This window comes from Anopheles marshallii, chromosome 3, assembly GCF_943734725.1.
Source record: "Anopheles marshallii chromosome 3, idAnoMarsDA_429_01, whole genome shotgun sequence".
NCBI classification, from domain to species: Eukaryota; Metazoa; Arthropoda; class Insecta; order Diptera; family Culicidae; genus Anopheles; species Anopheles marshallii.
This window is the reverse complement of record NC_071327.1, coordinates 1,695,774-1,929,196: the sequence shown is the minus strand read 5'-3', so window position 1 is coordinate 1,929,196 and position 233,423 is coordinate 1,695,774. Positions and strand designations below refer to the sequence as shown.

The 233,423-nt window shown below is 43.1% G+C and overlaps 5 protein-coding genes across 5 annotated transcripts; 4 read left to right on the top strand and 1 right to left on the bottom strand.

The window, feature by feature from the left end:
* Positions 1-17,149: 17,149 nt before the first annotated feature.
* LOC128711396 (proteasome subunit beta type-6) lies at positions 17,150-18,035 on the bottom strand. The gene is made up of 3 exons (XM_053806266.1): positions 17,985-18,035; positions 17,661-17,860; positions 17,150-17,585 (listed from the first exon to the last, which is right to left on the bottom strand). Exons 1-3 carry the CDS (start codon positions 18,033-18,035, stop codon positions 17,150-17,152), a joined length of 687 nt encoding a protein of 228 aa, XP_053662241.1.
* Positions 18,036-74,295: 56,260 nt separating this feature from the next.
* LOC128711172 (uncharacterized) lies at positions 74,296-100,250 on the top strand. The gene is made up of 7 exons (XM_053806037.1): positions 74,296-74,356; positions 90,392-90,597; positions 92,907-93,042; positions 93,477-93,610; positions 94,811-94,933; positions 96,723-96,915; positions 100,117-100,250. Exons 1-7 carry the CDS (start codon positions 74,296-74,298, stop codon positions 100,248-100,250), a joined length of 987 nt encoding a protein of 328 aa, XP_053662012.1.
* Positions 100,251-106,749: 6,499 nt separating this feature from the next.
* LOC128711610 (protein bicaudal C) lies at positions 106,750-110,092 on the top strand. Its single transcript, XM_053806491.1, has 6 exons — positions 106,750-106,899; positions 106,974-107,426; positions 107,851-107,961; positions 108,160-108,267; positions 108,353-109,387; positions 109,454-110,092. The coding sequence occupies exons 1-6, from the start codon at positions 106,753-106,755 to the stop codon at positions 110,090-110,092; spliced, it is 2,493 nt and encodes an 830-aa protein (XP_053662466.1). The 5' UTR covers positions 106,750-106,752.
* Positions 110,093-128,458: 18,366 nt separating this feature from the next.
* LOC128711297 (uncharacterized) lies at positions 128,459-191,328 on the top strand. The gene is made up of 7 exons (XM_053806163.1): positions 128,459-128,558; positions 182,290-182,495; positions 184,019-184,154; positions 184,908-185,041; positions 190,586-190,708; positions 190,789-190,993; positions 191,126-191,328. Exons 1-7 carry the CDS (start codon positions 128,459-128,461, stop codon positions 191,326-191,328), a joined length of 1,107 nt encoding a protein of 368 aa, XP_053662138.1.
* Positions 191,329-227,110: 35,782 nt separating this feature from the next.
* On the top strand, positions 227,111-227,765 carry LOC128716138 (low molecular weight phosphotyrosine protein phosphatase 1-like). Its single transcript, XM_053811059.1, has 3 exons — positions 227,111-227,135; positions 227,199-227,548; positions 227,637-227,765. The coding sequence occupies exons 1-3, from the start codon at positions 227,111-227,113 to the stop codon at positions 227,763-227,765; spliced, it is 504 nt and encodes a 167-aa protein (XP_053667034.1).
* Positions 227,766-233,423: the final 5,658 nt, after the last annotated feature.

Sequence of the window (233,423 nt, the reverse complement as noted above, 5' to 3'; positions counted from 1 at the left end):
TGCCAGCAGGTTCTTCATGGCAATGGCATCGTACGCAAATTGCAGACAGTTCCGAAAAGGCAAAGCGAGTCGAGACACACCGAACGAAATGATGGGATTATGGTTTACGGCTTACAGCACACATTTAGGTACACATACATACGCACAGACACACACATACACCGCTTGGCCTTGCCCGTTCCATTCGTTTGCCTCCTTTATTTCGGGAAAGAATATCACATTTTCACAGCTTTTATTTTAATTTTCACAAACATACGCACACTCACACTGTTTCACTTATCGCGCTATTGGTTTCATCTTGTCGATGCATTTTCCATTTCATGCACACACTCACGCACACTCACACGCACTGGAGGTAATAGAATTGATGTACTGTAAAGAATGCAAATGTAGATATCGATAAATTATTATAGCTCTACTTAGAATGTTTAACTACAAACACTTTTTGATACAACTTCACAAAGCACAACTTATCGATTTTTTTTGCGGAACAATTTCACTGCAACATGAACCAAAACAATCGAAACTTTTCCATTTACTGCCGGGTGAACTTTATGAAACTGCGGTAAAGGCGTTTTTTTTCTGCACCCAAAGCAATGGCAGCTTTTCAACACGGTGATGCTGCTCGGTTCCAAATTTCGCAGTGTATTGATTTTCACTCGGACAATCCTGCGACACTTTGCACCGAGAGCACAGCGAGAGTCACGGCCCGGTTTGGTCTAGAAATCGCGGGAAAATGCGTTGGAATGGAAAAAGGGGCCAAACCGGTTTGAAAAACATTTTCGTTTTCTTTCCCTCTTTTCGGTCTGGCTTGGAAATTTTGTTATGAATTGATTGGTTGCGGGGCAGGAAAGGGGAAGTGGGAGGAAGTGGTAGGTGAGGACATAACCTACGTACTGCATGAAGCCATGCAGGGCTTTAAAAAAAATGTTTCTTCTTTGAACCCAGCACGCCAGAAGCCCGTTCGTGGCTGTGTATCATTTTCATAACTTTATGCAGTTTGTTTGGCTCTTTGCAGCTTTCCTATAACTTTACCTTGCCGTCTCGAGTGACGTTTGGGTTCACTTTTTCCTCCACAATCCTTCTTACCAGCTTCGGGAAAATCACAAAACTGTTGATGTTACGGTGGAAACCCAACTAGTGGGAAACTATCTGATTACTTGTTTTGAGCCATCGGTTTCCACTTTCGTGATTGTTTGTTTTTCACAATTTTCTATCGCCTCTTGCCTCATCCCGCAATCGAGTGTTAAATTTTTCGTTCGCTTTGCTCAATGCCTTTGCCCTTCCCGTTCAAGGTCTGCCGAAGGTCAAAAATAGGTAAATCTTCATTAGCATCGAAATAAACCTTTAGATCTTATCTCGACCGTTGATCCCGTCTCGATCGTTACCGTCCGCCCGGTGCTGCAGATGTATGGGGCCGGATTCTTTTCAGAGAAGAAACCTCCATCTTTAAGACAGTGTTCTCTTCTTTTGTGGATAAAATTATATAAAAAAGGAGGATGGTACAATCTCCAACGGTGATGAAGTGTACGGACAGGTTCTTTGCTTTCTGCTGGCCCAAGAATGATTGCCGGTTCAAAAGATGAGCCAGACCGTGTTGTTTGATCTTACTGGGACGAGGGTCAGGACGGAGCGTAAGGAGGTTTTCATAATTCTGTAGTTTGGCCAAATTGTCTCTCCGTTCTTGTGATTGAACCATCCCAAAAATAGCAAATGTTGTCATTGTAGGAAGATGATATTATTTTGAAGGTAATGCACAAGCAAAAGGAAAAGTGAAGTAAAGCATTTCCAAAATTGATTGAATCGAATGGTTAAATATCAGGGTTATGGGGTTTATTTTTTAAAACTACTTACTTCAACTGTTTACCCAAACTGTTTTTAACTTCCATAAGTTTAAAGTTTGTTTTAACAAATTGATTTTATGCTGTAAGTATTATATTAATTTAACATAGATTTTACTTTATTTTTTATACTATTTTAATTATTTTTTATCATATACTACATCAATTTGCTTACAAAAATCATCATTAGAAAGCAGTAGCAGTAACGTTTGTTCCTCTTCATTTCGCACTATTTTCTTACGGAGTGGTTTCCTTTTTGGCCGGACGTGGAATGACAGTGGATTCACGACTTAAACTCGTTTCAAACCGACCGTCCTACACAAAACTGGTCCGTTTGCAGACCGGTGCGGTGCTTTTAAAGTTTTCATCGATATAATTGAATCGATCGGTTTGGCGGCTGGTGTAAGCGCAATTTCAACAATTATGAAATTCTTCCTGCACGTACACGTTCATTCGGACGCACTTGCCCATTTTCGCAGTGTCCCCATTTCATCCGGCACAGTAATATTTTAATTACTATATATCCGACCGTGCCAACTGCGCTTTTGTGCATTACTGCTGCATTTAAGTGGCGCTCATTAGTACCGCGGACAGCGAAGTTCATTGTTGGATTTTTATGTATTTTGTATTGCTTCGTTTGTTCTCCCAATGGGAGATGAGGGATGTTAAATATGAGTGTGCCTTTTTACGATTCAGATTGCAAATAAAACGTTAAGCATGTGTTAAAGTTTCGACGCTCGACACAAACTCACGCAGACTGATCGATAGTGGAAGAGAACGGAATTGTGCGGTATTGGAGTGGATTTTGTAGCGCAAACAAAAATTGCCCTGTTCAAGAGCATTCTGTGGTTCACTACATTTGGGAGAGGAAAATTAAATCCAATCAAGCCGTAAAACATTAATGATTTAATTAAAAGGAACCTGTTCGATAGGTGGTTCAAGTGAGGTTGAAGAAGAAATGCAAACCAACGTAAACATTGTTGCAAACTATTCAATTTATTTCATAATTTGTGCTCTACAAACTATTGCTAATATTTGCTGGCCAGTGTCTGCTATTAATTAGAAACAGTTCTCTGTCATTTTCAATCGCACCGATAATGGTAATGCTGTGTAAAGGTGAGGACAAACGCATCCCATAAAAACGCCCAATCGATTAGCGATTAACTGTATACACACTATGGACACACGGTGCGCGAGAAATGTACGATCCGTTATCCGTTATGCAAAAACGGTTTAACGCTTGTTTGCATTACGCCATCGCTAAAGGCCACCGACAGTAAAGATGGTCTCTTTGCTACTCTGGAAGTAAACATGGCCTGTAACTAGCATTTGCGCCACCGAGCGTATATGTTCAATTTTCTACAGCTAACCCCGCGGAAACGCACCCCTATTGATCATCAAAACGGTGGTGAGAAACCGGAGCGAGGGCGAGCAAAACTAATCCCCAGTCTGAAACCTACGCAGATGCGAATCGTGCCGTAACATAAATAATAGCAACACCTCGGTATAAGTCGTCGGTAACGCCCCAACGTTCCCTAAGGGTATGCAACCAACCAAGCCATGGTGGTCTCACGATCGTACCGTTTCAAGAGCTTCTTCAGTGAAGATCGCTGCAAATGATCGTGGACAGGCTAATACCAAACCACTGCGATTGATTGAAAATGTGGTGCTTCGTGTGGTGTTTGAGATGTGCTTCACTTCTTCGGTACATTCTACCATCCTTCCATCGGTGTCGGTAAGAAAAGCTTTCAACCGCAATAGTTCCCACCAGGAAACCGGTGGGCACAGGGATTGGATGGAGAGACAGAGGGACCGGGTTGCCTACCAGTTGTTTGTCGGCTAAGCCGCAAATTGTGATCATTTGCCACAAAGTATTCGATCTGATGGGAAGGCCTTTCCCGCGGGCGATTTGTCGGATTAAGGTTGGGGCGCAAGGCGCGAGAACAGGGTGACGCCATTTTGGACCCACCGCACTCGAAGGGGTAGCTAATTTCGATAATTCGAAACGGTGGTCATTTTTCCCGAGCACGACGTCGGGTGTTCACGCACGCGCTGCTCGCTTGGGGGGTCTGGGGCAAGATTTATCAGCTGACACTTACGTCATTTGCCATTATCATTTCTTCGCGGTTTATGAAGGAGCAGAACCAAAGGCGTATGCTTCCGTGTGTGTGGGAAATGCACAACTGGCAGTGTGTACAACAGTGACAAATGGTGCTGTTCATTTCCATTATAATTGATTACACGGTAAATTAATGCTTTCAAATGCTTACTTTAGATTAAATATTCACGAATGCAGTTGCTCAAGACAACGTTATATATTTACAATCAATATTAAAAAAACTAATTGCCTTAAAGTTGTACATAAATTCAAGATATAGTAAATGCATGTATAGTTGTACTACACGCCTAAGTAACTAACTCTGTTAAATGAAGTTAAATACCTATGTCGTTGCCAAAAGAGGTTAAAAAGAGTGGGAAAAATGAAAGTTATTTCCTGCTACCTTTTGCTTTTTAATACCTTGTGTAAGTATATTATACCCCCGCACGCTGCAATGTCAATGGTATGTGTTCATAATTCACAACGCCTGAAAGTATGCAATCGCTTTAATGTTTGGGTTTATTTTTCAGTCTGCAGGGTGTAGAAAGACACACCTGCAAAAATTCTCCAACCACCCACCGTGTGTCTTGTAATTCAAATGAAATAAAATGCTTACATATTGCATACCTCCAGGCGTGTGCCGTACTCACATCTACAGCTTCATTTTTATCAGTTTAGCTAAGTATAAGAAATCCCGGTTGGAAAAAAGTAACATATAATATGGTAACAAAAATATGGACCAATATACAACTGTTTTGTAACTGAACATGAACAAAATTCAATTTCGTTATATTGGACTGTTCACTACATATTCACAACAGACTCTTTGCATGAACATATAACAATGCGTAAGGGGAAATATTTGGGATAGAACGAACTCAGTATGTTTTGCATACAATCTTTATTACTTGAGGTATAAACATGAGAAAGGCATGCATGAGACATCACTTATTCAAAATGCCAACTTGGACAGCTGACAGAAATGGCTCTGCCACTCACCAAGCTTTAGACAGCAAAAAAAAAGCCAATATCGCCAGCCCACAAACAAACAAAAATGATTGCTATACTAGAAGACCGAACAATAATAAACAAAAGATAAACATCTCACAACTTCAATCATTTGTCTCTAACGCCGCGACTCACTCTCCATTTCCCATCCGATGTGGGGATGTGTGGATTATTAAGATTTCTCTTTCGTGTCAAATGCTTTCAAGAGTGGAAGAAAGTTCCAGTTCCCTTTTACCCTCACACAGCTTGGCTGGAAGTGATGCGGAAAAACTTTCCTTCCTCCGTGACACATTTATCAAATGTCTTTATATGGCAAGCTGTTACGGCGGAAGGAAAAATCTTACGCGCACTGTGACGAATCCTGGCAGCAGTACGATGTACGGTACCATTCGCCTCCGACTGGGTCGAGTTAGCCACCTGAGCACGCGTGGAAGGGTTTGTTTCGCAATCCAGATTTGACTATTTATTTTTATTCTCTTCCGTCTTGATTATGGGAAACTGTTACTTACTGTTGGTTTGCTTTTGTTGCTTCCGCTTTACGTGATGGTTAAAAGAAACCCAGTATTCCCAGGGACCACTGAAGGAAGTGGATAAATTTACGACATCCCTTTACGGATACGCTCCTGATTCGTACTTTGCAAGCGTAGCATTAAAGTTCTTCCCAGCGAAGGTTTGCGTGTACAGATCTCGTTAGAAGGGGTGTGTAGAACTTTTGGCCCGGGAAAACGGCCCACATTTGCCCCCTTTGGACCAACCGGTGACTGGGTGGAACCGGGAGGTGGAAGGCAAACTAAATAAAAGCTCAGCTGTGTTTATGTTTCGTGTTGTCCTTCCGAGCAGCGAGCAGTACAGCTCCCGACCGCTTCGAACTTCCGGTGCTTGCTGGGGAACGATGATGCCACCTCCGATGAGCAACCACATAACCGCAGCTTCTGTTTAATATTAGCATAAAGATAACGATCGTACGTTCTCTCTCTCTCTCTCACTCTCGCTCTCGCACGGTGTGTTATCCGCAATAGGGTTGTGTGAAGGCTTTGGCCTTCGAGTTTTCCCGTCTGGCTCGAACGGCTTAGTGGTAGCGCCATTTTTCTTTCGCTCCAAGAGCACAACACATCCTGGCCCCGCTGGTTGCTGGTATAAAATTCATATCCTTCCGTTTGTGTTTCAGGACATCCGATTCATTTGTGCCGCACAGCTCCCGTCGGTCGGTTTTCCTTCCTCGACGATCAGCGCCTTTCACGGCGTATTTTCTTTTCCAGAGTTTATATATTTCCTCCACTTCCTTTCTTTAAAGAAGACGAAGCGCCTTAGCGAACGAATGTAAACTTCTCAGGACGCCACGGATATCCTTTTACACGCCTTCAAAGACTTTCCGATCAAAGACCCGGCGCGCTAGTAGAAGCATGATGGCGTTCGTTTGGTTTGAGGTTTTTTTTGTGAATTATTTTCCTTTCTTTCATTTTAGTTATCTTTACAGGAGGTTGATTGTTGTTTGCTCATTACTATTCGTAGCAACATTGATGGTGGGGTCATTGAGCATAATAGGTGTAATAACCGTGCAGAAAAATTGCTTGCCTGCCTGAAGGCGTTGTCGTAAAGGATTCTATTAAAAACTATAGTTATTGGAGCGACGAACACTACTTCTAGGATATGAATATTTGTGTATGATCTTTAATATGAGCCTACGTATGGAGGTTATCATGAAGCATTAATGATTTCAGAGATAAGCACCTTTAAAACGCGTTTTGGAATGATTATAGTTAAGAATTGTTTAAATCATGTGAGAATTTGATCTTGAAACGATTTCATAACACATTTGCCTCTGAAAAGCATATAAATTTCAGCAAAGAGCACACATTCAAGTGGCTGAAGAGGTTGGAAAATAAAGCAAACGAAAAACAAGAAACGCAACATTTCTGAACGGGTATGCTTGCGTAATGTTGCTTGTATTTATGCCACATTTACCTTCGGTCGACCCGGGGCAGGAGCAAGAAACAATATCGCTCTGCCGTATCCCCCACGGGACCATCGATACAATTCCCACCAGCCTCACAGCGACGCCACATCACCAACATGTGATGTATGAAAAGACAGCAAGAAAGGTTCTCTTTTTCCACCTGCAAACCTATCGTTCACGCAGAAATACAGCCGTGGTTTTTTTTTGTATGTAACCTCCAGCTGATGGAAAGTAAACTGAGGAAAAACATTTTGTAAAAACTCGTGCTCAACTGTGGGAATTGATACTAACAAGGAAAAGCATAGAGGTGGAACTGAAGCTAACAAGCGAAACAGTCACTACGATCGAGTGGAATGTACTAACAAACCACCCAGCAAGAACAACAAAATGGGGAGAAAAACCATAAGGTAAAGGCAAAAAGAGCGAGCGAGCCTTTCACTACAGTTTTTCCTCGATGCATACATACACACACACACAGGCACACAGACCCCGGCAATTCCGTTTCCATTTCCGCATGCTGGCAAAAAAAGGCTCTCATTACATATGAAACTTGTGCCGGCACACTGTTTCAACTATGGCGTCCTTGAGAATGGAAATGGCACTGCTAGGTTTTGCTAGGCCAGGTGCTTATTCAACTATCGGCATCCATCCAGCACCATCATGGTGGCTGTTAGAGTTCCAGCAGATGTGGCAAAAAAGTATAAGTATACTCTACTAGATGACGATGCTTTTACACTGCAAATGTAACAGTACGAGGTATTGGAGCCATACGTACTGTCCGGGTAGTGGACTTATAAAAACTGTTCCACCTTTGCATCGATGGAGACAAATTGGTAAGAAGGGGTTTTTTTTGTGTGAGCTGTTGTTGGTAACCGTAATAGAACATTCTCTTATATCAAAGGTTAGATCACCGTTCGATCGGAGTGACTGTTTGACCTGTAAAAGTAGGTAAGGTTCCTTCTTTTGCTTCGTCTTCTAACATTTACTCGTAATTTTGAACTGAATTCTAACTGCTAAAGGTTACTATGAATTTTAAGCCATATTGATATTGCCTGTTAAAATGTGCATGAATTAGACACGATTATTAAAATGCTACAGACGAATAGAATAGAAATAAATCATCATGTACTAATTTAAACTGCAATAACTGCAATGATTGTAAAGAGGATCTATGTTAATGTTAATGTTAATTTGAAAAATCTATTGTTGCAATATGGATTACTAATAACTCTAGACTAAATCATGACACATCTCTTGGGGGTTGCTGGAGGTGGACAATATTTTGCATTATTGCTTAAATTAAGTGAAACAATTTACAGTACATTTTACGAAACGTTCATGTATTTTCTTCCTTACTGTACCTGCAACATTTTTGGAGTCGAATTTCTTAAGGATTCCTATCGCTTCTCTCTTCTGAATTACGTATAGCAACACAATCCAACTGAATTATAGCGTAGTTAAGCTGCTTTAATTCTCTGCTATGTCTTTGAAGCGTCGGAAACCCACTACCATAGCGGAATATTTTAACACACAAATAAAATTCGGTTTTACGATACAATTTCCATCTCGACCAACTGAAACCTGCATTACAAGAGCCAAGCAAAGGCGCATACATTTCTAAAGTGTGTAAATAAAAATTGTGCACACGTGCACACATACATGTGGCTTAATAAAAACACATAGCTTCTACTAGGAATTCCATCTGAAATTACGATCCACCAAAACACCATCCATGTATCCACCAGTAGCGAATAACCAAGCAGGGAAATTCGTATATGAACGAGGAAGCATCGCAAAAAGAAAAACGCAATCTCCCATCAAAACAAACCCTTCGGAATACCTTTCCGCACGGACCCGTTGAGGTCCTTTGGCCGAGTAGGGTTGTGGGGGAGGCCACAATCGCGTGCACATTAAAATGTGTGCCCTCCCGCCGAATGTTTTGCTTATTTATGGAGATTAACTTTTTCCGGGGTGTTACACTGCTGCAATCTTTTACCACAGTTCGGTAGCCATCATGGTAGTGTTGCGAATAGCACTGTGCCACTGGCTGGGTGGAGGGTGATATTTAATTTCTCCGAGATAAACTGGTTCCGTTTTTCCGGGATTTTCCAACCAGGGTCGATGAAGGGAAGGACTATGTGTGTGTATGTGGGGTTTGTTGTGGTTTAACGTCCGCTCAAAACTGAGCGTCGCTTGGCTTTCAACCTCGCAGAACGGACGGTACAAGAAGCATGTTGGTGTTTAGCTAACGCTTACGCAACGTATCAGGAAGTGGAAACATTCCAACCGACGGCGGCGAGTACGAGTGAACGGATGGACTAAACGGAAGAGTATGTCATGGCATGTGTTTGCATATTGTGTGCTCATGTGGTGAAATGAAACATAAATCCGCATTCTGGAAAGCGACGAGTTGAAGGTAAATACCGCCGTACAAGCCACTATGCGTCTCCATTTGTGCCATCTCCAGTGCTTCGTTCTTCTATTGCTCCAACGGCAGTGTGAACCCCAAGGAGAGGGTGAGGTCACTGATTAATTTTCCCACCATAATACCTAAGCTTTCGAGTCATCGTTTGTGATTCGCTTAGTGGTGTTCATTGTTTTTGTCTTGCTCAGATATGCTTTCTTATTTCGTAGACGCATTCCGCCATCTGTACTGCAAGGTATCGGCCAAAGATGAGCCAACAGCCAGCTGAACTGTGAGCGGCATGGAGAGAGTAAAGAAAACTCCTCCTAACTACGAAGACGAAACGCAGACAAACACCAGTCGGTCTCCAGAGGTAATAGGAATGTGACAATTGAGAAATTTAATAATGAATTTATTCTCTAGACGTACCGGGATGGGGTAGGTAGGCCCTGGTTGCCCTGTTCCCTTCTCACAGGCACAATCCCAATGAATGGTGTGCCAGAGCTCGAACACAAGCTTGGGCAGGGGAGCACAAAAGTTTGAGAAAATGGAAACACACAAGAACAAAAACCAAAGAACAAGCAACAGTAGTCGCTGTATTTGGTTTAATTAAAAAACTCCATTTTGAGGTGGAGGTCCACCGAATTAGATGATTGTGTGCTGGTTGTGAGTGTTTGCGAAACTGATGCAGTGCGCTAGATACTGGTGGGATTTGGTACGGTAAGGCTTTGGAGCACGCATCGAGCGCATGGAAGCTTCCGTTTATTGGGTGCTTTTGAAGTTGGATTAGAAAATGCTAGTGTTGCGTATTTAATGAAAAGGATCATCATTTTACTTGTGTAGCTTTTGAGAAGTACACGTATTTACATAAATATATATGATAATTAAGCTCATGTATAATTCATTTGATTCCTATTACCATACCATTGTTCATGCAATCTCTTTCAAAGTCCTCTCCAAATAAAGTTGTATGGCCTACTTTTGGAGTGGAATTACTATTTTATATAAAAAAGTCACATTGTTTTCATTCAGTTTGTTATCTTCCATCAAACCTTTGACATTAAAAATGCAACACAACCCACCGAGCAATCGCTTCCACATCGCATCAACGACAACACAAATCCAATAATACCTTTCATTATTGTGGCTTGTAAGCTGATTGATCCAAATGCAACCCAATGCTGATGGATGCAATTTTCTATTCAATAATAATAACTTTGCAGTCGCGGACGAATTGATGCAAGCGGACAAAAGAATATTGGAAGTAAAAAAAAAACTTCGAATGGCCATTCGACGTCCCACTTTTTCCGTGCTGGATCAACAAAATGACCACCATCATCATCATTTGAACCGTAAAGCATTGTGGCTTTATTTTTCATCTTCAAGCACAGAAAGGTTATGGAGGAATGGTAATGTTATTATAGCTATACTTTGATGAAGGATACGTTGAATTCAGGACTTTCAGTAGCACTCACTAATGCTCTCGCTCAACCGATCGGTGGGAGGTATGCATTCCAGGAAGGGCACTTGGGATTTTCTAACCTATTCTACCAAACCCAACAAATAAACCGGCCCAGGGTGGTGGTTCAATTCGAATTAAAAAAGCACCGCTTCATGTTAAACAGAATGAAAAAGGCCACTAGAACTGATCTCGAAGGCGAGACAATCTATGCTTTAAGATAAGAAAATAACGAAAAGTGTGTAAAGGCCTCACTAAATGCATGCCAAATCACTGTCCCCATCGGTAATCCCTTTTTCGTTTCTGAGAGTTTTCTTTCCTTATGCGTTTATGTGTGTGTGTGTGTGTGTGTTTAAAAGGAAAGGCATGTTCAAAATGAGAAACAAAAGAATGTAACCCGCTCGCCATCGCGTCGCTGCCCTGCATCCGGAAAAGGGTCTCACCTCTTTGCGCAATGAAAAGAAAAGCTCTCTGGAGGTCAGCCAAATGCTTGGAGTCACTCCGAAAAACTTACCAAATATTCAATTATTATTCTGTTTTAAGATACGATTCGTTGTCCCTTATTTTCTTGGCATTGTGCGTACAGATAGGTCCAGTCAGACACCCTCCCCATTGTGAGGTTATTCAACTTCCATTCAACTCGTGCCGTGAGGTGCTGGCTGCAGTAGGACAAAAAAGGACTACTCGATTACAGTGATTTTAAGGACCGTACACCATTTCCGTACAGCAAAATCTGTTTGGGAAAAGTTTTTTGGATCCCTAGAATGGTATTAAATTGAAAGAAAATGCAAGTTCATACAGGATGTTTATAGAGGATGCGAGAATCACCAAAGGACTGATATGTTGAGGATTTGATTTGCACAAATTCAATGTAGTATTTGAGGGATTTAGTACTGTGGCTACATCATCTGACTCTCGTCCTTTAAATGTTGATCCGATTAATTTCCTTTTACTTCTATTGCCATCCAAATGTAGCATCGCCAGGTAAACTATCCATCATCTTACTGACTGGCATAGACTACCCATTTGCACCTTTCGTCAACAATTCCGAAAGCAACTCCATCACTTTTCGCACAAATGATCAAAGCTTTTCCTCCTTCTTTTTACGCTCTGTTCGGAATCCTCTCTAATATGGGGCGTTCGGTATTGTTGCCCATACTGGGCTTTTTTTGGAATTCCACCGTGTGTTACTGTAGTCGACGGCAAAGGCACATCCACTTTACCAGGTTATAGTATGTCCGTACCATGCCGACCAAACGGCGACCATCGATTAAGCCCAGCGATTACATTTTTATCGTCAGCAATTTGACTCGACCCGATGGGGGTGAACGAAGTCATCTCCACCTCCCTTCCAATAAACGTGGTGCTCGAGGCTCTTTCGATCGTTACGACTTTTACTACGCCCATGTGAGGGGAAAGGGCTGTGGGCAATTGTGTCATTCTATTTATTGGTCCCAATTTGCATACCTTGCTACTCCCCATAACGTCCGCTCTCCAACACTCAACACTCCATAGCAGCAGGGTGAAAATTAATGACCCACCCACAGGGGCAAAACCGATGGAGGCTGACATTTTACAGTGGGCTCTATTTTTAGCCACCGAGTGATGTGTCATCAATGCCATCATTTGGCTAGGGAAAAGTTGCTTTCGATGCTGTTCACCCGCCAGCGAAGGAAATTTAGAGGAAAAGTCCCAAAAACAAGCTGTCCAAAAATGCTATTAAATCCGTAGCATTGTAGGCTGAGTTCTGTGGTTTTTTTTAGCGGAGATGGAAATAAAAACCGTAATTTCACTTTTTTTCGTACGCTCGATAAAGAAAACCATCAAAAGTAAACAATCCTCCAAATTGTTCCATGGCGGGCGTGCGATAAACCGACGGTATAAGCAAAAACAAAAACATAATTTTTCGCTAATCTGTTTCTGGGCTGGCCACTAATACTTGTGAAGGATTTTTTTACGATTGTTTCAAACTTTCGGGGGTAGATTTTCGTGCCATTTTACTACCCAAAAACTTAGATATTTGATATGATTTGTGTGTCCAGCTTCAGCTTCAGCAAGTGGGCAGAGCAAAGACTCCACTCCACAAATCACTCTTAGTGGCGTGGAAGGAAAATATCATCCACACTTCACCGGTACGCAGGGACCGATCGTCACCCACTCAAGCATCACATTATGGTGAGCTGGTGGGAAAAAGTTTCTGCTGCTGGCCAATCGCTTCCTACAGCCTTCGCGAAGAATGGCGAAGCTTTCCGATGGCTGAACAGTCGGTGGCCAACCCCCGAAACTGCATATCCGCGTTGGCAATCAATATCATATTTAAATTAGAAAACTTTTCCCCCAAAGCACATCGCGACCATTCCATCGCACCCGAAACCGCTCGTCATGGGTTCGAAAATACGTTGAAAAGCGAAACGTTAACAGCTTGCCTTTACTACGTGCACGTTTGTGTGTTTTCCGTTGCGAGCAATTATTTTTTTCTTTTTTGAGAAGCTTTTTTCGTTGTTTTAAAGGATGTTCAAAATTTTATGTCCCTACGCGCGAAGCTATATTGTGTCGGTTCGAGCAAGAAGCCCGACGTGAGTAATGGACTGGAACCAGTATCAAGCAGCACCAGTTAGCAGTAGCGTAAAAATGCGTCCCGGTTTTCACGGCCTTCGGCAGCCACCCATTTGCACCAAGAAACGGGACGTGTTGTAGCATATTTTGACGCACCAACGGTTTTCCAACGGTTCCAGGCCACTGTAAAGTCGTTCTGTTGCGAGCTTTTCTGAAACATTAAATATACACTCGGGTGGGATTTTTTCGGAGGGTGGTTTGCGCATCCCATCGGGCATCGGGTAAGACATTCCTTACCATTGGAGTCAATTTCGGGCATTTTTATGATTCGCATAGCGTGAAATATAATCGATACCAGTTGCGGGAAGCAGGATGTTGTTTGTTTCTGGACGGTGGTGGTAGTTTGTTTTTGTGAAATTATTTACGTAGATAGTCTTGGGGACATGTTGAGATTGTTATGCTATTTTGTCCTTAATATTAAAGTTGTTTTCGTTTCGTGAGAGGGAAATTGATTTTTGTTTAAACTCCTCAATATATGCAATATATATTCGAGGCAAAAAAATTGCATACCTTTAGGCTCAAAAGCACAGGAGAATGCTTTTAATGGCCTTAGTAGGCGGTAACGAATAGAATGTTCAGGTAAACATTGAAATTATTGAAAACAAAACTCTTGTCGTGGTAATTTTTCGGATTTTAATTAATTTGCAATGCAAGTAGCATAAACAGCAAAGAAACGTTCTAAAAATGAAAGAAAATGACACCAAACAAACAGACGAAGCAAATCCCTTAAGCGCTTACGCTAACACGAAAGGGGGGAAAGAAAGAGCGAGTAAAAGAGAAGGAAAACATTCATAAATCGTTACCGTTGCTTTCTTAGCAGAAAATCCATGTCCTACACTACGACAACATCGCCAAAACCTAAACCGACACCGAGAATCGACCGAGAACGAATGCACTCAGCCGTCCATTTCCATTTCCATCGTCAATCGACCGGCGAATCTGTGGGCCCTTCCAACATCCAGAACTCAACTCTACGTGTTTCATTTCTTTTCACTTCATCCCATGGAGATTCATCTCAGGGGAATAGGTAGCGTAGAGATTGCGGTGTGGGCCGCTGTTAGTGGTCATTCATGTAGACATCGTATTTCGTATTAGCTTTGTTCTTTTCGTGTGTTGTCATTTTCTTTCCCATTGCTTGCCGCCCAACAAACGACAAACGATGGCCGGGGAGCTTAATCGGGAAAGTGAAGGAATTGGGAGCAAAAAAGTAACTCATCGTAATCACGCCGAACCTGAAGTGTGTCCCGGTGAAAGCCTGTGGGGGTGCATGGGGTAGGGTGAGTGATGGGATGAGTAAAGAGAGGAAAGACAGAAAAATACAACAGCGTGTCGGTATTTCTGCCAAACGATTAAAGAGGCAACTGGCTGGTAAATACAAATAAGGGTCGATATTTTAACATTTTTCTGAATGAACGCGCACCGTTTATTGATATTTCATCTGCAATAAAATACTTTTAAATTGGTACGAAAAATTCCCTTCATTTGGTTAAAAATTTGAACTGCTTTCGTCGATGCAACTTTAGGAGCGAGCGATAAATTATTCACGCAAAAGATGAAAGCTACCCGTAGGCTCGAGCCACGAACCACGAGACCGAAAATCATGCCAAACTTAGAGCCTTTCCAGCCGCCAGTGTCCTGGCAAATGTGCTGTGCAAATATGAACCATCGGCCGGCACATGAAAAGGCACAAAGCCTCCAACAGATCTAGGTTATTGGTGATTTTCCAAGTTTGGTTTATCCTCCCACCCCACACTAACGACTCCCCACACTGAGCAAAAGGAAGTGGGAAAATGAGAGTCCCCCCAGCCCTCCCGCTCGGTGTTGACACCCTCCCACCCACGGAACCGGAAACCGAACAAAAAGCCTGGGAAAACCTTGTACAAACGCGTGTGTTGTTGGAAAATATTTGATTTTCCCACCCCGAAGCTCTAACTTATTCCCGCATCGGAATGGGGGTAAATTCCGACCAACTGCCACGTGGAGTAGGCTCGATCTCGGGGCTCGCCTTCTGGACATGCCTTCTTCTTCATGCGACATGCGCTCCGGGGAGGTCATGCGACGCTTTGCGAAGCGATCAACGCAGGACGGAACCGGGAACAGGGAATGCACAAAAATTGCAAAACATTAAAAATCAGCATACCGAGCAAAATCGAGTGCCGGTTAGTGGGAGATCAAGCAGTGTTTCGGGTGTTTTTGCGTATCGATTTTCGAGTCTGTTGGTTGGGTGGCTCGCCTGATGTCTGGCAAAATCTCGGCTCCGGGTTTGTTGTTTTTCGGGGGTTGCCAAATGCTGTACACATTCGGCTGTGCAAACTGCAGCTGATGGCGCACGTACGAATGCCAGGGATTTGGCATGTGGGTTCAGATTGATGGTGAAAAGCGGACCCAAATATTGCCAGGTCACGAACGAATGTGGACCCAAACACACCATCCTTTATCTTGTCAGTGTTTTGTTGAGTTGTTGGGGAATTTGTTTGCTGAAACTCATGAAGTTCAAGTTCGAGTGGGAATCGTTTAGTTCCATATATCACATTTTAAATTGTTTCAAGACTTAACGTGTGTCTAGAAGAGTGCAACATTCTCTAGATTAATAGCTATAAATTGTAGCATTTTCTTCTGTCTTCATTCATTCGGTGCTTCGTAAACATTAACCTACATACACCGGAGATGGCCATTTGGTACCCTTTTCATTAACGCGTGTTTTGCAAACGTGAGCGCAATAAGTTTTTCCTTTCCCTTCCCCGCCGTCCAATCCGCAGCACACATACAACCACACACTTGCACACGTACACGAGGGCACGAGGCACCGCACATTACTGCAACGGAAACCGAGCACTGTGTCACGTTTGGTTCCATCTCACCGTCGTCGTCGGTTCGTTTTCGTTTTACTGCACACAACATGCACACGCACACACATTTCATTCATTTCATTTATTCATTCATCGATCCGTGCGGTGGAAAAATCACATTTTTCTTAACAACCAGCATCCACATCAGCTGAAACGGGGGCCCGAACCCGTTTAGGGGATTCGCATTCCACAGCACACGCACGCACACTCCCCCCCACAGAATGGGGATGTATTTTGTTGTTGTGCCATGGAGCTTTTCTTCAGGAATTTCCCATAACAAACACACAAGCACACATACACACACAACCAAAGCACACATTTGCTGGGTTTTAATGCATCCGAGTAGGCCTTATTCGTCGGCCTCCACTTTTGCGGGGAAAATTGTTGCTGCTGCTATTGGTGCGCTTCTCAGCAGTGGATAGCCGTCATTTAGGCGACTTGTAATCATTATGCGGAGTTTAATTTATTTTAAACAACTAATCTTCATTACAACTCACTACACTCGCTCGATAAACAATCGTTATGGTATAAAGCCCCAAAAAAGAAACAAAATAAGGACACCCAACGTTACCTTCCCGGACGAACGGACCGCGGCCGATAAATCCCTGCAGCCTATGCAACCCGCATCACAACTGAACTGTTCGTCGAGCAAATGTCCAGTTTTGTCTGCCGTATCGAGTGCCGTGGCTTGAGGGGCGCATGCGCACAGCTGAAAGGATGAGAGACCAAGTGCATTTCTGCATGTTGGTTCTATCCTTCTCGTTTTGTCAACAACTTTAACTAATGAAGGGTTTGTTTTTAAAATTTAGCACAATTATAGACTCGTTATTATAATGACAAAATGTCCTCAGATTGGATCCAGTATTGAAAAATTTATTCCATTAACCATAGAGACAATGCTTTTGTTTTACACACGCTTACGCCTGCACGGAAACACTTGGTGCTGAGGAACGGCTTGGGACATTCTCATAGTCGCGTGGTGCAAAGAAGACTTCCCGCTCGACGCCATCCTTAGTGATGACACCGATGCGGCAAACACCGCCGGAACTTCCATCGTGATACATCGCGTGGAAGATCGATTTCTTCACAAACTCTACGCACGCATCCCGAGTCATGCCTTCACGATAGTTTTCCTTCACGAAGCCGTAAATGTACGAGCTGCCCGAACCACCGATGGTGACACTCTGGCGAATCTGCATGCCGCCCACCGGGACCGAGTAAACTTGACCGCCGTGTTTCGCATCCCAACCGGCAACGATAATACCGGCCACCAGTGTATCGCGATAGTTGTAGCAATACTGACGGAACTCGTTAGCAGCATCCTCTACCAGCGGATCCTCGCCGGTCTGATTCCTGTCGGAAGAAATGGAAGAGAAAAACACATGAGAACTCTCATGATGATACCACATTTCGTGTGCGGTTCCTTACTCGTGATAGTTCAACGAATAGGCAACGATATCAGCAATCGCCTGCGTATCGGCAGCCGAACCGGAACGGCAACAGTAGATTTTGTCTGTTAGCTTCGTAAGCTTATCTGTCACCCGGTTCGCTACGTAGGTGCCGGTGCTGGTACGTGAATCGGCACCGACCACTACACCGCCATCGAACTCCACAGCCATAATTGTGGTCTGGAAAGAGAGATGGATTTATAAGTCAATCGAAACCTGCACCATCATCACCGTCATAGGTTATGTGTTCCACTGCCGGGAGTTGCAGAACAGGAGCGATGCGAACAACACGCATTTTACTTACACCAGTGCTGTGGTGAGCGTTTCTCCAGTCGTTAGAGCAATCCGAGTCCATGGTGAGGGTTTGCAGATTCGGTACAAGACGAAAATCACTAGAAACAAGAAATTATTCGCTGCAGCGCACTGTTGCGTTCCGTATTCAATTTGTTTGTTGTGTGTGCTGAAGATGACAGGCAATGACAAGCATAACTGAAACGTCACTTTCACGTGACGTATGGTAAGACGTTTCATCAGACGTAATGACCCAAGTAGCGTTTTGCAAAACAGTGCGAGCTTGATTTTCACATTTTTTTTCGCTCGTTTATTCTTTATTCCATGGTTGGTTGAAACTCAACCCAGATCGGTAGAGAAATGATAAAACATAACATTAATAGTATTGATGATCTGCAAAATTAAAGTGGGTAATAATACAGAAAACCGAGGAAATCTTGAACGGTTTCCGCACTGCATGTGTTTCAATGGAATGAAATGGTATCCTAGAAATGAACCAAAATTCATCATCTGTTTTGGTTCCTAAAATTCGATCTAAAATTAGAATACTGCTCTTCTGACGCCATTTCGACACAAAGCGTTTAGTAGGAAAACCAAAATGGCTGAGTACGTAATAATTTTATATTATAGCACGATTGCACGCTATAATTATAGGAAACTGTATAACAAAACGTTTGAAAAGGATAATCACAACATCCTGTCATACGGTTCTGTTATAAAGTTGTTGCAGAATTGTTCTACTCATTTTAGTTTGATCGAATTCCACTGCATGTCGCTAACCGTCCGAATAATTTATTGCAGTTTTAATAAAGCAGCGCAATATGGTAGAGCTCTACCTAGGAATGATACAGAATTATAAATCAGATTCGTTGGAATTAGTACAAAGTCTGGAGGACATAAAAAAAATGATTAAAACTCTTTTTTCCGTATTATTATTATTACTATGACGGTACTTCGTGGCATTTATTCATTCATTTAACTAAATAATTTCTAAACATTTTATGTAGAATGAAGCTTTGCCGATCGTAAAAATACAAGAATCAACTGCAGCAATTGAAGTTCTTGAATGATAAGGAACACTACGAAAACAGAACATGTGTAGGGTAACAATTCTCCTTATTTAATAGGTAATACGCCCAGATGGAATGAAAGGTCCACGGTAAGGGGTTAGCAACAGAGCGATAATTGTGCCGGAGGATGACCAAAATTAATGTTTCGTAGAATTACTCGTTCGGAAACTGTGGGTTGTGGCGCAAAGGATGTACAATCATAATAGAGGTTGCGGTAAAGCTGATATCGAACCAAGTTCGATAAGGCAACATCATAATTTACGAGGCCATATGCGAGCAATGTTCGGGAATTGTTTCTTGGACGTGATAGTTTCTGTCACGGCCCGGTTGCCTGAATGCTGCTGCACGTCCTCCCTTTGGATATGATTGCAACCACCACTCGTTCGCCTAAACTTCCGCCTTCCTGAGGCGCTTTTCCAAAAAAAACAATCAAAAAACAAACCCCGGGAAAAGCTTTTCCACCCTCGAGCCGCCAGCCCGATAATCGATGCGAAACGGCATGTACAAATCGTAGGAGGACAAATTCTTCCACACATGTGTTGTGGGGCACTACGCGAAATAACATGTTCCCGGCCAAAGTAACGAAAATCGAAAATCCGCAAAAACTTTTCACCACCCAGGAAAAGTGCTACCCACAGCTCACACTGTGGACATGTTTATTTGGCAAACAACCCGAGGTCGGAAAAATATGAACGGTTGGTTGTTCGGGCGAAGTTGTTCGGGCTTTCGAGTTCCCTTTTGCGGGCCAGCCATTCCGCTCGCTCGCAAATGATAATGACCTTCTCGTTTTCCCCGTCGCCGGTGGCTTCCCAAGTGTGATTGTTTTACTTTCATGATAGTTGTTTTTCCTTGTTATTGTACGCTTTTTTGCTATCCGTAAGTGTTGGTAAAAGTTTTCCATCGACTACTGTCACCAAATCGGATCGAAGTTGTTTCATTCCACGACCACGGTTTAGCTGTTCGTTGCGTTCTGGTACAAATGAGTTCCATTTTCTCATCACGATGGTCATATTTTGTTGCATTATCTTTGCTTGCAAAACACGCAATCTATTTTAGAGGAAATGTAATTTACGTGGAAAATTATAGAACAGTTTTGCTAATAGTGATAGTATACCTTCAGGCGCTTAGTTCCGTACTGCGATGTGCCATTTGCCATAGCTTCAGATAAGTTCATTGGGTCACTTTATGCAGAGTACAATTGTCTTTCGATGTGGGTTTAATGTCCTTCGAATGATTCCTCAATATGATGCCTTTTTTATGAGATAATGTGGAATAATTTTGAACACAATCGTGAGAACATACACAACTGCAAGGGTCAAACGATCGAATTCGCCATCTAACCACCAACCCTTCAGTCAGTTACAATGAAGGTTCTAGTGGTGATGGTTGTCTTGCTTGCGTACCAACCCATCCTCATAATTTGCAGAGGGCTACAACCAATCGACAATGCGCCACCATCACAGATGGAAATATTTCTAAACGACTTACTAACTCGCCACCTGCATCGGTCAGTCGGTGGGGCATGCTTTTTTGGACCATCCAGCACGTCCTGGTGGCAGAAGACGCACTCTCGGAATGGATTTCGAATGTTTCGATTGTGTAGTGGAGTGAATGCTTGTTTGGCAATGAAGCACACGGAAGAAACCAAGTGTAAGCTAATCGTGGTCGTTGTAAAGGTGAGCTAGTGCCGTAATTTGTACACAGCTTCAACGATAACGCTATCCGTTTCCATCCAAACAGGGAAGAGTTTACGAACAAATGTTGCAGCTATCGCGCGTTTCGTATTGGTCTTCAAGAACGGTCCACATTTTCGTATGGGAAAATTCGAAACCTTTGGAAAATGAAGAACAGATCGCTGGTTCCCTGCTCAGCTTCGGCATAGTCCGTGTGTTACTGATGCACATGAGCAGCCGTACACTTCAGATTCAAATGCGTTTCCCGATACTGTTCAAAAGGACAACGATTGCAGTAAATACCTCCGAAGCCTTGCGTCGTTTAACTTCATTCAATCAGATAGCCGACTTGCACGGCTTTCGGTTCAATACACTGTACTATCTGCTCATCCCGAATCTCTATCGCTATGATGGTATTTTCGGTGGCCCCGACTACAGATTCCTGCAAACCGTGCTCGAACGTCAGAATGCGACCCATTCCTGGTTCTATCACCACCTGGATGACGTAAGGTACAACACGTCCGACCTGGCCATCGCGGACAGGAAGCGGCTCGAAACGGGGCGTGTCACATTCTCCTTGAACAGACTGCTTCAAACCGATGCAAAGACTATGGAAAAGCTGTACCTCAACACGTTCGACGGGATGTGTGTGCTAGTGCCGCGGAAGCTTCTCCATACGTTCATCCTGAAACTCTGGCAACCATTCTCGCAGTATCTGTGGTATGCTGTGATGGCAATCGTGCTGGCAGCGATCCTCGGCAATCTCGCCATGCCCCGTGTGTTTGCCATAAACTACATCCTGGCACTTCTTTTTGGCAGCAAATCGGTTGAGTATCGACTGAAAACTTTCGATCGTACGGTACTCTCCACCTTGGACATGCTTCTCTTTCTGCTGAAGGAGGCGTACACGGCCAAAATCATCACCTACATGATCCAATCCAGATACGAAGCGGAACTGGAAACATTGGCCCAGCTGGCAGTAAGTGGACCGGCGCTCCTCCTAACTCCTGGAGACTACAGCAAAGTCAACGGGAGTCTTCGTGCCTTTTCCGATCTTCGGATTGTGCTGCGCAAGGATATCTCGATGCTGTCCACAAACTGGCGCGAATACTTTCAACCCACATACGCGCACGTTGTACCGTGCAGTTACGGACGAGCACTGGTCGGTTCGCATGCTATGTACGAGCAGAATGCACCAAAGTTTTATCTCCTGCGCGAAAAGCTTCTCATACAGCCGGAAGCTTTCACCTTTCCCGTGAACTCACCGTTCATTGACAGGATACGGTTTTTTGTCGAGAGTCTCTGGGAGTCGGGCATCTACGGGTCGTGGTTTAGCGAGGACTACTACACACAGGATCGTACCCCGACCCTGGACGAGGTGTTGAAATTTGAGAACTTAGCTTCATTGTTTTATGTGCTGCTTATTGGGTATGCGGTTGCGATGACCGTGTTTGGAGTAGAGCATTTTGTGGCTACGTTCGTTCGGCATCGTCTTAAGCTGAAGCGTCTTGTCAAGATAAATACTTGGAGGCATCGAAGGAAGAAACCCGATGGGAAGAATAGAAGGAAACGAACATGTTTTTTTCGTAAGCAATAGTGATTGCAAGCTTCGTACTAACAACGAAGCTAAAAGTGGAACGTTTTGTTACCCGTATTGCATACTCTCAGGCGATTTCGTTAATGTGAAGTTTTTTTTGTACAATTAACGAACAGAAAAAAACGCAGTATAAAGACCTTCTTGTCTTTATGATTTGTCTACATTTGGACGCTTTTTACCGGACTTCTTATTGAATTTAAAGCATTTAAAGCTAATCGATTCCAATGCTTCGATAGCTTTTTTTTTACTAATTTTCCACACAAAGGAAAAGTCATTGTCGCACTGCGATAAGACATGTCGGTCAATATACATCCGTCTTTAATGGCATCTTTTCCTGTGTCCGGTTGCGGTTATTTGCTCGTTTAACAATCCCCTCATCGACTGAAAGCTCATAAAAGAAGTGAAATCAACCATGCATTTTTTTGTTGTTGTACCATCGCTGCTTCCTACCTTCTCGGACGGATTGAGATTCGGGCACACAACACAAAGGGCTTTCGAGAGTGTCACCGTGCTGAAGGTTCACCGTGGGTCACGTCACGGAAACTTCCGTAACTGGATCTGGTGCGCAATAATAGATTAAATTTTCCCGATCATTTCTCCACAATTGTACCAATCTTTGCAACATCGAAGCATCGGTACAGTGGCGTCAACCGTTCGAATGCAACGACGATCAAACTAAAAACTGCGCTTTGTTGCCACTAGGACAATGCCAAGTGGGAGAAACAAAAACCAATGAGGGTGGAACCCACTCCCCCTCCATTGACGAAACACACATTGGCTGCAATATAAAAGTGTCCCAGTTTTTGCTGCTCGAAGCTGGTTTTATTTTATTTAACTTTTTGCCCCATTTTTTAGTTTCGGCAAGGGAAGGACGCGGCGCCATTGCTGCGTACTGTAGTTTCTCTTTGGCCCGACGAGTGTTCTGTGGGGACCGTAGCGTACACTAGGGAAGCGAGTTTCACATTTTGACGAGACGCGATGCCTCGGAAGTTCGTGCTTTGGAGGTTTGATATTGGTAAAGCACATCATATTGTGACACGCTACCCAGTAACCTCGCTTCTCGGTCGCCAAACTCACGGGAAAAAGGTTGTTCATTCATGGAAAAGTAATCATATCAGACCAATTGGCCAAAGCGCTGGCCAGCTTGATGCAATAAGGGAGTGAAGCAATAAGGGAGTGAAAACAATTGCAAAACGAAAAAGGGCAAATGCAGCGTGATGACAGCATAAACGTGAGCCACGGTGCCAGGGACGAAACCAAAAAAGGCGGATGCAATTTAAGATGATTGGAAACTACTTTACTATCGAATGGCAATGACATAATCTTGTGAGCCGCACGTGCTTGGGTGCATAAAATGCTCTGTAAGGTGTGTTGTTTAGTGGGACCCTTTTTTTATAGAACAAAGATAAAACTATTAATGAAGAGCTCAAAGCAACACAAAGGAATACTTTACTTAAGTTTTTGGTAGATGGAATGAATATAAGATTTAGTATTATATGACAGCGTGGTCAAGCGAACAGAGTGATCGCGTAATTGAGTCCTTTGAGTGAGGCATTGAGCGTAGAGTGAAAAGCTTTCATAACGCTTAACCCAATGCAACGAGTTATGACATGTTCTTTGATTTCCGCCAAAAAGTATGCAATTGTTTGTAATGTAAATTCTTGAAGAACTTGTATGATAAGATGTATATAACTTATTAAACGGTATCGCTTTGGCTTATAACTTTGCACATTCATTTCTAGCAATCTTCAGCTTGACGTTCTATTCTACGGTTAATGTACACCATTGTATGGTGCTAAAGCAACACATTGCACCTTAAAAAAGCCACTCGCACCCAAAACAATATCTCAGTGGTAAAAAGAAATGTACGGAAACGGCTGCGTTGACAAGAAAATTTGTTCAATATTTAGCAGGTCGGTGTTATCGTTCTACGCTACATTAACGCGAGGCTTGTGTAAAGCCTTTCCTAACACACTTTTTCTCGTTCTTTTTGTCGTTGTTAAAGAGCAACACGACACCGTTTCTGGGTGTGATTCAGAGTGATAAAGGGGAACACAAGAGAGGGGGGAATTCAGTTAGGGGTCTGATAAGTTTTCTCAACATCTGACGCATAACGAAGTTTGGATGTATTTTTTAGGGTGGTACATGTGAGAAACCCCGAAACAGAAGGTTAATGAGTCAAGCTGTTGGGAATGAAATGTGCTGCTCAGCAGGTGGAGCTACAAGCTACAAGAATGTGTTTAAAGAAAATTAAATTACTTTTATAGCATTAAGTGATTTCTGCTAAGTGGAATTAACCTTTCATCAAGTGTTCTTTAATGCATGAACCAAGTCTTGATTATTATCGGCCTTGTTAAGCTTATCAAACTTGTATGATTCGCTGTGACAAGAGAACTAGAGAGCTGCCAGTAAATGTTGAATCAGGAAGAAAGATTATCAGATTACAATCAATACGACACTCCAATAAAGAAAGGGGAACGCTTTTGCAACAAAAATTCCTTTGTGAGACTCTGCTGCTTAACGATGGTGCAACTGGTTGCATCATTACCGTGGTAACGGTAAGTACAATCTAATGTAACAAAGGGGCCAGCCAACAGCCAAATCTGTAGCATTCGCGAAAAATGTGTCAGATTTTCACGGTTGCACCAGGTCATTGTTAATAACCTTTCATGTCAAATGTAAAGACATTTTTCCGAATGCAAAATTGACTAAATCTCTCACCATGTCTCGAATAAGGTCTGTTGGCCCGAGTTTAATGAATGCTTGTGCTCCTATTTGCCTACCACTCGGCGAAGGAACAAAGTTTCCTATTTCATGTCCCATTACACATGGAGTACATCCAGTATGGAGTGCACGGCTGCACTAAACGCTATCGTGGGGACGCAACTTTCACTCAACTGCATTCAGCACAATGTTCTTTCATCCACTTTAGCACGCTCATCAATATACGGGGCAGTTAGGCTGAAGAGGGTTTTGCAATACTTTTCTTTGCCATTTCCTTCTGCCCGCTACAAATGGAAGCCGTGTGTGTGTGTGTGTGTGTGGGTTGGGATGTGTACTTTTTTAATTCCATTCCCACGTACCTCTTTCTACCCCTTAATATCAGATTGAATAAGTCACGTAACGTAAACTTTGGTGCTTGAGAGCGTTAAGGAAGTGATACTTCAGTGTGAAGAAAAATGGATGAAAAAGCAAGAAATAAAAACTAAGCGTAGGATGCACAAGGATAGAATTGCATTTACTGGGAACTTTGGATCTTTACAGTGCTGGGGAAAACTAACTGCAAGGAATTCCATGAAATATGAATAATTACAATTCGGATAACAATTTAGGACAACGACTTTGAGCCAAGTTTTTAAATGTTAGATGAATACTAAGCTGGACTTAACTAAGAAAGCAAAAATCCTTAAATATCAGCACGTAAAACTATGCAATCTAAGTTCATGAAAGTCGGAATCGACACAGAAATATAGCTAAATAGCATACCTTTAGGCGTGGTATTAAACTAATTTAATAATCCAAAGCTTAGAACTAGAAAAAATCCATTACATTTCTTATATTTCCATCCTTGCCAATCGTATTATGTCTGCTCAAACTGTAACTGCATTCTTCTCATTCCAATAACACACACATACACACACATACACTTATAAGCAGCCTCCAAGTCATCTAGCAAGTTAGTGAGCGCGTGCCCAAGTGTTAACGATTGGTAAAACACCTACACCCCAGTACGGATCGGGACACTTCCGCGTGATGGAAACCGCTAGAGGCATCATGGCATCACGACAAGCCTGTCGAGAGTGTCTGAAGATTGCACCGTTAGGCACTCTGGCAAGAGTTCCCCGTGGAGTTGAGAATGGTGGCTAGAGCAACCATGGACGAAAGAGGAACGAGGTCTGCCAACTTGATTTCTAATCGATCGATCCTTCTCACTGAACCATGCCCAAAGTTGACCAGCGCAAATAGGTTCGTAATGTGGGAGCCGTAATCAAATTGTGACCGGTTGTGTAAATATTTGATTTACCGACACCCATTTTAGGGCCCAGCATCCTGGGGACAGGGGGGATTTTGTGGCCACGGACACATGAAAGAGAGGGAGAGAGGGTGTTTTGGGGGAATGGCAGATTGTTTGATTAACGGTAGCTAAGTGTACCCGCAGGCAATGTCCTTTAACTCTCCCCGGGGTTAGGGAAATGGTCCACACTAGGTGACCATTATTGCGGTGAACGACATTAATGAGTTGGAATTTCATTTGCGGCCATCAATCGTAGCGGCCTTTGTCCTGTAAGGGAGGTGCCGTGGTGGCAGGGCGCGATGTGCGTTGCTGTACCGGTGATTATTTGTTCACTGACCCATTAACAACCCGAAGGGCTTCTCGAGCTCCCGTAGAGCCGCTGAGCTCCTCTGTTGAGCTTCTCCCGAGAAAAACGGCATTACGTTGGCACACCGGTCCGCATAAGTATCCGCACCAGTTAAACATACGCCAGTGGCCAATGTCATGGTGGGAACGGACGTTAGGATGAAGTAAAAATACAAATAAAATCCCATCCACCACAACACATTGCTCCACGGCGGGATGAATATGAAAACTACTGGAGCTTATCATCGTGCCGCCAGGCAACACCGGAGGGGTCGATTTTCCAGTGCATATGTTTATCCGATGGAAAAGCGTAGTGAGCACAAACAACAACGGAAGACGAAACGGAACAAGGGCGAAAAAAGCCTGTGGATGCTCTGGAAAACCATTCACCCGTAAAATGGAATGAAAAATCGTTCGACGGGAAGCATCTTTCATCCCAACTGCTACCTCGCTCAACCATCTTCTCCCTTTGCACAAGCCCTCTTCACCGCCATTGATCAAAGCTCGTAAGGCTCCAATATAAGTTAGGAAAGGAAAAGCCCCGAAATACATTCGGAAGAGAAGCGCCAGCACGATACATTTGTCATAAGAAGATTAAGCCACGCTCGTGCAGCTTTCTCTTTGGCGTGTTTTCCTTTGCTTGGTTGGCGCATTTTTCCCCCCTTTGCTGCTCCACTACGCTTCTACACGGGGGGGGGGGTAGGATTTGTTACACGAGTTTATATGAATGAGCGTGTGCGAGTGTGTGTGCCCCGTTTGATGTGTGGTCAGGTTTTACCGATGACCGATCTTAAGGATGTTTTTCCCTGCTCGGGTCAGTACAGTTTATTTGCGGACGCGGGTATTTGAAGAGGCTTTATTTGTTGTGTTTGTGTGTTATTTATTCAAACTCCCACTTCGCATAAACAGTTTTTCGCCGCGTCCGTGACCGCATGGATTTGGTTGGGTGGAAAGATTTAGATGAAGGATACGAATTGTTATTCATTGCCGTGGGCAAATATTTGCTCGGGTGCAACCCAATCGTTCACAGCAATTTTCTTTTCCACCCGAAGGAGAGGTTTTCAATCAGATCTGAAGAAAACGAAAAACAAAACATCTAAACGCGTTGTAGCGAGTAAAATGGTTTTGAAATGAAGTGAAAATTGCCAATATTCTGCTAATATGAAAGTAATAGTACTTAACTGAATCAAAATTAATGTGCTTCAGGCGCCAAAATATCTCCTACAGACATAAAACAAGGAGTCGCCCAAAGACGCATCTTCGCATCGCGTCAGACAGCGGCCCGTGCGTGCGTGTAAAATTGAACGTACCAGTCACGTAACAGATTTGTTTCAGCAACTACATAAAGCCAGAAGCGTAGGATTCGTTAAAGGGCTGAATCGTCCCGACGAGGCAGAAAGAATCTCAGCCGATACTACGGAACCCAGGGGCTGGTTTACCATTTATCAGAATGGGCGGGAATTCATATGATATGCTCAGCTGTCGCGATCGCACCGAGTAATGTGTCTCAATTTATTACATTTCACACAAGATTAAAGCGCAGTACGCGTTGTTGTCTGTTTTAACCCAAGTGCGGGGCCGTATCGGTGTGATGGAGCATTGTGGATTGGTGTGAACATGGAAACAGCGAAGGAGACAGTCGATAAAATATTGTTTTATAAAGCGTGCCTTAGACTAGACTGCAATGCAAATAAGAATGATTATTGCTAAGTGCCTACATGTATGCAATTTGCAGCTCAAAGTGGTTTGCATGGGTGTTTATTTTACAAAATATTGTGCAAATGTTTCGTTTTTGATGGAATTACTGTGAATGTTAGGCAACTACCCATCTCACGTAGAACCAATTACGGCTCATAGTAGAATTGTTCATTAGCAGCATCCCTAATAAAACTGTGCCGTATGAGCTGCTAATTGCAACTGCAACGTGTCAACTGCAGTTGGTGACAATAATTTACCACCGATGCACGGATCTGATAGTGTTTTGGTTTGGTTTTCACGTGCATGAGTAGTTAGCAGCGGTGCTCGAGCAGAGCTTAAGATTGGACTGTTTTAGTTGCAACTGATAGAAACATGCACAACGCGCGACTGCAACAGTGAGGATGTTATCGTTAATGAAAATCTACCATTTATTGTGCTGAAGGAGGATTTTGATAAAGCGACGAAGGGAAGCGAAGGGCTTGCGGGATGAAGCGAATTAGCGATAACAGTCGGCAACAGAATGAAGATTGTTCGAATGCAGACGATGGTGGTTTGGAAAATGCAATTTTCTTAAGTAAACGCTTAATGAAGCGTATTGTGCTTTCGTATTGTGGAGTTGTCCCTCTATGCTGAGAATGGAGTTGGTGTATTGCAAGAGCGACCAAATGGTTAACATCTAATTATGAAGTGATAATATCTGCTATTGGATAAGCATTATAGTTTGCTTTCCTACATTGTGTTTAAATGATACATTTTAAGCACTCGATAACAAATTGCAATCAAAAGCACATGATAGTTAAGCGGCTTAGGTATTAATCCAAACCAATAAGAAGTGCAGCACTATAAATGCCATCTCACCTGCTCAATAATACTCACCAAAAATTTATCGCTCACAATCCGATAGAACCGGAACACATGTATCGTACCGGGAGGTTCTTGAACCACTCAGCTGCTGTTTTGCTTTTCAAGCATCTCTGCCCCATTCTAGCAACAGGTTCTTCGGCGATCCTAAAGCAACACTTAATGCCTAACACGGATCGGGTTCCTAATGGGATACAGCTAGAGCCCTAAAGCTTGTACCATCCAGCCTAAATCGACGGACTGAAGCCACTCGAACCATACCAGCCACCGACGTTGGGACGTTTGGGAGTAAAGTTTAAACAAATTTATGGCGTTTCAGATAAAGGTGAAACGTTCTCGAGCGATGGCTTTTGCAGGTTTCTTTTACGTTGGGAACCGGGCCACCGGGCCCCGATAAGGTGGCGGAACACGGATTATGTTTGCAAACGGAAGGATTAAGTGAACCCATTGGCGGGTTGGGGCAGACTAGTTATTAAGTGCTGCGAACTACAACAAACAGCTGTTTGAGAGGAACATTCGGATAGTGAACTTTCGGACTATTCAGAACACTTTCGGAGGGGGAAAAGTTGTTGATTTGTGTAATTCATTTGGCACAGTAATCAAAGCATAATAAAAGCTGCCTTGCTTCACGAAACTTTTTCTTACCCCATTAGATAAAATCTCCCAAAAAATAACAGCAATCGGGTTTAATAAAGCTAATGAATTCGATGCTCGTTAAAAAGCTTGCTGCATAACGATTATGAGTGTAATGAAATTTTAAACTGCTGGAATGTAATGGAAATGAGCCGATTAATTTGCTTTGAATACTTTACCGGAGAAAATATAAGCTGCAAAGCGCAGGCAGCGGCAGCATCACACATACACCATCGCACTAAAAAACGGCTACAAAGCTGTGAATCGCCATCATCAAAGGCAGCAAAATACTGTTAAGAGATTAAGCATAAAAACTTTCCTACCACCTTCCTTCGCCTGTGGTCCCCTTGCGTGGGGTCGGACGTTCGAGGAAAAAAGGTTTATGAGGTGAATTAGCTGCGCCATCGCAAAACTGCCAGTGTGTTTTGAAAGTAACGGCCGTAGTAACTTTAACAGACGAAAAGAAAAAAACACACCGCCACGAGACTAATGCTAACGCCCACTGCACCCGTAACTCTTCTAAACGGGGGTTGACAAAACTTTATTTCATCGTCATGCTGCTGCTGCTGTTGCTGGAAAGTAAAATTCTTCATCACTTTCTTCGCATACCGAGGTCTACAGGCGTCCTTCGGCGACGCACAGGCTAACGGTTGCTTCGGTGCGCCTCATTATCATCAACAAATTAAGGGATACCGTTGTTTTAATTCATCAACATTAACTCGTTCTCCTGCCCTCGGCGGGGCGAAAGGTGTTTGGCGTAAAAGCATGGGACACTTTTCACCGGCACCGGGCTCAAAGGACGGTAAAATGTTCACGATTTCTTGGAACCGTGGCTTACTCGAACGGAACGCATTTAAACGGAGGGAGCAACATGGCAGTCTGTCGGATAGTTGGTTTGGGGAGCGTATTGCAATGGTGATGATTCAATGTGAAGATATAAATTATTTAATAGAAAACACTTTTCAACAATTCTTGAAACTAATCACCTTTCCAATGTTATGAAATTGTTCCAAAAAATGTTGGTTCGATGGTATCAAATGACCGTACATCCTTCGCGAAACGGTATAACAGTAATCTGCTATAAGCTGTGAAACGCCTGAAAGTGTGCAATTCTGGTAACAAAAGTGTGCTTCTTTGCATCTAGTTGACTAACTTACAATCGACTTCAGCCGTCTGATGGAACATTTCCATACATGCTTAACATGTGCAGAATGATGAATTCCCATTAAAAGTTTGCAGCGAAACATTTTTGCATCGCAGTACGCTTTGAGCAAATGAATTAATTCTCGTAAACTATTAACGCGCCCACGATGCAGTTTCTATGGTAGCAAAACTTTTATGATAATTTCACACTGTAGTGTTGTGGCAAAAAAGCACCGGCTTCCAACAGACCTAAGCGATGCATTAAGAGCGAAACTTTCACGGTGGTGAATTATCGCCTCGCCGAGCAATAACCGCACTATCCGAACCGGTACAGCTTCAGCACCCGGTTCGCATAATGCAATCAATCTCCATCACTCATCTTCGATCTTTTTCCCCAAAACCGTGCCGCAGTGCACTTTTGCACTTATCATGCCGATCCGTTTCTGTCTCAATTATCGCCCGAAGCCTCGACGCTCGGCGCAGAGTGTGGCGTTTGCCAGTTAGTTGGAAAAGATCGCGCGAAAGCACGTGGCAAGTGTATCATTTTCTTACACTACACACGGGCTGCCATCAAGCCGTCAGTATCAATAACGAGGAGTTAGGTTTGCGCCAAGGATAAACCTTGTTTGATAGTGCACCTTCCAACGCCTGCCACTATCGCTTCCGGGCGAAGAGTTCGGCTGTTCGTTGCGACTCGCTTTTCACGGAAGCGTTTAAAAGCAAGTGGGGATGTTGGGGCTTTGTGTTTCAGCCTCTATGCTTGTTTTGCATAAACGGTGCACATACACGCGGGCGCGCGAGCGAAGAAAGTGTTTCGTGTTCTTTTCAGCTTACGGTGGCAAAGTTGAAGATGATCATGATTGGGGAAAAGTTTTCTGTAGCCCACGGCTCGCCGGTGCCCCGGGTGTGATGGTAGCATAAGACGATGCTGGCGAAGCCTTTTGCTGATGCGGAGCGTTGATTATGGACAGCGTTGTGGGCCGTCCCGTGCTATGGCAGCTGTGCAGTAATGAAGACAGGGCATCAAGCTAGCATAAGTGGTAAAGTGTGTTTCACTGGCTATATGCTCCATCGTTGCCTTTCTTTATGCCTCAGCATCTAAACTATGCTTTGCTTAGTTGATGTGCAGAAGCTTTGACAACTTTGTCTCGATCGGTTCAACTGTGACTTCTTCCCGGCGAAAAGCGCGAGTGCCCAACACAGGACGACAAAGCTCAGAAATGGAATTAAGTTTTAGCTGGTTGCGGGATTGCTTGAAGCGTCATAAAACGAGCGTATGCGTAGAAGGTTGATGAGGCTGTTGCTTTTTAAGTTTGCTTTAGCTGGAAAGATGATCACCGTCACGGGGTATGAGAAGTTTGTGAAAATTAAATTTTCCAAAAGCATCGCCGTTCGTGGCACGCACGCGGCCGGTTTGGCACGGAAATCTGTTGCATTTATCGCGATGATGTTTAAAGTGCGTTCGTAAAGTTTGTGAAGACGAGGAAGATGACACTTGTTTACGACGATGTTTAAGTAACAAAGCGGGAGCGGTGGCAAAGCAGAATGGATTGTCAAATTTCAAGTTGTTCAAAGGTTTTTAAATTTATTCTAAAAAAATTAAATGTTTTCTTTGCTATTGTTGCTAAGAGAATGTACTCATGGTAACGTTTAACCATGGTAACGTTTTAACGTTTAACGGGAAAAATTTCCCTTAACTTAAAGCTTATCGTTGGGAATCCTGCTGGGATAGTTTTTAAAATTTTGATCATGGGTTTAACAACAGTTTGGAATAGATATTGCATAATTTAAGGCGCATATTGTGATGGTACAACCTGTAGGCAAACTGTTGCAAATGGAATCACAATTATGAATCCAATTTGTTTCCCAACTTATATGAGTTGACCAGCCTAGTGTGCGCTTAAATGTATGCTGTTTTAATACGTTTCCTCCGAAGGTGTCCCTGGTTAGTGATCCAGGTTAGTGCAGGTTTACGCATTCAGGCTAGCAAACGTGCTGCTAATTGCTAGCCTAAGCCGACCAAGATTACCTGCACCTAAAATATGCTCTTGCCGAAGTGTTTCATTATCGATCCCAAACGTACTCTCAAGCCACCAGACACGCCGGAAACGAACCGGCGGTGTAATGATAGCCTTACATATTGGCAGGCAATTAATTTCATATTTTTCCAATCGAATGGTCATAGAATTTCCGACCGAACGACTACATCCAGTGCCACGGTGGTGCGGCGAAATCGCAAACAGCTCCCGGTCGTGTGGAGCGAAGAAACTGAAGAGTCATAAGAGCCAATGAAAGGTACGAAAGCAATCATTGCGAGCTGGGGTTGGAAAAGTTGTTCTTTGATGTCATTTGGCGTAGTTCATCTGACTCTATCGCTTTCTCCATCTCGCTCTCTTGCTCGCTGTTTCGCGCGAAAGTAAACGAAACAAATGCGATCCGGTGGCAAAATATTTAATAATAATCATACTTAATATCGAACGATGGCTCTAATAGCACGGCATTGGCGTGGCAGTAGGTAAAAGTTTCATCTGGGACGCGTACGGAATTGCGCCTGGGACGTCTCCAACATAATCATAGGCCCGTCGTAAGGGGTTACGGACCAAGCTGTCACATGGTTGTATGAACGTATTGATTTTTCCGATGCTACCTTCGCATTGTCAACTCTCAAATTCGTGGAGCTGTTCGCATCGCATTAGCAGTATCGGTCGCTGTATTACCAAACTGGACCGGGTTTATTTGCAAAAGACACCACCAAGGTACCGGGGAGTTACTCAGTTTCTTCGGGTTGCTCAGTGCGGTGGCATATTAAACTTTCAAACCCCGAAGAAACGGCACCACGGGTCAAACGTAAGGAAAACGGTTATGATAATGAGTTCATGAGTTTTTCACGATGCTGAGAGAGTATGTGCGATCGTTAAATATGCATTGAACTTTTACGGTGCGCGTTGGGAAGGGAAATATTTGCGAGCGCCTTTTTCATATTGACCTTTGGCATAAAGGGAGCTGTAAGGGTGTTTCTCCATAATATCAAACAATAGTAAAGTGTTTAAAAAAAATATGAAGGTGCAATACTGCAAACAAGCAAACAATAAATGTTTTATAATGCTTAAAAGATTGCTTAGCTTGGATTGCGGAGAAACAATTTTTAATTTAGAAAAGTTGATCAAAGACAGCTAAAAACCACTTTCTGCATGAGTTTCACTCAATGGAATGCACTTAATCATTAATTCATCAACCCTTGTGTTCTACTCGTTTCGATTGCTCTAACTGATGTTGCCACCGAAAAAAATGTGTTACAAAAAAGTGTTTCTCGTATATTTTGCAACCTTCTTTCAAATGTCGTCTCAATGGCAATAAAAGCTGTGTCCCGGAATCGGTACCGTACCATTGGTGACAACATTCGTCAGTCACGTTACGGTGCAGCATCTTGCTTTTACGACTTGGTTTGCACGGGGCTGGGTGTTTTTCGTGCATGTGCGCGCCTTCTAGAGGCCACTCGTCCATTGCACGTTGGGGTTGCGAGTACTCGTTTTACGATCGTTTCCCAAAAGCACATTACAAACGAGCTGTAACATCCCGCAGTGTATCAAGCTCCCGGTGCAGGGTTGTAGATCAGCACCTTCCAACGGAATCTGGCAGGCACTCCTGTTTGACCTTCCATTGCAACTCCTGTGTTCTTCGTCTTCGGGCTATTCGGGGTCACTTTGCGCAAGCGAAGTTCGGAATCTCAGCTACCGTAAGTGTTATTGGGCAAAATAAAAATGAATGATTTAATGTGTTTTCGATCAACCTTCTAGCTGCGTAAAATTTATGCTTAAAAGAACAAGATTTTATGGAACATTTTTAATGCGGCTGCAAATTGATGAGGATGACGAAATGTGATGAATTTCGTTGGAAAACCGTTCGGGGAATAAAATAAGCTGTATGGGGATTGTTTGTGGTGATGGTTGGACCCACAGTACGGTGGTTAAATTTATTCATTACACAACTTTTTCAACGTTCATTGTGGCTTTGTACAGAAACCTTAATTTCATTGCAATATTTGTAAAATTTTGATTGAAATCTTAACTCATTGCTCCAGCTCCACTACCTAGAACGTAGCTTTATACAGCCAAGTACGTTGTTTCTCCTTTCTTAAGTGTCGTTACTTAAAAGCGAACAAATTCCATCCACTTTCCTATCGTTTCTCTTCTCCGCTGCTCCATCATTGACATAATTAAATTACATTTCAGGTGCAGAATGACACACCTAGAGGGTAAAGGCAAGTCAAACGTCTTCACCACTTGTCGCGTGTAGTCGCGCACCACAACACGCCCGCCCGGTGTTTTCGGTTGGAGACGCCGGTGAGGGCGAAAATTTGAATGTACCAACCCGACCCGAACCTCAAAAGTGCTTTTCGCGACATGAATTGAACCTGTCTGGCTCAGCGACACATTCGCCCGTTGACGTGGTGACATGTGGTTAGATTTTTCATCCTTCCGAAACTCTTGGTGCCCTGGGTGGTTGGATCTGTATGATCTGTGACTGATTGCAACGTGTTACCGGTGCGGGTGTGGCCGGCGGCAAAAGACTTACACATATCCTTTTACATGCGTTTGTTAACATACCCCCGGACACAACACAAGAGCAAGTGGCGTGTTTATTCATGATACCGACCGGCTTTGTGTGCATGATGGAGTGGAGTTACGGCCGCTTCAAGTGAACCAACAACCAGGTTCAGCGTACAAATTGTTAGATTGTGAAAAGATTTGCAAAGAAATATACTCCTTTGTGCGTATGTGTATGTGGGTAAAGAAAGAAATCCAATCTAGATGGCACCTTACTCCCCGAACAGGACGTGTACGGTGAGGCACAAAACGCTTCACGAGCCACCAATGCAGGTGGAAAAATGAAGTATTATGGCTCGGTGAATAATTTCCATACAACCCTGAGCACTGTAGGGGCCACCTGTGCAAAGTAAGCTGAAAATGTAATTTCTGCGCACCTTTTGTACGGTACTTGAATTATAATCGTAATGCATTTAATCTCTTTCTGTTTATTCCGTTTGCGCGGTAAATGCATCCTTCCAGAATCGACAATTGCCTGGCGTCCCAAAACTGTCCCGTAATGCTTCGCCACTAGTACTGCGGAATTAATTGGACAAAAACCTCAACATATCAGTGCTCTTTATGTCGGTTCGACCGGCACGGCGTACCGTTATTTCTCACTCTAAAAACAATTAGTCGCCCGAATGTATGCAACACGGTTGGCTTTTTTGTACACGGCGGCACCGGGGATCGGCAAACGCGACCTAAAATCACTCTTCCGATTATGGTCCGAACAGGAATGGATGCTCTTTTGCTTGAATGGAAAGCTCTCCACGGCGGACATGAACGTACACAGCACCACTCTACTCTATCGGTTATATCGCAATCGGATTTTGTTTGTTTTCCAAGTTATGTCCCGGGCAGAGATCTAACCGGCCGTGCCGACCACACGGTCGAGCCTGTGGTTTCGGTTAGCACAAACGCGCCTAATGGTTTGTTTGTCGGCCTTCGGGAGAGGTTTCTCGTGTGCCTTTTTGTCGGTGGACGGTTGTGATACCGGGAGCTAATTTCCTCTGCAGAAAACCACCTAATAATAGGTGGTTACCGTGGCCGCGCTGGTCGTGATTGCGTGCGTGCGCTTGTGCGGGACCGTGGTGTCGGTGGGCACGTTTGGTAGTGCGATTTTCCGAGTAAGAGAAAGTATCATATGTACGATGGGGTTGGGGTGATGCGGACCGACGGATAAGGGATGGCAACGATGGCCGCCCGAAAGGAACGGACCCATTTACATTCCGTCCGGTTGCCGTGGCATGTACATGGTGGTTAACTGTTTCGTTTGTTTGCTTCCTCAAATAGAGATTTATTTACGTCCAGTGTTTTTGTCCACTAAAATTCCTAGAATATGATAATATTCTGCACGAAAACTAGCAGTGTGCTAATTGAATTGTAAGCAGAAACGCAGCGATGCACCGCTAGCTGATGACTTTGTAGCTCACGCAACCATGTTAATCATTTGTTTTGCACTACCACCAACTATTTGTTGAGTATGTGGTAATGCATAAGTTTAAAAATTGTTTTACATTTTCTATTGGATGGTACGTAAATCTGCTGTGCGGTGGATATTCATCATCATCGTGCTCGTTTGTTAGCACTGAAAGCGGAAACTGTTCGATATGCGGTATGGCAATTAATTTAAGCGGATTGTAATGAAGCGTTGCGTATGCTTATTAATTATACATTTTACCCTCTAGAATACACTTTTCATGTTGAAAACTAATAAATAAAATTGTGAACTAATATTTGCTGCTGGAAATGCATACATTTAGGCGAACAATGGATGAAACATGGACTCATAGCGTATTCGCCGGAATGTATGCAATTCAGTGGTTATAGCGAGAATTTGTTTGACGCAACGCGTTTGCTACAACGTTCTTAATTTGCGTATCTGTCCCCCATTTCGTTAAACTTGTGGATAACCATTTAACATAAACCATGCAAAGGATGTTTTCCCTACTACAATGCTAGCAGTTACCAGCTTTAATAAGCATTTCACGCTCTTGGTCGTTCTTTGAGTAAATCAATTCATTGCCACCCGTATGTTTCTCCTGTTTCAGCGTCTAAATTGGTACGTATTTTTCTCAGCTTGCTAGCTTCAATCCCGTGGATGATTCCATTGCCATGCACGTTCGCCAGGTTTAGCTTTTTGTTTGCTCTTCCACTAGCTTCGGTTCGCGGCCACAAACCACAATATGTACGAGCTCAAGGGCCAGCCGTAGAACAAAAGTTGGAGTTGGAAACAAAATGTGTCGCCACACGGCCACCCTGGGTAATAACGGTGTGCCGTGCAAACAAAGCAAAAGGCAAACGATGATGGGTCGGCGAAAAGGAATGAAAAACAGGCAAATTTTATTATATTATCACCGTGGCGAGCTTTAATTACTTTTCATTTTTTTCATACACCTCGCTTTGCGTCTAAGCCACCACGTGACACACTGCCAACGGAGCACCGGCCTCCGGTCCTCCGAATGCTTCACATGGAACTAAAATGCCATAAATAGTCCGTCGGGAAATGTTTGACTGAACTGTTCCCAGGGAACAGGGATGCGACAGCGAACGGGGAAGGGTGGCATTGGACAAGGAGAATGGCAAAATTGGTCCTTTACCGTGTCACCGCGCCGTTGCCTCCTATTGTCGGCTTTCCGCCCTTGATTGTGTCGAGCCCCGACAGAACAGTTAAAACGTGCACTGCATTAACGGGCTTATGAAATTTAATTTAACTGTATACGTAATCAGGCCCTATTTTCATTTCAATGAAATCAACCACTCCCAAGGGTAAGAGAAGAATGGATCAGGACGGCAAGTGGACGAAGAACCCAGTACTTGGGGGTTTTGTGTGCGTGGAGTTTTTATTTTTCATCGCTCCTATCTTGCGTCCGTATCTATCATGATAAAGTGCAAACGTTGGCCATTTTGTTGGCGGTTTTAAGCGTTAGAGATAATTTCCACTTTATGTTTATGAATACGTACCTGAGAGAGCAAGGCTAGATGCTCCATTATTTCATGCGTTGGCATATTAACCGTGAGTCTGCATCATTTGTTGTTTCGTTGAATGCTATTAGTGAGCTGGGCAGATCTCAATTCAATTGTGTACACAACTGCTTTAAAGGAACCATTAAGAATGGGGGATAAATTTTTAAAAATCTTCCGTAACATAGTACGCAATGAAACCAATAATGAACAAATTACACTTCAGTTGATCTCTTATCTGCAAACACTAATTGCCCTCAGCCGGCCAATCCCTTGTCGTGGTGTTGTAAGCTTCCGTCTTTCGAGTAATTAAACATCTCAGCGTTGGAGAACGATCACGAATCAACGCTCCAACAACACGCGTTCCACCGAGGTAAAGCGATTCGGGGCAGGGTGTCCAACTGTGGCGTTCCGCTATTGTCAAACAGGAAAGCATAAAATCGGCAAATGACTCGGGTTGATAAAGCGCCCAAGACATCGCGAACAAACAGTGCACAACGGCAGCGGTCAAAAAGAGGCGATTAAAAAACGGCATAGAAACCGGGAAAGGATGTTTCGTGACCGTTTAGCAGGAAGATGGGCGGTTGTGGAAAAGGTTGTGGTTTTATAGCTTGCATAAAATTTGTCGGAAAATTTATTTTCCTTCCCTCACAAGGTAAAGGCTGAAGTGGTGAAGAACGCGCGCAAGGACACACCATCGTATCCATGGTTATTGCGAAGGACAACAGTGACAAAATGTTAATGGTTTATTGTCCATCGCGATGGGTCCGTCCGATATGACCCCAGCTGGTTGTCGGTGCTCCGGGAAACCGCGATCAGCATTAGCAACCGTGCCGACCTGCTTCCACCGATAGCCGGTGCTACCGATACACCGCTGTGCGCTATCGACAACGGTGCAGTCGTAAAATTGTCATCAACGACTCCGTAATTAATACTGGTGTGGTGGGATTTCGTGCGAACAGCGCGTACCGTTTGGGTGGTGTAATTGCCGTGTAACTGTTTTGTAGTGATCGAAACCAATCTAAAGCGTGCATCTATGGCGAGAACCATTCCCTACACAACACAGGAGGCACACTTTATTAGCGGGGTCAAGAGTGTGTGCGGTTGTTGATGGAAATATGTATCGAAAAACTGGCAACAGTAGCAGCATCCCGTTGCTGGGAGAATATTATTGGAGTTTAATTTTCCACTACATTTGTTCGGAGGGAACAATGGCTTTCAATTTTAAACCAGAGAGTTGGATGCAAACAGTTGTAAGAAAAAAGTAGCCCATTGTTAGGGGCTGTATGGTGTTGAGCAGGAGTTGGATGAAACGATTAGAGGCAGGAGGTAAAAAAAATACATAAAGGGAATTTTCAATCAATTTTAAATTATTTTTTAATTACTTATTGATTGTCAGTTGAACCGCAAGTAGTAAAACAAGAGATAAACATTCAATCTTTCTTTCTCATCGTTCTAAGATAATTTGAACTCAAAAGTAGGTGTGTACTTACACCAAATATAAACAACGTTGCTTATCTGGTTATCTAATCAAAAAAATCTATTCACATCAAGACACACCTAAAGTAAGGAAGACAAAACTCGTGCTCGCATTGTTTGTAATCTGTATTCTAAAATTCCTTTGGTATGGAAAATGCAACATCTATTTCATGCCAAACGTTCCAAACACGGTGTCCTTAATTCCCCTTGCGAAAACATGCACTCAAAACCATCTGGCAATTGATTTTATTTTATCAAATTACTCAACTGACTTCAGTCCGAACCCTTCCTGTTTCTCTCTCTCTCTCTTTACTCTGGCATCTATCGGCTGGTGACATCAACCCGATTACGTGTTAGTTGCCAACGATCATTACTCTAATCCATATTCATCAGTGAACCACTGCACCGTAACCGGATCAGAAAGCAATCTTTAATTCAATTATCTACGCAACCGAACCGGGCGTTGCAATCTGGCACCCACGGGGTCCTGCCAGCATGGAAATGGTCCAAATGCTAGCGATGGGACAAAAACCATGCTTCCATTAAATAACGATGATTGCATTTCGATTTGCATTTGCAGTTTGCTATGCTGTAAACACAGCCTTACGAACGGATCGATTAAGAGCGAGAGAGAGATGGCATGTTGTACAACGTTTCTAGTTCCCTGTAATATTTGGACTGGACTGCCATTCCATGTCTGAGATGTGCTAGAGCACACATTATGTTCAAATTGTTACAGAGAACAAGATGATCACTTGTTTCGACTGCAGGGTAAGGGTACTTCCAAACTTAATTTCCATTCGATCAGCTGTCATTTTAGAGTAGATTAGATGGCAAAAGACACCGAAATGTTATTAGCAGTAAATAAAAGTAGTAATAGCAGGGACTTTCATTGGTGTCGAATGCGTATTTGCTCTACTCCATACTATCCAATGCAATGAGTGAGGTACCTGAATTCTTAAGGCGAGTTTGCATTAAATATACTGTTCCCAATTAAAGTACGACTGCACTCGAGCTCGTTCCAATTACCAATTAATTCTGCCTCACAGCACCGGATATGGGTAACAGCACATCCACAGGATCTCCCCCCACCATCTTCGACACCTTCATACCTTGATGCCTGAAAACCCAATTGGGTGTAAAGCAATCTGACACGTTCGCTTGCGGTTGTCAATAATGATCGCCATTAGGGGAGCATGTGTGCTTGTTTTCGAACCGCGGTCGGTGACGTAAGGTGCGAGCAAGTGTTGTGTACGCTGCATGTCTTAAGCACCCAACACAAGGAAATGCAAATTTGGTCACCCTTCGCGATACTGAAGCCGATTGTTGTGCAAGGAATATTGCTTTTTGTGGTCGCCGTCGAGTACTGGCTGCACGTGTGGTTTGTGGTAAGACTGCGTGTCTGAGCGAGACGGTAGAGAAATCCTTTACATGATGCTGAGAGAGAAGATGTTTATTACAAATTGATGGACGATCCTGCTGGAAACGGAGGAATTCCTATGGTCACCCATGGGGAAGATGGAAACTAATTTCCATGAAACGATCCCCGTGAACGGAGCCGAAACCCCGGAGAAAATGGCTCACGTCTGATTCACTCAAAATAGGATACGACCGGTCACCGCAACAGCATAAATCATATTGTTTGGCTGTATGTGTGTGTGTGTTTATGTGCGTGTGGGTGTTTGCTAAATATTTGCTCAGACGCATTCATCCGTTTCCGGTTGTGATTTTGGAATCAGCCCGAGATGGCTTTCCAGTTCCGTGAACCCAAGATTTCTCCGACGAACTTCAGAATTGCTACGGGGGTGTGTGTGTGTACAGAAGAAACGTTTTGCAATAATCCTTCGAAGGATATACAGTCAAACAAAGACGAGGGTGAGAATCGCGCTAAGAAGATCACTTTGGGCACACAACTCCGGTGAATGTGGCGGAGTGAGATGGAGCTGGTTTGGGAAGGCATCTGCCTTTAGCTGGAACGGAGCATGATTAAAGGATTTCGGTAAGGAAACTAGTTAAACGATTCTGCTGTAAAATCTCCCCAAGGGCAACGAGATTGCAAGCCGTGAAGGGTTCGCCGCTCAATCGATATAACCAACCACGTAATGGGGTTCACCGCTTCGTGGAATCGACATAATCAAGGATATTTGCAATTTCCTTCGATCCCCCTACCAATGTAGGGAAGATGGTAGCGCGCGTGCCATTGAAGGTGTAGCTAAAGTGGATCCAATGATGAAAGACATTCTAACGCTCACGCTGTAAACGGGTGTTTTCTTCAGGTACGAAAGCTGCAAAGAAAGGAGACGGTCACACGAAGACTTAAAGCTTTTACAATATTTGCCTTTAAAGATGCGGATTTGGAGAAGAGAATAAAAGCAAAAAGTACATAACCAGCATTTCCTTGAAATGGGCTGATAAGCCTATAATTGAAGTGAGATTAAGTAGAGCTAGTGTAAAACGCACAAATTATGCGTTATATTTTAACATACGCCTGAATGTATGCATTTGGCAGTTGAGAAATTGCCGTTTGATTTTGATTGCATACTTTTAGGAGCGCAAACCAGTTAAAATGGTTGTCTCTTGATTGACATCAAAACGAATTAATTTAATCGCTTTATTTACAAACTATTTACAAACATCAGTGCAAACCCTCATGATTCAATGAACAGGCAGCTTTTCGAGAATCAATCTATCAATCATAGACCGTTAGCAAAGCGGACCATAAATACTGGCTAATCGAAACAAATTAACCCCCAACTACCAAAGCGATGCTGATAATAACAAGCTCGTGCGTAAATGTATGAGAAGAGCAAAACAATAAGCAACGATTAGTTTGATAGAAATTGGCGTTGCCAACGTCATCGAATCGATCTAGCGATACCTAAAATAGGCTGATCGTCAAAAGCGAAGCACAAATGCCACGCTCATAGTTGCCAATTCCGAGCGATTGGATGGAGGTTCATTTTTCACAAACGATTCCCAAAAAAACAAAAAATGGAATACTAACCTTGCAGTCTGAACTGCATCCCAAATTGAAATTATCGATCGACCTGTGATGTTCGGATGCTGCATGTGTGTCCAATGCTAGATGTGCATGTCGACAGAAGCGGGGACAAATTTAATCTATAACGAGTGACATTTTTTAATTAAAACATCAGCCTTTTGGTGGGCTGGATGGATTTGAGTTCGTGCGCCGCCCATCGCTTCATGGAATTTCGTGGGGAAAAAATCAAAATGGAGCCAATCGAACGTACGCAATTTGGTTCATGCTGCAGCGGAGAATGACGCAACAAATAAACAAAAACCACGCGCACCGTTATTAATCTTTCGATAGGCCGTCGGTAGATAATTTGGTTTGATATTTATTTTCGAAAGAGTTTTTTTTTTTTTCAGTGAACCCTCTGAGCAAAGGGGTACGGCCGAGTGCACGAGAGCTTAAATTTTACTGCCACTTAACGGTGCGTTTACTTTAGAAGTGGTAGCAAAGTGAAGAAGCTTCGCATGCCGGAACAAAACACACACACCAAAAGGAAAGGATAATTTTAAAAGCCAACATGATATCCTCCCTCCTGCATCGCATTTCCATCGCACCATCGGTAGACATTTTTAATTTTAACCCTCACGTTGCTTCCGTTCGGTGGGGTTTGTCGTTGGTTTCCTCTTGGTCCTTTTGTGCGAATTTTCCACAACACACGTTTCGGTGCGGTACGATGTGCTTCGCATGACACCTCCCGTGAGTCTCGGGGTTCAGTGTTTCCTTCCCCAGCATGGCATTGCAGGTGATGACATCCGGATCCGGTTCGCTGGCTGGTTCCCCGGGCGTACGGTACGTGGCTCAATTAGGTTTCGGGCTCGGTACTGGCAAAAGACACCCGCTTGCCCTCGAGGGGCGTACTTGAAGTGGTGTTTTTTTTTGTTGCTGTGTTTTGATGAAAATGCAATTAAAAACGCTGACCGAGTTGGGCTCTCCTGGGGGGGAAGTGGTGCGTGAAAGCAACACCCGTAGCCTTCATACACCCGGGGAAGGAAGTGAAGGGAATAATTTATTCAACCATACACGTTACAAATAAAATAAAGAATGGTTGAACGATATTGTACGCTGGGTTGTGTAAAAACAGATCAAAAGATTGCATATAAAAGCTAGTTTAGTTGGTCATAGAAAAGTAATGTGGAAACAAGACAATGTGAAAAAATTGTCACGCGGGTTGCATACTTTATGGCGCTTAGGTTATGAGTAGCACCATCAATACATAACAGTAACATACCTGCAGATAAGTCTTTCACTGAACTCGTTAGCAACTTTCAGTGTAAATCTACCAAGAATTCATTAATTTTTGCTATTGAAAAGGTTCAAACTTGACACGAATTTCAGGAATAACCTAAAAGACCATCAAGCAATATTGCACTCATGAAGCCCATTTCGGTATTGAGAAGATTTGTTTTGCGTGTCAAGGCAAACGTACTAATTAACATGCCAGGAAGGTAACACAAATGTGTAACTTTCCAGCAGAACCGTGTGCAATAGGGATAGTCTTAGACCCGCACAAATGTGTCAAATTGCCAGTGCCATAAACTTTCCACCCTCTAGGCACTTGATGAAGTCGATCTCGTGTGTGGTATTCATTGGAGTATAGTTTGATGAAAGTTTTTATTTAGTCTATCTACAGACGTGAGCAATTATTTCGAGCATCGTTACAATTTGCCCCCTCGAGATGACTCGTAGAAATAGACCAACGTTCCGGGAAAGCAATGAGCTGCATTGGAGAAAGCGCTCTCCCTCATCTTGTCAGGGATCCGAAATTTGTCCAACCGAGTGAAGCAACAGTGTGCTCTAGGAAAGGTAACGTCAGTGCACGACGGTGGCAGAATGGGTAATGATTTGGACGTGGTACATAGCAAGTTAGTATCGAGTGTCATCTTGATGTGCGAAAAGTATGTCGCCCCAAATTGACTTCGCTCTTAACGCCCGGAAATCGCTACCATGGAATACCACGAAATCAAATGAAGCTGCGAGGGAGAACAATCAGAAAACAACAAAAAAAACAAGCTTCCCGCACCGTCTGGATGGTGGGAGATAGCGAAATTTAATCAGTGACGATACGTCCACCTAATTGATTAGTGGTAATAGAAAACAAACCCCGAAATGCGGTCTTGCGAGTGAATAAGGCACGAAGATGAGCTTGTTGCAGCAAAGTTTCGCCTACCTAAAGTGGGAAAAAAGAACGGAGAGCTTCTGGAGGCATTGTACGGTACGTTGGTGCGGGTAATGAATTATGTATCCGCGTCACGTACCGTCGGATGGTGGGATTGGGATTGATGTCTGATTTACGAGTTTCCGGAAATTAGCGAAACCATCGATACACGGTTCCAAGCTTGGTGCGTGAGGAGTGGTACGGCCGCAAGCAATGATTAATGCACCACCATTTTGTCCCCAATAAACGAGATGGTTCCGTAACATCGACACCGAGAAAAATAAACGGCATGCACGGCAAGGTGTAAAGTTTTCAGCCATGGCTGTGTCACACCTAAACTCTGGCTGTGTCTCCGGGAATCGATTAAAATTCAATCGCCACCGATTCGATTGTTTGTGAGTTACAATTTATTTGCATCAAGTGCGACCATTTCTGCGTCGGACCGGTAGCGGTAGTGGTACAGATTTTCCGGATGGGGAGCCGAAATCTAATATCGAAACATCGCACAACCGGAACGAAATGATTGCAAAAAGGAGGCGGCTTACCATTCGGTCCCACAAATAAATGGCGATAAATTTCAGATAATGTCATTTGATTGTCTGTACCCATAATCTCGACACTGTACAAAATTAGTTTTTGATCCAACGTGCGGTGCATCAAGGCGAGCCAGGGTGTGGCGCAACGAATGAGTGTTTTTTTTGCGTCTTCTGTTTGTTCGATCCCCGTGCCGAAATAAATGCTGATAGTTTTTTGATGCTCGTAGCAGCGTGTGTCTGCATTTCATGCAAATGGGTTCGATTGCAAGTGCATGAAATTTATTTTGTTTTGGTTGTCAATTGAATTTGCCAATTGCAATCGATCTTTGCCGTCGTCTGTTCGGTGTTCGAAATGAAAATATGGCTTAAATTGGCTCCACTGCAAAAGGGATTTGATGTGGTGGAGAGCTAGTCACAGGAACGGGGGAAGGGAAGCTTAATCTCTGCTTGGAATGAATCTAAATTAAATCATGTCATGTATGGGAGCAACATGCATGCATACCGAGTTGGAAGTGATTTTCCATGCAGTCAGAGAAACGGTGGGAGAGAGCCCCAATTCAATCGATGGGTGATTTTTAATACACAAAAGTGCATGCACACTTGTTATTGCACAGAATCGATGGTTTAGATGGGATATTGAGTTCAAATGGGAGTTTGAAACTAGAGAAATTGTGTAAAGTGGGAAGAATATGCTGTACCACCAGACTGAAGCAAAAACACTTAAATAGATGCAACAAACTTCACGCGTCTAGTTTGCAAAAGCACATCAGCCCCCAATTATTAAACCAAAAACCCATTTTCATACACTTCCTAACGGGTTCTTACACCATCTCCATTCGGCAGCAAATGATGTAAAATGACTCCATCAATTAGGCTGTTATTCATTAGACGGGGTTTTTCCCCACCAAGCGTCGGGAAATTGCGTGTGCAAAACTAAAAACAAGCAATTATTTGCTGCTTACCAATGTTTCATCGTGCTGCGGGAACTGTCATTCAATTCTACTCAACGGAAAGTTCACCCGACAAGAAAACCCGTCAAATATTAGAAGCGCACTAATAATTGTTCATCCCGCGAGCTGGTGAGCTTCAGAAGTAAAATAGAAAAAAAAAGTAGTCACACCGAGAGGCAATTAAAATGGAAAATGATAGTTAAGCCATGGACAGGGGAGAACGTCGCAGGAAAAGCTGCAGCTGGGCAGTGCGCCACTGAGCAGAGCGGCGAAAGTCTTCTACAAAACTCCCCTGACGGGTTTAGTGTACTTGTGCTCTGGTGCTTGAAAGGAAATATGAAGCATTCTGAGTTCGCATTTGACGTGCTGCACTGGTGAGCGTTTGTTTGCAAGAATCTCGAAATGAGAAGAACTAGCTTTAACGGGGAAAGCAAGGGTTTTGTGGTGGATTTTACAAGTTACTGGTGGGTAGTTTGAAAAGTTCCGCCTGTACTGAGCATGATGGTTGAAGAATGATCTAGAACAATGCCTTAAATGCCGTATGATGTGACTAATATCTTAATGGTAGATTCAACGACAAAGCCTATTCGACGTTGAAAGTCTCACATATAGCTTGGCAAATGTTCGCCCAACCCATTCTAGCTGCTCGAAAGTTCATCGAGGTCTCGTGGTGGAACTACTGGACCAGCTAATAATAACCATTCCATAGTACGGGCTGGACTATAGGACAACAGCACCACACTGCATCCATGGCGAATGACAACCTTTCTACGCTGGGTGGTGTGTACTATCTCTGGAAAAACAGACGAGCCCACCACTACACCATGAGCATCATTCCTGTCACTCCACAGCCTTGGTCAGTTGGCCACCGTAGGCAATTGGAAAACTCGGCACTACTCGACCAGCTGAAGCCGGGATTGACTTTATTTACATTAAAATGTTAGCGTTCCGCTTGTGTCGTGCATCCGTCCGTTGCTCGGTATTCCGTAATTTCTATTTTGAACAAATACTCATTACGATGGGGTTTTTGCCATCCGGCGCTCAGCTCGTGGGTTTGGTGCATTCGCGTCAGCTTAGCGTCTCAATAACAAACCTCAGATGGCGAGGAAAACATAAAGCAGATCCTCAAAACAAGCAGTGTGATAACTATTGCTGCCCTGTCACCGCTGTTGTTGATGCGGCTGTGATACTGATGAGCTTTCAGGGCGTGTCCGCGGGACCATTTATTTGCACTGTAATGGCAATGGTTGTTAGACCGATCGCTACAGGGGCTCATCGATGCTTGATTTGTATAGGGTCCGCGGACTGATCGCGGACAGTAAAATATTGAACCTGAAAGCAAATAAATATCATTCCAAACGGCTTCAGCTCCAGTAGCTATAAAAGGAGGCTAGCAACTCCTAGGACAGACAATAAAAAATTGACCGAAAGCACAGAATTGGGTTTTTTTTTTGCCGAGCGATCGATCACCGTGTCCAAAGGTGACCCTATACGATATGAACGTTCGGTCATAAATCGAAAGTGCTGTACTTTTTATGCACCCATATGCTGTACACTTTTGACCCGAGAAGAAAGTCGTATTATTAGTGAATGTGTAAAAAAGCCTTTTTTTTACACACCAACAACTTTCAGAAGATTCCTCACTCATAAAAAGCTTCGTCCTTTTGGGGTTGTTTTACTACCGAATTGGAGATAAATCCGATTTTTGGAGGGCAAAAGAAATCGTTTCATTTAGTATGGCTGATAAGGGCTGTAAATAAACCCTCGAGGTTGTTGCAATTAGTGATTTAGTAAGAATGTTTGATTTATTATATTAATTTCCCTAAAATTATGCAATCTTCACAGCAAAGTTCTCAGAAAAAAAGGATAATCCAGCATTATTTCAAATTGATTTTGAAACACATTTTCTAAACGGGCTAGAGGATTTGTTCCTGTAACATAGCAAAAAGAAAAACGTTTTTGCAGCTTATGCTCAAATTGCAAAGCAAACTTGACTCACCAGTTCCAAGGAATTGTGGCACTAATCGTCACATTGAATAATTTACGGCTAGCTGATTGACCGGGGTGTAAAATATTGATTTCAAACAAAATATATGCATAAAAACTGTACGATGGCTTTCTGGTTTTTTTTTGCTTCCCACCATCCAAAAGCGAGACCCCATCCCGACCCACAGTCAACACATGGGCGCGAACAACATGCTTTTGCAGCAATTGCATTTTAATTGGAGCTGATTGTTGTGTGCATCACACGAGGAAACATTATGAAAAAAACCTCCCACTTGGAGCTCGAATTTCTCTTTTTTCCAACCAACGAATTGCTCTTTCCATCATCCTGATGTACAGTTGATGGCCCTCCATACCGAATGCTCGGGATTGATTGATCGTATCCGAATGCAAAATAAATGACATTACCCTTGCTGGTTCGCCTGACGGAAGGACACGCGGGCAGCCAGACAGGCAAACAGACAGACCGACAGGCAGACGGACGGTAACGCTTTACCAACGATTTCGGGACATAGTGCGAATAAATATCGAAATCGAATATTGATATGAAGAGGCCATCGGACTGCGCATCCCTGAAGTGTGCATAAGCAACGGCCATACGGGGTTGTGTGTCAAACTCAAAGTCCCTGTCGCGTGCGTTTTTCACCACTTTTCTCACACAAGCATGGTACATGGTTGACAGTTAGTCGTTGGAATTGTACGCATGTTTTCCCCACCGGAATGTAGCGCCTGTGTTTCCCATTGTATTTGGTGGAAAATTTTGCAATCAATTCAGATAAATTTTTAACTTTTTTAATGCATAACAAACAATCAGCCTCCGTATTGCATGTTGTATCGCGTTGTTACTTTTTTCCCTTTCCTTTATTCTGGATAATGGTGCACCAAACACACAGGCACAGACACACAGAACACCAATTTCGGTCATTGTTTTCGGTGGGTTTTTAGTGTAGTCGGGAAAAACCAGACATTTACACCAACGGGTTAAAGGTGGCATCATACTGACGGGAAGGGAAACGTTGCGATGGCTCACCTGGTTGAGAGTGGTGTAGTGGTCTGTTATGCGGAATTCATTACCATTCAATCCGTAACGGATGTGATTGAGCTGAAGGATTATTTGGTTTTAATGGGATAAAATTGAATGATGAATGGTTTTACAAATTTTACAATATTTCAATAAAGCGAAATTAAGTGTATCGCTTTTGATGTCGACAGCTCACATTTTTGAGCGCCTGAAGGTATGCATTGAAAACAATAACTTGTAACACGTCTTGCAGTTGCATACTTTAAGGCTGAGCTGAGTAATTTAATTTGACCAAAAATGACCACCAGTACAGGCGTTGCATTATTTGCCTCTAAATGGTCGTCTGCAGTGCAAACCTCCATAAAACAGAACCGTTCGCAAAAAAAAATAAAAACAAAATAAAACACCCACCTAGATGAATAATTGGAAGCTAGAGAACAAGCGCACCCAAAACATGATCATGGCACATTAATACATACTATCAATAAATAACACATCATAAAAGGATTTCGCAACAGTTTCGCTACAACACAAATTGCTTTTTTACCCCCGGCGGCGATTTGTTTTGCAAACGGAGAAAACAAATCTTATCCAATCCACCCCCACGCGATCGCTCCCTTCGTCCAATGAACCGCGTTAACATTGGCATTAATTTTTTATGCTCTGTACGACCCATCGTTTCGCCGTTGGGCCGCTTCCACGCCAGCCGCGCTGGTAGCAAAACTAGTCAAAATAATTGTTCTTCACCCGAATAAAAAAAGAAGTACGAAATGCGCCGTTGATCTGGCACGTTTGCCGATGAGCATGAAGCGTGAACGCATTAAACGCATCGCATTACCACACTTATTCCCGCCCCAAGAGGCCCTTCCGGCCCCACGAGAACCGTGCTGAACAAAACGAAGAAAAGCAACAAACAGGCAGCGCAGCAGGAAAAAAAAGATACCCCGCGTCCAGATCGGAATGAATGGTGCGAATTTCTTGCAGCTTGCGAAAAATCCTTTCACAACCAACTCGGTCGTGAAAAGCCGTGAAAGATTAAACATGGTTTTAAAATTTTATCACTCCCATAAAATCGCTTCAGTGAAATAAACCTTTTCATTTGAATTTATATTCGTGTTCGGGTGGAGTTTATGTTATCTGTTATTTTTTTTTTTCAGTGTGCCTTTCCACCCGTGGTTCCGTGTCCCGTTCGGTTTGGAGACTTTGTGTACAGCAATTCCTTTCGTAATCGTTTCCACAAGAGAACCGAACAGGCCGGTTCGACTGGAGGGATAGGCGAAAAGCGGAAACGAACTTTTCCACAATTTGCCTCATTCGGTACGAGCCGGGCAAGGACGAAACATGGGGTGGAAAACTAACAAGGACGAACGAGAGACAAGGAGAGCCAGCGAAAGTGAGGCCAAACGACGAAAAAATGTATTAAAAACTCACAGGACTACAAAAAAGTCAACCATTCTACTAGATGTAATCAAATAATTTTTCCTTTTTTATCGTCATTTGATTTTCCGGGCGCCATTTTCGGCTTCGTTGCTTTTGGCTGCGAATCACCCACCCACCCATCTCCCGCCTGTGACCAGCGGAGTGCAATGTTTTGTGGAAAATCAAGCCGACGGAGCCGGAGACGAAGCCGACGCGGTGCGAAATATTCCTATCGAGCTGTTAGAAACTGTCGTCACCTCACAAATTTGTAGAAATCAATACGACGGACAAATTGTTCTCGGGCGACGTCGTTGTTGGACAACTTTTCCGGCATCGGTCGTTACTGGGTGGTTTTTGTTGTTTTGCGCTGCTGTTCGTTATTTGCTGCCTTGCTTGTAAACACAAATGTTGCCCCGGTCGAAGAATATTTTGCAATGGGAAAACTAACATTTAACAGCATTCGGAAGACATCGATGGAAAGCGTAAGTTTTTCTGTAGAGTAGAATAAGATTCATAAGTTGGAACAAGATTGGAAAAATGAAAATAGAACTCCCACTTTTGCCGGGTGGACTACCACCTAGTGAAAATAATGGTAGTAAAAGAACAGGATTGAAGAAAATTCTATCGAATCAGCAATTTGATGGTATTTGATGGTTACGTTTTTGATGTTCCATATAATCGGTACATAAGCGAATGCCTGTTTAATGTCTGGCGAAAACGTGTTTTTGATGTTTTATTGTTCCTTTATGATTTAAAGCAACGTTGTTTACTTAACGCCTCACATGTTTTGGTTTAAAAAAAAAAAACTTTCACCTTTTTCCACGATAGCGGCGTTGTGGACGGGGGTCAAGTGTTATTCTATTTTGCTATAAGACACAAGTAGGCGGGTAATGATATACCAATTGCATACACTTAGGGGTTTTATTTGAACGAGAACTTTAGGCTAAAATGGAGCGACCAGTTTGTTTTCTGAAATTATTGAGAAACTGATGAAGAAGAATGTAACAAAACATACATTTCCTTCCAGTTACGAAGAGTACTGCCAACAAGTGTACGAGAAGCAAGGTTGATGGTTGAAGGTGGTTGATGTTGAGGTGCTTCACTCGAGGTGTCTCTTTTATAGATTGACTTATATTTTACGATCTCTTTAGCGTCTTACCTTCCATCCACAAGTACATTCACCAACGAAGAAAAGTATCTCCATCTAATATTGGTGCGTATGCAAACTGGAACTATTACTCCGTCCCAGTCACAGCTGCGCAACCTTGAGCTTCTCGTAAAATTCTATCGAATGTGCTCGGTACGATTTACTATCTGCTTGATGCGTTCCTTCAAACGATGAAAAGAACCCACAAAAGTGGCACCGTTTGATGCCGATCTCGAGGTTTAACTCATGTTTTTTTTTCCTTCTTTTACCCGGTTTTTTTCCTGATTGTTGACGTAGTTTGTTGCTTCCATCAGCACTAGAGGTAGATCATGCTTCCCCATTACCCCATTCGACGGGTGGTGGAGTTTTTTACCGTTCCTGATGACATCGTCCCGGAAGTGGCGGGATGGGTGGAGGAATGTCGATAAAAAGGATTTTTAGGACGGTAGCAGGCAAAACGACTCTGAAGGATTACCAACCAATGTATAGGCCGACGCTCACACACACTCCTTAATAGCGGTTAGTTTAGGTGTGTGTATGTGTATCTGGTATCAGTATGTGAGTTGGATAAGTGGAAACTGTGGGCCACACAGTCCGGCCACCCAAAACTCCGTAAACGGATGAGTCTCAAAGTGACATTTGGTGTTTTGACCAGTTGTGAGCGGTCGTTTTGAATGGTTCACACAAAACAGGAGATGGTGGCGCACACCATGCTGGAAATGGCCCCCGGGCCGAACCGAGACGGCAACGACAAAATATGGCCGGACTTTAGGACGAGATAAGGATGTATGTTAGTTTTGACAAAGAATTGTGCCAAAGTGTTGTTGTTTTGGGTTGGGAAACCTTTTGCCCGGCTGTTTCGAGGTTTCGGGCCCATTTCGGGCCGTGATTGTGTACCGTCCCGCATGATGTGTCCTTGACGGCACACTGTTCGTGGCTAGCTACGCTGTTTGCTGGCTCGGATTTTCTACGTTGGTTGGCTTGAGGTCACTGGATGCTGGCAGGAACGCTTGCTGTATGCGTGTTAAAGTTTATTTATTTATTTTGTTCTCTTTTTTTGGTTTGTTTTGTGTTCCGTTGGCTTTCTGCTTGCCTCTGCCCCATTGCCACTCTCTACTGGATGCTATAAGTCACTGGTTTATGAGGTTGACAGAGCAAAGTGCTTAATGTGATTGTTGATCCTTTCCGCATGGAGCATTCGATTCAATTAGACCGGTTGCTCAAATGTTCGGACTGTTTTGCAGACACAAAGTGGCAATTGCAACAATGGGTGTGTTTCGTTTGGATGGATTTAATGTTTAACAAGGTGGCAATTCTTCCAGACGCCTATTTACCGACCGACACGAATCCAGGGCTTAGGGCAGATGACTTATTGCAATAGAAACATGGGAGTTTTGCTTCTAGGACATAACAAATTGCGATGTAAATAATGAACAGAGCGATGAATGGTATGGACGGAATGAAAAAGGAAGAAAAGACGCCAGAAATCAAGCCACTTATCACAGTGGATAGATCACCGCTCATGTTTCAATTTATTTCAAAAATATTGAGAGACGTCGCGAACAATTTGCAATGTAAAACGAAGCAAAAAGCAAAACCTCGCTGACAGACATTTAGCAGCAGACAAACGAAAGGATCATGTAATTGGAATGAAATGAAATTTTGCTGACTTGATTCTTTTGGCTTCTGGAATACTTTCTCCGTGTCACTCGTTACCCTCCACGGACCGGCAAGACAATCACATCCAGTCAGCATTTTTTCCTTGCAAAAGCCACGCTTTTGGCTGCAGTTTGGTGTATCGTTCAAAAGTGGTCACCAAATAATATGGCACCGTGCTGCTGTGCAGTTGGACAAAATTTGAGTCGTTGTGGGGAACGAATGGTAAGAAAAAATAATATATGAAAATAAAGGCCACAAAAACATTCGACTCAAATTCATAGACTGCAATTGAACGTCAAACGTTGAAGTCGGTTTGTGGAATGGCGAAAAAATGCTTCCATTTTCATAAATTGTGCCCCTGAGCCATTCATCTTGGGTTTGTTTTTTGTTGGTTTATTAGTTGTCTTTTAATTAAATGAAGTGCTTGGGTTGTATTTGCAATTTAGGTTTATTTTCACATGTTATATTTTTGTTATTAATTTCGTAATTACAGTACGTACTAATTTAGCCTTTTCGTGATTCTGTTTTTCTCACAACTCGAACTGCTTTAGCATTAATCTCCCTCTTTTATGTTCACATTTTCGCTATTACTCAATTTAAATAACCACAATTGACATGTTTGCTAGAGGAAAGTAAGTTTTTCGTTCGGTGAAATCGTCCTTCCAAACAACTTTCCCAGCCAAAAAAGCTCTTATAAACTTTCACCCTGCTCGAAATGTACTGCACCCTTTCCCAAACCGTACCAAATTTTGCTCTCGCAAAGGCGCTAAAGTGTGAAAAGAAAGTTTCGTTGCGTCTTACTCATGGTCAACCAAGGGGGCCTGAAAACTTGGGCAACCGTGAACGAGGTACGGTGTGAAGCAGTTTTCCACGCTTTTGCACCGGAGTTCAAGCAAACCTTTCGTTGTTTTTATTTTGTCCGAAATCAAGATAAAAGTGAGGAAAGAATTATGTGTGTGTGTGTGTGTTTGGGGTAAAGCTGTTTGTTTACGGGTGGCGATGCGTAACTAGCTTATAAATTTGACAATAAAAGTAATAAATTGGTTGTGTTTGTTTAGGAGAAGAGAAAACCAATTACTTAAGTTGTTTAAAGTCGGAATGGAAACGAAATATCGTTTGAAATGTTCAAGCTTTGAATAGGGAAAACAGTCAAACAACACGACTAACAACTGAAGGCTCAAATTTGAAGCCATTAAGAACATTTTTGGGTTCCTTCTTTAGCAGCTAAGCAGCCACTTAATAAATAAAATATTATTCTATTCAAGGTTCTCCAAAGCAAAAGGCCATCGAGAAAGTATTATTTCCATTCAACAATGCCGGCTGCACTTGATGCCGTCGTTAGGGGAAGTAAAATGTTGGTCCCCCGTCATTAGAAAATCCTTAAGCAGAAGGTCAACCGTACCGAAAAACGCAAGCTTTTAAGCGCACAAAAGAAAAGATACACCTGAAAGGGACGAAAACATATCAGCGCCTTTTTCCCAAGGTGCACAACACTTGAAAGAAGAGCCTTTCTACCTATGGGTTCTTTTGTACCTTGGTGTGTCGTTTTGTTATCGGCATTTCCTCGAGCCGCTGCCACAGAATGATACGCGTTCGGTGTATCATATTTTGGCACAATGGTATTATGTTGGTGAACGAAGAAAAAAAAAACAACATTATCGATATGCTTATGCGTTGCTGAGGATTGGTTGCCAAGGAAATGGTGCTTGTGCTTGAGATTATTATGAAATCATAGCAGCGGTATTTGGGAAATTTCATCCAATCGAACACCCACGGTTGAATGGAATCAGATATCACGTAAATTTTTTGAGTGCTTTCTTCAAGTGACAACACACTGGAAAATAATATGGTAGCGCTTATAAACCTAAGCATACGGATGGAAAATTCCTTTCCAAGAACACACGTCGAGCGATCGTGTCCGATGGAAGCAAATTTCTCCTTGTCCAGCAATCTCCTTTGGTTGCTATGTTTGATTTCATAAAAAAAACATGCTCCTCTGCGCTGGCATGGATTTTAATCTGCTTAATTTTTGCTCAAACTTCCCCCATTATTTCCTGCGTAATGGCGGCGGAATGCGTTTAATGAAAAGAGGACACACATGATAAACTGATTATATTGCACGCCAGCGATGAATCATTCCTTCAGTATTCCCTTTTTTTTTGTTCGTGGGTATTTTCCATTTTAAAACCTTCTCAAAATCCTTTCCAATTAAGCTGCTGGGTACTTGGTTAACATGTTTTATCGATTCCACTTTAACGAAGTCTCATTTCCAAAAATGGGCAAAGCAGAAAAAAGATAAACAAAGAAACAAAGAAACGAGAAAAGAGACAAGAAGAAAAACAACTAACAAACGGGACGCATCATTCTGGGCACGAGTTCAGCGAGCAAGCAAAAGTTACTTAACAAATATTGGAACTTTCTTCGGCGGGGATTAAATTGATCAAAATTCAATCAATTTCAACCCTTATCAAATGCATACCAACGACGCTTGACGAAACGCCACGGTAGGAGGGTGCGTCTCTTCTGTGGACGAAGAGGTGACGCTATTTTCTTGGGTTTTCTTTTTTTTTTTTGACAATAACCACTGGTGCGAAGTGGGTGGAAAACTTTCACTCCGGGAGCACTCACGCGATGGGTGTTAAATTTAGAATAAGAAAAGCGCGCTCACAATCCGTCCTTTTTACGGTACGGTTGAGCACGGTGGAATTTTAGTCATCGGAGCAAAGTTTATGCATGACTTATAATCTAATTACGCATGATTTGGGCGGAGAGGTTCGTTGTTGCAACTGCTACAGTTCTTTTTGCTTCTCTGGCAAGGTTGTTTCTTTCGATTGACCCTTGCAGTAAGAGATGTGGTTGACAATTTTGAGTGGCAAAAGCAGGTGTGATGGAAAGGAAATTGAAAGATGGGTCAGACTGTGACAACACGTTTGACCATTTGACAATTCTTTAAAGGGAAAATATGCAAAAAGCGGAGGTCAAAACGGGGATATTTTCCTTGACGAATTTTCAAATCTGCGGAGATGGACAATGGGTAAAGGTGTGGCAAAAGGTTAGTGTGCATCAATTTGTATGCTAATGCTGCTTTGTTTGTTTTCTTATGATGTACGTCTCTTAGCATATTTGTAGTCTACTGGGGCAATATGATGTTTTGACATGTGTGAAACATACCCTTAGTGGCCCTTAGTCAGGAACCAGAGGTGATCGTACTATCGTACAACATTCTATGAAAGCTACAATCGGTGATATTTGGAGTATCTCCGCTACACGATTTGAGAAGGCTTTCTAAAAGAAATTCTTCATGGAAGCCTTCACGGCACCCTGAGTTGTTTGAGAAAGATTCCAGAACACCCCGTATGGTATTGACTGTTAATCACCTTGCGGAATGACATTAACATACACTTAATTGAGCATAACCGTCATCGCCTGAAGCACAATGCCAACGAAGCAAACAATAGTTTTCCGAAAACTGTATTTTTTTACATTCACTTCGTTAGGTTTAAAGGATATCATCGGAATAAAAAAAAAAAGAAATCAAACCATTTGATACCGAGTTCCTGCCAGGCTATAACCACACCGTTGTCGAAAACTGGTCACCGATTGTGTCAGACTTGATAAAACGATGAAACTCTTTGTGGTGGGCGCGAAACTCATCGAACCGCACTAGAAAGCGTCAGAAAATGACGGATTAACAGCTATTTTTTCACCATTTAAGTGTGGAGCTGACGCACCGGTTTTTTTATTTGTAGTTCATTATAAAACAAAACCGAGAGCCACCGATGCACCGTACGGTATGGTGAAGTGATGGACACATTTTGACATCTATCGGTGACACCAAACAAAACAGCGTGATGGGACACAGGCACAAACGTTTACACGTGAGCTATGGCAGCCTTTTTTAAGCTATAACCTTTGATCACAGTGACCATTGAAATGGAACAGTTGATTGAAAAAATGCTTCTAATTTGTGAGATATTTTTTTTTAAGTTTTGGGTCTTTGCTTGAAACATAGCAGCAGCATATAGAAACAGCATGGACTACGGACTATGGACTTTTAAAATTATCAAAAGTATGAGAGTCTTTAGTAATAAAACTAAGATGTTAACTAAGAACTAAGAATGTTGCAGCTAAAAGTTTTGCTTCAAAAATATATAAAACTAATTACTAAAATAAATTAGAATATTAAAAACAATTTCTGAAGCACATTTTTGCTAACATTTGCACTAAAAGTAAGCAAAAATAAACAACACTATCGCCTTGCATCGTTCGTTGATACCTTACTCTGATGTATACTGTGCATCATCGACAGAAGGCATCCGGTGCACCATGCAATTGAGGCAAACCCTACTCCACCAAACATTGCGTGACGAAGCGTTCAATTCCAACAAAATCTAAACGCACATCAACTCATCATGAAGACCGGTTGAGAGGTTACGGAACGGCAAAAAGGCAAATAAAAGGGCACGAAACAAAATCAAACACCACGGTTGGACCACGCGAAATGGCGAAACCCAGCTGGGCAATGTTTATTCACCAAAATTCACACTCAAAAGACGACCGGCATCAAACTCATGTAGCACGATGGGAACCATTTTACCCGTCGGTTTTTATCCTTTTAAAAGCTTTTTACACACAAATCGAAAAAAAAACACTCCTTGACGTTGAAAGAGAATATAAACCACTTTTTTCGCTACCCAAATGATCCTCCGAACGCGGTTGAAAAGGTGGAAAATTTAAATAGTCAGTTCCGATTTCGACGCGAAAAGCTGGCCGGCCGGTCGATCGGTGAAATATCGAGGCTCAGTTCGTAACATCCGTATGGCAAAAAGTTGCCGATCGTTTTGAACCGTGCGGTTTTTTCCTTTGTCGTGTGGCTTTTTTTTTGTTTTGCAACGTTGCACGTGGTGCAGGCGTTGTTGCATCCCGATGGCCATCCCGTGCCGGAAATCAACCCAGTCCGGGGAGAAGGTATAATTAAATTTTCGCCCGGCTAAAGTTTGTTTCGCAGCTGAATGCTTTCGCAATGCATGATGCACCGCACAGTGCATCGTAGGAATTGTACTCATGCGCGCGCAAAAAAAAACCAAACAAAAACGGAAGGACAATTCGTCCACCATTCAACCAAAATCGGCCAGTCTGGTGCTTGATTGTGATAATGGTTCGAGTTAGCTGCTGGGGGAAGCAGAATCCGGTACGGTCAGTCAGTGCTGTACATTCAAACGGACAAAGTGGTACCGTGGCTTAGGGTTTACATTGCATTTATTTTTTGCCCTCGCGACTTTCCATCGTTAAGGGGCGCCCATCATCGTCTCTTTGGCGTAAAGCGATCCGACTGCGTAACGGACTTGCAGGTGTGCTAGTTGTGGGTTTTTTTGTTTCCTGCGAAATCCCCTTTCATACACAGCTTTGCTCGCGGTTACACTGAATGACTTCCATCGCGAGCCAATGGCGAATTGTTGTAATCTGTGCTTCCGGGACGCGGTTGCAATTTGATGGAGGACAACGAACACTATCCGTGTCGAAATAGGTTTTAGAGCACGGGATAATTTGAATGGTCGAAAGTTGGAAATGGTCATGTGTTTGTTTTGGTGTATGTTTTCATTCGCATTTGAAACGAGTAGCTTTGGATTTGGATTGTTATTTAAAATAGAAGTAGGTAGGCACTTTGTTTGAAAGTTGTTTGAAATGAGAGAGGCATTAAAATAGTAATTATTGGCGATACATCTAACGTCCAACAGTCAAGAACTACTCAAGAAGTAGCAGTACATTCTATTCTTTCGAATATGTTTCTGTTGCCTGCAGATGGATGACGGACACATCTTAACATTTGCTTTTAGTTGTTTTGTACGCTGAGTTCTTCTAAATTTGTTATTATGAACGATGAGTAACTCGGGCTTTATCTTTTTTAATGCCATACAAAACACAAACAACATATGAGCCCTAAAATAAATATTTTCCTTGGAAAGCACAATCCTTGGACTGGGAATACTTGCAATTTTCATGCTCTTATATTATTTTATTCTTAAGAAATACTTCACATATAAAATTCGAATAGAAATGATGATGGTGTTTATTACGCAAAAGTTAAATTCCACTTGCTATAACTGCGAACTGAGATTCTTTCCACACATCTTCTGTATGCTTGCAAGAGCGCTCGACACAGATATCGCACTGCTTCATCGTGTAGCATTACCGTTACCGCACACTCGGTCCCGGTAAGGAACAATAACAACCATTTTGAAACAACTTTATCTGCGAAACCCGTGCCCGTATGCGGGGTGTTGTAGCCTCTTGTCACAATTCACCACGAATATGAAGATATTCTTACTGCTGGCGATGCAGTTTTCCACCCAACTAACTACTGGTCGTTTGTCACCACATCCTCATTAGTGCCTCTCCGGTAGAATCGCGTAATGGATGCGCACTCACGTGTAAAGTGTTGTCGAGGTAAAATTGTGCAAAGTTTGCTCATTGCACCGGGGTGGCCTGGGTGGATGACGCCCGTTAGATGAATGTTTCACCTGAGCTCTCGAGCTGATCGTCGTTGGAAGCGGGTCTGAAGAATAAGGCAACTTTGCCGCAGTAGAACAAGACGCAACCATCTCAGGGCTAAATGGGTGGAAAATATATAATTTCACTCATTAAGCACGCCGGGTGCTGGCGTCATACATGCAAACCAAGCAGAAAAATTTATCATATTACCCAACCCGTACGCAAGGGTGTGTTGTGGCTTGGCAGCCTTCTGGTGCATGCTGGTTGGTGTATGCAAGAAGCGGTTTCTATTAACGAGGCAGAAAACCAGGGTGGCTATAATGAACCGTTGCACGCACAGGGTCTGGGAAAGCTGGACGATGATTTGTGGCAAGATGATGAAACCGGTCACTCAAGGTGGCCAATGTTTGTGTTTATGGCTTCCCATCTGCAGGTGGCTGGTTGTTGCTGATCCATTCGAGAAGGTTGCATATCGATTTAAGGTAAATATTTCATTACCATTCACTGCATTTTAATCAAATAATCGTTGCACCTTAATCGCATCTACCAGCCCACTTATCGAAATCCTGTTAAGGGATACTGATCCAGAGAGTCGGGGGTGGCCATTACTTAAAACAGAAATAACACCTCAAGAGCACCAGCAAAGTGTTGGTGAAAGTGAACGGAACATCAAAGCTGCCACTCGACAAGACCCTTCAATTATTCAGATTCAATACGCATGCCGCTCGGAGCGTTCAGGTGCAATAATGTATGCGGAAAATGTGTTCCAATCAATCAAGGTAAATGATTCAATTTCCCGCATTCAACAATCCTTGGAACCTGTCCCGCTTCTGGCGTGGCGGGCGTTAAATAATTGATTCAGCCGGGCAGCATCCCGTCTGTTACACCTGCCGGCTTGGTATGGGTGCCCATTTTCGTGCGAAGTGGATGGAAAAGCCGTCAGCAGCAGGACTTACAGCTGCGTCGATGTAATGCATGCTAATGTAGAAAAATAGCAGACGACGAACGGCGTGAAGCAGGACTTAACATTAAACATTACGCATGCAATTATCGATGCGCGAGTGCAATCCAAACCTTAAAGACAAGGTAAACATGGTTTGTGAGCGGATTTTACATTCAAAAAGTGGTATTATTCTGAGGGAAACAAGCGCAACTGCACGGCACGGCACAAGAACCAAACAGCCTCTCGAGAAGCAATCAAACAGCGATAGATTGAAATTGACAACTGGCTACAAGGACGCTAAGTCCCGGAACCGTGTAGGCTTCAAGTTGATCCTGTAAGCAACCCCGTCTTGTCCCTTCGTTTCATCGTTTTCCATTCCTCAAGCGTCAACTTTCCTAACGCTAGCGTCTAATTTAGCGATTCCATTTAACCGTAGACGACGCAGCATTACGAATACAGAACGAGGAACCGGTACGTCCACGGGCTTGAGCTCGCAACAAATAAAGAACACAACTAATCCCCGTCCGCTTCTGCGCCAAATATGCTCCTCCACGATCGTTGGCCAGCCACGTTTGCAGAAATGAAAAAAATCGCACAAAACAACGTCAAAACATAATCATTAATTTCAATCACCTTCGACAAAGGCGACAAGCTAACGATGGCACCGTATACGGGTAGCTCTGTTGCGTCTAGCGACCATTCGACAAGTTTCTCATGAATCGGGTCTGCCAAAAACGGTGCGAATTCGGCACAGACAAAGCGAAAGGGAATTAGCATTCCATTTGCTGAAAATTAAGCATTTACCTTGAACGAACGGTACCGGTTCGAAGGTAAGCAAGAATCATTTGATGATAAAATAGGCAGATTATCTTTTTGGCCACCCATTCTTCGTTACTGCCAATGGTTGGTCCGTTACCTTCCGACAGCGTGGCAGTGGTTGTTCCGAGTGAAGCGAAGGACACATTCGGAAAATGCGTCAAGAAACGGTGTGTGTGTATGTGTGTGCCTTTGGTTGAACAAATTCCACATCGATTGGGCTGGTTGAAATTGCTGCCAGCAGGAGATTAGAGCACCACGGATAAAAGAGCATGTTTGTGGCCTTTTGTTGTTGGGTCTCGGTTGACATTTGCCGATTACCGCAATTCGCCATCACCGTAAGGTATTGAATTAAACGAACATCATACAGTTCGATTGCTAAGCCATTGGTTAACATGTGACGTGTAGCCGTAGGAAGGTATTTAAAGGGCAATCTTACCAAGGAACGGCCGGCCTACCATCTCGGTTGTAACACTTTCGGATACGAGTAGAAGGAAAAGCATACTGCGTCGAGAAGCAAAAACATTACAAACAAATGGCTGAGAAATGTGGGCAGCTCAATAGCGCAGTCCAATGGCTCAGTTTACTGAGAGACTACAGATAAGTAGAAATTAAATTTGGTTTGTAGTAGCTTTTAGTCCGATTTTTAATTTAGTTATAACCATTAGAATAGTTTAATGAAAGTGTTTTCAGTTCAATGTAAAATTAAAACGCCCAAAGGTATGCAATAGGTAACACACAATATACTGTTTTAAAGCTTATCCATCTGTTCGTTCCTATGCGGTACCTGGGTCCTCAAATAACATTATTACGAGCTAAGCAAGCTTCAAGTGATGTCAACTACTGTTGCAACATTCATTCAGAAGGGCACCTTTCAACCAGGTCCACCCCTGCCCTGGTTAGATTAACCTCCCAACACGTATTACTTCCGCACTCCGAAAAGGTATTCTTCCGTGCCGTATGCTTCGTACAATAGCAGTGCCTGTACACAAAACCTTCCAGCTTTACACTCAGCTTCAAGTTCGCTTGCAGTGCGCCAAAAGATTAGTGGCAACGATAGTGCACCCCAAGGTACAAGGAGTACAAGGGTGATGGTAAACAATTTACCAGCTACAACAACGCAAACTGCAACTCTGGCAAACAACAAGGCAAAAGTCCTGCTGGTTCCCGCTACCCTTGTTGGGTGGAAATGAAGTTGATTTAGTCATGTACACCACCGGCATAACCGGGCATCGTCTACGGCTGTCCAACATTGCGCCGTTGTTTTTAACAACATACCTAATGCTGGTGCTGTTCCTGGTACTGCTGATGTTGACGTGTCTGGTTGAGAAGCATCGGTTGCAATCTGAGCGAAAGATTAATCTCCGGAGCATGTTGCTGATGCTGAGCGTCAAAAAGTAGATGTGAATTACAGCATGTCGTACTGCGTTGAGCGATTTTCACTAGACATGCCTGGAAGGCTTTCGAGTAATGTTTTTTACTTTTTGTTCGAATCATGCTTGAATCGTCTCGTTAGAAAGCTTTTTTTCTGTTAGTAGAATAGCAACATGAAAATTAAAATGTTTGCTACTTCAAAGAAACTTCAAAGATATTGGTTTGGTGTTCCGCTTAAAATGTCCATCACTGCACGCGAAAACTTGGTGACATAATGTTAGCTGACATTTATTGATGTCCAATGGCTTACCAAATTGAAGAAAAGACCAAAGACATTGAGCAGTAGCAAATGTTTGCTGTAGGATTAGCTTACCGTCGAACAGAATTAATTGTCCATCATCAGCCTACCGTAAACAGTAGTGGCAGTTTTAGCTTTACAATAAAGCTCACAATTCAACATGACCTCCGGTGGCCAGTTAGCTGGTTGTTGTTTACCCTTGCCCATCACGTAAACCGGATTAAACGTGCCACACCGTACCACGTCGTCAATCGGTACCGGAAATAGAGGAGTTTATGAAATGTCAGCGTGGATAAAACGTGTCGGTGACGTGACATGTCACAATATACACCAAGACCAGCGCTAGAACTTGTCCATCCAGTCCTTCCGGTTGATGCCCCCATAATTGTGTCCGATGGCTAGTAATGACGGTGTGTGTGTGGGTGTTTGTGTGTGGAGCGACTGCTATCTTCTCATATTTTTATTTGTACACATTTTGTCCCATGCTCTAGCGTCCGTACTGTTTCACAACTTCCGACATGCTAACAAGCCAACTTCAATCGTGAAAGCTCCACTACCAATCATCAGAATAGCGAGCCAGAGTAGTTGGAGCGGCTTTTATTTCCTTCGGTCGGTGGCGTCGGTGTGATTTTTTTTGCCTTAAAGGACAGTCTCAGAATCCTTTCAACCACAGCGTCAGACAGTGGGTCACCCGCACGACGCAAGGGTAAATTAATTAATGTTTGCTGCCCGTCAAACTAATTGCTTTACTTTGTTTTAGTTTGCCCGTGGCTGCGGAAGTACCGGTGGTGACTTTTTGAGGTTTTTTTCCCACTCCCGGTGCGTTGTCCTGCTTGCGGACAGTGCTGCAGCTTATATCATTTTTTGCTCATTTTTAGTCGTTTTCTAATCGTGTCCAGTACGTGGTCAGTTGTGTTCGTGGTTGATTCCGTGTGAAAGTAGACGTATAATGAGCCATGGATGGATGAATATGAAATCGGATATTTTTGTTATTGCTCTTGATTCTTCAGCGCAGTAATAACACATTAATTATTTTCAAGGAAAAGTGCCAAAATATTGTTGTTCAATTTAGTTTTTTTTTTTAAAGACCAAAAGACATTTTTAACACAAAATATTTTTTTCATTAGCTGTAACTATGTAATAAGAATAGTCGTGCTAAAGTCTTCCCAGTTTCGTTATCATAACAACCGAAAACGAATCTTTGTTTTTCTTTGCTTGCGAGATGGGATGTTGATGAGATAAACATTCGTTGATTTATGTTATGAAATCGTGGAGCGTAAAGATTTCTCCTTACAGGATGTTGTGAATGTTGAAACTGGTCATCTCAAAATGCTCATCAAAGCGAGGAAAAGATTCTCACTATAGTGGAAAGCTATCAGCAGGAAAACTCATCACCTTTTTCACTGTATTTCACGCCCAATCACTACAGTGAAGGTGAGTAGATCCCCTCCATTCAAATTCTCTGGGTAAGGTTCACTATGGTGAATTTGATTTTACTTCACCTTTTCCCCTGTCGTTGAAAAACACTCAACGCTTCTCAGTAGGGTGATGATATGAAATGAAATCGTTTCAGATTTCCCCTTCGAATGTTTATGCGCAGTTAAGGAATTCGGTTTCCCTCCATGAAATCCAGTTTCCATTTTCACTATAGTGAACTGTTATGAAATGCCATCTTTTTCCCCCACTATCATCATAGTATTGTTCGGTGAGTGAGTAAAGATTCATCTCATCCTTCTCACCAACAAAAACACATCCTCTATTGCTCATGTGATAATTTCAAGCAAATCATGAGAAGGATAAACTTAAAATTCCTTAAACATTTAATGAATTGTGAATTTCCAAGATGGCTGCTAGCAATCAAATAATTTGTAAAGCACTTTAGAATCACTTTCCTAACAAAAACTTATTTTACAATTGAATTTTCCCTTCTCATTATCAAATTTTCCTGCATTTTCTATTCTGCACAAACACACCCATCATCCCATCAATCACACACAAACGGTACGCACACGGTGATAGACTGAGGGACTTTCTTGACTCTCCCGAAGGAGCCCTCTTGCCGTAACTCGCGAGAGCAATCCATCCAAAGCAAGAGCATGAGTGGTCGGGTTCGGGTGTTCGGGATCAAATGAAACGGGAAAACAAACAAAAAATGGGGTTTTCCTCCGATCGGTGTCCTTTTGCGGGCCCGAATGCAGGATGCTTCGTTGGCGCCTCGTCCAACCGCTCAGTCAAAGACGGATTTTCATCTCGGTCGGTTTGTAGCAGCACTTTTCCGACCCACCGTAACGTGACGTCAGGTTCGCCCGTTCGAGGGCGACACGTGTGTGTTGTGTTTCTTCTGCGCTGTTCATTTAAGCTGTTTACGGGAGCTTGTTTGGGGCGACGGTTTAGGCAGAAGTGCTTTTTTCTTCCTACGCACATGAAAAGTGTTTTCCTTTGCAGTTTTTCTGGAAATCGCAAATAAAAAAAAAAACACCCAAACACACATTACACAGTTGGTACGCGTGGAAAACGGATGTTCTATTGGTATGGGCGTTTGTACACTGGCGTGATATGTGTGAGTAAATAAGTGTACGTGTTTATGAGAAGATAAGATAGTTAAGTGAAGGCGTATCGTAAAAGCTACGAAAGTTTCAGTGGCGGAGAAATGCAGCGAATGGAATATTTTATCGACAACGGAACAAATCGAAAAACATCAACAAATCGGTGAGAAAAGTGAACGGTGACGGGCAAAACTCGGATCGTAATCGATGTGGCGTTGCCTTTACACCCTTGACCATACCTTACGACTCGGTACGGCCATCACCTTGCCGCCCGGGTCACTTCCCACTCCGTAGGCCTTGGACATTCCCATTCCATTCCCATCACGCGTCGCACGATCGTGTCGTCTGGTAGGCGCAAAACTTTCAGCCCACGCATCGTCATCCAACGCCGGTTCCGGCACCGTTTGGTTCCGATTCCGATGATGAAAATGAATAAAACATAAAGACGGGCGCTGCCGTAAGAAGCTTCACCACCAGCTTTCTTTGTTCTGCTGCGAAGGACGAAAAGTGATCCCGGGAAAACTCACCTCGTTACCGTTGTTGCCGTCGTTTGCTGCTGGAAGTGATTGCAGTCGCGTCTGCGATGCGCACGTTTGATTCACCATCAGCACAATCCTAGATCGATTGTGAGTGCGATATGTGTGTGTCGGCTTTCGTTGTATCGGTTTGTGTGTGTGTGGGAATGTGTAACATCAAGGATATCAATTGACCGGGGCATCTACACACGAGGCGAGATCAAAACTAAAGCTTCCAGCGTGTGTCTGTGCGTCAGATGCTGTGCGACAGTTGGAAATGGCAACGTGGTGATAAAGATTTTACGACATCGGAATTTGTTGCTAGAGTGGTTTATTAATCCTACCGCACGGTTCAGTGCTCCCTGACTGGAACCAACAACGCACGCACGTACGCACACATACACACACACACTTCCGGAGACCGGTCGCCACTTCCATCTAATCACGTAAGTTGATCCCCTGCTTTAATGAAATCGAGCCACGGCGATGAGAAGCGAGTAGGGGGTTGGAAAGATCGTTTAATCCCTCGACCCCGAGATGAATATCTTGTCTGTGTTTTTATTTTGCCCCCTCCTAGATTTATGCACGCTTTCGCATTCGATGGAAGGAATTATGTGTATGCCTGGGTATCTGTTTTTACGGCTGATCTTCGCTGAACGAATTAATTGGTCGGAGTTTAGTGGCCTTTTGCGAAAAGCGACTCAGACGTGTTGCGTTGTTTAAAAGGGCCTTCTATTGATAGAAGGTTTATTTAAATATGATAAGCTAGTAATCATGGCCGTAAAGCGGCTTACAATGGCTAGGTAAATATTGGAACTATTTAATTCAAGTGTTGTTAAAATTAAAAATCAAAACGATAAATTCCCCATCATTAGCCTTAACACATCTTATGTAAATTTCAGAACGTCCCATCTCCTTTTTCTATCATCAAAAATCAAAAACTACATCAAAACTGTCTGGAGAGTTTACATTCATTCCCTTTCCCGTATACCAAAGGCATACAAGTCCGGATTGTATTTTCAACCCGAATGAAGAACGGGGCAAAATGGGGCAGGAAAAGCTAGCTACTTAATTCTAGGTACAATTTGTGGCTTATTCAGCAAGTCAGCCAATTTGATCCTCTTACGGGTACTACACGATGAAGTGGCACACTCTAGCAATGGAAGGGTTGTGAATTGTGATATCAAAAATCCAAACTGGCTGATAGCAGGCTGACACAAACATTGGCATAACATTGCTTTACATGCTCCATTTCTATTACTTCCCTTCTTTCTGATACGATCCCCCCTTTTTTTCGTTTCATCTACATGGTAAGAAGCAAAATATCATCATCGTAATCTTCCCCGAATTTTACCGAAATGGAGTTTTGCTTCTTTTTTCTTCTTTTCGGTCATGCATCCTTGTTATCAAAAAGCTTCATTTCTCACTGCTCTACCATGCCGCCATCGATTCCGGCTAGTCGTTCGTTTGATTGATAGGAACCGATAGCAACACATTTTCCGGCCCGAAAGGTTGAATGGGCTACAAAAATCAGAACCAGCAAGCGACATGCGGGAAAGCAGCAGAGAACAGCATCATTTGACCTCCGGGTGTTTGGGAAGGTTTTTTTCCGGGGGAAGTCCTTACACTGGGAGCAGCTACACCGGGAGAGCAGTAATAAATTGTGAAAGGATTGCCTTCGGGCTACGATGGCGCAAACTCGGGCGAACTTTCGACCTGACGGTGGGCTTTAAGCCCCGGACGGTATGCCCTTTGCAAGGAAAAGACGAAGGAATTGGATTTGGACAGCCCGCATGTGAAGGTGAAGACATCGACGACGGTTTTTGTTGGAAACTAACAAGAAATGTGAGGTAGAACTTAAAAAAAACCCTCCCCCCCTCCTAAACACATACAAAGGCCGAACGGATACCTTTGGTTGGCGAGGGCTCGAAAGTTCGATCGAAGATTATATTAATGGCCATGGGAAGATTGATTGTATCTGAAGCGTCTTGCGTCAACGTCTCAGCAGACGGGGCGCTTAGGAAAGGAAATCCATTGTTGTGTATTTGGATGCTTTTACCCCCAGCAAACAAGCACACATACACACTTTTTAAAGGATCTTTGATGTGAAACAAAACTGTCGAAAGTGATCGCATCATGTGGTGCAAAGGAATGCGCACCACACTGGGTGGTATATGCAATATGGAAAAGCTGGTAACGAAAATTTACATCCGTCCGTTTTTACCAGCCACCAACCCGTCTTGCACGCGGGAATGGACAATAAAAGCGAGCGAGCAAGCACAAATCGAAATAATCCACCAAGGAAATGGGTTCCATTCCTTCCAAAAATGGCAAACGGCCCTTCCTGAAGGCATCGCAGCAAACAGACGGTACCCGCCAAAGGTTCCGCACACACTCACGCTCGCGCCTTTGTTTATGCTCGGAAAATGGACCGTGTGGCGTAGCGTGTTGCTCACTGGTGGCCGCCGTACAGGGGGATCGCAAGTTAACATAAATCATGATTCACATAATGCCGGCACATGGAGCACACGGATGGTACGTGAATGGTCGTCGTGTATGGTATTCGGTTGGGTTTGTTTTGTTTTGTGCTTCTCATTTCCATTCTCCGTATCCAACACCTACATATCAACTGGCATTCAATGCTGAACTGGGGTCACCGGGGCTCAAGGATCGGAACAGAAAAGTGTGGGAAAGCGAGAAGAAAGAGCAACAGCAATTGGCCGCATAATGTTTGCTTATGGGTGTTGGTTTGGTTTTATTTCACTTGGCCATTTCCTTAACCATCGTTTGGTAGTATTTGGTGGAGCGTTTTATTGTGTGAAACGTTTTTCATTACGGTAGAGGTGAGAGTAATATCAGAAGTATGCGATAAAACTTAATGAATTTATCTTGAAATTTGATTAAATTTGGAAAAAAACATCCTCCATTTCAATGTGTTATTTTTACTATAAACGTTTTTTTTACACCCAAATAATTGGCTAAAAGTTATTTTATATGCACAACAAAAGTCTTACGGGCTTCCAATTGCATACATTTAGGCGAACTTTTACCATGTGGGTGAAACACGTATGGCATGATCGGCATTATGGATCTTCGCATTTTCCATATCAAATTTGTTACAGCTGATAAGTAGCACAAAGAAAACAGCCGGTTGTCACTGGCGGCTACATGCACCGCTTAGGATTTATTACCATTCACTGTTTCCAATTTCTAGAACTCACATGAAAGACCGGAACGCGATGACATGTGGCACCGGATCAACCAAAGACCTCCGTAATACTTGCGTGAGCCGTAATACGCACCTCGATACAATAGCACGCCGATGCTTTTCATCACCAGCACGGCACGGCTCGGTACAACCAATGCCGGGATTGGAGGTTTTAAGGTTGCTTGGTTTCGAAATAACATGTCGTAGAAAGTCCTAATCCTGTCAGAGCCCGCCGAAAAAGAAGAATCACAAACATGCACGGTTGTCCGCGGGTGGAAAAGTTTTCAAATCTACCGGCACCGGCAAAATAACGTTTCGTTGACGCTCGTAACATACGGTTGGTAGGGCGAAGGACATATGCCACAGACCCAGACAACGAGGTAAGCCTAATGCGCGCTCGTTTTTGGTGGATTGGATTTTAAAGTGGATTATCGTGGGAAGATTTGTTTGTCTGAAGCTTAGCTGCAAAAACCGACCAGTGGGCTGTAGGCCGGATGGATGGATGGATGGATGGGGATGCTTTTGTAGATTGGTGTAGGTGTTGGCACTGTATACCCAAACGCCCCAGCACTGTAGCGTTGAAGGGCCGTATAAAACGATACGCTCGATTCAGTGTCGTTTTGTCCACGAATTTTCTGCCTCCCCAAAGAGAACAAAGACCGTTTAGTGTCGAAATGGAAAATTGTCCATTGTCTTCCGCTCGTAAGCTCGTACGGGTCGTTACCGGGCGAGGTTTATCTCAATCACGGGCGGAACTGATGGAAAGTGTCCGGAAAGCGAAAAGTAGCTCACATTGACTGTTTTGATATAAGCTTTAAGCTCTGATTGGAACAAAAAATTACGAGGCAGGATTTATTTCCCTCGGCTCTTCAACACTACCGTAGCAACAAAACAGTGTTCTTATTACTTGTATACTCAGCGTAACATTCTTCTTCTATCGCATATGCATGGATGGTTTAGTTTTAATTACGGCTCTGCTGTGGTAGAACGCCGGAACCACGTGCTGACGAAACTTCATCAACAGCTAATTCCTTCGTGTAATTGAATTACTCCCAGTTCAGCCACAAAAATCGGTGCTCTATGCGAGGGTGAAAAAATACAATCTCCGTTCAACCATGACCAGGTATCGAACGCTGTTGATAAAATTAGGCCACACCGAGATTGCGTACTAATTATTGACATTAGTTTTTCCTTCATTTTTCCCACCGTCCTGTTGCTCTGCTTCGGTCTGCGTTGAGCCAACAAGCGCGAGGATTCCCGAATTAGTTATCATCACCGTTGGTGGTAATCAAATTTGCATTACTAAAAATGTCTTACAATACTTTTCCCACCCGAGCTTTTAAGACTGGCAATGGGGGAGACATTTCTCCACTCTACTCGCCCGGTGTGAAACGGTCGCGTTCGTTAGTGGAAAATTCAATCATCATTATAACAGCGTTGCCATCATGCCAGCGTATAGCGGGATTGCTGCCTCAACAGGGGCGTGTCAGATATCGGAAAGGGTGGTTAGAATATCTTCATCCTAGAATCAAACCGGCAAACACTTCAATGGTGTTCGATACTTTTCCCCGTTGGATCGTTACCTTTCTGCCGCGGGGCACACCGTCACGGTTGCCGACAATCGTCGGTGTTAAGGAGTGGAAGAGATGTCGTCAAGCTACAATCGGTCCCGCACGTAACATTGGGTTGGATATATTCACTCTAATATGTTGTTCAACGGGGAACCGGAGGAAATGAGAAAACTGATTAAGAGTTTTATATTTCGGAGCATTTGTTTATTGAGGTTAGGACCTGTTGAAAGCGGTTTAGAATTTTCGGTAATTGAAAGAGTTGCAGATGACTCCCCGGGTGGTCAATTCTCTAGAGTTTCATTTTGTGTTTTAAACACGATACGAGCCTGGAACTTACTTCAATAGATCCTGACCTTGAGCTTTCTTGAGTAGATCTAGAACTTACTAGAATTTATGCTGAAGAACTTGTAAATAAGAAAAATATCTCAAAAATCGCCGGACTCATACAATTTCCCGAGTGATTAATAATAAAAATAAATTGTGCATAATGTTAAACCAAATTCCTAACCTTATTTATGCTTAAAACAAGCTCCTACCAAATCTTTTGTTTGCCTTCCTTCCCCTTGTTTGCTCGGCCTATTTTTAATATCCACAGCACCATCCGGTACCACGCCTGACAGCAGCCACCCCAATAACAATGAAGGATGAAGCGCAAACTGTATTCTTTATAAACTGTTTTACATTATCCATTTCCACTTTCGATACGCGGACCCACCGTTCCCGATCCCGTGGCATGACGGCCACGTTTCACCGCGTTCCGACGTGAGTCCACGGTACCGGAAGAAAAGCTTTCCAATCTAGCGGAGGACGAACGATACCAGTACATTATTTATTCAACTCTCATCTCGGTCGGGTGGGAGAATTTTTTTCAAGCATGTACTTCTATCATCATTTCACCAAGTCTTCCATTCCTGCTAGGTGCGGGAACGAAAACCCGTATGCAAAAAATGCTCCTGTCTATTCGGAAAGCTTTTTCTTCTGCTGGGGAGACTTCCGATGTATTAGGCAGGAGCTAGCTAGTTATGTTTTATAACACTCTTTCGAGCAGAGAAATTTGACCAGCTTTTATGTACTAATTTGAAATAGCAACACCGAAGACGACACACCGTGCCAATGGGAAAATGCTTTCAGCTGCAAGGAAAAGCACATTTTTCTTCGCGCTTGATTTGCGCTTGAAGTAAGAGAGAAGAAGCGGCAACCGGCAGCTAATAAGCAATGACGTGCCGTTTCAATAAACCAACCGTGTTGCCCTGTCGATCGGTGCGGTCGATGCAAAAGAATATCGTTAATTTAATTTAATTTAAGCTGATTTATGTGTTGGTCTGCGGCAATATGGCTAACTTTGCCAGTGATAAACGATGGGATCGAATTGAAATATCGCAGGAGATGGTAAAGAAATGGGAAATCTTATATATTATTTATAGTAGTTAAAATAAGGAAAGGCCTTTATTGAGTGTGTTCCAATAATGGAAATTTCTTTCAAAGACAGGACGAGCGATTTATTGTGATACGTACCTTGCAGAGTGTTTCCGCTCCATTCTGTTTTGATTTCCCCAGGAATTGCTCGAATTTAATTAATTCAAATAAATATCACCTTGCATGATTGCGCATGCATGAATAGCGCACAAATTTGCACCATTCTCTTTCCGTGGCTTTCCTTTTGTTTGCGTTTGCACTCAAATATAATAAACATTTGTCCTTTCTCTTTGTTTGCTTTCAGACTGCATCAGAGCCGGGGACGGGAAGTCGCGAATAAAGAAATATGCAGCAAAATAAAACATCCCCACTCACCTGCGGGTTCTCCGAAAGCAAGCGAGAAGTGTGCATGCATCATTGATTTGCAGCGTTTTTATGTATATTTATTTTCCCCAGAAATCATCGAATCTCGTGAAACGAACGAATGTGAAAGTTGCTTCTTGCGGATTTAACATCCGAAGCGGACGCCCAGTACTTCACGATCACAAACTACTGCGGATTTATCGAGCACCGGGTGCAATTGTTCCGTGCGAGTACTTATCACCGCGTAAGACACGCTGATACTGTTCACTGTGGCGTGAGTGTGACGAGTGACGGATAGAGAGGGAAGGAATAAAACCGACGTATTCCCAACAGCAACCAAACCAGAGTGCCAAACATCAGCACCTGGGTGTGGAAAATCCTACGTCCGGTTTCGGTTATCTGGGGCCGATCGTTGCAGTTGGCCAGTTCTTCCCGGCCGCCCGGCAAGAAGCATTCCCTCCGGGGTACCACACACCAAAAAAAAAGGGAAAACAGCAACCGTCATCCGCAACGGAAAGAGCAACGTTTTCGGAAAAGCCTCACAAGTCGACGAAAACCGCAACCACCGCTGTGGTGTTGAGGTACCGAGCAACGTGAACATACATCTCGGGGTGCGCTCGGTGCTCCCTGGGAAGCGATAGGTTGTGTTTTTTTTTTCTCCTCCTCCCTGCATTCCGGCAGTCTTCCAGCCATACAGTGAACTCGTGCCTCGCCGCATGTGTGTAGCGCCTTGGCACAGGAAGATCTACGATACGCGGGGTACCAACGGTACCGGACCAACGGTCGGGAAATGTGGCTCCCAGTGGTAATGGATTTACGACTCCCCATCCTCTGTTTGCTGATAGTGGCAGGTACGTGCCGGGTTTTTGGAAATCGATCCCACCCCCAAACGCTATACATCCATTTATCGTCGCACACCGTTACACACCGTGTGTTTTCTTTCCAGTTTATATGTTGCTGTTTTTGCACTTCATTTGAGTGTTTCGTTTTTGTTGTGTTTCTGGAGGTGTTTGCTAGCACATTCTTGCTATGTGACGGGAGAATTCTGCGTACCCCCGGTGTGCTACATGCCTTTCTTCCAAAATTTTATTTTGCGATCAATTGCATTCGCACCGTTCGTTGAATAGCTGATGAACGATGGTGCCCATGGTGCTTCGTTGGCTTGGCAAAGGTGTCAGCTACGAAATTGGGTGAAAATGAAAATGGTTTTAACTTGTGTGATATGTGTGAACCGTTTCTGTGTGCGCAAGATGCCATAAATTCGACGAGTCTTATTGAGTTTTCGTTATTGATGTGGAAGATCGAGGAAAATAGGGAAAACGTGTTAGATCTATGTTTCCCATGGTGTTTCCATTTACTTTCTCTACATTGGGAAAACAACATAAATTTTCGCCTTTTATAAGTCTTAAAGAGTGTTTCGAAAACAATATTTTATACACAGCCGTTCAATTCGTAAACGCTCCGTTAACATAATGACCTGCACCAGGAAATGCGGCTTCAATGTAAATAAAATTCGTTTGCGTTGTGGTTTGATTTGAGGCCCACTCATAGTCGAAAGTGCGGTTTACATTTCATGCTTCCATAAGCTTTTCCAATTTCTCTCACGCACACCCTCTCACTTGTAATCACGTTTCGGTAACGGAATCGCAAACGAAGTAAAGCGTAATGGAAAATCGCAACCATTCGAGTGTAACCATAACCTCCGATCTTACCGATCTTCGCATCCATTGCTCGGGAATGCGTTGCATAATGTGAACCGCACTGTGCATCCGAAGGGAAGAACGGAACCCTTTGCCATTTAGTTACGCGAGTAGCTTTACCGCTGTTATTGCGAACAAATGCGATTGTTATTTGCGCGCCCGATAAAGCGGCCCGCGATAGCGTGAGTGAATGCGATACTTTGTGCAGCGAGTGCAACGTGCCCACTTGTACACGGTGTCATTTGCACACACGCGCACGAGAGTCGCGCAATCGTCCGACTTTGTGGATACGGTTTCTCATATGGGAACTGTACAGGAGTCCAGGGAGTCGTGAAGAGCATGGTGCAGCAACGTAGTACACCGTGCCGTTTGGAAGATTGGACGCGAAACGTTGGTCGAGCACAGCTAATTAGTTTAAGATCGTATCACACGGTAGAGCAAATGAGTATTTTGCGCTCAACTCAGGTGCGAAGAAATTGCCATTTTTCTACAGTTTATTGCTTTTGTATGTAGCTATACGCTAAACGAATGTTGGACGCTTGTTGAAGAGAGCATGGAAAACCAAGGTTAAACATTATTTAAATAAATCAAATGTTCTACTCCGAAGAAAGGATACCGCATTAAACTAGTTGCTAGGATGCGTTATGGCAGAAAATCAATCACAGTGACAAGCTTTCCAGCTCTCGAACCAAACGAACGTGTTTGTGGCACTGATTAAAAATTGTTCCATTTCCAACGCTCCATGCGCTGTATCTGCTCGGCAGAAATGGGTTCTTCACAACGATAGCACAAATTACAGTGGGTTTCCAATCGGTTGAATCAAAATCTTATGCTAATCCTACCGCATCGTTCGTGCAGGTAGAAGAGGACGATGCGAAGCACAAGATATCTGATTTAACTCTTGGCCCACAATGGAAAGCACAAAGCAAGCCAATGTTCAGCTCATCCAGCAGAAGCCAATCGTCCTTCAATACAAGCGATAGTTTGCCCGATAAACGATGCCAACGGAAGTGATGTGAGAAGCCCTTTTCTTACACCAGTCAGTCTTGTGCTGCTGAGGACGACGTTTTCCAATCTCGTCCTGAGTGGTTATGCACGGAAATCGATGCAGATTTGTTTGGAGAGCACAACGATGTAAAACATTGACAGAAAAGATGTTATTTGTTTCTTCCCTTATCGGTTTGCATTTAAATTAATTAAACTTATGACAGAAGTAATATAAAAGACTTCATCTCGGTTCAAATCATTTATATAGAAACCTGTTCCAATCATTACAGCACATTATCATGTTGCAATAAATGTCGGATGATGTGATATGAACGTCTTTTCCGAATGTTCTCACTGCAGTAGACCCACTCCTTCGGTTCCTTTTTTCCATCTAGAACTTCCCTCCGAGTGGTAAAGATACCGGCAATTTAATGATTGATTGATTTTCGCCCAATGCCCAACGGATCAGAACTCTTCGTGGGTAGAGCTACCCTTGTCTTACTTGACTACCTCGAAACGTCACTGATGCCGAGGAGCTGCTCGGTGAAAATGCTCCACCGTTGCTGGACGAGTTTCGAACAGATTCGCATCGCATCAAATGTGCCCGAGAGTTGTTTGACGACTGTTTCGGGGTGTGTGTTTGTGTGTCGGTGAGTGCAGCATGGTTCAACCATTGCTGAGTGGTAGCTGTGCAAGAAGTAGAAATTCAATTTTCTATCACGTATTTTATCGTTTGACATCCCATCCCGACCGGTGAGTAAAGGGAAAGAAATAAATCCTAGGCTTTTCAATCAGTCTGCCCTGTTGTTCCTTCGGGCTTGCAGCCCGTGTCCTTGTGCCCTTCCCAGGGTTTTGCTTACTTCTTTGTTGAGGTAATCGAACGTGAAAATGTCGATTATGAGTTATTTCTTGTTTGCTACCGGTTGATCAACAAGAAAAGACCAACCATCCCGTGGTTCGTTGGAGGTTTCGTCGGGATTGGCGGTGTACGAGAAAATCGTTCGCTTCGAAGGACGAAGGTCGCTTCTTCTTTCATTCCGGATTTGTTTCCAACCACACATTTGTTTAAGTGATTGGAAGAACAATAACAAAGGCAATGAGCTTATGGGGATTGGTTGTATGCGAAAAGCCTCAGTATCAGTATCCACGTTCTAGGACGAGACTTGTAAAATGGCTAGAAAATGCTAACATGAGCATTAAAAGTGCAGTGCTATGTCAGCACTAGAAATATACCGTAAAGGAATTCAGTGGAATCACCGCATGTTTATAGGAAGGCATTTTATTCTTACCATGTGAACATTCGATAACACAGATCATGAAAGTTATACAATGGAGTAGACAAATTCCTTATAATGCGATTAAATCTAAAAGCTTTCTAATTATTTGTTTGCATATTACCGGAGGGTTTCATGAGATATAACTCCACTATTTAGTGTTCTAAAAATTACACTACAAATGATCCTTAAAGTGATAAATTCTTAAATTGAAATTTAAAGTCTAATCACTTGTTCTAATCGGCTTCATTGATTGTCTTTCAAATAGGCAGGCAGCACGGGTGTTGGAAGGATTGAAATCCTTCACAAAAAAGCAAGATAATCTATCACCTACCTACTTTCATATTCCAAGCACGTTTTGCAAATTGTTCTCAAATAGTTCCACTTCAGCTTTCCTTTCTTCAATCCTTTGTCCCGTTTCGGATGCGGGGATTGAAACCCGATTCTTTGTTTTATTTTTCTTCAAATTATGCACGAGAGTGTTCCCCAAGAGTATGAACCGTTCCCGATATCGTCACTGATATTGCTTAAAAAGGTTTACGAAACCAAGGGAACCTTTTAGGCCCTGTTCGTGCAACGTTTCACTCACACCTTCCGCTTTGCTTCATGCATTCTATACCGTCCTGTTATGATGATGCACCCTCAGTACGTCAACAGCAATCGAACGACGTTTATCATCACGGTTACCGAATGGACACATTTCCACGTACATCTTTGTTACTCGCGGTACCAACAGCTCGGTTTTGGCGCGAACATTGCCGGGCGTGAACCGTTGACGTGTGCAACATATGCACGCATGAGAAATATTGACTGACGGTTAAACTGTCGGCCAAGAATCGTAGCCCAGTAGCACAGGAAAGAATGCAGATAACAACATCACCAACGGACAGGGCCAGTGAAGCTGTTGCACTGAGTGATCCCGTGTTGTGTACATGACGATGGGGGCGAAAATTGATTTTTCTACAAAATTGAAGTCTTAACTGGGCTTCAATTCGTTTTGCACGATGGGTTGACGGTTGGAAGGCGGAGCAAAATGACACCGAGCACCCACTCGGTACAGGTATTTCTGACATAAACATGCTACAGGATGCACGCGAAATTGGATAACTTTATTCAATTGGTTCGCGCTCGTAACAGCTTGCACATCAAATTGATTTGTTTATCAGTTTCGTTTCAAAATAGAAGCCATTCGGAGTGGAAAACTCCAACAACAAGCAGAAAAAAAAACAAATCTCCGACAAGGCTCATACAAATCAAACAGCACGATTATGAATGACAAGCTTTCTACTCGCTGTGTTCCACCCTGCCCTTATTATGGAGGGCACAATGTTGTTCCGTAAAATGTTTTCCGTGTCACACGTCACTAGCAATTCAAAGCAACCGTCGTAATTAACATTAAAAAAACTAATTACCAATCTGTCATGTTATGCTTCAAAACCAGACCCTCTTATATGGAGAGCATGTGGAGCCCTCTGCTCATTGTTTGCTCAACAAAGGCACATACAAAAGGAATGTTTTAAATTTACATAACTTGCAAAGCGAGCTGCTGTAGGAAGGGCCCATATGGTGTTTGCCTGTGCAGTGTGTCTAGCATGTGCAAAGCACGATCATTCCAATGAAATAAAATTCATAAAACTTCAGTATTTCAAATTTGAAAAAAAAATCTCCTAAAGCAAAGCTGTTTGAAGAAAAGCGTATTTAAATCTCAACAATTCTGCTAGGTTCGCAATCATTTGCACACTGCACTTAATGGACTGAGCGACTGGTTGTGCAATTCAGCACGAGCGTTGCAACATCTAAAACATGCTCCGGACCGGACATCACTGTAACTGCTTTGCATAATGAGCTGCATCTGTGCTGGATGAGTTCGCAACGGCTGCGGGCATTCGCTACGCGGTCGAAACTCGTTTGCCAAAAAAGCGGTTGTATTATCGAACGCATCGCCACGTTCCGGGGTTCCATGAGCCCCAAAATATCGTCCTACACTCAGCCATCGATCGAAAAACCTAACGATTCCGACAGGACCATATGCCGCGTAATTCTACATCAAATAGTTTTGCTGTGCATTAGTTTAATTATGTTCCGTGAGTGATTTTTTCCCACCCACGATGCGCTATGCACCCGCGGAAACAAGTGATTAGGGAACCAAATACCCAAACAAAACAGATGTGTTTGCACTGCTGATTGCAAGGCCGATTTGTTTGGAAAGCAGCGGGCGATAGTTTATTCCGTCGGGAATGCTGCCGGGAATGCGTGTGTATTTGTAGCGCGGAACGGTTTTTGATGGTGGAATGTTGTATTTCACCCCCCCCCCTACTTCCATAATGAAGTTGTTGTTTGTGTGCTGAAAAGTCTATCTAGCTAACCCGGGAATGCAGACTGCCTGATTGGAGCGTTACGCGTGAATGCGTTTGACTGTTACTTTGGAGCATCAGCATGGAGGGATCCATTGTAGTACTACGTACAATCCAAAGGGTGTGTTCAATCGAAAGCACAAACTCTGTGCAAAGTCGTGTAAAATGGTTAACAACAGCGAGACTTTATTGTTCGTTTAATAAGCAACAACTTGAATGTATGCAATTATCTAAACAACCAGGTCTATTTGCTTACAAATTATATCAATACCGGTCCTATGTTGCACAAAATAAGTATGTTTTTCAATCCATTTACCTTTTCGTCAAACTTGATGTTGCAAGTAAAGTTATTTTACGAGGCAGTTACAAAATTTGACCAAACGTTGCAGCAGCAAGCGACTTTCCAACTGCAAACATCGAAAAGAAATAAAATGTATAAACATTGCATAACTGTAGGCGTTTTGAAATTCTTAGATGCTAATGCTTACATTTGAGGCCATAAAAAACTAACCATTTTTAATTAGCTCAAGCGAAGGATCACTTATTTTAGCCTGAAAAAACATTCTGTACTTTAAAACATATATCTACAGGCCATACATAAGGTTAAAAACTCCACCCCACCATGAAAATGCAGACAAGCAGCTTCATTCTGGCGGCAGATTTCCGAAGGTCAAAAACCACAACGATCGGAAAGGTTGTTGCTATTGTAGACGCTGTTTGCGCTAAACCATTCCCATAAATATCACTATTTTGGAATGAGACCCCGGGAGAATTGCCGACCAGGCTCGTCCCACACCAACCGATCGATGGGACCTTTCTGTTTGTTTGTGTTGGTTTGTGCTAATGCCAAACAAGAAGACCAACCCACGGTGGATGGTTATGTCCCACCACCTAATCCGACCTTCTGGCTGGACGGTGGTCCCGTTCAGTGAGCGGACGAGCATTAGCAGCACCAAAAAAAAAACGACTCGTTTCACTGGACAGGTGTACCGACCGAAGATTGGTTTTTGGGGGATTCGTTTTCAATTTAGCTCGCGTACCGGTTCGGGTGTAGTTTAGAACCTTTCCCTACTAGCTCCTTCCTCCCCAACTTCCCCGTTCGCTAGGGGTTAGTATACACCCGTAAGGGCAGTTAGTGGTGTACTAGGTACCATCTCTTTCTCACCACGACGGGGACCACAGCCAAATCCCCAACACGCATACAAACAGCGGTTAAATAAACCCGAAAAAATCCCAAATTTGCTATCATAACGTGACAGCATTGAAGCTTTTTTCCTGTGCCGTGTGTAAATCCTACGAACAACCTGGCATTTCGGTCCAATGCTGGAATCTCGTAATCGTCCGATGGCATTACTTGGTGAAGCTGGGATGAACACAATAGCTAACGTAGGTAGAAAGAGCGAAGGAAAAAAAAACAGACACAAAGGTCAGTTAAAGGGGCTGATTTCTTATTAAAGAGAGTAAAATATGTGTTGATATCTTGTTCAGACACACGCGCACCAGACGAAACCAAAAAAAAAAAATGGGCAACAGAAAAAGGCTTAACCGATAATGAAAATGATACAATCTGGCATGGGTCCGAAAGCAAAATTGGAGAAGGGCACTGTTTGAGAAGCATTAGGAGGGGGAAAACCTCTTTTATTGCAGTGTCTCATTCTTTTCTGTGATTGCTTCGTAGAAAAAAGGATGGTCTTTATTACCAGAAAAAATAAAATAGTTTAAAAAAATTGAATGTCTAACAAAAGTAATGATAATTATCTTCTATTATTACCTCATCTATTTGCTAAAGCTATCCAATGTACCTTTATTTATCTTTTCTCTGATAATCAGAACCAAATTATAATTTCGAGAAAATGTCCGAGAAATTGAGAAGATATTTTAGAAATATTTTCCAAACGAATGAATAGTTGTTTTTTTGCAAGTATACTTACGCTTTTTCACGATTAATTAAATTTCCACAATTACTGAGTGCCATCCCACCTCCGGTGAATGTTTCATCCCGGGATTTGCCGCACCCGAAAGGAAGGTATGCCAAACGCCCAAAATGTCATCAAGGCTGGCATAAATGCACGATTTGTTGCAACATAATTCATTCCATTTGAGCATAATCCAAGGTGCAATTTAAAACAGAACTCCATCCTTTCTCGGGCGGTGCCAGTAGTTGCGGCACAGTTAAGCATTTATACTCTCCGGCATTCCCGCGTCGCGTGTCCCATTAGGACACCGTTCACATATTTCCCTCCCAGCAGACCCGGATTAGGTTAGAAAACATGCAAGTTTTCACACAATCCACAGCATCCGGGTACGATTTATGCTCTGTGCACTCGAAACACGCTCATGCGAACGTGTGGTGCAACGGTGCGGTGAAGAGATCCACTCATTTTCACTCGAAACTACGATTACAATTTCCACTAATCCAACGCAAACGACGCTGAAGGTAAGCTTTTCCCGAGCAAAAGGAGCATAACTTTGCCACCGCCCTCATGGAAGCACCTTTCGCGCGTATTTAGCACCAAGCTTCCGTACAAATGCAAACAAATTACGCAACACGCTCGATGTTCGGTTCGAGCTTTTTGGAAGGTTTAGGGTGAACATGCTCAATGCCTCCGCCTTCCCGTAGTTGTAAGAATCCGTTTGCTGGCACTATAAACGTGGCTTATGCAAGCAGGAAGCCGGAAAAACATAAAGCATCGTTTGACATACGCTTTCGAGCGCCCGGAACCGGGAACCGGGTGGGAAGCTTCTGTTATGCTTTATGCAGCGTGAAACGAAAACAACCGGCAGTAGTGTGTATGGCACAAACAACGAACTTTTCACGGGTGATGACACCGTCAACGTCGCGCGTGGAGCTGGAAAGGATTAAACTTTTAAATTAGATTCAGTTTCTTAAGCTGCCTTTTTGCGCGAAGCGCGGGCGAAAGAGTTTCGCATGTCACGTCACGATCGTGGCCCAGTAAGATCTTCATCGCAAACGCACTTTCGGAAAGTTCATCGAGTGCCGAACGCGCCCCAAAAGTTCTTCCCCAAATCGTGTCTTCTTTTCATGTCGATGCAACGGTGTTTCGCGTAAATCCATCGTCGTCAAAATGGCAATAGGTATTAAAATGAAGGTTTGTTGTACTGCTGCCAAAGGGAAAGGCAACATTCGCTCGTCCAAAGGAGGGGCCCAACATAAACGAGTCGATGAATTTTATGATACATCGTAAATCGTTCCGGAAGATGGGTTTAAAGTTTAAGTTCTACATTCACTACCACGCCCCGTACCGAGATTGGTGTCGGTGTTGATTTGAAAGGTTGTGTTCGTTTTATGGCTCAATTTGTTATTCGTCGGTTTTTGCAGTGGGTGGGCACGATGAACTTTTGCACGGATCCACCTCAAGACGCTCATCAATCGATCGGCAAACTTTTGGACTTTTATTAACACTGCGCTTAAGTGCTTCTTCCGCAACGATGGAAAAGCACGTTAGGCGTGGAATGGTTCAATTTCGAAGACAAACAGCGAGTTCATTGGAATGCGATTGGAAATGTCACTAGGTTAAGCGCAACGCTAATCAACGTAAGATGCAGATGCTGCATGGTAGACAAATATAACGTCTCAAAGTGATGTTAATTCATCCATCCATAACATGAGTAACGATCGTCACCAATTCCGCAACAACTGGATAAGGAGAGTCCAAATGACATAAGTCGTTCGATGTAAATCTTCAAAAGAAGTACTTCATTTCTTGTGGCGATTACTGCTTCTTGCATTAGTCAGAATTTGGCATAGGCCAATAAAGGATGTTCCTATACATTCTGTGAACTTGCTCTCCGCCCTCAAAGTAGTTTACCGTCATGTCGCGATATGCCTAATTGCCTAATTGTTCAACCAATCTTTAATTATTATCCAAATCGATGATTTATCAATGAATTTCTAATCCATAAATGTTACAATGCTTGAATTTGCTTAAACCACTTTTTGGCTTAACGATCAACTACTGTCCCTTTACCAATATACACTAATTCGAATTTTCAAAACAAAGCCTTGAATATTTTTCAAACCCAACGAAACTTTAAGCTCCTGAATCAACGCATTGCTAGTGAGTCCACTTATCACCACCAACTAGCAGGCAAACCTCCGTAAGTAGCCAATGGGCCCTTTGGCCGTTACCGAAAGAGAGCAAAAAGATTGTGCCCTACCGACAAATGGGTTAACTCTGTCGCGGAAACAATTTTCGGCACTCGTAAAAGTTCCACGGAGGGTGATTAATTTCCATCCCCCCCGATCCTCGACGCTCTTCTGCTAGACATCACACCAGACCGGAAGCGTCCGGACGGCACCACAAAGATCTAGCCGGGAAAACAACGATCCGAATGGTTCTGAACCATGGTGACGGTTCACACAGGCGGCCACGTGTAGAAAAAACGCTTTCATCTGGGCGCACACGGACATTCGGTTGCGTCTCAGGTTCTGTATGAGCCTTGGCCACACAATCAATTATCTTCTTGTTGATTTTGACCACCAGTCGGTTACCATTTCCCGGAAGCCATACTTCCGGTGGTCACCGGCAACTAGCAATTTTTTTGTTCTTCTATCCTCTTCTGAACGCTGCTCGTTACGGAACTCTTCTCGATCGTCGTTTTACTCTGTGCTCTGTGTGTGTGTGTGGACGTATTTTTGTGTGCTGTTCTTGAGAGCGAGATGATGGAAAAATGCGATGCCGTTTTGTTGGTTTTTCTCTGTGTGTTTCGTTCCAGCTATTCCATTTTGCCCGCTAAAGACCAACCTCTTTCGGTTCCTGTCGATGACTTCTGGAGGGTCCTTTTCTGGGTGTATGTGCTTCGTCTGCAACGTGTCCTTTCATCGATGTTTCTTTTGTCACACCGCCGCAGTTGGAAAAATAGTGTCAGTCGCTAAATTGTGTTCTTTCGCAGGGCCATTCCACGGTGACTTTGGGTGGCTGTGTTGGATGTTGAAAAAGATGTGACAATTTTTGGAACAGGAAGGACGACGTTCTATTTAACGAGGTAGTACGGATACCTGGTACCCGGGAAAAAGTATTGGGCGTTGATAATTTCGTGCGACTTTTGGTGATGATGGGTTGGATCTTTTTTGTGCCTTTCGAAAGCAACGGATCGATCACCGTTTACTACGCTACTAATAATCGGTATTTATCACATGATTGGCGTAATTAGTACATAGCACAGAAGAGTGTTCAGCAACGACCTATCATTGCCGATCGATAATCATGTGAAAATCATGCAGTATTTATTATATGTTGCACTAATTCTACATTTACATATCTTACTTATGTCGCTCTGCTATATAGGTTGTTCAGTTCAGACCGTTTCAAAATAAACTTGTTTCATGTGCTCCTCAATTCACTGGATTTATTTCACAAACACGTTCTACTAGCTAGCCATATTATGCTTGTATTTCACGCGCCTTGGATCGTGGTAGTGCTTAAAATATTAGGCCACATTGTTTTAGCATACATAAACCCTGATATCGGTAATAAGACAATCGATCTCTTACTCATTCTGTAGCGTCAGCTAACATCATATGGAGACAAGAGCTAGTCAGCAATTATTAAATGACTTTAAACGTCCTCAATATCTGTACATGTACGCACAAGCTCAAGACAACGAAAACGAGCATGTCGACTAAAACTTATGTTTGCACTGAAACCACCGATTGAAATCATTCCCGTTTGCTTAACACCATTTTTCCACACATTTTACCACACGTTCGCGATCGCAGTGTCAAAGAGCGCGTTGAGTTATGAAGACCTCCGCCCTGCCCCTGGGCTGTACCGTTCATTTTTCAGCAAAGTCAAGTGATTTTTACAGTTTTACGAGTTCTATGAATTTAAATTGAATTTATCAACTTTTACCCCGAAGGAACGGAGTCGCTCCTTCGTCGACGTCGTCGTCGTCCTCGTCGATCCGATCGAAAGGAGGAGCACATTTTTTACTGAAGCTTCAGTTTTGCAGTGAGTTCGGTAGATGGAGCAAGTGGAGTAGCGAGCGAGCAACGCAAGAAAAAGATCAAAATGTCCCTCAGGACACACTCGAAGGACATCGCCTTGAAGTGAGCCGAGTGAACGGAATTCAATGCATCCGAACGTCACGTTCGATAGTGTGTTTAACGAACTTGGTACACTTTGGGTTCATTTTTAAGAGGATTATTTTGCCGTTGCAGTGGCAAAGTAAAGTAAAATCTTTTTTGCCTCCAATATTCCAAGCGGCCGAATAGGATTCAATAAATTTGGTTGCCGGTGTAGTGGTTTTGAACGACCTACTGGTAAGTTCTAAAGTTGTGAAACCTTTTCGAGAGAATGAATTGGGCGGTGGGAGGATGACAAAACGTCGGCAAAAACTAGTACTTCGCTAAGCTCGGTCTACAGTGCCGAGCCATCTGTTATTACTGGTGGAATATTTCGTACGCTGCCAGTTTCCATTCCTCTTTCAAACATCGTTAAGTTATTGAACTGAGTTATAGTCAGTGTTTTGTTCCTTAAACAGCTACTGTCACAGCTGTGGCTCCTTCGAATTGAAGAGGTTGCGTGCCACTTCATTCGCTCTTATCCGACGTGTTTATGGAATTGAAAACCCTTTGTAAATCACCTTCGGCTTGTTTGCGTTCTGTTCTTGTGCTGTTCCGATCACAGCCCGATATTGAAACTGCTTATCATGTTGCCACGTGTCTTACACTGCTTAGGGTGGATCTTTCCCTGCGCTGTTGTAAGTGGAATGTGGTGAGATCGTTCTGAGACTGGGGAGTACTATATGCAAAAGCACAAAAAAGAACCACAACGCCAACGCCAAGACGACAGCGACGAGTTGTTAATGATAATCCCGCGACTGTATGTGTTTGGGTGCGTCTGGGTGTGAGAAACAAGTTCCGTTCAGGTGAACCTCATAAGAGGGATGAATAACGAGTTTTCCGCTTCCAGCTACTTGAATCATACCGCGAAGTCATGTGCGAGATGGACGGGGATGAAACATTTCCCACAGACACAAGCTCTCTCACACACACCCACACTGCTGGTTGATTTGTCTCGTCTCGCATTTCTGCGAAAAGTAGTATGGTGGCTCGGGAAAGGCGGAATTTCGTCCTTACCAGAGGATTTTTGTTGTTGCTTCCTTATGCGGCAACGCCTTGTCAACCAGTCTGCCATTGCTAGGTCAACAGCGACACAAACATCCGTCAACAGACACAAAGAATTTCTTCCATTTCCATATTTCCTGTTGAAAGTACACAGAAAATAACCTGGAAAAAGGGCGCGACACACAACAGACCCGCGTGTTAGGTTTTATCAGAGCTTTTTCCGTCGAAGTTCGTTGCCTGGGAAATGCGGGTTCTGAGAAAAATATTTTTTTTTCGTCCGTTTTCTACACGCTACAAAGAAAAACCCACGCATATGAGAAGTGCCTGTATATTTAGAAGGGTTTTCGTACCCGATATAGAAAACCACCATTTCCCAATGTTCTGCTAAAGATCGTTTTTGTCAAATATGTAACATACAATTACAATCATGCACTACTTCATGAAATGGATTTTTGCAATACTAATTAAATTACAATTTGATAAAGTTTCATAGTTGGTGTACGTATATTTTGTTTAACAGAAAGCATCCATTATACCGCTCTTCGTTAAATTACCACAACATGAAGTAAACCGGAGCATATTTAAACGCTTTAAAACCTCCGAAACCGCTCGGGCAGAGTAACTCTACCTCGCCATCGATGGTGCACGGTGGTGAAAATTGTTTTCCAATTTTTCCTCAGCATGCCGGCTACCAACGGGCCATCTTTTTTCGCGCCGCTCCCGACGACGGCGAAGACGATATTTTATTCAACGCGGAATTGCTCAAACCAATTTCATCTCGATTCATTTCCGCCCGGATGGTGAAATCTCATTTTTCATAACTCCAAGGTGGTTTCGTGGTGGTTTGGTTTATTTGTTTTTTTTTTTTTGTTATTCATTTTCGCCGAATGCTTTCGAAGGAGTGTCTGCTGTGTAATATTGCTGAAGAGCATGATTGAACGAAGATGGAGGAAAAATTATATTATTTAGGGTTTGCTTAATACCTCATGAGGTAGAGGAAGGAAGAATTGCACAGGTTTCCGCTCTGGTGGCATTGAAATTGGGGCAATTTTTTATCCATTTGTCAATTTAAAAATATATTCTTTAGGCGTATAACAATGGATCATACCATTTGGTGGTAATTATTTGCTGTAACGACATAACTAGTAACACTGCACACAACAATGTGTACCCCATGTTCGGCTCAACCACTACATCCCAGCTTGTACTGGGAATACGTGCCACACGGCTGTGAACGAGCAGCTGGCGAATAGCAGTCACATTCCAAATAACGCTTCAGTGAAACCGCTCAAAATCACTTCCACTGCACATTTGCATTCTTTAGCCGTACTGAAACCCGGCCCGAGCGAGCAAGCGAGACCGTAACAGCGATAGGCCGCTGCCCGTTGTTGGGCAAGATGGATGAACTAATCAACAATTCCATACGGCAAGCGAGGCTGCGCTCGGATTCCAAAAGGCGCAACCAGTTCTGCAACAGAATGTCCGAAAAATTTCACCGAATTGTCCACGTGTCGGAAAATGAGAGCGGGCGCGTGTGTGTGGGTGCTAATGTTGTACATATGTTCTCACGAAGCGGGAAACCTTCCGGAGAAAGGCATTTAAGTTGGGGCCAGAATGGGAACCGTACAACAGCAGCAGCTACCCAGCTGTCGCTCGGTTCGTGGCAACGCGAACCAACAGCATACAATACTGGCGGGAGCCTATGTGTGCCAACAGTTTGTGTGGCTGCATTTGAAATGCACGTCTAAAAATGTGTTCACAGAAGGTCTTCCTCAGACACAAAGCCCATGTGTGCGAACGGCATGACAGATGGATAAGAACCAATGGCGTACGCAGCTATGGTCTAATGAATCATATGCTCACTGTTGGAAATATGCCGGGACCTGTACATGATGTTCATTTTTGTGTTGCGCATTACTAAGACCCATACTCACTTTCACTCAAAAAAGTCCTTTTGCAGTACGTGAGATCTGCCGTGCCTTACAACTTTAAAACCCATTACCAACTAGCTGTGAGGGAGCCCCGGATACAAATTGTTATTGTATCGCTGATTCTATTATGAACATTAGCGCGAGACTAACGCGATTATCCTAATTCTTCTCGTCGGGATGGCTCTTGTTCAACAAGAGCTAAGAAAGAAAAACGCACAATTCCAGTAACTCAATAAAGCCATGCTGCTCCCAAGTGCATTTACAGTAAAGACAACATGGCTTCCCTTTTGCCTCGCCGTAAATGACACTATTAAAGAATAGACTGACACAGCATGCCAACCCTGTGAAGTTCGTGGAAAGTGAACTGAAACTTTGTAATCAATTTATCTTCTTTAAATTCCGCACCACTACTTATGTGTGCCCTGGTGTCGGCCGAGACAGGGAAGCACAATGTAAGAAACTGCCCACAACACACGCCTAGGAGGGAAAACGACGCTTTTCACGAGGAAAAGTTTCATCCCGAGACGGTGCGACTTTCTGTCTGATAAAGTGGCCTTGGCCCATCGTCCGTACGGAGCTGCAATTAATCTTACATTTCACCTTTTTTTTTAAAACACCGTCTTCAGTTCGCGTTCGTTTCTTCCCCTTTTTCTGGGCGAGTGGGCGTTGAAGCTTCGCGCTTCTGGGAGCACTTCTGGGAGCATCTAGCAGCACTAAGTGAACTCCCATACAATGCTGTCCACGGTGGAATTCAAGCCACCTACAAAACTCCTCTCAATCGCTTCGGCCCATCGTTTACAACCTCGAGAGCACAGATATTCTTCGGTTGAAGAAAATCGAACCCAAATCCTTTGTGAGTAACTTTGCGATTATTCGCACATTCGCATTAAATTACCTGTTGAAATAACTGGCATCGTAACGATGATGGTGATACGACAAATATTGGAATTATTAGACTTTTAACAACATTCAGATTTTCATTTGGGAAATACGAGTTGGGTTTCGCAGATGGGCGAGACCTTGCTTTTAAGGTTTGCTGGAGATGACATGGCGTAGAATTTTCTGTTGAAGCTGTTTAGAGCAACAAGCGCAGGCAGTCATCTCATTAAACGTGACTTTTCATTGAACAAGCGTAGGAAAATTGATCTCGTAACAGTATTTCTTACGTTAACTACGTTAGCTTTGGTGTATCGCACGACATTGCTATGGTTTATTTGACTATTCTATGTGTTCTTGTTGAAACAAAAGTTAGATGAACAAACCTACTTTTGTGGTTTGTGTATTTGATTCTTAAATAAAATTAAATGATTTATTTCCAATTCCTTATGTATTACTCTCCTTGATGAAGTAGGTTTGCTTGTTGATTATGCGCTTAAATGAATAGAATATTTCCTCCGTGCAATATCGAGAGCATTTACTTACTAACATAACATTTGTGCAACAAATAATTTCGTACAAACGTAAAAAAATCCATAAGCTCTACATTTAGACATAACGCACTTCCGAATCATCTAACTCACATTCTTCTCACGCATATCTCGTTTTTACAGAAATATCCGTAGGCTTGCGAAATGTCCGTGTCACAGTACCGACGGCGGTGCGAAAAGGCGACTCGGCACACCTGTTCTGTGACTACGAGCTTGAAGACAAGGAACGACTGTATTCGATAAAATGGTACAAGGGCAAGCGTGAGTTCTATCGGTACACGCCACAGGAAAAACCATCCATGAAAGTATTCACTGCTGTAGATGTGGAGGTAAGTTTTTATGAGAAATTTATCATGCTTTTCAGAAGTATATTCTTGTTCGTTATTAAATATGTTAACATATCTTCAAATGAACGAAGAAACTCTTCATTATAAAAGATATTATAAATCAACAATCATTTACGATTCGTGCTGGTGCTTGTAACAAGTTAAACCCGTTTGATCAAACCTTTCTGGCTAAAAGCTTTCAGAAAGTTCATGGAACAAAACGCTTCTCGCTTTCTGCAGCTTCTGACATAACAATGAAACTAGGGCTCAAATCGGATGGAAGTAATTAGTTTGTTGCGTTTCTTCGAAACGAAGATTGCTTCGAAGGATGAATGCCTTTGAAGATGGCTATTGTTTCCAAAACCTCGACCCGTACGCACTCGGATGTTTCGTCTTTTGCAAATGCCCGAGAAAAGACCTGTTGTTTGTCTATTGAATGAAAATGAAAGCTAATACGGAAAGTTTAAACAAATGATTTAATTATTTTTTTCCCTTGTTGAAGAGCGTTTGCAGGACGGTTGCTTTAGTGGTATTAAAGATTGCTTTATTTATTCAATAATGGAGCCCAACAAAACCGAATCGATTTGAAAGACAAAACAGCAACAACAAAAAAAAAAAAAACATCAAACCGTTGGCATACATCCAAGGGCCCTCGTGATTCCCTCATGAATTTCTAATGCACTCTTGACAACTGGAAATTCGGATTCGATTCCTTCGCGAAAGAAGAGCTGATCGGCCCGAAGGAACGGGGGGTCGCTAAGGGTAAGGGAGCGATATTTCTAATTTCATTTCAGTCTTTCCCATCATAATCATCCATCATGCGGGCTGTCCGGATAACGATCGGACAACCGTACCAATCTGTTCGGGTTCGATCGATTCATCTTGATTGGGAATAATGGTTGAGTGGTCACCCCCGGAAAGCGTGGGGATGCATTGGAACGATGCTGTGCTATTTTATTCCCCATCCTCATTTTCTTCGACAGGCACTTCCGCACTTGAGCGCAATGGTCGTCGCCCACCGTGTCTCCTATCTGTCCGCAGCATTATGAGCTGAAAGTATTTTATTTATCAACATAGCAAAACATGCTACAGAACCAATAAAAACGCGTTGCGTTGCTGTCGCTTCCGTCCATTATTCAGCGATCGTTCTTAAAGTTGTTTAATGAGTGTTGGAATTTTTGTACACTTTTATTACGTGGAAGCCATTGAAGCGAACTTTTATTTTTACCCCAGATGGTCCAGCTGTCAAACGGAAGGCGCCCGGTTTCTTTTTTTTCACTCTCTCCCTCTTCCTCTTTCTCTGCGACCCCCACCCACCCGTGGCACCCGATCTGGAGCGAAAAACCAAAACTTCCGCTCACGTTTGCGAAGATAAGACGCAAATAATGTCTGTTTTTGTTGCTTTCCAGTCAATAAACAACTGCGATAACGTCCAAACCGGAGGACGATTTCGAAGGCAGGAAAAGTGCACGATCAGCAACCCGGTGTGGACGTTTTAGCCTGGTTCCGATCGTTTTTATTCCCCGCAAGACCTACCAACGAAAACGTTCGAATTGTAGGTTGTGCTAGATGTTTGTGAAGCTTTTGCGGCAAATTATTTACATTCGCTGTACATGCTTTTGGTAGTGGGGTAGGGTTTAATGGACGTATGCCCGTACATACAACGCAAAAGCACAACAGAAAAGCAGAAAGCGTAAATTGCAATGTTTCGTGAAAAGCTACATCGCAAGTAAACAAAAAACAAACAACGAACACTTTACCACCCGGTACATAAACCGCGGTAGGCTAGGTCAGAACGTAACCTCCGTGAACGAGAAGGGATGCTTAGGTTGATATGAAAGATTGGCTCTGCAGCAGGTGCACAGAAGAATGGAGGGATAAAAAGGATGTTGCTCATGAAGATTCCTTCTGCAGATGAGGTTTTGGTGGAAGATTTAAACGAAAGCCTTCGGTGCCAGGCGCAGTTCTGTCGGACCCGACCCTAAATTATCTCGTCGATTTATGACGGTTAGTATGTTTTGTCCGCTCCTCCATTCTTTATTGTGCGCAATATATAAACTTTCCGAGTCTGGTTGATAAAGACTAAACATCCCGAATCGTGAGGCTCAAGTAAATAAATGGTCTAAAGGTGAAATATTTCCACTCGACTATTTCAGGTTTTGTCGAGGGGTCAGCTTAAGAGGGAGACTGTTCACTCGTTGGTTTATTCATTACGCGATAACAAATTCATTACTTTAAAACAAAGCATGAAGTGGCTGTAGGCACTGCAAATTCTTTAATCATTTTCTTTTACCAAAAAACTTCCTTTTCAGCGATCGTTATCGAACGAGAGTAACGTCGTTATCAAAGCACTCGAAACGAACGTATCGGGAAAGTATAGCTGTGAGGTGTCGGCTGATGCTCCATCCTTTCACACAATCATAGTATCTGGTGATATGGAAGTCATAGGTAAGACATACAAGTGTGTTTTTGTGGTCTAGTTACGCATAACCTTGTAAGTAGTTAAATAATGCTACAAATAAATAGGTAAAACATGGCCAAACGATTAAACAGTTAAGTGAGCAAGGAAATTAGAAAAAAAGGATCCAATTGCTATAAAACATAAACAGAAAATAAAACATCGACAAGCAACTTAGTATTAACAAAACACAAATTGAAAACTTATGAAATTACATATAAAAAAGATGCTAAGAGCATTAAAAAGATACCGTCAGCATAGAACAAATATTACAAAAACAGCATTATTCTTAAATGTGATGCAATTATCATCCTTTCTCTAAACAAGATAAATCTATGGCAAGCCAATGAATTCATGAAACAATACTATCTTCTTCCCCAATTACCGCAAATCGGTAAAATGCATGCACGGAAACAAACACCAGAACCACCGCCGGAAAAACCATCAATAACGGGGCTGCAGGGCCGATACCGACCGGGTGACATCCTGCGGGGCAACTGCACCTCGATTAATTCTAAACCGCCTGCAAATCTGACGTGGACGATTAATGACGTACCGGTAAGATTTATTGCACCATCATACACACACACACATATCGGCGGCATCTCTGGCTGTGGCCCTCCCCCCCCGTTCCGTGTGGGGATGATGCGAAAATCACATATTTGCTTCCGACACCACATGCGGTCTATTGATTTAGGGTAAAAACGCATTCATCACCATCCGGGAGACCGGGTGTTTGGGTGGCCATGATGTTTTTTTTTTCTTCGTCTGATATGGGTGAGATATTCCTTCACACTGTTTCTGGAATATGTCGAAAAACTGCGAATCATTGATGTTGAGTTCCGGTAAAATTAAGAAAATTGCGGATATTAATCGTGTATTCATTACGATCTGTATAAAACCGTCCTAACACACTCAGCACACTCAATTTCAGCCATTGCTTAACGGATAACGTTTCATCTTCTCCAGTCCCTGATTAAAGATACATCCGTCAGTGATCGCTTTTTTGCCTCCTGTCTTCTAATTTGTGGTTTAAAAGGGTGCAAAAAGCATTCCCGATAATCTTCCATCGGGGATTTGGGTGTTTTTTTTTTCTTCTTTGGTCCCACCTCTCAGGCCCGGCCAACGATGTGCGTGAAGTGATGAAAAGCAAACGACTCAATCGGAGAATCATCAGTTTTGCCGTTGGCAATACCATCCCTTCCATGCGCACCGGGTGGCTTTCGGTGGATGGAAATCGAATTTTTCGTAATTTTCATCCATTTCCTACCGACGCGAAGGAATGGTATCGAACGATTTGTAACGATGACAGCCAAAGTGAACGCGGAGTAGATGGCGGATGGTTGGGAGAGGGACGGGTTTTCGGGCCCGGACGAGACGCGAGCCGTCAAACACGGTGCGGTTGGAAATCCCATTCGCAGGGAAATTGAATTTACACTTTCCCGCTGTTTACGGGAGGTGGCGAAATGGATGGGCTTCTTGGTAAACGCACCGTACGGCGTTTCGCGGCGAAACCCATCGGATGTGTTCGGGGTTTTATTGCTCTTAACAGTGACGATTTGCTGACAGCGCCGAGGAAGCTGAGTTCGCCTGAGAAGGCTTTTGTAGATTTCTGAGGAAAATTTAATTTCTGCATGATTGGATAGTGTGAGCTTTGGAAGTGGTTTTTGATTTTCAAGGGAACACCGGACCGGAGCTTCCCTCTGTTATGCAGTACTAATGAACTAATGTTTAAACATCCAATATTTTCGTCATCAGATAATACCCCAGTACTACAAACAGTATCGACCCATCAAGGACACGCACACGGGCCTGGAAACATCCATTCTGGGCATTAACATTCTGGTTGCTCATGGACACTTTGTTAAAGGAAAACTCAAGGTAAGATATTTCCACGAAAAATATTACATTGTCAATTACTGCGGATATGCCAAAGCGTATCTGATGGGAATGGAGTTGAACAGTCATAATACACACTACTGGTTGGGAGATGTGAAAGAGCATCCCACCAGTGCTTTGCCGTAATGTTTGTTCTGTAAACATTCTACAAACTAATTAAAAAAGTTCTGAAACTGAAGGAGTTTTCCCGTCCAACAAGAAAGATCTAACATTTGCATACTCTACTTATGACATGGTGCTGTGTAACAGCAGTGATTGTTGAGGGTGATCTAAACAGTGGAGTTATCAGACCGATAAGAAACCATTAAAACCATCTGAGTTTTAACGAATTTAAGCCTGCCTGTAAAAAATGTAAAACATACAGAACAAATAGTTTCAAACGGGTCAATTTGGTTTACTTTATGAATTGTCTGGTCAAAAGATGACTCGTTGGATGGATCGGTCTATTCTGTCAGTTGATCTGATATGGATCTTGAATATGGCAATTTCGAAGCAGCGACGATCTTCGGTTCTCAGAAGTGTAATTTATTCCAGATACGCAGATTGCACCATAAACCACTTCTTAATTTTTAATCATCGGTAAGAAAAAGATTTAAATCTCATTTTATAAAAAAAATATCCCGGATCAGTTCTTTGAAGGAAATATGTATTGTAAGTGACATCTTCCCTGTAATTACTTGCTCTCCGCTAGCCCCACTATTATTATCAAGGCAGAAACTCTCCAGCGAGAGGCAAACCTGATGAGATTGTAATTAATATTTAACACTACGGTAAATCATCCGAAAGCAAAAGAAGAAAAAAAACGTGCAAAATGGTGGGGGGATAAAAGGTAAATTAGAAAGTGTACAATAGGTCCTTCCGACTGGGTGACAAATCTCTTCCGGAAGGACACCTGCCCGGGATGGGCACGTGGGGATGAGACAGTGAACTTCTTGAAAAGCATCTTGATGGAAACGTGCGCTACAGGTCAACCATGGAAAATGTTATCATTATTCTTTCCACGATGACAATCAAACCTTAAGGCAACCTGACAGCTGTACTAGAGTTGACCCGAGGGTTACAAGGGACGATCGCTATTTTTTTTGTGCTTTTAATTCTTAAAAGACAAACATTCCCGCTATGAACCCTTCCTCGGCGGAACCGAAGAAAAGAGGGGGAAAAAACCGTGGAAAAACGACGATTCATTGTCGAACAAACAAATGAAAATGGAACACAGCAAAGATCCGGATCCGGTGTGAGTGCACAACCCGGCAAAGAAAAGGATTCTATCCGGCTGCAGAACAAATGCTGTTAATTAAAAGTTTAATTGATTCAAACAACGGGTAACAGCCGGAACCGGAAGCTCGCAGGCACCCGTGGAGGAGCGCCAGGTGGAACAAAGTTCCTTCCGGGACGATTTTTCTCCCTTTGTGGCTTACACTCTTACCTTTCCGTACGGGGTGGGTTCGAAAAGGGCGTATTGCTAATGCTCGGATTTTAACACGTAGCATGCTGGTGCAGTGAGCCAACCGGAAACTGCATCTGCTATGGATACATCCTGCTGATCAACATTGTTTCTTTGTTATTATTTCACCTGGTGCACTGAGTGCAACCTGCCCTTCTAACGGCATATCATTCTACCAATCGTTGCAAAAAAACAAAAAACAAAAACGGCAACGATAAGCAAATCGGATTATTTGCTCTTCCCGCATATTTGTAGAGCTGTACTCGAATTAGATTTTAAGTATGCACAATGATTTGTTGTTCAATTTTATTTTGTCTCCCTTCACAGCTCAAATGCCAAGCGACAATACATCAGATCTATGACGAGAGCAGCGAATGGTACGTGGAAGAGGATCGACCTCGAATACTGGCGACGGGTTCGTCCAGCGGACACAATCTTAATCAAATTTATCAACAGTCGGTGTACGATGGAGAGCTAACAGATCAAAGCGATATGTACCTAACCGTCAATGGATACAAAGGTGAGCGGGTGCTTTCTTTAAATTCACCTCAAGATAGTATTTTTGTAAGGCCCATTGCATAATTTCAGGTGCTTTTGCTGTTAAACAAATACATTATGCAATCCGCCGTACAAAACCGATTGAATTTGTGTTTGACGTAGCGATGCGAATGTTTCTAATTATTTCATAAAATACTTTGGGTTTGGGTCGTATTTAACGTTTAATCAATATTGTGTCCTTAAATGTGCTAAAAAATACAGCCTAACTGAGTTGCTCTTTCTACACACAAAAAGTAAAACCAATACACGCTATAAATCATGTGAGCTCCCTGTCCCCAGATCCACCACATATTCTTCGGCAAAACCCTTTCACATGTTCGAAAAGCGCTACGATTTGTCCTTGCTTCTTAGCAAACCGCACACGATAGTGGGTACGTAGTGCCTTTCCCAACCAACCGCTGGACCACCCTGTTGCACTCCGGGTGCCGCACGATTAGGGCTTGTAAAACACATCCAATCGAGACAGAGAGATACGATACCCGCCAGCAGCTTCGGAAGCTCAATGTTTCACCATATCTGCATTTTATCGCCTCATAAATTCAACCACAGAAGTATGTTAATACAATACCCCCTACGAAAGCTTCGCAATGGGGACCTCTTCGCACACTGGCTCACCGTGTCCCGTGCGGCTAATGCTAATGTGGTAGAGATACGTTGAAGTAAGTATTGCTTTCAACACACCAACCCGAAAAGGATGCATCAAACAGTGCGCGAACACGCTCGGGAAGCACTTTTCCAAAATTTGGTGAACCATCCCGTCCTTCTTGAGTTGGACCCGAACTCCATTCATCTTTGCGCTTTAGTGAGATGCAACCCTGTGCTGAGCAGCCTCAGGCTGTGCTACTACCCTCTTTTTCCGGTGCTGCACACATTTCGAAAGTGCACCCATTCCTGGTGCACCGTCCCAGTTTTTGGTTGCCCATTACAAACCTCCGGCATGCCGCGTTCGTCTGGTTGAAAGATATTAAATATAAATCATTACCGGAAATGGATGCCGAATGGTTGTCCCTGGTGGTACTCAGTCATGCGTGGTTTTCGCACAATGTTTCTGAGTCGCCCGAAGCGTTGAACGTAAAGCGAGGGAAGCGTTTTATACGATCGAAATCTTACGTCCAACACACCGGAATGTTGTGGCTCGGTTGTGTTGTGTGCTGTGCGGGCACTTTTGGGAAGCAAGAACATTGTCTGAAAAATGGTCACAATAATTCATGTTTCCGCACACTTGCTGAGTGTGGTGAAAGAGAGTCTGTTCGGGTTATGTTCGATGTAAGCTTTAACGCAGGCCGATGATGCATCACGGGGTTGGTTAAGAGATTGGCGTCAATCGAGCGTGTCGGGATGATGAGTGGATCGCTTTGTTTTGGAAGATTGATTCATTTTAGAAATAATTCCTTGCTAGTTTAAATATGAGCATTGAGTATTTATGTCGCCATCCGTACATTTAATAGCATTAAAATTTAAGAACAACCCTCTAGACCTGTTCGTTCATACGTTCATACAATTATTAAAATGTTAGGATGTGAATGAAACAGAGCCTCGAATCAGGTAAAGGCTTGGTATTTCTTCAACTCATTCGCATCATTTTATTGGAAAAATGAACCTTTTGTTCCGCTCATTGCCATCATTGCATTCCTTCCCGCACCAAATAGGCCCCCAGGAATTCCTTTACCGAATATCCCGTAACATTCCAGTCCAAGTATGCAAACAAGCAATCGGATTCGATTTTCTTTGAATATCATTCCAATTTAACGTTTTGGCCCACCCAACGACCTGAACTATTTCCTTCGGGTACGCTTCTCTAAACGTCAAAATTCATCCCATTTTTGTGGCACAAAAATCGAAACATAGGAGCGGGAAAATAGGAATGGGCACTGTGCGGTGTACAGTTCAGATGATATAACCTCGCCTTCCTTCCGAAATTGGCATTGGTTGAGCCCCCCTTAGTTCATCCTCAAGAACCGGAAAACCAAACTACGCTGCAACAAATTTCTGATAGCTCCCCTTCCGGTGGCTTCGAATTGCCGCAATAGATTTCGGAAGGGAAACGTTCCAAGGGCTAATAAACCTTCGAGCCTAGTCTAGCTGCATCAACCAGGAATGCTCTATCCCCACGGTATACTTTCAGTTCCGAAACTCATTCAACCGGTTCGCCCCCAATCACCCGGTTTCTTCCCCATCCTTCATTGACTGTGTGTCCGGTTCCGTTTCGTTCCGGATGCAAGTTCCCCAAGCGGGCGTTCTGATTTGAGAAGCTTCGGAGGTAAATTATACCATTTATACGCCGGCCAATGACCAACGGCTCCAAAACCAAATACCGCCACTCGATTACCGGGTTTCCGGGTAGCGCACGGCACCCATGTCTTGTCTTGCAGAAAACCTACCGTGCTTTGGGCTCCAGACAACCGAAGTACGCATTCCGAGCTGCGGGGGGTTTCTTCAGTTTTATGGATCATAAGTTTTGCCACAAGCATCCCAATGCACCTCCTCGTAACCCAAATCGTAACCATAGATCCCTTGCCCACTCATTCCTCTCGCTCTAGAGAGAGCCCACACAATGTCTTGAAACATCTTTGAAGTTCATTGTGAAAAGGATTCCTCGCTGTAATCAAATAACCGACGCTGCAAAAACATCTTCGGTCAAGTATTTATGATTTGAATTTCCGCTCCCGGAGTTTCGGAAGCCATAGAAAGAAGGTCTGGGATGAGATTTCGCTTTTTTTGTTAAGTTTGATGATTCAGATGCGAATGATCGTACACTTCTTAACCCACGGCCGACAAAGCAAGGGCTACTGGATGTGGAAAATGATGCCGAAAAAGTGTTTCTTTATTGCGGTGTATTGATAGGAAGCCAATTTGGAAGTTTCCTTCCGGTACGAGTGAGAGAAATAAGCTACTTCTTGACAGGCTTTGGCGTTGAATATCAGGCAAACGCAAGACATTCGTTCGAAATTTGATCCCCAAATCGGATGTGTTGTTGAGCAACTCAAATTTATCAGCGACCTCAACAGATTGCACCCAATTCGAATCTCAAGAGCTATTGTTTGATGCGGAATGCATACTTTTAGGCGTATTTCTTTTTGTTGTTTAATTACGACCGTTTGTTGAAATGTTAGAAAATCTGAACACATTGCTAATGCGCTTTCATTCTTGGTTTTCTTTTTAGCGGATAAATCACCAACGTCCTCATCGTCCGCCACCAAACAAGTCGGCGCGTACGTGAAGGTGGGTTGGATTGCGTTCTACATCTGCACCATCTGCAGCGTACTGCTGTACTCGCTGCGAATCGGCATCTCCTGACTGTACAACCTGAAGGAAGTGATTAAAATATAAGCTGACATGGCGCGTGGACTGGACTGGAATTCACGTTCCAACTGTAGCGCTTCCCGGTACAATTTCCGCCAAAGGAACAACACGCGAAAGACTCGTTAATTGGGACGGGAATGAATGTATCCCATCACTAACAGCTGCCTGCAAGCGAACGAGTAATAATGCCTTGTAGAATGGATTTCACCAATGGATCGCACACTATAACGTACAATTGGCCTGGTCTGTAATGTTAAGCTTGCGTAAATCACTATGTTCGCTTGCAGTGTGCTACCACAGAGTAGAAATGAGTTATGGTTGTTAGTTTCAATGTTTTACACAATGCGTTGTGTTAAGTTATAACTAGCGCTAGACGAATGAATGAGGTACTCTAAAAGCTTACACAACCTGTACATATGCTAGCGATAAGTAGTTCAATCGGTAAGTGTACACTAGCGATGTAAGCAATGGAGGGTGTACATTTTTAAGCAAGACAAACCCATTTGCAGTAGAGGCATCAGAAAGGCCAGCGACGACGTAATCAAAACATGTAAATGGCACAAGATAACACAGCAGTAAATGGACGAAGTGTACATAGATCTAAACTCAATCAATCATGCATTGTGGAGTACCACCCCAGGATGTATGGGGACTAGCGCGCAAATACATAACGTAAGGCACTAGCAGCACGACCGTGGTCGGACTCATTTTGTATTGATAAATGTGGTACAACATAGCCGTTGCGGTGGAGTGTCAGGTTGCAATTTAAACAATAAAATTCGTATGTTAAAAAAGAGTAATTATTGTTTCTGGCCTTAATTTTTTGACGTTATTTGTGTTGGTTGTTAAATTTAAATAAGCTTTCACACTAGTAAATTGTATTGAATTCCCTTCAGTAAAACTACTTCGAGCAATGGAAGACGCAAAATCATTTTTTTTCAATCTTAATACATAATTGGAGTTAAAAACAATGGTATTGTTAGTTTGATATCAAACATTTGTCAATCCCAAAGGCTACGAAAACAATACACAACACTTCAAAATAATTATCTAACTAATGTGTAGTACTTCGTTCACATGCTCAAAGTTTGAACGTTGCGTCTTCTTAAAATAACGATTAATAGAGAGTGATTAACACACTAAACATTTAAATGACATTATTTTAGTGTACTATTTTCGCTTTTTGATGGAATGTTGGAAGTCTCTTTTTGATGAACTATGTAGGATGTTACTAAGAGTGTTGCATACTTTTTCGGGAGCGATATGAAACAACCAACTACCCTAGCTCAAATTTTACCTTAGTTCCAACGTTTCATGATTGGTAATACTGTAGAATACTAGCAATTACTGTATAAGTGTTTAGTTGAACTATTTTAATATCAATTTAACACATTTCACTACGTTCTGTACGATCAGAAAGCATGTGTTTATTATTGTAGGAAATGAATTTGGTATTATTACTCATCTTTCCTCAACCAGTTTAAGATACTTCCGAGTGTACTCATAGGTGTTCTTCTATGCGTATCGGCTTAAACTTGTGTAAAACAGTTTATGATTCATGCATTTTTTAAACAATTTTGTTGTGAAAATTTTGTATCATTCTATTACGATATGATATTATACGATACAGCGATAGTATTGTATGTTGACGATGCTGATAATGTCACCTTATTGGTGTTTAAAAATTTAGTACCCGCCTGAAGCCCTTCATATTATTTGGTGGACGTAACAAAACCTCATTAGCTGAATTAAAAAAAAAACATTCAAATTTCAGTATCCACCGCTAATATGATTTGCGACCATTTGCAAAGCAAAAATATTTGAATTACAATTGAATTATTATCATTAAATCAATAATAACGAATGATTAGAACTTACCAAAGAAGACAACAAGTGTGATTGGCTTAGATAAATGGAAAGATTCGGTATGTAGGAGGGGTGGCCGGTTGTGTATTGGTATCGGTCCCGTTCTTCACACAACAGGAAAAACAGGGTTAAAATCCCATCCGAACCAATCACCCGAAGTAAGGACTGACTGTCCGGCTAGCTGGTAAAATTAAGTCTAGTAAGCCAGAAAAAGGAAGGTATGAAGGTCGTCCTTACGCCAAGATGAGAGAGACAGAGAAAGAGAAATGTGTAATAGTACAAGAAGAGTTTATATTTTTTACATAATTTATTTTATCAATCTTTATATCATTTTCTACCAATTCATCTTTCATTGCATCGTTGCATATTTCCTAAACTTACATATGCTGTGTAAATATGTGAGAATAGTGGAACCCTACAGTCAGCAACATGCCTTGTACTAGTGATACTGTAACATTTTTTTTATCTCATGTTTATTTCATTTCCGAAATTTCGTTTGTGCTTAACGTTACACTTTTTACCATGCCGCATTTGTGTAGTTTTTTTTTTAATTAAACAGCATCACCCGCTTTTTTACTAGATAAGCATAAAATAAAAACTTGTGCACGTCATCGTCACGCACTCGCCGTAACGAACAAGTGAAGCCGATAGTTAATTAAACGAGCTCACTGGCTAAAACGGCTTAATCAAAGTCCGTACTAGAATGACACTTCAATTAACAAGCTGTCGCCGATGCAGGAACAGCGAGACTTTTTTGTAATGCTCGCCATCCGGTCCTCTTTTTATTGCCCATCGAGATCTTGTTTCCTGTTGTGTGCTTCGTTATCGACGTGTTACACATTTGACGTGTAGCTCGTTTATTACATTGAGCCGTTTTCCGCCCGTTTGATGCTGCGATGGGACCATGTGTTGTACCTGACGTTGTCAGCCCGCCCGGATGGAGGCAATGTCCTTTCAAGTGTCTGGTACGACACCGGATTAGTTGTACGATTTTTCATCTAAAGTGAGTGTTGGTTCCTTATGGTAGGAAACGAATCAATCAAGCAGAACACATATGTTATATTGGGGAACACGCAGCGCTGGTTTTGCTACTTTCTTCAAACGAATATTTCAAATATCACAAAAAGCTTCATATACCACAGATGATTCAAAACTCGGTGAGGATTTGAACTGTTGAAGGTAAGTATTTAAACGACTAACTCTTCTCTTGTCCCTCGAATCATCATCTGTAGTAACTCACGCATTGCTTCTCCCGTTAACACTCAGCATCGTAACCTGATTGCCTCACGTCGACCGACCAGGGAAGACACTCAGTTCAAAACAGATCGCCGGTGTGATCGCTAACAAAAAGATCGATCCCATCGCATTACTTACGATTTTCCAAACTACCAGTGGGTTTTACACGGCAGAAAGCTAAAACGTGCACGGAAAAACGCTTCAAGTGTTAACTCTATGCTGAGCATAGACGACGTAAAAGCCACGCACAAACTCAACACTACGTAGTGCTGCATGTTGCGGAAGTTAGAAGTAAAAATCCTTTGCACGTCGGTCGTGCGCATCAGAATAGAAAAGTACGATAAGATAGAAAGCTTCAAGCGATTAGCAACGTCCTTCAAAAGGAAGAACTGTTCTTTATTTGGTGTATTTTGCGCGACTTGGCACGTGAAAATTGTGCAAAAGGAAGCAGAGAGGGCAGGCAGTGTGTCGAACGATCGCAGCGAAGTGATAAAAAGATGGTGGCCGTTGGACCTGCTACTACCAATACTGCAAAGTGATTGAGTGACTGACTACGTACTATGCTACAAGCGGACAAACAGCTGCTAGTAAAGAGTGCATTCATGGAAAGGATTTGGTGAGGTAAATAATTCTCGTTTGTTCGTCGCACGTATAGAGTTTTCGGTAAAGATAGATCCAATCTCTGAGAGCGCGAGGATGCTGTGCTGATCTCAAGCCATGTGATCGTGCAGGTGAAACGATCGAGATACAGATACACTCACACTCTGCATCGAAGTCGTCGCCGTGTGAGACGAGTATGCGTAATTTAAGTTCAAGTTTGTGTGGAATAGTTTGTTTTCGTGCCAAGCTGGAGATACCGCTAGGTCAACGATCTTACCCATAGGTCAACGATCCACCGTCTAGATGAGTAATCTAAAATGCATGTGCTAGAATTAGAGTGTTGTGAAGATGCTGCTTCCAGCTGGTAGTAATGATACGCATGTTTTGATGAAATTAACTCGGATGAAATGATTGATAAAGTTGAAGATGAAGTTGTTTCAAACCAATGTTTCCTATTATTTCGTGATATTAATTGACTTGCAATATTTGTTTGCATGAAGAGTCTAATGAAGAGTTCATTTCAGTTTTGCTTTATTGTAAATAAGTTTACAAATGACATAAATTTAGTTATTTTTTGTCAAAGTACATCACGGTCCCATAAAATATCCATCTTTATCCCATCGCACCTCCCGGTGTTCGGTCGATCCGTTCATCAAACCCTACAGGCAATCGAATTCAGCCATTTATTACCTTGCAAATGAAACGTGTAAATCTCCGTGCACAAAACTGTTACAAATTGCCTTCGTCGGTTATTAGTCACTCGTTAGTGTGTGCCTTTTTGTGGCCCTTTTCTTCCCGGAAGGCTGTCGACGGCTCGAATGCATGTCCGGCCGAACGAGCAACACCATGGCGGTAAACATGGACGCCCGTACGCGCCACACGTGGATCGTGTTGCACCAGGCGAAAGGGTAAACTAGAATGGGCAAATTCCTCCACCATTGGAGAACGAATGTGTTTGGGAAAATGGAGGGAAAAATAGAACCGAGCTGGCCGCTAAACAACCGTTCTGGAGTGGAGCGAAATGCAGGACGAGTGTACTGACTGAGGAGTTGTCGGTATGATTTATGTGTTATCTGATAATCGCTATCGCGTTCGCTGCGGTACGCTTTATGATGTGATGATGTTTTTTTTTCGCTCTGACTTGCTGACGCCTCGGTTCGCAGGTAGGCGTACAAAACATTGTAGAACATTTTTCCCATGTTCGTATGTGTTATCCTTACTTTCAACACGATCAGTCACGGGGATGATTTGTTTTTGAACGACCTGAAAACTCGTCAGGGTGTGAAAAGGATGACGGAGAAAAATTGCCCATATAGATAAATACGATTTGTTTGTTGCATTATTTTACGTTTGCCTAGTAGCGCCACCTAGTAGTGGATGGATATTGTTTACATTTATTTTAGCTAAATGGAAATATTATAAAATAACAAGGTAATTATTGTTCCGCGCGCTTAGCAAACCTCCTCTTTCTGGTCAACAGCAGTTTCAAAGCTGCTTTAATTTAGAAAATACATAAAAAAGTGTCGGAACTTTTTTTATCGGACAAACAACTGTCACCCGAGAAGTTTGTTTACATCTGTTTGTTTTTTTTTTGTTAATCCCATGGTTGCAAAATACGTTGCGCAATCTTTGCAAAGTATCATAAAACGTGAAGCAGCATAAAGGATTTTAACAAAATTGGTGAGAAAACGTAATCTTAACTTATTTCTTTATTATTTCATTCTTCTCCTATCATTAGTAACACTTATAATAGCGGCCTTGCCTAAATCCGAATGGACATGCGTTCTACTGGCGTGCAAATTTATAATTGATGCAAACACGACCATTTGTCTAAATTTGGGTATTATTGTGTTTACTGCTCAACCAAACATGATTATTATCTAAGTTTCTCTACCTTCTACACTATCAGATCAATAATTTTAAATTATTTCCATCATGCATCCGGCTCAATAGGAAAACAATAATGAAGCCTTCAAGCGGAAAGAACATTCTCAAATCGTGATTTTGTGTTTTGGTTTTTAATTTCCGGTGTGCACTTCATCTCCATCCCGGACACAGCTCGGTGAACGACGATTAAACATTCCAAGGGTAACTAGGCAGTTTTGAAGACTTTGACCACGTTTTGATGGACATCTGATGCGATAGCGCAACGACAGACCACAACAGACATCACTCACTCACAGCGTGAAAAGTGTGGCACTAAGAGGACATTACTCACATCCCCCGGATTTAGGGGAAAACATTCTATTAGCTGCCTTGATTTCGTAGGCAAAGTATTCTCCCGTTCCCACCACGGTGCTGGTGCTGGCTGGTTTCAGTTTCCATCCCGTTTGTAACGATCAAACTAGGAGAAGCGCTACCGAACCGGAAGATTGCGTGCAAAATGATGACATCCTGTTCGTCCTTCAATAAGCACATCTTCCTCAATGGTGGACCGCCGAGTGAGACGACGAGCGAAATTTCGTCGGTGGAGAGTGATTGGGGCGATCTGCGACTGATTGCGGCGCAGCTGGGTGTTGCCAATCCGGACGATCTGCACGTCGAGCGCTTCAAGGTGGATCGGCAGAAGCTGGAGGACATGATAAAGGGTAAATTAAAGTTGAGGTAAAGTCTACGAAAAGAGAAATGCATTGCTCGTTTTTTTTTTTTTTTCGTGCTCATTCTAGTGGAAACATATTCAGAGGGAATGAATAGTGCAGAGGAGTTCTTCGCGAACGTAAGTGTTGGCCTGATTGTGAAGTCTCCGTACTATCTTGCAGTTGTTATATTCCCAAACACTTTCTCGCTTCAGATCATGAAGGAAACCACCACCTATGTTAGCTGGCCTTGCCGATTGAAGATTGGCGCGAAGACGAAAAAGGATCCGCACATTCGGATCGTTGGCAAAATGGCAGATGTGCTGCGAGCTAAGGATAAAGTTATGTCCCGGCTTGATTCCAGGGTTAGTCCGCGTGTTTGATGACTTTGATCCGGGATATTGATAATCCACCTTGTTACTGTTTCATCCACCAACAGGGCAGCCGCGTGATCATGAAGATGGATGTATCGTATACGGACCATTCGTTTATCATTGGCCGCGGTGGCAACAACATTAAGAGAATTATGGAAGAAACGACAACCCACATCCACTTCCCGGATTCGAACCGTTCGAATCCGACCGAGAAGAGCAATCAGGTGTCGATGTGCGGCAGCATCGAGGGTGTCGAACGGGCGAGATCGTTGGTTCGAAACTCGACACCGCTGCTGATCTCGTTCGAGTTGCCGATACTGGCGCCAGGTAAAACGCCACCGGACAACGATACACCGTACGTGAAGGAGGTCGAGGCGGAGTTTAGTGTACAGGTGATCTTCTCTACTAGACCGAAACTTCATTCTTCACTGGTGCTGGTGAAGGGTTCTGAGAAGGAGGAGTCTATGGTGAAGGAAGCTACGCGGCGGTTGATGGATTTGATGTGTGAAAATATGGCGGTGAGTTAAAATTGCTACTAATACGCAAAAGACCCTCAAAACAACCATTCTGTAGAAGTTCGTGGCCATTGTTTTGTAAGAGTAAAGAGTATTGCCAATTTAATCGCTGTGTGCATCGGTGTTGTTTGATGATTATTCTAGCAATAATTAATAATAATCAGCTTTAATTAATTTCAATTCTACTTACGACAATCTTAATTTGAATTTATTCGCAATGCAATCAGACAATGTCGTGCCTTCCTCCTTCGTTATGCAACATATTCTAAAGTGAATAAATTAAACATATGCATAAATAAATCATTAAACCTTTGGTTCCGAATGAATGTCGTCTTGACCGGTATTTGCCCGAATTCTTCATATGAAACCCGAGGGCGTGCTGCTCTCGTTCGGTCGCATGTCTAACTGCCACTAAATTTATTTACAGAGTCAAATACCAGTGCAGATGCAACTAGAAATCTCGACCCAGCATCATCCGATCGTGCTCGGACGGGCATCGAACAATTTGCGGGAAATTATGAACCGAACCGGTACACAGGTAAATGTCCAATCGATACCGGAATAGTTGGTCATTGGTCGTCCCGACGATGGCCACACCGGTGGTAATGATGATGATGTTACGAGACGGTATAATACATCCGTTTTTCCGCTCCGTCTGTCCCTTGCCCACGCCCCGATCGGGTCGCGTGTGTGAGTGTATGTCACGGAGGGGATTTTGCTCAATGGCTCGTTGCAGATAATGTTCCCGGATGCGAACGATGTGAACATCAAGCCAATCAAGCGCTCCCAGGTGACCATAACTGGTTCCATCAATGGGGTCTACCTCGCAAGGCAACAATTAATCGTAAGTGGGGTCGGAATGTTGGTCGTTCGGACTAGTAGAAATCTTGTGCCTTCCAATCAAACCGTATCATGGTCATTTTCCGCAGGGCAGTTTACCGATTGCACTCATCTTCGACTATCCGGAAAACACGGTCGATTCGGACGAAATTACCAAGCTCATGTTAACACACGACGTGTTCATATCCGTGCGCCAGAAGTCTCGCCAAAGTACGCTTTGCATCGTTATCAAAGGTATCGAAAAGTTTATCGCAAACATCTACGAAGCGCGTCATCAGCTGCTGAAGAGTACGGGAGCACGCGTGGTGGCCGAGATACCACGCACATACTTCGGGCCCAACGAGCACCCGCAGCAAACGACACAAAACATATCGGCTTTACTGGCGGGACCGATTGCACCACCGTTTTCACCGCTGTCTCCCATCAGTGCGTTATCCTTCGTCGGATGGCCTTCCCCGTCATCGGCGGCTGCTGCTGCTGCGTTGCCTACGGCGGACTACGCATTCAACCATATGCGCGGACAGTTCCAAAACATCCATGTACACGGTCCGACGAAACTACCGACCTCCCATCACCAACTTTTACCGCTCTCACTTCCTCCGGGGCTGGATCGAACCATTGGCTCTAGTGGGAAGCTGTCCCATCTCGGGAGCCCACATCTGCTGTCGGTTCCACCGGGTCATGGCGCCGGTGGTGGAGGATCGTTCCTTCAGAGTCCACAGCATCACCAACAGCCAGTTCATCATCATCATCAGCATTCGAGTCATTCGCACCATCAACGCAACCAGCAGCAACCGGTACACTCTAATGGGAACTGTTCGACTTCCACTAGCCTGACGGTCAGTCAGAACAGTAGCCATAATGACATCCATTCGAGCGGTTACCAGAGCTTGAACTGCTCCAGTAACTCGCTGGATCAGCAGTACCAGAGCAACTCGTCGACGGGTGGCTCAATGTCACAGGTGTCCTCGAATTCGTTGCTAAACAGCTCGCCCGATCACCAGAGCCCGAGCGTCTCCGGAACGAGCGGAATGAACCGTTGCCGTCTGTCCGTTTGCACACCTGAAAGTCCCCACTATCAGTCGGACTTGGAGCAACGAACGCCTTTAGCGTTTGAACAGAAGGTAAAGCAAGTGTTTCCCAAAGTGTCCTACCAACTGCTAACTTTTGGCCTTTGCTATTCCTTTCAGAGCTCCCTAAACGACGCGTTCCTGTTTAATCTTGACCCACGAGTTGTGGCCGGTTACAAGGCGATGCATATGTCGCCGCAGCAGGGCGAGATTCGTACACCGACACTGTCCTGGCAGGGTCTAGGATTAAGTCAGTCGTCTCCGGCACCGCTCGAGGCGTGCGATCTCAGCTGGGCCAACAGTAGCAACTCGAGCAGTGCGGGTGGTGGTAGTGGCGGTTGTGCAAACACCAGTACGAGCAGTTCCAGCAGTGGGGCTACCGATTCGCGCCACAACATGACGACCACCATGATCGAGGTGACTCCGCGACATCAGCGCGAACAAATGTCCCAGTACAACGACGTCACGACCATTCTGACCGGTTTGGGGCTGGAGCATTACATCAAGAACTTTATCAACGGTGAAATCGATATGACCGTCTTCCAGACGCTCACCGATCAGGATCTGCTCAATCTAGACATTAAACCACTCGGCGCGAGGCGTCGAATACTGATGGCTATACATGATTTGAGCGCTCGGCAGGGTAGCGCATTTTTTGGATCTTCCGCACTATCACCGTCGGCTTTACCGTCGGCACTGTCGCGTTTCTCCGGTTCAGCAGCTCCCGGCGCAGAGCGACGTAGTTCCAGTGGACAGTAAGGGACAGTGCGGGGTGCTGCTTTGTGTGTGAACACGACGGTGCTTACCAATGCAGTTTGGGGTGCTGCTTCGGAAGGGCCAAAACGGTACTAACGACATGGCATGTGCTTCCGGAGATACAATGCTACCAGTGTACCGTGGATCCACTTACGTATGTGGAAGAAATAATTGATTAAACACAAGTTTAATTAATAATGTTCTTACATAATCAGTAGCTGCTATCGGTAGTAATGCAATACCGATTGTTCATGAAAAAGTTCGTGTGGTGAACTGGGGGAAAGATTTGTTTCTCCAATTTCTTACGAGCTACTGAACAAACTTGCCCAGCAGTTTAAAATCAACCGGCATCTCACGTTTCACGGTACATGACATTGGCATGGTCCAACTGTCGCATCTGTGTCCGATCAATGGATGTGAAAATTACGGTCCCGACCACCATGAGAGCACGGCAAAAATTGAACAAAAACCAAAACCAGGTTTACGTACACGGTATAAAGATAAAAGGCTTCGGAAGAAAATGAAAGACAGCTGCAACGATGCAATGCTTGGCTTTGTTCGATACGACTACTGGTTTGAAATAAGAAGCTACTAGCTAGCAACCAATGACCAAATGAGACAGTCACAAAAGTACAAAGAAAGCACGAATTCAAACTGACACAGGATGCGGACACGAGCACGGCAACAAATGTTACCGCTTTTTTTTTGCCTTACTTTGTCTGACGCTAGCGGGCAGAAAGTACAATAATTGCAATTAAATGCAACTGCATCCGCCTTGTTAATCCTGTTTGGAGCGGATCAGAACCAACCGTTGCCTCTACGATCGTCACAAAACAACGGAACATGTACGAGATGTACACGAACACTAGTCAACCGAGTCATTCACGCCTTAGACAAGACAAATCCGTAGTCGCTCTTATACTTGAATTCTGTTTTTAATTCCACCCCTCTGATGCTTAAGCTACGACGTTTAAGTGCAATGAGAAGTGTCTCTCCCCAGTACCCAGCGCTCGTCACCACCGATTACTTCCTACCACTGCAAGCGCCACGAAACACACGAAACTACGTAATCGTTTTGATCAGCACAAGCAGCTGGAACGGTAACCGTCGTGAGTCGAACACAACAAATCCCTAGCCGCACCCCACGTTCACTTTCCCGCTTCCCACTCGTCTTGAATGATCCCTACACCCTGCTTTCTAATTGCATGCCTTTCATATAATTGCATTGATTTTAATTTTGAATAGAGATACAAACCGCAAACGTTCACCCGGAACAACCTGTCGTGATGTTGCCAGCAGCAAGGAAGCAAGGCTTTTCTAAGCTTGTTGCATTTCGTACTTGCTTGCATAAATCCAAACGGGGAGCTATGAACATAATTTATTTCATTCTATTTCTTCGTTTTTATGAATTTCCGAGATTCATGATTCAAACGCGACAGCAAAAAAAAAAACCTGGAGAGCTCACATAAACTAACGATTCGCGGCAGCTACCACCTGGTGGCGTTAGTTTGGATAATGAACTCATTTCAAAGAAGAAAGTAGAAACAGTTCATCAACAGTCATTTCGTTAAAATTTGCTTTCAGTTTTAACAATCCACCGGCACACTCCCGTGGTTGGAAGAATAATCTGAAATGGCTTTGTGTTGGGCGAAAGATTGCACCTTGTTGCACGCTTCGTTGACACACTAGTTGCGAATGCTGGTCAGTTCTTTGTGTGCAATCCGTTTGTTTTCTTGTGCTGCTTCATTGCCACCTGCAGGCGAATCTTTTCGCTCCACCTCGAACGTGTGCGGTCTGTGCTGTTTGTGTTGTTTTGTTGATTATTATTTTGCTTCCCATTTTATCCATTAGAACTATTATTCCTTTCCACGATTCTTACATTTTTCACCAATTTCCTTGAGTTTTGTTCAGTGCATGCGTTACTTTTTCTCTCCCCAGAGTTCCTTCCTTTTCCAACGGGGAAAAAACTATTGTATGCCATTTTTTGTTAAACAAATCCGAGTTCGAGTTCGCGTTTCCCACGAATAGATAGAATATGGAAATTGTTAAAGCAATTATTTTGAAATTATGTTAAAAGAAGAAAAACAATATGCATGTTTACAAGAAAGCGCTGTTTCTCGTTTCCGTAACAGTAACACAACCATCCGAATCCTTCCGGTTTAGTGGAAGCAGCAATGAAATTCCTATAAATCTCCTACATATCTTTCTAACCGACCGCCTGCCGGATGATGGAACTATTTAATTACTTTCTACCGGCTGCTTCTGTTTGTTCGTTTCTCCCATTTGTCCATTCGGCGAGCAGTTTTCAAACACTACACAGTTATGGATTGCTAACGGAGCTTATGTGTTGAAATCTGTTGCACAGACGGTGAAAAGCTCTTCCACGCGTTACTAGCGAGCACGAACACGAAGCAAGGTTGAAGATGTTCTGGCTCTCGGAATACGGTATCATTACCCAGCCGGTAGATGCCGGTTGTCAACGGGATTAATAAACTCTATCATTTCATTTTAAGCCCAACCACAACCCCATCCACCTCGCTATCCCAGTAAATGAGAATTATTTTCTTAAACAACACCGAAACACAATCAGCAGGGAGCTAATTGAACGAGTACGCAGGAAGAAATGTCTTGTGGCGCTAGGTAAAGGCAAGTAAGGATTTCCGAGAAAGGGTTTGAGGGATTCGATTGCGCTTGTAGTAGGGGATGAACTCGTGCGGCCATTGTTTTCCGTACGGGCTGGCATCAGCGCCAGCAGGTGTCGCGGAACCGTAAACCATCGGCGAGATGATATAATTAGGCGTTGTTGCTCGGGTAAGCAAGCCAGGATAATTCCGTAATTAAAGAGTGCTTCTAACGGGTGGGAAACTACCGTTTCTAAGTGGTGTTTCAATTTCCGCGGACTGTTTTGAGTTGCTTCCATCATTATTGTTGTAAGTACAGCGTACTTAGCGGGAGGATTATGCTTTCGTGTGTTGCAATTAATTAATATAGGTAGGAAATATTGCCATTCATATGGAAAAAGTTATTAATTAATCAATGAAAATAGTTTAGTATCAACCGTTAATGATGCTAAATTTGTAACGAAACTCTATGCTTGGTTAAAAAATTCTGTTGCTTGGATGCTTGGAATTGATTAAGCTACATTTCTAAACTATTCGTCAAACTCGGTGTGTTTCCGTTTATTTCCCTTTCTTGCCGTGTTTGAATTTATTATTCATAACTATTGGCTTTGATGAACATCAAGAATATTACTGTTTGCGTTATTAGTGCTAATGTGTACGGAGATTGCAGCCCGAGCAGGGGAACTTTTTTCGTGGCTGTTTCCGCCAGAAAGTATGCAATAAGTTGAATTTGCTAGTTTTCGGTGGCTTACTACTAAGAACTGCCCAAATAGTTCTCCATAAACTGTAAGCAACAACAATGGTGTAAAAGTTATGATTGCCTACTTTGACAAAACAGTAATCCGCAGTAACAATGTACAAACTTGAGGATTTAAGGACATCACCTTCGAGTCGAAATCTGTCTAATAAAACTCCAATACGCCGCCATTACATAAAGACAATTTTGCATACATCCCATGGTAACGAAACAAAAACTAATGATGCAAATGATGCCATTTCTACTCTCGTTCGCTCTCATAGCGAAGCGAATCGATTCCCAAAGCCTTCACAACTATTATCTCAGTTCGATTGGTGCTTCATCGTCTCATAAAATCGTTCACCGACATCAATATGAGATCCAATCTCATTCCCTGGTTAGTTGAAAAGCCATCCAAACCTCGGCCACCGTTCTAGGTGGTTGTCCCTCCCTCCCTTCTCCTTCCCGAGAACAGCATGTGGAATAGTTTTCCGCCATTACTGTTTCGAGTGGACAAATATTTCTATGACAAAAAAGGAAAGTCTTCCGTTGTGCTTTTTTTGTTGGAGTGTTTCCCTGGCATCGTCCAATATATTCACGAGTGCGATGCATACCGGACCCGTTCACAGTACGCATCGAGATCGCTTCGATTTGCTATCTTCATTTAAATGTAGATGAGCTACCGGGTATGCAACCGGGCGGTACCTCGTCGCTTGCCTGGCAGTGCATTTTCTCATCAACAACTTGCCTACCCAGCCACTGATCCAGACCATCGGGGCTCGGTTGCATACGCAGCCAAATTGCATCCTTCTTTGCGTACACGTACCGTTCACGCAAACACACGTATTAGCACCTTGTCCTGGCGCTTTGCGGGTGGCCAAGATCGGTGCAGCAAAACGTAAAACAGATATTCAACCGGACGGATAGGTCGCACATACCTGGCCGCCATCGGACTAGGGCTGTTTTTGGTCGAGGGCCGGCGCCAGTCACTGCGTATCAGCATCACAAAGTCGGCACACACCGGTCGGTAGGAAAACAGTAGTTTCGGAAAATTGGAAAACTCGTATTGATTATTTGCATAAATGATGAACCGAACTTCGAACCCAAACAGTACCGTACCGAGGCCGGGCATGTATCGTTAAGCCATCTCGTTGGATCTGAGGATGATCCACCGAATATACCATCCGCTGTTGATGCCACCCATGGCAGCCTGCGTTCATTTTTACCACTGCCGCACACGGGATCGGTTTCCCATTTGAAAATTGTTCAGGCTGCCGACAATTGGGAGAACCTTTTTTTTTGGGGTTTTTTTACGCGGTACGATTTTTATGCGAATGTTTCACCCTCCCAAAACAAAGTTGAAGCGATGGACACGGAATAAAGCAGGTTCTGCCAAAGCTCATGTGTGTTGTCCGATTATAAAAAAGGACTTCTGAGAGTACACAATGTCATAAGCTGGTTGAAGGTAGAAGTACGCTGGAATGTATTCTTTTTGACCAATTTTCATCGGGAAAGTAGTCCTTTCCGCGGAGTGGAGTTCCATTTTTAGACGCTAGCGACCATCACGATCTATTCTCGCGGTTGAGCAGCATTGCGGTTGCATAAAATACAGTCGACATATCGAGAGTGGAAGAACTCAAACGCTCAAGTGGTGGTTTTTGACTTCATATGAAAAACGTCCTTTCGACTTCAGTTGATGATAATTTTGAAGATCAAATATGTTTCCCCATTACGCTGTGTTGTCCTATTTTATGTTTACCCTGAACCCATTACCATTACCCTGAACCGCTTCGAATCATAAAATGCATTTCCAATCGTGTGCAGCTCAATTTGCATCGGCATCCCTCCTAGCTCCTAGCTGCACCACGAAACGATGCTCACTTTCCTCTGGCTAGAAAAATCCCTTTTACGATCATCACTTTCGCTTCATGTCACCTTCGACAACAAATTCCAAACCAGACATCAATCCCTCTGGCTTACGGAAAAAAGAAAATCCACAAAATGCAGACAAACCAAATGGTAATGCTGTCTCCGAAAAAATAACCTGCCCTACAAAAGAATCGTCGACGGTGGTGAATAAATATGGAATATGATTTCGGGCTGCCTTTCAGCCACAGTGCAGCCAAGTGAGGTTTGCTTACCGAGGTAGTCGTGAGTCTTTTTTTATTCAACGGTGGGTTGTTTTATAAGCATCCAGCAGCTTATGTCCCAGTGCATCCGGACTGTCACTCGCGTAAATCGACGACTCCACCAAACACGGCGTGCTGCTCCAGAACGCGAATTTATGATCGTAGATTTATGGTACAAAGTTTTCAATTCCATACCACTCCTCGCTTACCGTAGGTGCTATTTGGCTCCGTGCACACACCAAATGCGAGAATTGGACTCCTATCCTTGTCGATCTTCGACCCACCGCCATCCATGGCCGTGTGGCAGTGGTTCTTTTTTTGTTTCTCGACCTGTAAGCTACGGGAGGCAAACAAAAACCACCTCAAAGCGTTCTTCTCGCAGCGCTGGTACGAGAGGATGTGCCTGCCGAGTGATTCGCCTGTCATCCATCCTCAAGCTCAAAAAACAAAAACAGACCAAAAGAATGGTAAGTGATTTCCAATGCTGTGTGGAAAATTGCTGAATGCTTCAGCCACGATTCCTTCACCCAAACGGGTGGCGCTTACCTGCTATGGTAAATTGAAGGTGAGCGCGTTGGGTGATACCGGTGAGTGCAGTAAATAAAAATGATGCATTTGATTCGATTTCGATTCGGAAAGCTCATTTTTGCGACACCGAACAATTTTATGTAAGTACGGCGAGGGTTTATTATTTTTTCGTCTTGCTTTTCGCAGAAGAACCTGTGCTTATGTTTGCTTAAAAATTGCTCACAAAATTCAACAGAAAATTTCGTATGAGAAAAATGCCCCACATGAGATCAAGTTGCTAACCCTCTTGGGGGGTTTTGAGTTGGTTTTACTCAGTTTGAAGCTTTTTCCAAACTATTTTGAAAAATCTTTTCAATCGAAATATTTGACATTTCATCAACTAGCAAATGAAAGGCTTCGGAGATTGGACTGGAGCTAGTTAAAATGCATTTATATATCTGTTAGAGGTTTATCGAGCGTTCTAAATTGAACTATTTTCAGTGTATTGAGAGGTGTTCGTCTAACGATTTGTAGTAAAAACATTTCAGTCTATTCCGGGCAACCGGCTATCCACGGCTAACACGTAATCCAATATCGATGCATTGTCCTGATGAAATTTAATTTAACTCTTCCAGTTTACACATCAATGTGTCGCCTCAACTCAAAGCCGATTTCATGTTATGGTTTTTACATTTTCCATTAAACGATTTTCATATTTGTTAGAGCTTAACACCAAGAGTCCAAAACCAGAATTTTAGTGAAAGTAAGTTAAAAGTCATAGATGTTTGAATTGAACCAGCCACGTATACCCATCTTGAAACAGAATATCGAACCAGCGCAATTCTTCTTAATCGCGAAAGCGCCATCTAGCGCGAACCAATCCAACCATTCTGGAGTGGTTCCTGCCCGAGCTGTTCGTTTTCGCTCGTCGCCCACCGCGGAAATCCGAACGGCCCCGACCTCGCCCCTTCCGCACTAACCTCCTCGATGGACCAAACAATCCTGCTATCCGGCCGATTATCCGGCCCAAAAACGGCCAACCTTTTGGTCGTGCCTGCTTCGGCATCGGGCCCAGCATTTTCGTGCCAGCTTCGGACAGCCAATCGGGAAAGTCGGAATTTTCCGCTTTTCCACCGGCAGTTGCAATCGGCCATCCGTGTGAACCGGTCGCATCCGTCGCGGGCTGCGTCACGCTTTCGCTTGCACGCGGATCTTGATTTACTGGAAATGTGTGACTAAAGTTGCATGACAAAAAGCAGTGCATTTTTACCAAAAAAGTGTGATCGAGTGACTGGTTAGTGACATGATAAGCGGTGGATGGTTTTTCTAGCATAAAAAAGTGCAGTTACGATGCAGACAAAATCCTGGAAAGGGGGAATCCTTCCCAAAGGATAGTCTCATGTTTTGCTACTAACTGCACTGCTCGCAGCAAAGCAAAACAGTTCAGTTCAATGCATTCGAATGGATGTGCTCATGTATTCGACGTTCCCGTCAAAATCAGGCCGTGTACTCTATATTCGCTACGGATTTCAGTTTTTATGTGCCAAGGTTACCAGCCTGCATTCCTCCTACCAGTGAAAGGGGGAAAGCGTAAAAACACGCCAACCAGTGAAAACAGATCAAATGAAATGGTAAATGTGAAACTTTCGTACCCTCCACTGCATGGCCAAGCGGATCGAGGCGGATCAGGTGCAGTGGGTGGCAAGAAACGGGGTTCCGGACCTACCACCCGGCCAGAACCGGTCAGGCGACAGGGTGGAACGACCGTCCGGCATACCACAAAATCGTTAGTTGTGCGACAGTGGTCATAATTAATCATTATTATTGCCCGTGTTGGGTACCATTGCCGGGGGTTGAGCACACTTACGCTACACACACACATATATACATACACACGTGGAGATGGTGAAAGTGTGAATTGAACTCTTGTTTTATGTTTGCGCTTCATGTGCTGAGCACACCGAGAGAGAGAGAGTGAGAGAGAGGGAGAGGGAGAGAGAGAGAGTAAAGAAAGAAATAAAGCGTGTCCTTCGATGCGCTTTGGACGGAAGGAAACCCGGCACCGGAAAACAGGCGGCTCCGGCTTTTCCTTTTTGTTCGTTCCGAGTTTAGACGAGGGGATGTTTTCGACGGTGAGCAAGAAAGCTAGAGCGGTAAGCGACAGAAAAATACTAATAATGGAAGAAAAAAACGAAGGAAATGAAAAGCCAACATCCTTGGACGGGGAAACGGGATAATTGATGAGCTCAATGAGGAAGTTTAACGAATTGTGCTTTATCTCTCTACAGATTTCCCTCCACCCCCCGGTGTGAGTAGAATCGTGGCATTTAGTGTGTTTGTCCCTTTAGTTTTGGTAGTGTTAATTACCAGCGCTTGAAATCACTCGCTACCGAATCCGTTCCACGCCGACTATTGAGTGCGGATTTTCAGACATTTATCAACCGCCATAGAAACATGCAAAATGCAATCATCAGAAAGCGGGTTCTTTTGTTTAACCAAGAGGAAAACTCGCTTCGAAATTTGCATTTTGTTCTTTCTAAATAGTAACAGGAAAAACAAGGAAAAGATTTTCTTTTCCCGCCGGCAAATGGAGTGAACAAAACCGGGGGCTGACCTCAGTTTGTTAACGGTGCAGTTTTGCTTGCCACGGTATCCTTTGATGCACTTGCACGAATTAAAACGGAAAGGAAAAACATAGAACAAACTCACAGCAACAAACTATAAAAACAGGGTTTCCCTGTTGTTCTCTGGTGGGCACTAGAAAAGATACAAAATAGCACGATAATGAATGGCAACTGTGCGAAAGTAGTCAAATGCTGCTATGGTTTGATGGTGTGTCACACTCTTCAAGCGCTGACTGATGAGGAGAACATTTTCTTCTCAAGCTTGGCCACATTTTGTGTAAAGATTTCCGTTTTTTTTTTGCTCCATTTACTATAAACTCATCATTTTGCGTCACAAAAAAGGGTTTGTTATGTCAGTTGTATGTTTTTTCTCCTTCCCTTGTCTAGTGTCTGTTTTTATTTTGATATTTTCTTTACTGTCCACACTCGTTATACACTTTCTTTCATTCGTTCTTTTTCGCTTTTTACAAGCTTTTACATTTACTAAAAAGCCCGATCGTCTTACTTTATTCTACTTTTCCCTGTTTCGTTCCCCATGACAAACGTTCCTTTTTTGTTATTTTTTTTTCTTCCTCAGCGTTCATTTCATTAGGTCACAAACGACCGGCTTATTTTGTTCTTCTCCATTCTGTCTGACGCTTTTCACTACAGGCAGAAGTTTACTTTTCTATCGAGCCATCTCGTTAGGGAGACTCATTCTGTCGCCAGCGGCTAGCCAAGCTACTGACCGGTTCCCGTGATCATTTTCCATCCTTTCTACTGTTTTTCCTTCGTATTTTTTGTTGTAAATCCTTTCACTCCTACTGCGAGTTTTGGCGTCTGTCTGCTTATTTTTTCTCTTCACTCCATCTTCAGGCGCAAAAGGTTGCATTGTCGTTTTTTACGGCTGTGTGTTTGTATCTCTGTTTACAGTTTTGGTTTTTCTTTTCGGTATTCATTTTATCGTTTGTAAAGGTGTTTGGGATTTTTTAATCTTTTCGTTCGTTAAAGGCAACTTCTGGGCTATGTTTCTTTTTTTTTCTTTTAGCTCCCACAAACTGACACGACTGTGTGGCTTTGATTGAATTTCGGTCTCATAACCAGAGTCAGCGGGTGGTTTTAATTAAATTTTTAAAATATGCTAAAAATGCCCAGATATTTCAAGGATATCTGTGTGACTCTAGGAAAGAAGGGAATGTTTTTGTTTTGTTTGGGATTTGAAACATTGCAGGCAGATTATGTTTTTATTATTCGTCAATAGTCGGAAGGAATCATTCATATTCAACTCTGAATTGTGTTTGGTTGGCAAAAAATTCTCATACTAATGTAATAATTTTACTCCGAACATAACACCCTGGGCAATTGGTACTCCTCCATTCCCTGGCCCTCGGTTCGCTCATGTAGTTGGTCCAATAATATTGGCCTTATATAATCAATCGTCCAAACCGAGGGAATCCTTCCAGCCAGTACATAATTGGCCTCGGCTACCAAAGAAGGGTCAGCCGGTTCATATCATTTTACGCCCATCATGTCCTTCTCGCCCGCCCTAGTAGGACAAGGCTTCATCCTACCAAGCACACCAAGCACCTTTTCTACCAAAACGAGCGTTGAAACGTTGAAGCTGATCTGAACTGGGGTTTCACATCACTTCGTTTCGGCGTGAATAATTAACCTTTTTGCCATCGGTGTTGCACCGGCATCAGCTGCACCTGTTCCCATGCGGATGGGTACACCCGAACGCCTGTACACCGCCAAACGTTTGTCTTTTCGCTGCTCATACTGTGTTCCCCTTCAAAAATGGGGATGGATTACACCATCCAACCCGACCCACCAACGAGCCAAGTGTTATAATCGGTGTCGAACGTCCTCTCGGTTGTCAATTTTGATGTTATGCTTATGAAATGATGTTGCCACCTGTCGGGACCAGAACTGGGTTCCCGCTTTCCCCTTCTGCTCCCCTTCACCGATAAGTCCTGCTTTCATCTTTGTAAATCACGAAGGGACTAATCTAATTTTCCTAGAGCAAATAAAAGAAATGGCTCATGAATTATTTACCAAAAAACACACTAAGGGTCGAGTGAGAGGAGCAAAGGGTTCACCGATGGGAACGGACGTGCTCGCATTTGCCCCAAATCACCCAAATCATGCTGCTGTCCACCGGTTGTCAATGTCAAGGGGGTTTTCGGTACCGAAAGGGACCACCGAAAATGGTCCATTACACGTAACCCGGTACTCTCTTTACGATGGTACGGTAATTTTCGACCTCGGCGACGACAACGGACGCCAAAATGGATGGAGTGGACGGTCTGATCGACTGGCGTGCCGTGATCCTATAAGCGAATGTTATTAGCCAAGCATCAGAATGGTCTACTTGCGAGAACGGTACGATTGCCATCTTAATGGTGCCGTGAGCACGTCCGGCCAAATCGAAGGGAGGTTTTTTCTCGGTTCACTGCGCGTTCACTTTCGCGTCGATATGTGCAGTAATTGTGATAATTGGACCACATTTCGGTGCCATTAGCGGCCCGTTTGGTTTGTGTGGTGCAATGTCCAGAAGCCGAGATGTGTGCGAGGTTGTGGTTAGAAGAGATGGGATCGGTAATGTTTGGTTAAGATGCTGATGAAGCACACTAAAGATGGGGATTAGCCTCCGTTTTGCACTGCACTTGATTAGAAAGTAACGATTATCGATCCATTATCATTGATTTAATTGCTGGTAGTGTTGGAGCTTCTGTTTAGGATTGTGCGATCAACTTAGAACATGAATTCTCACAATCCCTTAGTGAATGTCTCTAAAACATGCTGCGAATTCGATGCAGCTTTCATACACCCTTCATTTCACTCCCTCGAATCAACAGCTTAACGTAGGCGCTAAAATAAATGCAGTCTCGTACTTCACCTTCACAGAAATAACCCACTTTAGCAAGGGTTGATTATCCTCATGAAATATTAGTACCATAAACTCCCACTGCTCCCCATAGACACCACAAGAACCCGGCCAGCGGGGCCCTGGACAAGAAACTACTCAATTATGTGCGCTCAGCTACGGCTAGTTAGGCTCGCTCGCCCGGGTGTACGTTGAGCGATGTTGCGTGTAGCTCAATTTTCGTTCCGAAGCTACCCTCGGGCTCCTAACTGGCTTGCGGTTTTTCCACCCGCCCGCCATTGCAGGCCGTTTCGAGCAAATAATTCTTTAATTTTCCTATTACTTATTTATGCTCGAAATTACTTTCCCCGAGTGGTGAGCGTTGCGGTGGAAGGAAGGCAACGAAGAATGCTATCTTTGTGATGACCAGTGTATTCCTTGCGGTACTTGGTGAGGTTGCACTGCTGTCGTTTGAGGTGTTTTTCCTTCTGGTCTTTCTTTGTTCATTGCATCCCCGATGCTTGGCGGTAGGAAAAGTTAAAGAAGTTTCGTGGTTTCCATATTTGAGAAAGGCAAAACTGAACTTCATTTGGAATGCTACCGGTTTGGTTTCAAGTAGTGGCCCTCCAGGCACATCCGAGTCTTCTTGGAGCGGTTGTTCCAGAGCGGTTGTTCGAGAAACCAGGATTTGTTAGAAACTGCAGGTTATTGGGCGACCAGGGTATTATTGTGTTTCATCCGCAAATGGAGGCCTTCATGGAGAAAAAGTGTTCCACAGTTTTGTTTCCTGTGCAGCATTGTTTCTAGCGATGCTTTTACCATCATGTTTTAGTCTGCGAAAAAGAGCAAGATGGTATTTTAGACGAAGAATGTTTAGAGATATCGCAAGTATTATGAGAAGTTTTTTACAGCAAAACTATTACACCAACAGAGCTATGTTTGGTTAGTTGTTTTTAACTTCATGTGGTACCTTAATTGAACATCTTTTTCAAATACTTTATAGAAACTGCAAATTTTACACAAAAATTGTACTTGATCAATCGAATTAAATCATTTGAGAAATGACACAGAGGAAAAAAAAAACCCAAAAATGCCGTATACTATCGTCAAATCGTTCGACAGACCTGACTCCACCCCGGGACAACTCATTTCATCGATGTTTAATCAAAACTTTTCCCCTTTCGGCAAACATTTACATCGACTGATGTCTGATTATCCGTACCGAAAGTGAACAGATGTTCCAAAACTAACAAAATTCAATTAACGCACTTGACCAAACTTTGCCGGCGTGGGTTGTGCGTGCAATGCTCAGGTCCACTTATCCCGTTTCCCTATGGTTTAGCGATTCCGTAACCGTGTGCGGTCAGCGGTTTAGTTTTTTCTCCTCGTTATCCTTTTCTTCAACCTCCATCCGCTAGGAACTTTATCGCTTTCGATTGATGCCTGAAGGGATGGACGTGGGGATGTTTCTCTACGTCAGTAGCTGGTTTGTATGTATTTCCAGAATCAGCAACATGGTAGCAGTTTTTTGTTCGTATTAAGACAAGAGAAGCATCCGATCAGTTTTGTGTTTGCTACAAAGAAGGACTGTTTTCATGCACGCGTGGAAAGGAGCTTTTTTGTGTGAACATCACCAACGCTGATAACAGTTTAGAACTCATTCACTTATCACAAAGAGCAACGCTGATAAAGCTAGCTAGGTTTATAAAAAATGATAAAGCTAGCTAGGTTAGCTCGATTGAATTGGAAAGATTTATTTTAGTGGATTTGATTTACTTGAATTTGTGAATTCACTGTTGCAAGTATAATTTGACTTATTTCTGAGAGAAAGACAATCAACTCACAAACTATACTACGCTCAACCCGCCGATCTACGGTCACTGAACATTGAGTAAAAGCTTTCAAATTGTAGAGTGTTTGTTCATTGAACACATTTCCCATACGATTTGACAGTTCTTGCTCAATGTTCAATGACTGTAGACCGCCCCGTAAGTGAACCACAATCGAGCATTGGCAATCTTTTATTCAGCTGCTCATTCCACTGGTTTCATCACACATGACCGAGTAAATTAAACTTGGTAGTTGCTCGGTGTCCCCGAGACGGAAACTCTAAAGGGCTTGCGCAAAACAATGTTGTGCAACTTGCAAGCTGGTAGCGTATTGCTCATTCACCGCTGTACAAATGATCATTCTCCCCCATGGCCCGACACATGTGTTGTTTTGCGAAATTGTGCTGCTTCTTCTCACCTGACCAATTTTAGGCAAAAGAGGCCAAAAAAGCAGAACAGAGAATGGAAAACAAAGTACCTGTATTGTAAAACTCTATCTCAATGCTCCATCTTCGTCCTTACGTAAATGTGACATTATGGATAGGATTTTGAGCAGCACGGTGAAGAAAACTCATGTCTCCATGCTTCACACTACACACTTCAGAGGAAAGCGTTCCAGCTTGAGACGCAGGTTAGCTTTGTAGCTTTGCGGAAGTTTGTGGCTTCTCTGTGCCGAAAGTAAACAGACCTTGCCATTCGTCCAGGGTTTGCCCTTTGTGCAAACGAACTGTGTCGGGACGGGAGTCACAAGCCTGAACTTCGTCGAACTACCGGACGGTCAAACAATCCGACGCTTACCACCAAGGGATATTATCAAACAAAGCCGACAGCAACGACACACAACACGGCACGGGAAGCGACGATAGGCGACGCCATCCCGTGGGGCTTCTTGTTTGCATGCTGGCAATCTTCACAACCGAAGGACATCAACAAGATGTGAAGGTTTGAATGCGGAAAGTGTACGGTGGGTAAGGATTATTTACATAGTGCCGGTTTCGTGCGGCAAAAGGGGATCCCTTGGTGAGGATACTCCTGAGCTGGCGGCAACACTTCAGGAATTGATGTATCCTTTGCTTAACCCCGTACGAGTATCGCTTACTTGAGGGAGGATCGGAACTGGAATAGGTAGAGGAAACATTGCGGAAGCTTTCCATCAGTGGAAAATGTCTGCCTCACCTTCTCGGGATGGCGTCTTGCACGGTAAACCACATACCGACCGAGTGCCAACGAAAGCAACCCCACAAGAACTGCCGAATGATGCGAAATCTGATTATTCAAATGACACTGACACGATGCTGTCTCACGGTTTTGCCAACCTGCGGGCAAACGTCTCGGTCTGCTCAGCTGACAATCGACACTTTGCTGCTGAAGGTGTCACTCAAGTCTGGCGAAGGATAGCAGCGAAAGACGCGGTAAAAAGAAGTCGAAATCGTAAATTCTGATTTTCCGATGACATTGACACTAAGCGACTAGCGCTCCCAGAGGTGTGCGGGTGTGTATGTAAAACGTAACCCACATGTTCAGCCAAGGAACTGACATCAGCGGATGTGTTATAAGCAGTATTTTCTTACTTTTGAAAATGGAACAAGCGAAAATGGACCAACGATCCGTGCACGTGAATGGTGTGTTTGTACGTGAAAGATGATATAAATTACATTTAATCCTTCGCAGCATGACACGCGCCATACTAAAGCACCACCACTGAGGCTGACACGCTGCTGTCAACACGAGATGACATGAATGTGGAGCGATGATGCTTTACGAAGCGATTCAATAAGACGCGAATGCTGTCCAAATGCATTTGTGGTATGGTTTTGCATAATTTTGAAGTGTAAAAATTCACCTGGAAATGGTATTCCAATTCTGATGGGTAAAGCAGCACCGTTTGCTGATTGTGGCAGCTTATTTCTTGCGGCTTGCTTGCAATTGATGGATGCTGGAAATATGTAATGCTTGTCCCTTTTCGTACAATATTTATTTATTTTTAAGGATCAGAATATTTGAAATTTAGTTCCAACAATTCGAATTCACTAATATGAGATGGAGAAGCTGAGAATAATGTATTCATCAATTATTAGTTTTAGTAGGCTATGAGTATACCATTTCATATTCTTATGCGAATTGCATAACTTGTAGGCACATTCAATCAATTACCCCATAACTATGCAATGTTGAAACAGTCTTACGTTAAAAAGTACGATATTCATATAAATATCAGGTGTAAGTATTATTTTGGAGCATAATGTTTAATAAAAATTCCGAATACTTACACACAAACCATGATCATTTCACGATTAAAATTTTACAAAAAAGGAAAAATAATCCCGTCTACAAGCAAACATTCAAAGCACTCATCCGTATGGCGTACACGTGACTCATCAACTGTGACGATTTAATGCAACCAAAACTAACGCTCGAATTACTTTGGAGTGATTGTTTCCCATTTTTGTTCCATTGCATTGCCAACGCTGAGTGCTGCACTGTGCAAATGTATCCCTAAGGGGTAACCCCTTTGCAAGGGAGAGTGAGAAATGTATTAAAAATCGCTGCAGAGCAAATCAATCTAAATTCCATTTTATCGATCGAAGTAGCTTTTCATCACTGGTGAGCGTTTCAGTTACAATCCCAACAATCGACATTAATTATCTTTAACACATTAATAAGCAGAATCTGTTCCGATCGATTCATTGCCAAATGTTCCAAGCAGTAGTTCTCACAATTGTAACATTAACAAGCGTTAACACACATTTTAAATATGAAATATTAACACGTTCAAAAAATACTACCTCATATTAAGCAGCCCAAAGCCCCATAATAAGCGCCTAATAAACATTCGTTCAGTGTTTCGTTCGTAGCACACGGGTTAATAGTTATAAAAATTACATTCAAACAAGTTTTAATTGGACTAGATTACGACTGGGATTTGCATGTAACAGGTGTATACTTTGACGAACACGATCACAAAACCGACCAACCCTACCGCGTGCGAAACATATCGAAACTCAAAGCTACCTTTCGGTAATCCAACAGCGGAAAGGTACACGAAAAAAAAAACCATAATAATAATAGTAATGTGGGAAGCACCATCCACCGACAACATTCGAGTGGCTTCATTAATCACTGCAGCTTATAGTTAAGCGAGCTCGGGAACAACGCATGAGGACGATCCCGGCCTTCATTTCCCTTAACTCTATCATCGGTCAACATGGTCCTGATTTGGTAGCTCGGAGAGTAGATAACACGGCAGGATATATTTATTTATCGTGCACCAGCACTTTGCACTTTTACGCTCTCAAACACACACGCAAAAGCCCAACTCACTTTTCCTCTGATCATCCTTGTCGTATCATTTTCCGCACGGAGCGAAACGGGAACGGTTGTTGTTTATATTCAATTTGGAGCGCTGAATTAAAGCAGACTGCAATTAGTGTGCAGTCGTGCTCGTAAAGGGAGGGGTTGGCAGCAACGGAGTAGCATGCGGCTAGGCTAGCTACGGTGTATGGATGGATCATGTTAAATTGACTTGATGTTTGCGCCGTGTTGCGAGTCAACGAGCCAGATGCTGGAACACGGTGGATAGATTGGGCTGGTGGTCTTGGTCAAATCCCTAGCGCAATACGATAACGAGCCCGCGTGTAGTGTAGCGTGTGCTACGGGGCTTACAAAGTGCATAAGCAGCACAAAAGGGAGATGCGACGGGCACAGACGGGCAACATCCAATCATTAACCTTTAGCATCCTTTCTAGCATCGGCATGCTGGTGCACTCGGGTCCACATCTTCTAGCTGGGTTGGCAGCATAGCGATCCGATCAACCAAGGATCGCCGCTCTTCCCAACAGTGACTCGAGTCTGTTTTATTGCTCGTTAATTAATTTGCTCACAGCAAACCTTCTCACCCATCCCTCCGCAAATCTCCACAAAGCCTTGCTGCATCCGGTTAATATTCTTCGTGCCATATTTTTTGTGTCTCATCACTCGACAGATCACCCCGCCCTGCCAGGTTCAAAGTTCAGCCGGGATCAAACGTGCGTGAGTGGCTAAAAGAAGCAATAAAACAAGAAGTGGAAAGTCCATAACGAAGCACGTCTCCACAACGATTTTTGCTCGCAATTCAATTCGCCAAAAAGGGAGCAACTTTTCCCCAACCTTGGGTCGCCACTGGTGAGTTCAACAAAGCAGAAATAAAAAAAAACGAAGTACAAAACGTGCGCGATGGCCGGGAACGGGTTTCAACCGTTGAACGTACCGAAAATGAAAAACGTGGGATAGTGTAAATAATTAAAAACGATAAATGACAATTTGAAAATAATTACGTGCTGCATTACGTGGATGAAACTGGTTTCCAAGTGCGTCAGTGCATGTGTGTGTGTGTATTTGTGAAAAAATTTGGAGTGTGGTTTAAAAGCTTAACTCGTGCAACAACGCATAAACGGAGGTAAATACGCATCGGCGTCGGAATCATCAAATAGTGATGGTAGCGCAGAAACACCAAAAAAAAATATGCGCACGAACAGATACTGCTTTGTACATGTATTAAACCATTAATCAACCGTAAATCTTTTACTACCACGAACGTAGAAGTGCATAAAGTGGGTGCGTACGATCGATTGAGGTGTGGCAAAGAGTACAATTAAGAATAATCTGTATATAAGGTTGTTAATGCAGAGCAAATATTTGGTTAATGATAAAATGATTACGAAAGGAAATAAAATGAACTGTTTCTGGATGTTATTGGAAGTGAAAGTAAAGGTGATGTAAATAAAAAGCTCATTGAAAACCAATAACGTTTGAGAAAACAAAACTAAAGTGAAAAAGTGAACCAAAAACAAAGATTCCACAAAATATAACACCAGAAAGCTAATGAAACATTACAGAGCAGTCAAAAAAAAAACCCACAAAATGAATACAACACATAAAATAGTGTGCATGAAGTGAAAAATAAATATAAGTGTATTAAACGTGAACAAAACATAAGATAAACCAACGAAACGAAAAGTAATAAGCCCATCAGCGAAAAAACGTTGAATTTTACAGCGAAAGGATTGCATCAACCCGGTACGTCAGGTGGAAGCGCAAAAATGGATTCTCGAAAGACCACAGCAAAACGCTCCACCGAGCGCTTTCTGCTGATTCGTTTGGGATCGATATTTTTAATCGGGATCATCATTTTCGTACCAGGTAGGTTGCATGAGTTAATGTGTGCTGATAAAACTCTGGGGCTGGAGTTCACTGAGCCTAGAGGCTGTAAATAAGCTTCAACTTATTTTTAGTTTTGTTTCTATCCTTCCGAGAGTTTATGCCGACGAGAATACGCGAGACGGAGTAGCATGGTGATTAGGAGGAAGGATTATTTTCATGACGAGAGTAGCCTAGACGACTGAACCAAAAAAAAAAACTTACTCTTCAAATGCAAATGAATACTGACAGGTTGATAATGGTTACCATGTGTGCTGAACTTGTGGCTGGGTTTCAATTAGCACATCAACCTTCCAAATGCTCCGAATATTTAAGTAATGGAGTGAACCATATTGGCTCTTGGAAAGTAATCAATTCAATGTTTCGATCTGGTATCCAGTAATAAAATCTCCAATTACTGCTGAACAACTGGTTCATTCTCGCTATCTTGTTAATAATTACGGTAAAACAATCAAAGCCTCATAAAAGTGTAATCTTCTACAGAACGTCCGGAACCCTCGGTCAGGTCAGGTTTCGATTTTATGAACATAAATTATTCCACCCTTACTCTCGATCACCGGGTTTTGAGCAGTCGTGGGTCATCTATGCTCGTTCCATTCGGTCCGGATCGTAGTGAAACGCTTCGTTCCGTAGACGTTTTAAATGATTTGCTTTCGTTTACATTCCGGATTGGTCGAGAACGAACCGCACCCCACGGGTAGAGTTCAGGTAGACGAGACCTAGCTACAACAGGTATCTTGTCGTTCCGCACTAAAGAGTGAAAGAATCTGCCACGCTTCGTTGTTTTCCGTTGCCGGTATGTTTTCCTACCACCCCAACGACCCCTTGGCAGACGTGAGGGATAACCGAGATAAGACACCGTCCAGCTGGTGGATGGCTGGTAGCAACAATCCAAACATTCCTCCGCAAACCGCAATCGAGGAAGGAAAACTCAACCCCCTGGAAGCTCTAGTAGCCATACTCACCACTTCATGGAGTGAAAGATTAGGACGAAGAAACGTGAGCCAGACACGATTCACAAGGACGAAGGCAAGACGCTGTGAGCATGGCAGCTGTAGCTGGTTCCTTCATTTTTCCTCTGCGAATGGAAAGCCAGGGAAAAGTCACGGAGTGTTTTAGAAGAAACCAGAAGCGAGGGAATGCCGCAATCGTCTAGAGCAGGTCAAGGAATAACATCAGACAGCATCCGGGCAGCAAGAAAATCTGAATCAGTTTCAACCGACTGGTTGCCTTGAACATGAGAAACAATCTCGTCTCAAACCCTGTCCCAGCTTCTGTTGCCCATCCGTCGTCTGTGTGTAAATCAAATGTAAATAAAATTTTCAAAAGGATTCTGTTTGTTTCAAGTTTTATTTACTTTGCCAATTTCCCACTAGATGGTGAGCCGTGCGGTATTAATGGCTGGTGGCAAAAGGGATGGAATGTTATTGCACAAATAGGAATGTTGTTCCGCATGGGTAAGAGTTCGATTGCGACGGCAATTGGACGTAGGAGTATGGGTTTCCTTTCCGTCTAGCATGGCATGTGCCGTGCATCTGCATTCATTCAGCTATTTGAATGGGTCTAATCAGGGTTGGTTTTGATATGAGCAGTATTAAAGAAGTGGGTATTCTAAGCACTAGATAACATCAATAACACCCGACGTAGAGTATTAGTTTTATGTGGATTGGGCTAGTCAATGTCAATCTCTAGCATTATTTCATTACGCCTCATGGCGACAGTGTGAAAATCTACTCTATTGTTTAATAAATAAGAAAATTATTTCACAAAGTTAAAATTCCTTCAAATTATTCTACTGAAATCGAAAATTGGTTGAAAGCTATAGGCTTATCTGGTTACGACCGTAATTTGATAGTGAATTTGTACAGCCTTAAGATACGCAACCGACAAAATTCATTTCTACGAACTAAGTGAGCAATGTTTGCCTACCTTCAGGCGTAATTCTCAATAAAAAATCTGATCATCAAACCAGAGCTATGCACTTATACGATTTGGTTTAATTTCGATGTTTGTTCTGTCTATTAAACTCAATTCCCATTGGGGTTGTAATACATAATATGGAAAAAATCAAGCTCCAGTTTTAATAATTTGTTCATCGATTGTCAAATTGCTGTCACTAATTAGTGTCGTGTAGCAATCAAATTTCATGATATTAATAAATATCATTGCTGTTGTTTAAAACATCCCTCATCACAGTTAACTTCAACTTAAAGACATGATAAATCGCTAGCTTAGAAAACAAATCTGTCTCAAAAACCACCCACCAAGAATCACTTTCTAGAATCTTCCAAGAAACGTCTTCGGTCAGGCCATGTTCAGCTTCAGTAAACAAGCCTACAAGAAAACGTTCTAAGCATTCCAAATATCGCCCGGTCGGTGGTTTTCATCGTGTCCAAAAAGAGCATTACGCCGCCTTGGAAAAACTTTCCATCAAACGAGCTGTGACGATTTTCACCCTCCGGCCATAACGAATTGCCAAACCGGTGACATCGCATCGTATCGCATCGAAGGAACGGCCACCATTCCTTCATACCTTTCCATCCTGGTGTACGGTAGTGTATGGCCACTGCTGAGAAGCCTTGTTTCATTAGGGGCTTAATTTTAATCATGAACCATCAGTGGTGGCTCTCGAGGCAGCTTACGTTTTGGCTACTGTTGCGTTTTGCCGTCGCTTTAAAGCGTTCTGCATCGTACTAACTGGTCTGCTAGAATCTGTTGCTATGTGTGCGGTTTGTGTCGGCTTAAAACATTGCTTTAAACCAACCCCTACCCTTCGAAAGCTTTGGGTTTATTTTACGCTCCTGCTCCGACTAAGAAACGATTCATTGACAGAACCACTCACACGCTCTCCCGGTCGCTGCTGGGGCAAAGTTTTCCGCAAAACACAAACGGATCGGAAAATTAAACCCATAGCTGGAAAGGGAAGACACAGTGGAGGTAGGCGCCACTCATGAATTTCCACCCGTCCTCGCACTCTGAACCGTCGGGTTGAAGTTTGAAAGTTTTGTTGCATGGAAACTCGTCCACAGCTCTTCCACAGAACACGTTTGTGGTGAACTTTTCGACGCCATCCGAAAGCCTCGGAATGCGATTCGAAGTACAATGTGGCAAACCGAATTACGAATGACGGAAATCTTGTGGGTTTGGCAGAAGGCTTGGAAGTTGAACCGGTGGTTTCAATCCCGCTCGGGCGAGAAGTCGTGTTGACTGTGACTTTCGGTTGGTGTGAATTGGATTTCGACTAACAAAAGATGCGTATAGTGTTACATTTACACATCAGCAACATTTCACATACTGGAAAGACATGAGACATGAGAACTTAGCCAACAATCAATATTAAATTCTTGAAACGCACAAAACTAACCTATCAAACCTGAGACACATTTAACACAATGGGAATAGGGAACGAAGACTAAAATAGTTCTCCTCTGCTGAGTAAAACAATAAACTCTAGCATTTTGCTACCACCTTAAAGGATTAATTTCCACACAAACATGAAACCGACCTATTCATACCAATAAGTAAACCGATTGCTTTTTATAGCAACACGCGTCACAAATAGCACCAGGAACTGACCTCGACTATGCCTTGCTCACCCTGCCACAATCCTCGGTGCAATATTCCTTCGCTAGCTAACGTTTGCCCTCCCCAAGCCAAACCAACTCATGACTCTCCAACTAATTTACGTCATAAAAACACATGTCCCGAAGGGGCGTGCAACACGAAGCACGATTGCCCTTAACGATTATTCTTAACCCACGGCGTCCATCGCCGGGACCGGGTAGAGACCGCGCCGCTTCTTTGCCTTCGCAAATCGTCCATCTTATTGTGAGCTTTGTTTCGTTCGCAAGGCTTAAGTTTACGTTCGCAAGGTGCAGAGGTCCGCCAAAAAGGCACAGCAGTGTGGAGAAGGTTAAAATAAAGTGTTGTAACACGTCAAGACAAATTGAGTGGATATTAAAGTGCAAAACCACTAAGCACCAGCTTTGTGGTGCACACCACGATGGTGTTTTTTGTTTATTATTTGCAGTTACATCTTTGCTTTAATTACTTTTTAAACAAACAATCGCCACTTTTCCATAACAAACCAACGCTTAACATTCTCGAACTTTGCGCCAAAGTCTTCTTCACTACGATACCGCATTATGTCCGGAACACTTTACTGAAGCGCCATCGATTGGTGGTCGACATCGTGCCGATACGCTCCGTTTCGTGATTTTTGTCATAAACATAAAATTTTATGCTTCCCTCCCACTCGCCCACCATCCGGAACGAAACTACCAATGCGCCAGAAGTCAGGTGCAGTCCTGCCATTCCACGGCACGCGCTTGCCTTATGTTTAAGGTATCATTCGAGCGGTCCGGAAATTACCGAAACCACAACCAAAGCACCAAATGACATGAAAACATCGAAGCAAACGGACAACTCACCTTCAGCACCAGATTTTTTTGTACTCTTCCTTGCCAACATACGATCACGATCGACCCCGAGTGTGTGTGTGTGTGTGTGTGTGTGCCTTTATTCTGACCTCTTCCAGCTATGCGAGTGTTGATTGAACAAGCAGACCGGGGGATACTTTTCCGTTTAAAACCAACCTACCGGAACTTTCCACACCGGATGGTTGAGGTTTTCGGCCAGCTCTATTCGTCCGGGCACACCATCGCGAAAGGAAAATGGGTGAAAATTAAAGAATATTTTCCAACCTATTTGATGCACTACGACCGGCACCGGGTGAAGTTGGTTTCGGGTTCCTGCAAGTCGGTTTGGATATTTAACTTTCGTTTTTTCTACTCTGTTTTTTTTTTTTTTGTTCAGCTCAACCTTCTTCCTTTTTCCGGTATTTGCATTGCCGTCCACCTTGCGCCTTTGTTAATGCTGTTATAGAGCGAATTTGCGCTCCTTCTGCTGCTGTACCCTTTTCGTAGAAATTTTATTATCTTCATTCCAGGCGCGTGTTAAAACTTCGGACGCCGCGCAAAAGAGGCCATTTTTAATTAAATTTTCATTGTCCCAAACACATCCCGGTCGTACAAATAACTAACAATCCGCCAAGGGGAAGGATGGAAACAAAAGTCCCCGTCTAGTGGCGGAACCGATGGAAGGGAAACATGGGTAACAGCCGAAAGCGATGGCAAAGAATTTTCTTATCGTGTTGAACAAGCTGGCCGGGATGATCGAAGTAATGGGTAGGGGAATGAGAATGAAAAAGGACAAAAAATTAATTCACGCTCACGTCATCCGATGCACTCACGGACACTTACACGCCAATGAGCAAGTTGTTGATCAGGGCATGGAAGTCCAGAAAAAAAACAACTTGCGCTTTCTGGTTAGCTGAACAGAAATAACACAAACCGAACAGCGATGGGATCGAGTGTCCGAAGTCGAGTGATACCTGATTAATTTGGAGGTAAATGGTGAGCAGGTTAGTCTCTTACTTACTACCTGACACAAAGGTTGGATTATTTGTTATCAGACGGTTGATGGATGCAACACTTTTATTGTATACATGCAGGCTACCGTAACCAACACACAAATCTCCAGCGAGCTGCACAAGGTAGTAATGGACTTTTAAAACTTTTAAACTCCAAAACAGTTCCGAAAACAAACACACGTTCTGAAAACATCTACATCATTACGAACGTAAAGGATTTACGAAGGATTCCGAGAAGCAACTAATTTACTAAAAATCTGAAACAGATTAGCAGACTATTCTCATTAGACGGAAAACAATACGCACAACGCAGCTCCAAGCAATCCATTTGTAAGCTTAAATTGATGGCATCTTCGATACACTCAACACAATCCAAAGCAACCCCCATTTAGCCCAAGACTCGTTCGCCATCATTATTCGGACTTAATCCTTCCGAAGCATGTGTTGAGCGGCCGGCAGACAATGAACGGTACCGCCGGTGGGAGTGGCCCCATTCTGGAGGGGATTTATCATAGCCATAAATTGTGTTTGATCCCTCTTAGCTTCACCGTTACGACTTACCGAAAAACGGCAAGGCAAGGAGTAACCGTGCACTGCCCTCAAAAACCTCATCATCATCGTCGTCTCCACGGGGTTCCACGCTCCTTGCCGGGTCGGGATAAAGTTGTAATTGGTTAAACAGCCCGAGTGGAGCAGCATAAGCGTTTCCTGCATTTAGTCAGCAGGAGTGGTGGAGCTGTGGTGTACAAGGTAAAATCCCCAAAAGGCATCCGTTTTAAGAAGCTTATGCTTTGCACCGGGCATTGGGCATGGGAAACGGTGGCTCGGTGGCGAAAAGAAAACCCATTAACAATAATGAAAACTCCTGCTGCAAGTTAGGAGCTCATTTTTGCATCACAAGAAAGCGTGAGAAAGGTAGTGTATTGCATTGACTGTGGGAAGTAACTGCTGCCTGCTTTTATTTACCTTTGCTAAATGGTCTCTCATGAGGCCACCTCCCAGGTGCTAGGTTGTGCTAAAAAAAAAGGAGGGTGAGCACTTTGACAGTATTTTCATCTGATTTTACGATCGTGGTTAAAGCATTTTTTTGGGGGCGAAAGAGAAAACAAAATTACACAGAACCACTATCAGTAAGTTAGAATCATCTCTAAATCCTTTCGAACATCCTGACCCATTTGACTGCTCGAAACTGTCCAAGTAATCACGGAATTCCTTCCAGGTATTCCGCATCTCCTGCCTAATACACGATCTCACGGCTTATATCTCAGTTGCCAATGCATTTCCATTACGGTGGGATGGAATGGTTGCAGTAATTCACAACTTCCCCATTTGTCCGATTGCGGAGACGGCAGACAGCAGAAATACGTCTGGTCATCCCTTGCAGCAATAACATTCACCTGTTTTTTTTTTGCTTCCAACGGAATGATTGCGAAACAGTTCCAGAGAAGCTCAAATCCATGATCATCGAGATACAAGAGCGCTGTGCTATTCCGGCCGAAAGTTATGACCTCCCGGGCAGTTCATCCTTGCATCCTACCAAACCCTCGGCCAAGACGGACTCCGTCGGCCAATCGGACTCGGGTGAATCGGTAAAAAACACCCTGAAGAGCAATTTGCATTATAATCACTCCTTACTACTGGCTGCATCCGCACCACGGGTTTGCAGAATGCAGAAGGAAAATTGACGGAAAACTGTTCGGAAAAACGGCACATAGGTCTAAGGATACTGGAGTGGAACTCGGCGAGGTAGCACAAAACAGAAGGTAACTGTTTCCTGTTGCTACTGAGGTTGATCTTCCTCTTCTCTCTCGCTATGACCGGACCGCTACTGGGCCTGGGAAGTCAACGTCAGCGAGGCGCGAATGACAGCTGAAACCCTTCGCTTCACCTTTCTTTGCCCAGCTAGATGTACCAACTCTAGAAACTGTCTGAACGCTGAAACCCCTTTTCTTCCTCGTTTCTCCCGAACGGCCAAGCCATCCACGTGGAGTAGCTGCGTGTGTGTTTGTGTTAAGCTGCAAACCCACGTGCACAGAAGGTGAGAATGACAGCGTTTTGGCTTTTGCAAATGAAAATGCACCACCGGATTAAGTGCAACAGGCACCGACCGGGCTGGAGACCGATGTTGCCGTTGCCACCAACGGTCCAAGAAAACGGTCATACAGCCCAGGAAGGATAAGCAATGGATAAACGGATGATTATTGTCCTTTCTGGAGTGGTCTCGTGCACTGTATAATGGGAACAACGGGTGCACCATTGCATGAATCCGGCTTCTAACTAACATGGGCGAGCAATGTGGTACGATTGCTTGGGGTTCCCGAGCGCACTAACACAAACATTGAGTGTTATAAACATGGCTGAGGGTTTTATGCAAAATCCTTGAGGCTCTTTAAAATGAAGAGGACCGGTTTAATTTGTCGTACATAAATTGACAAAGGTGACAGTGCAGCACATGGAAGAAATGTGGATGGGTGTATGGGGGAAAGACTATTTTTGTAGCCTTTGGTTAAGCTCAGATACGAGTGAACTTTATTGAAATGAAGAAGTCGAAGAAGCAGTGCAAAACTTTACATTTTTAAATGCTTTTTTGCTTTGCTGACATAAGGGTTTATTGAACTTTTTTAAAAAGTGTACAAGAGAAAATTCCGCTAAAATATAATTGATTACAAACAAAATCGTTTCATTCAACTTCGGCTTGCAATTTCAATCCAAACCACCAAATTGTTCGCAATATTCGTAAGCTATAAAACAATGCAATCCATCATAAATTACAGCATTACACAATAAATGTCACCAGTGTAAAGTTCTCATACTGCAAACAATTTTAATAATTACTATAAATCATTGGCAACACAACCGCTGAAGAAAATGTAACAAAGGACAAATGCAAGGAGAAGTACCGGAAATTCCACTACGCTGGTGCCAAATGCTAGTGCAAACTGTGGAGCGCAATGTCGCAGAGAAATACCGTCAATCGAAAACTGAAAACAATCCTCGTGGAGGAATAAAAAAAAAAACCCCGAAGCGAGAAACATTTTGTGAACGCGTCGCTAAATCGCTAAAAATGTGCAAAGTTTGCTTGGAATTTCGAGATGGGAACAAATTTTTGAAATGGCTCTTGGTTGAGCTAGAATCGAAGCAGGACGACGCTGAAACATGGCACAAATCAAAACGCGGGATGCGAAGGGATGTGAGAGCTGGCAAAGAAAGGGACACCACGGTTAGAAAATGTGGTGCTTGTTGCTCGTGCTGTGATGTTTCTCGCTTCTTTTTGTTTAGTATTTGTTGCTAATATTGTGTTATTTAATTAATTTTCTCATTTAGAAGTGTGGCTTACGCCTGCTTTCAACCATCTTAAAGGGTAAGGGGGACTGTTATGTTTACGCTTTTGTTTCACTTTTTTGCATTCTTTAGCGCTCATTGTTGAATTTGGCGTCGAGAGGAAAGAAGAAAAAAGGCCAAAACCAACGCTGACAGAAAACACTTGTGACTAGAAATGAAGGTTGTTAGTTTCCTTTTGCTTTTAGTTTTAATTTTTTCTTGCTGTTGCTGTTGGTGCAATATTTTTCATTGCCTTCGACATTTTCAACGAACACGGTTCGTGGCCTTCGTTAACAGCATTTCCCTTCCGCTGCTCATGTTGTATTGTTGCTGTGCTTTTTAGTTTTACTACCGTGAAGCACGATGGATTTTTCATTTCGCCCAGTGATTGAAGCAAAACTCGGCGCTCATGTCTCACTTTGTTGTGAGCGTGGGTTTTATGCTTGTTTTTAATTAAAATAATATTCTAATTAGATTTTTTCTGCTCGGCTTCCAAACATGCCTCATACTTGCAATCCAAACCTAACCAGGGTAAGCCGAATGGATGGTAGATAAAAGGAACGGTACGAAACAGGACAAAGTTGTATGTTGTTTTATGTAACAAAACGGTTCAGCTATTTGAAAAACATTTCCCAACGAAATGTGTAGCGTCACATTCGTAAACGCTATTGGGATTCTTTCACTTAGTGGAATTAATTTCCACATAAACTACGTTGCATCTTTGACAATTCATTACAACATTGCCAACGAATCGTCCAAAAGTTATGTTCCGTGAATGACTGTTCAAGTCACGCGAAGGGCATTAAATAATCTTTTGCCCCAGGAAAACCCGTTCTACTGGGTGGAGGGCTGCCACTAAGTCAATCCGTTAGTAACCCGTCATCGATACTTATTGGCACGTTGCCTTAGCAAGTAATTCCACGTGCTCGCACTGGCACATGGAGCTTACGGAAAGCTGTGCTGATGGATATTTAACCCACGTTCGGATTTACTGTACACTCATTCCACTGCACGACGAGTTCTTGCTACAGCATCGCTGCTTGGTTGTTTTGCCTTAGCTATAAATCGATGAATCATTTCATTTTCGCTTTCAAAACTGTATCTTTTCATCCAAATAATCGCATTAAATTGCGAAGAAATGGCGGTTATTATCGGAAAACCCTCAGACATCATCGTTATCGCCGTCACTAATGCGCGCGACTTAGCAAATGATTTGCCGAAAAATGTGGAACTCCCTCTGGCGCCGAGAATTCTCCGAAACCACAAAGCTCAATCAGTCCGGTGTTTATTGCTTTGATGAAATATGAATAAATCTCGTTATACACTTTGACTAAATCAATCAATTCATCCTTTGCCGAGCCCTCGAGGATAGGAGGACCGGTTTCGTGCCGTGTTGATTTCTTTTCCTTCTGAGCGAGCAAAAGGGAAATCTCAGTGAATGGGAAACGATGCCGTACGCTGCGATGGCCTACATCGTCACGTGCATTCACGCCGGAAGCTTCGGGACTTTCCAAAAGGACCTTTTGCGTTGCCTTTTCCGACAGAGAGGTTTCCCTTGCCTTCGAAACGATGACGGATGTGCACTATATTCCTGGCTCCGGGAGGCTCCGGGACAAAAGGTAGTACCGACATGATTCATTTGCTCGGCCTGTCTTGTATTTACATAAATATTCAATAAAGGCAACAGTAGCAGTGCCCCATACACAGCAGTGTTCTTGTGGCAGAGGCGAGGTTTGCTTCCATGGGTTCCATTAGACCGTACAAGAAAGGATGATTGAAAGATTGCATCTAACAGAATGTGAAGTGGGAAGAAAAAAATGTATCACTTCTAGTCTTGTTGTCCATTTGCACTGAAAATGAAAAGCAGTGACATTTTTGGCAAAGATGATACACAAAAGTGTATAGCAACGTACTAAAGGGAAGCTTAAAATGGGCCATGGTTCTAAGGACGTTCATCATACAAAATATTGTACGAATTGTTTGTATGTATACGCAAGCCAAATGCATACGCATGCAGTTTCAAATAGCATTGTTGCAATAACTAATAATACTATCATAGGGTGAATATCAACTAGCATTAAATCGATTGTTTTATTCATAAATTTTAAATAATGTACTTGTTAAAAAATAAAACAAAATAAATGTATCGTCATCTTGTTAAAAGGCACAAGAGACAGCTAATGTTATGTAAAACTTGGTATAATAACAGTTTAAATAGTGTACAAATAACAATAAATCGAAAGGATAATAGCATCACCATCACCAAAGAGTCAACAACGGCGTAAAAGCAAAACAAAAAGCATTTTAAATTTGCAGTTGAAAACAACATTCAACCCCACACATGAAAAGAAAGTTGGGCGCTCATCGCCCCCGTGGAAGAAAATGCAAAACACTAAATTGTATTGATTACATTTTCACCATCAAACATCAACGATGCGGCTCACTGTATCCTTGCTGTTGCTGGAAACTTCATGCGCCCCATTACGAGTCCGTGAAACGCCCCAAGTTTCGGAAGCCTCACTGTTTTCCCCGTTGCATTGAGCCGAAAGTTGTTTATGTGGATAATTTATGCACCCAGCGTGCATCCTGCCATTGCTCTAGTGTGTGTTTGTGGGGTGTGAGAAGCGAGTGATTCCGCTTCTAGGCATCTGAAGAAAAGCTCTCGAAACGGAAAATGATGGTAGGGAAGTTTTCTTGAACTAACATGACGCCCAACTAGCAGTGATGCTTTATCACCGCATAATGGTACGTAGGAGATCGGATCGAGGAGCGCTAGAGAGAAAGGCAGGGCAATACGCAGGAAAAACCATTTGCAGTTTCCTGTGGCCCACCGTAGGCGAAAAGGATAATGCACAGCAAAGCAACCCCAGTACGTTCATGAATATGCCTCACCACCCGTGTAGTCCCGAGCGGTTGTGGAACCATTCGTCGCGAAGATGGTGAAGGGATGATGACTCTCGGCATGCCCCGACACGAATGCAGGGAAATCTTTTGTATGTGCTCACACATTCGGCGATTGCTCGCTTTTTTTTCCTCGCCTAACGCTTGCCCCGTGGAGTGGGCACACGATACATATGCAAGGCATGCCTACGATTGCTGAATTCATGATGCAGAAAATGATGCCACTGTAAGCGCTTCTGTCTGTCTGCCATTCTTTGCGTGGGCCGGTGTCATCTTGGGGAGCAGCAGGAATGCCAGCAGCACACTTACCACCATTTCCATCTGGCATGTAAATGTCCCGGAAGGGCAGAAAAGGAAGCGCATTTTTGCCTTACGTGCACACGAAAGCAACCCGTGAATGGCTGATGGCGAGTTGTTTCTGTGTTGGGAGTGTTGGTGGTTGTTGCTGATTCCATGGTTTAAGGTGGTGGTGCAAGCCAAAGCAAGAAATGTTTCTTTATCTGCATGTCAATTCTCACCCACTCACACACGCCATCTCCTTTGCTCCCTTATCGGGAGGCACCAAAAGCAAAACGCACAGATGAAAGGCTGATGATCTGCTTTTTCACTTTCACAAATCTTCAGCATTTTCCCCCGGGCTGCTGGCAGTCAGCTTTTGAGGTTTTTCCATTGACTCACACTCAATTCGTCGAGCTCTTTCCTCTTCTCCGATGGGCACGTGGTGGTCGATATGAATATTTCATACACATCCCACGGTACCACAAAAGTGGATCGCAAAATGGTAGATGGTGGCCCTTTTTACATCGACAAGGGACGCTTGCTTCACGTGCAATACACACACACACACACACCACCCTGACCCAGTGGCCGCAGTGCCTTTTGACTTATCGGAATGCCCCGGATTCCATATCTGCCCCGGGGAAAACGTAAAAGGAAAAAAGTCTCCCAAAAGGAAACACTTTCCAAGCTGCAGTCAGTCACGTAAAGCAGATCCATGCAGAAAGCAAGCAAGGGAATAAGTAAGTTGTGCAGTTGTGTATTGCCACTGGTACCGGTATGCAAACCCGGGAGCGTTTGGGTTAAAGGAAAACACAACATCAAAACCCAACAACGGGCAACGCATACGGAAGCAGCCCGGATCAATGCTGCTCATTTTCTCGGCAGGAGGAAAATTGATAAAGCTTGATACCGAAACGAAACGGAGTCAACTTAAGTGTTTGATGTTTCGATGGGATTGAGGGGAAAACACAGGAAAAGAGATGTGGAGCGAAATGATTTAAAATCAGTTCCCATCGAAATGGCGCTTCAGTATCTAGGACGTATTTCTCTTTCAGTTTTTTTTGCTATTATCCTTCGATTAGTATCGTTACTACAGACTTTTTTTGAACTCAAAGGAAGTTTCACGTGTCACGTATTTCCAGCAGAGATTTTTAAAATATCATGTTTTTTATTGCAATATTTTGAGATCGTCAAAACTTTGAAAAATTTGTCAAAATTTTGAGATCGTTATTTAGTGAGTTAAAGAAGATCGTTATATAGTTAAAATTCCTCATTCGCTCTTACCAACTCACAGTACTATAATATCATATTTAATTGCTAAATGAGTTTCAATAGTGAAAGATATAAATTCCAATTCAAATGCATTTTTTTTTTCAACTCACCTACCTCGAACAGTTTTATTGAAGACCTATCGCTTTACGCATCTATTTCACTTAAGATCGTAGATAAATCGTACCCAATACTAGACAAATCAATACCAATCATCAACTAGAAAGAGAAAAAAAAACCAGGAAAGGAAAAAAATCCTTTAATCTGCAATTCTGCCCAAATCTGACCGAGTCGCATTGGTACTTTCTCTATTTCTACTTCCGCTAGAGGTCCTCAGCCTTTTATCCCAGTTTTTGTCTACTCAGCAACAACAAGTCAGTAGTAGAAAAACGAGACTCAGTGTATCAATCCGACACACGCATACGATCGATTTATTTTCTTTTTTTCCTTTGCAATAGGATCTTCCACCGTATCGCTCAACCTTGAAGCCATGTTCCCCCATGGCTTCCGGACGATTTTCGGTGGATTACATTCGAATTAGAACTTTGGCAACGAACTTCACCGTACGGCGTTGTGTTATGTGTTCTCCCCGCCTTTATTTCCTTCCTTCCGTCAAACGTCATTTGATCCTGTTTTAGGATGTAAATTGTCCTTCCGGATGGTGCGTTTCACAAAACCGAACAATTTCGGCCGGTCTGTGAGTGTGTGTTTGGATGCACGATGGAAAATCAAATCAACGATAACACCCGAAAGCTATAGCTAAAGCGCCGTTGTTCTCAAGTGCACACGCATCCTTTCTGGAAGACTTCTGCAGGGTGATTCGAACAGGACGCAGCTGAAATGTGTGCTAAATGAAGTTGCTTTGGCCGACTCTAATTGATAGTTTTCCACCCTTCTTGTGCAAGTGATCAGCCCGGAGCGAATCCGATTCGGAATCGGGAAACGGTCGACGACCGTCGTCCGGGATGGATTGAGCGATCTCTTTCTATGGAGGCACCCTGTTTTTGCTCCGTAATCTGACTGCTCTTATTGATGTGCTATCGGTTCGAAAAGGACAAGGGTGCCGAAAAGGGGCACTGTAGGACAGCACCCTACTTTCATCCCTACTCACGGAGGGTGTGCTCGTCGGTGGTAAGGGATTGTTTGAATTGCAATGTCCGTTTCATGTCCATGGGCGTACACGGGTGCGTTGTTGGCTTGCGGTTGTTGAACTTCAATTGATGGTTGTTGATTCTATTGAACAGCACAACGAGCGGCTACGCGTATCCTTCCCAGGGGTTGAAAAGAAAACTGCCGTCCCCTTAGTGTCATGGCACAGTGTGTGCGTGTGTGTGTATGTGTGACTTTATCAAGCAGTGCGCACACGATTGAAATCGGTCATCGTTCATCAGGTCGAAGATTGTGCGGTTCGGTTTCGGGTTGATGCTTCACAGCCAAAACATAAATTATCTGCTCTCCCTCCACATTAAAACCCACCCCTGCCAGTCCGTGGCTCCATGGCGGTTCGTAAGGGATGGTTTTATGCTCACAATATTCGAACGTTAACACTCCGGTCTCGCTCGGTGAAACGACCAATTGACCTCTCGTTTGTCGGGGGGGTTTTCCGGATGGTTTGTCCGTTAGTTTTTTTTTTCTTTCTCTCGACCGTCCGTCCCAAACGGGGAAAAGCCAGATACAGTAGATAAAACTAATGACCATTCGAGCCGACGACAGATTGAATAAACAACGCCACATGGTCTCGTGCATTTTTGGCTGATCGGGGCAAAGTGGACAGTGGGTAAAACTCAAAATCATCGGAAAAACAAAATCAATACAAGCGTTCCGTTCTCATGGCCCGTCTGCCATGTTTTGCTTCCCTTTTGTGCGAAAGGATAATGTGATGAATTTTAATTTATTACCACACAAACTTTATGATGCCCTGGTCATGAGCAGAGTGTGTGTTACGATTGTGTATGAGGGATTTTATTATCGATGTTTTCTCCATCCGCTTGCAGGAAGGAATCCCGTGTCATGTAAAAGTCTACACATTGTGAAACCCTTTCCGTAGCGGTGGAAACAACCATGACATCCCACCGGTATGTTAGGCTAAGTCACAACTTGTGTTAAAATCCATCAAGGCCTGCTTGTGTTTTGTGAGCTGTCACATTGTCAGCATGCAAGGACAGCTTTTTAATGGATGTTTTGGAAAAGTTCACGTCGATCAAGATGAGTATTGTTTTTTATTCGTCGCAGAGAGTTCGATTGATTGTTGGTGAAAGAATCGAGGATTCGAGGAAATCGAGGAAGAAATTAGCTCAAGCTCTAATAATATTTTTCAAACACTAATTATTGATAAATCTCAACAATTATTCAAATGTACATTTATTAAAACAATTTGATCTTTTACTAATGCGATATTTTCTTCTTTTTTCCAGGTAAGTTACTCATCCTCCAGCGAGGTTACACAATTAAGGCAAGGATAATCATATTTTTCTTAAATCTCGGTACAGAAAACATCAAAATATGTCTAATTTCATATTCATTTGGTCTATTAATATCGAAAATCACGCCAATTGACCGTATTAAATGATTTTTAGACCGGAAAACAATTTTCAAATTTCAGTTAAGCACTAGGAAAATCGATGATTGCACAAACGGGTGAAACTGTCTGAAGATTACCATCTTCAGAGCAATACATTTCCATTTTTCCGTGCTCAATAGTGGCAATAGCATCATTTGCGAACTGTCGATTCATGTGTGTAAATACGCAAACCGAACACCATCCGATCAAACGAGTTGCTATTTGTGTGGGAGTTTTTTGCGTGCCCAAGCTAATAGTGTCGCTCTTGGTCCGTGGTATGGAATTTCACAAATAAACCGATATCCGACCATCAGAAACTTCCTTTACTTCAGACTTGTTGTTCTGCAAGATTAACTTAAGATTTATCGATATGAGCGAATATTTGATTGAAAATATCGAAATACTGTCGATAAGTCCATCTCTTCTAGCGTTCGATTGGTTGTGGTATTGACTAGAAAAGTTCGCTTTCGTAGTGGGTTGCTCTCAGATTCGCAGGAAAGCGCTCTTGCGAAACCACGGATGATGGTGATGGTGCTAGAAGAAGGAAATTCAATCGACGCTAAGGACCACTCAAAAGTCGGTTGTGAAGAGCCTTTCTGGAGAAGTGTCACTCCAATTTGAGAGTGTCTTCACTTTCGATACGAGTCGTACGAAAGTATGGTTGTTGATTTTTAGGTAAAACGCTTTCTAAAATCAAAACATACCGCAGTTGAAGCAAAGCGTTGGGAAAGATTGAAAAATTGCTTAAGATACACGTTGAAAATTGGATCACTAAAAAATCGCAATACAATTAGAAAGACACATGAACTAAACCTTTAAACCATCTATGGCCTGCGTGTTGATACTTTAAAAAAGAAACTCCAAACAAAAATTCCCCACCAGCTGTCGCTAATAAAAAAAGTAATCCTCCCACGTCAATTGCACACTTACCGACAGATTTCCGTTTCCCGTTTCCGGTTCAGGAATTTTCTCGGGACTAAATCCATACCTCCGTTCCGCTGCGAACATTTACAGGTCCGTACGTCTTTGGTCCATGTCGTAGCGCAGAAACGCCTGTAGTTTGGCATGTTATCGGCATAGTTTTCCACAACGTCAACCCATGGCATTGCAGCTTTACTTCAAACAACCACCACCGTCCACCGTGCTCAGTTCACCCACAACCTTTGTCAACCAATTGGCTCGATGTTGGAGCATCGTGTCGGAATGTCAATGAAACGTGTTCGTGAACGTGCCGACAAAGCAAAATGCCATAGAGAAAGTGAGAAAGAAAAACCCGCCACACAGCCGGTTCCACCCGATCGCTACAATCAGTGGCCCCACTTGTATCCTTTTAGCTTCGAAAGGATCCTTCCGCCGAATGGACGAAGCGATTGATAAGAAAGCGACGAACCAGCAAGTGTTGTCGCAAAAGCTGCCGGAATGTAGAAGGAGCGCGATAAACCAGAAGCATCATGGCAAATCCTTCTTGTCACAGGCGAGGGTTTCTGCTTGAATGTACCGTGTATTCGACTGTTGCGAAACCGAAAACGTGGCACTGGCCGGGACCACGTCACCGGCATACGAATTCATCTTCATTCCCACTTGGTCGGCATCGAGCCGGAAAGTGCACACAAACTGATCGACTTTCGATATTCGGGCTGTGAATGTCAATGAAATCGATGAGCAGGGGATCAATGCACCATTTTTTTTTGTTTTGGGTGGCTTTGGTTGATTGATTTTCCTACCAGTCGGAGTAGAAAAAAACACGAGTCCCTTGTCCCTGGATAACCCCATGGTTCCGGTGAATTATTTACTACCTGTGTACGCTGTACTACCGACGACTCATAAATAAACATAACATGGAAATGAGCAGGAAATGATTCAATGCGATCGTGTTTGCCGTTTTAAACAATTTGTTGTATATCTTAAACCATAATCTGTTCTAGGAGTTTGAAGAATTGGAATACCCTTTTTTGTACAGGTCTATTGTTTGAGATTGAAGGACTCTCTTAAGCTACTTAACGCCTTTCATTCTTTGTGATTCCTTGATTTGAATTTGATTTGCTAATAGAAGTAATCGTTTAGGAGGAGGAGGAGGTTCAAAGAATACTCTAAGCTGCTATGCGAATTGCATACATTTGAGCGTTTGTTACGGTTGGTTTACGCCCAAAAGTATGCAATTCGAGTGATAAAATCATCCTGTTAGCACCGTTCAAGCATCCAATTTCATAACGCGTTGTAAACAGTGCTCCCTGTTGCTCCGTCGTGACCGATAAAAAGGTTTGCAATATTACCCCCAATTGATGTAATCCTTTCCCGATCGGGTATTGCAACAAGTTAATCCCGGTGCCGATAAAATGAACAACCGTCTAAGCTTTCCACAGGAAACCGGATCACTACCGCAACTCCACCACCGAACCACCCTGACCATCACCATCGCATCTTGCGGTTTTTTTTCTCATTTCACAAAACGAAAAGCAACCCTTAACCACTTGTTCCGTGCTTCCGGGCGCAGTACGATCGCAGCTGCTTCTTCGCAATCTGTCTTTTGCTGTTGTTTCCATCCATGCGGGTGTCAATGTGCAAACCGACCATTGAACCGTGTAGCACAACACGTTGGAAGAGCAAGAAGCCGAGAATGGGGACTGTCTGGTTGGTGATTGAAACCCGGGAAAGGATCGAGAGTTGTGGAAAGGGATGCGCGAAACGGAACTTTCATTCATGGCTCAACAGGGATCAAACCCTCTCGATGTCGGTTCGGCTTTCGATGGGTCGAGGAGGAAGATATTTTCATCCGAAGGAAGCAACAATTGTGTAGGTGTGTGCTTTCTTCGTGGTTTATTTCCCAGCTGGTTTTCTTGGCCAGAATTATCCTCTTGTGCATCAGTATAACCGCTGTCAATAAACGGTTTGTGCACAAGATTTCTTTTGGCGGTCATGGGTCAGCGGTCAGATTTAACTACGAGCTCTACTTGAAACGTAAACGTAAGGTGCAATTCCTTTGAGATCTCCATGGCCGCTGTTATTAATTTAGTTATGAAGATTTACGTTTTCTTTAAAGTTCGTCCCTTAATTCAAGCTTCCAAAGTTCTCTTACTCAGAAAGCATAAAATAATAACTATGCCCCATTTTCATGACAAACGTCACACAATTTGAATTAAACGATGTGCTAAAAGGGAGCTACCATTATTGCTAACACACGGAAAAAAATTGATCTTAATGCCATCGACTTAACTCATCACCAAATCGCACCTGCTTCCGAAAAAACTCGATCTGTCACCAGACGGACCTGTCGAAAGCTCTTGTGGGCTGTGTTAAATTTCGCTACACTCGTCCCCAGGCCGCGATCCGATTCCAGTTTCCATATAACGAGCGAAAAGAAATGGTCCGCACTCTAGTCCAACTGTGCGTCATGTGGCGCTTTCGGGGCCGAGGCCTGAGGCCTTTCCTTGCGTAAGTTTATCAACCCAGCAGGGTGTCCGGCATCAATCCTGCTCGCAGAGTGTGGTTCCAACCCGTTCTTCGCTAGCCTTTTCTCTTTTCCACGTTTTGGTCGCTTGACTTCTTGTCACGTTCTCCAACAGATTCAGTGAGTGCCTTCCATACCTACAACGTCCTGGCTGTAGTCGTCTGCGTCCTTGCCATCAGGAAGAATGATGTCATTGAATACCTGCCTTCGCCCGCATCGCAGAACAGAACGGACATCAGGGGTAGGACAGGGCGGTGGAACAAAAATTTAATAAATCATTTTGCCATCTTGGCAGAATGAAAATTCAGCATTATTAAATAACCGAACGCTTCGGGTGCGAGTGGTGTGCGGTAGAGCGCGCATTAATCATTTGCTGAGAATTTTATTTGAATTTCCATGGGCCCGTCCATGGCCTTTCCCGCTCCCCTTCTTCCCAGCGCAGCAGCGAGGGATGATTTCTTCGCGGTTCCTTCTGATTTTCTTTTGCATACTTGCCACGCTTCTTCTATTGCCCCGTTGCACTAACAGCAGCACGGGTTCGGGTTCTTCAGGGCTTGTCTTTCATCAGCTCGACACTTCCGGGTGTACCGAAATGTTCGCCCAATGCCTTCGGTAGCGCTTTGCCTTGGCACGCTTAAAATGGCTTATGATTCGCTTTTCACATTCCGGGAGCAAAAATAGAGCCGGAACGCTTTTCCCTTATAGGGGATGTAAAGGGGGAGAAGAAAGAAAAAAAAACTAGTAATGTGCACGACAAAGGAATCTGTGTCCGCGTGGCTCTGCCTTGTCGTTTCGGCTTGTGCGAAGGAGTTCATATTTTCTGGCTCACAATTCGAACCGACGAACAGCGGTCGGATGAGATTTCCGGTACCTAAGACAGGTTTTTCATTTTCCAACCATTTTCTTTCAGCGTGTGCGTCTGCTTCTGCCACCATATTACAGTTTTATCCATCTTTTTCCGTTCTTCCCACGTGCCACTAGGCTTTATCGCCGCTCACTGCCTATTGTTTGGCACGAAGCGTCGCTTTTCAGCGCGATGAAACGGAAATAGCTGTGCAACATGAGCAAACCGGTTGGTGAACAAAAACAAACTTACTACAAGATCGGGGAAAACCGTTCCAAAAACGAGCACGAAACTAACGCAAAAAGGTATCTTGTAACCCAGCGGCGCTCTAAGCAACAAAATTATTTGTGGACAGTTTCTATCTGCACAAACTGGTGAAACGAGCACACGATCATACACCTACAAAACCGCCCGAGATGAAGTGATGCCGTTGGGAAAGAATTTCTACCCCTGCAAAACAAAGGACTAAAAATACTCCCGGACTGGAATGAACGCACGTGCCTGGCGGTGAACGGTGCATTAAATGGATTGTTCATTTTCATAAATTTTTGGTAGATATTAAGATTTTCCTAAGCCCGCTCATTTAACACCGCGATGCCATCAAGTAGCTCGTTTGCGGATCATGCCGATGGTTTTGGTTGGGGTTTTTTTGTTCTCTACAATCTCCTGAGAAAAAATCACGCCTTGCTGCTTACACTGCTATCGGAGTGTCGGTGTTGGTTAAGAGACCGAAGGAAAGCAAGTACCGCCCGGTGTATGAAAGTCAAGAAATTGTGCATAATTTATACCAATGATAAGGTAGGATCAGTGGGATTACGTTCAGGGATTTCGCGTTTGATTACGTGCCGTGAAAGGTGCCGGTATGCTGTTTTGTTTTGTGAAAGAAAAAAGACAACACCATTGATATTTCGCAGACTTTGTTTTCTTCAGGAGCTGCTTTCGAGCAGAGCCGTTCGATGGCCACATTTTTAACCACACCGTTTCGATGAAGAAATTGATATTGAAGATCAACGCAGCACGAACGAACCAGCACGATGAACAGCACTTGACGGTGAAAGCAGCACAGTTTCCCCGCCAAGCAGGCTACGGTTTGCTATGTTAAGACAGCTTAAATAATACTTAGCTGCTGCTCTTGACAGGACGATCAGAACGTTCGCATTTGTGTGGTAATTAAGCGAACGACCGGGCAACGAACGATGAAGTGCGGTTGAGGACATCAGCAAAATATTGACAAACGGAATTAGGAATTAGGATTAGGAAGGTAATTAATTAGGTTTCCGATTAAGGTGAGATGGTATTTCACGAAAAACAGATAAAAACATCAAGCAACTTCAAACAGAAAAGCCCACCTATAATAATTCCATATGAATTGGAGAATGAGCTTATTTTAGAGTACAACAAAAAATCTTTTGTAGACTACACTGCCACACATTGCCATACACATTGCGAGGTACATTCCACTTACGAAGCAAATATTCCTTTATTCGTTCATTCTCACATCGGCAACATGTCAGATCTGGTGGATAAGATTGCGATGGTTTGATTGCAGTTGAATTTGAATTGAAGCCTTCAAATCCGACGGGACGGCGCGTCAACAGATGGCATATAGTTGGGAAGCGAAGATATATGTATCAGAAAGGGCGGGGGAAACACTCCGGATTTCGCGTTTATAATTTACGAACCGATTTACTCACTCCCGTTCGGTGTTCTACCGTCAGTGAAACCATCACTAAACCAGATGAGTCAGCAGACAAGCAAACAACCACACGCCAATGTGTCCCATCGAATCGATGTCCGTCAAACGCGTCTCGTCAAGCCGAAATGGGATGGAAATTATGATTGCATACCGACAGCGTTCAGCGAGCGAGCAAAGCTTCGACGCCAAAGCCGAACCGAACGACCGAAGGTCCTCCGAGACGCAGATGCCACTTTCACTCAGATCTCCGTGCTGCCGTGATGGCTTTTCTGCTGATTTCCCTCGCCGAAAGGAAAACAGGAAAATAAAACCTCCCGACCCAGTCACATCCCGTCAGGCTACAGGCACGGTTGTTCCATGCAGTCAACAGTTGGCATGTACAACGATTCAATTCAAGCTCCCGGGGCTCAAGGCGCTACACCACGATTAAGATGTCTTTCTCTACCATTCTTTCTGTGTGGCGCTTGGGTTCTTTATGCTGATGGGCATCGTTATCCGTTTCAAAGCTTCTGACGAGTGCGCCGCACGTTCGGCAGAATGAACAATCGACACGCCGTTTTTAGTGTCCCAGATTCGCATCGCTTTGCCGTCACTATCCTGCGTCTATCCAGCGGACGTCCGATTTATTTGCATGTGCTTGGTCTGAAGGCTTCCAAGAATTCATGAATCCTTGATCGAGTTACATGTGGGTGCATGTGTCGTTTTCCATGAATTCTACTTACTCTACTTTCATGGCGATGGACATTGAATGGAATAGAGATTGTGCTGCCAAAGCGTCCGATCATCGACAGCGATACGCACACGAGCGAATCAACCGCTCGAGTATTTGCTTCAGCTGAAAAATGGAACATTATTCTATACCAGCCATCTGAAAGGATCAGCACTTTCTTCTTCACGCCGCTAGAAAGAACGGCCCCGTGGCAGCTGCTTGCCCGTGAAAAGGAAACCGAAAAGATTGACTTTCACTTTCACCCCAGGACATCCCAAGGTCCGCTTGGCGAATGGCTGGGTGGGTCATTCCTGTGGAGACCCTAAATTGAATTCTCCTTCTTTTGAGTGTGCTACCATATGCGTAGCATGTCGCCAACGCTCAAAGGATGTCCGGAAATGCATTCATCAGCACAAAATGGAAGGATGTTTTGATGGCTTAGGCGTATCATTTCCTAAACTTGATTGATAAGATTTCGGTTTAGGGAGATGAAAAAATGGCGATGATGTAGTGCACATTTATGAGAACTAAATGTCATTCCACCTCTCACATGATTCCTCTATTGAAAGCTGATCCATCGACCTGGTTCAATAAGGATATCTTTGAAGAATTGTATCATGTTGCACGCATGTGTTTTGAATATTAAAATTACGTTACTGTTTAACATGATTGATATAATCTTATGAGAACTCATTCCTCAAATGGATAAACCCCTTTATCAACTAAATAACCCAACCTCCGGGGAAAACAGAACACACGGGCACATTTCCCATCCTGTCAAGCTGAACCATTTTTTAATTTTAATTATCTCCCCAAGCTGCACCATTTTGCCTCTTTCCATACTGCGCCTAGTGTGTTAGTAGTATGAACCTTTGCCTACATGCCGTACATGGTTTTTTTTTTTTGCGGAACGATTTACACATTCCGACACCATTAGGTGGCAAGTTTTCCACAAACCATCACCAACGGTTACTCGTGTTCTAAATCACAGGGAAAGCGGGACGTTTTTTTACTCGTCTTCCGTCGTACTCCATTTTATCTGCACGCGGAAGCAAAAGCACCCCGATATTAATAATCTGCCACGGTCCACCACAAATGACGATGATAGCGGTTCAACCGCAGGCACCTTCCCGGCGGATGTGTAAGTGACATTGAAAAACACAAAAGGTAACCTCGGCGGGAAGCGTTGACTTCGATGACACTGTCCGTCGGTGTCCTGCTGGACTTTCAACCCACCGCCAGTGGGGGTTCTACCCTCCTGGTTCTATGGTACCCTCCTGAGAAAAGTAATTTATGGTTATGCTTCTCGAATTTCCGACAAATGCACATACACACTCCAACGTTTGGGGATGCCATGTTGGGGGGCGAAAATGGACTGATCCGGAGGGAGAAGTGCCGGTTGTCTCGGTTGGGTAAGCTTGCGAAAGCGGAACGGATTGCGGTGTCCACACGCAGTACATGCATCAACGGCACACCTTCCGTGGTAAATCATTCCCACTTTCTACGGGTGTAACCGAGCGTTGAAAAATGCGATAAGCATGTTTGGTGTCTGCAGATCCGGTTAGGTTATGAAGCTTTACATGTCGAATTACCACATTCCCGTTGAGGAATTGTGCCATAAAGAGCTTCCATCAATTTACACCAGTTGTCTCCACCAGCCCATGGTCACTAAACAATTGACAGATTCAGAAACGTCAAAAACAATAAGTCAGTTGGATAGTTTGTTTATTTGACGTATACTATATAGGACACTCTGAATATGATTTGTAAACTCCTGTGGGGTCAATTTAACTTACAAAACAATCCTTCCGCAAGCAGCAGCTTTGGTGTGCAAACACAAACGGGATTCCACTTTTCTGGTGCACGATAAAAATAGATGGAAAAGTAAATCGTCCACAAAACTTATGCATAAAAGGTACGATTCTCACACGATCGGCCGACGAGAAGATTCCGCATTGTGATACATCCGGGACTGGGTCGTAAAACGATACGATGTAACAGTTATGGAATGTCTTCCTCGGTCATAGCATGGGGACACATTCTACGCGCTTCCAGCTCACGTCATCACGTTCGTTCTCGGCTTGGGATGCAGTCTCCACCACTTCGTGAAAGTGTCTGATACACGCTGGCCGTGAGACACTGAACCCAGCCCCGGAAATCTGACGCCCTTCTTCGCTTCGCTTCGTTTCCAGGGTATCCGTGAGCTTTGCGGTACAAATTAGTTGCGAAACGTGCAACCGTCTCGCACACACCTGTAGCGCTGTGTGAAAAATGTGTAAACCCCGCAAGCAGTCACCAGAATGTACACGGTTCAAGGTGGGAAAACGTTTCCCACAGGACGACGTGAAACGAACGAAGGATAAGGACCAGCCAGCCAACTGGTGTAATACGAGCCAATGCGACCAGCAGACGACCGACGACCAACTGCTGCTCCTTTCGTTTGACGAACTCAGCGTGCCGAGGACGGTCTGCTGGCTGGTTGGTAATGAAAGATGATTACGCTCCAAGCTATCCGGAGGCGGATGCCAGTTGACGTCGGTGTTGTTTTGATGTTGTTGTGATAATTATAGCTTTCTAGCTGTAAATGAGTGCAATCATCGTTTCGGTGCTGGTGTCGCGCGCCTGTCGCGATGGATGAAAGCCCCCTTTTTCGGTATGGCGTCAGGATATCCCTCCCTTCTCCTCTCCCATCAGCCACCATTCTACAGTGATGGTTCATTTGTAGACGAAAACTGGAACTGAGGGTATGTAAAGAGAAGAGATTAAAGTAAAGGCCTCTGACGCTTGGGGACACTCTGCGACTCTGGGATAGTGTTCAGATGATAGCTACTTTTAGAGGACATACAATGTGTGTGCCGTGTGTATAGACAGATGGGAGTGGAAAAAAATCGAATGAAATGCACGAACGCATAGGAAACGTAGCAGTAGCAGTATTAGTAACTACACAGCACCGGGACGTTCGTGATAGTAAAGAAGGGATATGAAGCTTATGCATGATTAAAATTTTTAATTATCAGTTTTTGCTTTTCCTATCATTCTTCGGTGGGACATTTGAAGGTTATGTTTTAGGACGCTTTCCCACCTTTAGTTTAAAGAAGGTGTGTCCACCGTGTGAAGGTACTGTCTGTGCGGTTTAACTACTAAAAAAAACTAAATTTATACTTACTTGTAATTTAGCATGTTTGCCGTAAGCAAACCGGCCAAATTCATTCCTCGGACATCCCATTGTTTGTGAGGTGTAATTTACAGACGAAATTAAATATACCAGTCTTCAGAGGAATGTAGGATCATCTGACAAACAAATGGAGTGAAATGCTTTGATTTCTTTAGAAATTTGTGATATGTTACTTCTGCTATAGTTAAAAGAGATAAATTAATAGGATGAAATGAAAATTACATGCATAAGTAACTTTTTTTCTGGTTTATCGGCTTGTAAACATATTTTCAACGGAAAAAATCAAATAATTTCCCACCAACATCTTGATCGTGGCAGCTTTCTACATTAATCACTGCACTGTCGAGTGCTCAAAGTCGCTTTACGCCATTAGTGGTGCAGCTGGTGGACCACACTGCCTAAAACCACGGAGGCTATTTCCTGCAACTTAACGAAAGAAGCACAAAAACACACAAACTTATACCATTTCCGGCCCGTCCGACCGGAAGCCAAACCGACAGCACGTCGTCCGTCTTCGATGGAACGTATTTCTTTAATGTACGCCATCGATTAGCGACCACTCTGGCGGCCCTTCTGCAAATGGTAAGAAATTTACCGAACGAAATAGAACATTCTCATTTGGGCATAGCTAGCTAGGGAATGGAACATGCCAGGTTGCTTTTGTTTTTTTTTCTCTCCAGTTTCCTTTCCAGGAGGCATCGATGGCCCAAACATCCACGGGCCATGCAGTGGGAACGAATAATCGATCGGCTTGATCTTGTTGAAGTGTGTACCGTGCCGATTAGTAAATGTACCATAATCAACTGTTCACTTTAGATTAACAAATAGATTTAATCTGCCATTTCCAGTGGGCTGGAAGGTTGGCATTCGGGTGGATAGACTTGGGGGCCAATGAGAAATGCGTATGCAGATCCAAAATTCCATTCCGTTTCACTACCACCAACACTTCAGCTGAAACATTGGCCGTCCCTCCACCCCCAAAGGAACAGGTAAAATTATGCACCATCGGTTCCCCGGACAAGAGCGGGTTGGATGGGTGGGTTGTGTGGATCGTGCGTCGTTGCCATGCGAGTGGTTCAGCATAATTAGCACGAAAATAAACAGTCCCATTCATTTATTCAGCACATTTATTTATTTATTTAATTCTACTTTTTTCTCCCGCTCTCTCCCGTCCGCCATATTTAGGACTGACCTTTCCGCGAACCGTGGGCCACTTCCGCTCCGTGTGTGTTTGTTTGTCTGTTTTTTTTTCGCTAGAAATGAACGGAAAAGCTCACAGCAGCATTGCTTTTGGGATATTCAATAGCCTCAAGGTAGAACCTTTTTTTCCACCGGGTGGTTGCTATTGGGGGATGTCATGATGGCCAGTTTGTCGTTGTTTGTACGGGCAGCTATGTTTTTTTGTTCTTCCACCTGCTTGCTTTTTGCTCGATCCGGCATCGGTTGTTTGTTCTGTCGATTTGCTGATTTCATTTCTTATTCATTCGGCTAATCTATGCTGAAAATCGGTAAATTAGAATGAGTTGCTGCGTACGAACGGGTGGGCTCGAGGGGACGGCATAGAATGGCCGTTGATGTTGTGCATGTTTATGCGATGATCGGTTTGCACGAGTATCTACCCTAGTTGTCGATCCGGCGGGCAACATTTGGTGATGAAAATGGCAAATAAATGCACGAAGGATAAATGCATTCGAATGGATTAGCTTTGCAGTGGAAGTGTGTCGTGCACAATGCACCATGATAATGTTGAGATAAATTATTGTTTATAAACAAACATTGCTAAATAAGGGACATCTTTTAACTACTTTCCATTAAAACTTAAAACCTTGCGGAATTTTCTTTGTAACATTGCGGTGTTGTTAGTGAAAGCATTTCCATTTACATTCCATTTAACATAACACATAACGCTTTTTTACGCATTTCATTTATCAATAAGCAACTGATGAATTCATCCTACCTGTAGTGTGCAATTGCAATATTGCATTTCTACGTTAAATTAGTGTCCCATTTTTGTGTTGCGTATTGTGCAGCAATTTTTATCCAATCATCATCCTTTCACATCAACAGCTCACGAGCGTGCGAGAGATAGTGAGATTAGCAACGGGATTTAGCTTGTTAATCTCATTAGCACATCAATGAGCCGGCTGATGATCTGCTTGGTGGAGGGTTGAAGCCAGCTCGTGCTAAGCGCTGGCGGTGGCAGGACACGAAGCTTCAAGCTGACAATCGTCGGTTCATTTGTTAATCGAAATAACTCGTGAGTTATCGACCCAGTGTGCAGAAACGTGGAAACACTGTGCACAGAGTTCGAGCGTAGCACTGCCAAATTAAGTTGCAGCACTGTGGGTAGTGTGTGCCGGTGGAACAAAAGCACACATTGCTGCATGCATGCACACATTACTGCGAGAGCGGTAAAAGCCATGATTGCACACGGAGATGCAAAACCAAATTGGATGCAGTTGTTCTTTCTGGCCCAGGCAATCCCCCGGAATATTGTTCTGGCACCGGACCGGCATGCCGGAATGTCTGTTTTGCTAGCATTCGATTCGATCCCACCGGTCATCGGTATGCATGGGTTGGTGAGTGCATACGCCAAAACAACCATCCACTGTTCGATCGGACCGGCTGGAAAAATGCGGGAGTGTTGGTTGAAGGAAACAAAAAGAAAAAAAATTAGCATAGAAATCATTTTATTACCGAGTGAAATTGAACAGAAACATGGTACACTGTTTTCCCTCCCATTCGTTTAACTTTCTAACACCTTCCAGCTATGCTCGGAAGGCTACTGGTACAGAGGAAAATTGTGTTGTTTCAAACTTGCTCACGGACCGTTGGAGAGATCATGTTCCCGAGAGAGTGTGATGCAACTAGCTCAGTGCACCTGCAAATCGCATGTTTGATCAGACATCGAGTATTGGATTTTTTGTCCGATTCCTCGTTGCATCAGAAGCATTCCTATGAGGATTAGGAATTATGTTATGGATCTGATACGGAAAACAGTAATCTAGCTATGCTATAAGACTTGTAAAACTATTCATCAGTTTCGCTATATCTTTAGATAGAGAGAATTCTAAATGGAAAATCCTAGTTTGACACACAGCAAGCTCAATCATCTGTAAAAAATATGACTTTATCATAACTTTTACACATTGTAGCACTTTTCTAATGAATTTGTCTTGAAGTGAGCTACCTGCGTACAATAACGTGCTATAAACTAATTAACCGAACTACAAATGATAAAACTTACACTCAAACTCAACGTCTAATAAAAATGATACAAAATACATTGCATACCTTCTGGCGCAGAAGAGTGCCACAGTTTGTGAAATACACGACTAATTAAGGTTTCGTTGTTGCGAACCGTTCCAACACCCGCAAAATGATTAATCAAACAAAATACTATCTGTCTAGAATGTCACTTGCACGTGAGTGGTTGGGGATAGACAACAAGCAAGTACTGGCAATGGAACGCGGCAACATGCCATCTCCATTACCTTGTGCTGAAACAATCGCACATGTTGCAAGAGGATATGCGAAGAAGAGCACGCGTCTTACTTCCATTCTTATTTTCATGAAAACTGTACACATTGTGGTAACTAGCAGCGAGTATCACAATGCATCAAACGAAAATGCTGCATACTGTTCTCCAGCTTTCTTTTGTGCCATACTATCGGTCTCTGTACGTGAATGAAAACACCGGCAGCAAAGTATGGTTCTCACGTCACTAAAGAGTTCGACATGATGAAACTATGTTCACCATCAAAATGGCCTCATTATCCGTACAATGGAACTATGTCTGGTTGAAACTATCACCTGACTGACTGGGTTTCCATTACACTGTAATTCTGTGTGTCTTATTAGCAATATGAAATTGGATATTGTGCTGCAAATAAATATGTCATCCTTAGGTCCCCAACAAATTAAAGGCAAAAAGAAAAAGTCAAAATGTAAAGTATTTTTCTCAGGAAATGTTATAAAAATCTAACTATATAGTTCATTCAAATTAATCAATAGATTTTTTTTTTTATCTTTTGCGACGATGGAACATACTACAAAGTTTGATGTAGCCTTAATTGCTACACATTTAATTGCATACCTCTCGGGCGCAAATATTCGATTTCTTCGCAAATGGAAACCATTGCCTTATCCAGCTGCAAATGGGACATTAAACAAAGTAAGCAATGAGAAAAAAACCAAGCATTCCAATCGTAAGCTAAAATCATCATGGCTCATTAGGTTTTGTCTCGTCGCGCTTTAATCACGCCCTTTATTGCAGAATGCAAATGCCGCCTCAGCATGTTTTACCATTAAGTAATTAGTTCAGCACGCTGTTCGATCCTGTTCCCGTTCGTGCAATAAACACTTGCTGGACTGTGAAATGAATCTTCAGCACAGCTTTTCCAAGTATTCTAACGGCATATCTCAAGCGCTTTTCCTTCGTTTTTCTGTTGCCTTGGTGGGCGGTAACAGATATCGCAATCAGTTTTAAGATATTAAGAAGCGATAAAAAATACAACTCAACCATACCGGGCAAAGCAAACGCATCCATTTCCAATGGAATACATAACGAACGTCAGGAAGATGTTTCTCATTCCTTCGATTCTATGGCGGCCATCTTACCTTTAACCATCCGGAACAAGCATTTTTTGCCCTTCTGAAGCGGAGGAAAAATCGTAGTTGAGAGAAAAAGTTTTCCATCAAGAATTATAAAAATTCTCAAGAGATGAATTAATTATGATATTATAACAAGTTTTTTCCCTGTTATATAATATTGAAGGTAAATATTTGAACACTTTTCTTAATAAGCTTCAATATAACGTACTTCAATATTATACTTCAAATTTCATTCCAAAAACAAAATTGTATGCCACAATGAAGATCGTTTTTGTTCAAACAAAAAGGAAAACATATCATATTTTGTTCGCACCAAACCATTCCTTCCGATCTCTTCCTCACGCTTTTAATGTCACTTTAATTTAACTTTCGCTCGCAAAATCGTTAATTTGCAGTTCTCAACTACTTTGTACCACATTCCCACGGAGTTTAACTTCAATTTCTTCGCCTTTTCGTTTTTTGCATTGCTTTACAGCAATGGCAGGAAAAACGAGATCCTTTTTCTTCCTTTTTTCCATCGAAGAAAAGCAGTTTGAAACCAGTATGACAACGTGCGACGTTATCTTTTCATGTCGCTTCTTGCTACAGCAAGCAAAACTTGGTGGTGTTGATGGAATGGTTATTTTTCTGTTCAGTTTTGTTGGGTCGAGATACGAGTTTTTTCCTCTTCTCTCTGTTTATGTTGATATGTTTGTTTCTTGGGGAATGTAAAGGTTCTTACATATACACACTTTACGCACTGAATGTCTTTCTGTACAGTAAATAAACCACTGTAATGCCTTTCATTCAATTCGAAGAAAGCACCTACGCTTTCTTCAAATAGTAATTGTTGTAACAGCTTTTTGTGCAAGTTTTTATTATTTTGTTGATACTTTTATAAAAGCCCTTACTTCAACAAACGGAACATATTTGAACAGATGGATACACATTTTTGGGTTGCTTTTTAATTTACTCTCTTTTATAAATTAGTTACACATATCCAGTAGAAGTCCATATTATAATAAATAACACAAATCTACCATTGTTCCAAAGAAAGAATACACTTTGTTGTTGTAATGTATTGTATATTTAGTCTTTGCTCTTTTTGTTTTCGCTAATTGAGTTTCAATTACATAATTTCACATTACATTAAGGTAAGTCCACAAGTTGCATTTCCCCAGACATCAAGCACCTGTTGTACAGCTTACAACGCTACACCGTGAAATTATCCATTAATTTGTCCAAAATTTAAAAACCAAATTATCTCATCAGCCCTTGATACAACGGCTAAACCACAACCTTTGACTCCTAAATTTGACCTTACCCCTGGAGGGAAAAGTCTGTTAGCACAATTTGCGATCGTTCGGAGAAGTAAGTTACTGCTGTATTGTTTTCGCATTTGGTGTACAACGTTTTTTTCCCCGGGTAAAATTCCCAAAAGGTTGGCAAAAAAGTTTCCACAGACCTCAGACGATGTAACGCCGAACGACAGCTGGTGCTACTGGGCGGCGCTAGCGCTAGCCACCAGATGGAGATGAGCCGGACATAAGTTTTCATCCGACTGGAAGCGGCACTAATTAATCACATTACCAAGAAGTGCGGTCACGAAGTATGAAGTTCTTCTCTGCGTAAGACTGCGTTCGGATGGTCTAGTGTTGTCCAGGCCCGCATCCGAAAATTGACGCCTTTAATTTGATGAACCCATCAACCGGTCTGGTGTGTTGCGCTGTTCGACCATAGCATTCAATTTCCCTAATTCATGTTCCGGCACTTTCCTATGAAACGAATAACAGGTATTGTTAGAATAAAAAGAACGTTTAATATCCCTGCAAACAATGCACCCATTATTGTGGCTCCAAAAGCTCTGTGTTCAAAAGTGTATCCTCAAAACAAGCGAAAACACCTTCCCAGAGCAAATACCACCTCTACTGCAACTCCCGCCAGGAGTCTCAGCAGCCAGACAGCACGTCAACAACTCATTCCGAACAACACCAACAACAAGTTGACGAAAGTTTTCCAACCCCTGGGGTGCATGCTGTGGTCCAGCTTACAAGGGTTGAGAGTAATTTGATTTATGAGATTAATAATAAATGCATTAGCCCCGAAGAGATCGCTCCGTGCCCTGGGTGCGCAGACGAACGCAACAGAGCCCTGCAACAAGCTTCTTAAAGTTCTAAAGGCTTCGAAGAGGAGGAGGAGGTTGTGGTTGAACTCTCAAAGCGGCTTCTTTTAGGGACAGCTATTGGAGGTAACACGATACACTCATGTTTATCTGTCGTCCATACAGACACACCCGGTCATAATTAATTAACGTAAAATGAGTCGGTGCTAGAGCGTGAAGCAATGAGAAAGCGTTTCGTTGTTGTGTGCTGAAACTTTGAATGAATGTGTATGTAATAAGTCGAATACAAACAAATATGATCCTTTCCATCTATACATTTAAGTGCGTTGGGTTACACCTGAGGCTGTCAATGATCAATTTAAGTATCCAGTATATTCATAAAAAAACCTTACTGACTCCCAAGAAATGTGCCTTCCGCATGTATATATGAAATTACCGGGCGATGTCTGTTTACCTTCTCACTTCAGTTAATCTGTTAAGCAGCCCACAATTCGACAGCTCGCAATGTTTTTCCAAACCGCCACAACGCGGAATCTTTATGCTCTAACTGGCCGAACAATCTCTGCCCACACGAGAACAATGTTGAAGAAAGGTGCTTGTTGGGTTAATAATTAACGCCCTCGCGCGTCCCTTTACAGGTCGGTCCTTACAAAGACGTCAGATGTGTTTGTAATACGGTTTCACGCCTTCTTAATTGGAAAGGTTCTCGTTGGAGCTTTTGTTATTTTAATAACAGTGATTACCCATGTATTTAGTTGAATGTCTAGCAAAACTAGAGGCGGTTTTCTCAGATGATGCAAATAGAATTTCTAAAAATAACAAGCTTCGTTAATCAATGTTTTTCATCTACCCTATCCAACTCTCCTGATCTTGAAGAGCAACTAAACTTATCTGTTCAGCTTCGCCTCGTCGGGAACGAAGCTCAAAAGTTCAAATTAAAATTGGAACCCTCAACCAAGCAAACCACCTTATACCGAACCTCATTGAACAAAAGCAATCCTCAGCTCAACTACTGTTGTACTGCGTTCGCCATACCGGTTCACCGTCATAAATGAATAGCTTTGCCGGGTAGACCGAAAACTACCGTGCACGTAAAAACCCACTTTTCGGGAAATGAAACTAACGATTCCGGAAAATTGAAACCCTGCCGAAAGTGAATCGATCCTTAATCAACCGAAATTCCACCACAAAAGGATCGATGCTTCATATTCGCACAACCATCCTCAAACATAGGCACACACACACACACACACACGAACACATAGTGTGCGCATAGTAACATAATTGTGGTTTACTGATGCTGTGAAAATTGAACTTTCCCGGGAGCAGACTGGCAGTTTTCCCGCTTCCAAGTCCTGTATAGCCACATAACCGCAGCTTCCAATTCCCACCTATCACTTCCGGCACATGTGAGAGTGTGCTACACCCGGTAGGGAACTGATGGGAAACGCGCACTTACACAAATTCATTCATTGCTTTGCTGGTTTCATACCTCCTTCATCATGGTTGACTACCATTCGAAAGCCATTCGTAGAACGTATCATACCACGTACCACCACGAACTGCCTTTACTACCGGCCCAACCACCATCGGAAGGAGCTGGAACTGGTCAGAGTGTATTTACCTTCCGGTGAACCGCATCTCAACGCCCGCTACTCGAGCACTTCCAACCAATTTGCACTTGACACCGAACTGGTCCTTTTTTCCGTTCGATTGTGAATTTCCTATCCGACGACTGTAGCACGAGCCGTTAGTTACTGTTTGTACGGCAGATCGTTAGCGCCACCAAGCGGGGATCACTCCTGACGCATAGGAAGGCTAGTTTGTTTAGTGACCCTGACTGAAGGGATGAAAATATGCTTTCTCGCCTTTCACGAGGTGGCCAACCACAACGGTTGAGACGGGGTGTCTACTTCCTTCCTCCGATGTTTAATCACACCTTTATACGGTCACGTGCTGAAAGGGTTTCCGTTTTCAATTCAGAATAGGAGAAAACGAAGAACTTAGAAGGGCAACAAATGAAATAGCAGCACTTCTTTTGAGCTGATTTTTTTTCAAATGGTACAGTTCCTAGTGTAACCCAAATGGCACAAGCAACCTTACAGAAGGTTTTCTTCGAAAGCTGCTCAATTGAAGAAAAGGCCATCATTTTTATCCTTGTTGAGTGTACTCCTTTTCAGCCTACTTCAATGAAGAATGGCATTGTCATTCTTATGTTTCATTGCGTTTGAATATCTGCGAAGGTTATTGATAGGCCTCATTTGTGGCTCACTTAACAATTCAATTCAAGGTCATACTGTTAAAGGATCTGTATTTCTTCCATCTAAAAGCGGGGCGATTATATGTTCTTTTATTGGGCACAATTTTCATGTCGCTTACTAGTTCGTAACCATTTAACGTCGGAAGCTGAACCATGTGCATCTTACACACAGTTTTTTTTTAGGTATTTTATGCTTCCAGTATAAGTAATCCTCGAAAGAATCACCAAGAAAATTCTTGAAGATATTTGCTACCCTTGCAGTGGGCTTTCGATCTTCTCAGCGTCTCCGATACGCATTGGTCGTATAGCGATCCATGGCTCACAAACCTCTTTCATCCAAATAGTGTCCCACAATCCTCTGAGGAGAAGCTGACACATCTTGCTCTTACCAACGTATTAAGTACTTATACAAAAATACCTCGTAGTAAGTCCTACGTACAGAGGCACCGCTAACAATACACCACCGGGCCGCCCCATTTTTCCCCGTTACGTTAGCTTAACAATCGTGACCCATACCAGTTAACCTATTTTAATCGAATGTTCCCCGTTTTCATCATTATTATGAATACATTTATGCAAACATTCAATCGTTTATTCATATCGTTCCATTGCTTTTCGGAACCTCCTTCAAACATCGCTCACACTAACGCACACCCGTGTACTGAGTAGATTAACTCTTGCCCGCCTCCCCATTTTATGGGTCTCCGTAGAATCGTTTCGATGGACTTCAATTATCATTAAATCATGTCATCTTCATGTCGACGTTAGCAGCTATGATAGGCAAATGCTTCCAAAAAAACAGTGCAGCGCTCACGTTGGTGGTGCGAAGTGCACAGTTCGAGAGGGTGGAAAAATAGATAGGCAAAGGAAAGACGGCAAAACAAAGCCACGGTATCAACATTCCTGCCCAAGCTGGTCGACAGTATCGTAGCAGTAGCCGACAGAGAACCGAACATTCCTTCCAAATTTAATCATTTGGGGGAGGAAAAATAGTGAGGAGGAATTCTTCGCACAAGGATGCCATAACTTCCTCTCTTCCTCGCCTACTAAGCGGGAATTTTTGCCTACTTTGGCTACAATTCTCGATTTTATGGCCAATGGCGTCTCGATTGGAGCAGTGCTTCATCTCCATAAAAATGCGACCAAACTGGAGCGGTACAGCGTTTGCCTTTGCTTGCGTGAAGGAAGGTTAAACAGAGCAAATAAAGCCACCCATTTACTTTCGCATAAATCATACGCCGGCAATAAACACGAGAAAGCAGCGAATCCCACAGTCCCTTTTCGCTTCGGCAAACAGTGTTGAATGTGGCCCAGTTCATCCAGCGCCTGTAGTGAGCGGGGCATCGTATCTTATCTGGCTTAAGTTAAGCCTTGAGCCGCGATTGCTAGGTGGATGAAAGAAGCAGCTTCACCCGATCCTGATCGTTCACTCCACCGTTGGAAACCCAAAAGGAAAGGGACGCTACTTTATGCTTGTTTTTGCGTTTTATAACAATGCCATCAATAAATATGTCGTTATATCGTTACGCGTACCGTTTATTCCTCCTTCCTGTTTCGGGCTTCATGGGGAAAGCATTTCCGAGATGTCGCAGGAACTACATCGTTCGATCCTTACTGATTGACTTTCTCCTGGTCAACTGAGCTGAGATTCGGAACCATTTTGAAACCATCACTTGTTGCCTATAATTTTTCTCCAGTTATTATATTAGTCAACTCGATTTGACCTTCTAACCTTGTGGTACATGCAGAAGTAAACCACACTACTCAGTAGATACGACGGAAAGAAATGTCCTTCCCAACCATTTGTGTCCATTCGTGAAAGGATCGTCCGAACTAAAAGGTCCTCCTCATTTGCCGTACCACCGTACTACTGATGATGATCGTGATGTTGTTGATGATTGGCATTATTTATTCATACGCCTTTTACGATTCGCCTGTACACATTCCACCTTTGCATGTGTTTTGTCTTCGATGTGACATTTATTTTTCGCTCGAATTCTTTCGATTTAGTTTTTCCTCCGAGCTCGACCACTATACCGTTCCGTACACGACGTTTTAGTCATCATAATTTTCCGCTCCACCGTACTTCAGTTTTCGAACGGCCATTTTCCGGCCCATTGGTGCTGGCCCTCATTCTGGTGCTGTTTCGCTCGAACTGTATAAAGGTGGAAGGTTCTCAGTTAGAGGTCGGTAGCTCGTAAATTTATCATCGTAATCGTTATTATGTTAGTATGTCAATAGTCAATAAAATACGGCACAAGATTTTGATACATTCGATCGACGGGATTACCGGCAAACTTAGTCGACATCCCTGCACCTTGGTCGGAATTCGAGGAAGGCAACCGTTTTGGTGGAGAGAGGACAAAATGAATGATGGCAAACAAAACACGATTCACCGACCCGGACGGAACGATCAAACGGACCGAAAATTCACCCCGGTCCCTGTGACACATCGACACGTGTCTTCGTGCATCGTTCAAATGGTCCGTGGGGCTGCACACAAACCGTACGAAGAAGCAAACCGCATCGCGCTGGTTGACGAGCGTGCCCTCTCGAGAAGGAAGGAACATCGAACAGCACAGGTCGGTGGTAAATTTGGTCAAATTTTCTAGCTCACGTCAGCGTCAACGGGGCGTTGTTATTGAGTTGTGGGTCGCTGTTGGTAGCGAAGTTCTGGCTCGCCACTGCCTGTCTGTGTAGCTGCCGGGCGTGGGATCGTTATGCAAATCGGTACCAACTTCAAATTGCAGCGGTGACACTGATCACCCACAATTGGATACCTCCACGGGGTGAAGAGTGGCTCATGGTGCAAGCATGATGTTGATGATGATGATGATGATGATGGTCCGGACAACACGTTCGGTACTGCTCCTTCACATTGTGAAGCCGCGTCAGGAGCAGTGTTTGCAGCAGGCAGTTTTTGTTTGGCGATAGATACGTTTGAGAAATTCATAGCAGTACAGAAGCGGACATTCTGCACTTCGTTGTTTACCGTCCGATGAATGCACTATGATCTAGAAAATAAATTTTATGAAAAAAATAATTTATAAATAGTTTCAACTAGACAGTCTATGCACACAACGCTTGTTTGCTGCATATATTGCTGGGGATCTTTAAATATTATTTAGTGATCATATTTCATTTTTTCCAAGCATTTCCGTCGTGTGAGTAGATTGATCATCATTTATCAAATTTTGCCTTTGATTATGCAATTCGCAAGGCGTAGTTATCGTGTGGCGTACTCATGGATTGTATCATTAGCTAAAGAAGTATCTTTCAAAAAGATAAATGGATATCCGAAAGATGCCTATCGTTTCAATCATAAACCGATATGGAGTATGTAGTATATAGTGAGCATTAGAAAGTTTGTAGCCCCCAAATGTATGCAAAATGTTAATTTTTGTTTTGTTAGTTGATACGATCGCTCACCTGTTTTACAAACCATTAACGACCCGTCAAATTGTTTAACTTTTATGTTTATCACCCACTCAAGATCACATCTCACCCATAGTTCGCGTCCCCATGGCTTCCATGACCAGGGACAATCGAACTCACGTGTGATTTTCCGTCGTACCATTCGTGTGGTAATGATGATACAAAAAATAATCATAAAAGTAATCACATTACATAATTTATGCACCGTAATATGTCTATTTGCATGGACCGGCAGCACGTTCCTCATTGATGATCCCGGTAGCATGTGTTGTGTGTTTCGTGCCGTTTCATGCGCAGCTCAAAAGGACATACATAAATAATAGCGAACGGTTTTGTTCACCGGGCGCAATTTAAAGCTCCCAAGAAACCCGTACCGGTGTAACCACTGCATTGTGCAGTGATTGTACCATTTGCTTCGAGCGTGTACAATGGAAGTGTAAGCAGCATATATGAGACAGTTCGTCTCCTGACGACGAACTAGACACACAACAGAAGGGTTCGGGTTTCGTATTTACCAACACCGGAAGTGCAGTCGTATATGGTACGGTGTTTTGCTTGGTCGCAAGATACGCACGCACTTTGCTGCCAGTAACGAATAGTTTACTCCACGGTAAAGGCTCGCGCTAACCACACGCACCGATGTGTCTGGATGCCATCAATCGCAACCATCGAGCGACATTATTGATCGCCTTCCGGCGAAGTAAATCCTGCCCGAGTCAATCCATGCCCCGGCAGCGGGAAGATTGATGCCAATGGTATGGCCACTTTTCGTGGTGTCGTGGTGTGGGTCGGTGGTTGAAATTTATGATCACCTCTCTTTTCAACGGTTAATTGAAATAATTGGCTTCGGTGTTATGGTGTGTAACATGTGCGTCAATGATTACCATACGATGGGGTCGTTAAAATGTGGGTTCATAAATCGTGCCCATGCGGTGCCCTGTGTAGGTGTGTGCGTGTGTGTGTGCTAGTGGAATTGAATGTATATGGCGTTAAATTAAAAGGGTTGGTGACATTTATTATAAAGCTTTAACAGAGCACGCGTACTGTACTTTTCTGTCAGATGGCACTAGTAGTGAACTGTCAACTCAAATTGACCGAAGGCTCACGCAGATAACTGTGTGTAAAGGTACCATAAAAGTATATTTTAATTGTTATTGTTCTAAAGGTTATACTGCTTTAAGATAATTGTAAATCTGTCATTCTTTGATTAAAATGGTAACGAAAAAGCGGCAATGGTCGTTGCGATTCCCACACTGTTTGCACCGACACGCGGTCGACTGGTTGAAGAGAAAAACAAAAACCATTGGACAAAAATCATCCAGCAATACTCCTGCAGTTAGTAACCTGACGAGCTCATCTTACCTTCCCAGACGACAACTTATCGTGCTTCACTTTTCATCTCTGCCATCCGGTGACCAATTCAATTTGCACCGAAAACTTTCACCGAAGGTGGACCAGTTCTTCAACGAAACTTTTCCTTCCACTTCCTTCCGGTGCCACAGAATTCCTCGGAAACGTTGGTGGAAGCGTCCCGGTACCGCAAACTGCATCAAATTATCATTCGTACCACATCTTTCCTTGGTCGCTTGCACAGAGTGCGGGAAGAATGGTAGTAGCAGATGCCAAACACCGGTACGATACTTCCGTTTTAGGGACGATTGCTGGAATTCGAGCACACTTCAAGCATTTCCTCATTCACCATTCGCCACCCCACCCGAACACCTGCAAACGTCTCGGTTATGCCTCGACACGGATGGTAGAACTCGGCCGTTGTTTTTATTAACTGTGGCTTTGTTATTTCCAATTAGCGTTCATCTTTTCTTTTGTTCGTCCAGTACGAACGCCAGCACCAAGACGTCTGCATCCATTTGCTTCACCGTGCGAAGGAAGAAATACCTCAACGGACTAACGGAGAAAATGAGAAGACAGCCCAACAGACGGAAACACCCTCCAACACCCTCGCTGCCCATCTTCGTGTGGTGTGTGGGGTGAAGTTTTTCGGGACGTGAGATAATTTTCTTCTCCCGGCGCCCAACTTCTTCAGCTGACCCGTAAAGACTTCACTTCATTACGGCGACCACTCAATTGCGATGCCATTCCCACTACATGGCGCCACCGCTTTCGACACTTCCACACCTCATCGTGCTTATTTCACCTGCTTTCCGGTGAGTGGCTCAGTGCACCATTTGGTGGCCGGTTTTATTACGATCCGCTATGCCCGAAGAAACAACAACGAAACGGAAAGAAATTTGGCACGAGAAAGTTCATCAAGCGTGGGAAAAGGATGCTCACAGTCGGGATATGCCGACGGAAGGCACGCTTCGTTGCCATCTTCCAGGGAAAAGGGCTGCCACGGAATATTGTACGGTTCGTTTGTGTTTGTTTTGTGTCGTGAGATCCCCGGTTGGGTTGTGTCGATGGGGGGAACAATTTTCGCCTTCAAGATTTTCCCGGTGGTCTAGAAATGTGTCTCGTTGTCCCCGTGCTTGCTGCAGCAGTCGTATAATTCAAGATGGGCCGGATGGATCGTGTTCGGGTTGGATGCTCAACAACCAACAGCCAACTAGTTTGTCTCCTCATACGTCAAACTTCATCATTGCTTTACTAGCACGACGTCAGGAATTTGAGACGCCGTGTCTTCAAATGTACTCCGACAACAAACTTATACATACCACAAACAACTTCCTGGCATCCTGAAGGGCCTGTTCAAAGTTCACACCACCTCACACGCATTGTGGATGTTACAAATCCACTCGAAAACGGTAGGACGTAGTGGTTTCGCCCTGCACACTGACGCCAGCATCGTACGTGAATTTAATTAATAAAAGTAAGTGTAGTGTATAAACTTACTACCTTTCCGGTGCAAGGCGATATGGTTGCCGACTGATAATGTGCCGTGAGTGAGCTTCGTTATTCAAACTACAACCGTGGGATGGCACATTACAGCTCTGACTTGTTGGCACGGGCTCTTCATTATGCTGCACGCGTCATAATTAATCAAATCATCATTACAAGTGAAAAACGAGACCGGTATCACAGGTGAACTACACATTGATGGGTTTCTAGCTGGAAACTAGCAGAAAATGCTGGTGAAACGATATTCTGTTGAGCATTTCGTAATGGGAAATCGTTTATTAAGAGAAATACACACAAGAAGCCGTCTGCTCGTCACCCCAGAAGACATTTTTTTTGGAAATAAGCTCCTATAAATAATTTGTACATTCATTTGTGAATTGTATTTCTGGGAAACATATTGCTGTAACTTCATGGATCAAAAGAAAATGATAAAAAATTCCTAGATTACAAATGTACAAGTATAATTTATGTGCTATACAAAGATAAAACTGTAGTTAAACAGTTGTAAAGTATTGATTAAGAAGATTATGATCTCGTTTATGATGGTTGTATATAACAATCGCTCTGCTTAATATTATACCTAAAGGTATGCAAACCGCACAACAAACACGTTTATACGAAATATTATCAAATACATCATCTTTAAATTATTGTACAGGTTCGTGTGAATGAAAAAACTCCCTTAAACCTAAATCATTTGAAAAAAACATATTTTATTCAGAAACTATTCAGATTTTAAGAACGAAATTTATTCCACCAACAAACAGCAACAAACTGGAATAGGATGGAATGAACTGCATTCCTTTTGTGGTGTGGTTCAAAATCACCGCCCCATCGATCCGTCGTTACCGGTTTAATCAGATTTCCCTGCTTGCGTACTCTCCATCCTTCCAAACAAATCCGCAGCGTTATTGAACGTTAAGCAACCGTGTACAAATCCACTATCACCTCTTGGTCGGCCTCGTCGGTGGTTCTGTACTCAGCCGAGTTACTAGGCGTTTGCCTAATAATGCCCCGTGAGGTGAAGGCTTGTGTATCCAGCTCACGTTCTGGCGCCAACCACCCGACATCCGGTGCACGATTTGTTGTGCTGCTGTGTTTACGCCAAAATGAAAAACGAATCCCCGATTCCAACACATCGGTCGATATGTGTCATGTACGACCATCAACTCTCCTCCTGTTACGCTCGTGTAGTGGCGCAAAAAAAAAACGACCGAAACCTTGCTACGCCGCTACTAAATCCTGTACGAGTTTCATTCATCGAACATCCGGGAGTGTTTTACCAGCTGGTTAGTAGAGGCATAGCACGCAGCACAACAAAAAAAGAGAGCAATAATCAGTTCCACACAGCTTTAGCCACAACTCGAGATGGCAGCGAAAGAAGCAGCTTGATAAGCAAACTGCCGGTACATACGCATGTCTCGACCAAAAAAAAAAACCTGCTCCAGAACAGCAACATCGTGAAGTCATCCGTAGTGCTAACCGGAAACCCCAACGCAACCAGGAAGAACAACGAAAAAAGTTTCACCTCACCATTGGCGTTGCGTAAAATCAGGCAAAGGTACAGAAACCCAGGACGGAGTGGTGGCGTTGTTGATGTTGGTCTTTGAAATTTGATCCTTTTGCCACCTCGATGCTACCGTGTCGGGCATGAGCTTCGACCTTACCCATTCCTTCGGTGTCGACACGTGCTGCCCATCCTCCAGAAAACCGTTGTACCGTTTGCGAGCAACACCTAACAAGAGGGCAGCTTTCGGATGAAAACACTGCTGTCGATTTCGGTGCCTTTTGTGTGATTTCTAAAGCGTGGAAACTGTTTACTGGGTTGGCTTCCTGGGCGCCAAATATACCACCGTTTTGGGGCAGGTTAGTGTCGTACGATCGTTTCACGGTTTCATCGTTCTGTGCTTATAATTTTGGCCACACAACACCGAGTGGGTGATTTGCTTGGCTGCTGTAGTACTAGTGCTACCATAATCACGGAACAAATATTTACCGAGGCCAAACATTTACTGCTGAATTATTGTCAACTTTCGTAAACGTGGTGTGTTTAGTTTTGGACAATTTAATTCCCGATGCTAAACCACATTTTACCAGTTATAAGTGGTAAGGCAAACGTTTGATGATATAATCAATGTTTTCAGACGTTAGCCACTCCTAAATGTATGCAATGTGTACTCATTTCACTATTTAGTACCATTTGACAAGTTTTACAAGACCAGAACAACAAATGAGATTGAAAATCAACTTATTTATTAAGCTTATTTCCTCTTTAGAAACATTCATTACTATCATTTTCCTTAAACAAGCAAGAAACTGTAGAGTACAGGCCACACTGATACGACAGCTAGCCATAGGGTGACACCCGGTAACCTTTCTCCTGTCATAATATGTGACCTTTAAGCTTCCAACACATCAACCCACATCCACACCAAACGACATACTGCTGTCAAATGCCTTTCAAATGCAAGACGTTTATCATCCAAAAATGAGGCTTCAGCACGACTCAATGTGACAGGCCTGTTTGCGTGAGACTATCAACACCCATGGTGTGAATTTGAATGATAGATTAGGGAGAAATTAAAACATCCACCCCAGCTCTTCTAGACGATAGCAGCAGCGCGTGAATGATTTATCAGAAGTGATGCATATGCTAACCACCTAAACAACAGGTAGCACCACCAATTTCCGAACGCAAGTTCCACCGCCCTTTTCTCCAACCAACTTTTGTAGTGTCTGTCATGCTCGGTGGAAGAGGGTTGTCGAAAAATTACACCTCAAGCCACGTGATGGCGGAGATCGCTTTCAACGAGTTAAAAGTTGATAATTTTATAGTGTCGTTGTAATAACACAACCGATTAAAAAGTTGCCAGAAAGGAGCGACGATGAGTAGGTCGAGATTCTTTACCAACAGTTTGAGGTAGTTTGGCAAAAGTTAAGCTATCGATTAAGCGAATACAGGTAGCTTGCCCGTGGAAAGAGCGTTGATGAGAGGCTGTGCCGATAAACTATTAACGCTGGTTTGATGATTGTTTTACAGTGCTTTTATAAACGATGAACTTTTCCGACAGGCAGCGAGAAGAGATGATCTTAATTAAATTAGGTGAATTAGAGGAATTCTCTTGGGATGCGTGCATGTCTATTCATGCGGGAAGTCTGTAGCAATTGACACTTCTGAAGACGTATGCTCGGTCCCAAATTGATGATGATTGCATAACTAAAGGTAAGGTCCTTGTATTTTACAACGAGCACATAGACGCAGTAAGAAATCTATAACACAGTTTGAAATGTATAACAGGACTGCTGTATCAATTAATTCAATCTTTATATACGGTTTTAGTGCATGATCAATAAAGAGGAAAATAATTTTATATCTGATTGTTTCAATAACTTTCATTTTACGTTTATTGAAACAACCTTTTGCATTGTTCTAGTATTTACACCTTCAACTTTCAGCACTGGTACCGCTAAAGTGCCACCCTTCAGCTACAAATAAAGCTTGGAAAGTAGCTTTTAACAAAGCAAATCCAGCTGTCGCTGACCAAGATGAACACCGCTAAGACTTTTTAATCCTCTTGTTCGAAAGCTTGTTCGCGCTGTTCTTATCGCTAACCTCAGCCAACTTCATCGCGGGTTTTCACACGGCAGCTTTTCCCCCGAAAGCGCAACTCCCCAAAGTCCAGTTCCAATTACCAAAACCAAAATCACATCATTTGCCAAAGTCCATGAATAAATAAGTGTCAACTCATTGCGTCCCAGGCACATCCTCGTTCAGTCGGTCTGGTTGCCCCTTGAGAGGGTGGTTGGAGAATTGGAACATCCAATGGTGAAGGGACGACACAGCTTAATGACCTGCTAGGGATAAGCGCGAGCAGAAACACGCTCACACACAAATCACAAATCGCTTGCCTTCCGCGTTCCTTCGTGGTGCGAATAAAAATCTCATAATCCAAGCGCTTCGCTTTTAAATCTAGCAATTATCATTCTCCTTGTCCCTTGTTTTGGTCCAGATCGGATAGAACGGTACCAGAACGGTTCAAAACCGAAAAAAGAAGCAAATACACCAAAGACCCAATGTCATTTATTGGATAAACTTTTACCATATAAAGCAGGACATTGCTGTACGCGCGTTCGGGCAGACCGTGTGCTTCCGTCCGGATAGAGCCACGAAGAGAATCGAGCACCACTGATAGAAGCACGAAGGAAGATGATCTTCCACGCTCTAACGACAGCCAATTAAATTCTTATGATTTCACATTAAAATTATATTACAACCTAATTAGTAATTTACGAGTTGAAAAACGACGGTTTTGGGAGGGAGGGGATGTGCTGCAACACTAGAGTCATGGCTGAACTCGGGAACTGCAGAGAACGAAGGACGAGGACGTTATCATGGCAGGCTTGTCGTCGAGGTTGTCCTATCTTGTTTAAGGATCTGCTTCACATTCTTCCGAGAAGGAAAGCCGGGGTTTGTGCTTTCCCTCTTTACGAGAATTATACAGTTTCATCCCTTTCACCCAAACATTGAGCAGGGTGACACACGGAGCATTTCATTTCGCTTTTCTTTATTGTGCACGGGAAAGCAGTTAACAGAATTAAAAACAATAATGAAGGAGCGACGGACGTGTAAATCCTTTCGCCCCGTTACTGTCACGCCCGTCGGACGGATCGCGTTTTGGACAACTTCTCTGGCGGAACAATCGTACAGCTTTCTGGCAGGGCATGCTTGTCTGTCCTTTAAGCTGGCTGGAAAACGAATGGCACCAAGCGACAGAAAAAAAAGAAACTTTTCCCAACCCGACACACGGTGGTGCACGGATCAAAACAAGCTGCTCGACAAGAATGGGATAAGCTTGCGCGTGTGTACGAGAAGCACGTAACTGTTTGCACGAACGAAACGTTTGGAGCGGTTCCGGTTCTGAGTAGCTGCACACGCCGTAGACAGACGAACAAATAGCGGCAAGCGAAAGAAATTGTCAATTGGTTGGTTCAATTGGTTCGCAAACTTTCGCGCCCGTTTTTCTGTTCCCTCCAAGCACAGCCGACCGGTGCGTGGCGGTTATTTACGGCCCCGTCAGAAAATGAGGCAGATTATAACTTTGGGCGTCGGGCCGGGCCGGGTGACAACTTTTCAATTGGTTTCCGGCTTTTCAATTACGCCCTGAAGTGGGTGGTGGGGTGGAGATTTAAGTGAAGCGGATGCTGCCAACAGAAGAAAGATGGTTCTTTCTTTCGGTTTTGGGGTTTGTTTTGGGTGTCAACAGGCCGTGGGTGTTGGCTTGTAAATGAGCAAATTGGAAAACAACAAAAATTAGTCGCTGCGAGGGACATTATTGTCGGAGAAAGGACAAAAATAAGGTGTGATTTTTACTTCTCGGAAGGTATTTAATATAGACGGTAAGATTGATGATGGATAAACCATGATGCAATTAGCAAGTAGTTTCAGTTGCGTAGCATTAAGGGTGTAAAGATGATTAATACTAAATAAAGTAGGAATTTTGGACCGAATTAGATAATTATTGGTAGAGATGTTTCTGTATGTCTTTAGTAAATTGTCTAAACCTCTGGCTGCTCAACCCTCCGGTAATAATATTTTATGGTAGTAATCAATACGTTGCCACATTAGCAGCCATTGCAAACTATGTAATGTACTAGTTGTGTTTTAACAAAAAGATATGAATGATCAAGGCGATCTCAGTGAGTCATGATCATTAACAATTTCTGCCGTTGCATAGTGGGTGGGATGACAAATACTAAATTTGGGAATTACTACGTTTACCAACAGATGGCGCTTCTACTTACAGTTCTTGTTCAATAATTGTTCTCTTGAGCGTTATGAATCTTTGTGTCTTAAAAGTTATCAAAAACAATTTAATTTTGTTAGCAATTTAATGATGCTTAAAGAGGCAGATAAATAAAACCCATCGCGAAGCTTTATTTGTGTAAGCAATTGGGAAATGGTTTAAACATTGCCATGATTTAAAACACATGCCCATTAAATTCCGCCAAAACAAACCAGACAAACGGGTCTCCCGTCGGGGAATCGAATTATGTTAATGCAATTTCGTACCGTACGACTACAATGCGACGCTATCGGCTGTGGTGAATGCGCCCTGCAACTTGAGAGGGTTTTGTAGCACTGTGCTTATGTTCTTATCGACTCGACTGCATCCTTTTCCAACCGTAACCCGAAGCGAATGTAACTCAATCAACGCTCGTTACAGTCTCAAACCTCATCAAAACCATCCCATTCCACTCGAAGGATGAGCAGTTGTTTTAGGGAAAGCTTACCAGCATGGCTCACAACGTCAGAACCGAGCTCTGCCCTGCTAGAGGTGTGTGAACCACCGACACCATCGAAATGAAGGATGCGGGCGCGAAGAAAGCAAATAAGATTATCACCCTTAAAACAATTCGGTGGTGAAAATTAAATCGCCCGAATCTTGCGTCCTGGTGTAAGGATGGGTGGCGCACAGGGAGTACACACACACACACACTCTCTGATTCGCAGAAAGAAGACAGACCGTCCAGGAACATTCCATAGCCGGAGTATCGAAATGAATTGGCATCGAAAACGGAGGGAATTCGGCACACTATGCGAGGAATTCGGCTGGGAAGATTTGCGTAAATAATGATCCAACCTTTCCAAGTACAAATCATTTGCACTTGCACGACGGCTCAAGCGAAAAGCGGGAAACATCCATTTGGATAATCCACAAATTTGTGCAAATCAAATCACATTCACCGATGGCGAAGAGCTGTGGTGCCTTTTTCCTGACTGCTTTTCCTCATTTGGCATTCCGGTGTTCGGAAAAACATCGCCTTGCTGGGCGAATGCTAATCGTATAATTGGGACCAGAGTGTGGGTGAATGTTTTTCCCCGATTTCCAAATTGACAGGGAGCGATTGGATGGAAGAGAGTGCTGGGTTAAAATTTTCTGACTTATCGGAAAGTCTATTTCAAGCATTTCGTCTTTGGGCTTCGCTGTTAACGGAATGCAAACGTAGAAACCTTTCAGTTTTGAGAATGACAGTAGAAATTTTAAATTAAAGTTTTGAAAAGCCGATATACATTTGTTTATTTTTACTTCTGTCTGCTTTCAAGCGTGCAGATCAAAATTTGATTTTGACATTAAGAAACATTTCAAGTATGTTCATGGTTGTTGCTCATGACAGCAGCCTATTTGGATGCAATAGTTGTGCTACATCTTTTTGTTTTATAGAATCTGATTGATAGAACTTTCTCCTCGATGTGTACAACTTCCCCGAATAATTTCCACCACGTTTCCGGTAGTTCTCAGAGCATGCATTCGCCGGAAGGAAGGTGAAATGTCAATGAATTATTTCCCATTAGTTCAGCCTCAGACAAGTACACTCACCAATCCACATAGTCTCACGCTTACATTCCGATGGTGGAGAAAATGTCCCATTCCCTCCACACTCACTTGAACATCGCAAACGGGAAGCGGTGTACGGTTTCGCTGCTAATTCCACTTTAATTGAATTATTAATGTTTTCCTCGGTCACTTGCCGAGTCGACGACGTTCATCGCGCTCCTGGTTTGCACGGTCGGTCAATAGGAAAATCGGTTACAGCGCGTGTGGGAAGATCAACTTCCGCACGCTACCGACAATTCCCGTAGACAATTTGCTTCATTGTGCTCCAAAAATAGATTGCGCCGGCGGAAGGAAGGCTCGTCTAAGACGCACGGAACCAAACATTAGAATCGCTTGTACCGGAGAGTTGTCTTACGTGCTTCGTAACTACTTGTAATGTGAACTGACTTGCATAAATTATTCACCGCACAACAATGCCACCATGACGCTGGTTTCTCTGTTTGCCTTCACTTCTCCGTTTGAGGGCTAACGCTCCCGGAGAAGAATCTTGTTGGATCGGTTGCTCGAAACTCAAACACACCGTGCGATGGAGGAAGCGTGCGGCGTAAGATTGAGTACCCGTGGAAGGATAGCATAAGTAGGCGACTGTATAAATCTTGTCGCATGGACCGGTGAGTGGCATGAAATTAATCAAAAGCACTAGCACGGTGCGGCAAGCCGTGATGAGCCTGAGCTTATGCTGGTGATTTTGCCGGACGTGTAGGAAGAATCCGTTTGAAGGGAGTGAGGTGCCTGAGGTAAAAATTTGTATCACTGGAAGGGTTTTGTTCAAAATTGCTCACTTCCGAAAGAATTTCAGCATCAATACAATAAAGATGTAATGAAATTAGAGTTTAAATCATGGATACAACTAACGCAGCTCAAAGATAATCATATTTTAGATCCAAAGTGTATACTAAGCCCCTTGGCAACTCTAGTCTTAATATATGCAATTAATAATATAATTCTTTATCGTTATTGAGTATCACCCTACACACAATCAATAAAGTGTTGCTAACTAAGAATAAGCACACAATCAAGGTTATTAAATCCAGAACAAAATCGGTCAGTAAATGCTACTAGACTTCTAATTCATTGGAAAAGTATTCTTTCAAACATTGAACTGCACTTATTGCTCTTCAATTACAAGGAAATTAGTAAACATGAAAACAAAAAAACTGGAAGTAATGATTCAACGCAGAATGCTATGAAGAACCGCCTAAAGATATGCAATTCTTATAAAAAGATGCACCTAATACCTTCTTTTTACATCACTTTCAACTTTCAATGATAATTAACATAGAACATAAAAGTGAAATGTTAAGCAACAATTCATTCACCAAATTTATCATAAAATTTTGAACTCGCATATTGCTACTTCCACGAATGAACAGCCATTTTCCTGCCAAAAGTCTACCCTTTTGTGTAAATTCTATGCCGAGCCACGACGTAACTCTAGCCACGAACATTTCGCCGCAATTGTCTCCTTTAGGACAATGAACACATCTCAGCACATTATTCCACTTCAGATAAACTCAAACACGCCACATTACGATGCATACGTTTTTAGGGTTGCTTTTTTGTATCTCTTACTCTTAAGGCTACACACACAAAAAAAAAAACGACACCGCCTCCAACAAACGACTGCTCGACATGGGAAGGGCTTTCTAATTTCCTTACCAACTGCAACGGCCACAATCATTCTGTGGTAGAGCGGATTCTTTGCCGCAACGTTCATGCCACACACTCGGCACGATTTGACTTGACTTTTCGCATCATTACAGTCACTTGAATAGCACACACCTAGCAGCATGACGGTTGAAAGGCTTCCAAGTTGTTGAAACATATTTGTAAATGAAGAATAACATCCTTTCGGGTTATGGTTATGATAACGCCATCGCTCTCATTGCAGCAACAGCTCAACTCGGGGGCGTTTTTTCTCGTTCCGGGAATGTGGGTGTGTGTGTGTGTGTATGGATGAAGGTTTCATCATAGACGCAGGATTACATTCCAGAACAATGATAAGAACACAAAACCATCGAGATCGGCCACGGGACGCGGTGGATGGTTTGCGAAGGCGGGCATGTTCTTTCTTTCGCATGCCTTTTACAAACATTAGCAGTCGAACAAAGCGGAAAGCGACGATACTGCTGTTTGCTGCCTAATGCGGCCTGCAACAATTGAGCGTTACGCCTTTGCCTACTGCCCTTTTACCCCACCACATGACCCAACATGGTTGTTGACATGATGAGCCGGAAAGGTCGGCACTGAAGATGAGCCACCTTTTGTGCGATGGTTTCCCACTCGCCTTGCTGTGTTCTTTGCTGCTTCTAAAGGGCGCACCCGGGGTGAGTGTATTATGACGACCTCTTTGACGGTCATTAAAAGCCATCAGCAGACGGCAGCTAGCAGTACCGTAACTTATCTAAGTCGATCTTTTGGTCTTCTCTGGTTAGCCTTTTTGCAGCACGGCGCTACGACCACACGGCGTCACACATCCAACTGTATCAGGAAACGGTTCCTTGCCGAGTCCACAGCTGCCATTGTGTGTTGATGATGATTTGCCAGCCGTGGTACCTGTGTAGTACCACGTCACCGTCACAGAACCCGGGGATGCCGGGAATGAAAAGAGCATTATGTTTCCATTCCATCCGCTTCGTGTGGAGGGTTCTTTACATATTCTTGACGCTCATCGTCATCGTTTGCCAACCCGAAGCCAAACTCGTCAAACGGTAGACCACCAACCATTAATAGTGGGAGAACGAACACGGTAAACCTTCACAGGGTTTTGGTCGCTTGTGCAAACACGTCCCCAGCATCGACCCAACGGGGTGGTGGACATTTTAGTAAATGAATTTGCATCCGTTCGTTCGCTACCATCTATCAATGTGCAACCGGGGCTGTACACGATGGTCTTTCTTTTCTTGCACTCTGAAACTAAGCAAACATGCCAAACACCTAACACTGCCAAGGCATTCCTTAGATTCGGTGGCATTCCATCTGAAGGGAAATGCAACTCCAACGGGACTGAAAACAATCACACAAAAAGGGCAGGAGCTGGATGTGAAGAAAACACAAGAAACCTCCAACCAAATGGTGTACCGCAAGGCAAACGTTAGGCTATTATGTTGTTTCATGCTCCATGGTGTTCCATTGTTCTTAGTCTGTTTGATTCTGGTTTAGGCTGCGTGTTTTTTTTCCCTCAATCGCTGCGAGCACTTTGATACTTTTTACTTTGGAGTTTCATATAAAACCAAACATCACAATGGTGTGCGTTGGTGCAACACAATAACAGTGTTTGACAATGCTGATGCAAGAAGTCGCATAGAAATGCAAACGAAAGAAGTGATCATAATGCAGAGACGGGTATTTAGTTCGTGTCCGTGTGGTTACGGTCGTTTTACGACAAAAATGTTGTATTTTTACATACGGTTCCATAAATAATCCATTTAAACTCACAGCATGTTGGATATACACATTTGTCCTTTGCACAAACATTTTAAAAATTGTCGTGATATTACACTACTTTGAGTAATTTCTCAAATATTCATTGTTCCCTACTCGAGTAGCAGTTTTAAAATCACAAAAAATGGAACACATTTTTTTCTCAACCATACTGGTCCCTATCGCACGTGATGTTACCTTCATTAAGGCGTCGCTTGAATACAGCGGGTTAATGAAATTACCGGACCAAGCCAATCCTTTCATCGACCATGCGATGCACCTTGCCTACGATTTTGGCGGCGATGCGGCTTAAACCAAACCTTCATCGAATCTGTCACCACCGATGCTTTCCGAAGGCGACTGGAATGAAAATTGGCAAACGCCCGTACACCTTTCACCCCGATGCGCCGATGAAAACGATCCCGAACCCTGACAGCAGAAGATTAGCAAACCTACGCAGACGGTAAAGGCAGCCCCAACCGTTGAACAACTGTCCGGCAGTGTTGGGCAAAAGCATTTCGAAAAAGCACGTGACGGAAATGTTAATGTCAAACCTCTGACACAAGTGCCAAACTCATTCTTCAAAAGGTGGAATTTTGTAGATTTAACTCTTCTTTTTTTGTTTGCCGTCGGCATTTCCACCATTTGTCGCCGGTTTCCCAACTGCGTACAAAATCAATTGGACCTTTGTTCATTGTTCCTTGCGCTGAATTTTCCAACCCCAACGCGATACCCCTTCATCCACGGTACAGATTGTCCCGGGTTTGAAAGATAGCTGTGAAAGGAAATGAGATTTTATGAACGCACTACCCCATGAACCAGCCACTGATTAGCTCTTTCGTTTTGGCGTGCAAGCTCGGGTTTCCATTTTTAAGGATTTTCTGGCCACTTTTTATTCTTCCGTTCTATTTAGAAACCCCGTCCATTTTGACATAGGAGCGGAATTCAAGGCATAAGGTGATTATAATGACCATGGCACGGAACTGACGTTTGAAATATTTAATTACAGCTTCTGATCAAAGGTCTGCAACGTCTACAACCAATCCGTAAAACGGTTAAATCGTTTTTATGAAGGCTCATGTTCCGGGTATAACTTTAAATAAACCGGACAGTTCTTTAAATGTGAAACCTAGTGCATGTTTTTCAACAAAAACTAATCTTTATTTGTTGTTATTGTTAAAAGTTAAATCCACTCAAATTGCCCAATCAACCAAGAAGAAGGAAAACGCAGGTGTTCTAATAGACTTTCGTATAATTCCTCGCGCAATGACGTCTCACGCTGTACAACGGCGTGCATAACTTTAGGCGCCGGGGTGATCCAAGTGGCTCATGCTTTTTTATGTTCACTCTACCTCCCTTTACTGGGACGAAGCTGTGCTGTGCTCTGTTCCACTTACCGTAAGTAAGCTCCCCATTGAGACTTGAGTGTTGAGCTGCGAAAGTTTGGTTGATTATAAAATACTTTGAGCAAGCTACTTATCAACAGCATCCCTGCGTTTCCACACGCCTTTTCCCTTTGCTTACTATCGATGACTAACTTTTTGACATGTTTGCTGCTACTACTGCTGTGCAACAGGGTGCTGCTGCCCACCAGCAACAGGATGTTTCCCCTACTGAGGTGATGCAAATTTATGCCTTGTGGGAAAATAGGAGCAAGCGTCGAAGGCTTTTGTTTTTCTAGTAAGTTGCAGTATGTTGAGAACAGCTGAAGTAGAAAAACATTTCTGCAAAGCTGATTTTCTCCGAATAAAGTTCAGTGAATAATTGAGTATTTTTATCTATTATTTTACTTATTTTACTTTTACTTTTACTTTATTTTTGTTTACTTAAAAATAAAGGTAATCACGGCTTCTTACCCCACTATTACCCTATGAATTTGCCATCATCACCTCGAAAGCCGTCACCACCCAGCCGTTCTAATTAACGATTTTTCAGTTAACTAATTATCTTCTTCGTTCATGCGTTTTTTCCATCTCTTATCCCATACCCCACAGTGATAGCAGCCCTGCGAGACGTTCAGGTACAGGTGCCACCCGCTGTGCGGCGAGGAGACACAGCCACCCTGCACTGCTACTACGACATGGATGGGGAAAGTTTGTACTCGGTTAAATGGTACAAGGGACGGCGAGAGTTCTATCGCTACACACCGAAGGAAAGCCCACCAATGAAAATATTTTCCGCCCAGGGTGTTCAAGTGAAGGTAAGTTTCGGGTTGAGCGGGGTTTACGAACGAACAGTAGCAGCAATTTATTTTCCAACGATTTATTTATCTTTAATTAGTTCGGAAAAAGATTCCAATCATTATGCAGTATCACATCCCCGGCACCGTTTGTAAAGATCAAAGGCTTGCAGACTTGTGGGAATAAAACGAAGCTTGTGGTCATGTTTCAGACATGGCTGGTGTACATACCACGTCTTTAGGAAGAAACTTCATGCCCAACTCTTTCATTTCAGAACATTTTTCAATTTCCAAATTCTAACCAGATCGATTATTAAAACTTCGCTTCTGCCCACGTATGACCTTCTTCTTTGGCGGAGGCAACTAACGTGGTAGTAGTGTTCATAGCCGAAACAAGATAAATGTTGAAATTCAGTAAAATCACATGATAAAAGGGCTTTCTCGTTCATACACGATCCCAGCTTCCAGAGGAACAGATTTATCTTCCCTTCAAAGTCCCTCGATAATTCATCTAATATTCGCACCGGGAACATAAGAAATGGTACCGTACATCCCATGCACCGAAAGGCACAATAAACACACATGCCCGTCGCACTAATACACTGTAAACTTTTGGGTGAAGCAACACTGAACCGAGGATCGGAACGGTTAGGTCAGCTCAGTATCGGGTAAAACCGGAACCTCCAGCCAACACACGTCGGTGAGCCTTCGGTTCGGAGCACTGAAACCACAATGAATTTATGCTGTTAGAAAATAGTCCCCACATACCTCACAACTATCCGGGCTCTTCTCCCGCATTTTCGTATCATCTACCTCTGCAGGCCCATTGGAAATCTGGCAACAAGCCACTCAATGGCAGCTTGGTGAAGGAGAATGAATGTATTTGACTAAGAAAATCAACTAAAAAATAGCACCGAAGTAAAGGTTGCCACCATGAAGAGCTCGGTTCAGGATTTTTCAACCAAGAAGGAGTTTTTTGCCCCTTCTGGCTGGCAACACAGCCACATATTTCTTTCGCCCACTAGTATCTACTCGTTTTTTTTTTTTCATGTTTCGTTTGTAGCCCCCTTTTCAAGCCAACGCTAGTACTCCGGAACAAATTATAAAACTGACAAAACTGTGTGGCTTCTGCTGCTTTTGAAAACTGAAGATCAAGCCAAACTGTTGCCGGTGGTTTGGATAGTTTTTAGTTCAAAAATTGCTCCGAAAGATCCCACTCGCTGTAACGTGTGGTTATGGTATGGTACGATAAACTACTGCGTCGCTGGAAGTTTCTGTTTCGTAGAAGTCTTTTCCTGTCGAACAGGGGTTATCTTGTGTGCGCATATGTTTGAAAGAAGTAGAATGTGTCATAATTTTCTAACAAATTCAAAAACTAAAATTTGTTTACCTTTAAGAAATGGAAAGCAAATAAAAGACTTTACTTAATAATTGCAAATTCATTCAAATCCTAATAATTTAAGCTAGTAAAAACAATATAGTCTTGGGTTACCAATTGCCTACCAATTTCTAATTCTATTTTGTGTGAAACATAATTTTCACAGCGTTCAGCCTCCAACGAAAGTCAACTCACGCTGCTTGGACTGTCGCTTGCATCGTCCGGAAAGTATAGCTGTGAAGTGTCAGCCGATGCACCTTCCTTTCACACCATGATCGTGACCGGGGATCTGGAAGTATGCGGTAAGTAAAACCCCTGATACGAAGCAATACTTTAATGGCAAAACGTCATTAAATTAAGTTACACCCCGTGCACAACCGAAACGGCATAATGGTACGAGTTCGAAACAGCAAATTATGAGTCCAAAATCGGCATTTCATCAGCACAGAAAATCACACATCCCTTTAATGTCCATTGAACCATCGTCCATAATTAATTCCCCCGATTTTAACTTCAATTGTCCGTTCGAACCTTTACGCTCTTGATGCTTTTTTTTTTTATTCCTTCATCATTGCGTTCCGTTTGCACCGCGGAATTAATTATGTCTCCTCCCGTTTAACCGGCCATCGAGCGTTCCCCAATAAAGCGGTTTATCATAAATTAAAAACCAATATTTGCACCACAAACCAAACGAACGAAACGGAGGGGAAAGTTGGGGTGTCGAACGCAAATGTACAAACAGAAAATCGTTGAATTATGATCAACCCGTTTGATAAATATCACCCACCAAGCACGGACACAGAATCCATCATTAACTTTGTCTAGATTGCTAATTAATGAACGTTTCACCTGACCAGTACTGCAACAATTGCATCACCGCAAAATGGTTCCTCTCCATGCTCTTTTCCCCACCATCCTGCTTTCCGATTCATTTATTCCTCCCAATTGAGTTCTCGATGTAACCGCGTGCAATGAGCACGCGGAACGGATGCCCTTTTACCTGCGTTAATGAACTTCGAGCTTGTTTTTCCTGCTTTCCATTCTTTCCAACACAGAGGTCCCGAAGCATGTGCCCTCGATACATGGTATGCGAACGCGGTACCGGGTCGGGGACATCGTACGCGGAAACTGCACGTCTCACAACTCGCGCCCACCGGCCAACCTAACCTGGTACATCAACGAGGCGCAGGTACGTAAGCGATATCACCACCAGCGGACTCGCAGGAAAACGGGGAATAAATTTCAATTATTGATGAGGAAACATTGCGGCTCATTAGTTTGCCGAAAAGAGATCGCTTGTGCAATCAAAGGCTTATGAAATCATTCCCATCCATGCCAAACATAATAGATCACTTATTGCGTTACGACGAGGTAATCATGTGCATATGGAATGCATTAAACTGCTGCCACGGGCCATTAATGTGCGCCATTTGTGTCGACCATATTGGCAGTGTCGGTTCGGTGAAACTGAAATGAGTGACCTGAGTGTAAATAATGGCGTTAGCACGTGTCCTCATCAATTCCCCAAAGTCGTACTTCAATACTCAACATTGAGATGGGGCGCAAGGACACAAAAATCGGCGTACACTAACGAAATCTCAGCTTTTCTTAAAGAAGTTGCCAGTATGCTGCCAGCTATGTGTTAAGCACATCGTGTCCTACGACATGTATTAATAACAACTGCATGAATATTTTAACAACCAAGAAGACACTGCTCGTAGATTCCGACACACATACGGGCCCGGCAAGCTTCCTGATGATTGATTGGTCCCCGGAGGACAGTTTGTTACATGATAAGGGTTCTTGCGCGCTTGCTGCTGTGTTATGAACGGCTAGCTGTTTGACTAGCACGGTACATGCACGTGTCTGGTTGCATAAAGTCCTAGCGCACAGTGAAACGTTTGTGAAACGGGGAAATGTTAGCGCTACATGCGTTACTGCCATATATTTCTAAAAGGTGAAACGGACTCGATCCGTGGTTTAAGATAGTTTTAAAAGGTATGTGAAATATATGCAATTACTGAGTAAAAATGTATGCGTCCGCAACGTTACATGACGTCTTGTACATGATAGTGGTCATTTTCTTAGTAAAATATTATTACCATCTCCTGTTCATGCGACAGATTCAACATATTACGCAATCATGTCAAATTAACAACATGAACATTGACAACAGTTCCATCACTGTTGTGAGCTAACTAACATATAATTATACTTTGTCCCGAACCGCCATCCTTTTAATTTGTGCACGCGAAAACGAGCAAAATAAGTTTAGATGGCAAAAAAGAAATGATTTTCCTTGCGTTTTTGTTCCCTCGTCTCACTGTCATCTTTAGAAATTTTTCTCGCTGTGTCCCTCTTTCTCTCGCAAGAACTACTGTTTACCAACTTTTTGCTGACAGCGCATTGAAGTTAATATTCAACCAAAAGTTTGTTATCATATTCCCATTCAAACACTCGCCGGACACAGTTGACGATGGGTGGTAGCATCAAGTTTCAGAGTAGCGACTCAATTTCCATTTCTAGAACTTGTTATCGGTGCTTACGCTCTACACTATTTCCTACCCAAATCCTACCGCTTTTAAAACGCATCGAATAAAAACAAAAGCTGAAGACAAAAAGCAGCTTTTTTAACCACTTCCACTCATTTCCGATTGTGGGGCTGCAGGGGGAAAAAAAGCTCCTCGGCTTCAGCTCACCATTGAAACAATCCAACCAATCGAACCAAATCTTATTTCACCCTTCAGTGGCTTCACCGATCAGATTTTTCGGACGAATCTCCTTCGGCCATCAACGGGAGAGCACGTTTCGCTTTTTGCTTGCTTTTTCGGGCTGGCATATAAACCACCATCCTGCCCTGACGCAACTTTGGAAGCCACCGGTGTTTTGTTTGCTTGTCGGATATGAGGGTCTGGGCCCTTGTGATGTTTGATGCATAATCTATTCACGGTAAGTAGTGAGGCGTGAGTGAAAATTATACAGGCTAAACTTTTCAACCCCCGTGAAATGGAAATCCATCTTTCGATGGCTGTTTCTTGCCATTTCCAAAACCCGTTGTTGTAGATACAACTTCTCTCGAACGATGATGATTGTTGTGTTCTATTAGAGAAGTTCCAGGGAAAACGGTTTGTTTTTTCTTCATTGTTTTGAAATCACAGCCCTTCGCTTATCAAACATTACAATGCTTCTATGCATTTGACCTGCTTTGCATCCATCTGGTCGTGATAATGTTTGTACTGAAATTTCAAAAAAAAAAACAAGGTTTGCTATCGTGAAAAACACAAGAAAAACGATCGTAAAGGAATATATGATGAAACTTATTCAAATACAGATATGAAACTATTACTAAGATACGCACGACAAGTTTCAAAACAACAACACCATTCAGAATGAGAGTCTTGTGTTTTTTCTCAAATGCTCGGAAAATCCTTCCCGAAGGGAATTTACCTAAACCCGGTGACCCAGTACCAAGGACCCCCCCAGTGATATCACTACCGTTCTACGAACGACAGCACATTTTCCCAATAACCAGCATTTTTGTGAAACACACAAAAATGTATTTTTGGAAAAGTTTCGTTACTTTCTTATCCAATCATGGGCGCTCGAGTCCCCTGAGGGACCAACAACGTCACAGGTAGCATGGCCAAATAAAAAAAAACACACACACACCAACGCATCTCAACATCAGAAGGATCACAAATGATCGGTAGGAAATGTGGGGGACCACAGCCTTGTCGGTTAAAGTTTTACCCTTTCCGGGGGTTCTAATCCGGTGGGAAATGTTTTCCAAACCCGAGGAATGGAATTCGGAAACTTTTCTTTGATTTTTCTACCGAACCAGAGTTTAATCGTAAGTTTTATTAGTTTGCCAGTAACAGTGGAATGTGCTGCTTGGTGTTGGGGTGGTTCAAGTGGTTTCAAAGATTTGGATAAGGATTTCATAATTTTTGGGCTCAGAACTTTCACCTGAACGTTTCCGTTTCTTTGTTGTGACCGAGAGGTATCGTATCCTTTCCGACAGGGTTGTTTGATTGAGTTATGGTCAAGTGATACTCGTCTCCATTTGGAAGTGGACACAGATGGAATTCATATTTATCTATTATCAAATCGAACCCATAGGGAGAGTGGCAAGCAGCTTCTAAATGAGAAAAGGTACCATTCCTCCTGTTCTGCAGGTAAAAGTGTATGTCGAACGAAGTTTAGAATGAAAGTTAAATTGTTTGCCAAGCAATTGGAAAACGACCTTTTACTGCCGTAATCTTATAGCCCGCAGCGTAGGATACGCACTGGCCCAAGACCTCCGCTTGTTGGGGAAATATGTTCTTAACTAACCACTTGCCATCATCCAAACCGTCCAAGACGCCTGCACAACGAACACAAAACATTCGCGTACACACGACACACAGCACACCTTGTTACCCTTTTCTAGCTCTCGCAAAAAAGGGCTACATTGGTTACGCATGACTTCCTTCCTGGAGTTCGGTCCTTCCCGCAGCGTATTTGCATGCGACGCATTGCCACACAGTCAGCCACACAACAAAAACACAAAGAAAACACCCACTCACTTGGGGTTCCCGCCGGTCGGGTGACAGTTTTCAAAGACAATCTCCGGCTGGTTAAACTTTCGCACAAGTTTCTCCTTCAGAGAAAAAAGCACAACACGTCCATTGCACGGCACCTGGAACACGTTCAGCACCGCCGCTGCTACCTTTTCTTGCGTTTGTGAATGCAGCCGTGCGAACAAAACAAAGGCAACACTTTTCCAACTCCAAAGCCGAGTGTGCGAGACCTCTGGTCAGTTTTCAAATTTGCTCACTCATCACACACAGCCACAAGCGCAGACAAAACAGCCCACCTGACCATTCCGTTTCCATCAAAGGGATCTCGGATTACACTACTCGGGGAGCAATCCTGCTCAAGGGAGGTCGGGTCCCGTCACAGAAGCGAAGGCAGCACGAAACTTTTCCAACGCCTTTCTGCCCTCCGGGAAATGTGGAACTGGGTAGCGGAAGGATCCTGTTCGCTTTTCAACAATTTGTTAATAGGATCAAATATGTTTTTGGATATCACTTCGGGGCTAATGGGAGAGTTTTGTGTCTTTCTGGTGGGAATTTCGATAGCAGAAAAAAAAGATGAATAAAATCGGAAGGCAAAATCATGGGAAAAAGTTTCATTATTTTCCATGTTTGAATGAATTCTCGGTAGGGTGTTACTTGCCCATGAATTGTATGGCGCTTTCTTTAACGATAAATGTGGCTTATGATTTTTTAGATAATTCTCACATTTTAGCACCTTTTTATTTCTCATCCGAAACCATAACGTCAAATACTCTTTAAAGCACTATTTACAAAGGATTTACCACAGCTAAAGAGAGCGCCTGACCCTAATTGCTCTAATGCCAGTGAATCAGCATTAAAATGTAAGCTGCATTTTATTGCCTCCGCTACAACGCAACAACGCATCCATCCAAATAAAACTTCACTGCACGTTCTTAAGCCTGGCCCGGAACTCGGGCCCGGGCCCACCGTACAACGCGATCTATTTTAATTTGTTGCTTCTAATAAGATTATTCCGCTCACATCCACTGTGCCGTTTCTGTCGGCCACAAACATGAATGTGCACGGGCACACATCCGCTTTATCCGTCGCCGTTTGCACGTGAGTGCGAGCAATTAGACAAATGCGGTTATGCTTTCGTAATCACAGCCGAAGAGGAGGCAAAATGGAAGACACTCAACGAAGCCAAAAACAAAAAAAAAAGGAAAAACCGAACAGAAACACATGAAAATCCGACTGGTTTAGCTGTGGCCGCGTTAGGAAGGGAGGAAAACTTTTACACCTACAAAGGCATGCCGCTTACATTCGCATTCAACGATGGTTGTTGTACTGGTTTTCTTTTTCCCTGCTAGCCCAGCACGTTGCCGGTGCCGGAAGTTGTGTTGCTTTGAGTGTCTGACCGGGAATGACTACCGCCACTGCAACAAATCATGTTTGCCCTAATCCTTAATTTTCCTAATGCACCATGAAACGGAAACACGTTACACGGATCGGAAAAGCCAACAACTTGGCCTGGGCGGCAGGGCGGTTGGGTGTTGTAATCCATCTGGAGCAGTTGTTGCTTGGGTAGATTCGGTTTTTTTGGAGGCATTTAGAGGCGGTCTATAGACTACACTGGCACCTTGGAAGGCAGTTCGCTGGCATGAAGTGGCATATTACATCTATGCAATGTTTCACATATCGAGCATAAACGGTTCTCGGTTCTGGATAGCTTCCAATTAAATTTTGATAACAAAAGATATTAACGAGGTCAAAAATCATGCCACCTTTATTTAGACAAGTCTTTATTACATAAATATAGGCGATTTTAACTTCAATTGCTAAGGTATTTGAAATAGTGGAATTCAGATTGGAGGAATAATTTATCCTCATCGTTTTTGCCATATTTTATCAACTTAAAAAAAAAAACAAACAAAAAATCCTTTTCTTGAATTATCTTGAATTTTTATTCAAAAACAATCAAGTTTAGTACCAAACTGAACTCCTAAGATGAATCGTTGAGGAGTTTAAATAATAAATGAACAACATTATTACATGTGAGACAACGACCATGTTGCGCCCTCACAACAACTTTAAGCTCACACTTTCATTCAATAAAAGCAGAAAAAATTGTAAACATGTATTCGTGGTTTACCCCCACCAGATAATCCATGCTCGATCCTTTAATCCGCTTACAGGCTAATCCATCCTATATCCGCACACACAAACCGTTCCGGGAGCGAAAGAACGAGTTCGAGACATCGCTCGCCGGCATACACTTCGTGGTGGGCAGCCATCACTTCGTGAACGGCAAGCTAAAGGTATGCATAATCCCGCCGTGTCAAATGTTAACGTTTAAAACAATCGCGATCGTGATAATTGTTTTCCTCCTTGCTTACAGATCCGATGTACGGCTAGAATACATGACATCTATTTACAGTCTACGGAACGTTCGATCGATGAGGATCGACCACGCGTTATTTCGGCTGCTTCGTCAGCAAACAGCAATGGAAATGGTGCCAATGGAAATGCGGTTCCATACGACCATTTTCCACCTTACGCTGAGAATGAACTTGACCGGAAGGACTACATGACTCATCTTCAGGGTATGCATTGGCATAGTGGTTTATTTAGAATAAAATGCATTTAACAAATCATTAACATAATTCATCAACGTAAACAAAAACATTGAATGAAATATGCCCCTATCGTTCCTCTTTTCGTTTCCCATCTCGCAGGAGACATGGCGTCTTCTGGGAGTGCTCCTTCTGCTCGCCCAGCTCTTCCAGCGGTATCGCTTAACAGTATCGATCATTTCCGGCTGACATCCGTCAATCAACTCAGCTGGACCTTCGGCCCACTCACGGTACTGTTGCTGCCCCTTGCTCACCCACTGCTCTGTTCGCTCATCAACCGTCTATCTGCGTCCCTGCGGGCATGATTTCGGGTGGGCAACGAATCACAGCCTCCTGCGTTGCCGGATCAGTGATTTCCGCATCATCGAGTGTATAATTTGCAGATCGAACAGTGTGTACAATCCGACCACTGTACAGAGGAGTTTCGAATCATTTCGAAGTGCCGTTTCGGTGTAGCTTAATTCATTCTTAAATCAACGTCGTGTCGCAACCTGCCGGGAGACACTATGGATGCATCCCTTCATACAGGTATAATAGTTTTAACGTGGCTGGTATGGTCGAAATGAATTAAAAATCCAAAGAAACGGAAATAGCTGTGCGCTCCAAAATTGTAAAACAAAGCAACACAAAACCAAAAATGATATATTGAAAAGACTTTGCTAAAGCAAACGCAATGAGCCTCAACGAAAAACGAATAGAAAGTCGAACGGCCATGGGTCGATGAAAAGGAGAAGGGAGAGAAGAAAAAACAGTGGGTAAGTATTGTGGTATAATGTGTATTAGCATGTTAAGGTAATGGTCGTTGCTATTGATCGAAAACGGAGTCTAGCTAGTGTTATTGCATTGCTCAATGATGCAATTGCGACAGATGATTGGTAGATAATGCGAAGGGAGTTGCATTTTGAAGGGATTTCTACTAGAGTTACTAAAATAGAAGGTGAAACCTTGAGAACAATCTTCGCGATCGCAAGAGATCTAGTTCTAAGCTCAGTAGTGCTCACAAATAGGCCATAATATGAAGCAAATACGGGATGGTGCCGCAGGGTGAAGACGGTTATAGGTGTACGTGTTTGTGTAAATTGTCCAAAAGCGTAAAAATATCTGCATTTTGCGTTCCTTTTGCATTGAAGGTTATTCATAATTTTTTTTTTCATTTTCTTTACTATGACGGATATTGCTCGTTTGATTTGCTCATTGCATAACTTTAGGCGATCTAGTGTAACTTTTCCTTTGAATCTTTGACGTAATACAATGAAAACAGTTTTCCTTACTACGTCACAATTACCCTGTCAGTTAACGAGAATCTCTTTTATTTCACTGGAAAGGGATCCTTGAGCATTATGCCGGAGAATTTTTGAAGCTAATGAGAATCCTTCCTGGAAAGCTCGCGCAGAAACCTACCCGTGGGCGAAAGCCATCCGGTCAAGCACTGTTGACGTCAAAATTTGGCGTGTTTGTTCAGTTTTAATGCCTTCGTAAAACCCTTTGTTTTCCATACATTATGCAACATGTTGTTAAACGATTTTCATTGTGTACATAATTAGTGAATATAACAACTTAATGCTAAGTGGAACAGCGTTTCTAAGGATTATGATAAAGTAACACGTCGAGCGATACAGCACACTCAAGAAAAAAGTCATTTAAGAAAATCTAACGATCACGGAGAACAGCAGCATTTGCTAACACATTAAAATGCATTTCCGTGTGGTAAAAAAGTATTCGAGAAGTTCTCAACTGTACGGTAATTCAGATGGAAAAACATAAAACAGAAGATGTTCCAGTTGAGAACATGATTGTAAGATAGACATGCACATGAAGCTGTTATAATAAGGCACCAGGAGATTTGACAATCAACTGTCGCTCTTGGGTCAGAGATTGCAAACCATTTTAAGTGTGATAAGTTGATAAGTTGGTGAGCCACGGGAAAAGCCAGAATGGATCCAAAACGATAAAACACAGACAAAAGATGATTCTAGGACGAAAGCCAGCAAGTTTGGTCCACATTATTCAGCTTTAGTAAGTTCCGCAGGGAAAATATCTTCATCCCTGCACTACTACAACGCATCCTTCAGAAGTCTGAGGGTATTTGCAAATGGTCAGATATATTAATTCCAACGAGCTGAGATGTAAATTGTGCTGACTAATTGAATTGTGTACCGCTCGGGATGGGGCAGCAGCAGCTGGTGAAGAATAAAATCTTGAAGAAACGGATAATAATCCAATTTTTATCTCTTATTCTTTTGTCCGTGCGCACCATTTGGGAAAGAAACGAAAACATACCTATTGAAGAACGGAGAAAGCAAATAAAGTAGATACAGTTGGGTGTGGAATAATAAATTTGATTGGTTTCATCGAGTGTCTTTCCGTGCCGCAAATAACACTTCCGCACAAGTAGTTGTCGTACGAAAATAATGAAGTCATCGAGGTAGGTAAAAACGCACCAATCTACCCCGGGGGGAACATTGCAGTGGGATAAACTGCAGAAAATGCCTGACTCACTGTAATATCTACCGAGTGAAAAATCGCACACAAACTGCTTTCATATTCGGATTTTCTTATCCGATTAGTAAAAGCGGGGAAAAAAGCGCGCAAATAATGCTCCTACTATGGAACATAATTATAAGACACTGGTTCGTGGAAAATGCGTTATTCGTTTGTTTGTGCAAAGAGAACAGTGACAGGGGTGAAATCGGAAGGAAAACACACAGTCCCGTTTTTTATGCTTGCTGGCGTGGAAACTATCCTGGAATTGAGCACGTACCAAAGGCAATGGTTGAATGGTGCTTAAAACGTGACAGAAATAAGCACGCTATGGATTATCGTTGCTAGCTCTACATTTCATGGTATGAAGGACAACACTGCTTGTTAGTTTGAAAGAAAATTATCATTTTATTGAAAAGTGTACTGAAACATTACACGCATTGCTAAACGTTTCTCACTTCTAATGTAAACCAAGCAACAAACTCCCGAAAAGGTACCATATCCCTTCATCTATGACATTATACGTTACGCAGTAAGATACGAAACACCGACAAAATTCACCGAACCGGAAGGAATCAACAACCCACACAACAACCATGCAAAAAAAAACCCCGACCATTCTCTCCCGGACGGGTGTTTGAATGCCCCGGTGGCTTTTCACCGTTCATCTCCTTATCCGTTCCGCACACACCGTGCACGCGGATGCTGCGGTTGGTTGCTTGCTTGGATGCAAAACCCGCAACAAAAGGAAAATAATAAAAATTAATTATTTATAAGCTTGGATTATTAAACAAGATATTAATTATGAGGATGGAAATTAATGAGTCAGTGAAGCACCTCCAGGGCAGGTTGCTTTCCATGCTTGTGTTTTTATGTTTGTTTCTCACCGGTTGATCTCATCCGGATCTCGTCCAGATGTGTGCTTTAGTGTGGGTTGCGGTAAGCTCGTGTTTTTTTTTTTTTTAATCTATTTTGTTTCTCTTTTTTCTGCCCCTGACACGCTCATCAGTCGCGACCGGTTGCCTTCGGGGAGATGAATGTGCCTACTTTGTTGGGCGATAATGACACGCATTGACACGTTGTAATATGGCAACAGTGTCAGGTTGAATGAAACTTCCAACCGTTCGTTTGTCTATCCATGATGATCAGTATCAATTGCAAGAAAAGCAGCTTCTTTTATTTCGTACGACCATCTGCCATCTTGCTTCTAGAAGCAAAAGGAAGTCTCATCCAATTATTTGAGAAATTGTTCTTCTAAATAACAAATAAATTATTAATGAAATTCAGAGTTCATACTGATTCCGAGTAAATTTCGAATAGATTATTTGTGTGCAATTGGAGTGAACTGAGTTGTGAATTGCACACTTTCATACTGTTTCCGCTCTTAAATATTTGCAATACGCACGACATTTGACGTGTATTGAATAGCTCCACACTTTACATTTTCAAAACCTTTGTACCTATTACGAGAACTTTCAAAATTACCGGAAAAGAAATTAAATGAGAAGGAAACGACGCAGAGATATTTTTTTTTTAATTGGAAGTTAAACCGAAATAATTTTATGCATACCAAAGGGCACAGCTTTAATTAAACGCATTTGTCAGCTACTTAATTTCTTTATTGAGGCATAAATAATCTCTACTCGTGGTCATTCACTGCTCTGGTCCACCATCTGAGTTGCAATCATGCGAATTGATTTATTGCTTTAGCTACTGTTCTGGGAGTGGCAGGATGGCTACAAGGCACGAACAAAACACAATACCCACCGTGTGCACCATAAGTCATCATCACCACAGCAAGACTTTCACCTTTAAACCGCCCATTACTTCGTGGTTGGGGCTGCTCTGCCTTTCCTCCCAGCCAATACTGTCAATGCCGAACCTTTCGAACCTATCAAAGCGACAATCAAACAAACCTCCTCAGTTCTCATGGTCGCAATCGACCCAATAAGCTGTAAGCCAAAGGTCCCAATAACATTCGAGTTCAAATGATTTCAACGATTCTGTTCTCTGTTTGCTGATTCTTATTTTTTCTCGTCCACTGGGAACTTTTTGCACGTTGCACAATAGAAGGTCGTCGATCAAGAGTATCATTTTGGTGGACATTTTTCTTCCTTCAAACACGAGCTTCAAAGACGACACTCTGTCCCTTACGACTGAAAAAAGTGTAACATTGTGGGTTATTTTGTAGTCCCTGTCCTGCATCTCAACATTCAATAGAAATATCTACTTGAAATGACGCACATAGCGTCGAGACGAACCATAAGAATAAAACCATCAGTACACACTGGTACTGGCAAACTTCTAGGTGAGGGATAAGAAAAGCGACTCAGTGTCGTCCCACACGCTGCTTCCTCCCACATTCGACCAAATTCGCTAAAAGCCATCATCGATGAACGGAAAATAAAACCGAAGATGGAAATTTTCCAAACGATTTGTTCGTTATTTGGAAGCTTCTGTCTGCGTTTTGGGGTCGTCGTTGACCCGGATGCTGGATTTGGGTTTTTGTTGTCTCTCCTTTTCTCTAGGGACAAAATTCACCGACAGCGGCTGAACGTGCCACCAAATCCAACAGTCTCTAGTCTACAGTTCTGATGAGCGATTCAGAGCGTTGTTCCAAAGTTCCGTCCTCTTTTAACCACCGCCTGCTGGTCCTGTGATGCCTTCGGGTGAAACCGGTTTTCCTGATCTACCTTCTATTTTATTTCCTTTGATTGAATCACTTATCTAATCAAACGCCCTGCTACGCCGGGAACGCCGTCTGTTCGAGTAACCGTTTCCTCCACGGTGGAAAAAGGTAAGCAAGGTGAGTTCTGCAACAACCTCGAGAATCATGAAAACGAATAGGAAACAGGATCGAAACGGTTCGGAAGCAACACTGTCGGAAACGCGAAAATGAAGGGTGTGATGTTGGAATGAAAAACGAAAGAACAAAAAACTACCATTACATGAGATGAAAAATCAAATTGCACAGAAGAAGTCGTTATTTACCCAATCGATTATGGAGTAATACGGTAAATACCGATTTGTTTTACGGAAGGGCGTATATTTTTCTCCCTTGTTTTGATGTTTTCCTGCTTCCTGTTCCTATTTCCAGTTTCCTCAATCCAGCTACTACCAAGCGGAAAACTCCTTCTTGAAGTTATTTGCTTGCCGGAGGCAAGGCAAAAAAACGAAGAGCATCAACCAAAAAAAGAATCGCAAACCGTTCTGCGATCGTTAAAAGGCGGAAAAACGCGCGAATCGAAGAAAAAATGCATAAACGAGCACCAGAGTAAAAAAAAGGCATACGAACCGTCGCTCAAGGAACGACAAAAATCGTTTGCAAAATTCATCAAACCGTTAAACAAATCGACACCGGCGTCGAAACAGGAACACTGGGATGCTGGTGAAGTACAAAAAGTGCTGAAATCAAGTCGAGTTGAAAAACAAAACAACCGGATAAAAACGTGGAATATCCACCACTCGATTCCTCGTGTCGGGTCCGAGTCGGGTCGACAGGACGTGGCCCGCTTTTGTTCGTTTATTCGGACGCTTTGTGATTGTTGGTTCCTTGGCAAAGAGAAAGTGTCACTCTTTTTTAACCGTTTGTAGTTTTTTGTTATTTACTTTCCGTTATTTACTTTACTGGGCAAACTTTCTTCTGATCTCGGTCATGGTGTATTTTTTTATTATTCCCGTTTGAGGATACATTTAACAAACAATACATTTCAATCGCACAACCAATTGATAGGGCTGAAATATTGCAACACAGGGAGAGAAAAAGCGTTATGATAGGCTTGCTGAAGCAACATTTTTACAACATTTGTTACTATATTGGGAAAACTGAGCGTAAAAAGCATTCCCTTACTTCTGATCATTCACTCTCCGATAAATAATTCAAATTCAATCAAGCTTAGCACGAATGTATGGGCGTGTTTCATAAGCATATCAATCAATAAAACCCCACAACTATGCACACATCTTAACGCTTCCGTCTCCTGCACGAAGCAAACCCATAACAGCAGTAAAACAATACTTATCACTTTCATCTAACGGCAAGCTGATTTGCTCGAGCATAAGTTGCCCTGTTATTGGGGATCGAATTACTCTCTTCACACCCGGAAACCTACCGGGTACCGGGGTTCGGTTCGCTGTGTTCAATTAGCTTCCGGTATAACTTATCCCTATCGGTGTATCACACCTCGATAAATTGACTCTGCTGCCCGAAGTGGAATAATAAGCTACCACAAAGCTGGGACGCTAAATAACATTCCAATTGCTACTTGAATCCTTCTCAGCGAACTTGACACGTTTTCTTTGTACCACAATTCCCGTGAAATAACATAATCTCGGTGTGCAATGCATACTGGAACGCCACGCACAGCGGTTTCCCAGCCAACGAAAATCGGAACGAAAATAGCTCAATTTGATCAAGCTACCAGGCGCCTCCATCGCTCTGGTTAGAAAAGCTACCCAATGGATAAAGCTCCCTAACTTCATCATCATCATTGCATGTGTGTGAGTGTGTTTGTGTGTGTTCTAATACGGATTCAGGATGAGGGAATGGAAGGTTAGCCTTTTCCTCTTCGGTGCCATGTCCCCGAAATCGATTGACCCTCAATCGACCCCTCCGATGGCAAAGGTTGACCGAACAGCTTGATAGCGTTATTCCGTTCCCAGCCATACTTGCACCCTTCGCTTTGTGTGACCTTTTTGATCATTCGATCCTGTCGAGTGATATCTTATGGAAATCATAATCGTAACATCGGTGAACATATCGGCCATACTGCCAGCAGCTTGTGACGGTAGCCAGCAGCGAGGAACCAGCAGGAACCACTAGCAACGTGGTAAAGGAATTCGGGATTTCGCTCTTTTTCCTGCTGATACGATTTCCCTAACATTATCCAAGCTCACCAGGAATCCACTCACTAGCAACGATAAACGGTCCATCCTAACAGAGGGGAAAACAAAAGGAAAGCGTAACACTCACACACACACACACACACACCCCAGGCAAAGGAACTTTGTCGAATTTTCACTGAAAGCACATGCCCTTGCTCAACCAGGTAGCACAATTTCGTTGACATTTATTGTTAATAAAAATCATAACTTTATTCCGCTTCGGTATCCTCCATCCGGTTCAGCCAGTTATGCGGATGAGTATGTCCGTATCCGTGAATGAATGCGTTGGTATGTGGCTGATTTTTCAATTCAAATCTAGTGGAGCTTTCCACCAGGTTTCGTATCTTCCAACCCGGTATGTTTAACTTCCCCCAAAACCATTCATTCACCGGTGACAAGAAAGTGTCCGGAAGTACAATTGTGTTCCGAAAGGAACTAGACCTTACCCAAGGTCGCCTTGCGTGCAACGTTGGCGAAAGACCGATGAACCTGAACAACGCAAACGAAACCATCGCTTCGACGCGCTTGCTAATGATCCGGCGGGTACTCTCATGCTTCCCGCTCAAGTGTTTCCGCTGCTTTTGCGGCTCACTTGCTGATGAGTGGCTCCGGCATGACGATCTTTTGTTAATTTGAAGCATGCACGGACTCCGGGGCACTATAATGAAACGCTCTCTTAGAATGAAAGCTCTTCAAAAGCCAACGGGCCAACAACGAAAAAAAAAACTGAGAACCTTAAGAAAGAAGAAAGCTCAGGAAACATTAAGCTCGTTGGAAAAAGAGACACCGTGGAAACGCAAACATTACTACGCTCGAGAGCGGTTTTCAAATGGTAGCCAGCGCAAAAAGTAAATAAATCAGGTGAATAATAACGTGCCTTTGCTCAAGAGGAAAAATGTTGTGAAGACAGATGAATTGTGGACCGTCCTCCGTAGTGTAAGGGTATAAATAAAGTGCTTCCTACTGGTTGCTAGGCATAATAACAGAACAGAAAAGGCATAATACAGGGCAAATAGTGAAGATGCGTATTAATTTACCTAAATGATTAGTCAAAAGGTCGGTGCAGCTATAAGGTTTTCTCAACAAAATGAAAATGAAATAGACCCTGTACTGTAAAGGAAGTTGTTTCACTGAATACTTTCGATGGCATTGCTTGGAAGATCGTTAGGAATGAGTGGGAACAAGTTGAATGCAGATGGACAGAAAATTCTTAATGTCTTTCGCTGCCTGCTGAAACAATTGAGCTCAGGTAGAATATCAAACATTCGCTGTATTCACTTTCAATAAACTTTCCCACTGGGAAATCCTACATTTATCAGACATTGAGTAAAAATGCGTGCACAAATTGCTTCCAACTTACGTTATCCATTAAACTGCTAGGAAATCCCGGCCACCGGAACCTTTTAAACTTGTAAAACTAAAAACTAACTCGTGAAGGTAAATGGACGAACTTCACACCTACCTACTAACATTATGCATCGTTACAATAATAACTTGTCAAACTGAATTGAAATTTCTTTTACAATTTCTCATTGCTATAATTTACATTGAAAACATCCCTGCTTATTATAAATTACTTTCCAATTTTAAATTAGCTAATCACGCTTCTTGAACATGGCGTTCTTCACTTTGCCCTCGCAGTTCGTTTCAATTTATCTCATTTACTTATTTATTTTCCGTTTCACTTTCCTTTCTTTGCACCAGCTTCCACGGAAGCTTTCCTGTAAGTCTTACCATAACCATCTCAGCTTCATTACATTCCCCATCCCTTGCTTTTTGAGTTAATCGAACAAAATTGTCTTCTCGATAAAGTCCTGATCCTGGTACGGCAGTCGCAAAACGGTGCAGACGGAATCTGTAACCTGCTGCACCAGTCATATCAGGATATTCGTTCGTTACTCGATCGAAGCAATTGGACAAGCAGAAACGGTTCCACTGTGAGCAGGTCTGTCTGTATGTGTATGTGTGGATGTGTGTTATTTTTTCATTATGTTATCACATCGTTGGCTAATGCTGGCCTCGCCACAATTGACTTTCCACCTTCACCACAACCACCACCGGTATCGCCCTCTTCCTGTGGCGTTACTTCGCCTTCGGGAATCAATCGTAAGTGTTCCTCGACCAAACAAGACCAACAACACACAGTGCCAGCACTACAAAATGGTTGCCGTGCTTCCGTAGCTAATCTTATTTTTTGTGGAACGAGGCTAACTAGAGTGTTTTCATACCGATATTTGTGTTTGCCCAGTGATCCCCTTTGGCTCCTTCACGGGGGTGAGCAGCTTTCAGATGTTACATCTTGTGCACAGCAATGGAAAATGTCGTACTTGCAGCTGCATTCTCCTACCAAAACCCGTTCCTTTTCTTGTTAAACGAACTGCATTGAACGGTTACCGTCGACAGTTGGGGATCATCTTCATACTGCTGCAGGTCTCACTACCTGGTCGTGACTGTGGCTTTGGGATGTGAAAGGATCAAATGGATTGGTCCCGTTTGCAATCGAATCTAGTGAAGTGCATCCAGCTATATCATTCAGTTCGAAGCCAGAGGGGCTTTAGTTTAAATTAAAGGAAATGAAATGTAGTCCTCCTTGAAGACCACATTCAACCGCCAGCCAGCTGGCTAGATGGATTATCTTGGACAACACCGGGAGCTACTGTTTGGATCTGATTGTTTTCCCGTAAGCTTTTGTTACTCGGTACAGTAACTGAGTTGGACGAGTAGGATGCATCAAATCACTTATCCCCGGAGGGCATAGAACGGACAGGAATGCAACAATCTGCTTCTTCACATTCAGATTGAAGCGATAGAATGGGGTTTGTTTCTCCATCTAAATCATCTTCATTATCTTACCAGTGGAAGGTGGTAGCACTGTGCGCAGAAGATAAGATTGGAAATAGTTTCTTGCCTGATAAAAATTCGTCGTACTAGAAATTAGCTTAATGAGGAATGAAAGCATTTAATTAAATACATTGCGAGATGCGTCCAATAATGCTTATTTTATGTTGAAAGAAAATCAACAATAATGTATTCCTTTATGCTGACTTGTGTTTAAAATGAAAAGTAACAGAAACTTTAATTGCATCAGCAATTGTAACCGAATCGTAAAAAGATGCATCATCAGCATAGTTAAGCGTCAACTTATAATGATCATGACACTATGCATAAGCTTAAACTTATCCTTTCAAATGCAATCAATCAAAGAAACTCCAACGAACTGCTAACAGTTAAAAAAAAAACTCTCCGGTTTCAAATTGCTGGCACTCAGCGTAACGCTTAAACCAGCAAATTACTTCACTACCCTGTGAATCAAAAAACTATGAGCAAATTATGCAGCCAGCCAGCACCAGGACATATCATTCCCCGATCCGGTTGATGTCCTTTTTCTCCATAAAAAAACGCTCTTCAACACTAATTCGCCTACAAAATGGCGAGTCCGCAGTCGGACTCGGCACTGACACTTCTTTCCACTTCCGTCACATGTTGAAAGCTGGTGCACGCAAATAACATTCAACGGTTGTCTTCGGTGTGGCACTGCACGATAAATCACCCACGGAACTCGGGCACTGACGAGAAAGCGCTTCCGAAAAACCGGACCGCCACCGCCACTCGAAAGGAACGACAATTATTCGCTTAGCATTCCGGATTGTCCGGCCCTTTTAGCAACCAGTCCGAACTGACGTTTTACCACGAAGTGGAGAAAGAAAAACGGGAAAATGGAAAACTGACGCTGCTAATCTCATCGGTACCCGGAATCGTCTTCTTCATCATCACCACCATCATCATCATTATTATCAAGCGGTCGCTAATATGAACCACAGCAACGGGTAACATGGGCAACAGTGTTGAAGTGAGCTGCAAACATTAAACCATCCGTCAGAAAAGGAAAGAAAAACGACCTGGACACTTTTCCCCGGGTCCAGTAGTCACAAAGCGGTAGGAAAAATAACAGTTCCCGCTGCAAAAGCTGACGGATCAGCATTATGATGTTCGCCGTTCGCGGTTCAGTTCGGTTCTCACTAGACCAGCGGCAACCGACAGCACACATACAGCACATGTCGGTTTTTTTGGCGAAGTGAAACTAAAGCTGTCGCTTGACTTTGGCCCTGACAGTGTGGATGTCGTGCATGTGGAAACATTTTCTTCCTGCTAGCCTGGGAGACAAAAGCGCTTCATTTTCCCCCATTATGTTTCACGCCGTGAACCGCTCCGCGTGTTCTACTTTTTCTTTCGGGATGTTCCCTCCCGCCGTTCTTCGTATGAGGAATAACCGTGGAAAATTTGCTCCCAGCTTCCCGGTCTGTCAGGAGGGTAGCGAGTAGCATTCGATTGTCTTCCAACTGTCCGGAAATATCCACTGTAGATGTGTTCGGGTTCTGATGTTTTCGTTTTTGGGAACTTTACTACAAGTCGCCTCGCTGGTTCCCTGTTCTCGGATACGCTTATTTATTTAGCCGTGCTTGCTCTGGCGCCATCGTGTCGCGCGGTGACCTTAAATGTAAAGAAGGAGGAGCAATATGATGTGCCAAGTGGATGGCAGTAGCGACGAAACGGAACGGTTCAGAGCGGGAAAAATCCATGCACACACAGATATGCTCACGGAAATCTGTCCTAACACCGGCACATTTCCGCTCGTCTCCAGGAACTGGGAAGGAATCGCAGCACGGTTTGATGGTTCATGTTTGAGAGATGGTTGGAGAGAAGACAAACACTTTCTGCTATTATTCTTACTAATAATGCCATTATTTGCTACGGAATAATTTTACGTCGGAAATTATTTACAATACATTAGCGTATGTGATGTATGTACGATTTGTGTAATGCATTCTGCTATTCGAGGAACAATTTTCATTAGTTTACCCAGTGGGTTTGCAAAAAAAAACATTTGTAACGGCGACTAAGTTTGGCTTAAACGGCGTCCAAAAGTGGTCGACAAAACATAGACTTCTGTTCACTGATCAGAACTTTGAGTAGCAGAAGGGACAAAGGTACACGTGGCAGAATGCTGAGTTTAATTTTAAAAATTCCGAATACATTGTCTGCTCAAAGTTTCTCCATGAGCAACCAACATGGAATAGTTCATAATATAAAAGGCGTATTTCATCCCATCTCTGACGAATTCCACAACACAGCCTAATAATCACCATTTCCTATTTTTCTTACGTTACGAACCACTTTACCCTGCATGCAATTTTGCAATGCATTATAACGATGCCGACTTAAGCGACATGTATGTGTCTTTATTGCCAGTCCCCCAGCAAGTGCGATAGTTTCCTACATTGCTGTTTTGGAGCTCGGAACCGAAACACAAAACGCTCCACACTCACCGAACGGCCTGGACCATCCCGCATTATCCAGTGCCAGGTTAGTCGAAACCGCTGCCAAATGGAGGAAACTCGCATAAAGTGGTTGCCATGAGCCAAACGGAACCATCAACGCTGTTCGGTGTTCCCCACACAGCGAGTGCCGCAGAAAGCCATCAATGTAGAACAACTTGCTCTAGACAAGACAGCGCCAACCGGCCCATACCCAACGCCAGCACGCCAGTCTAGACGGTGCAGACGAACGATAAATTTATAGATTTTGTTTATTTCACTTCCACACCGTTCCACAGGAAGAACCGTCCACTGGGATGTGAGCATCCACCGTTCAGCATCCCTTCCCGATGGGTGGTCGACAAAAACAACGGCCACGATATCGATTGAGCACGGGACTTCGTTTTCGCTGCGCATCGGAACGAGCCGATAGTAGTGGAGGGAAAAAAACTTTTGAAGAAAAAAAATCCACATCAACCCCCGTCCATCTTGCCCCGAACCCCTCCCAAAAGCCCCAAAGCGGATCCAGAAGACGCAGCACATAAACACGCATGAATCGCGACCAGCGCCTCAGCAATTGTCCCAACGGGATAGGTTGCTGTGATAATGTGGGCAGGATGGAATTTATTATTGCACATAACACACGGCGGATGGTGGATGCGATGGTCGCTCGAAAGCAAGGGCGCCCACTAGTAAAACCATTCGAACAGTTTTCCAATTTTCCAACGCGTGTAGATGAAGGCAGAAAAACAAAAGGCTGAATAAAAATCCACCATCATTCGTGGTGCGTTGTTTTGCGTTTTTGAAATGGGATCGGAGATGGAATTTTATAGTTTTCGCACTGGTAACGGTGACAGCATCACTTTCATAACAGCTTTATGGCATTGAGTATGACGTTGTTTGCAGCATTGTGATGCAAAACAACTGACGGTGCATATCTGTGATAAAGTACAATTTAATTTCTTTTTGCGCTAGCCTGACTTAGAAAGGAGAGAAAGATGAATTATTTATCGGATGAGTCGTAGATTATTCTAAAGGATTTTCATGTTAAGTGCTATTGAAGCTAGGCCTTTGTAATGTGGTTAAGAGTAAATATTCATTTCACTAAACGAAGATAAATCGTCAAGAAAATTTGAACTGAAGTTTCTGATTTGTAACATTCTGGAGTAATCAATAACCCCAGTTACGTATTCCCCGAATTCGGGGTATCCTTATCAATTGAAACTAACTGTGTCTTCACTCATTTATTTTAATCCAGTTGCCGGATAGTCAGTACAGACGTGTATTGCACCGAACAGTGGTGTCCGATATCATGGAATCCTCCAATGTGGAAAACTTCAATCGAAGCCAATTACTTTATTACTCGATTGGGATTGATTCAAATGCCTCTTAGGTGAATCTTTTGATCTAATTTCTCTGCCTGTCTGTCTTCTGTTGATTGCTGAGCTTAGTACAAGCATTAATTCAAACGATCGTTACTGTCTTTTGAAGAGCACTGTACTAGATCTTAATACCTCTTCTTCCGGGTATTATTGATGTTCGTTAAGTTATCTTAACTATCGCCCATTCATGTGTTCATGTCGTAACATGTTAGTGTTTTGTAGTAACTTTATGTTTAAAACATCATTGTAAACACACAAACGGCCGAAAATGTCATTCATTCCTTGTAGGCAATTTGATTGACACTACGGAAAACACAAACTAATCATTCTTCTTCGATTATTCTAACCAATCAGGAAAGAGTCACGCTGACAAATTAAAAGCACGACAACCACCGCCATGAACCATGAAAACATCTCAATCTGTCCCCAACCGTGTGTATTCGCCTGTACCAATTTATCGTCAAATATGACCGACAATCCTTCATTCTCACGATAAACATACGGTAAAGAGGCTGACTATCACCACACCGGCAGCTTGATGGCCGTTATGAAATACGGAAAAATCAAACCCAGTCAATCATCGCTCAAGCAAACGCCCAACGTCATCACACGGTGTCCCTGTCCATGAGTGGACAGTATCATTACACGGCCGTAACTTTTACCCGTGGATTAAGCATTCTATTTTTGCGCTACCAACATACGCCCCGTGCATCAATTTTGTTACTTTTTATTTTTACTCTTCACACACACACACATACAAAACGCGGCTCCAGCATATTAGCTTTGCTTAGATCCTATTGCTTAGGGATCGTGTGCTCATCGAGGTGGTTGAAAGCAATTTTTTTGTTCGTACCATGTCCCTCCCAGAACCATCCATATCAGTCCGGACTGACAACGAATGACAGCAATTTATTCGCAACCATCCATCTCTAACCTTCGGTTAAAGGCAGCAGCATCACTGACATTGCCATCTATTGCCTGCATTCTTCCAGCATTCCTTCGCTTGGGTACACTCGTAGCTTTAGGTGGGTTGCTTTTGGAGCCCTTTTTTTTGCAGACCCTAACGTGCTGCTGTAATTTCAACAAGGAGGCTCAATTTTCCCACCAACACACACACACACACGCACGCACACATATGTACCAGGCGCGTCCGTCGTCTTTGATGGATTTAACCGAAAAACAGAGGCAACATTCACCCACTTCGAATGTCGCGCAATTTCACTAAATGGAGCATGAAACAGTGTTGAACTCGGGGTGCATCAAGCGAAAAGTCACGCTTTGACAACCGTGTAAATGTTTTCACATTCCCGCCTTCCTTCCATTTTCCCTGTCACCGTGGGTACAATTTCAAACTGGGCCGCGACAAACACGGAGCGTGTGAAGCCAAAAGGGCAGCAGTTGGACGCCTGCTCGCTCGAACAAACGCCATGTCAACGTGTTCGTATTGCAATACAATTGCCATGTTCTTATCGGCGTGGCTGTTGGTGCCGGTCCCGGCGTTGGTCAACAATTCGAAGCGAAACGAAGGCATACACAACGGCAAAACACCAGCAACAACTAAAATTTTTAAGCAAAAAAAGAATTTATTCCCAAAAAAATACTATGAAGCTTCCAAAGTACGAAGTGAAAAACAGCAGTACAACAAACATACAATTACATTGCAACCCTAGTAGGCCCACGACCAAAATATGCCCGGTTTTCATGAAACATGGTGGAAACAACATTTAAAAAAAATCGTACGAAGCGCTTTGAAATAAGATCAGCACAACCGAACCGAACGCTACGATGAATTGAAAAATGAAGCTAAAATTGTTCACCACTACACACGCCAGAGAGTTGCGCGGGAATAAAAGGGGGGAAATGGGAAAACATGACACTAGAAACATGGGAAAAAAGGTGACCAAATAAAAACAGAATCCCGTTTACACAACCAACGGAACCAGCAACATTTTCGAAACTAAATTGCAACCAGCAAAGATAATTAAAGTTTGTTAGATATGTGCGCAGAGGAATTTACAGGACACATCTAAATAGAGGCCTTGAACGAGGGTTCATGTGACGTAATCTTAATATATTAAGCTCAAAATGTATCAAGAAAATTAATATAAATTGTGAAGCCGTTTTCTGCTCAAGTGGCATCTTCTTCCTTCTTCAAACAGTGAAAGAGTGCCTTATCCCGAGCGACTCGGCCTTCAGATTGGTATTCTCCATTGAAAAATGATACTTAGAGACAAAGTGTTGATTTCAAAAACAATCTTTGTCAAGCGATTTTGAAACTCAAAGCCAACTGGATCGGCAATTCTTCAACTAAACCATGCAGAGCTACAACCTATATTTACCGCTCAGAAAGTTAATAAAAATGCATGTGCACGGGATATAAATGTACCCAACCGTTGGCGCTATCCATTTTAAACCCGACCGGACTTATTTTATTTACGCACTTGTTATACAAGCGGACGAATAAAATAAATTCAATAGCATACAACAAAAAAGGTTACACACTGTGCGATGTGCAACACCAAACGCAAACTCCTCACTCGCATGCAAATAAAACAAGCCATTGTTTTTGTCGATGCTTCAGTGCAAAACCCCGTTGTTCCATCCGTACTCGTTTTTTTTTTTTTTTTGTTTGGTTTTGGGCTATCGAAGAGGAAAAGGATGGTACTATAAGCGAAAGAATCGGAAGGACACTGGTTTCAGCTTCAGCGCACGTCACGAAATAAACCAAATACGTACCATCAGCGGAAGGGCCATGATTGTGTTTTTTTTTTCACTCTCCCCACCGGATACACGCAATTCTAAAAACCATTCGTTGAATCGAACTCGAACACAATGTCAGCTCCCGCAGCACAAAACCTTAATTGGATATTCAAATTATCGTATTGACAAATTAACAAACTACTTCACCGCTGACCGGATGCACACGATGAGCAGATGTATTGTTGCAAGCAATTCTACTTAAATGGAGGCAGTTTCAGTGTGTTGCAGTGCATACAATGGAGTTGAAATGTGAATGTGCATACTCGACAACATGATATTTTTCGCAAGAAATAGGTCTAATTATGATGTCTCTCTAAAGCCAAGAATAACTCTCGAAACTGTGCCTACAGCAGCATGAGATGAGACCCTAAACAATAGATCATTTCCTCTTAAAGACCATCGCTCAACCATCGAACCAACGGCGACAGATTATCCACAGGCCGTTTTCTGATTTTATGTGCACATTTCTTTAAATTACTTTCAAAGCCTTTCAACCTCAGCACGAAACGATTGATCTATCTTCGGTCGGTTTCTACGCTGCTTTCGTCATCACCATTGGCTTATGCATTCCAGAGAAATGGAGGATTATGTTGCAGTAAAACTTTTCCAACTAACGTAACTTTCCAAGTGCGATGCCGTACACAGCCGACAGTGTAGCTACCTCAGCGCACTGAGTCATCCGACCAATTTTGGGATGCTCGATCGAATGCTTTCAGTTCCACGGCTTATCCTCATCATCTACTTCAGACCCCCAGACCCCGAACGGTTTCGGAAGACAACGAACTTCACCTCGCAGCATCGCATTTAGTACCGGCGGCATCAATTGCTGGCTTTTCCGGGGTGAACAGACAAACTTGCAAACAACGAAGAATAATGGGGCAACCCACGAACGGAGAGAGGATGGGTAAAACGGTTCTGTTTCCAACTCTCGGCGCCATAACCATCGAAGGTGGTGCGGTGATGACGATGATGATGTTGATGATGATGCCGATGATGTTGCCGACAGGACGGCGCCAGTCTTCGTCACCGGTAAGGGTTTTCCATTGAACGGAAATCTCGTGCACTGTGCGAGGGAAAAACTCCATCGGGACAGTCATGGCTGTCACCCAGTTTGTCGACCGTTAAAAAATTGTGGGACGCACTGGACCGGCGGCTTATGCCGCATAACTGCTGCCCCGTAAAGGAAGCGGAATCCGTGAGCGAGATGACAAGCAGACGCAAAAACTATCCAACGCTCGGATGTGTGTAGGCGAATCAGTAGGCTGTGTGCGTTGAAGAATGAAGAATGCGAACCGGTTTTCTTAGTTGTGCAGACGAGCAGTGGGACAAAAAATCCAGACATCTCTACGCATCCGTCCTACGGCGGGAAAAAACTGGAAGCGAGAAGTCCCCTAAATAATGGACAAAAATTGGGGTGGAAAATTCGCTTGCTAAGCCTCGAACGCGTTTCGCACTGAATTCGGTCACACATACACACACACCGGGCGAAACATTCCTTAGATTCATCATCACTTAGTCATCGACAAAAGTCAGCCGCGCGTTAGTGCCCTATTGAGCTCGAAACAAACACCAGTCACCGACGGGATCCTAATGTTTCGTTGTGTTTTGAAGCCGCGCATTACAGCCAAGGAGGATGGGCCAAGAAGATGATGGAAAGTAGCATTGTGGGATGAAACATGATCCACTACTCACGCATCGTGTCGTAACTAACGATATGGAGGTTTTTTTGTTTTGCAGCGATGAGCACCCAAGATTGACCTCGTTTTCGGTAATTTCATTTAAGGCACTGCATGATGACCGTGACGGTTGAAGATTGGTTGTTTTAGGGGATTTTTATAAAATTTAGTTCCTAAATCTAAAAATATTCTCGGAAAAATGTCTGATTTGGGCATATCATTTTCATTTAATTTGTATTTTCCTTCTTTAAATTAGGCGTTTTTTTCTGATCATTGATATTCGTTGGGAATCATTCGTAGGAATCAGCATACAAACAAATGAAAACGAGCAAATGTGATTCATAAAATCATGAATAAATTGAATGTTTCCATGTAACATCATTATGAGACACCAATTGTTTCCTGCAACATCACGATTAACCTTCATCAACTTTGATGTTTCTGTAAATATTCAACAGCTTTAACAGGAACGTTTACCTCGGTTGAAAATCAGATGCATTAACCTTTTATTACAAACCACAAACCATGCATCCGTGAGCATGAACCTCCCAACTAAAGAGAAACCGGATGAAAAAGGGCTTTCTTTCTTTCTCCACAAAAAACCCCCGCGTTCCCTCCTTGATTGTGGTGGAGCCCAACCGAATCGATCGTTTTAAAAAGCAGTAATGGCTGTTGTAGTACCACCGTGCGCAAAAATATATTTATACACAAAACATACCCAACACGCACACGTATTTACCCGTACATGCTTTCAAGTTCATGCATGAAACTTTGAGCGGAATAAAACCACAGTACACAGAGTTTTGAACTCTGGCTTTTTTCTGCATGCAGAGCATCCTCTTTTTATCTAGCATTATCAACATATTTCTATCGAAGCGGAAAACCTCCATAAGCATATGTATATGAGGCCGGCACACTGCTACCTACTGCTGCCGTCTGCTAGTTCAATGTGCGTTATCCTTTCCACCCAGTCTGCCTCTTTTTGTTTCGTCTACCGCCCCTTCATGGTATTTGTGGCTTTGGGTCAAAGCTGTGCTATTATACCGAAATATTTTTCGGATCAGACTGCGAGGGATGGTAGAAAAAACTCCATCTGATGAAAACTATATCCTTCGGTTGTGCTGTACACACTATTGTGTGCCTAGCGCGTCCTGCGTTCGATACAGATCGCCGGTATAGAAAATGGCGCTAGATTGGGACATAGTTTAGCTGCATAGCTCAATCCATCGAAAACTAACGATCGGGCACGCTGGATGGAATTTGGAACAGCAACACATATCCAAACAAATACTACTGCTCGTACCGATAAGCCATCGCAGTCCTGGTGTCGTTTTGGTTCGTCGAAATAGCGATAGTATCGATGAAGGCAAGTACCAAACCGAGCCAACTCGTTCCCGTGCCTGGGTGAGGATTTTTGATTGAAACGGACCCACACATTCCGTGCGACGTAAACATTTTCTGGCCCTGTATACGAACGTGAATGACGTCAAAGCTACCCGATTAAGGAAGCTTAGCATAGACACACGCATGATTGTATGGAATTCTATTTTAAAATATTTCGCATAAATCAAAAAATTTAAATATTTTGCCCCAAACAAAAATGTGACAGCTATGTGTTTAGAGCGAAACTGTCAGCGCCATCTGCCGGGAAATAGCACAAATACCGATACTACTGATCAAATGCCACGTGGTTGCATTAGGTGGGTTTGTTGTTTTGAATTTTCTTAGCTACATTTCTACTTCTGCACAGCAACAAATAATACGATTTCACCGAACAACATGAAATTAGCTAGAATCAAACTACCCAAAGACCCCGCTGCTAATGGGTCTTTGTTTGTGGTACCGTTTATCATTCATCTTGTGATTAAGCATCGCCGCAACCATCGTGCCGCGGTCGTGCGATGAGACACCCCGGGGATGAAACGTCTCACACTGGCAAGGATGATCAAATTTATGAACACGAATCGTAAGCGCTCAGCAAATATACACACCATATCGCCAATACACAACCACCGATATAGCCGGTTGTTTGCACACTAAATGGAAACTATACCGAACTGAACCACCGAGCATCAAGGACGCCCTACGGAGCTTTTTCTGGCTAATCCATTTATGTTTGGAAGGTGGTAAAGAGCATAGATTAATCAAATTAATGATTTGTGCTAATGCACCACAGCATCACGGTGTGGGAAGGATTAAATTAAAATGTTTACAAATGCTAATGCCTTTCGGTGCCCGCACTGTAGCAATTATGGGATGCAATTAAATATGTTTGGCAGATAACATTGGGAACAATGCAGGAACTCACGCTAATCTTCGACAGATTCGTCACAAAAACCAAAAAGTTTAATTAACAATATGTATAACAAATTGTACGAAGAGACATAACTTTGCTTGATTTATATCTTCATCTTAGCTAGGACAGACGATAGATCTGTCGCAGGGCTCACACTCACGGCGAGAGAAGAATTGATAAGCAAAAGGACGAACAGTGCTACGGTGAGTCATCGTAACCACCGTCAAGTCTACACCTTCTTTATCGCCCGACTCAGTTAGCCTTTGCGCTTGATTTCCCAACCGTAGCGTTTCGATTGTTCGATTTTCTTCAACCATTTCACCCCGGCCCCGCTCAACACGCTCGATGAAGACACATTCCCTGTTGCCGACGGTTGCTTCCGAGCACGGGTGCCTTTTTATCCTTATCACACTCCCTGCCACAAAAGACATCTGCATGCGTTCCGCTGCGGTAGATTTTCTCCAGCGTGAATCCCTCCTACGACACATCGCACGTTCTTTCCTCCAGTCAAGTTTCATCTCGATCGTTCCGCATTTATATCTTCATACAGCAATAAATATCGTCTTTTATGATTTTCATCTTTATTGTTATGATTCTGTGTTTTTTTTTTCGTTCACTTTTCTTTCGTTCCGCTCTCTTTCCATTCGCTCTGTAAACAACATCCTTCGTTGGTGGTAAGTAAAAGGATGGAATTTCTACTCTTCCGACACCGCTTTCAGTGGGATTGCTCTGTCTCGAAAGTCACCACCGTATATATAGCTAGTTTCGGTAAAAATTAATCGATGGCAAGGGATTGCAATTTATTTCGTGCCATTGAAGGGGCGAAATCACAATTTTTCGCTCGAACGGTGGCACACAAAATACGTTAGGGATGAACAAACACGCGCTTGTACTTGTGGGTAGTATTTATGCTACACCATTTGGGAGAACGGCATCACAAATAGACTCGCGGTTTGTCATGCAGTCAACCATTCAAGTGAGAAAAAGCAACCGATGGCATTCGTGTGTTAAAAGTAGTGCCGGATCAATTATGTTTCACGTTTTAATTGGAAAAAAAAATGGTGCTAAGGAAAATAAGTGATTCAATTGAAAACCAAAAGAAACGTATTTAATGCGTTATGTTACGACATGTTCAATGTTGAGTAAAAGAAAAATGCAAATTAAGAGAAAAACCAACATCACTTATCAAGATATTTCAATAAATCGCCTGAAGTTATACTATTCGCATTACATAGAAAAATTGTCAAATGTAGAATGATGTATGTAGTTGATTGTTCCGTTTGTTTCAAACAAACACAGTCACATCCTGTTTGTTTTATCTTAAACACATGAAAACTAAACAAGAAAAGGAGTAAAGATATAAACATAAACACTTTTATAAAAACATGCAACAATGCCTACAGACATAAACAAAACAACCAAACAAACAAAACATACACACATAGCGAAGTTTCACAACCATCCTGGCGCTGGCAGTTTTCAAATAAACAACTGAATTGTTAGTCCAATTTGTCATTTATTTTTGGCAAACAAAAGCATCCTCCAGCTCGTTGACGTTGGCGTCATGCTAAGCAAATTGTTTTCACTCGTTACCGAATGCCGTACAGCAAACACAACGCACATACCCGCTATGACACACGTCAGAGAAGCTAATGTTGCACACAACTCACAAATGCACACGACAAATGTTTACATTTATGATTACGGTACCATTTCAACCATTCCGGGTCATGTGCTTGTGCAACGGTTCACACCTTCAAAGGCGCTAATCCTTCGATGCACCCGAGCAAAGAAGCAATAAGAAACATGCGAGTTTCATTGCAAACAAAACAAGTGTATTGTTTCCTGGTTTTGGGTCCGATCGTCACCGTTGCCGTTTGTCTTTCAACCCACGGCAGCATCCTCTTTCGAAAGCTCATTCATGAGACCAGGCATTAAAGTGATTTGGCACTGTTCTTTTCATCGACCAGTGACATTGTGTACCATTATTGAAGTACAAACATGCGTAAGACCAGCGTATGTCCACCATCAACTGCAGCAGAGCTGTTGGTCGTTTGGTATGTGCTATCGGAAGCCTGGTTTTGATTCGGTTTTCGGGTGTACAAATTCCATCCAGCCCAGTAGCCCATACAGCTCTCCGGAACATGAAGCGGACAGGATGCGATGGTCCGGTGGTGAGTTTATTTATTTATGCAATGTCAAAATGTCACACTGCCAAATTCATAATTCAACATTTGAGCAAGCCATCGAAGCTAACTGCAGCCGTGCTCAATACACAAGCGATGATCCGACTCGGGAACTCGGCAAGGTCCTTTCAAAACATCCTTCCAGCATCCGTAACGACAGAACGTGTGCGCAAATCGCGATACCACAGCACAGCTAACCGTACACGAGTGCGTGTATTTGTGGCCACGATCCGCAGTGTGGAAATAAATAAGATCCGAATAGCAATCTCGTGCGTGGGACCATTTGCTTCCGGTGCGGCTGCAGTGTCGCACGCTCGTGAAGGATTGTGGTGAAAATGTTGTGCATTTCGCGCCTCTAACCAAAGGGAAATATTTGTTTGCGGTACGAAGCGCTTCGGAGAAATGCACCGGGAGTGTGTTGATACAGGCACGCGAATTCCAGTCTGAAGGGAGGCGCCAGGATGATAAATCATACCAGCGTATAATGAGGACAGCTGACAAATACAAATCATCCTCAGTTTACAAACATTTTCGTGTTTTAAGTTACGTTTCAACGCTTATGTATTTATGATTTTGTCATTGTGTTCATTCAAATTCACCGAAACAACCTTTTAGTCTCTGGAAGCCTGAAGGAAATGTAACCAAAGCTATGCAATTGCATACATTTAGGGGTTACGATTCGTTAGCATTAAACTTCATACTTTAGATATTTTAACATGGAAACTGGTCTCCAATCGGCCTCATAAGTCCACAAATAATGCCGAATTCATGTTACCAACGGTAATTCTATTGAGCATTCAAGCTACTATTTCACACAAACGTATTAACACATTATGTGCACCAATCGCATCCCGTTTCGCTGCATCATGCAATTTGAGCCGTTGCCATGTAGCAACGTGCAATTGTGCTTCGTGCGCTTTTAACCCGTTAAACCGATTTCATCGACACTCGGTTAACGATAGATGGATCAACAGAGTGATTATAACTTCTATCGATGCTAACGACAAGCTTCGATAGAAATCTGAAACTCATGTAAGCAGATTAGCAGGACGCATGGATTGTTACGGAGATCAAACTATCTGTTTCTACAAGCTGCCAATTGGAACTGCTTCGATAAGGTTTCATGTTGCACTGAATGGATGGGAAATGTCGATTCAGGGATAACACTACAAGTCGATTGCTTAAGAAGGTTAAAGGATCGAAATGTTCTTTATAGTAGGTATTTATTTTAAATTCCATATTAAATTATAACACCCATTCAGTTATTTCCCGTCATTAAGATATGTTGAATATTACCTACAGAATCATGTAACGTTTAGAGCTTGAAATTACTTTCGATGCAAATGCTAACCCACTCCAAGCACTTCATTCGCAGGTAGTGATCCTTTTTCTAAGTAATTAAGATTTCATAGTCCACGCTACCTACAAATAAACAACGCGATAAATGAACAAAACAGTACGCGAATCAAATTCAACCGTATCTAGCTAACAAATCTAGTTTCTAATTCTCCACAGCCGGTATAGAATTTCTTTCGGTGACAACAATCTCGGGTTCTATTGTGTTGCTATTGCACAAAAAAAGGCTACACTCATGCGGGAAGATTATCACGAACCAAACAAAGGCTCATGTTGCCGCTTTCCAATAATTTTCCACCATACTGCACCACCAATTTCCAGGGAATGCAACTGGCGCGATCGTTAAATTGCACACGTCGAGATTCTTTATCGCCTTAGCGCTGGTGCATACGCGAAGTTTGCATTCCAATTAGAGCCACAATGTCCTGAGCGTGTGTGTGTTTGGATACACTATTTGTATCACACTCAAACGACACACACAATTTCCTACCTTTCACAGGGTGGAAAATGTAAGTGAACCTACCCGTAAGATGACTTTCGAATGACAACACACCTACCAATGCGTTTTCCACCGGGAAAAGCGCAGTCGCTTGCATGCAGGTAATCGAGAGCATCCGAACGGTATGGAAATCACAAAATGGAAGGTTTGCCGAACTTGTGCAGGAAAGCTGCATAATCATAACAACAAACTGCTTCTCGCGCTTACCCTTCCTTGGCGTAGAAACGTTGGTGTAACAGAATTTTGAGTATACGCTTTTGTTAATGGACTGCTGCTTGTTTGTTGAACTGCTGCTATGAATAAGATCAACTGGATTAAAGCGATACGCTTGTGGGATATCGCCAAACACGCTCCACGAGAAATAAACCATAACCTCCGCCACATTTTAAGGCAAACAATAACAATTTCCAATATTAATGTTGTTAGACAATATATTCAAGCTTTCGGTAGCAGTAATGGCTCTGAGAGTTTGAGAATATTTTATTCAATTGAATCGATTTGAAGAGATGACAAGGTTCTTCAAATGTTTTAAAATTTCAATACCACAAATAGCATACCTTCAGGTGCAATGTTGAATGATTGGTCCCGCCTAACATTATGCAAATATATCACAACTGATTTTTTTGTGCGTTTTCTTCCACTGCTGTAAATAATGCATCTTTACAATGTGTTTTTTAGTCTGTTTAACCCTATATTAAGTTTCTAGTCATTTTGAAACTAATGCTTTGAAGTTTACTCTTCACAAACGATAGTTCATAAAAGATGTGGAAGAACAGAAGAAGAACATTGGTGGCTATTGCAAATAAAGTTCTCCATTACCATTACAACCTGAACCCTCATCACCATACCAAAGTCGTTGCTGGAAAATTCATTTAAAATTGAATATCTAAATATCGTATTAAACTTGCCAGTAACGTGCAAAGAAAGTGGACATATTTCTCCCCAACTTCCCATTATCCACACCCCACCCGGTGTTTCCCGATCCGACCCATTGGCAAAGTTGCTCATCTTCATTCGAAAAATGCACTCACCGAGCTCTCACAACAATGTTGCGCCAGTGCCGTAGGGCAGCATCGTTTCAAGCCCCATTTCAAGTGCCTTTCCCCACAGCCGGCCTTTCTCTTTCCATCCCGCCCCCGTATATGCTAAACGCGACCGCACATCGTCGGCTGCACATTCAAACGACCACTTCTAGGACAAACAATGGTAATAAAAGCATGCAACTAAGCGCCCGTCCTTCCCAAGTCCCCCGGAACGATCCTGCCCAAAACAGTTGACCGCAACAGCTACATGCAACCTTAGCACAAATGCTCACATTTTCTCGACCGGGAGAGGAAAAAAGGATAACTTCATTCCCTTTTTTGTGTTTTAGCTTCTCTTGTTCCATTTTCACGTAGTTTTTTTTTTTTTCTTTTGCCAACTAGACGTGAAAACTAGAATCAAAGGGAAAATGTGAACAAACGCAAAAGAAAAGGTGACTTCTTCCCATTGGAAATGATACCGTGGCCGTGGCGACAGCATATAACGCACCGGATAAATGCAGTGGCAAATGGCAAACCGTTGCTAGCAAACTTTTCAAATAAATGAATGCATAAATAAGCGTTAGGGTGGGATGAATAACTTCTGCAATGGTATGTGCTGGTGTGTATGTCCCACGCCAACGCCAGCCCACTAAAGCGCCTTGTCTTACGAACGGCACATTCGGGGGTTTGGGTGAAAAATGCATGAGAGTGGGAGGAAAACCTCGTTGCACAAAAAAGGGACACACGGCTCAAAGCCGTGGGTACAGTTGTGTCGCGTCGTAGTTACAAAAACTAGGAAGAAAAGCAATGAACTCCTTCCGCGCGTGGTTCGCCATTCTGCAGAAAGAAGTCAGCGAGAAAACAGCTTCAATAGATATGACAACGATGGAACGAAGGAATGAAGCAGAGAAAAAAAACATTACCAAGAGAATGTTAAGTGAATCGTCTGTCAGTTTGAAACTTCCTGCCCCGACGGTATGGCAGGAACAGGCCCCGTCCCAAACGATTCTTGAACCGTTCGCGTGAGTCTAAATCCTTGTAACAACTGAAAGACGGAACAGTGCAAAGATGCCTCGACGTGTGCATTCAACAAATAGATGATCTCATCCCTTACAGTATCCCGACGGCGATTTTCTTCCGATGCCAACGGTGCCCGGTATCATCGAGGAGGTTGGACCCGGTATGTCGCACCGCGGCTCGCTAGTTGAACGAAAGCGAAGGGTCACAAGGTCGGTATATCGGAAGGAGATCCGGAGATAACCGTTCTGCCGAGTCACTCCTACTCCGTTACGCTACAACGATGCCAACAGCAACGTCGACGACGACGACGACAACGACGACTGACAATCGTACATCCTCCCGTACAAAGCACTCCGGAACGCGGGCATCCCCGGGCACCGGTGAAACTAGCTCGCTAAACCAGAGGGCCGAGATTTATGTGCTGTTTTAGCATAAAATTGTTTTATGGCTTTGGCAGTGCAAATGTTTAGAGGTTATTGACACCGGTGCTGCTATGGGACGCAGGATTGCGCTGCGTGTGTACGGCTAGCGCATTCTGTCTGTACGCGTGGTTCTACCCTACTGCCGTTTCAGCGAGACACCCTAACTAGTCATCGATAAACACGAACTTCTTTTCCTCTGACACAGACGTTGAAGGGGGTTGTTTTCCTTTTTCGCAAAAATGCATCTTTCAAAATCGAGAATATTGAACACACAAAAGACATTTAAAAATAAGATTCGATAGAATTGATTATGTTTCGACAATAAGGCACACAAAAACGACAAAGAATTAAATGGCGTAATTGAATTGACTTCAACAGAGAGATTCTATTGCTTGGCGCTATTCTTTCCCACATTGTATTGGTCTCTGGAGATCGCTTCCTAAATTTATGCATCCCGCAATACATATTTGTCATGTTACTCATTCATTGATGTACTGCTTTAATTTCTACTCTAACAACTTCTCCGCTTCAGTCTTGATCTTGAATCTTAACGTCTAACGATACACGAAAAGGGAAAAAAAACGCGAGCAAAGTTTATTTCCTAAAAAAACTCGTTTGTTTTCCACATTGCATACCTCTGGGAGTATTATTTTAAACAAAATAATAGAATCCAACGTTCTGAATCGTTCTTCAAGCAGTGTAATTAAACTGTAGTTAAATTATGGCTTTGTTTTCATGCTTACAACCTTGAACTAAATTTGCATAACTCAAACAATAATATCCACACCCTACCCAACTTTCATTGTGTGTTTTTTTTTTTTTTTGGTTTTTGCCACAAATATACCGATCAACTGTTTCTATGCATATTGCGGTTCCTGTTGTGTTTCGTTTTATTGCCCATGTTACCTCGATGCGCAAAACAACTTCTTTACGTACATAAAATTCCCATTTAATCTCTCTACTCCACTGGAAAATTCCATTTTTACCTTTGCTGGCTGGTTGTTTTGGTTGGCAAACCCGCTCTCCCTCCCATCGCCATCCGACGACGAAACAACAAAAAATAGATAATAATTCTTTCCTGCTCACCGGGACAACCACTTCCGCTAAGTTGTTGTCGTTGCCGATAACTGGCCGAACCAATGCGCAACAGCAACGTATCGAATCGAAAACGCTAACCCTGCACGGGGCGCGCTGCATAAAGCAAAACGGTTTATGATCCAATTGTGCCATGTGCAAGGCCAAAAACCCATAACGAACTCACAAGTGCCGGAATAGGTCACCGGGAGTCACATAATATGGGGAAGTTATTTTACTGCTTAGCGTGTTTTTCATCGTACCAAAAAAGTGACACCTGGCAAAAGAAAAGGAGTAAAACAACGAACCTATCGTGCGAAAGTGAACGCAGCCTGCAGAATTGTACGTGTGCGTGTGTGTGTGTGTGAGTGTATGTGTGCAAGGAGGAGCAAAATACGTGGAGGAGTAAAAATAATATTAACGATTCGTTTTGGATAACAAACAACTTTCATCTCGATTCCAGCTCACCGGCGCCCGAGTGGCGCTGTTTCTTCGGCGAAATTCCGGAACCACTTCCGGTGCTGTAAGTACCGCTCCACCAATCTCCTCCGGGCTACGTGTTAAGAGGGTAAAGTTTATGGAGATAAAGGAAGGAAAAATAACTCGACTCAGATATGACGATGATAACATTCGAATGAAAGGATCGAAAGTGCTATCGGGAGGATCGGAGCAACCGCAGAATGTGTTTTCTTATCTGTCGCTACTCTCTCTCTCTCTCTCTCTGTCGCCAAAGACCCACTGGGCTATCAGGACTTTGTTTGCCATCACGTGCAAAGTGTATTAGTGGAAGGCATAAAGCTCATGTTTACATCACTGTTTTCACACCATATTGCCGGCGTCGATTGGTACACTTGGCGAACAACCTTTAACTACGGGTCGGTTTCGTACGTAAAAAAGGATGAGATATACTTGAGAAACATCTAAGCCCATCTACACTCAAGTACCATCAACGCATTTGAAGCGTGTCGTACCAAATAATAAGCCACAGTTGAAGCAAAACACAGCCACTATACATCTCTACATCGATGTTAACAAAGCAATAAACCATTTAGCAGAAAGATTTGTCCATTGCAATCACAAGACGAGATATTGTCTTATCAAACGACAGGGTAAAATGTTGCTGAGCTCAACTTTGAAATTAAAACAATTTTGTCATTTACCTGAGTTCTTACTTGCCGAAAGCTTTCTGAAAGTTTTTCAAGTGGATCGGCTGTTAAAAATTTTCATCAACCCTTGTTTGCGACACAAAGTCGTGTTATCAAATCTCCTTTTTTCTGAATGCCCAAGACTAACTTTCAGCCTATTAACTCCGCAGCCAAACAGCAACACAGGCGACAACGTTCTTACACCGTAAACATATCTAAATTAAATTACTTTATAGTTCACCATAAATCTGCTCTCGAAGTGCCACATAACTCTGCGCTACAAAATTATCTATTCCCACAGGACAATAGGCAAAGCAAACCCCTTGCCGAAAATAAAACGGCTGATGGTCGCGCACATGGAGGGGAAAATGTTAATCTTCTAAATCGAAACCACATCACATCTAATGGCTCAATGGTGCTCTCCAGCGAACAAAACCCAACCACGTTGGTGTTGATTTTGATACAACCGATGAAAACGAAATGGTCCCCAAATGGATGACTTTTCTTGTGTCTTTTTTTTTTGTTTTGTTTCCTCTTTAGCACCTAAGCAAGCAAGATATAAACACTTTCTGTCCCTCTATACAAAACCCGCATACGTTCAACCGTATCCTCCCTGAAGTCTGACCTGACGGATGGAAAATGAGATGGAAAATTTGCACACACGAAGCCAAACAATCACCGTTGCCGTTACCTTTTTGTCACATTATTTGGTTCGGTATTTTGTCTGTCCCAATAAACGAACACAATGCGCCTCGGTGTGAGCCTATAAATTATTTGTGTCGAAAGGAAGAAAGCTAAAAACTTCCTGTCCTAAACGGTGAAGAGGGTTTGACGTTGAATTCGGAAGGATGGGTTGAACGAAACAAAAATATCACACACGCGCGCGCACACAATACTGGCGTGAAATAAAAGAGAATGTCAACCTGCGTCGGATGTGGCGGGAAGCCGTGGAACATCCCCATTCATGACAGCATTTTTATTTCCAAGCCCCCTTTCATCGGAAGTCTTAACATGGCCACAACAATGCGACCGCATGCAGTGACATCATTTCATTACGCACATGTGACTGTACTTTTGATTAATGAAAATGGGAACATTAAGCAAGCAGCCACGCGGAGTATGGTGGAATGTGGTCGAATCTCATTTGTGTTGATTTTTGTTTACTTATTTATTTACCTATTCACAAACTGTACATACGATATAAAATTCAAGTTTAAAAGTAACATGTTTTCCTCTTAAATTAACTAAACCTATTTTTTTTCTTTTCTTTCATTCAACAAATATTGAATTGTAACAATTCTGTTGACGTAAAAGCACATTTGCGTACCGGACAAAACATATATGATGACTTTGACTTGTGAATTGCATAGCTTCAGGCGCTTTGCATAGATATTCTACCAGTGAGCAGTAATTTTACAATTAACTTTTGATCAGCAAATAATAAAAGAATTGTAACTAATAAAATATTATTTCAACTCGAAAATCTTCGCCTATAGCTTACTGTTTCTTTTCAAGCAACCGGAATGCACCTTTATGCAGAAAAAGTTCTTTCAAAAATACGACACTGCTACCGGACGGTTTAACACGTGCCCCACTCTTTCGACAGTCTTTACGCTGAAAAGAGAAACAAAACCCGTTAAATGCATCCTACCAAGAATATCCGCCATTTGGAAGGTTTCAATTCCATTTCGGGTTGGCATTTCGCAAAGCTACACTCGAAGGTGGCCAGGAAGGAACGGAGCACAACCAGACGGTACAAAACTTTTCCCATTATCTGGCGGATATCGGGAACATCTCACTCGATATCATTCGCTGCCGTACATTCTGCTCTGAGTGTATCGATTACCCAACCGTGCCAAACCTAAAAACTACGACTGTGGCAAAGTAAACGACCGGCTTCCCGAGTGCCATTGAAAACTGGTTTTGCTGCATCGAAAGCTTCCACACGACGAACCATAATGCGTCATCATAGTTAGTGTTGAAGTCGTCGTACTGCGTACCATGCTCGAATGTGCACTTTCCCGCATGGTGGCTCAGGGGTAGTTTTTGCTTCTCCGAAAGAGCTATATTTTACCACTTTAATGAGTTTCTAATAATATAATTGACTTTTATTTCACCATTTTTCTGCACCCCATTCGAATGTTGGTGATTTCTTTCCCGTCCGAGATTTTCTCTTCCTTTATGGTTAATGGTTCTACTCTGTGCGCTATAAATTAAAACATTTCGCTGGTCAAACACAACTTTGATGATGGTTGAAGGAAGCACAAAATCTCCGTAAAAATGTTGTGTATTTTTTAAAGCAGCAAACATTTTTCCTGGCGAGATGTTAAGACTACCGCTTTTTCCTTATTTTATCCCCACAACAACTCTTAACAGCCACCATAAAAGCAAAGCTACCTAAAACGAAGAATTACACACAATTCTGCTGGTAAAAGGGTATTTGGAAGAGCTTTTTCCTGTACTACTATTCCAAAAGAGAACGTTTCGGTTTTGCTTCGTAAAAAACATCCCCACAAAACTCTTCCGGAACAACAATGCACCATTAAGGGTGAGCAAAAACCTTAGGATTATACTATTATACCAAAAACGTGAGCAGTTGGCTTCAGCAAAGCTTCTAAGGAATGTTTACAACATAAAAAAACACGCATCCTTTCTTTCCCAGGTGTTGAAGGTGTATATTATAACTTTTTTATTATTGAAGGAATTATTTAATCGCTGATTCGTATGATTCATCATAAAGTGTAAAATTTTTACATTGCTTTTTTTTTTAAGATAACCTTAAAGCGTTTCCTTAGATGTTCCCCACTGCGTGCCGCTTTGCGAATGCTTCAAGTCAGACAAATATGACTCTCGGGATTCATGTCCTACAAAACCCCATCGACCGATCGCAACATCCAACCAACCGTTGCAAAACAAAACTCATTTAAGAATCACATGGATAATACATCAAAACTATGAACAAAACTTGCACTCCCAGTGCCCTAGCCTTGCTAACCCTCCCAGTCCGAGCCTCTAGCCAACAAGCACAAAGTAATGACAGCGATGAAGAAACGCATTTGTTCTTTCCCGCTTCGTTTTTCGAGATTGGTCCCATAGGAACATTCCTTTAATAGAAGCATCCATTTGTGCATGAACGAGAAAAGTGCAGCTGGCTGGTTGCTGCACTGGCAAAAGTTCCGAGACCACAGCGTGCTCCTCCGCCAAGTGCATCAGTCGTACTGCCGGTGCTTGTGTCATCGGTGAAGACGTTTGTAGTTGCTTTTTTGCTCCTTTCCGTCTTACTTTTACAATTCTTCATCATTTCTGAGCCCTGCCAACCTGCCATGCTGCACCCTGCGCTGCTACCCACTCCAACACGAGCACGAATATATATTATTGCAGTAGAACAAATTTATGGAAAAACTTTCCCACCGTGACACTGCACGTATGTTTTGTACAGATGTTTTATTTTTTCATTCCCTCTTTAACCCTACGCCAATTTGTGGCAGACGAATACGACGCAGCTCAGCTGTCTGATGGCGAATTTGCCTCTCTTTCCCTTGGACGGTGCATTTAGGATCCTCTTCCTAACTTTCTAAACCTGTGTACACATTGTTCCTTTCCCCGTTTATATCGTCGTGGCAACCTGTTCCAGTGTTCCAAAATTCTTGCACATCCGGGTTAAAAGTTCCATTGTCTAGGCCAGCTTTGCGATGATGAAAATGGAGGTTTTCCTTAAAAATGAGAGTCAGATATTTCTTACACGGAAGGTCACTCTAAAAGTACTGAAGGTTAATCTATTTTATTTGTTACAGTAAGATCCACAGATAGGGAAACGGCATACAATAGAATAGATTTTTGGTACTATATTTTCTATTTTATTTTGATTTTGTTCCATTATGACGGCCATAAGACAGTATGGGCAAAGTAGTTTGCCGAAATTAATTAGCACTGACCTGCCTGACAATTACTAGCAGCGCCACCTGCCGTAAAATAATGGAAGCAATTCTGTGAAACTAAAGATCTTACCCTAATGCGATGCATCCTTTTTGATTCACCCTCAACCAATTTCACTTTGCAGTATGACATGAAAGAGAGATACGCGTCGCGTCAGGAGGATAAAAAAAAACACTCTCCCAGCAACTTTACACTCCCATTTAAGAAGCGAAAAATAGCAACCATCATCCACGAGCAGCGTCAACCATCCATCGCCATCCAAAAAGTGTGCCATACACACACAACCCCGGCACAGGATACGAGCAGCCGGTGAAATAGTTGCAACGCTCGCTGGTTCACAGTGGCAAGGAAGTGAACGAGTCAGTGAAAGTCAGTGAACGAGTGAGTTAGGGCGGAAAACTGTTCAAAAACTTACTTATAAAAGTGCGCTGAGTGGTAGCAGAAGAAAGCAAACCTGGCAGCGTATGGTGCAAAGTGTAAAGAAACGGGCTCTCTTTCTCTCTCTCTATCTATTTATCTCGCTCTCGATTCTTCAACGAAATGCCAATTTATCTTAGTTTCGCTTCCGGTGGTAAAGCGGAAAACGTAAACTATCGACAGCGCGGCAAAATGAAAGTGGGAAATTTGTACCATCCCTCCCAGGAAGCAGCAAATTCTGCGCGTTAACTTCTTGGAAAGTTTGTTTAAAAACGCCTGGCATTATGCAATTCCATAGCGTCTTTGCAAGGAACGTTGTGTGTGTTTATCTGTTTCTTTCACAGCGCGAATTCCAGCGAACATATTCAAGTTGGATATCGTTTCGCTCGCTGTTCCGACAAACCGTGCACACTCCTTATGTTCATGATCTATCTGCACAATCTACTGGGGCGTCACTCGATGACGACGACTCTCGAACACAAAACAACCGCAAACGCGCACAAGGACACGCTCTTGAGCGTATTGTAGTAAACATAATTTTATTAGCATTATTGCTAAACGAAATTTTATTTACCTGGGTAAATCTACCGCTGTCCGAACCAGCCCACAACGAGCACGAGAAGCAGTGGCACGTCCCAATTTTCTGTGACAATTCCCTGTGTTTCTTTTTTTACAACTGCACCCCACAAGCATGGCGCATGCCGTTTCGTAACATTTGCAAATCCATCACCGACATTCGGTTCCGAATATTCATGACTTTCATGGGCGCGTGACGTTCTCCATGCGGGTTCGTCATCACGGTTTGCACGGTCGAATCATCTTTTTTACACTGTCAGTAAGCAAAACCTCTCGGCTCGCTGGATCCCATCGGTATAACGAGGACACACTGCCTGCCCATCCCTCCTGCACGTGCGGTAAGTGCTCCCCATTCCTTTTCCTTCATGAAAGCCAATCAAAACCAAACATAACCAACCGACCAAATATAAAACAACCACTTTTACGATCCGGCCCCAGTTCCTAAAAATCTGTAATCGCTAAAAATTGATCACCTTCGTACCGTGCCACTACTGTCCGTTAGCGCTTTTCGGCAAATTGAAGGTCGGTAGACGACGTCGGGGTTCAACGTCGTTCGCTCTAGTCGTACTATTTGCAGCCGTAAAGTGTACGTACGACAGTACGATATTTTGTGTTGTTCCACTACCCCGGCTTCAAACGGCAAATATCCTTTCCCGTATAGTCAGTTGATTGACAAAACTCGAGCCCTTCCTACCAACTCGTTACTCGTACGGTGCTGAGTCTTTGGCTCGAACATTACTCGGCCGATCGTAAACGGAAACGAAAGGATTATTATTTATCGATACACAAACCACAACTGGCTTCTAGCCCGCACGGGAACATCTCCACGAAAAGGCCATTCGTCCTCAACTGTCACGAATGGGAGAAGTAAAGTCGCGATCACCGGGTCATGTTTTCGGTTCGTTGTATAATTTTTCGATTTCCAACCAATTGATGAAATTGATATTCGATTGACTAGGATAATGAAAGTTGATGTTCAGCTAGGATTATTGTTGTGATGTCGAGTTTTACTGCAGTTTAATGAACGCACAAGGTAAAGAAATTTAATTGCTTGCATCAATGACCTCTGTTGACTGTGGGTGAGCATAATAAATGTTTATGGACAATTTTTATATTTTAGCAAATATCAAATTTACCACGAGTAACCCTGAATATGTCGTAATGCATCAAATAAATGAGTCCGTTAACATTGTGCTGTAAAAAACATTTTGCGATCTTCGCAGTAACAGTACAAATTATATTTACAACACAAATACCTTAAGGGGTTTCAAACCATTAACCTACAAGATACTCCAATAAAGCCTACAACTCAACGGAGTTAAATAAACAGATATATTTCAAAGGATTATTTCAACAATTTACGTTAGTCAATTTCAAATAAATTTTAAGTAAACTATCTGTCCTGTAGCATGGTTTGACACATCTGCATGAAACTTAAACGCCTGCATGGTATGTAATTGCATTGCACCACCCAAGCTCCCCATAGGAAGCGATCACATACCTCATTGCGCAGCCGCTTACGATGATTCTGCGTCAAAACTAACTGTTTGCCAACAAATCGTCTCCCTAAAAATAAAGTCACTTCTCAGCTGATATCAAACTCAGTTGTCTGTCAGTTTGTTGCCGTACGTTTCCCAACGATGAAGATCCTCTTCGTTTGCATCGGTAAGCATCAGTACAACGGTAAGCAGTATTCGCTCACTGGATCAGTTTCATTCTAACCCACAGGCAACTCGTGCCGTTCACCAATGGCCGAAAGTGTAATGAAAAGTGTCGCCGCACGGTATAACCTCACCGATTGGTACGTTGACAGTGCCGCATTGCGCGAGTGGAACGTTGGCCGTCGGCCGGAAGAACGGGCACTCACCGTGCTGGCGGAACACGAACTCACCTCGGATCACGTCACGCGCCTGGTCTGCTCGGATGATTTCCGTCAGTTTGATTATGTGTTCGGTATGGATGAGTCAAATGTGGCCGATCTGCTGCATCTGGCGCCCGTTGACGGCAGGGCGAAAATTGAGCTGCTCGGTAACTATCGAGGCAGGGAGCTGGACAGGATTATCATCGATCCGTACTTTGTGAGTAGTAGTGGAAGACCGAATGCGATGTGGTTGGTGTGTTACTCGTTGATAACATTATACCTGGTTCTGCTAACGTTTTTCCCAGGAACACGGCATACATGGATTTCGACGTTGTTACGAGCAGATAGTGTTGTGCTGCGAAAATTTCGTCAAAACTCACGGTCGACCGATATCACGCGGGGTGCTAAATTTGGAGTATACGTTCTTGGAATAGGTTGTGGGCATAGAGGTGTTTTGTATGGTATTTTAGTAATATATTCCTGGAAACTTTTAAAATCTCGTTATGTTAGTTCACTTGATCGCCTTTGCTCTATTGATGTTACCCTATTTTGGGTAACAAGCTTTCGCCCGAAACAATTTACACTGGAAATTCATTGGAAACACTCTCATAAAACTGTACTGCCCCGCTCTGCGCTATGGCCTATTTGTGAAACCGGCAGCTCCATTCAGGCAGTATTTCTTTGTTATTTCATTAGTCAATTAGGTAATAGCGCTTTTGCAATAAATGTAGTGCTTAGCAAGCAATTTGCATTCGCAAAACCATCGATCGGCAGTGGTCACCCCGTTTGCCATTCGGGCACCGTGCGAGATGCAGGTATTTAGTGTACAATCTAGCCAATATTAAATTATTTACCCAATCCGGATGTGCCATTTAGCCGTTCAGCTCGTACACACATAAATTGCTTCCATTTAAAATCAATTTGCACGCCGCTCTTACACTCGCTTGCAAGCCAACCCTCACACCCATCTGGTCCCCGTTGGTGCTGCAACATTCAAATCGAACTAAATTTGACCATAACACAACCCACACACACTCCCACCTAGGCACCACAAACCATAAAAGGGTCCCCAATTCCCAGCCAGCCTTTAGCCGCAAAAGTTGTTTGTTGCCAAAATCAAGTTTTCTCACGTTTGGAATTTCAGATTTCCGAAGGTTTCCATTTTGCTGGTGGTACGGTACCATTTCCTTTCCGATACGCTGTTCGGTTCTGCAGAAGCGTCAAGTGATAACTCTACCGGTTCGAATAAAAAGAAGCTCCAAGCTGGGAGCATTCTTCGCCCAACTCCTCCCGTACTTCCGATGGTGATCATCGGCTTTTGGGGCATACTTGCTATGCAGCGCCACGGCAAAGCGTCGGATTCCGGTCGTAACTTCCTGTTATTGCCTCGGGAAGTGCCACTGCGGGTGTTATGTGTGAGAATCACAAATCCTAATGAAATCTTTTGTTTTGCACCGGAAAGCTGCCGGATCTCCCTACTGCGCTGGACGGAAGGATGTTACCGTCAGTGTCCTTAAAGCATCGAACGTGCTCTTATTCCACCGCCTGTCACACGGTTGTGTGGCCGTACTTAGAAACTTTCCTTCGAACGATCGGCTCCATAGAACTGTGTCAGTGGACGACGTGCTCCAATTCTTGCTCAGTTGGGGGAACCTTCTGTGCACAGGGAAGATACGAAGAGCCGGATAATATTCGATTATGAGCCATTCAAGATTTGTTGGGAAAGTTTGCCATCAAGGCGAGCTCCTCGTCAAAACGAGCTACCGGAGCAACCACACCGAAGCAGTTAGAATACCGCTTCTGTCTCACATTGTGGCAGATAACAATAATGGAGCGTCAGACATAACACTTCCCGGATGGTCAGTGTACCATTATTTTATTGTCGAAACAATTCAAAGCAACAATATGCATGGGAAGCAGAGGTGACCATACCATCCATACCTGTTTGTAGAAGAATGTTTGAAGATCCTCCCCCAAAGTTTGCCTTTCCCGGCAAAAAAAAAACTGCCCGTCTTTCTGCCACTACAAATCCCACCCTGATGCAAAACTTCGTCGTTATTTGATTATTTCCCATCCGGTCCACTTCACAATTGCAAATGTAGTCCGTCGATGGCCGCGTCTTGTTCTCTCTCACTCCCGTCCAGCTAGCAGCTACAAGGACTGAATTTGCTTCACAAATTTTCATCCCAAAGTTCTTCACTCCTTGAAATTCAAACCAGAAGAGCTGAGACAAAATTTATACCACCCCACCCCATTGGAAAAGAAAAAGGAAACTAAAACACCCATCCATATTCGGACAGGTTCTTGAACCTTTTGCGAATGGACAATCCCTGTACATCAGGTTGAAACAACAAGGTGTGCAAGGTTGCCGGCCGTCCAAGCCAGTCTCCCCGAACTCTCCAAGGTGCTTTGGAAATTATAATGAGAAAATCATTTCCAACTTCCGAAATTCAATTTTATCTTTGGTCAATTTTGGACGGCTACGGACGGATGGTGGAACGGAAGTTTGGCAGCCATGTTTTGTGAGCGTAAGGATAAGATTAGGGGGAAGCAGCATAAGGCCTCCCAGGGTGCATAATTGATGTATCAATGTTTGGGGACAGTTTCACAATCAAATTTACCTTATTTACCATATGCTAAGCTTGAACATACTTTTCGAGCATCATGCAAAGACGAACCTTTACCCTTCGGAGATGAAATACGCAACCTTATCCCGAACTTTCAGCGCTGCACCACAGCTAGTAGGAAAGCACCGCAAACCCCTTCGAATGTTCCACTGCAAAATATGCCGTTAAATGTAAGCTAATGATCTCCGCGATCGTAACGCACATGCGATCAAAGCCAAGCCTACGTCATCCTTCATCCACGAAACGCGATGGCGACGGCGATTCGCTCTAAATCATAATCCACCTCGACAAAATGGCAGTTCAGGTAGATTCTGCTATGGCAAGCTTAAATCATAAATGCAACCTCACCAAATAAAAAAAACCCACCCAGAAAGATATAAATCCATAATCCTTCATTCCATACGTTATAAATTTGACAAACGATATGTTATCCTTGCAACGATTACACCAGTGTGCGTCGTTTTGCAACATAAAAATAATTCGCTCTAGTCTATCCGCCTCCGTGAACCCAATGGCTGAAATACCCCACAAAAATCATATAACACTACCGATAAAACATCCGATGAAGATGTCCTGGTCGGATTTTCGCACCGCCAGCAGAAACCAAGCTCGACGAAAGAAAGCAGAATAAAAACCCTACTCGGAAACCATCTCAGTAATAATTCAAATCACTTTCCTACTCCACATCTCCACTTCAGCTCCCACTCCCATCTTCAACGGCCCAACTTTGGTTCTTACATTTCTGAATTTCTGAACAGCCGCACGCAACACCACGCAACAGCCCCTGAAATGTGCAACAATCTTTACCACTGTCCCACTAACCCTACATCCCCTTTCCGGGTACCGAGGTGGTGAAAGTGAGGACACAGAACAGCGACGAGAAGATTCGCGTGCGATGCTCTTCTATGGTGGTAATGCTTGTCGTAAAAAAAGGATTTTACATTCACAGGCCTCTTCCGTGATTTCGGTTACTGCTGTCGACACACGAGACAGGCGGATAGCATATTTTTAGGCGCTTTCGCTGAACGATTCGAATTGGATTTGTACGAGCGCTCTCGGAAAGCAAATTGAGTTGAAGCTGTCTTCGAGATGTTGGTTGCTGTGATTTCTTTCTTTTTTTGCTGTAAATGGGTACGTGTGTGTGTGTATTTGTAGGCGTTTCTTGCCTTACTCAAGATGCTTTCGGGGCGCTTTTTCCCTACTCATCTCATCTCCAGTTCTTGTTGCTCTACCAATAAACGCATGACTACGTGAAATGTACATGGTAGTCATCGCTCTCCTTTCCACGTTGCACGGCCTTAAGGGCCGTTACGTCACGGCACAAGGTTGTCATTAAGTGATTTAAATTTTAATTCCACTTTTCATTCAAATCATTCTGATCCTGGGTTGCTCCTTTCGGCTGCTTCTTTTTTGCAATTTACCCAATTTTATTTTGCTGCCCACATTCATTCCTTTCATCCTTGCTCAAGCTCCCTTCAATAAATGTGTCTGCTTTTTATTCTTTTACCAAGAATCGCCCCAACGAAGCAAAAACTCTCACCAACTGCGATTTTATAAGCATTCGGGGCCTGTCGGACCTTCCGGCAGCGGGTAACTCTGGTGGAAAATTAAGCTCGCAAGCGAAATCCTTCCCAGCGGAATTGCATCTTCACGATAGTGAGTGAGACGTTGTGCGACATTGGCGCTAATGCACGCAAGCAAGACTTTTTGGAACGGTGTGGGAGGATCCGGTAACGCCACCGAGCAAGCTTTTCGCAATTGGGCTCGAAAGAAAATCAAAGAAAGCACCATAAAATGATGACTATTTGGAGAGTTTTTTTATTGCTCTGTTTCGCACTTTTATGGGAGGTTTTTGTGTGTGAGCGGACCGAAGAGAAAGAAACCTCAGGACAGTGAATGTGATTCTGTGCGAGGACAAAGGCAAACAAATGAGAAAAAGAAGCAAGCGAGTGGCATCTCCCCATTTTTGGCCTTTTACCTTTACTTCAAAAAAGCACCCAACGTTGGTATAAAGCCACTTTATATCTCGCTGCGTGCATAACTTCAACCCAGACGGGACGCGTACGATACGGAAGAAAGGCAAAATGCCCTCAAGAACGGTGTCCTGTCTTAATGCTGCTAGCTGACAGACTCGAAAGTTCGCTTAAGTTGCCGTGATTCCATCCAAACGTTTCCCAGCATCTTCGACGACCCGCTCCCGGCGTCTCTTCACGGACTCCATTCGGAGAAAGATTTTTCCCACGCGTTAAGATAAATGGTTCCCACGGTGGGATTTAGTCTGCTGGATCATCGCATCCATTTGAAGCACCATGGTGACAGTGGGCGTGTGTGCGTGCGTATATTCGACCGTGCAAAGGGTCCACCAGCAACTCAACTGAACCAAACGGCGTGTACGCTCGGTGACGATAGTATTTCATGAAATATTTAATTTTATTCGATTATCAGCATCATTAAAACTTCGATCACTTCGTCGAGTGCACCCCTGAGGCGCTGGTTCATGCTGAGCGGATGAGATGGCGATTTTGGGATGGCTGGATCTACCTTGCATCTAGTTCTGCTGAGTTTCTGCTGCATAGAGGCGTTTGGATTTGGGGTTTTATGAGGATAACGAAAGTTTCCTGAGTAAGGAAACCTGATTACCGTGCATGAAGTTCAAGGGGAAATATTTTCTTTCTTGAGAAACATAAGCATGTTGCATTGCATATGTTCAGTACCAATAAAGTTATTGCCAACTAAAATTCAAGGTGAATCGCTTGTGCTATGTCAAAAAATATCATGGAAATAAGTTCAAGGATAGCCCATGCTCCCCCAATACCTCTAAAGCGCTCGCGACATCTGGACATCATCATCAATCCCCAAAACCCAACCTAGTTCAATGAGTGTAAGCTAGAAAAAAGAGCTATTTCCCTGAACCATGGTTCATGATTTGGAGTGAACATAACCAAAAAAGCACTCATCTCAATCACCAAAGCCGATATATACAGAACGAACGCTAACATAGTCATCGCCCAAACGGTCCCAACTCCTCCTATTTTTTTCCTCCCTTGCCGAACCACTCGTCATTCCGCCCGAACGAACTGTATCTGCGCTGTATGTGTGTCAAGATGCCAAAATGTATTTCACTCTCAACGACACTTCGGAAGCGGAAATCGAACCGACGCCCACTAACAAACAGCCGGCCGGGAATGTGATTCGGAAGCATAACGAAACAAACAGACCAGGAGACAAAACGGAAGAGGGACAGGGATTCTCCCCGGGAATCTTCCACACGAGCTCCCACAGCTCGACGGGTCACATTTTGGGAATGCTTATCATTAATTCAACCGGGTGGCTAATAGAATCTGATTTCATCAATAAATATTTATCAATCGAATGGTGCCCGCCGGATGAAATATTAATTGAACTGTCATTGTCTCCGGGGACGAATTATCCACAGAACGTTCACCGGAACGGTCCGTATCACCT

What these genes read in the sequence shown, in the direction of transcription:
- LOC128711396 (XM_053806266.1), bottom strand. Translation starts at nt 18,035, where the DNA reads ATGGACTCGGATTGCTCTAACGACTGGAGAAACGCTCACCACAGCACT. An exon ending in ACGCTCACCACAGCACTGGT is followed by an intron (nt 17,861 to 17,984) that starts GTAAGTAAAATG and finishes CTCTCTTTCCAG; the next exon opens with ACCACAATTATGGCTGTGGA. An exon ending in TATTCGTTGAACTATCACGA is followed by an intron (nt 17,586 to 17,660) that starts GTAAGGAACCGC and finishes TTCTTCCGACAG; the next exon opens with GAATCAGACCGGCGAGGATC.
- LOC128711172 (XM_053806037.1), top strand. Translation starts at nt 74,296, where the DNA reads ATGTGGCTCCCAGTGGTAATGGATTTACGACTCCCCATCCTCTGTTTG. An exon ending in CTGTTTGCTGATAGTGGCAG is followed by an intron (nt 74,357 to 90,391) that starts GTACGTGCCGGG and finishes TCGTTTTTACAG; the next exon opens with AAATATCCGTAGGCTTGCGA. An exon ending in TTGTTAAAGGAAAACTCAAG is followed by an intron (nt 94,934 to 96,722) that starts GTAAGATATTTC and finishes CTCCCTTCACAG; the next exon opens with CTCAAATGCCAAGCGACAAT.
- LOC128711610 (XM_053806491.1), top strand. Translation starts at nt 106,753, where the DNA reads ATGAAGGAAACCACCACCTATGTTAGCTGGCCTTGCCGATTGAAGATT. An exon ending in TGATGTGTGAAAATATGGCG is followed by an intron (nt 107,427 to 107,850) that starts GTGAGTTAAAAT and finishes ATTTATTTACAG; the next exon opens with AGTCAAATACCAGTGCAGAT. An exon ending in TGAACCGAACCGGTACACAG is followed by an intron (nt 107,962 to 108,159) that starts GTAAATGTCCAA and finishes GGCTCGTTGCAG; the next exon opens with ATAATGTTCCCGGATGCGAA.
- LOC128711297 (XM_053806163.1), top strand. Translation starts at nt 128,459, where the DNA reads ATGGATTCTCGAAAGACCACAGCAAAACGCTCCACCGAGCGCTTTCTG. An exon ending in CCCAGGGTGTTCAAGTGAAG is followed by an intron (nt 182,496 to 184,018) that starts GTAAGTTTCGGG and finishes TAATTTTCACAG; the next exon opens with CGTTCAGCCTCCAACGAAAG. An exon ending in TCGTGAACGGCAAGCTAAAG is followed by an intron (nt 190,709 to 190,788) that starts GTATGCATAATC and finishes CCTTGCTTACAG; the next exon opens with ATCCGATGTACGGCTAGAAT.
- LOC128716138 (XM_053811059.1), top strand. Translation starts at nt 227,111, where the DNA reads ATGAAGATCCTCTTCGTTTGCATCG. An exon ending in GATCCTCTTCGTTTGCATCG is followed by an intron (nt 227,136 to 227,198) that starts GTAAGCATCAGT and finishes TCTAACCCACAG; the next exon opens with GCAACTCGTGCCGTTCACCA. An exon ending in TTATCATCGATCCGTACTTT is followed by an intron (nt 227,549 to 227,636) that starts GTGAGTAGTAGT and finishes CGTTTTTCCCAG; the next exon opens with GAACACGGCATACATGGATT.